Genomic DNA, 208279 nt, shown 5'->3' on the forward strand with positions numbered 1-208279 from the left:
ATGTACCCACCTCCCTTTAGTTATCAAAGCGGTTACAGTCACTCTTGGATAGGATTTAAGTCAGACGACCTCCATATGAAGAGCTACTTAACATCAAACCACACACACACCACACACACTGATATATCAAGAGTATCCCATGTAGGCCTGTCTCTATCTGTAAGATCAAATATTCACATTGACTGGATAAACATTTTTTTTTAATTTTTTGAATGGACTCTGTATTTATAGTCTCCATCTTGGGGGTTCATATCAGTCAACTGTCCAATTAAAATAAAGCCATTAAAAACAGAGGACGGGTTAATGTAACACTTTGCAATCCAAAGAGACGTGACTTCATCCTGACCACCTTGTCATTTAATGTCTCCTCAACGACTGCGAATGTCAAGTGGGTGTGAGCCAGGCAACATGGATGCTGCAATCAATTGAAACTGTTCCATGGTGTATTGATGATGTGGCTAGTATGAGTGAGACAACAAGTACACATTCCTCCATTCCACTATGTTTCTTCTCAGCAAATGGAATCAGCATTCGCTTTATATATATATAAATTTCTTTGTTCAAATCTATACTCAATATGCCCAAAATTTTCAGATGTACTCGGGAACGCTTTAAAATTCTAAATTAAAAAGCCCACTCTCCAACGGGTATGAGTAGAAAACTGTCCCCTCTAGAAACTAGATACTCCACGGTAGAGAGAGAATGTTTGGCCATAGTACGAGCTATTCATCACAATCATTCATACTTTGAACAGACCACACCCCTTTGGCAGTTCTTAACGAATATTAACACTAGAAAAATACACATACAAAGAAATGCGTGTATATGACAAATGTCCAGTGCTACTCTTTTGTTGATTATTATTTGATATCAAAGTAAATTGCCCCCTATGAAAATATAACTGGGAACTTGAGCTCATCAACTTAACAACCAACAAGATTGCAAGGATTAGATCACACATTTACATGAGACACACTTTACTTTCACACTAGTAGAAATGGCTGAAGCATTCTCAACTCTAAATCCAAACCAAACTCTTCACCAGGATCTGATTTAAGCAAAAACCAGTCTACACAATTAGGCATCCGACCCCGTCTAAAGCATCAGATCATTCCTACAACGTATTTTGTTGGGCATGAGCAGTGGGAAGTAGCCCAACACATTACATTTGATGAGCTCAACTTCCCAGTTATATTTGTTTTCAAGATTTCTGTTTTGGTTACTACACATTCTAACGGCCAGTAATTTCAAGATAAATGATTCCCCACATCTTCCAATTTGGTTACTACCCATTCTAATAGCCAGTAATCTCAATTCATTTATAATATGAAAAAAAATAGACTAATATAGTTGTTACAGCCTGTAACATAAAAATGTATTATTCATAAAATAAAAAAAATTTCACTACACTCACCTCTAGGCAATTATTTTAGCAAAGGAAAAGCTTCACTGAGTACACTAACAGAAAGATCTGGACACTGAAAAATAAGAGGATGATGTGAGGATTTATATTTTTATTAATTTTTTATATCTAGAATTTTCTTGTAACAATTGAAAAGTACATCTATATATTTTTTAACTAGGTAGGCCAATATTGTTATATTTTTAAAGGTTTTTTTTTTCGTATATTCTATTAAAAGTTTGCAAAGGAGCTAGAAACAACTTTTTAACTCAGCTGTTAAGTTTTTTACTACAAATAATAATAATTTAATTTATAGAACCCTGTTAACATACATAATGCACTACCTTCAATCATTATAAGTACATTTTTCAAATCTCCCCATGAGAAAGTCAACTGAGCAATCAATACTCTTTGACCACCTTGATAAAAGCCATGACTCTCCACATTAGAAATGGAACATTGGATGCTCTATTTAGCATCAAACACAGCTCAAGCTATTTTCAAATGACTAATACCCTGTCTTCAATCAAATTGGAAGGACAAACTACTAAAACTGAGTTAGAAAAAATAAAAACAAATCTGAAAAGTGAAAATAAACGACTGAAGTAAATGTTTAGCTAATTTAAAGTTTTAAATGTATACTTTTTGTATTTTTTTAAAACAAGCCACTACTAGAATTGCATTTTATTAAAATTGTATATTTTATTTTTCAATCCTGTAAAAAGTCGATAGGGATGTTTTCATAGAGTGGGAATCCTCTGAGTTGCAAAACTAAAGGGCTAAAGATCCTGGTGGAGAAATGGACATTCTTGAGTCCATCCATCTCTAACGAAGTCCGGACAATTACTGGGGAAAAGCAAATGCAGTGAGCAGTTGTACTAGTCACAGAGCACAATGCTGGCTAGTGAAAGGGATCAAGCACTAGCAACTTAAGCCTTCATCTTCTTTTTACTTCATGTTTCAGATGTTTCAGTCTTTTTACTTTCTATCCATTTTCCACTTCTTTCCTCTTCTAGCCTTTTGGTCCTTTTTTTACAAAGCTTATTTATATCAATTTATTCCATCTGTCTGTCTGGTGCAAATCTTCTCCCACTTCCCATTCTCGGATCAAGTTGAAACTTTGCACAATTATTCATTGTCGAAGTCAAGACATAAATCAATAAAAAATTAACCAATTAATTAATTAGTGGTAATTAATTCATTTTGTTTTATATATAAAAAGGAAGATAAATTTTGTATTAAGAGAGAAAGAGATGAGATTATTTCCCTTATATAAGCTTTCTTTTTAAAAAGTTTTTTTTTTAAATTTTGCTTGTGTTTTGTTTTACAATGCAAGCCCTACTTACTGAAACATTATCATCTTTACATCACTATCTCCATTAGGTATTACCAGCAAGTGTCGTGTTTTCCTTCTTGATATGTATTGTGATAAGATAACGCAAGAAAAAAACTAAAGAAAGAGCTACTTACAAGTAATACATTTCAAAAGAAAAAAAATATAAAGAAGATTATTATACTCTATGTGTTTTTATTTGTCAATCTAGTTTTGACAGATTGTTTCATGTATCATGGCTCCTTCATTTTCTAAGCTTCTGGCTTGGAATATTAAGTTTAATGACAGAATGGTATTATTTATTTTTTGTAATTATTATAATGAGTTTACCTTATTGTACTTTTGGTACTTAGAGCTAATGAGTTGCAGCTTTAACATATAAATAACTAATGAATGTTTACTTTTTTTATAAATTTTAAAAAATTGGCATTCTGATGTAGGGAAAGACGTTCTCCAACTGAATCCCCACTTTTTAAAATAATTTTTGAAATTCTTCTTGCAATGTCGCATTGTTTTCCCTGTTCAATATATTCATCAATACCTCCTCGAATCTCAAATGAGGAACTGTGGCAAAGAACAAAGCAGCAGCCAACTGAAGTAGATATCCTTTAGAGACACTGGAGATGAATAGGCCACACCCTTCGCAAGACTGCATTCAACATTACAAGGCAAACCCTCATCTGGAAAGAGAAAGAAAAGATGGCCCAACAATACATGGCACCACAATTTGGAAGTAGATGCCAAACAAATGGACAAAACACGGGAATAGTTGAAGAGATCAGGCCAGAACCCAAACGCCTGGAGGTTTATTCTCCAGGTTGGACCATGAGTGTGGATACTAGGAATTGGATGCATCTGCCAGATAACACTCCTCAGTCTAAAATAGCGATTTATAGAGGAAAGAGCTACTGTGGTTTCAAGCTACCACTGCCAATGTGTTTAATATTTTTTAGAAGTAAACATTGAGGAAAAATCAGGAGATAGAAATATTACTTATGAAATGACAGCTCCTGTCAATGAAAGTTGAGGGGAAACACACTGTAGGGTTTTGATCACATCAGCAAGGTCAAAAGGGGGAATATGACGATAGGCAACAATCCACTTATCTAAGACCTAGGAATGTGCCCAAAAGAAAGATACTCTTGGCTCATCCATTGCCTCTCAAATCATAAGGTTATCTAGGTTAGTTCATCTACAATTGTATGCACGGGACAAAACAACTACTCACAACAAAAGCTTTACAACTACCAATGTAGCATATAAATAAGTGCTAAAATGTAATATGTGAGAAATTAGGGTTTAGTTTGATTGCAGGAAGGGGATACATTAAAACTGAATTAAATTAAATGAAATAGTGATGCGATGATCTTCTTGCTAAAAAGTCTGAAATCAGATTGATAGAATGGAATTTTCCTTCACTGCTAATGGTTCAGATCAACCATAGATAGACCTAACATCACTGAATGAAAATACCAGGCTGATGTTATGAAATTGTTTAAATTTAATTCTAATTGCTATTGTATAGCACATATTTCAATCTTTATTATAGCAGGCTCAGTGACCAGTGTGTCCAATCTCTTTTGTGGACATGTGTAGATTTACTAGATCTAGTCTATATTCTAAATATCAAATACCATGGATCATAGCCGTCATAGAATAAAGCATAGATTTTCGAGGATGATCTTCCTACTGATCCTGTAACTGTAATAATGTCAATAATGATGAATCATGTCATTATCATAGACACACGCTAACTTCACGGCAAAGGCTTATCTAGATCTATAATTATATAGTGTATATAAATCAAATAGATATAGATCTAGTCTAGTCATACATCTCTCTATAGATCTATATTATAATATATCTAGCTAGTCACGAGGCGAATCAAAGTTGTGCCGATAAGCATGGTGATATGATGAATGAGAATGACTAATGATATAAAATCAATGTCATGAATGTCAAATGATTTATATGAATGATGGAATCTAATAATAGATTTTAGACCTGGATGAAAAGGAAATCATATAATACAAACCTGTTGATTGTAATAAACGTTCTTTGCTAGACTATATTATATTAAATTTCATCCTTCACGAGCATTGAAAGAGTGTAGCGATACTAGAGTACGGAGATACTCGGAATTTTTAGGGTCAATGAAGCAACGAAATACGCCATTGGTTCGCATGCGAACCTTAGCTAGTCAAACCAAATTTCTATTGGTTGTACAGTACACAAGTAGGTCGACTGTCAGATCCGTGCCAAAGGTTATATCAGTGGTAACCAAACCAAGCAATGTCCAACGAAGCGTAACCAGAATAGCTGTTACAAGACGTCCGGCAAAAGGAGGCTGTGTCCTCCTTTTTGGGGTCGTGTCCTCCGGCCGGCCTCCATTTGTCTCTAGAAATAACTGTGAAAATGTCAGGCGTACTACTGTTGTTTACTGCAAGGGACACAATCTATTGATATATCATATAAGAGTGTTGTTTTTATTCCCAGCCTACGTGTCGAGTGTCGGTTGCAAACAACGGCAGAAATTATTTAGAACGTCATATTGACAATGAAAAACACAGTAATGTGATAAGAACTTGTGCTTCTTAAAAAAAATGCACTTTGTAGCGAAACACTCTGAAATTCACGAAGACTGTGCTTCAGAAGCGACATTAGAATTCCACACATCATCAGTCTTTTAAGTCGATGTAGGCCTACTGTACTGCTACTCTAATACGGTAGTTGGTAGATTCGGAAACGGTTCCACGACAATTCGTTCATTGACATTTCGTTCACCGACAAATCGTTCACCCGACAATTTGTTCACCCGACAAATCGCTCATAGCCTCACAGACAAATCGTTCACTGGATAGTTATATATCGTCGCGTGTTTAATTAGTTTACGTTAAAACCTTTTTTTTTTACGGCAGGCAAAACTGTCTTGGTTAAGAAGTTTAGGCTTGTAACATGCTCGGAATAAGTAAATACAGCTCCGGATTCACAATAGTTTAATTCTACTAACGACCTTAAACTGCACAAACTAAAAAATCCTACAACACATAATATGTAGCAACATCATAAACCACTTAGACAAATACAATGTCCTTACTCCATACTAACATGGATTTAGGAAATATAGAACATGTGAAACACAACTAATAGGACTAATTGGTGATTTTTCAAAAGGTTTAGATGATTGTGAGCAAATAGATGCTATCTTATTAGATTTTTCCAAGGCTTTTGACAAAGTTCACCACCATTATAGTTTGCTTAAAAATTAAAATATTTCGGCATTAATGGTCCATTGCATCAGTGGATTAAAGATTTTCTGATAGAGAGAGAACAAACTGTAATAATAAATGGCTCTAAATCAACACCAATAACAGTAAACTCGGGTGTACCTCTAGGAACAGTCTTAGGTCCACTACTATTTTTAATTTAGGCCTACATAAATGCTTTACCAAATTACATTAGTTCAGGAACAAAAGTTAGATTACTTGCAGACGATTGCATAATATATAGAAAATTAAAAACAATACAAGATACAGAAATTTTACAAAGAGAATTACATGAATTACAGAAAAGGGAATCAAATTGGAGCATGTCTTTCCACCCAGAAAAATGTCAGTAATTAAGAGTAACAAAAAAAACTAAAACTAATTAACTCCTTATCTTACTCATTACTCTCATGGTAAACCAGTGACACATACTAAAATGCAAAATACTTAGATACAGACTTCGTATCATCTTCTACTGAGGACCTTTTCAAATGTCTACCGTTTTTATGAGAGGTGTTAGCAACAATATGGATTCACATTTTTTGAAGACATTTCAGATATTCTCTGCTTACGTGATTCTTTGCGAAATTCTCTCAAGTGTCCCTTAACAGCGCTTAGTTGACGAATGTTTGTGTAACCAAAACCTACAAAGTTGGCTGCAAGGACTGAACACGAAAATGATCTTGCCTTTAGACAGACGTGCGCTCCATGGTCCTCGACACATCCCTCGCATTTTAGTATTGACCAACGCTGCTTCTTTTCCTTCTTTTTATTAAGATGAATATATTGCGGTCTAATACCAAGAAAATACTTGATGATCAGAACGTCCCACTCCGTTATACTTTTACATTGACATGGGCTCTTCTTACTTTACTACGGGAGGGGGGGGGGGATGCGCTGAAGACGCCAGAGAGAGAATTTATGACGCTCAGAACGCAGGAAAACGCTTGGTCGGCTAACGGCGCTTCCCCAGACTAAATTGCTGGGAGAGAGGGAACCTGGTGCCTCTCTAATCTCGAGAAAGAACTTTTTCAGTTGTACAAAATCCTTTCAAATTATCTACAAAACACTATTTCTGAAAAGAAAAAGACTAAACGTTTAGAAGGGCGCCAACAGTAAAGTTTGAGAAACACTGGCTTGTTTGCCTCGGATGAAGTCGGATGTCTCTCACATTTCAGACACGGCCAGTTCCATTCTTTCTGAATGTAATTTTATGTGATCTGCAATCTTCTTACTAGGGGAAAAGGTACAAGTAATGTTAAGTCTGTTTCTAATTTGAATAAACTTGCATTGGGAAGTATGCTATAACCATTGAATATATGTCATAAACAATGGGATTTTATTATACATTTAGATTTGTGAAATAATCAGTAAAAGTAGGTAATTAGCTCAGTGTATTGGTTCAGCAAAAATAAACTAAAGATATTATTTATTGGGAAATGTTTGGAGAAAGTTAATGGAGGGGGGGGGGACGACACCTTGAGCTAATTGCACCTGGTGGCACCGACCCTAGTGACGCCACTGTGGTGACCCAAAGTAGAACTGATTCAACTAAGCCTCCAGGTGGATTCAGTTCAACTTTCTCAATACAAATATTTGGCGTCCTATATAAATCTAACAGCCCTTTACAACTACTCATTTGACTAAAGAGCCCAGCCCGTGATACACAACTGCAACTTTTTAACCATTTTCCTACTTCTAGTGTGTCCACCATCCAAGATCCTTCCTTTATACTTGTTCTCCGTGTGAATCTATCCAGGCTCCTTTCTACCAACTGTAAGTGTCGATTCTTATGAACATCACGCATTTGCATACAATTTATTAAAGTGGACGAGTCTTCCAGCGTCATCTAGATCACCATACAAAATATCTTGTGGGAGTCGACCTTGTAGCATTGTGTGAACATGTGCTGAGGGAAGGCTGCTGGGCAGTAAATTGGCAAGTGCCGGGACGTCAACACTTGCCTCTCTCTACTGATCGGGTCTACAGGGATGAAAACCATCGCAATTTGGTGTCCGGTAGCTGAAGGAGTTTGCTTAGACCTACACATCAATTAATAGACCGATTTCTGAAGTCAACTTGTCCTATTTCTAACCTCCTCCCATTCATGCCTATAATGACAAGTTCCAAACAGAAAAAACAAAAGGTCCAGTTCATTATTTGTCACTTTTTAATCTCCATTTGAATACAAGACAAAATTCTTTAAGCACATTTGTATTGGCATCATCCAGTCTCACCAACAGGACCAAACTAAAGTGTTTTAATCATAGCATACATACGAGATGTTCTACTAACAGAAGTTTCATACAATCAGTGTGTTGGTACAAGTGTCACGTAGAATAGAATTGTTTAAAAAGATAATAAGGAGACATCGATTATGACATTTTAAAATGATTTTTTTCAATGAACAGAACATCTTGTTCACAAGTTGTCATTAAAGAAACCAGTTGTGTCCCATATTGTTGGGAATGGATTCACATAAAGTCCCATCATTAAGATAGTTGTCTTGTAGAACATGACTCTCAGGTTGGGGCCTAGATCAGAAACAAGTTGCCCAATATCTTTAATGGCCAACATGGACATTTGGAAGTATTTATATTAACTGTCATACATGTTGAACATAGTGATGTGGTTAAGGATGCACTTGTGTGACAAAGTGGAAACAAAACAGGATCCCTCAGTCTAGACGTCTAGGATGGAGAGAGGTCAAATAACTTTTACTAACCAAAGACATTTTCAGAGCTAAAGAGTTCAGTTTCACATGACCTAACTCGCGGTACCATACAAAGATCAACATGATTACTGGAGATGTTGATTTTAAAATTTACCTGACCTATATAACTAACAAAGGTGTACAACAATTGTAGTCAGCTACTTGATAAAAGAATTATCATATTGGGACAACTGGTTATGCAAACTGACAGTGATACCTCTGAAAGTTGGGCCAGCTAACAGTGGCACCTCTGCAAGTTGGACCAGCTATCAGTGGCACCTCTGCAAGTTAGGCCAGCTAACAGTGGCACTTCTGCAAGTTAGGCCAGCTAACAGTGGCACCTCTGCAAGTTAGGCCAGCTAACAGTGGCACCTCTGCAAGTTAGGCCAGCTAACAGTGACAACTTTGAGTTAAACCTTCGAAGTCCTCCAAAAACAGTAAATATATCTAAAACAAAATGTGACTAAATGAACACTTTGAGTGTATCTCATGTACTGTCCCAGCTGCAATAAACATGACGATACCAAAGGATTGGGGAAAAAAAGCTACAAGTATCCACATAATACTTAGGGAAAGAACACAAATGTGTCAGTACTAGAACTCGTACTTATATCTTAAGTCCATGACTTGTTCTTTTAGCCAAAGTCTTTCCACTATTGTCTGCAGTAAAACTAGACAAACAAAACTTGTGTGTCATGCTAAACCCATCACTTGTGACTACTTGTAGACTCAATACTCTCATATACTCATCTTCAAAGCATTAATTCCTGCCAATATATAATGTCAACATAACAGGTTACAAGTTCCATGTTTTTTTTTATTTACATTTTATCATAAAACAATATACCACACAGACGTTCAATTAAAAACTGCTGATTTGAGACATTAAAAAAAATGTGTATAGCTGCATATCAACATCATTCTTTATACACACAAGTAAACATCTAACACAGACTTTACACACTCACACAAATGAAAATCTAATGCTAACACAGACTGGTTACTGGGGAAAAAAAAGTGACAGTGAAATTTAAAACTTGAAAGGCATTTCATTTCTAGTTGCATAACTCTCAGTGTAACTGCATCCACTGTTCAGAAATATGACAATCTCTTAAAAATTTTAATATACAATATGCAGTCAAGTTAAGAGACAAAGATGAAATGGTTTTACAATTATATTGACTCCTAAATAACAAAATAAAAAAAAAATAATTCTAAACTTCCACAAGCAGGGTTTCACGAGGAAAAAAAATGTAGACATGATGGTAGTTAAAAAAAAAAAAAGCAGGCAACATTTAGTAAAATATTCAATTCATTGACAAAAACAATAAAATACTGATTTGATTCAGTACGAACATTAAAAAAATATATAACTCTCTTTAAATAACATTGAGGCTCGTGTTGAGGTTTTTTCCCATTCAGTATAATGTTTTCAATAAATAAATTGATCTACATTTATAAATAGTTTGTTATGACAAGTCTAATACTGCTTTCTATATAAATTAATAAATCATCAATAAAACAAGCCCTATATTAGATTATGTATAATATGTTTCTATACTACCAACTACTCACAACCGTACTCATCTTATCTATAGACTCCACACGGGGGTTTTAGTAACAGCCTTGTCAATTCTGATCACTTTGACAAGAACTTATTGAGCATTATTTTTTTATAAACAAATACTAGCTATTTGGAATAGAATTGTTATATAATAATTTTAAAAAATGTGGCTAGATATTCAATTGTGGAACTGTAGGTTTAAGATTTGTACAAAGATATATAAATATATATCATTCAAAAGTGTTTGTTGTATGTAGAAGGTTAAATGAACAATGAAATTCATCTTCTGTGCCTGGTCACTCAGTATTTACTGTACATCATGTTGAAAACAAATGCTGAACAAAAATATGTCTACTTAATTTTACATGCACAAAATAGTACAGAGGAATGCAGCGATGGTGAAGACAAACAAATGTGATATGATTTCATTCAACTAAACAAACAAAAAAGATCAATGCTACTTATAATATCACTTATTTTCTGATTGAGATTTTAGTTCAAGTGCAGTAAAAAAATGTTTGGTAGCTCAAGTCATGTATTTGGCAGTAAGGGGAAGGCGGAATAGCAAAACTGTCAATTGCACTTCAGTCACTGCTGTTACATGTAGATTAACATTCTTAATCTCAATGACATGGCATTAATGCAAATTAAAAGTATTGTTCAAAGTTTAAAACAATAGATCTGGCCTAATGAAACAAGAGACTATTCCTTCAAACTGCATCAAAACTTAAACTGTTCTGTAGCCATGTCAATGGCCCACTTAAACTTGTCTCTCATTGTCTTGTTGTACACCTTCTCAATGGGGACACCAAACTTCTTGCACCTGAAACAAAGGACAGCATACAGAAATGAGACAACTTCCCTTCAATAGTTGCTTAGCTAAGTGGCAACCAAAGAGAGGTAACTGGCTAGTGTCCCATTTATGGTGGAAGATAGATATAGACCCTAGCATCATCTATTCTAAAATGATATAATCTGTTGCACAGAATACAATCAGACTGAGCAGAAGGTATCAGTCTTAAACAATGCCTTCCTCTTATGTATAATAAATACACCTATAATCAAACTGTTTCTATAGATTAAAATTTTAATAAAATACACTCAAACCTTTTTTTCACTAAAATAATTATGATAGTGTGAAGGGTGTCATATGCGTGTGAATGCTTTTTTACTAACTAGTTATTTGTTTTGCGCAATTTGTTGTCATGAATCTTGTGTAAGCTTCAAGCCTTAGTTTTTTATACTTAATCAATGAAGAACATGGTAAGGCTGAATGTTCTTACTGTTTCATCATTGTAACGGGTTGCTAGGTTTGGGGCCCGAATTGACCTAGACATTGCATAGTAATCAGGGTTTCTGCACCAAAGTCAATTATGAAATTCCAGTTTTCCAGGACTTTTCCAGGAGAAATTTTAAAATTCCAGGACATAAAATTCACGCCAAAATATTACATAACAACAGTCAAAGTTGATTCATTTAGGTTTTATAATTAAATTACCATACTCATGGTATACATTCCTGCCATCACTGTCCAGAGTTTAGAAAATTCAGTGTTCACAAGCTGTCTAAAGAAATTATTCAGTCTATCAGAGGTGACACTGAAGAACTGGGAGGCAGCAGAACTTGTGGTTAAAATGAAAATGTGCAATTGTGTAAATTTTTTTTTTATACTATCACAGTCATTTGCACTGAAACGGCCAAGCAGAACCAAGATGCGCAAAGTGGCATATAAATCATTTACGGAGCTATCAAAATCTTGCAAAGGGCTTTGGGCTTTTGCCATTTTAAACTCTGGCCAATAGCATTCTTCAATGGAGATTTTTCAACGAGTTTGAGAACTGCTGTCAGCAGAAACTTTCTCCTTTCCATCTAGAAATTTAAAACATCACTAGTGCTGGCTTTAGTTTTAATTTAGACGATTTTTGGTGTCTGTCAAATCTACAATAAGCAGTGCTGCAACATTAGTACATTTTTTGAAAACAGCTGGTATTTTAAGTCTTTGCTAAAATGACTGAAGCATGCTAACGAGGTCTTGGGCCATAAAGCATTAAAGGGCAACCAACAATAGTGCATCTAATTAATATTTTGTTTTAGAAGAGATGAAGCTTTCCATTTTGACAAACAGCCTTTGAGGTGCCCAAAAGACTTTGTGTTGATTGCCTTCTTAGCAGTAATATAAAACTATGAATTTGTTGGGTTACTGGCTTAGCTGTCGGTGTAAAACAAGTGAGTCACTGATACTGTGGCAGCCCTTTGACAAATACGCCTATACAGCAGCCATCTGAGTTACCAGACTCGCTTGTGCTTATATCGGATTTCCGCTGCGATTTAAGTGGTGCTTTACCAATGTTTGAAATGATAATTTGTTGTTTGTTTTTATAATGACAACAAAAAGCTTTAGGGTCACTGAAGCCAAGATTTGTAGATCTAGAAATCTAGATTCAAGATAGATCTACATTTAGATCTAGATCTACATCTTTTTCAAGCCACAGTCTTGCACAGTGCATTAAACGATGTCTCGTATTTAGGCATTTTAATACAAACTAGTAGTATAGAATAGTGAATAGATTGGTAGATCTAGTACATTTTTTATGCATATTCTTAAAATATAAGAGAAATCTGAACTAATATCCTAGATTAGATCTACGATTCTTGTATAAAGCTAGATATAGATACTAGATCTATCTTAGACTTAGTTAAGTTGAACACAGTGCCACACACAATAAGAAACTAAGATTATATCTAGATCTAGTAATCTAGGTCACTGGACTAGACCTATTTATTAAATTGCCAGTGCGCAGAAGTAATATGATCTAATAATGTAGCCCGATGAAAATATAAGGGCACAAAATTAAACTGGAAAAATTAAGTCTAAAAAGATACGTAACAGAATTTGGATGAAAATCAACAAGCTCAGTGAAAAATCGATCCTATAACGATACTAATCTATAAATAGATAAGATCTATCTATTGTCAAGCAGCAGTAAACACATTCTGCACAAACTCGGAAACGCTAATTTCAAATTTAGATCTATTTCCGCCGCATCAGCCCATCCGCTTCAACGGTGACAATTTTTTTTTAATGCCCCCCCCCCCCCCCCCCGATCGGCAAAATTCCAGGACATTCAAGGAGATATTTTAAAATTCCAGAAGATTTCCAGGACTTTTTTAGTTTTTGTGAAATTCCAGGAGATCCCAGGACATCCTGGAATTTCAGGAGGCTGTGGACACCCAGAGTAATTTAGCCAGGTCTTGATTAGGTTTGTGCATAAGGTGTGTTACTTAGTCATGGTTATTAATATATAAATAGCCAATCACTTTTGTAAAGTAGCTTAATGCACCTTAATATTCAACATCCATTCATTTTCTGTTATTAAATGTTAAACAAGCATTGACCTTTTATTTAAGGTTCAAAGTTAGTTTGTTTAACATGCACTTTGTGTTTGTTGCAGTCATTCATTAATGCACTAGCCTGCTCTGGTGGTTCATTTAAATCACCCCTAGCTAATAGAGTTAATTAATGCATGGCACTTTTTGTAAACTTACCAAGCAACTGAAATTCTGGGATCCAAATAATTCAATTTTGATGTTCCCAAAGCAATCTCCTTGTTTTCATCCTTCCAATTGAAAAAATATTAAACATTTTAAAAACAGTAAAAAAATAAAATAAAAATATATATATATATATATATTATTACTTTCCTACAATTTAAAGCCAACGAAATAAAACTGTTACCTTGTCAGTTGCCTGTACTTCTAATTTAGTCAACTGTTCTTCAAGCCGCGCCAAAGTTTTCTTTTTATTCTCATACAGTCTGATCAACAAAGAGATAAAGAGGTGATTGCAATACTGGCTAGACAAATGTTGAGGTGTCAATACAAAATTACAGTATGACAAGCACAATGATAAACAATGAATATACAGTGACCCTTACGTTTTTGTCTTCATAGTTTTCTCTCTCTTATAATCAGCCTTGATCCCCTTGATTTCTTTCTTCACCTGCTTAATTTCTGCTTTTTTGGCGTCAATCTGCCAGGAAAGGAAATGATAATCTTATGCAATTAAGACAATACCATCGTGTTCATCGTTTTATGTTCAGCCAGCTGTTTTATATGTGACTAAATTACACACATGACATTGGAGATTAAGTCAGTCATAACCTTCTATCATGTAACTGCATCATTTTCCACCATGTAGAAAAATCCGTTTATTATTTTCCACCACATAAGTTAGTCAGCCAATTAAAAAAAAAAGTCAAAATTCAAGAACACATACTCCACATCAGAGAACAATCCAAAACAAATATTTAAGAAAATTAATAACACAGATACCCTAAAAGAAAGGGAGAAAGTAAAGCTCCAATACAAAATATAAAGCTGTTGCATACATTATCCAATGATGGAGAGAAAAAATACACACATCTTAAAAAAAAAAGATGCTCAGTAATATTTTACCTTCTTCATCAAGTTCTCCATTGATTTTTCAAAAGTCTTGGGGACAGCACGTTGATGGTTACAAAGAATGGCCACTGCCCTATTTGCTCGATTGTAGGTTAGCATCTTGGCTGCTACAGAGTCACTGGCTGAAGAAATTCAATAGAGAATGCACCCATTAGAATAAATGAATCAAAATAATGCATCTATCTTAAAGCACAAGTCATTCAAGTTGATAGCGTGAATTTCATAAGTAGTAATAATATTAAATACATTTACAATTCAGAAAAATGTGATGTATAGACTTACGATTTGTCAATAGCTCTAGCTGTTCAGACAGGGTCTTAGAGGCATTATAGGTACGGAATACTTTAGCAGTCAGTCCTTCCATCAAGTCTTGGAGATGTTTATTGAGAATGGTAGTCTGGAAATGAATCAAGTTGAAAATATGTGCTGTATGCAATAACTGACAATGCTATTATGAGACCATCATGATTTTTTTTTTACAACCTTGAAATACAACCTAATGACCCAAACTTTACTTTTGAAATTCCTATTTTAGCAATGTGCCAAAGGAATGAACAAGAAAAAAACAACAACAGAATCTATATATATATAAACTTGTCCTTATTTTGAAGCACACAAACACACATGTTACACAACAAAAATAGTTGATTATTAATAAATCTTGTTAAAAAAATATGTAAATGTGAGCTTAAGTGCATCAACTCTATAATGCTATCACTCATTTTCACTTTTTATCTCTTTTATATTCATATTAATCAATATTACTATATAGTAATTTAAATTATGACAGTAGGTGTATAATACTATTAAATAATACAATCTATTACACCTTGTTTTAAATTTGCCTTTTTTTGTTTGTTAAGCTTCCATTTTAAAAATGCCAAGACATTTCAAAACAGTTACATTACTTCCTTTTCAATTATATAACTTAATATTGTTTCAGGCCCAGTAACAGGAGCGGACTGGCTATATGGGCAAACGGGCAAATGCCCGGTGGGCCGGTACCAAATGGGCCGGTCTGGTAGCGACCAAAGAAAAAAAATCAATGCAGACAACTTTAAAAAAAAGTGACAGCAACAAGACACAAAGGCCCAAACACGTTTTCTTGTTGTTGTTTTTTTTTTTAAAATTATTTTTACAATTAATTTTGTTTAAAATTCAACAAGAATAAAATTTTAAGAATTACACTATACACTGTACGTGTTATCATTTGTAAAACGTTAGACCGTACTTTCTGCTATGCACAAGCGGCATGGCCTTCAACACTACTTTGATGTCTTCAAGACTGTGTTTGGCCTGATCATTTTGCTGGTCGGTATGGGCCTTTGATGGCACTCCTATTTTTGTTTTGCTCCTTCCCTCACCCGTTTTTTGATGGTTCCATGAAAGTTAACGAAAAAGAGGGATGGGAAAGGTTAAGTTAGAAAACATTGATATACGGCAAAAGGGGAGACAATTAGCTCTTTTATAAAACACATGCACACAGCCGCGAAATTGCAAACCACACAACTTATTTATAGCTCAATATGGGTATGAAGATCTACTTTCTGCGATTTGAAAGTAAGTTTCTTGTTGTTTATTTGTAATATCATAGATTTAAACATACTACACTTAAGGCTTACAAAAAAAAAATTATTATTTAATTAAAACATAAATCTAGATCTAAATCAATTTTATACCGTTGTGATTAACGGCAAACTTATGCTTAGTATGAAGTCATTGATGATGAAAATTATTACAATAATTACAATAATTTATATAGATCTAGCGCTGTCACATCAGATATTTAATGAAAGAAGATTTAGAATCATTTATATTTTAAATAATATATTCATATACCAGGGTTTCTGCACCAAAGTCTAATTGAAATTCAAGGAGTTTTCAAGGAGAAATTTAAAAATTCCAGGACATAGAGTTCGCGACAAAAAATTTATAAAAATATTTATAGCCCATATATATATATATATATATATATATATATATATATATATATATATATATATATATATATAGGTTGGAATAATTTAGATTTGATTACTAAATAAAAATAACTTACTCAAGATATTCAAAACATGCAAAAAATACATTATAAACTAGTATGAGTGTAAGGCCTACCATAAAACGCATCTTGAACATCCATTCTTTACAATATATTTACATATATACAAGGGTTTTTAATGTTTTTTAGAGTCCACTGATCTCCCTCACTTTGGTTTCTATTTCCAAAGTAAGTTTTTCAATTTGCTCTTTTTTAAGCTTTGCAGAGCGACGTAAAGCATTGGATTCTATTAAAAATTTGTGACTGTTAGTGTTTTCTGCTTTTTCTGCAAGCTTGTCCGCAGAGTCAGTGAGGCTTGTAATGTCCCTTTCGAACCTAGCTTTTTTGGCTTTCATAGCCTCAAGTTCTTCAAATTGATCGTTTCTTTTCCTTTTTAGGTTCTTTCTTTTTTCCTCCTCAGCCCTTTCTTCCAGATAAATTCTATACTTTGATCTGGCTGAAGCAGCAGCCATTCGCATGCCTGAAGAAATTGTTACATTTTTAATTCCTCCCATTGCTTCAATGCTGTTACAAATCATTCTCTTGGCTATAAGTGTTCTCTCCATCATGTTGACGCACATTGTCTCTTTATTGGTACTGAAACCTCTCTCGACCTGGGCTTGGCCATGAGACAGAATCAAAATTCCTCTCATTAGTGCCCATAGTTTACTGAATTCACTGTTAATATGTTGGTTAAAAAAAGTATCCAGTCTATCACATTGGATACTAAAGGACTGGAATACTATAGAATTTGTGGTGACAATGGAACTGTGCCACTGGGTGAATTCCGACTTGATATCATCACAGTCATCTGCGCTGACACGGCCAAGCTCAACTAAGTAGCTCAAAGTGGCATCTAAGTCTCTTAAAGAACCATCAAAATCTTCTACAATGTTTTTAGGCTGTAGCCATTTCAAACACTGGACAAGCTGATTTTTCAGTGGAGATTTTGTCATTAATTTTATGGCTGTTGTTACCAGAAACTTTCTGCTCTCCATTTAGATTTAGAGATTCGTCAAACAATAGTACAAAACCATCATTCACAGTTTTGAGCTTGTCCTTTAGAAGATCCTGGAAATAAGGACCAAGCCCAAAAGACACAAGATAGGATATTTTGTCTTTTCCACAAGACATTTTTTTAGCTATGTTGCTGTCAGGAAACATTCGAGCAAAATGATCAGCAATATCATGGCAACTGTTATATGAGTAATGAGAACACACCACTTTCAAAGCCCATAGTATCTCTGCGTTGATTGTCTCCTCTGTGGTCACGTGAGATTTGATTGATGATTGCGCCTGGGTTGACGTAGAGGTTGTTGGTATATTTTGGCTAGGATCAATGACTTGAGCAGCTTGCACCTATGGGGTTGGTGGCATAGCTGTAGGACAAGTGACAGTCGATGTAACTGTAGCAGCCTTTTTAGCAAATATGTGTGCAATCATTAAGCAGCCATCTGACTTTCCAGACTCTCGCTTGTGTTTATCTGATTTCATATGAGATTTAAGTGCTGCTTCACCCATGCATAATATGTCAATTTGTTTTTTACAATGACGACAAAAGGCTTTGGTGTCACTGACGGATGATTTTTGAAGCCAAGATCTGTAAATATCTTTTTCAAGCCAAAGCGCATTAAACGATGTCCCGTATTTAGGCATTGTAATACAAATGTAGGTTATAGATCTAGAAATAGATTTGGATATCTAGTATTCTAGGACAGTCCGATCAGATGATAGAACAATCAAGTCTCAAGACTAGAGCTACGTAACAGACTATAAATCTCTAGCTTAGGCTTGGATAAAGACTTGATTAAAGTTAAACCAAAGCCAAAGCACAAATCACAATAAAAGAAACGTAGATCATATACTTTATAGATCTCGAATAATCTAGATCTAGAAATAATAATCTAGTCTAGATATATTTAGATCTAGGCCTAGATCTAATTATTAAATTCACAATGCACATAGATCTAAGTAATAATATGATCTGATGAAAATATAAAGGCACAAAATGAAACAGGAAAACAGTTTTGAAGATGCGTAACGTAAACTTTTGATCCAATTTGGATGAAAATCAACGTGTCCACTGAAAAAACGATCCGATATCGATGCTTTATATAGTGAAGGAGCGGTAAACACCTTCTGTGCAGACTCGGAAACGGTAATTTCGAATTTATTTCCGCCCGCGCCGGCCCATCCTCTAATAATTTTTTTTAAGCCGATTTTTTTTTTTTCCCGATCGGCGAAATTCCAGGACATTCAAGGAGATATTTTAAAATTCCAGGAGATTTCAAGGACTTTTTCAGTTTTTTTGAAATTCAAGGAGATTCAAGGACATCCTTGAATTTCAGGAGGCCGCGGACACCCTGATATACAAATCTCGTTTTTGAGAATGTACTAGGAGGAAGAGCTTTTCACATTTAGAAGTACCTCTCTAACCGTTCTGCTTTCTCTTATCTTTTAAATGAATATATATATCAGACCTGCCTACCAAAAAAAGTCCAAATGCGTAACGCTGATGGTCAAAATGCGTATTTTGGCACCAGAATGCGAAACACTTACGCGATGCACTATTTTGTCATATATATATATATAATATTAGATCTAGATGTCATGATTAGATCTACAATCTAAATCTAGATCAATACGACAATAGAGATGATATCTAGACTAGATCTATGTCTATATAATGAATATAATCTACTCTAGATCTGGACTCAAAGAGTATTACCGATGCAGTGGATCCGCTGCAAACGTAGGTCTACTCCAAACTTTTCGTAGGCCTACCTTCATCCTTGATCTATTCTATACTAAGACTAAGAATCTAGTTTAGATCTAGACTAGATGGTAGTAGATGTTATCGATCTAGATCTAGTCAATCTAAATCATACTACAACTAAATTGGATCTAGATCTAGATTGTAGAGTAATGTACAGAATCATGACATAACGTAATGACTAGCTAGAAAGCTGCTAGATCTATTCCTGTATAACAAGTTATCTAGATTCTAGTTTGGTGTGCATTCAGGCATGGTAACATTAAAGACAGTCTAGACTAAAATACTGGATCTAGTTTTAGAGTATGGAAGATTCTAGTTTGGTGATAGGCCTCTAGATCCAGACTTAGAAGATGTTCCTGAGGGTCTATATATTTATTTAACTCTTTAATGAATACATGCATAATACCCTCTAACATATGAGTGTTCAAGATATAGATTGTCTTGACCTCCAGACCAAATTTAATTTTAAGATTATATTATGAAAAATTATAATGATCAAACCAGTTTTCAGTGTGGACAATCAGCAATTTGTTTTTTTAAACTCATGAAGAGTTTGAAAGCTGATAAGAGAAACTGTAAAAGAAAATTATTGATGTTCTATACTTACATTTAATCTGTCAAACAAATCATCCTCAGGTTGTTTGTTTTCCATAAACAGCTCCAAGTTCTTGAACACTCTTTTCTCTACTGGAATAGCATTCTGATAACGAATGGAATCTTTACCTAGGAAATCAAACTCAACCACATACTGCTTGCCATCTTTTTCATTGTGCAGTGTTATATGTTCCACTCTGAGTGAACAGCAACCCACTGTGTCTGCTGTCTCGCCCTCCTCTTTTTCGTTACCTGCTCTCAGTGCCAGCTACAGATCATACAGTGCACAGTATTAGTTGAGTTCATAGTTATTTGTGAAATTTAACATAGGATATTGGAAACATAGTAGTTTAGTACAATCATTAATTTATCATTTGTTTAAATTATTTAATACTGTTAAAATATTTTTTTTTAAATTATTAACATTTTATTTAATAAACAGACAATATTTCCAGGTCAAAGTAAGAACAATGGTATTTAATGGACTAAAAAATTTTTTTCACAATGTGTTGCTATTCTCAATCCATTTTTTTTCCTGTATTCCCTGGCAACCACCCCCCCACAAACACTATGTTAAGAAACAAAGATGTGCTTCTGGAAAGAAAGGGTTGACTTTTTTCATATGTTATGACAATAGTTTTGATATGTTAAGTCCTTAATAACACCCTGAAATATGCTGCTGAATACCTTATCAATGAAATATAGAGCAACAGCACGTTGTCGCACTCTCATTTCTTTAGATTTCCAATCCTCCTGGTAGTTGGCACGTATTTTGTCCACACATTTGTGAAGTTTACGAGCAGTCTCATATTTCTGCCAGTCTTTTTCACCCTTTAACAAATAATTTTAATTAGGAAAATTAGATAATGCTAAACATCCCTGAATTTTATGGAATTGTATTCACATGAAAAAAAAAAAAAAAGATTTTTTTTGCTAATAGCATTCAAGGAGGGAACAGATTCATAGTCAGTGACTGTGTATATATAAATCACTTTTTAGTTTCTTTCAATAGCCATCACAATCAGTTCTAGTGTTATTAGATTAACTCAAGTCTAAATTATTTGATAGTGTTTAATAAGAGAATGTAAACTAATTTCATTGTCAACCAGAACAATAAATACAATTATATGAGAACACTTTTCAAACACATGAAATATGTTGTCTTTTTTTTTTTTTTTTTTTACATCAAAACTCAGGACTAGATTTATACATTAAATGAACAATATCAAATGGTAGCGAAACATGGGTTTTTGAAAGTTTTTAGAAATTTTACTTATCATTTAACTTTTGATAATAGTAAATGTTTTAGTGCACAATAGCTGACAAATTGTTTGGAAAAAAAAAAAAGAAAAGAAACCTTTAGCTTGGATGCTGCATTCAACATAACATATTTAGTGGAGCCCTGTATACTCTCTGTCCAGCTTGCTAACCAAGTCACTGTGTTATCATGTCGGACTTCCTTCCATTTGTGACCGGCTGGAGGAACTGGGATTTTGGAGTCTCTGTGTAAACATATGACAAGTCAAGTTAGATCAAGTTTCAAGTCAAGCTGATAGGTCAAGTTTTGGTTAAAATGGCCACCAAGTAAAACAAAAAGAAAGAATAGAGCAAAATATTGGTCTTACTTGCTACAGTTAATGACAACATCCTCAGGGTTTATTCTCCTCTTTAACATGCCTTGTTTGGGATGATCTCCACGGCCCCTAAACAAGCCTGGAGGTTCAATTCTGAAGTTTCCAATTTTCTCTTTGTGATGATCAATGATACAGAAGCCATACTCTTTTGTTATCTCCTCATTTTCTTTTTTTATTTTCTGTTACAAAAAGCAACAACATTCAAACAATACCATAAACATTAATCCCATGTACAGTGTCAAGTAAAAACATATCTATTTCTACTGAAAAAGAAATTCCAGTGACAAGCACCTGCTTTTCTTCTTTAGACATGGCCTTTCTTTCCTCCGATTTCTTTTTGAAATAATCCAAAATCTCATGAAAATTGCATTTCTTTATGTCTGTAATAATAGCTTGTTCTTCTTTAGTCATAACCTGATCAACAGAAAGTACAAAATTTAAAAGAGAAACAAGCTAAAAAAATTTTTGTAAGAAAATAGGTTGTTTTTTTTTTGGTCTCTTAAAACTGAAAAGAAGATACAAACTTTTCTCCAGTCTTTCATGAAGTTTTTGTTAAAAACGTCACGAGTGGTGTAGTCATGGTCAAGCATGCGTCCATAAAAAGTAGCAACCTCTTCCGTTTCTGGAGCAAGTTGCATAGGTTTACCTGATAAAATTTAATGTTTAGATATTAAGATCAAGGAACAAAATATTAATTAACATCATAAACTGGAAGCTTACAAAAAATTTATTTTAAAAAATAGGTAATGAGCATAGAAAAAAAAAAAATAGAAACAATACAGAGACATACCATCATAATAAAATCTGACATTTTTAGGTAAAGGGTCATATTTTGGAGCAAACAGAGGTCCTTTATGTTCCAGGAATGTCCACTTGACACCAGTGTCTTCTCTCTTTTCTTCCCACCTAGACAAAAAAGGTTACATCTAAACTGAGTTTCAATTCATAAAATACTACCTAAATTTTTGAACTCTTAGGACATAAGTGAATTAGGAAAAGATTTATACCAACATACCATTTCCAAACCTCCTGCTCCTCTTCTGTACCTTTCTTTTTTCTCTTTGTAACTGGCTCAATGTTTTCTTCTTTAATATCTTTAGTTGCTTTCTTTTTCTTAGCCTTTCAACAATAAAAAAAAAAATAAATCTTGATAACATCTTTTTACAATTCCTTTATTCAGCATGCAAATTCATGGGAACATAATAAAAAACATAGACACAGATATCAAAAACAGCTCTAACGATTTTCCTAGAAATAAGTTAGAAGTATATCTTTAGAAAATGAATTACTAGCTAGTTGGCTATACTGGGAAAACTCTAGTTTGACCGTTATAATTAAAAAAAAAACATCATCTTTTTGAGTTAAATAAATAAATAGACATTCAGGAAAATTGTTTAAGTCTGTATCATTAGAATTTTGTATACTATAGAGTAGATTTATACATTAGCAGATTTTTTTGTGGGGAGGAGGGAATAGGGATGGGGTAAAATGTACCTTTTTATTCTACTGGAACTGAATCACTAATAATTAATCAATGGAAATGTGTTCATGTAATTCATCATGATGACATATATTATAAAGTATGGGATGAAATTTAGCTGAAAACAAAATGTTAATTATAGGTAATGTAATCCTGTTGTTACCTGTGTATCTTTGATAGTTTTTTTCACAGTTTTCTTGTCTAGCTTAAGTTTTTTAGCTTTACCTGCCCTGAAAAAATGAACATGAATATATATGTGTGTGTCAAGTCTGTATATATATATGTATATATATATATATATATATACATGTATATATATATATATATATATATGTATATATATATATATATATATATGTATATATATATATATATATGTATATATATATATATATATGTATATATATATATATATATATGTATATATATATATATATATATATATATATATATATATATATATATATATATATATATATATATATATATATATATATATATATATATATATATATATACATACATTCTGTAAAAAAAAAAAAAGTGTAAGATGTAAACATGTAAAAGGTTGTCAAACTAATCACCGTGCAGATAGTGGAACATCACTGTCTTCATCTTCTTCATCGTCATCTTGTCTATCATCTTCATAATCTGACTCTTCTTTAGGTCTTTTTAATGTAGTGGACCTCTTGCGCGCAGACTAGAGATGAGAGATATTTTTTATTTGTTAAACAAATTTCTTCTGTTAAAAAAAAAAATGTCAACATCTAAACAGGTATATTATTAAATACTTCTGAGTAATTATATTATCCTTACCAAAGGTTTATCATCTTCATCATCACTTTCATCTTGATCAACTTCCATCTTTACTGGAGAAACCTTTTCTATCTTCACTGGAGAGTCAAACTCCTTCTTAACAGGAGAGCTATGGTTGTTCACAGTGAAATTTTTGCTAGTACCATCGATGGGTTCAGACTTGACCACTACCTTGTTCTCTTCAACACTAGGCTTGACATCTTTTGACTTGGACGAATGGGAATGTTTACTGCTATCCTCACCACTTTTAGATGATGATTTGTGTTTGTCTCCATCTGAGGACTTGTGTTTAGATGAGGAGGATGAAGATGATAATGATTTGTGCTTGTCTTTACTGCTTGAGCTCAAATCTTTACTCTTGTCTCTGTGCTTGTCAGAAGATGAGGAGTGGCTACTTTTGTCTTTGCTGGAACTGCTCCCTTCCTTTGCTTTGCTGCTGCTGGTGTGACTGTCTTTACTGCTACTATGACTTTCTTTATTTTTGGAACTGCTACTTTCTTTAGGCTTGCTGCTATGTTTATCAGATGATGAAGATGTACCATCCTTGGACTTGCTACTGCTACTGCTGCTTTTATCTTTGTGAACCGAAGAGCTTTCCTTGTGAGATGATGAGCTGCCACCTTCTTTGTGTTTAGATGAGCTAGAGGAACTGCTGTGTTTTGAACTGCTACCATCACGATGTTTAGATGAGGATGACGAGGAGCTGTGTCCTTCCTTGTGTTTAGAAGAGGAAGAACTAGAGCTGTGCTTGCTACTTGAGCTATGTTTAGATGAGCTTCCATCCTTGTGCTTGGACGAGCTAGTTTTTTCTTTATCAGAGCTACTTGATTTACCAGAGCTGGAATGGTGATGACCATCCCCATGTTTATGACTTGATGTATTATTATTGTGGTATTCCAACCCATTTTGACTAGGTCCATTCTCTTGCTTAGCCCATCCAGAAGTTTCAGAGGCTGAACCTACAGAGTCTTCACTTAATCCATTCATTTTGGTTTGGTTGTCTCCCACTGAAAAATAAAATTCAAGGGATGAAGAGCAGAGCATGGTTTGCTTGGCCACAGACATCCAATACACTCAATTCTGTCAGAAGTTTAAGTTAATGCTTGTCCATTTACACTTTTGGTTTGTACTATCAGCTGTTATAGAAAAATTGATTTCTTTTTTTAAGTTAGATTTTAAATTAGATTTTTACCCCCTTTTTTTTTGTTTAAATATTAAAAAAGAAAAAAAAAATTTATGTTTAAGAAATGGGATTTTTAACATTTATGGTTGAGGATTAGTCAATATGCTAAAAGTATATAAACATTCCTGACGTCAAAATATAAAGGTTTTAAATATTTTGAACTCAATACCTTCATCTTGTACTTTAACTTCAAGTAATTGTAAATGTAAAGGTCATCTGTTAACAAAAGTGTCATGTGGCCAGCACAACAAAAACCTTTACTTTTCTCCAACTTATGTCAGGTACCCATTAAAGTTGGGTGCAGCGAGGGGCACCAAAAAAATCCTGATATTCAAAATAACAGTCTTCATGATCCAAACCTGAGACTCAGCCACCAAGCATTTTAAGTAATTGTACAACAACCAAAAAATAAACATTTTGATAAATAAGAATCTAAATCTATAGAGTTAAAACAATGAAAATGATGCAAAAACTTGAAAACAACTTTCTAGTATACATACAGACTACTAAATCTAATCTAGATCTAGAGACCAAATCATATAAACCTGTACATATTTAATTTATTTTTCCATATCAAAAACATCAAATATATAGATCTAGAATAACCTTGATAGATCTATTTACTAGTATAGTCAGTAAAGAACTAGACAGTGGCGTCACCAAGGGATGACACCCAAGTAGAACAAAAAAAATCTTTTTTTTTTTTTTTTTTGCATTTTTTTAATATGCAGACAATTTTTCTAAAAATTAAGTGACAGTAGCTAGACACCAAATATGTGCTTCGGCATAATTTATATATATATATATATATATTTTATAGGTACAAATAATTCATTAAAATACCCCAAACAATTTGTGTTGACAAGAGGCGTACAAAGGGCATAGCAAACAGTAGAATTTGCTTTGTATTTTTTTTTATATTTGAGTATTAACCAATTGATAATAATAATCTTATCAATATTTAAGAGATTAAATAATTAAATTGTGTTATTTCATCTTCAAAGTAGAACCCTCCTAATTTCTTTTTGAAAAATGTTAGCAACAAGATTGATTTAAAAGGTTCTTTTGAAAAAGACATTATAATGCGTCTTTACCAATGAGATTCTAGATTCTACTTTATGAGAGGATGGACTTATTATTTCTTCCAAGTAAAGCACCCTCATACTATTCTCCTCTTTTGACTGAACAGAACAAATCAAATAAGAACTCAAAATTAAAATGTTATTTAACCTTGGTTAGGCCAATATTGGAATATGCATCCTCTATTTGGGACTCTTCAACTCATGAAAACATTCAGAAACTTAAATAGACACAAAATAGAGCAGTGAGATTCAAAACAAACAAATATTCACATTTGATTAGAGTAAAACCTTTAGTAAAATCACTAAATTTAGAAACCCTTCAGGATAGAAGACTTAAAAGTAAAGTAGCAATTATACATAAAATATTAAACCATAATCTTCAAATACAAAAACAAAACCTAATAGAATACTCAGAAACAAAAAAAGATAAAGGCACATTCCTTGTTCCATATGCTAGGACAAATTTGTACAAATGCTCCTTCTTTCTAGTGCTTTTAGAGCATGAAGTAGGTTGCCTGAGTCAGCCAGGAAAACCAATGACTTGGCAAAATTTAAGTCATTGATTAAAATGCATGACTAGATTGACCTAGGTACATGCATAGGATGTAATTATCTTCCTTTTTTTGTAGTAACATCTGTATTTCATAAGTTAAGATGAGAACAGTACTGATAAAAGATGTCTTGCTGAACATGAAGATGATCTTACGATGATCAAGCCCATTACAAACTTACATGCTCTACTGCATCAAATGTCTCTCACCATGCCCCCCCCTTATTTGACTTGCAATATTTTAGTTAGAAAAATAAGAGATGCAAATAGAATGAGTTTCTGTAGGTCAGAAATGCAGGAAAAAGGTTAGGTTTCATTGGGGGAGCTTCATTTTGGTCTAACCTGGTGTCAGAAGTTAAAGTTTAAGAAACACTAGTATAAATATAACATAAAACCATTTCCGTAAAATGAGGCGAGGTGGCTGAGCAGTAAAGCGCTTGGCTTCTGAACAGGGAGTCCCGGGTTCGAATCTTGGTGAAGACTTGAATTTTAAATTTCAGGATCTTTGGCACATCTGAGTCTACCCAGCTCTAATGGGTGCCTGACATAAGTTGGGGAAAAGTAAAGGCATTTGGTCGTTGTGCTGGCCACATGACACCCTTGTTAATTGTAGGCCACAGAAACAGATGACATTTACATCATCTGAAGGGGAACTTTTTTTCTTTTATTTCCATAAAGTCAAATTAAAACGAATTTGATTGATGTTAAGTCTATTTCTAATTATAATAATTTTACAATGCTTTCCCCCCCCCCCCTGGAGTTAGTTGTTATAATGCTTTGAGATCTAAATGATTTAGACCTAGATCTCAGTATTACTGACTGGTATGATAGTACAGGTTATTATATGTTTCGGCACCACATATCTATGAAAGATGTGTGTTACTAACATAGTTGCACAATAAAAAAGGATGTATTTCTCTATTAGATATATATATGTTTATTTTTCCCACCTTCAATTAAAATCTTCAGAAAAGTGTCTACCTTCATTTTTTTTATTTATTGACTTACTGTATAACGAAAACCATGCCAGTAAAGTTTACACTCTCGTAAAAGTAATAGATCTTGGTCTAAGCAGTTAGAACTAGATCTTGTAAGCTAAGAATAAAATATGTGTTAAGAATAGATCTTGACTATGTCAGTGTGTATTTTCTCACCTGACCACTCAACATACAAAAAAAACACTATTGCGTGGTTGTCTTGTCATGAACGACTACACGTAACCTACTAAAGTTTTAGGCTTTAGGCTACCCTTACACTGACCAGTTTGTTAGAATCAGTCAGACACAATCTTTTACATTTTGGGACAGGGAGGGGTGTGGATGAAAATGTTTCATGAATGGGTTACCCTTATGCTTTTAGATCTCTATATATTACTGTACCAGTGACTAACATAGCTATGGACTAGGCCGTCACTAAACCTAACAGCCATTATAAGAATGAAGCAATACAATCGGTTAGATCTAGATTTGCTTCTAATTTCAGTATTTTTTAGGGAAGTGACGAACCTAACCTAAAAACAAAATCACAAAGAACCCCATTTTTTTTTTAGATGTCACGAATTTACTGTCTAATTTTATTTAATTATAAAACTTTCTCAGAAGCATTTAAATAAAAAATGGTAAAATGTTTATACTATTACAACTTTTTATGCAGAATTTAAATATATCTAGATCTATAACTCAAATTTGAAAAACCATCAGAGTTTCCCTTTAATATTAACTGTTATAGTATTAAGTATTATTAATATCATTATCATTTAATGAGATATATATAATATATATATATATATATATATTTATATTCTCAGTCAGATATATCTAGATTCTAGATCTAGATCTATCTACCTTTCTATAAGTATATATCCTCTTAGAACTAGACTAGATTCTAGTAATCTAGATTATTCTAGATTCTAGACTAGTACTAGATTCTATCTACTGAGTCTAGAGTCTAGAGACTACATTTTATTTATCATTTTCAAATATCATGTGACTATCTAGAATTCTAGAATCTAGATCTATTGAATTCTAGACTAGTGAGTGACTATCTAGATCTAGTGACCAGTCTAGATCTAGATAGTTAGATTCAATGTAAACTCTCTTACACTTAAAAATTAATCTAAAAATAAAAGGCCATGCTTACCAAAATTCTCCTTCAAACTCTCGGCCTTTAAAACAAAGAAAAGAACAAAAAACTAGACTAGAGTCACTATCGTTGTATTCAACAAGCTTGCTTCATAAACTTAATAAACATTTTATAAGTAACTTAAAAAGCAACAAGAAACTGAAACACAATTTAGACATTACGATACAGCAAAACGTTAATTAATGTAGATTAAGAAAATGTATATAAATCTTTAAATAAACGAAGAAGAATAGTGCAGTGGGTCAAATGGGCTTTAATTTTCGAACTTAGATTTTTTTTCAGCCATCTTGGGACTTAGCCGCAAAATGCTTGTTAACACACAGCAGTTCAACCCGAGCACATTAGTGTATTTCATTAACAAATTACGCTAAAACATTGATAAAATAAATCACTAATTAAAATGTTCTTACGGAAGAATGTTGTGGTGACTGACTATCTTCAACAGAAGACATTTGATGTGAAATAACGCAGTAGTTTTTTTGATCACTGAAATGGCGGACAGCGACTCCACGGCAAAGTCCCTATTTCATGTCAGTAGGCATGCGCAGTAAAAGAACTTAGTCGCTGGCGACGAAGGCGTTCAGAAAAAAAAACACGCTAAGTCCGCTTGCCTTTTTTTTAAACTTAAGTCTAGACTAGCTCTAATCTAGATAGATCAAGTGAGAAAAACATGGATCTCAGAGTATCTCGTATCATACATATCTATTTCCTTAACAGATCAAAAGTAAAAGATAGCACTAGATAGGCCTTTAGATCTATATTATTATATAGGCCTATATATTTAAACAAAAAAAAAAAGGAAAAATCTTTTTTAAAAGTATTCATTTATACCATATAAATCTATAAAGTGAGAGTAATGAGTGTAATTTTGTTTTACAAATAAATCCTACCATACAGTAAAAAGTTTAGGACAGGTCTGACTATTTGCTAGTTGTGGACTATTTCTCCAATAACCCTGAAATAAAACGACTGGAGAACAAAACAGCAGAATGTGTTATCAGGGCACTGAAAGGTATTTTTGCTAGAAATGTCATACAAGAAGAAATAGTGAGCGACAATTTGCCATTCAACAGCTACCAATATAAAGAGTTTGCTTCTGAGTGGGGTTTCAAGATAACCACATCAAGCCCCAGGTACCCTCAATCAAATGGTCAAAGAGAGGTGTATGTTAATTTGTATCGTAAAGCAGATATTCAACAAAGCATACACAAGTAGGAAAGATCCATATCTCGCTATGCTCGAGTATAGAAATACTCCGATAAGCGGACTGCCTTATTTACCATCACAACTGCTGATGAGTAGAAGACCCAGGGACGTCATTCCAACTGATTCCAAACTATTGAAACCATCGGTAGCTGAAAATACAGAGACATTATTCAAAGAACGACAGATGAGTGTGACAAGTCAAAAACTCGCTGTCAGAGTCACTCAAATTTATCACAGCATTAATTATTATTTTTCATTATTTATTTATTTTATTTTAATTATTTCCCCATCCTACCTCCAATTTCTTCACCCGCCCCACCTTTTCCTCTCTACCAGGCTAGACTTAGTCTACCACCTTGGAGAAAACTAGGCCAGTCCTTTCATTTATCTGCCCTTGATCGGGGAAAGATAATCTCTTTAATCTTATCCGCGGATGTCCGCCGCAGTTGACACCCCCCTTGGGTGGAATGTAGGTCACTCTTCCCCCCCCCCTTCTTCTCCCACGTCTCTCTTTGATCTAGGAGATTACTCGGGTCAACACACCGCGTGGTACTCCAAGGTGCGACTCTTGTCGGACTTCACCCACGTGTAAGACAATTCTTAGCCTAGGACATTTCCTGTTTCCGCTCGCATTTTCCAGGCCTATATAAAGTAGATCCAAATAAAATCAGACTCTTTCATTTCTCATTCGAGCTGAGCTATCGAGTCTGGACTACTTCATTTATCCTTTCTCCTAGAGGAATACCTGGTGCCTCCCTCAGGTGTCTGCCTATCTATTTATTGGATCAACGATCTATTTACCTGCCTATTTATTTGCTACCGAGAATCACCTATTGCCTATTTATGTGCTTAGTGCTATTCAGCACTGCACTTGCCTACTGAGATCTACTCAACTCTATTACTTGGCGCTATCGGCATTGCCCGCCTATTCGACAGCCCACCTGTCAAGCTATTAGGTGCGACGTCCCTATAGATTCAGATCTGTGTGAGACGTCATAGCTACGCCAACCCTCTGCAACTCACTGGACATATCCTGTCAACTACGCTGCCCACGGCAGATCCGCTCTGCCCGCAGTAACCTTGTGCCCACGGTAGCCGGCCACCCGCCCTACTGTGCCCACTACAGATATTAGATTTTGGGGATTGAGACTCCACAAGAACTATATCACCGGCGTCCCTCTATCCGCTAGAGCGCCACCTCCAGCTGCAGAACCTCAAGCCAGGACACAGCCAGCTGCGACATCAACAGGAATACCAGCTAAGTCAGAGGACAAAGTGACATACTCTCTTATTAGATGCAAGAGTGATGATTAGACCTCGTATTATTTAGAGATAGATGCAAACCCTCCCCCTTTTTATTCCTATATGTATATTTATGTAAATAAATGTTCTTTTATTTTACCTTTTGTATCTATCTTTCATTGCTTGTTACGTTGCGTGCCTGCTCCCGATTCATATGCTGATAGGTTGGTGTGTGATAGCTTTAAAAATAATCATCCCCTAGACATTAAACGCGCCAAACACACATCACATTTCCCCACCTGTCACAATGAGAAGCAAAGTGAAATACGATGCAAAAGCAAGACTACCTAAAGATTACTCTGTCGGAGAAAAAGTGAGAGTTCGTATTGGTCAAACATGGCAGAAAGCAGGTGTCGTTAAAAATCATTCATCACCCAGATCTTACATCATATAGACAAACAAAGGAAAAACCTACAGGCGAAATCAACGTTTTTTGAACAAGAGTTTCGATGAAGACATTTCTGCGTACTATGATACCGATAAAGACATCGAACAGCAAACTGTTAGAACAAACGAAACAGACAGTTATAGACCAACGTCTAGAGAACTTGTTGTGCCGGTCAAGATAACCAGAAGTGGTCGAGTTGCTAAGGTTCCTTGTAGATATCAGCAGTGGCGTAGCATCCATGGCGCGAAGGGGTTCAATGAACCCGGGCCCACGACCATTAGGGGCCCACAGTAGCAACAATGACTCAAAGGGGTTCATTGCACTTGGGCCAATGACTCTTGACTAGCTGGGGCCCACGTGAGAACTTACGGATGACACTAAAGTCCTAATGTTCAAGATTAAAATTTCGACACAGCTGCTAATTATTCAATTTTCTCAAAGCTCAGTCAGTTTCTTTTTTTGTGTCTTTAAAATGTGTTAAAACAAATCTCATTATAAAGGATATTGCAATATTTAGATTTAAACTAAGTCTGAAATTTAACTAACTTTCAACTTTGTTAAACAAGTAGCAAACTTAAGCAAACTATCTAAAACGTTTGTATCCGCGCCAAAGTAGTAGATACTTTGGAATAAGATAAGATATATATAAGACAATTATGTGGAAATTCAGTTTGACAAACTCGGAAGTCTTCATCACATTGTCTTGTTGTCTTTGTACTGTGTAAAAAATGTTATGTAATCATTAGAAAAGAATAAAAAAAAGGAGATGAAATCCAATAATATATGTATATATATATATATATATATATATATATATATATATATATATATATATATATATATATATATATATATATATATATATATATATATATATATATATATATATATTTATATATAACATTAAATATTTAGCAAGCAAACTAAACACCATTGTAGGCCTATGTTTCATGTCTTGTTAATGTTGAATATGTTTGTCCTGCTACAATGAATGGCGAAACCAAATTGGGGTGCAGCTTTATAACAAAGATCTAGAATATTCTAGAAGATAGAGAGATGTCCATATTAATCAGGAATAATGTCTTTCTCTGCCCAATGCTTAGTATTTGGTTCATAGTTCTTAAAGAAAACAAACACCATTATATTTATACAAAATCCTCTGACCAGGCTTTATTTGAAATTGTTATGAATATTGAAATTTTACTGGAAAACAAAGCGTACAAATTCAAAACGAGATAATAGACCTGCTGGAAGATGCAGTTCTGGAAAAAATACTGAGGCCGAATCATGGCAATCAACACCATTTTTCTCTTTCATTTTCACTATGCTAACCACGACTTAAACTTGGTCTTAAATGATTTCGTCAGCTGTGTTAAAGACGTTGCAGATTTCTATGACTTGTGTTTTTTGCTCACAGCATCTCATGCTCGTTTTAAATCCAATAGGAAGAGCATAGTTAACATTACACTCACATACTTTTGCCCACAAGGTGGTTGTAGAATATTCGTGTTACACAAATAACAAACTAGTGTTTAAGAGGGAAGACATATTAGGAACTCCATTTATTACGTAAACACTAGCGGTGTTGCACTGACACGCTAGTGTGCAAATGTACATAAAATATCATAGTTACATCTCTCTTCTTTAATTCAGAAAATCTATTTATCAGAATAACTAACAAACTAAACTAGTCAACTTAAAAGTCAATTCTCAAATCAAGTCTCTTGGGTTTGTTAACTATTCTGCCTGAGCGTGTTACGTAAGGTTCATGTGGTCTAGAGGTGTTAGAAGAAGCAGTGTGTAGTGGCGGTTCTACATCTAGCGTAGTTTGTAATCTTGGACTCTCTAAGTGTTGTGGTTCCAGTTGTTCTGAGATGTCATCTGGAAAGTCATAATTATTGTCAAATCTGTTTGCTTTCTCAGAAGACTTTCTGATGTGTTTTCTGTTTCTTCTGTAGACCTTATTTCCACTTTTGACATTATATGATCTAGGCTTAGAATGCTTCGAAACTACTATTCCTGGTTTCCACTTAGAATTAAGTTGCATTATGACTGCCGTTCCGTCTTGTAGTGGATTATGACTCTTAACTCCTTTCCTCTTATCATAATAATGTTTCTGAGACTGTTTCTCGGAGTCAAAGTGTTTCTTCACCACCTTGAGATCAGGTGTCTTAGGTGTGAGTATTTCCTCGATCGAAGGTAACAGATTTCTGGGTCGGCGTCCCATGAGTAATTGTGCTGGCGACAAATTAATATTAGTTAGTGGAGTAGTTCTGTAGTCTAATAGAGAAAGAAATTTGTCTTCGCTTTTCTTCCACAGTTTCTTCACTGTCTGAATAGCTCTTTAAACCTCGCCATTAGAACTCTGAAAATGAGGACTCGACATTTCATGCTATATTCCATATGATTTACAGAAATTTAGGAATTCCCTTGAAGCGAACTGTGGCCCGCTATCTGACCTTAACCTTCTAGGTATTCCATGGCATGCGAATATACTCTTCATTGCTTCGATGATATCTGATGTAGTTTCCTTTGTGACAGTTCTTTGACATCAATAAACTTTGAGAAGTAGTCAACTAGAAGCACATACTTTTTACCCTCAAAGTTAAACAGATCACACCCAACCATGTGTATGGAAGGTCTGGTGTCTTGGTAGGCATTAGCGGTTTTGAAACATTTTGATTCTGATGTTCAGCACACCTGCTACAATCCCTGTCACTTCAATGTCTGCATTTATGCCTGGCCAATACATGACTTCTCTGGCTCTCTGCTTACACTTGACTATTCCTAAGTGAGACTTGTGAATCAGATTTAGCATGTATTTACGTAAGCTCGATGGCATGACTATTCTCAGACCTTTGTATATAATACCATCCGAAGTTGATAACTGGTCTCTTGAATCCCAATATGGCCTGACTTCTATTGGAGTTTCGCTTCTTGTGTCTGGCCAACCAGTCATAATTACTTCCCGAAGCATTGAAAGTTCTTTGCTTGTATAGTCTTGAATTTCACTGTATTTGGAATCACTTACAGAGATCATATGCACTGAATCATCTGTAAATTCACATGTCTGTATATCAGTATTTGGTAGATGTGCACGAGAAAACGTATCGGAGATAAACATTTCCTTGCCTTTTCTGTAACATACTTTCAGATCATACCACTGTAGTCTTATTAAGATCTCCTGTATTCTCATTGGTGCTGACAATAGAGGTTTCTTGAAGATTTGCTCCAGAGGTTTGTGATCATTATAAACTGTTACTTCTTTACCAAATATGTAGCAGTGAAATTTGCTTGTACTATACACAACTGAAAGCATTTCCTTCTCAATTTGAGCATATCTTGTTTCTGCATCCGTGAGAGCTCTTGATGCGTATGCAATTATACGACCTTCCTGGAGTAATACTGCTCCCAGTCCATCTTTACTTGCATCACATTCTATCTCTACGTTCTTGTTGACATCATAATATGCTAAAACTGGAGGGTTTGTACAAAGATGTTTCAATTCTTCAAAACTCTTGTTTTGTTCATGATTCCATTGAAATTCTACATCATCTTTTAGAAACTTTTGTATTGGAGCATCTGCTTGACTTAGATTAGGAATAAATTTTGCTAGGTACTGAATTAAACCTAGAAATCTTCTGATTCCATCTTTATCTTGAGGAGCTGGCATGTCAATAATTGCCTTTATCTTTGCTGGATCTGGTTCTAAACCTTTCTCTGACAAGATATGGCCCATGTAAGGTACTCGGTTTTGCCTTATCTAGCATTTGTCATAGTTCAGCTTTAGATTGTACTCCGTTGCTCTTTGCATGACTTGTTTCAAAATGTGATCATGATGCTCAACATCTCTACCAGCTACTAGAATATCGTCTATGATGACATATGCTCCGTCAATACCTTGAAGCAATTCATCCATAATTCTTCGGTAAATTTCTGGCGCTGATTTGATTCCGAAAGGTAAACGTAACCATCTATATCTTCCAGGAGGTGTGTTGAAAGTTGTGATAAATGAGAATTCTTTTTCAAGCTTTATTTGCATAAACCCTGACTTAGCATCGAGAACTGAGAATATATGGAATATTAGTGATCCCACTTCTGACACCATGTAGAATATTCGTATTACACAAATAACAATCTAGTGTTTAAGAGGGAAGACATATTAGGAACTCCATTTTTTACGTAAACACTAGCGGTGTTGCACTGACGCGCTAGTGTGCAAATGTACATAAAATATCATTATGTTACAGTGGTCATCAAGGAATGCTCTAAGAAAATGAGATTCATATATTTTGATTTACTAAAGTTGATTACTCAAATTACTTTGTGTGAAAAAGAACGCCTAGAAGCTGCAGCACTTTGAGGAGAATTAAAAACATTCAATAAAATTGTTCTGCTTATTGTCGAGTACAAAATTGTAAGCGCAGTCAGCGTTACCATGGGCGTAGCCAGGATTTTTTTTCGGGGGGGGGGTTTGGGGGTGTGTGGATTCCCAACCCCCCCCCCAGCGAATTTTTTAAATATGTATTTATGTGTGTGTGTGTGTACATAATCTTTATTACATTCTGACCCTTCATTCTTTCGGAAGACGTTTATTGTGCCCTAGAATAGGTTCTTCCATGAGTTAGTGGAAAAATTGTAGATTCCCCACCATTATTAGCAATGGGGTCTGGGGGAGCGCTAGGAGCTCCCCCGTCGCGGGGCTAGCCGTTCGGCGCATTTGCCTTCAAGCTGTTTCCATAAAATTGTAGACTCCCCGCCATTACTAGATTACTTGGGAGCGCTAGGAGCTCCCCCAGCGCAGGGCGGAGCCTCATCGCCAAGCACTATTTCTGGCATTGAAAGCCAACAAAATGCATATTCTGAGGTATCTACACTGCATTTTCCTGCTATTAAAAATTTTTATTTCAAAAACCTAATTTGCTATTCTTATTGACTTAGAACCTCCCGCGCCGTTCGGCGCATTTGCCGTCAAGCTGTTTCCATAAAAATCTGTCACTGGTAATGTCTGAAGCCTCTTCCCACCTGCCATGAGGACCTCCAGGAATGAGTGGCGTCAAGTTGTACTAGGATATCATTGCAACTGTTCTTATGCATAATTCATTTGGTCGGAGAACATGTCCCGCAAACCTCATGCGTCGCTCTCTCACAATCTTACTAAGGGGTCGACTCCCAGTTCGGCATAGGATTTCCTTGATTTAGACCCGATCTCTATAACTGACTCCTAAAATCTGTCTTAGCCATCTTTTTTGAGCCACATTTAGTGTTTTTCAATTTCAGCAGATGACTATTCACTGCAGTTTATTAATGGAGCCCTGCCACTGGTAAAAATGTGTAACCTCTCTTGAATACGCTCTTGGAATTAAGTGACAGTAGTTTACTTTAGATTTTATATCGAAAAGAGAAGTTTTATCGTCAAAATAATCTGTTGGGGGTTTTCCACCTCAAAATGCTCTGTAGGGGGATCTTAAACTCAAAACCATCTGGAGGGGTTTTAAACTTTAAAAAAAGCCATCTGCAGAAGAGGGGTTTAAACTCAAAACCCCCGATTGGATTGGCTACTCTCAAATAATTTTAGTGAGTAATTTGCTTTTTTTTATATTGAAGAGGTATTTTTAGCATCAAACCACTCTGAATGGGGGTTTAAACTCAAAACCCCTTTTGGCAACGCTCATAGCATTTTGAGTGCGTAATTTGCTTTTTTTCTTACACTGAAGATGTATTTGTTAGCCTCAAACCTCCTGGCGGGGGGTTTAATCTCAAAACCCCTTTGGCTATCTGGCGGGGGGTTTAAACTCAAAACCCCTTAGGCTACGCTCATAGATTTTAGAGTAAGTAATTTGCTTTTATTTATATTAAAGAGGTACTTTTTTAGCTTCAAACTCCACTGGAGGGGAGTTTAAACTCAAAACCTCTTTGACTACACTCATAACATTTTGAGTGTATAATTTGCTTTGTTTTTATTATTTAAGAGGTATTTTTTACCTTCAAACCCCGCTGAAGTGGGATTTAAACTCAAAACTGAGTCAAAACCCATTTAGCTACGCTCATAACATTTTGAGTGCGTAATTAGCTTTTTTTTATGTTGAAGAGGGGATTATCGTAAATTTTATAGGGGGTTTTAAAATCAAAATCTTCCTTAACTGTGCTCTTGGAATTAGGGGATTTTCGTTTGCATTTTTTTTTGTTTTGTTTTATAGAAGAGGGGAGTTAACTGCAAAAAAAACAGATAGGGGGTTTAAAACTCAAACCCCCTGGTAGGGGGTTTAAAACTCAAACCCCCTGGTAGGGGGTTTCAAACTCAAACCCCCTGGTAGGGTTTTTAAAACTCGAACCCCTCTGGTAGGGGTTTTAAACTCGAACCCCCCCCCCCCCTGGTAGGGATTTTTAAACTCGAACCCCCCTGGTAGGGGGTTTTAAATTCGAAACCCCCTGGTAGGGGGTTTTAAACTCAAAACCCCTTTGGTTGTGCTGGGGCAAGTGATGGTTTAGTATTAAAATCTCACCTGAAATAAACAAAATCAAAGCAAAAAATCAGTCACTAAATTCCGATCCCCTCGGGGGGGGGGAATTTCATTTCGGGGGGGGGGGGTTGAACCCCAACCCCCCCCCCCTGGCTACGCCCATGAGCGTTGCAGAAAGTATTGGAATATCTTTTGGTTAATGTACCCATACATTCAGATTACTAAATTGTTCTGTCACTCACTACATTCAATTTATTTGGAGGAGGGGGGGCCACCAAGATATTATTGAATCCGGGCTCACGGATACCTTGCTACGCCACTATGAATTTTAAAAGGAAGGATGTGATAATAACTTCAAAAGGAAGGATGTAGGCCTACTAATATATTTATATTATGTCATTGTTTGTTGTGAATGTTTTGTGAGAAAGTAATTAACAGGAAGTGAGGTAATAAAAAGGATAGTCTTCTATGTCTACTTGTATAAATACAAAGTCTCTGTTATTATTATTAATTAATTAATTAATGTGTACAGTATGTTATTTATTTATCTGTGACAACAGAACAGAGGGAGGGGATATTTTTGGTTAACTAAATCAATCACCCTTTCTAAAATATATATGTATAATAATTGGGTCTATTATCGGGTCTGCTGGGTGGAAACCCTGCCTCTCAATCTTTCCGCATTTTATTTCGATATGATCTTGGCTATATATAAGATGAGGAAATAGTGTATATGTAAATGACTATATGGTTGCTTAGACTGTACAGTACAAGAATTTTATCAGGTTTGGTAGGTTTACTCATATATTCTTTGACATTGTTTACAAGAATAATATAACAGTAAAATCAATTTACGGGTATGGGTCCGTGAGTCAGACTAACAATGAGCTTGGTAATTTTTCACTTTATAAATCATCTAAAAGTCTAACACATAGAAAGATAAAGCAAAGTCCATTAATTTTACAAGTAATCGTTAAAAAATCAAAGAGGATTAACTCGTGTTTCCTTATGTGACATTGAAAAAAAAAAAGGGGGACTAATTCCCATTGATCGCTTGTGTTACGAAATGAGGTTTCATCTTTCCACCATTAGGGATATAACCACAGTGTTTGTAATCTACTCTTTCTTTACATTTCTCAAGTACGGTTTATACTCAAAATACAATAAAAGAGAAAAAGAAACCGATATTGAGAAATATGGAGTTGATGGGCTATAATGGAACCTAAAGAAAATAAACTGAAAATCGGCCCCCGAAGTGGTCCACCCAGGCAGGTAAAAAGGCAGGTTTCAATATTATCAGAATGAAATTCTATCAAAGACAAATGACAGAAAATAATGGAGAAAAAAAGGTTAACAGATCTTTTGTGGTGCCCCAGCGATCCAGTAGACCAAAGGATAGGTGAAAGTGAATGTGAAGCTAGATGTGAACCTGGCCTAGCTGATGTCTTATAATGAATATCTAATTGATCTAATTGTTTTGTAAAGGGCCAATCTCTTATTCCTCAGGAATAAAACATTTCCTTATTATATATAAATAGTTTTGCAGTTCAGCGATAATATGAAAAAAACTGCTTATTAATTGTTGTTTTATATTGTGTTTGACTTATATGCATACGTAATAGACTTTTTCTCTTTAAAAAATTGTAAACATTTCTTTGTGTGTAAATATAGTCCTTAGTATACAGTATAACAGAACTTACAGAACTTAACAATAAAAATAAAACAAGGTTACAAAAGACAGTTTGTGTGGAACAAAATCGGCCCCCGAAGTGGTCCACCCAGGCAGGCTTCAATATTTTCAGAAAGAACATCCGAATGAAATTATATCAAAGACAAATGAGAGATAAGAATGGAGAAAGAAGGTTAACAGATCGTGTGTAGTGCCCCAACGGTCCGCAGATCAAAGGATAGGTGAAAGTGAATGTAAAGTTAGATGTGAACCTGGCCTAACTAGTTCCCCTTTCAGACATAGTGGTCTATAGGGCAGATGATGTAAAGTTCATCTGTTTTTGTGGCCTATGGTTAACGAGGGTGTCATGTAGCCAGCACAACGACCAACCGCCATTGCTCTTCCCCAACTAATGTCAGGTACCCATTAGAGCTGAGTGGACAAAGAGGCGCCCAAAGATTCCAAAGTTGAAAATCCCAGTCTTCACCAGGATTCGAACCCGGGACCCCCGGTTCGGAAGCCAAGCGCTTTATCGCTCAGCCACCGCGCCTCCCTGGCCTAACTGATGTCTTATAATTGATCTAATTGTTTTGAAAAAGCTCAATCTCTTATTCGAATCCTCAAAATAAAAAATTTCCGCAATAAAAAAAAGTTCACAAAAATGAAGTTTACAAGATTACTATTCTTTTTAATTTAGGTCTAACTTGTAATGCATACTAATTAGCTTTTTCTCATAAAAAAAAACTGCTTGCATAACTGATTTTAAAAATTAGATTTTTCGCTTTCAGAAAGAAAAAAGGCGCCGTTGCATCAGAAATTTAAATGGTCTAAAATATTGTGATGTCGGATTTTCACTACCTTTTCTAGTTTACGAGATCTAAACGGGACGGAGGGACAGACGGACAGACATTCCACACAAAAGTAATAGCGTCTTTTCCCCTTTCGGGGACCGCTAAAAAAAGTAATAGAGCGAAATGACGAAGATAGGCCTATGGATAGATTTTGAGTTCCCCTTTCAGACCTTAAGGTCTACGTACTTAAATAGGTCATAATATCGGAAGATCACTATTGTTTACTAAATGGGGACTATTAAAAATTACTTTGTTCTACAAATGAAAGATATTTTTTTAAAAATAATCTGCAGTACGAACAAATATTTAGATATATGCCCATAGACATAAATAAATATAGACTGGAAAAAGGAAGTAACTTCATGTAACTTGAAAACATGTATATCTATTGTATTCGGATTTCCGAAATATGAAAAGTTGAATGATCTTCATTCTTAGAGATTAAACAAAGCTACAGTGCCTCCTTATTTACAATATATGTGTGTATCAAAGTTAAAAAAGCACTTTTATACTGCTCATAAATGCTTTATAATAAAGTACACAAAATTGCAAGTCACAAATTTTCATTTCATAAAACTCTTTAATTGGCCAGTCTCTATTTATTTATGTCTATGTATAGCCTATACCCTTATCAATAGTTTTCGTATTCTGTACACCGGATACACCAAAAGTAGCTAGTTATTGCATTTATGAAAATCTTACTAAAAGTCATTTAGGCCTATTTAGATTTAGATTTAGGCAAGTGTTTCTCATGGGGTATGTGAAGTCTGGTTCCACCATAAATCATTTAACAGACATTTCGTTCACTCACAACTGTTACTCAGACAACTTGTTCACCGACAACTTGTTCACCGATAATTGGTTCACGGCAAATCATTCACTGAAACTGGTTCACACGACAAATCGTTCACTGGAAATTGTTAATATCAGGCTTATATTCTCGAAGTCTCGCGCGTGTTGATACAGCAAAGATCTAGCGATACCGCTAAACCAAAAGTACGCGAAAACGCTCATACAAATAGTCTTTCTTGTTCTAGTATAGACTTACAACTTAAGTACTCTTTTCAGACCTTACGATCTTTAGGGTATATGGATCAGACATCTTTTTTTATATGACCGGCAGTTAACGAGGGTGGCCAGCACAACGACGACCCGTCTTTAAATTTACTTTTCCCAACTAATGTCAGAAACCCATTAGAAATGGGTTGAATCAGCAGCATTCTAAAAATCACAAAATTCCAACTCCAAGACTTCAGCGAGATTCGAACCAGGGCAGGGACCACTCAACCATCACGCCCTACTTTTAGTCACTAGCGGATCCAGAACCCTAACCTTTTTTTCCAAACCCTAACCCTAACGCCCAGTAAACCCTAATCCTGTTCAAAAACATGCGTACAGCATATATATATATATATATATATATATATATATATATATATATATATATATATATATATATATATATATATATATATCATGGGCGTAACCAGGGGGGTGTTCACCCCCCCCCCCCCGGTTAATGACTGATTTTTTGCTTTGACTTTGTTTATTTTATGTGAGTTTGTTATACTAAACCATCACTTGCCCCAGCACAACCAAAGGGGTTTTGAGTTTAAGCCTACCAGGGGGGTTCGAGTTTAAAAACCCCTACCAGGGGGTTCGAGTTTAAAACCCCTACCCGAGGGGTTCTAGTTTAAAAACCCCTACCAGGGGTTTTGAGTTTAAAACCCCCTACCAGGGGTTTTGAGTTTTAAACCCTCTATCTGGGGTTTTTGCAGTTAACGTCCCCTCTTCTATAAAACAAAACAAAAAAAAAATGCAAACGAAAATCCCCTAATTCCAAGAGCACAGTTAGGAAGATTTTGATTTTAAAACCCCCTCTAAAATTTACGATCAACCCCCTCTTCAATATAAAAAAAAAAGCTAATTACGCACTCAAAACGTTATGAGCGTAGCTAAATGGGGTTTGACTCAGATTTAATAATAAAAACAAAGCAAATTATGCACTCAGTTTAAACTCCCCTCCAGTGGAGTTTGAAGCTAAAAATACCTCTTCAATATAAATAAAAGCAAATTACTCACTCTAAAATCTATGAGCGTAGCCAAAGGGGTTTTGAGTTTAAACCCCCGGCCAGGGGGTTTGAGAATAAAAAATACATCTTCAGTGTAAGAAAAAAAAGCAAATTACGGACTCAAAATGCTATGAGCGTTGCCAAAAGGGGTTTTGAGTTTAAACCCCCATTCAGAGGGGTTTGATGCTAAAAATACCTCTTCAATATTAAAAAAAAGCAAATTACACACTAAAATTATTTGAGCGTAGCCAATCCAATCGGGGGTTTTGAGTTTAAACCCCTCTTCTACGGATGGCTTTTTTTTTAAAGTATAAAACTCCTCCAGATGGTTTTGAGTTTAAGATCCCCCTACAGAGCATTTTGAGGTGGAAAACCCCCAACAGATGATTTTGACGATAAAACTTCTCTTTTCGATATAAAATCCAAAGCAAACTACAGTCACTTAATTCCAAGAGCGTATTCGAGAGAGGTTACACATTTTTACCAAAGGCAGGGCTCCATTAATAAACTGCAGTGAATAGTCATCTGCCGAAATTGAAAAACACAAAATGTGGCTCAACAAAAATGGCTAAGACAGATTTTAGGAGTCAGTTATAGAGATCGGGTCTAAATCAAGGAAATCCTATGCCGAACTGGGAGTCGACACCTTAGTAAGATTGTGAGAGAGCGATGCATGAGGTTTGCTGGACATGTTCTCCGACAAAATAAATTACGCATAAGAAGAGTTGCAATGATATCCTAGTACAACTTGACGCCACTCATTCATGGAGGTCCTCATGGCAGGTGGGAAGAGGCTTCAGACATTACCAGTGACAGATTTTTATGGAAACAGCTTGACGTCAAATGCTCCGAACGGCGCAGTAAGAATAGCACATTAGGTTTTTGAAATAAAACTTTTTAATAGCAGGAAAATGCAGTGTAGATACCTCAGAATATGCATTTTGTTGGCTTTCAATACCAGAAATAGTGCTTGGCGGCGGGCTTCGCCCCGCGCTGGGGGAGCTCCTAACGCTCCCCCAGACCCCCTTGCTAGTAATGGCGGGGAATCTACAATTTTTCCACTAACTCATGGAAGAACCTATTCTAGGTCACAATAAACGTCTTCCGAAAGAATGAAGGGTCAGAATGTAATAAAAATTATGTACACACACACACATAAATACATATAATTTTTTTTTCGCGGGGGGGGGGGGGGGAGAAAAAAAATCCCCCCCAAACCCCCCCCCGAAAAAAATCCTGGCTACGCCCATGATATATATATATATATATATATATATATATCTATATGAGAATTGGGGTTCGGGATGAAGCCCCGACGCCAAAAGCGTTTTCTTGCATTCTTCACTGAAGAAACGCATTCTCCTGACAAGTACAGCTCATTATTCATCAGTGGAGATCGGGGCGAAGCCCCGACGACTAAAGCGTTTCTTGCATTCTTCACTGCAGAAACGCCGCCTTCTGACATCTACAGCTCATTATTCATCAGCGAGGTTTGCTGCGAAGCCCCGACGCTAAAAGCGTTTTCTTGCATTCTTCACTGAAGAAACGCATTCTCCTTACCTAAAGCTCATTATTCATCCTATTAAAAAAAATACCTTTCGAATAATGTTGTACTTGAAAAAAATTCTAATATGAATTTATAGGTTAATACATTGCAAATAAAACCGATTTGTTCCTTGAAAAGATAAGATACTCCACATATTTAGATTTTGGCTTTGAGGATCGCCGCCGAAAAAAAAATATTCATGTGAAATTACATAAACTGTGTCTGGAAATGGGAGGGGCGGTAGAGTGAAAATGATTAATTCTCGCTGCTTTAATATTTTCTGTTAAAGATTGCATTTGGCATTAAAAAAGTCTGGTCTGGTCACTCAAGCACAGATCCCACTTCTGACACCAAAAATGTGAGCAGGTCAGGCAGGCGCGAGTGGGAGACCTATTCTCTGCTCAACATTAAATTTTATACAGTAGGCAGATGTTAACGCTACTGGGTGGGCTCAATCTGTGACACCTCAGTCTACGACCAAGGGGCTAGAGTCGCCTAAGTAACCAGATATACTAAACTATACTAACTTAAACTAAATGAAAGCAAGATAACGAAACTTTATTTAGGATAAATAAACAAAACGAAACTTTATTAACATACAAAAAAATAAATCAATAATAAAAAATATAATATATACACTAATCACTATAAACAACCCTCTAAATCTACGCACTACCAAACACCAACAAACTGATAAAACCAACTATCTAACTAAATCACAATTACTACACTAGACCTAGATCTACACAAACACACTACAATAAACTAGTCTAGATCTACAATATTGTTACGAATCTCGCTATCCAGGCTCTCTTCAAACTGCACCACACGACACAACGAACTTAAAGAACCTCACAACTCAGGGCTCCAAAGTAACAGTCGCAATTTAATTTCAAATACAATACAACACTGTACAGTTGGCAACAATATTACACAAACTGTCCAAAAACCTAGCCTTGCTCCGCCTGAATTCACACACCGTACTGTTTCTAACTTCGCCTCGTACTGGTCACATTGCAAGGTAACGTGAAGTCCAGTCTTTCTGACACACTCGCTCTTATATACTGTCTCTACTGGCCTTTTAGAATCGGATGGAACGTTCTTGACCACTCAGAATGATCACAATCGCCGTGACTTGCGTGCGTAATATTTACACACAGGTCGTTGCCGAACAGGCATGTACTGTCACAGTTGACCGCTCGTCCTGCGCTGGACTGGGGCGATTTGCGTCGGCTGACTACACACACACACACCACTACCCCCATCTGTGCCACCACCAGGTTTATAACAATATTCTACTATTACAACCCACCAATAACTAAAACTAAAAGAAGAACACCTTAGCCTTAGTACCTTACTATTAGTATTCAATAAGAACAGAAACAGACTATAACTACGCCACTAAGGCAATACTAAACTAGATTTAACTAGTACAGAAACAAAATAACACTAGTCTAGATCTACATCAACAGCTTAAAGCAGCAATATTAGATACAGCAGCAGTAAAGCAGCAGCTATATTCAGCAGAATTATATTCAGCAGCTATAATCAGCAGTAATAATAGCAGGCCGTCCCAGGTACAGAATAATAAAATAATTACACGTCAGACCACAAAGATCTTCAGCTGTCACACAGACATACTATATTGACCACTGGTCAACTGTACATTCAACTGTTTTAAGACAGCATGTAATCAGCAGTAATAATAGCAGGCCGTCCCAGGTACAGAATAATAAAATAATTACACGTCAGACCACAAAGATCTTCAGCTGTCACACAGACATACTATATTGACCACTGGTCAACTGTACATTCAACTGTTTTAAGACAGCACGTACATTACTTTTTATACTATCCGCACTAACCTATATAAAAATATGCGGAAGTAAAATTATAAAATCTGACACTAACCTATAAAAAATATATATAAAAATAGCTCTAACCTATAAAACAAAAATACATATAAAAAACAGCTCTGGGAGCGCAAGGTCACACTAGTGACAGATTTTTTTAAATTTTGCAATTTCTTAACTATAATACAAAAAGAAAAAGTATTGGTTTGTCCGATGGGGGAAATGCGATTGCATGTATCGCCCCTCCCATCTGGTACAACCTTTTTTCATTTAAATTTACTAATGATAAAATATGAAATTAGAGTGTGGTACAACATAATATACAATGGGTTCACATATCAATACTGTTATGACTCTACATTGCGCACTGTCATTTGGCGCGACATTGTGTACCAGAGGACACGATAGAGAACAAAGGAAGTCAAGATGGCCGATGATTAGAGATGAAAACGACGCTTGTGATGTGATTAGTGTAATTCTAGATCTAGTTTCCTATTTGGTTATTAAACATTCTATTTTGTTATTTCATAATCCTTTCGTTGAGGTTATTTTGCTAAGTTATAGCAATTGGTGTCAGATAGTGGGATCCTCAACGAAAGGGGAGAAGATGGTCTAGATCTATGTATGGGACATTGAACGAGTCCATTTTCGGGTAAATCAACATAAGTTTTGATTTTAGTTGATCAACCATGGAACTATACTAATGGAACACCAGCTTCGAGATTTTATGATCAGAGTGCCGTCGCGCATCTTTTTTCGCGCACCATACCATTTTGAAAAATCGATGAGGATGCCAAAGAAGAAATTTACTCCGAGAGCCACTTGGATTGACCTTCATTGAGAGTAAAACTTCCCCACACTATATTTTATTAGATCTGTACAAACTTTATCCATTTTCTGACTATCTGATAAAATAGATACAATTTCCCAGAATAATGGATCGTCACAAAAGATTTTTTTTTAAGGCCACTTCGTTAAAATAGGTGTTTCCAGTACTTCCTCATTTGGGTATTTTACACAAAATCTGGAATTTTTTTTTATGTACATGTCATTATAATCATCTGTCCCGCGCAACCAAACCATCCACTTTTCCCGGTCACCAATGTTCTTAACAAGATATCAAGAGAGAGAGGCTGGTCCATTATTTGCGTAGTCCAGCCAGCTTTTTTTTTTTTTTTTGACAACCTTTTTTCGTTCTCTCTCATGAAGGATATGTTTTGAAAATTAGTCTTACAAAATACAATTCCAAACCAACTCATGCAGTTAACGTCTTTTCACAGTATTGAGGAGTCATCCTTTTTGCTAGCCAGAGTGTTAATTGGCAAAAGTGAAAAATTCATTTGTTTAATTTTTTAAAGTAAATATTCATAACTATATCTTTTATATAATAATATATTTGTAAAATAATAATCTTTTATATAGACATGTTTTAATAGATCTAATAAATGATTAACTCGGACCTACCAATATGGGTATATAAATACTTAAATCTGGGTATTTAAAATTTCGAATGCGAATTTTTTAAAAACCGAACTTATATATAGATCTAGATCTCTTGTATAATATCTAGAATAATATAGATCTACAACACCTAGACTAAGGTCTAGATTTATTTAACGTTTTAAAAAAAAATCAATAGATCTAATATAGACAGTCATGAGATCCACTCTATTTTATCTAGATCTAGACCATACATGAGATCAATATGAATATTTATAGATCTAGTCTAGATCTATCGATCATCTAGTCTGTCTATAGAGCTATTAACTTATTAGACTTAGTATACACTTTTACAGTATATGAGTACATCTATACTCATACGAGTCATACTGGCTATACTATAGTATAGACACTATAGTTAGTATAGTTAATACTTTTTAATAGTAGATCTATAATCTATCAATTCTATCTAAATCTAGACTTCACTTTCACATCACATTCTCATTCACATGATTATTGATACAGACAATGAATGAAACGAATGCAGTGGTTATACTTATAGTGACGATACTACTTATAGATCTACCAGTTGATAAACATCATCATCTACATCTATAATCATAGTGCCCTTTATTTAGTCAATATAGTCAAGTCAAGATAGTGGAACGTAAACTCGAAGGTTTAATACAATACTATACGGTATGAGTCTATGAGTTAGTATAAGATTAATTATTTTGCTACTTTGTATGTGACAGTATGTCAATGTCTCAATTAAAATAATTAATATCATCAGCCATATCATTTTAAATATTTAAAAAGTAGACATAGATTTTTATTATATTATAAATAGATAGATTAGATCTACATATAATTTTACAAACTTTAGAAATGATTGATTTTATTTTTAATTGATAAGCCTTCTAGACTAGATCTAGCATCTCTAGCTAGACTCTAACATGTAGATTGTAGATCTTTGAATTGGATCGATATTCACCTTCCTAAATTGTCTCTAAAGTCTGTAGCTGATTTGAGAGGCAAGACGAGTCTATTAGTACTCTGTTTCTTGATCTATCTAGTAGGCCTACTAAGCTAGTGCATTAGCCATAGTGTAGTCAAATCTTGACAACTAGTCTTCTAGATCAAAGCTTCTAGAAAAATTAGATCTAGATCCAGTTTAGATTTAGAATATTAAAGTTTTTACTACCTGTAACTACCTAAAATACTAAATCTACTGATCTAAATTCTAGATATATAGATCCAGTTCAGATTAGGAATATAAAAATATTCACTAGCTAAAATTCTAAATCTACTGATCTATACTTAATATGTTAGATATTATATGACATCTACAAAAATTATTATTAAGATATAATTATAGATTCTAGACTAGTTATATATGTACATAAAATATATAAATAAAAGATAAAATTTATGCAGGCCTAGGTCCCATAAATTTATAATTGATCCAGATCTATCAGTAAAAGTTACCTTCGATTGGCAGTTTTACCCAATCTAATCTATACAAGACAATTTATAATCCATGCCTTGCCTACACCCCATGTATATTAAATAATAGTTTCCGTTCCATGCCATGCTCAGACCCATGAGTTCATGAAATAATAAATGATGTGGTGTCAAGTTGGATCTATCCCCTGAAATTCAGTACTTTAATATAAAACTCACATATCTAGTTAATTATTTGCTATGACACTCTGATTAACTTGGACTTGTGTGATACATATATGTTTCTTATCAGATTTAATTAATGAAGTTTTGGTGCATTTTAACCAGTAATAAGGCTACAAAAGTAGCATCAGGTGTATTCTAACCATTGGTATTTTTCCTGGCAACATTTCTATTCTAGTCTGTGATAAATTATACATTAAAAAAAATGTGTGTAATGTTTCAGTTATTAACAAGTAGAACCATGGCAACCAGTTCTGATGATGTACCAGAATGGCTCAAGGATCATACTTATACTATTTCTACTCTCTGGGCAGACATTAATAATATTGGCATCCATTCAATATTTAATGTAAGTACTACTATACAATTTTTATTTTAGTTATCTAATAGATGTTTTATGAATTGTGTGATTTTCATGGTCAAGCAACATCCAAATATCTGGGATGGAATTTAACATTTTTCTCTAGTTTTTTTTTTATTTATAACAGTCTTAAGCACATTCATCTTTCATGAGTGCCTAATATACCTTGGCTGTTGTGCAGGCCATTCCTTTACAATAAACTGTTAGATAAAATTAGGCAAAATTGTCTGATAATTTGTATGTTTGATACAGCAACGTTTTCAATTTAATATTTTTTTTTTATTTTAATGTTTTCAAAAGAAATTAACCAATATGCCCAATTGTATAATTACAGTTATGTTTGGAAATGCAAGAAAAAGGCATGCATTCCTGAAAAGTCAATGATTGGTTGCACCTCTTAAAGGTAAGGTACTGCAATTTTCTCCTAATATCAGGTGACCGAGCCTCGCTCGGATGAATAATTTGTTAAGGAAGGATATATACCCGAAGTCATTTTGAGAATATTTTTGTACCAGGTGGCCGAACCTCGCTCTGTTAAATAATTTCGGAAGGATATATACCCGAAGTCATTTTGAGAATATTCTTGTAATTACGAAAATGAACGATCGGATAAAGACTACTAATCTGAAGAGTTGTTTTAGTGTTCTGTTAGTTCTAATTGTAGGCCTAATTGAACATGTCGATTAAATTTAAAGTCTTTTAAGTCCTCCTACAGTCTAGACAAACTACAGCTCAAGTCCGTCTTAAAGTTTTGCAATCCATCTTTTGCGTAATTGTATTTTAGGCTTACTATTATTGGCTTGGAAGAAAGTCTTTGCAGTGTAACTTCTCTACGTTATAGGGTAAAACATGCACTTAGTGACAAAGTAAAATGGCACATTTTTTCTTATTAGACTTAAATCATTGCATTAGTTTTCTAAAGAAACGTTTCCGTAGGGCACCTCTGTTACGCCGAATAATATGCTCGTTACCCATACGGCATACGTGCCCTGCCCAGCCTGACTGTTGGACTATAAGAAGTTCATACCGGCTTTTGCCATCCATCCATCCCAGTGGTGCTATGACCTGCTTTTACACATCCATCCATTCAGATCTCTCCTGGCCCTAACTCCAAGCTTTTTACCGAAGTTTATAGTTAAATCAAAAGAGGCTGCAGTGTACGCAAACTCGTTGACCGCTAGATGGATATCATGTTTAGTGTGAGCAAGTAAGGCGTAAAGAAGCTGTGTTATGACCATTTCCTTTGTTTTGGTACAGGACAGTAGACACCGAAGCATGAACACATGGTAATAATTCACCAGCAAAATAATAATAATAATAAGGCTTGTCTTAGAGTCCGAAAATTAATGAGGATTGCAGCTGTGACCTACATATCTTGCCACATCCAGGGCAAGCATAACCATTGTCCGCGGTGCTCGATTAAGATTTTCTTTTAGCGTCTGCGTCTGTCCTCGGCAGCAAATTTTCTTTTGGTCTCAAATGTGTATCCGCGGCCTTTGTATAGAGGGAATTCTTTAAGTCCGACAGTTACGCTGGACAGAGCAGTATCCTGTATGGGAGACGAATCTCAGACGAACGCATGCCAAAGGCAGTCTTTTTTGGTGAGCTAAAAGGTGGTCGACGTAACACCGAAACCCTTAAAAGACCAGCTTATGGCGCAAACTTGACTTAGCTGACATAGAAGAGAGCACATGGTTGCATGCAACCTCAACGAGACAGCTGGAGGTCACCAGCAAAATAAACAAAGTAAAAGGTATCTACACCGCTCTACACAATTAAAGAGTAAACTATTTATTAAGCACTTAAAACACAATAACTAATCATACATCGGCACATTTAATTTCAGTACTTTTCTTTCATAGTTCTATAATAAATCAATCTACAATAAGATGGTGCGCAAATGTTTAATTAGGTCTATTGATCCTTTAAAACTCGTTCTTGTTTGCAAAGAAATATTTTAGTATACTGCGGTAAGCCTAGTGACGTAAGCAGTGTTTTTCCCGTTTACGTCATGGAAAATTTTCATTCATAAAACATTCTAGCCAAAATTAATTTTTCGATAATGAGGCATTTTCAAACCGATATAACGGTCGATCTCGAGTTTTCCCAATGTGGCCAATGAGTTGAGAATTTTTTTCTCACTATTATGCACATACCGTGAACTTTTAAAGAAAATTGTTAGAGCCATTTTTGAAATAAAATTTATATATATATATATAAATATATATACATACATACAAGAATTGCTCGCTTAAGAGTATAGGATGTACTTTTCTCATAAGCTGAAGTACTTGTATTTTTGAAAAACTAGTTTTCCATGAAAATGTAAATCATAATATATGTTATAGTTGCTTTTAGATTAGTTCAATGTGCATCAAATTAACTGAACATCTGCCTTCACCTATAGTAATAATTCATAACTATTAAGGTCAGGGCCATGTCTACACATTAACGCAGTAGCTCCTTTTAGGTACAGACTATTTTTAGAATGGCAAAATTATATAACTATACTTAATAACATATAAATACGTTAAGCATGGTCAACACATATGTCACACATATTTTTTTTTAAATCCTTTTATTTATTTTTATAACTAGATAACTTTCTGTTATGAGAAAAGATGAGATTCTTGGACTCCTGCATAGCACCACCAGAAAGGAAAATCCCATCATGTTGCAAAATAAAAGTCTTGGACCAATTTTAATTTAAGATATATATATATATTATACTGTAAGCTGTATACATATTTATGTATATCCTGTCATTCAGCCAACAGGTTTGGATTTAGTATTTCTTTAAATCTGTTTGATATTGTACTTGAAAACTATTAATCTGAGCCCCATTAAAACAAGAGGGAGTGCAGTGGATGAGTGGTAAGGGAAATTGTACTTTTTTAAAATTAAAAATAAGAATCTAACAAAAGTAAACATATAAAATATGGTGCATTCTCCTTAAAACTAAAACCTGGTGCAAAGGTTTAAAATGTTGGCAAAAAAAAAGCAACATCAATTAAATATTCTTAATTCCCTTTGCAAAACTTATTGAGAAGAACATGCATGTTGTTCCCTCATAAGTTTCTTGACAGAGGAAATCTTGTTTATATTAGATTCGAATTAAGCAAATTAAGAAAAAAATTATAATCATTATTTCAAATGGTTGTATCTAAACCTTATGAATTATTTTTCAGTTATAAGTATATTGAAATGAATGGATAATCATGAAATTGTTAAATAATTGCTGCTATCATTCCATTGACTAAAGAACCATAATTTTTTTTTTTTATTAATTTCAAAATGATTTTTTTCAAGCATAGAGTTCACATAGATCTTGAGTGAAATTTTTCTTTTTTTGACTAATGCTTCAATTTTATTGTATCATTAGTTTTTTATTTTTATTACCCAGAATATTTAAAAAATGAGTACACTATTTTCATGTAATAATGTAACTTGGTATTCACATATCAAAATACACTATAATCTTTAGGCCATATAGATTTGTATAAATATAAATTAACTTGCTTAAATACATTGTAAATGTATATTGTTTGGATAAGAATAAAGTTTTTCTGTAGACAATTATTGTTCAAGATTTGTTGATGCTCCTGCTTAATAAATTATATATACAGGTCATTAGTTTTAACACACTACTGACACAAGAAAAACTGGTCGCCCTCACTTCCATTACATAGATGTAATAAAACGTGACCTCAAATCAGTGAACATCAATACTGACAATTGGGAAGACATAGCTTTAGACCGCAACAGATGGAGAGAGACAGTGACCAAGAAAGCTATGGACAGTGAAAGTACATCGGTCTCAGCTCAGGAAGAAAAACGTACAATCCGAAAAACGGCCAGCTCCTCTACCACTGAAGCAAAAGCCACCTTAACCTGTGCTATCTGTGGACGGGAGTGTCTCTCCAAAATAGGGCTCCACAGCCACATGAGGAAGTGTGCTCTGAGATGAAACCTTAGTCTTTCTACAACTGAAGGAGGCCAATGATGATGATGATGATGATACAGGTCATTAGTTTTAACACGTCTGATAATAAATGACAGTACAAGTTATTGAATGAAAATTTGTCATTATTTCAGCTGCTTTAGGCCTACATCAATGTGAGGTACCAGTACTTTGATTGTGTCATATAACAATTTAAAGCAACATTTTGAAATGAATAGTGTGTAGAATTGACAGTAAATACATTTAAGTGATGGGCTGTGATCTGCATGAATTGAGAGCTGATCATGTATTGAATTTGTGTTTTTGATCTTTACTTCAAGTAAATGTTAATGAACAATTAATTTTTAATGAATAAATAATTAAAAAATAAATACAAAGAAACCATAAACATCTACTTTATTTTAATAATTTTTTTTCATCAGAACAGAATTTCCAACTTTGCATTCTTAAAATAAAATATAATTTAAGTAGAGTCAGAACACAAAATCATAGTTTTGAAATTAAGTAAATTAAGCTAAGGTGTGATCTCTTATAAACATTTGTATATAGACTACACACAATTTAATTATTATTTTTCATCAAATTGCAGGAACTAGTACATGTACTTATGCATATTTGACAATAAAAAACCTTAGTCAATGAATAGTAATACTAGTAAATGAGATAAAAGTAAACTAAATATCATCAATGCTATTGAAGCCACACTTGTTTCTTTTTATCTTGATTGGTGGACTGCAATTAAAGTTGCTATTAATTTTACTGATCATCTTAGCTGAAATGCCAGTGTCGTCTCTTTGAATCCTAAGCTTATTTTCTTGGTTACTGGAAGTCCAGATGTTTGGAGTTTCATTTTAAACACCTATACTTTCCGAAATGGCCTTCCGATAGGCAAAACCTATTTGCCTAACATGTCATATGCACATAAAGAGGTACCACAGAAATGCTTTAAAGACAAGCTTAGGCGCCAACTTGCTTTAACTGACATAGAATAAGAGAGCACCTGGTTGCATACAGCTTCAGAACGAGACAGCTGGAGGTCACTTACAAAGGTGTGGTATACACCAATGAAAATTAATTGCCGAGGGTAGACGGCAAAAAGAAAAAAACAACTGATTCTACCACAGGTGGACAATGGTTATGCCTGTGCTCAGTGTGGCATAATATGTAGGTCACAGCTGGGGCTGAGTAGCCACTGGAAACATAGCATTCCTAATAAGTCTTCGGAATCAAAGACAAGCCTATCATTTTTGTAGAATAGTTTGTAGCTTCTGTAAATGCATGGAATGCCGTCACAAATGACACTAGTCCTCTGTGAGTTTGATGGATTATAAACATCTTACTTCTTTGCCTTATATTAAATGGTCCTTCTGTCTGTTCCACTAGGTACTTGCGTTTATCTAAATATCATTGATATATTGTAACATGTCATCAAAATAAAAACTAGAATCTCTGCAACTGGTTTACAAGTCAGAAGTCATCAATAACACTTGCCATTTAAAAAAAAACTACAATTTAGATTACTGATTAGTCAAATTAGTGACTGATTATTCGATTCATTTAGGCCTATAATTTTTTTAATGTGAATATATAATGATCCTTTACACTTTGTGACTTTACTAGTAGATCTATACTTTGGAGTAGACTTGTTTGTTGAGCTAAAGTCGAAAGTACACATTGAATTTTACTAGTAATCATCTAGTCAAATGTAGTGATCTACTAACTAGATCTAGAATCTAGATGTAGAGTCTAGTAGTAGAGAGAGTAGGCCTATCTGTCATATCGTGATCAGTAGGTGGCTGAAGTTTTATAAATCTATTCCATGACAAAAACCCTGGCTAGATTTAGATCTACTGGTCTAGACATCTAGATCTAACTAGAAAACTGAATTAGAGAAGTAGCTTTCTGGATCTAGAACTAGAATCTATATATTACTAATATTAGATCTAGTTGCGTCAAACGCTTAATTTTTGGTTGTTGTTTTTAATAAATGCACTTAAATACATTGTATCTTGGCAATAAAAATACCCAGTTGGTAGTCAAGTAATTCTAATAATTAATTAATGAATGACTCTATCAGTATTTGTTTTAGATCTATCAGATTTAGGCCTATATGACTTATTATTTATACTTATTTTATATCATTCGTCCAAGAAAATCTAGCTCTAGATCTATTTCATTTTAGATTAGGCTATAGTTTTTTTTTTTTTTTTTTTTTTTTGTCATTTTATTTCGGCTACAATATTATATATATCAAGATTAACTTTTTCTTTGTTTCCCACGAGACATGTATGCCTATAGCCTAGTCCTTTCGATAATAAAAAAAAAAACGATTAGAAATGCGTAGCTTGGAGTGTCAAAACTGTATTAGGCCTCCTATTTTTATTTCGTGCAATTTAGTATATCGTAACAAATACGCATTTAGCGGAACGGTAGACATGTCTTCATCCAGATTTAGTGTAAATAAACCAAACACAGAAACACTGAAAGATTGTATTTTCGGAATTTAGATTCTATTTTTTGGAAAATAAGTGGCATTTTATAGGGTGATCGAAAAAAATAACTTTTGTGACGATCTCTTATTCAGGGAAATTGTATCTATTTTATCAGATAGTCAGAAAATGGATAAAGTTTTTACAGATCTAATAAAATATAGTGTGGGGAAGTTTTACTCTCAATGAAGGTCAATCCAATTGGCTCTCGGAGTAAATTTCTTCTTTGGCATCCTCATCGATTTTTCAAAATGGTATGGTGCGCGAAAAAAGATGCGCGACGGCACTTCGACTCTCTTTGTCTTTGTAAAAAACTCGAAGCTGGTGTTCCATTAGTATAGTTCCATGGATCAACGTTTTAATACTAGATGGCGTCTAAGAAAACACTTAGTCAACTGTCATTACAGGAACTTAGGCAGGAACTCAGAGGTAGAGAGCTGAAGGTGAGCGGCAACAAGGAGGCACTTGTGGAGCGTCTTAGGCATAGCATGATAGAGGAAGAACAGGACCCGGAGACCTATGAGTTTGAAATAGAACCGACTATGATGGAGCTTTGGAACATAATGCAAGAACAAGGCAAAACAAATACTGACATAGGGAACTCGATGACAGAAGACATGAAATCATTAAAGGATTAACTTAAAAAAGAAATGGGTAATGAACTGGGCTCTATAAAATCATTTGTGACCGAATTGAAAAATGGCATAGACAGTTTCAAACAACAATTAAGAAATGAGGTCGCTGAATTAAGGTCCCAAATGGTGGGAGATGTTGATTCTAAGATTCAACAATTACGAAATGAAATGAAGGCGGAGCTGGAAAAGAAACAAGATGTGGGAGCCACTGTGACTGAAATGACGGGGAAGATTAAACCACCGGTGTTTGACGGCTCTGTGTCTTGGTCGGCGTATCGATTACAATTCGAGGCGGCGGCGCAAGTCAACAGATGGGTTACCAAGGCAGATAGGGCAACTGGTCTCATGTTGGCACTCAGAGGCAAGGCAGCCGAATTGTTACAGACTATGACGTATCGGACAGACTACGATGCCATGGTCAAAACAATGGAACTACGATACGGCAATGAACACCTGCAGGAAGTTTTCAGGATGCAATTAAAGAATCGACAACAGAAAAACGGAGAGACATTACAGGAATTAGCAGCAGACGTGGAACGTCTCGCCCGTCTTGCCTACCCATCGGCAACACAGGAACTTCTGGATGTTCTGGTCACAGATGCTTTCATAGATGGAGTGCGAGATTCGGAACTTAAGAAAGCCATCCGAATAAGCGGAAAACGGAAAATCAACGAAGCCCTCATCTATGCCCTGTCCTACGAAGCGGCCGAAGTTTCAGCGAGGAGCATACACTATTGTCGGACGTTAAATGTGGCGGAAGAGGAGGATCTGCCGAGGCGGATTCGAAGAATGGTGGAAAAGGCTTTAAATGAACGGGAACATTATCAGACCTCAAGGCGTAGTAAAAAGACTTTTCGTTGTTGGAATTGTAACACTCCAGGTCATTTACGGAGGAATTGTAACATGTTGTTCCAAGGCCAAGGCTGTGCATCGGAACGTCAACCGCTACGATTCTACGGCTTAGGGAGCAAGAACGGGCAGCCCAGGAAATCGAAACCCCGAGAATAAAGACTCCTTTCAGAGTGTTAGAACAAAGCAGAACCTTGAGAGTGCAGGGAAAGATTGGCGCTAATTCTTATAGGTTCCTCTTGGACACAGGGGCTACGCGGTCGATAGTTGGACCCAGTCTGATTGGTGATCGGGAAATAATACGAGTGAATGGCTCTACTCTTAAAACGGCAGGTGGCGAACTGTTACCTATATTAGAACAGGTACGGCTTAATTTTGAAATAGGAAGTCAACCATTTAGTCATGATTTTCTGATCGCCAATGTTGTCGACGATTGCATCCTGGGTCTGGATTTTATGCAGGAATTCGGTTTATCTCTAAACATTGGAAGTGGAACTTTACAATATGGACACATAGAGTTCCCATTGCTTGATGATGGTGTGGAAGGCATTCAGGTGAAACGAATCGAACATACGACCATACCAAAGTGGTCTAATCTGTCAGTAAACAGGTATCATAAAAGGGACAAACTGAAGTGGATCGAACTGGAAGGCCAGCTACATCCTAGAAGAGCGGAGATTGAAACATCAACCAATCATTGTTGTGGCTATACGGGTAGTTACAAGGAAAGTGTTGGTGGTGGCAGCGCCGTCGATGATCATAATGACACATCAGATGCGTCTAGCTTTCAAGATAAAGAAAGTGGCAACCTTTTCAACGATAAGCACGGACCCGAAAAGAAAACGCTAGATGAAGAAACTAGAAGAGTGACCTACAGGCAGAGTGAAACTATTGCTTTCGATGCCCTTGATAGTGCCTCAATGGGCATGACCAAATCGGACAACGTTGGGTCTGTGTCCAATACTCCTGTTTGGCTACCAGTACTAACTGCAGACAGAAATTTATTAAGAACTGTACGGGCGGCACCTCGAATGAACAATGCAAATACCAGAAAAACCATCAACAGGTCTGGACTTGACAAACGTGTGTACGTCTGCCTTCACAAAGCAGAGTAAAAGATGAATCAATTTCAGCGGAAACTGGACACTGATAATGTGGTTAATGGACATGTGTAGACAGGCCTACCTTCTGGAGATGGCTTGAAATGACAGTGTGTTTATGACCTGGCCTCCAGTGGGACTATAACTTTCTTGCCAGAACTTCATCTGCACTGACAATTCTTCAGCCCTAGCGAAAATCTGGTCATGTTCGGGACGAACATAACTAAGGAGGGGGCAGTGTTATGACTCTACATTGCGCACTGTCATTTGGCGCGACATTGTGTACCAGAGGACACGATAGAGAACAAAGGAAGTCAAGATGGCCGATGATTAGAGATGAAAACGACGCTTGTGATGTGATTAGTGTAATTCTAGATCTAGTTTCCTATTTGGTTATTAAACATTCTATTTTGTTATTTCATAATCCTTTCGTTGAGGTTATTTGGCTAAGATATAGCAATACGTAGCTTATATTATATAGATATTCAACTAATTTTGTTCACAAACTATGATTCTCCATAAAAATAGGACCGCCCTCCCCAACTCAGAGAGCTAGAGTGGGGTGGGCAGTACATGCATTCGCTCTCCCCCCAACCCCACTGTCAGGTTTAGGATTTATTTGGGTTGTTAACTAGCTGCATACTATTGAGGTCCCGGGGTTCAACCTGACAAGAACATCACTCACACACAGTCGTACATACAATAAACAACTAGGTGAATAGTTTAAATAACAACAAAAATAAATGAATTTTAATTGTATGAAACTTATATGTGTATGTACAATGAGGATGATAAATAGACAATATATATATATTAGATATATATATATATAATAGGTATATATAAAGATATTATACAATAATTAATTTAAGCACCTTTGCTACTGTTATCACTTGTCAACCTGGTTTTATGGCCCACCAGACTCTAACCGACGGGCGTCACAAAACTGCCAACCTCGGTAATAGTAAAGTTAGACCTCAGATAATCGCCAATTTGACAATGACACTGGCAAGCGACGCCCACAACTCCAACACTGGCACCCTAGAAACGAAATAAACACAATACTCTCAACTTCTACACTAAAAATAGAGATAGTGACAACCTCATACAGCATACAATAATAGATATCACAAACGAATAACTCACTCTAAACAGGGGTCCCAAAAATCCAACTGAATAATAAGTCCGAGAAACTGGTACAGACAAATAACGTTTTACGGGCCAACACACCATCCGCTACAACCAAACTCAGAGGGTGAACTGCCTCATGACAAAGAATGACCCATAGATGTCACCGGACTTTGTGACGTAGCAAAACAATTCAAAACAAAAAAAAATACAAGACACTCTCGCCCCGTACACGTACTACCAGTAGAGGAAATAAAAAAAAACAGAGTTAGGAGAAAGAAATAGACACTTGTCTATACTACGCGACACCCACCAAATCGGCCAAGATGCCAGAAGGGGAGCGACATAATATAAAATGTATATATTAATTCAACTAATTTTGTTTACAAACTATGATTTCTCCATAAAAGTAGGACCGCCCCCCCCATTCAAAGGTTTAGGTGGGAAGGGCAGTAGAGGTATTCACCCCCCCCCCCCCCCAATCGGCAAACAGGGAACAACATAGTATAAAGATCGGTTAAAATATCAATAACAAGTTTTAATCATATAGATATTTAATATATTTAATTGATTCTGTTAGCAAGTTGTGATTTCTACAAATAAATTAGACGCCCCCCCCCCCCACCGAAAGTGTATGGGATTGATACCATCGCCCCCTCCCGACCCCACCAAATCGGCCAACATACTAGAGGAGGGGGGCGAAATAATCTAAATATAGGTTGAAATACAAATAATTAGTATATATTATTAACATAAGTAACAAGGTTACAAAGACAGTTTGTGTGGAAACACAAACTTAAAATCGGCCCCGAAGTAGTCCACCCAGGCAGGCTTCAATATTTTCAGAAAGAACATCCAAATGAAATTATATCAAAGACAAATGAGAGATAAGAATGGAGAAATAAGGTTGACAGATCTTGTGTAGTGCCCCAACGGTGCAGCAAATCAAAGGATAGGTGCAAGTGAATGCAAAGTTAGATGTGAACCTGGCCTAACTAGTTCCCCTTTCAGACCTTGTGGACTATAGGGCAGACGATGTAAAGTTCATCTGTTTTTGTGGCTTATGGTTAACGAGGGTGTCATGTGGCCAGCACAACGACCAATCGCCTTTACTTTTCCCCAACTAATGTCAGGTACCCATTAGAGCTGAGTAGTAGAGGCGCCCAAGGATTCCGAACTTGAAAACCAGAGTCTTCACCAGGATTCGAACCCGGGACCCTCGGTTCGGGAGCTAAGCGCTTTACCGCGCATCTTCTGGTCTAACTGAAGTCTTATAATTAATGTAATTGATTTGAAATGGCACAATCCCTTATTCGAATCCTCAAAAAAAAAAAACAAAAAAAAAAACATTTCCGCTATAAAAAAAAAAGTTCAAGAAAATAAAATTTATAAGATTACTATTCATTTTAAATTAGGTCTATTTTATAATGCATACTGTCACGTGTTTATTACGTTTATTTAACTGGCATTTAAGCGTGGGTACGCTGACCTGATTTGAGATAGGTACAATGTCCTCATTTGTAAACAATGAGGTGTCACTAGGGACGTGACACATACTAATTAGATTTTTCTCTTTAAAAAATGCTTGCATAACTGATTTTAAAAATTAGATTTTTCGCTTTCAGGGAAAAAAAAAGTAGCCGTTGCATCAGAACTTTCAATGGTCTAAAATATTGTGATGTCGGATTTTCAATATCTTTTCTAGTTTACAAGATCTAAACGGGACGGACGGACAGACGGATAGACATTTCGCACAAAACTATTAGCGTCTTTTCCCATTTCCCAGTGCTTTTAGTAGGCTATACAAAACACTTAAAAATTATCGACGAAACACTATGTTTGAACAAAAACGACTAAGTATAATTTTTAGCGGCCCCCGTAAGGGGGAAAAGCCGCTATTAGGTTTGTTCAAAATGTCCGTCTGTCCGTCTGTCACACTCAGATCTCGAAAACTAGAAGAGATATGAAAAATATTATTTCATCATTAAATGCGGCTTGAAAAGTTTAGGTGCAACGGCTACTTTTGGTTTTCTAAAAGCAAACTGTTTAATTTATAAAATTAATTATGCAAGCGATGTTTTCATAAAAATACACCAATTCTAAAACAATTACGTAAATGTAAGGGAGGCAATGTTACAATATGCTAACAAAGATGGATAATTTCTGTGTATTTTCAGTATCACTAAGTCAAATATATTTTTAAAATGTACAGGAAATGTTTACAACAAATATAAATAATAGTTAAAGATGTTTTTTCTGGTCAACTAGCTTCTAAAATTAAAAGAAAACATTTCTGTTTGTTTATAAAGGCTAATAATGCACTTTGTATGTAAATATCACGCACATTTTTTTTAATGGACTTTTTATGCAGCGATTTGCGTGCAGTAGCGTAACGTCGCAACATGATCAGGTACTAAACCAATTCCTTAAACTTTTTAAAAAAATCAGATTTTATTTATTTTTTGTTTAGTGCCCCCATCCGAATAAAAGAAGATTATTTTTGTACGTTTTGTCTGTTGGTCGGTCTATCCGTCACGATTAGATTAACAAATAACACTAGAGGCTATAGTAAATCTGATTTAACCTTTAATTTTTCATTCAGAAATATTGCAATACTTTTAAGTATCTATAATAGATTGTTCCAGATGTTTTGTGAAAAACAAATTAATGCCAATGAATATTTGTTTGCTCTTCTAACATATTACATTTAATTTCCATGCTTAAACGTTGCAAGAAACACATGATCTTTAATATATTGTTCCGTTTTTTTAATGTTAATAGCATATAAATGCTAAATAAAAATATCTATACTGATTTATATTTCATTAACTATAAAGCTGTTCGGATATTGTTTTATAAAAAATAAATTATGTCAAATGATTGTTTGAAATCGCATAATTGACTAATATTACACATATTCTTTGACACTACGTCACTATAGTTTATTTATCAATATCAATTGTTCCGAATTTTTAATTTAAAACAAATTTATGTCAAATAATTTTATTTTTTTCAAAAATATCGACAGTAGGTTATTCGGGATTAAAAAATAAGAAAGTAATTTACTAGAAACGATTATTGAAAATCAATTTTTAGACTTATTTTACAGTTAATTTTCTTGCCGAAACATAATAAAAGTTGTTTAATCGGTAAAGAATGTTCCGGACTTTGTTTCGAAAAAGAAATCGACCTACTTTACCTTAATTTTCTTACAAATCGTCGCCAAAAAATGATCCGAATTTTATATGAAAAATCTAATAACGCTAATAAATATTTGAAATCCCTCTTCTAATAAATAAAACAAATAATTTTGTCATTTACGAAAATTGGTTGTTCCGGATTTTTTATGAAAAATAGTTTAACTCTATTTATGTAAAATCGCACTACATTTACACTACATTTAACTTTCTAACTAAAACGTTAGAAAATCTAATTATCGTTAATATTATGCTCCGATTTTTAAGGAAAACAACTTCCTAACACCAAAATATGGTTTGAAAAAATCTCCATAACAGACCATCCCACAAATTTAATTAACGACAATCGATTAATCTGGAATTCTTATTTTCTCTCACTATAAATATATAAACATCCGGAACAATCTATTATAGAAACTTAAAACTAATGCGATGTTTAGGAAGGGAAATTAAATTTTAATCAGATTTTCAATAGCTTTTAGTCTTTTTTTTTTCTCGCTATTAACATACGGACAGACAGACTGATAGACAAAACTAAAAAAAAGCGTCTTTAATCATTATATATATATATATATATATATTGTCTAACTAGCCCATCAAATGAAATGCTAAAACAGTGATTCCCAAAGTGGTCTATATAGACCCCCAGGGGTCTACGAAGACTTCCAGGGGGTCTACGAAAGGAAAAAAATAAATTGGGGGTCTACGAGTTGTCCACGGGGGTCTACGATAATAGTTTTCATTTAAGAAGGTCGTGACTTTAATTTTTACATCCCATTAATGTAATTCTTTCATACACCAATATATTATGTTTAACTAATCCATTAGATATTTATCCTGCTATTCAAACGAAAAATTGTTGTATTTAATTTCTATATTTATTTAAATAGCTTAATTTTGTAAATAGCTTAATTTTGTCTACATGTAACTAATGTTTCACAAAAATAATGTAGATTTTACAGCTTTGATTATTTAAAATTGGGATTCATTCCTTCCTTGTCAAACAAGCGTTTGCATAAGTGCCCTTTTATGACGATATGAAACTAATTACACTAGAAGATCATTTGAGACAATGCCACCCTGACAAAACATGTGAAGATTTGAAAATCTTTCGAATACTCAAAGATAAATTTCAGAATAGACCCACAGAATCTCTTAGACATCATATAGAGAAGATGATGGTTTGTGAACGGCTTACAATATCTCTTTACTTATAGCAAAATACGGAAAACAATATAAATAAAACATTCATTTTACCAGCTGTTGTAGTTTTAAAATCTGTTTTACACAAACCTATATCTGATTATTATTAAAAGAATTTCTTTAAGCAACAATATAGTTCATGGACTCATAGGTGGCAAGAGTTGTAAAATTAAAAGCTTCTTATGCAATTCTTTGGAGGCGCGGTGGCTGAGCGGTAAAGCGCTTGGCTTCCGAACCGGAGACCTGGGTTCGAATCCTGGTGAAGACTGGGATTTTTAATTTCGGATCTTCTGGCACCTCTGAGTCCACCCAGCTCTAATGGGTACCTGACATTAGTTGGGGAAAAGTAAAGGCGGTTGGTCGTTGTGCTGGCCACATGACACCCTCGTTAACCGTAGGCCACAGAAACAGATGCCCTTTACATCATCTGCCCTATAGACCACAAGGTCTGAAAGGGGAACTTTACTTTTTTTTTTTATGCAATTCTTTGCAAACGAGTTTGGGATCAGGGGCGTCGCAGGCTCTGACAGGGTGTAGTGCTTTGTGTCTGCTCCTTATTTTTCTTCAGGGAAGACCCACGAAACCTTTCCCATATTTGGGTATAGCTGCGAGGCAGCAGAGTTTTGCATTCATTTTTCCTTCTGCTAGGTAGGTAGAAGGCCAAGGCTAATGAGCCCTTCCTGCCAAAAGCTTACTGGTTTAGGTGACAGTTACTCGCTTTCGCTCCTTCTCCTTTTAGTAAAAACAGTTCCGCAGCCCCAAAATTTGAGCCACACATGAAAGATCAAGAAATACATGAGAAACTGCTCTTTGCGAAAACTTTTACAATTAAGGCAAATTAATTAATTAATTAACTAGATATCTAATAGTTAATGTTTGAAGGACTACTTCATAGAACAAGAAATTCCTATAATATCCATAGCAACGGATGATAAACTTGCTATAAAAAAACAACATATTTCCAGCGTGTTTAGTGATTTCAGTAACTTATATTAATTCTTATTTAATTGGTTTAAATTTGAATTTTATCAATAAAAAAAGGTAGATCTCTATAACTTACAGTGTCGCTTTAAATTAATTTTTCACTCTTTAACTCAATACAGTTGGAAATTAGTTATTTTTAAAATGTTGATGAATTTAAATATGCAATACAAAATATGTAGGGGGTCTACTGAAAATCGGAAAACATGGCAAGGGGTCTACGAGACAAAAAAGTTTGGGAACCACTGTGCTAAAAGAACAAATTCGGTGCATCAATGTCTATGATCCCTCGAGAAGCTGCTCGTAAAGATGGCATTTTTTAGTCTAACTAGGACGTGTGACGTAATGGAATTTTTTTCCTTTGAAGTCATATGGAGTTAATTCTTTAAATGAAATGCTAAAAGAAATCACTCGGTGCACCAATGTCTATGAACCCTCAACAAGCTGCTTGTAAAGATGATATTTTTGGTACCATATTTTTTAGTCTAACTAGGCCGTGTGACGTAGTGGATTTTTTTTCCTTTGACGTCATATGGAATAAATTCTTTGAATGAAATGCTAAAACAAGGTATAGTAATGTTTATTAATCCTCGTAATGTGACTCGCATTTTAAAATGAAATAATAGCTAGATTTAGATCTAGATTTTTTACACTAGATCTAGATTTTTTTTACACTATAGCTAGATTTTTTACACTAGATCTAGATTATTTTTTCTTACACTAGAGCTGGATTTTTAAAACTAGATTAGTTCTAATTAAAATCATTATAGAATCTAGATCTAGAATTTCTTGGTCTAGTTTAGAATGTTTGTTGTTTTACATGTTTCGGATGTTCCTTCAGAGTTGTAGTCCAAACCTCCCGTAGGACGACGGGGGATGGGAGCGGGCAGGGTTTGAACCTGGGACCATCGATGAATCCAAACGACAGTCTAGCGCGCAAACCGCACTACCAGACAGCCATGATTTAGACTAGATTAAGATCTATAATTTTAATTTCTAGGCTTAAAGTGTAGATTTTTATTTCTAAAGTCTAGATTGTCAATATGTCAATATTGCAATGTTATAAAATTCTAAAACTAATCTACTATTTTAATATTTCATATTGCAATTAGTCTAATAACATCCTCAGTCGACCAGCGAATATGCGCATCCGACAGGGATCCGTCTCCCTAGGGTTTGTGTGGCAACACAAACTCTCTTTGTAATCTTGTTTATTGAAAATTTAATGCGTAAATTTGGAATTCTACACAAACCATGGTATTGTAAATATTTATGCAAAGTAAAACCGGAATAATTGTGTTATAGCCAAGCGCGAGAGAGTGAGTTTCTTTACTTTAAAGCCCTCCCAGACCACTGACAGATCCAGGGGGGGGGCGGTAGGGGCGATCGCCCCCCCCCCCACTCGGCCGACCCCCCCCCCCGAATTTTAGTATAGAATTCACACAATTTGTATACGAATTTATTACTTATGTTAATAATATATACTAATTATTTATATTTCAACCTATTTTCAGATTATTTCGCCCCCCCCCCTTCTAGTATTTTGGCCGATTTGGTAGGGTCGGGAGGGGGTGATAGCATCAATCCGCCCCCCCCCCTCCACCATAAACTTTCAAGTGGGGGGGGGCGGTCCTATTTATTTGTAGAAATCACAGCTTGCTAACAGAATCAATTAAATATCTGTATGATTAAAACTTTTTATTGGTATTTTAACAGGTCTTTATATTATGTCGTTCATCTTTGGCCGATTGGAAGGGGAGGAGCGAATACCTCTATTGCCCTTCCCATCTAAACCCTTTGAGTGGGGGGGGGGGCGGTCCTACTTTTATGGAGAAATCATAGTATGTGAACAAAATTAGTCGAATATCTATATAATATAAACAGGTGGAAGTGCGATACATGCAATCACCTCCCCCCCCCCCCCCCATCGGACAAACCAATACTTTTTCTTTTTTGTATTATAGTAAGAAATTACAAAATTAAAAAAATCTGTCACTAATATAATTTATATATGCTATAAAGTAAATTCTTATATCGAGTCGCCCCACCCCTCTTCTTTAATGCAAAATGCAATCTTTAGCAGAAATTATAAAAAGGAGGGAGGATTAATTGTTTTCATTTTACCGCCCTTCTCCTTTCCAGACAGAGTTTGTGTAATTTCACATGAATTTATCATAACTATTTTAAGAAAGACTTTGCTTTGGAAAAGTTATAATTCAAACGAAATTTTTCAATATAACAGTCATGGTTGAGATGAGTTCAAAAGCCAGATAATCTTTTCCCAGTCGACTTTTTCCAACCTTTACTCTATCTCATATTTTTCTAGTTAAATAAATTTAGGACTATAACTCACAATTTATACTTACATTTTATTGAATATTATTAATCGAATTTTTTTTTTCGGCGGCGATCCTCAAAGCCTTAATCTAAATATGTTGGGTATCTAATCTTTTCAAAGAACAAATCGGTTGTATTTGCAATGTATTAAGGGACTATAAATTCATATTAGAATATTTTTCCACATTATTCAAAAGGTCCTTTATAATAGAATGAATAATGAGCTGTAGGTCAGGAGAATGCGTTACTGCAGTGAAGAATGCCAAAAAAACGCTTTTAGCGTTGAGGCTTCGCCCCGAACCTCACTGATGAATAATAAGCTGTAGATGTCAGGAGAATGCGTTTCTGCAGTGAAGAATGCAAGAAAACGCTTTTGGAGTCGGGGCTTCGCCCCGAACCCCACTAATAAATAATGAGCTGAAGATGTCAGGAGAATGCGTTTCAGTCGTGAAAAATTGAAGAAAACGCTTTTGGCGTTGGGGCATCGCCCCGAACCCCACTAATAAGTAATGAGCTGTAGATGTCAGGAGAATGCGTTTCTGCAGTGAAAAATGCAAGAAAGCGCTTTTGGGTGTCGGGGCTTCGCCCCGAACCCCACTGAGGAAACTTACAGCGCTTTCCCAGACCCCCAAGCGTGCAAGAGAAAGGCCTCAACATTACTGTTTTTTTTCCTGTTTTTTGTTATATATATATATATATATATATATGCTGTACGCACGTTTATGCATAGGGTTAGGGTTTACTGGGCGTTAGGGTTTGGAAAAAAAATCGCCCCCCCCACTCCAAAGTTCTGGACCCGCCAGTGTCCCAGACCCCACTATGAAAGTCTACAGCAGTGGTGTTCAACCTTTTTTGGCCTATATCGCCCCCTTTTTGTAAGTTTTCTTTATACAAATCCGCCAGCGCCCCCTTCAAAGAAAAATACTAATTAAGAAGCGTGAGAAGGAAAATTTGAGTAAAATGTTATTTATTTATTAATTTTCATGCTGTCGATAACAGTTAGTTAATTTTATAACTATTCTACAAAAATTAATAAATAAATATTTTACAATGATTTCTCAAAAATTAATCTCATTGTCATAATTTTCTTTTAAATCTTTTGAATAGTCTCTTTTTAAGTAATGAGTAGGCCTTTTAGGGCTTCCTATTTAAAGGTTTATTTTTTTTTATTTTTAATATAAATATTATGGCTGAATTTACTAAACAACGAAAATAAGCTAATAGAACGCATTGTGCCTCTTACAGTCCGACAATATTGGAAATGTCAAGCTTAAAATAAGTCAAAGGAAGGCGAATGTCTTTTCTGGTGGCTAGTAGCTACATTCAATCTATTTCTTTGCTTAATCATTAAGTTTGTAACACGTATTTGTAGCATTTGACGTGCAGCCATAGCTCTGTTCTGCCTCTTGTTAGTATTCTTTTTACTGAAGACACAATTTTATCATTCTATTTTTTTCCTGCAACGGTAACAGTAACAGATGTTCTAAAAATGTCATGCATATTTTTTTTTTTAAATTTATTAGGCCTACATCTTAGAAACGAATCGTTTTTTCTTCATAGAGCATTGTTAGGTGAATACCGTGAATTGGATATAAATCGATGTCCTAAGGCAGTAATTCTAATTCATTTGTCAACAAACAAGTTATGTGGGATTGTTAAACTCTTTAAAATAGATGTAATATGTCAATAAAAGAGAAACTGATTTAATCAATGAAAGCCAATTTCTTTCCTTGCAGTCGGAGCTTGGTTTTATTCATTAGATGCCTACCATGTAAAACACATATTTTTTTTTTTAGCATTCTTTAAGTCATCGCCAACCGATGAATCTTATTACATCTGAAATAATTCCAAAATTGTATTAAAGAGTTTATTTGTTTTCCAGCGCTAATTTTGAAGACATCTTTACATTTTGTTTCAGTGTAAGTTTCTTCTGTCATCTCGAGTTGAGTTGTGTTTGCTGAGCGCCTAAAGGCAGCACGGACATCTCCCAGTTCACCAACCCCGAAAAAAAAGAATCAAATATCACCCCCGGAAACACTGATGGGGCTAGGCTTTATAATCTACGAGAAATCAAGCCACAGCCTGAGAAAAACTAAAGCAAACTACTGTCACTAAATTTCAGGGGGTGGGGGGTGTTGAAGTTCAAACCCTTCACCCAATGAACTATTACAGCAAAGCTATAGGATTTGGAGGTTCATCTCCCTCCTGTCGTGTTCACGGCAATGATAGCGAAAAGGCCTTGGCTATGTTTTATCACGCTCACGTTTGCGATATTTTAATATCACTGCCTGGTATGGCAATCTGAACATTAAAAATAAATAAAAATAAACTTCATAGAATCCTAAATGTTGCAGGTAAAATCATTGAGACGAACATTCATAGACAAGCTAAAAATATTCTAGAAATAAAAAATCACCATTTGGGTCAGGATTTTGTGATTTTACCATCACAAAAGAGATACAAGACACCAATAGCAAAGATAAACAGACACAAACACTCTTTTGTCCCCCTGGCAAGCAAATCATTAAATAGAAACTGATATGAACTTTTCGCATGTGCATTATGATTGAGTCTGCTGTGAATGTATATTTTGGTTTTCTATAGTTATAATGTTTTGTTTGGTGTAATGCACAAATTGTAAGACACATTTCCTCGTGGATAATAAAGATTATTCTTCTAGTTGCTTTCTTTGTGTTCATGAACTAATGCAGCACAAATTGTTGTCATGTGTGTGTAAACGTCACGCCTTAGTTTCTTCAAGTTCCTCTGTTGGGGAAGATGTTTGGGCTACTGTTGCAATGGGTACGTAAGTTTACGGATAGCTTTGATTTATCTCGATTTATTTGTATGAGCGTTTTCGCTTTAGTTTAGCGGTATCGCCAGATCTTTGCTGCATTTTGTGTTTCAGGATGCGAGGGATTGGCTAGGGCAGAGCCATGAATTTACTCATGAAGCGTTGCTGTTCCAGGTCGTGTGGCGTAACATTTTGATGTTCATTTATTTCATAGTTTAAATTATTTGAAAGGTTACTTAGTTTCAGTCCTTTACCACATTAGCATGCAGAGTAAATCGTCCCCTGGCATTACACAATGCTTAACATTTTTATTATAGCCGGAACATTTCCCCCCCCCCCCCTTTTTTTTTTGAGCTTACACAAACCGGGCCATATTTTAACGATCCCCTTAAGCTACTTTTTAGCTCGTGAATTAGTGTATAAGTCTGCTTTCTCTTTCCTTCTCTCTCTCTGGAACCCTTTTTAGTTTTTTTTTAAACCCTGGGTATGCTCTCAGACTTAAAAGACTTGCTTTGGAAAAAAAGTTTGAACGCGTTATTTTTCCACACCCATTCTCGTATAAAATGAAATTCGTAGATAAATCAATACAAGAATCAACCAATTAGTCCAGCAATTAATGAATATTAATTATTGTGTTTGATACCAACAAGAGAAATTAATTCTTCAGTATTCACAAATATGGTTAAATATGTTGGGTTTAGTCCCCCTAAATAGTTGTACACGTTATTTCTCTAACACCCAGACTTTTCTGGCAACCAATTGTTCTATAGAAATAATACCAACTTGAGAAAAGAGTGCTTCGTTATGAATGAATTAATATGGACTTAAGGTCTTAAATTTGAGTTTCTCAACCTGTTAACCAATAATTATGATTGCAATCAAAGTATTACATTTCACTAACAATCATAATGCAATCTCTGGTAACGAGAACTCTGTAAACAACAATTATAACGCAGGTGACCAGATTTCTGGACTAACCACATCTCCCATTTCAATTTTTATGTCCGGGAAAAATAATATTGGAATATTCTGCCAAAATGAGGACATGGCTATTTTTGGCTTTAATGTTAAAAACTGACAGAGCAACAGGTTACAGCAGGCTATCTGTGGACTCCATGCAGCTGTTCAAATAAGTAATACACATTTCTTCTATAAGGCACCACATAAAAAAATATTTTTTACTGTTTTTTTTTCCTTCATATTTTTAAAACAAAAATCAACAAAATGTGGAAGAGGGTGAATTTAAAAAAAAAACATGGGCTGTGAACTAAGTTAATGTGAACACCGAGATGCTCTTTGTTCATGTCATACAAAGACAACAAAGCAATGGAGAAATGGAACAATAATGTTTAATTAGACATGATAACAATAGTAGCACTACAAAGTTCAGTTGAGAATGTCTTCCTACAGACCACCTTCACCAAGGCTCTGTGGAAACAACAGTTCAATACATATCTCTGAAAATACAAAATTCAAATTGTAACATTTCCAATTTTGTATATAGGTACATGTGTGTGTGTATGTGTGTTGAAGTTGTGGATGCCTGTGAATTACACATTATGAAATGTAGATAAGAAAAAAAAAATGTGTTTACAACCTGCAATACTATATCATTGAAATCTATGTACATGAGAACACAGGTCAGTCTTTTGACTCATAAATGTTTTGAGAAGCAAGACACACACTTTATGTCATGATGAGAAGAAATCAGCCACAGGAAATAGGGAGAGGGAAGGGAAAGGTTTATTTTATATTCATGTACAACTTTATACAACAAGTTCAACACCAAATAAAAGATAAGTCAAATAGGTATTTTGAAGGGGGAAAAAAACATTTAGGCCACATCCAGTGTGCACAGTAATACACATGAGGTTGTTTTTTAATTTGTCAACAGTGGAAAAAAAATAAAATGAACTAATTGAAAAACATGTAGGGCATGATATATGAATACAATGTGCAATGGTTGAACCAAATCTTGATCAGCAGAATGTGCACTCAAACAAAAACACTGAAATGCACATTGACAAATAATGTCACAAGTTGACATTATGCATGCACAGTAACAAAATATCAAACTCACACAAGAGGAAACACTAATAGTAGATTTCTTAGCTAAATGTTAGCCAGACAAGTTGCCAAAGAGAAAAAAGACAGCCAAAACCAACAATACAAATAAAAAAAAAAATATAAGTCTTTGCTCTGCTCAAACCCAAATGTTTCCAGACACATTTTTACTGTCCATCACAAATAAAAAAAATATTGACAACAACAAAAATTAAACTTAGTTAATTTTGTCAAATGGTCACATTACAAAGATAGCTACTATTATTTTGGTTGTGACAACAAAAGAATGGAAATGTATATCTACTATAATTAAGAATATGTATAAAGCTAATTTGATAGTAAAGAAAAAAAAAAGCTATATAATTAAGTTTCAAAAATGTTCTAGTTAAAAAGTGTAGAGAGTATAGTAAGGAATACAAGTCCTGTACTAAATAACAAATCAATTAGTAAATAGTTATACAAAAGCGTTTCAACAAAATGTATATTGCTATTATCTTGATTATTTAGTCAATGACTAATCTATTGTGTTACACAAAACAGTGCCAGCCAATCACAAAGCATTATGAAATTGCAAAAGCTCTCATATAATACAAGACAATTTCTAGGCAAAAATATTAACAGCTAACCAGTGTGATTCCATTCTTATTATTTTGTAGAGTCAGTACATTGCTTATGAATATCAATAAAGTAAAAATGTATCAATAAACAAGCCACTGCACATCATAACTTGTGATCCAATGGTATTATTCAATGGTATGGTTCACCCTATGCTGTGCATACTCTACCACTGTTTGGATGGTGTTACTTTACAAGTTTTAGAATTAATAGTTTTCATTCAAGATTCATAGGAGCTGAAGAACTAGGTTCCTGGAAAGGGAGTATGATTTACATGAGAACATATAGGAAAATGAGATTTAATTTCTTTTTCTATCATAATCATTTTATCTTATAAAGCAAAGTAGTCAATAAAACAAACAGCAAGTGTTAACAGACACAAAAATAAAAAGAACTCTGAGATGAAAAGCTCAACATCTAGCTCTACAAATAGTGCTATGAATAGATCAACCCCTGTTATTGTCGTGGGAGACCATTGGTAGCTTCTGATAAAAGAGTCCTGTGATGAATTCTTTTCTTGAAGTATGTAACACAATTTTTGCTTTCAGTGAAGAATCCAGCTCTATTTATTTACTGAAGGCTGTGTTTTTATAGTGCACTGATAGTAATTGTTATTGCTATTGATTGATAATATCTAATGTGTTTGAGTTTAGAGTACATAGAAATATTTATGTAATAAACTGTAGTTTCAATTAACAAAAATTTTTTTTAAAAATTTGTTTAAAAAGAGCATAATAATTTAAGTAAAAAAAAAATGTTTTGCAAGGCTGAAAAATGACATCTAGCAAAGATACAATTTTAGAACTCATTGAACAGAAATTGTGAAATGTAAAATGTAGTTCAATTTCACAAAAACATTTGACTTAACATAATTTACAAGTAACAGAATTGGTGAGCTAATAATAGCTGCTTAATTGTGACAATGTAGTGTACTAAAAATAGTTTTCATAAATAAAATAATGTACTTCTATTTCTGTTCTTTTTTTTTGCTTACTTTCAAAGGGTTAAAAAAAAAGATATACTGCTACAGGGGTGAACAACTGTATAGAAAGCTTCATGGCCCAAACGTCTTGTGTTTTTACTTTGGCCCCTAGAAAAACAAAAACAAAACTTCTGCTCTTTCATAACTATAAATAGTGGAGATAGTTAATCCACAAAATGTGCAAGATGTTTAATTTTGGCAAAGAAGATTTTATAATAAACTCTCAAACATTTATAGAATAGTGTGTATATATTAGTTTAACCCAATCTTAGTCTTGTGGGAATAATCCTTCAAAACTATTACATCTAACACACACTTGCAAAATATTAAGACTTGGTGCACTTAAAAAAAAAAGAAATATAAAAATATGCATGCAGATGATGGACAGTGCATAAAAATGATTTTTGGTTGAATTTATTAGTTGCAGAAGTTTATGACCTATATTTCTTAAGGAATCATTTGACCAGATAATATAAAAATGTACTTTGCAGCTTTTTTTCTGTAGGACTAACCCTACCCCCCAAGCAAAAGACAAGATAATAAACATGTAGAGGACTTGGCCTCAAATTTCCTTCATATATATAAAAAAAGAATCCTACACAATATTGTTTTTGTTTTTATTTGTTTTTGCCACTTTTCAACCTTCAGCATCAACATAAGGCTTATTGGAATCAGAGCTTGCAATAAAATGCTTCAAATTTTTGCAGGTATGATAGCAGAAAAGTGAAAACATTCATTTATAAACAACATACCATTCATTGAAGACACATTTTTAGAATAGAAAATATCACAATGTAAATAGATATAAATTGTTAACTCCCTGTTGTGTTCAGGAAACAGGGAAAAAAAAAGTTATGTATACAATATACATTGTTAAAGACAAATCACATTTTATTTGTAGATCAGAAATTTAACTTCATTGCTTATAGGGTATACTTTAAGAAACAGTTACTCAAGAGCAGAGTAAAACTCAAATAAACAACCCTGACATGCTTCATCAAGTGCACATATTGAAAATGAAGATGACATGGCACATAATTCACAGCACATGGATTTAGATTTATCATGACATCTGGGACCAGGTCACTTCAATCACAAAATATTCTCTAGTTCTAACAGAATTAAGATTATGGCAAAATTAATATAGTTTTGATTTAAATTGTGAGTTCTGAATAATTTTATTTAAAATAAAGTCTGGAATCCTTTTATAATGAATATTAAGTCACAATTATTTTTTTTTAAACCAAACCATCCTCTCTGCCTCCCTTCTCAACTTTTCAGATTGTAATCTATCAAATTCAGCTAAACATTCTAAAATAATTGTAAAAATATTATTATAATAAATAATAATGAACATAAAAAGTAAATATAATTATCTAAATTTGCCACTAAATTAATTAATTGCACATATTTCTGGTAGGCAAACATTATCTATTATTGCTAACTGCAATACAACTACCTAACCTAACAAAAGTATGATCATTAGTCTCTTTCTAAATACATCAATCCAGAACAAATATGTAGAAATAAATTCCATCAAAATATTTAGAATGTATCATGAAAAGTATCAGTTATAATCTCTTATATAAAACAAATTTCCTGTCATTAGTTTTTGCATGATGTTATCTGTGTGTGAGTGGCGGGGATTAAGAAACAGCTTGTATAGAAAGTATAGATAGGCACTTCTTGTGAAGAGCAGATTTTAAGGTCACCAGTCAAGTATTTTACACTTGAGACATGAGGAAGGTTGGTAAATCAAGTCAGATCTAAAGAAGTTGGTTGTCAACAAGGCAACTGGGGTTACTTTTAGATGAATCAAATATGTCCAGACTTTGGTTCATAGCTAAGGAGGATTCCATTAGTAAACACTGTGGCAAACACTTTGGGCATCCCATAATGAAGTTGACATATTTCATGTATCTATCTGGATTGCAAGATAAAGATAGTCTTTACATTTATCCATTATATTATAGTTCAACTTACACATATTTATAAAATTACTTATATAATTACTTTATGCATGATGCAGTTGATAAAAACAAGACTAATACCATAACAATAACTTTTGTCCACCACTACTTAACAAATTAATGTAATATGAAGTAGTGGAAGTGAACAAATCATTCAAACTTTTTGACTGTCAAATATATTAGTAAAACCAGTAACTCAAAAGTTTGTTCTGAACTTCCTGGAATGTCTCAAAGAGTTAAAGATACAGTCATACCTCGGATTGTGAGCATTGCTTCCTGCTTGTAATTTAAAGTTCTCATAGCGAAGCTTATTTTCTCAAAATAAAAAAAAAAAAAAAAATTCAAAAATTGTTATCTATATAAAATGATTTATACTGAAAAATAGTCCAATATCTATGTAGAAGATAATATTAGGCTCTAAGTTTCTAATAAACAAACCAGATATTAAGACTTATTAGCAGTGCCATGTCTGTCCAGTTTTGATTATGTGATTTTTTTCTTTGGCTAAAATTAAAAGAACAAAAGAAGATACTCTATTATGAGAACTATTTTGGAATAAGAAGTTTGATGATTTATGTCAGTAAAGAGAAAAGAGGTTAGAAGCTAGCTATATCTTTTAATATCAAGTAAACCCTGATAGAGTAAAAAAAAAAAAGGGTTCTAAAATGTCTAGACTCTGGACTCACTCTTCATCCAGTCATATCCCAGCCCTGCTAAAATAAAAGCTTTTTATTATCATTGATTGTAAACTAAACCCCAAACAAGTGAAAAAGAAATAAATATGAGACCATTTATTTAGATAACTAACATTGGGAAATCCTGATGCTTAAGTTTGAACTGTTTTATTAGCTGAACAAAGGATTTGTCTTTTTAAAAATATTTTTATAATATAGAAAAAAAAAAGTAAAGTTCCCTTTTAAGATTATGTGATCTATAGGGCAGATGATGTAAAGGTCATCTGTTTCTGTGGCCCATGATTAATGAGGGTGTTATGTGGCCAGCACTAAGACCAACCGCCTTTATTTTTCACCAACTAATGTCATGTACCCATTAGAGCTGGGTGGACTCAGAGGCGCCCAAAGATCCCGAAATTAAAAAATCACCAGGATTTGAACCTGGGACCCTTGATTAAGAAGCCAAGCGCTTTACCTCTCAGCCACTGCACCTCCTTTTTATAATTTACTTACAAAAAAACAACAACTTAATGTTGCATTATCAAGTTACTTCAAGTAGTGTCTTATCAATTTCTGATTATATACAAACAGGCAATTAGGAAAATGCAAGTAGCACAATGTGATCAACAAGGTGAATTTTTCCCTTTCATTTAAAGATTTTTCAGAAATAAATGATTGAAATGTGAAGACACAATAGTCTTTTTAGCAAATCAATTTACAAACAAACAGATATTCATATAAAATGTAGCTCACAACTAATAGAAGTTATTGAAACACTATTAAATCAGTTGCAGTTTTACTAACAACTCATAGCTAATAATAGAGTTATTAAAACACTGTTAAATCAGTCACAGAGATCTGACAAAGACATTAAATCAATAAATTTGTTATTGTCTTGGATAATGCTCACAAGCTGGTTTGCTCATATTCCGAGGTGTGAATGTATTATTGAATTGTTGAAAATTTTTAATAAATTGTAGAAAAAGTTTTGGAAAATGTATGAAAATATTTATGTTAGACAAAAACTTACTAATATATTTTTAAACACTTGTAGGAATTAGTTTACTTATAACAAATAAGTGAGGTCCAAAGTATATATGAAATGATCTCTCTTCAAAATTTTAATTTAAAAATGAAATTGATTAAATGTACTTATTTTATAGTATATATATATATATATATATATATAGATGGATATCACACTTAAACAATGATAAAAGAAATGTTAATGTATTTACAATGTATTAAAATAACTTTTGAATATGTCCATAGAGATTAAGGAAATAGTTTTTTTAGTCAAAAAGTAATCCATACTTTGTTTTGAAAACAAGTCACAGAATCACAAGCTCTATACATACACATTTAATTTCAAGTGATTCTCTATTTTCCATTGTACATGATACAAGTAATAAACCTATTCAACACATTTTGTATGTCAAAAGTAAACAGAAAAAAAATGTCTACCTCAAAAGAGAAAGAAACAGATTGATTTCTCATTAGTATTGATTTAATTCCATGATAATTTGAAATAGTAAACATTAAGTACAATTACACCTACTTTTAATACTACAAAAATTTTCTTGAGAAAAGTCAACATAGTACTATACAAAATTTTATCTTTTTTCCCAATTATTAATATTCAAATTTTAGATATTTCAATATTTGCTAACATGGGCGTAGCCAGGAATTTTTTTCGGGGAGGGTTTTTTTTTGGGGGGGGGGGGGGGGGGGGGGGAAATTCTCCCGCAGAAAAAAATGATATATATATATATGTGTGTGTGTACATAATTAATCTTTATTACATTCTGACCCTTTCGGAAGACGTTTACTGGTTATTGTAGACTCCCCGCCCTTGCTAGCAAGGGGGTCTGGGGGAGTTCGCAGCTCTCCCCCAGCGCGGGGCGAAGCCCCGCCGCCGAGCACTATTTCTGGTATTGAAAGCCAACAAAATGCATATTCTGAGGTATCTACAGTGCATTATATCTTGCTATTAAAAAGTTTTATATCAAAAACCTAATGTGCTATTCTTACTGACTTAGACCCTCTCGCGCCGTTCAGCACCTTTTCCGGCAAGCTGTTTCCGCAACTCTTATTTTGCGTAATTCATTTTGTCGGAAAACATGTCCCGCAAAACCTCATGCGACGCTCTGTCACAACCTTACTAAGGATTCGACTCCCAGTTCGGCATATGATTTCTTTGATTTAGACCCGATCTCTCTGACTGACTCCTAAAATCTGTCTTAGCCATCTTTGTTGAGACACATTTAATGATTTTCAATTTCGGCAGAAGACTATTCACACTTTATTAATGGAGCCCAAGCCACTGGTAGAAATTTGTAACCTTTCTTGACTACGCTCTTGGAATTACATGCCTGTATTTCGCTTAGATTTTATATCGAAAAGGAAAGTTTTTTCGTCAAATCATCTGTTGAGGGGTTTTAAACTAAAAAATCTGTTTTTTTTTTGTTTTGTTTTTAATTCAAAACCCCATTTAGCTACGATCATAGAATTGGGTGACTGTAGTTTGCTTTAAAATAATATTGAAGAGAGAGGTTTTCAACTCTAAACGCTCTGTAGGGGAATTTTAAACTCAAAACCATCTGGAGGGGTTTTAAACTTTAAAGAAAAAGCCATCTGGAGGAGGGGGATTTAAACTCAAAACCCCTTTGGCTACGCTCGTAGATTTTAGTGTGTAATTTGCTTTTTTTTTATATTGAAGAGGTACTTTTTAGCTTCAAACCCCAACTGGAAAGGGGGGGGGGGGGGGGGGGGGTAAACTCAAAACCCCCTTGACCACGCTCATAAAATTTTGAGTGTATAATTTGCTTTTTTTATATTGAAGATGGGGTTTATCGTAAATTTTGGAGGGGGTTTTAAAATCAAAATCTTCCTCAACTGTGCTGTTGGAATTTGGGGATTGTTGTTTGCATTTTTTTTGTTGTTGTTTTATAGAAGAGGGGGATTTAACTGCAAAAACCTCTGGTAGGGGGTTTAAAATTCAAAACCCAATGTAGGGGGTTTTAAACTCAAAGCCCCCTGGTAGAGGGATTTGTATCTCAAAACCCCCCGATAGGGGTTTTTAAAATCTCAAAACCCCCTGGTAGGGGGATTTAAACTCAAAACCCCCTGGTAGAGGGTTTTTAACTCAAAACTGCCTCGGCTGTGCTGTGGTAAGTGATGATTTAGTTTTAAAATCTCACCTAAAATAAACAAAATGAAAGCAAAAAATCAGTCACTTAATTCCGTCCCCCCCCCCCCCGGGGGGGGGGGGGGATTTTCATTTCGGGGGGGGGGGGGGGGTGGTGGTGTTGAACCCCCAAGAACCCCCCCCCTGGCTACGCCCATGTTTGCTAACATATTTATAGTTGATATTGAATGAAACCAAAAGTATAGTTTATAAGTGTGAAACCTGGATTTCTCAGCACTATTCCATGTGTTCCACTGATGTGACAAATTACAATTGCTTGTCAAGTAGATTCTCTATTGAAAAATTAAAGCTGATAGAATATAAATATACATCCTCACAACTAATGATGATGTCCATTGTCTTCACCCATCGTTTGAAAGGCTTCTTCAGCTTTCTGTGCTTCATTAGCCTGTATCTGTCTCTCTCTCTCTCGCTCCTGATCAGCTTTAACTGTCACAGGGTCTGGCGCTGACCACCTCCTCTGCCGTAGTGAGGATGTCGAATCAGAGTCTGGGTCAAACTCTGCTTCTTCCTCCTCTTTGACATCTGTCTCATTTCTCTGTGACACTCCCCTTCTCCTTGCCTTGTGACTGTTGTTGGAGTTTTCTTTCTTGACTGGTACTATGTTGGACTGCGGAGGCGGCAGCTCATTCTGGGATGTCCTCCTTTTGCTTAACGCTGCAGTTGAATTAGGTGAAACAAAGCTAGGATCCATCTCCACTTTTAGAGGTACAGAGGTCACAGTGGAGCTAGTAACTGGGCTGGAGGACTGAGCGGATGCTGCAGATGAAGAAGCATGGTGTGCTGATGGTGAGTCTGAGCACTGTCTACCTTGCTCCTGATCTTGCTGCTGCTGCTGCTGACTGATCTCAGCTGCTTTCAGACAAACATCTTTGTGGGTGAGGGATATACACACATCACCAACATTTAGCTTTTGGCAATCTAGTCCATAGCGAGCTAGAGTTCTGGAAACTGAACAAGACGACCATCCTTGGTCAAAAACAAAGAATGGGTGCTCCAAAGTTGCTTCTACAGTTACCTACAAGAGAAAAGAAAAAGAAGCAAGATTTAATTATGTAATTTTTATGCTTTGAAATATATTTTTAAAAATGTAATTGTTTTTAGGAAAAGTTTATTATTTTTATATTAAAAGTTAAAAATTCAATATATTTCATGTTCAGCATATTTCTTACTTCTAGTACCAGAAACAATGAACACCTAGGTTTGATGTCTAAAATGTGAATACTATATCACAATACATGAGCCATTTAGCTTCTTAATAATAAAACTTCTTTGGACTATAAGGATCAAAAGGCTTAACCTCAAGTAGTAGCAGATCAATCAAGATTATCATATTTCACAATATATGCAGCTGATAAAAAGAGAAGAATTCGAGCAGATTAATTGTAAAGACGAAATGTCTGCAGGGTGAGGCAGAGGTGGAAAAACATGTATACAGAATTACAGGTATAAACATCACATGCTATTTGAGTCCATCACTCTGATAATGAAATGATTCACCAAAATTTTTTTATATTTACAAAATTCACTTCTTTTGTACACAGAATGATGGTTAAGATGATCATTTAAACTATTAAGTCATAAATGTATCTACACCTTGTTAGATTAATCCTGAATAACTTTCCTTTTCCAATTCAATTTCAAGTAAATTTGTATATTTAGCATTCTGTTTTTAATACCTGTCAGCTTATTCTACAGACAACAATATTTGCTATTCAGACATTCATTAGTTTCAATACCAAGTTTTTTTCCAGAAAAGAATGCATTAGAAAAATTAGGATTATTTTTGAGTGTTTAAAGGTTGATTAAACTAATGTTAGTTATTAAATGCCCATTACCTGTACTCTGTGCTCACCAACAGAAAAGCTCAGCATGGCTGTACCTCTATCTGGATGTTCCTCAATTTTCACAACTGTACTGGAATCTACTTTAAGATCTGATGATATTTCCGCGCTGTTGACAAAGTCCTCTGTTCGAAGATCTTCCACCCGCTTAAGGGTTCCATCAGCCAATTGGATTATAGATCCTTTCATGAAATGAGTAGGGTACTGGAGATGAGAAGGAGGGTTTTCAGAAGAGGGAGAACTTGGCGGTGGAGTCCAGTTAGGAGAAGGGGAGTAGTAAGCTTGTTGCTTGTACCTGGATGTGTTATCATCCCCAGATTGCTGCTGGTAAGGAGACAGAGCCCGGCTCTGATGTCCAGATAGAACACTCTCAGAATGGTGACCTCTGCTATCAATGTTAGTTTTACTGTTACCATTGTTGACAGGAGAGTGACAGGAACTGGCATGAGAGACTGAGCCATGATGAACATTTGACCTCTGGCTATCAACATTGTGAGCTGGAGCACTGTATGGCACAGAACTCAAGCTGGACACCTTCATCCGCTTACTGACAGGCTCATCCTTGAGCCCATGTACTCCACTAACTTTAGATAGATCATCAGGTGCGTCTGTATCTGATGGCCGAGTTAGTATACGATGTTTTAAACTACCCTCCTTGCCACTTAGGGATGCTCTGAAATACAGATCACTCCTACCAGAGGGAGAGTCCCTACCACCATACTCCTTCACAACAGAGTCAAAAGAAACTTTAGGTACATGTGTGTTAGCTGAATAAGAACTAGGTGGTGAAAGACAGGTTTTGACTTCAAGTCCACTAGAAGGCTCCCCATACAGACGGAGTTCTCTGGATGCCTCCAACTCTCTTGACTGGTTGCCACTACCTCCTTTAATGGCTGCCAGTTTCTCCAAGTGATGAGAAGACAGATTGGAGGTCGCTTGTGGTGGACCAGGACTTGGGGTGCTTGTTTCTGAAAGACGATGGTGTGTAGCAGGATACTGAGTACCAGAAGATGCTATGTGTGCTCCAGAAGAAAGAAATGGGCGTGGAGGAGCAGAAACAGCAGATGGCTGAAGTCTAGAGGATCTATATACAGAAAACAAAACAGAATTTAAATTATACAGAATATCAGTCATACAAACATATACAAGAAAAAAAAAGATAATATGACATAAATAAAATAAGTAAGAGATATGTTATCGTGCCTCATTTGACCCAGCATTACACCAAAGAAGATAGCGAATAGAGTAGGAGAACAAGTACACAGCCCTTCTTCAGCCATTTTCTATTGGGAAGTGATCAGAAAGGGCATCATTGTGTCTGATCTGGCCTTATTGTCCCACATGAAACTGATTGAGAATGGATAGGAATGTAGGTGAGCATCCCAGCCTAGCCAAAATCCTCCACTGACCGTGTTGAAAGCCTTAGTGAGGTCCACAAAGGCAGCGCATAGGATTAGGTTCTGCTCTTTGCATTTTACTTGTAATTGTCGCAGAACAAATATCATGTCAAATGTACCTCTACCTGCTCTGAAACCACATTGGCTTTCAGATAAGACCTCGTCCACTAAAGAGTAGGTTAGTGGGTTGAGTAACACTCGAGCAAAGATCTTTCCTGCTACTGACAGAAGTGTAATGCCTCGATAGTTGGAGCAGTTAGACTTGTCACCCTTTTAGTATAGGGATATTATTACGGAATCTCGAAATTCAGGTGGGACCATGCACTTCTCACAGCATAGAGCGAAGAAGTCTGTTAGCCTCTCGATTATGGCGACACCACCCATTTTAAATATTTCAGTAGGAAGTCCATCAGAGCCAGGTGCCTTGTGTTTTTTTAGTTTAGATATTGCTGTCTCATTTTCCTCAAATGTTGGTGAGTCGTTGAGCTCCTCTCTCATAGTTTTCTGAGGGACATTTGCCAGTGATTCCTCTGATACTTGCCTTTTATCACCAAACAGCATACTATAGTGTTATGTTCATCGATTTAGTATGTCCGCCTTGCTAGGTAATAGGGTAGAACCATCGGATGATTTTAGGGGTGCTGTAGTCTGGTAAGTTGGGCCAAAGCCACATCGAAGCGACTATAAGAAAGAGCGTGTGTCACCAGTGTCGGCATGTCTCTGCATGTTTACGGACAGCTCAAGCCACAAATTATTTTTTAGTTCCCTGACCTTTGACTGCAGAGTGTGACAAGAAGCGTTATAGAGAGTTCTGGCTGCGTTGTCATTAGGGTTCCCAAGAACCGAGTGATAGTATTTGTGCTTATTCTTTAACAGTTCTTGAATTGTGGTATTGTTCTCATCAAACCAGTCTCTGTTGGGTTTACTGCAGTATCCCACGACTTTGGCCGTCACGTCCTGAAGTATTATTTTTAGCTGGCTCCAGTTACTCACTGGGTCATCGTCTTGGGGCTTTTGAAGCTCAGTCTCGAGTAGTACACTGAAGCGCTCTTTTGCGCCAGCCAACCTTTCAACATTTAGCTTCTTTGCCCTAGGCAGGCCATCTTTTTTTACCATCTTGATGGTGATGTTCAGCTTCATCCGAACAAGACGATGGTCCGTGTAACAGTCGGCACTGGGCATTAATCTAGTGTGCACCACATTCCTGACATCACACTGCCTCACTATTATGTAATCAAACAGGTGCCAGTGCTTTGAGCGTGGATGCATCCATGTGGTCTTGAAACAGCTTTTTTGTTGAAAAAAGTGTTGGTTATCGCAAGCTTTGCTTCAGAGCAGAGTTCCAACAGGAGCCTGCCGTTATTGTTGCAGTTGCCAATGCCATGCCTACCTAGAAGACCTAGCCAAGCGCTATAGTCGTTCCCCACTCGAGCGTTGAAGTCACCCATGATAATACGTTAGTTAGTAGTGTCCACCTTGCACAGGACTCTCCTCAGGTCATTGTAGAATCTTTCCTTGGTTTCAGGCCCTGCCTGCATTGTGGGAGCGTAAGCAATGATAATAGTGATGTATCTAGAGCCATCTAACGGTAGTCTGAGCGACATCAGTCCTAAATATTGCTAGACTGAGGGTCAAAACTAAAATCACGCAAGACGAACTTCAGTCACTAAAGTCCCACTTCTCTCAGGCCTGTAAAGAATATGGCTTGACTATTAGCACAAAGAAAACAAATGTTATGGGACCACCTGCTACAGCACCACCCTCCATCCTCATAGACGATAACAAGCTGGATGCCGTAAATGAATTCTGCTATCTGGGATCCACAATTAAAGATGACCTGTCTCTAGAAGAGGAGATAAAAAAACGCATAAGGAAGGCTGCCTCGACCTTCGCTAGACTCAGGCCAAGAGTTTGGGAAAACCAGAAGCTAATTATGGTAACCAAAATGGAAGTCTACAAGGCATGCCTTATAAGTACAAAGCTGTATGGCAGTGAATCATGGACCACCTACGCAAAGCAAGAGAGAAAACTGAACTTATTCCATTTGAGATGTCTCTGTAAAATCTTGAAACTCACATGGAAAGAAAAAGTGTGCAATACTGAGATCCTTGCGTGATCAGGTACTCCCAGCATCTTTACAGCCCTCAGACAACACTGTTTGCCCGGGCTAGGACATGTTCGCCGTATGGAGTACAAGCGCATCCCGAAAGTCATCCTCTATGGACAACTCGCGACTGGCACAAGAAAAATTGGTGGCCCCCACCCCCGTTACATAGATGTAATAAAATGGGACCTCAAATCAGTGAACATCAATACTGACAATTGGTAAGACATAGCTCTAGACCGCACCAGATGGAGTAAGACAGTGACCAAGTAAGTTATGGACATTGAAAGAACATGGGTCTCAGGACATTATATTGTTGCTCTATACACATTATATATATATATATATATATATATATATATATATATATATATATATATATATATATATATATATATATATATATATATATAACATGCACTATCTGAATATTAGCATTGAGACACATGACCATAATCAATAGTTTAAATTCAATTAAGATGATCTGACTTGTAAATTATGCTTTAAAAAAAAAATGTTTGACCCAAGTTAAACACGATGAACTGCACATGTAACATGCTTTTTACTTTAAACTAATAGACCTATATATGATAAAAGAGGCTATAATAGCACTAAATAAAACTCAGAAGAGATAAAACGTCTTGCAATTGAGTAACTACTTCAATCAATACTAAATGAATATATTGAAATTTCAATACTAAATGAATATATTGAAATTTCAAATATCTGACCTTTCAGCTCCCTGCACACCAAGATGTTGTGCTTGATTACCAATACTGGCTAACATTGCAGAGTAAGATTCTATTTTTGGATAATGGCTTTGTGAGCTGGCAGCCATTAATGAACCATGTGAGAATCCATGAGACAAAGAGCTGGACCCGCCAAAACTTGGGAAGAAAGTACCATAAGGCTGTATAGTGGTCAAATGACCGGTAGCTTGACTGTGGAGGCCATATACTGGTGCATACTGGGAAGGGTTGAAATTGGCATTGCCAGAAGCAGCAATTTGATGAGTAGGTGATGAAGTGTCAGCGCCTGTTCTAAAGATCCCTGAGGGCATTGATGGTTGGCCGGCAGATAGCATAGTTGGTTGGTTTGCTGAAGCAGCAGTAGAAGGTGTGGAAGTGGTTTTAGGGCTGTTGCATTGCTGCTGTTGATCGTTAAGAGATTGACCTGACCCTGCCCCGACGCGTCCACTGTGCATGCCCCTGGACAGCCTTTCACCTGAAGATGATTCTATCAATCGATTCTCACTTGCAGGCAGTACCTTTTTACCCTGAGAGGAGTTTCTGTTTTCAGATAATTCAGAGTCTTCCTTATCTACAAAATGCCCATTATATGCAGCAGAGTTTCTTGGATCTTGTCTAGTACCTGAGACCAACTGGTAATTGTCAGATTTCACACAAGGCTGGGACTGATGATTGCAATCACTGGCAGAAACCCTTATCAGATTGTTACCCTGAGTGACAAAATCACTGCTGTGAACAGTCACCAGTTGGTTTATGTTAGCCAATGTAGCAGTGCTTGGCTCACCAGCCTCAGTATAGTTTAATATCAATATACCAGCCTCAGTTCCCCCACTGCTGTCAAACACTGCAGATGGGAGCTTGCTGTTGGGGGACAGGCTAATGCTTATGCTCTTCCCATCTAGATTGTTGTTCAGTCCATTTGCAATAAGGCTGGTAGGGAAGGCTGCTGCAGTGCTGCCACCACTGCTGCCCTTGTTGAGGTTGACACCAGTGTTGCTACTGGTGCTCAACAGATTGTTGAACTTGTTGCTGCCATTCAAACTGCTGCTATTTACGATGATGCCAGGGTTTGCTCCGGCTATTAAATTGTTAATAGAATTGTTTGCCTTGGAAATAGATACTAAGTGATGCTGCAGTTGTTGCGGTTGCACCAAAGTGTTTAGGAGAATGTTTGTGGCCCCAGAGCTCAAGCTTCTGGTAATGTTGCCATTTTGCTGAAGTTGAGGATCTGCAATAATTATGGTATACTGTACAGGTTGAGCAGCTGTCCCTCCATTGACAACCAACGGAGCTCTCCTGCTGGCCCCGCCACCATCCACTGAGACTGTCTGATTAGGAGGTGATGAGCTTGGAAGGATTTCAGTGCAATATAAGGAATGGCCATCCACACCTAAAAAGAAAACAGAGATGAAAGTTGGGAAATAATAATTATCAAAAAAACAGAATAAACTATATTTATAAAGCATTTTTATTCAATACAAAATTAGAACCAATAGAAAGAATTGCTGTACAATAAAAAAATAAAAAGTCTCACAATATCAAGAGAAATAAGTAAAATAACTTTTTTTTGTTGCTGTAAGCCTACAACAAATGATTGAAACAAAATAAAGCTATTTTGAAGTGTACTCCTCCAAGTGTCTGTTCTATAGCGTTCAACATTGTTTTTCCGCAGAGCCTAAGTGTATTACATTTTATTTTTGTTAAAGTCTCGGACTCCCCCACCATACACAGAAGAGAGGCCAAACCACATCCACAAGGTGAAAAGATTGCTCAGACGTCATAGACCGCCACTAATACACCTCCGGTTACGGAAGCGCCGCTAATAGCAAGTTCTCATTGATCGGACTTTCTATTTTGGATCAGCCTATGATGGCCTTGGGTGTCCTCACGCGCAAGTGATGCCAGTACGAAAAGAGGAACACGCTGTGTGTGTGTGGGGGGGGGGGTTGTGAAAACGCGAGGGAGGGAGAATAAAAAACTCGTCCAGAAAAAATTTGTATAAACACAAGTATCAACGTAATACGTCCATCTCATACCCTGGTCACGTGTAGCTTTTCCCATCCAAGCTCTGATCTAAACAAGTAGTGTACTAATTGTTTTGTTTCAATTAAAAAAAATCAATTTGTAAACTCAACCTGAAACAGTAGGCCTATTGTAACTGTACATGTCATTTTAAAAACTTTATTTTAAAGAATAGTGCAAAGAGTTGATAACTGTGTCCTCTCTCTCTGACGAGATATTGATCCCCCCCCTCCCTCTGTTGATTGTTGCCTCGCTCTCGCTTGAAGAAAAAAAAAACCACACCATATAGGCCAATGTTTCCAAACAAAGCGCAGCACGTCACAAGGAAGACGTGGGAGGATAACTATTTCTTGACCAAACTAAACGATGGGAAGTCAAAAGCAAGAAACTGACGTCATTAGCTCCTAATTAAACTAGAGTAAGTGGCTGTTGTCTTCCATAAATGTCACCACGAAGACACATAGCGCGCTAGTTGTGTGCGCTTGTTGTGGGTTAACTATAACAACAACAACAACAAATGGAATGAAATTTATTTCTAAATAAAAATAAAACTTCACAATTTATGACGATCCTGAGATCTGGAACATCTTTATCGTAATTTAAGTTCAAGTGCCTAAAGTGTTGGTTGTCTGTAATGTTACAACAGCAGTGTTATGTTAGCTCGATTCTTTGAAAAGGTGTAACAGCTGTCAGTGTAATATGAAACACAAACGATGAGTCTCAAGTTCGAAGCTTTGTGATTCTGAGATTCCTGATTTTAAAGAACGCACTAAGTTCACCCATCTGTAATGGGTAGTTGATATGTGGCGGTTGATCGTTGTGCTGGGATATGACAACCTCGGAAACTGTCGGCCATAGAAACAGATGATCTTTACATCACCCCCCCCCTTTCCTAGATCTATATTAGTCTAAACTAGATCTAGAAATTCTAGATCTAGACTCTAAAATAATTTTAATTAGAATATAAATCCAGATCTAGATATACTGTAATAAAAATCTAGATCTAGTTTAAAAAAATCTAGATTAGATCTAAATCAAGATATCATTCCTTTTTTAAACGCGAGTCACATAACGAGGCTTAATAAACATTACTATACCGAGTTCTTTTTTCATTTCATTTGAAGAATTAATTCCATATAACGTCAGATGGAAAAAAAACACTACGTCACACGATCTAGCTAGACTAAAAATCGCCTTCATCAATACGAGCCATTTATCGAGTGTTCATAGACTTTGGTGCACCGAGTGCGTTCTTTTAGCATTTCTTTTAAAGAATTCATTCCATATGACGTCAAAGGAAAAAAAAACACTACGTCACACGGCCTAGCTGGACTAAAAATCACCTTCATCAATACAAGCCATTTATCGAGTGTTCATAGACATTGGTGCACCGAGTGCGTTCTTTTAGCATTTCATTTAAAGAATTCATTCCATATGACGTCAAATTAAAAAAAAAACACTACGTCACACGGCTTAGACTAAAATATGTTTTTATCAATACGAGCAATTTTTCGAGGGTTAATAGACATTGGTGCACAGAGTGCATTCTTTTAGCATTACATTTAAAGAGTCCATTCATATGACGTCAAAGAAAAAAAAATCCATTACCTAACAATAGGCTAGTACCGGTACCATAAAAAATGTCTTTATTTACACGAGATATTTAACGAGGGTTTATAGACATTGGTGCACCGAGTTCTAATAGCATTTATTTAAAGAGGATCAAAGCCGCATTGTTTTTGCGTTTTGTCTGTCAGTCGGTCTGTCCGTCATCTTGATATAAAAAAACAACAACTAAAAGTTATTAAAAATTGATTAACCTTTATTTTACGTTTCAAAACATCGCAATAATTTTTAGGTATGAATACAATTGAAAAGTTTATATAATAGATTGTTCCGGATGTTTGTATAAATAGTAAAAGAAAAAGAGAATTTCAGATAAATGTAATACCGTTAATTAAATTTTTTGGATGGTCTCGTATAAAAATTACATGTACTACAGCCATGTGGAGAGATTTTCATACCTCACTTTGGTGTTTGGATTCTGTTTTCCTTAAAAATCGGAACATAATATTAACGATAATTAGATTTTTTAAATGTTTTAGGTAGAAAGTTAAATGTACTGTAAGAGAGAAGTGAGTTAAAATATTTTTCATAAAAATCCGTAAAAACATTATTTCCTAAATGAGAAGATTATTTGTTTATTAATTAACCCAATTATTTGGCGTTAGTAGATTTTTAAATAAATTCGGAAATTTCTGGCGACGATTTGTAAGAAACAAAATCCGGAACATTCTTTATCGATTACAAAACTTCTATCTTATGTTTCAGCAAGAAAATTAAATGTCTAAAAAGTAATTTTCAGTAATCAATTCTAGTAAATTACTTTTTTTTAAAGCACTGAACAACTTATTGTCGATATTTTAAAAATTTGTTTAAAGATGAAAATACGGAACAATTTGATATTGATAACCAAATTATAGTGACGCATTGTCAAATAATATAAGTGTAATATTAGTAAATTATGCTACTTCAAACAATCATTAGGCATAATTCATGTTTTATAAAACAATATCCGGAACATTTTTACACTTAATGAAATATAAGTCAGTATAGAGATTTTGATTTAGCATTAATATGCTATTTACATAAAAAACGGAACAACATATTATTGATAATGTGTTTTTGCAACGTTTAAGCATGGAAATTGAATGTAATATAAGTTAGAAGAGCAAACAAACATTTGTTGGCGCTGATTAGTTTTGCACACAAAAATCCGGAACAATCAATTTTAGATACTTAAAACTATTGAGATGTTACGGGAGGAACATTAAAGGGTAAATCAGATTTTCAATAGCTTTTAGAGTTCTAGTTTTTTAAATCTAATCGTGACGGACAGACCGACCAACAGACAAAACGCACAAAAATAATCTTCTTTTATTCGGATGGGGGCACTAAACAAAAAATAAATAAAATCTGATTTTTTAAAAAAAGTTTAAGAAATTGGTTTAGCACCTGATTATGTTGCGACGTTACGCTACTGCACGAAAATCGCTGCATAAAAAGTCCATTTAAAAAAAAAAATTGTGCTTGATATTTACATACAAAGTGCATTATTAGCCTTTATAAACAAACAGAAATGCTTTCTTTTAATTTTAGCAGCTAGTTGACCAGAAAAAACATCTTTAACTATTATTTATATTTGTTGTAAACTTTCCTGTACATTTTAAAAATATATTTGACTTAGTGATACTGAAAATACACAATAATTGTCAATCTTTGTTAGCATATTGTAACATTGCCTCCCTTACATTTACGTAATTGTTTTAGAATTGGTGTATTTTTATGAAAAAATCGCTTGCATAATTAATTTTATAAATTAAACGGTTTGCTTTTAGAAAACCAAAAGTAGCCGTTGCACCTAAATTTTTCAAGCCGCATTTAATGATGAAATAATATTTTTCATATCTCTTCTAGTTTTCCAGATCTGAGTGTGACAGACGGACATTTTGCACAAACCTAATAGCGGCTTTTTCCCCTTACGGGGGCCGCTAAAAAAGGCATTGTCTATGTTTCAAAAGGTTAGAAGTCTGTCTCTGAACAATACTAACAACTGAACGGAAACATTGAATGCCTTTTCCCCCAGAGACACGCCACACACCACCAATAACAAAACAACATATATATATATATATATATATATATATACATATATATTATAAAGTAGAATGTGAGATGTATGTATGTGTGTGTATGTGTATGTATGTGTGTATGTGTGTGTATGTATGTATGTATGTTACTTATAGACATCAAAACCGCTTAACCAATCTTGATAAAACTAGGCAGGAATGTTCCTTGGGTACTACCTTAGACCGTAGTGTATGTATTGTAGCCCTAAAACAAACTTAAGACCCTCAAAAAAAATAAAGTTGTCCGACTCTTTTACAGCTATAGTATTTTATGGATCTAGGCCATGGTTAACAATGTTGACATGAGAAAAGATCGAAAGGATTTAGACCTAGATCTAATTTTAAGAAATACACTTTGCGCACATAGTTTTTTTACTTTGACACATGAAAATACAAAAGAAAATACAAAAGAAAAATACAACAGAAAAAACTTGAAAGGATCATTAGTTAAGTTTAACATACATCTAAATCCAATCCACTAGATAAGTAAACACAAACTTAGACCCGCAGGCCGCGTGTAATGTCTGGCGAACATCCTTTCATTAGACATTACCAAATGGTTACCCATTAACAGTGATTAACACATCTCTCTACTGAGTCTATTCCTAGGCCTAGGTCTAAAACTCTTATTGAACTCTAAGATGATAAAACATCTTTTCACAAAGATAGTTTTGCGATTTAACACATAAACATACTAATTATTGTTCATTCATTTCATATTTTAATCAAATTAACATTCAAATTTGTTTTTCTAAAGCATTTTTAATACATTCGTTCGCTGTTCGCTAAATAAAGCTGCGTAGCCGTGTTGAGAAAGGCCTATATTCATTAATGAAAAAAAGGTCACGCATTCGCAACACAGAATAAACTCTATAAAAGCCAATTTTTTACTCTAGATTAGTGTAGATTTAGATCTATGTCTACCTCAAGATCTACTTTATACTGTAACACATGAACATACAAAATTAAGTCTATTCATCTAAAATTTTATATCGACAGTAATGCGCAAATAAAGACCCGCGGGTCGCGGGTAACATATGTCTAGTCTATATTATAAAGTAGAATGTGAGGTGTATGTATGTATGCATGTTACTTATAGACATGAAAACCGCTTGACCAATCTTGATAAAACTTGGCAGGAATGTTTCTTGGGTACCAACTTAGACCGTAGTGTATGTATTGTAGCCCTAAAACAAACTTAAGACCCTAAAAAAAAAAATAAAGTTGTCCGACTCTATTAAAGCTATAGTATTTTATGGATCTAGGCCATGTCTACAATGTTGACATGAGAAAAGATCGAAAGGATTTAGACCTAGTCCTAATTTTAAGAAATACACTTTGCGCAGATAGTTTTTTACTTTGACACACGAAAATACAAAAGAAGGTCCATTGATTTCATTATATAATAAAATTAATCTTCAAATTTGTGTTTCAATTGCATTTTTTACATAAATTAGTTCCTTATATTTGTGACTACAGATTTCCTGACGAACATTATTTCATTAGGCAATACCGTAATGAATCGCGTACTAAAAATTAATTCGTTTAATTGTTTACTTTATAATCCCATCCCTAGATCTAAAACTCTAATTCAACTCTAAGATGATAAAACTTCTCTTCGCACTGATAGTTTTATACTTTAACACATGAACATACTAATTATAGTCCATTCATTTCATATTTTGATCAAATAAACATTCAAATTTGGTTTTCTAAAGCTACATTCGTTTACCAAAGCTGCGAAGCCGAGTTGAGATAGGCCTAGATCTATATTCATTCATGAATCGCGTACTAAAAATTATTTCGTTTAATTGTTCACTTTATAATCCCATTCATTTAACAAAGCTATCGCTCTTTTCGTTTTTAATAGATATGAATGTATCGGCTTCGGATAAACCTATTTTCACAAACCTAATTTTATTTTCGTAGCGAAAGAGAAAAAACTTGAAAGGATCATTAGCTAAGTTTAACACACATCTAAATCCAATCCACTAGATTAGTAAACACAAACTTAGACCCGCAGGTAATGTCAGGCTAGTATATATATATATATATATATATATATATATATATATATATATATATATATATATATATATATATATATATATATATATAATTATATCTGCTTATTCTTTTCTAACTACAGAATCCTTTTGGAACGCTCTGTCACCTGTTCGTATTTTCACATGGTTAATGCTGAGAATCTCAGGGAATAAAATAAGAAAATAGAGCTGCAAGGAATATGATTTTTTTTGTTAACCTTGACATTGGAAAACTGTACGATCTCTTTTCCTGTAATGTCTTTCTGTACATTCCAATCATATTCCTAACACATCTTTCAAAGTCTCCTTTTGATTATCGTTAAATGACAAACATCTATTGCCCAACTAACGGAGTTTAGAAATATAGAAACAATCTCTTTCACTTTTATTGAACTTTTTCTATTAAAATGTTTTTGTTTATCTGGAAAAGAATAGTTCATTAAAGAATAGTTTAAAAGACCTATTAAAAAGCAAAGTTAAGTTGAACCTAACCGGAAGCAACGTTTAGGTCATTTGAATACTAGATCAATTTACTTGCTCTTCTTGACTTGTATGTCTGGTGTGCTACCCACCACAGACTTTTTTTAAAAATTATTTTTTATTATTAAATGTAAAAAAAAAACAACCAAGAAATGATAATCGATTTTCGTAGGGAAAAGAAGGAAAATGATATTGTTTCTGTAGCTGGAGAGACTGTTGAAATTGTGCAAACCTTTAAATACCTTGGTAGGCCTACTATCCTAGACAATAAACTAAATTTTACTGCAAATACTGATTATATCAGCAAAAAAGGGCAACAAAGATTACGATTACTAAGAAAACTGTCCTCGTTTAATGTTAGCGAAAAGGCCTTGGCTATGTTTTATCACGCTCACATCTGCAATATTTTAAGTTTCAATATCACTGCCTGGTATGGCAATCTGAGCATTAAAAATAAACTTTATAGAATCCTAAATGCTGCTGGTAAAATCATTGGCAAAAAACAAACCACATTTGGGCAGTTGTTTGAGATAAGCATCTATAAAAAAAGCTAACAAGATCCTCGAAATAAAGAATCACCCTTTGTGTCAGGATTTTGTGATTTTACCATCACAAAAGAGATACAAGACACCGATAGCAAAGACAAACAGACACAAACACTCTTTTGTTCCCCTGGCAATCAAATCATTAAATAGAAACAATCTGATATAAACTTTGTCACATGTAAAGTCTGGTGTGAATGTACACTTTGGTTTCCTATAGTTATAATGTTTTTTGTTTGGTGTAAACTTGGTTACAGACACGAGCAATAATGGGTAAAGGTAACTGTCTCAATCCTGAGATGTTCAACAATGCAGCTCCTACTTGGAGAATGTCATGTTTCCAATTAGTAGAAAACACAAGTCAAAAGTTAGAACGAGAGGCAAGATCTTTTGTAGGCTGACTTTACCCGTGTATAATTACCAATATCAATGTCTCTAATTATTATTAATGTATATATGCACAGCAGAAAATAGTGCGATGGCCTACCCATCTCCTTGAAACTTAGAAATAGCAATTGTAAAGAATAAGTTGTGAATTACAATTTTGAATGCAAACCAACTATCTTGTGTAAGAAAGATGCCCCAACTAATGTGTATGTGTGTATGCAAACAGAAGTATGGGTTTAACTAATTTGTAATAAGTAATAATGTCAAATCAATCAGCTCGCCTTACAATTAGAAAGACGTAGTCCATCTCCTCTATTAGATGTACACCATATAGAGTCCAGGAAAAACAAACTGTCCTACTAGATGTACACACAAAGCCCCTCCTTCCCATGCACTAACTTTACATATCTGCTTGTAGTGTGTCACATGCATGTGTTGCGAGCTAGTCGGTGTATTCGGGTGAGGCAATTTGACTTTTGACCTTGCCTTCCCATTAGCATCAACTCAATACGTTTGAAGACAGTACACCGAAACGTACAAATAACAATGAATGCAGAACTACGAATAACTAATCAACACACACACACGTGTAAGAACAGAAAGATGAACTATGCCAAGTGTGTGCGTGTGTTCACTTCAATACCGCGTTGCCTGCCCATATTTTGCACTACTCAGCGAATTACTTTAAAGGCAGGACACGTGACACGCAATCTGCACATGTTGTGTCGTCGAAGCCTCAAGTTGTCACCCCCCCTCCCTTTAGGCGATATGACTAACTACTATGATGGCGTAATAGTGACGGGGCGGTATGGTACATTTTTCTCGCATCTTTCAAACGGACAGAAACTATTATTTGAAGACGTCAATTATTTGAATATCAAGTACTCTAAATGACATCATGCCGCCCGCGCTCTCTCGAAACTGTAACGAAGGCGTTAACCAAGGTTAAGACGACACGCAAAGGTCGGAGGTCAAGTGAACAATCAAAGACCCTGCTCCAATCATTCAATGTGTGTACATTACAGATCAAGGTAGCAGAAGATTACACGGCGAAGAGAAGGATTGCATTTGTGCACTTCATTTACTTGCCGGCGTCTATCAACTAGACACTATGCGAAAGCACTCTAGTCCTGAGATTTCGAAAGATAACCAAAAAAAAAAAAGAGCCTTGCAAGAGCTATTTCAATAAATACTATCCAACGGCACACAGAGCAAGCGCTTCAAAGACATCAATTAAAACATCAGCGTACACTTCGCCAATACAATTTTAATCTAGCGGATTATACGATTACAATGAGAAAACTCCATTGTAGAAAGCAATATAATGTCATACTATGGTAATGAAGGCAATTCGTCAATGAAAGCTACTGATATGAAGATAAGAAAACAGGAGTCTCAAAAAAAGAGCATTACCCCTAACCCTAACCCAAGAGTGCAGTTTTGAAGGACACGGTCACACTCTACATGGGCAGAGTTCACTGGTTGTGTATTCAACATTGATTCAGAACATCTGTACACGTACCGGTACGAAATACTTACAGCTAGTGAACTGGAGACGACTCTTAAGAAGCAGGTAAAATAAAGGTAGATTGTGTGTATGGATTAATGTCGACATCCCATGATACAAAATAGCGCAATAATAGAAGAAAAAACAATGGCGAAGTTTGGAAAAAATATAAATGAGGGCGCGTACTGACTGACAGGATTAGAAATATAAACAGGCTAGATACAAACAAGTGCCCCCCTCCCCAACGCTTCTCTGGTCAATCAGTAATTATGTATAGACATTTTTAAAAAGCCCCTTGCAGTCTATGAAGCAAGTACGACCAAATGCTTCCTCAACTAAAAGTCTTGTGAGTACCCATCAGAGATCAAAGTGGATTTTCTAAAAATCCCGAAGTTCAAAATAAGCAAGCGATTTACCACGTGGCCACCACGCCCCATATACACAATTTAAACTTTGAAAAATGTTTTCTAAGACTTAAAAAACAACAACTATCGAAGTACAAGAAAGCAATAGAAATAAGTAGAAAATGTCAACTACATGTCAAGTATTCTTATGATTTAAAACTAAATGAATGTAAATGAAAGTAAAACATAAATTTGCTTCAAATCATAGCGAGTTGATTAAGATTGCCGTTCTAGGCAACATTGTGTTGTGATAATCATTTGGTTAGAAAATATTTGTCCCAGATGAAAACAAACTAAAGGGTCTATACAAAAATAAAAGTTCTACAACTAGTTACGCACCAGTTATCAATCAAAGCACCAGTTCAACACTGATTTTAAAAAGACACTTTCCAGTTCCGTATCTCATTTGAAAATATTACACTAATAGCGTCACGAGAAAACACAAGGCGAACTCTCTACAAGATGAACATTTCCTACCTGTCCGTTGAGATAGCACGTAGTAAGTCAATGAAACTATCCATGACTAAGATGAGAGTACACATTTCTAACACTTAGGTAGACACTACTTCCCACCCCCTCCACCTAAAGGCACACTCATGCGTCTAGCATCATATCACATTCACCTCAAGGAGAAAAAAAAAGCAAGACTAAAAAAGCAAGCTCACACATACACCTCCTGAACCATTGGCTCACTTACTCACTCAACGTTTCAAATACTACTCACTAGCAGTGAATTCCCTTCTTACCCTCGCGCTCTCTTGCTCAACTTGACGGTGAACGTGGAAATGCGTGTCAGTTTGTGGGTGCATTCCTATCAGTGAATCAGCTGAGAGTGAATGGGTGCATTCTGAGATGCTTTCAACAGTGGATTATCTACAAGGTTAAACCCTTTACCTTCAACTGTCACAACTACAGGAAGAACTTTTGACACCCTTCTTGACGGCATCCATTAAGTATAGGCATGATCGAGACATATTCTTTGGAAAACATCAACAACGTTCTATTCAGCAGCTTGTCCTGTTCCAGGACTAAACAAATCAAACCAGTCAGGAGGTCAAATCGACAAAGTCAAGTTTCATTGATTATTGATATTGCTAGATATATCTTTTTTTTTTTTGGGGGGGGGGGGGGAGGGGGGAGGAGGCAGTGGAATGTAATAAAAAGTGATTTTTTTTTTCATAAAGCGCAATAAAGGCGATGGTGAAGTTATAATGCCGATTTCATTTTTTTATATATTTATGTGACAGACAAACGGATTAACTAATTTCTTAATAGTGACCCCCAAAAGGGGAAAAGACGCTATTAGTTTTGTGTGAAATGTCTGTCCGTCTGGTTTAGATCTCGTAAACTAGAAAAGATAGTGAAAATCCGACATCATAATATTTTAGTCCATTCAAAGTTCTGATGCAACGGCTACTTTTTTGTTTTCTAAAAGCGAAAATTGTAATTTTTTAAATCACTTATGCAAGCATTTTTTTCATAAAAATACACCACTTTTACAACTATTCACTATTAATAGTAACAAACATGAGAGGCTCTTTAGTAGGGGAGATGTCTATTTACCATACTTTTAACACATTTATGCAAATGGTTTTAGATTTTTTGTTAAAAAAAATATTTTTTTTTACATTTGTATTGCTACGTTATGTAAGTTCTGTCCTACTAACTACTACATTTACCCAAAAATAATGTATATTTTTTTAAGAGAAAAAAAATCTGTTTGGTATACATATAAGTTGGACATAATTTAAAACAACAATTAATAAGTAGGTTTTCACGTGAAACTGCGGTGTCGTACTACAGCCATAGAACACTGAACTAAAGGAATTTTCTTTTTTCTTTTTTTGAGGATTTGAATAATAGATTGATCTAATTAGATATTCATTATAAGACATCAGTTAGGCCAGATTCGCATATAACTTTTTCACATTCACCTATCCATTGGTCTGCTGGACCGCTGGGGCACCACACAGGATCTGTAAACCTTCTTTCTCCATTCTTCTCTGTCATTTGTCTTTGATAGAATTTAATTCGGATATTCCACACAAACTGTCTTTGTAACCTTGTTTTTTTTTTTATTTCTTATGTTGTCATGTAAAAGAAATAATTGTGAAAAATTTCAGCTTGACCCAAGACAGAGTGGGCTGTTATAAGCTTTGTAAAAAAGACATAAGTAAACAATTAATAGTGTGATTTGATCAACAGAAAAAAAATTAATGCAAGTGGTTAAAAAAATAACAACATTCTAAGGTAAAGTAAAATACGCAATATGACATGGCAAGCAACATAAAGAGTTTGTGTACCGTATATGTTTACAAATAAAAAAAAGAGTTAATTTCTTTTTGCTAAGCCCAAAGCCAAACTACACAGATTAAGAACATAAAAATTTCGATCCTCCCCCGCAAACTTCAGACCACGTTCAGCGAGGGGTCGATTACTTCTAGACTGAGTTTGAGTTTCGGCTTCACCGACAAAGAGAGGGCGGACACAGAAACAAACATTACCACGTCTATTGAGAGCGTCTATTATGTCCACCATTATCAAAGTTCAACCCCCTAGACAACACGTAGGCTTACATAAAGGTAAAGGAAGTCATCCCAGACATTCGAGTCAATAACAACAGACATGCCAGATCAACACAGACATAAGAAGTGCCGGTACTAACGAGACACGTGCACTAACACTGCCGGACTAGACATTGTTTGCGTGCCCCCCTCCAACCTCCCTTCCTCCTAGTCGGAGGGTTAAAATTGAATTGAGCTCTCTAATGTTTGGTGTAATTAAAATAAAGAAAAACATACCTAATAGTTTTTTTTTTAAACAGCCACGAGATCTTTCACATACCCATCGAAACACATCGCTTTCATTAGTGAACAGACCCCCCTCTAGCTAGGGGACAATTATAGAAAAAAAAAAACAAAAAAAAAAAAACAAAAGTAGCATGAAATTTAAAAAAAAAAAAAAAAAAAGATACTTCTTTATGAAGCTGAATTTTTTTTGGACATTTTTTACACGCCACAACTCCCCCCCCCCCCAAAAAAAAAAATTCGGGTTAAGCGAATGTATAAATGTACTCAAATCTACTTAAGGGTATATAAAAATCTAATGATAGGCCTAGAGATCCAGACATGCAAGACAGTGCGCAAAATGTTTCTGAAAGTCTATTTATTTAACTCTTTAATGAATACCCACTAACGTACGTGTGTTCAATATATAGAATGTCTAGACTTCCAGACCAACTTTAATTTTAAAGTAAATTTTAATTTGAAAGGTCATAACGGTCAAACCAGAGTTTTCACAGTGTGGCCAATTTTTTCTTTTTTTTTTTTTTTGTACTTTTAAGACAAACATAAACTCCAATTTCTAGAAAATCGTAGAAGACGCCAGAGACTCATGAAGAGTTTGCAAGCTGATAAAAAGGAATAGTAAAAAAAAAAAGCATTGTCTGCACAGAAATCAACGACCCTTACATTCAGTTATTTGGATACAATATACATCAACCCACATTTCCCCTTTAAAAACAACTCCCAGACTTTATTTCTACAAGATTTACACCAAGATGCATTTGTTTTCGAGTTAGTGATGTTTGAAAAAAAAAAGTCACTAACTCTAACAGGGCTAAATGACTACATGGTCCACCAATCTACGTTCCACAGGCATTACCTAGACCCGGGGTCGGCAACCTGCGGCTCGCGAGCCACATGCGGCTCTTTGGGTGTGAAGCTGTGGCTCTTTAGTTCCATACGCAAATATTATTTATTTTATCGAAACATTTTTTAAAATAGTTCTGAATCGTTTAACGAAAATTAGACGCAAATTCTATCTCTCAGCCACTTGTACTCGCTTTTCACCACACCCCTCCCCCATGAATTTGTTTGCTCAATTGTTTGTTAGTGAAGCACAAGTTAGTGTTGCATGTAAATGTTTAACTTCTTTAGGTACTACCGAAATAAAAAAAATAATTATCTAATAATGTCATATGTATATTATATAATTTGTTGTGAAAAACACTAATTATATATGAATAAATATATTCGCTTTTTTTTTCATTAAATATTGTGTGAGTACTATTTATTGTTGGTAAGAAAAAAATGTAAATGTTGTGGCTCTTTAAAAACTTTAAAATTTTGTAAATTCTAATTTTTGGCTCTTCCGACTCAAAAGGTTGCCGACCCCTGACCTAGACAGACAAATTTCCCCTTGGTTTTCGCTAGACTGCCTATGCCAAACACAAGTCTCACTACATCCGACACAGGTTTGAGCGCACACACACACACACATACACTAGCATGCGGCAGATACATGAGTAAATTACAGGAAATTAATCAAAGGGGCGTGGGTCCTAGGTGCATACGTCATATCAAGTGTGCTATGTAGTAAGAAGAGAGCTACTCTAGGATACAGCAGGACAATAGGTCTAGTCTATATAGTCTTTAATGTGTTAGATTTGTAACCGGGTTCAACAGGACAATGGGTCTAGTCTATATATTCTATAATGTGTTATCTCTATACACCCTCCCACGTAGCCTGTTCCACGCATGCGTGGGAATAAAATAGACATTCAATACAGGGGCACACATTTTCTTTCTTTACACAGGCTTGTGATTATACTATTAAAAAAGCAACGCCCACTTCAAGAAAAAAAAACTAACCCTCTTTCCTGTCCCCTAGGCCCACCCAGCCCCTACCCTCTTTTCCTGACCGGAGTTTGTTAAAAGAAAACGGGAGGGCATATGTTCATGGCAGCTGATGTAATTATGAAAGGTAATGTATTCCCTTTATCTCCGATCCGTCATAACATACGGCTGTGCACCCCCCCCCCTTCCACACCTAATCACCAGGTCTCCACTACAACATTCTTGCCACTTGCACGCACCTAAGTGCATTCATGAATATCTCCTGTAGGTATCTATTTTTATATCTCACTAAGTCACCGTGTCCTTTAGGAATGGGTCTAGGTGGATGCATTTTGACGGCGGGAACAAAAATTGGAGGGAGAGAGGAAAGGTTTCCGTCGCATAATCCAAAAAAAAAAAAAAAAAATTGTCAGCGGTCTCATGACGCAGCATACACCTTGATCTCTTATCACTGTTCAACGCTGACAGAATTAATAGAAGCGTCTGAACTTGCCAATACCAGATGGGCTCCGTCGACAAGAATTAAAAAAAAGATTTGTTATTTGAAAAAAAGAAGGAGGCGTGGATCAAGAATTTCAAGAATGTCCTCTCAGATCAACGCAAGTGTATTACAGCTCTTCCAGTTTAAACTGAACAAGTGGACGTCCTGCAATCTCAGGGGGAAATACGCACACATAGCTACACATACACACTTTCGACCTCAGTGCCTTCATTAGAAAATAATGATAAATACATTAAGTGCTCAGAAAAGACTCGACATGCTACAAAGAAAATAACTGAATCGGATGGTGGTGACCAGTTTATGTCAATCGGTCCGATTCGATGGGTGCCTGTAGCTAACCACGACGAAATGGTCCACCTATTGGTCATCTGTTTGGTAAGCAATTAAAGTAAATATGCAGGTTTCTATAGTTTCCGCGCAAATCTCAGAATCCTTGTACTACAAACTATCATCAACCAATCAATCTTACCTCTACCTATCGAATGTCAACGTGTGTCGCTGTGTGGGGCGAAACTTTGGATGCCCTGATTGTATTGTTTGGTCGGCTGATGATATATAATTTAAAAAAAAAAAAAAAAGCTGTATGCGTGTTATACATAAATTTAAAATATACATAGCCAATTTCAATAATGATATTCAATATATTAGTCAGTTTTTCAAGGTAAAAATTCAGGATTTTCAAGGTATAGCATCGCACAAGAAGAAGCGTTTAATTAATAAATATACAGATTTATTCGTCTCCCTTGTTTTCTTTTGTAAGTATTAATAGTATACAGTTTTAAAATGGTGTATTTTAGAAAAAACAACAACAGCTTATTTAATTTTCAAAACAAAACGGTTCTCTTTTTTTTTGTTTAGAAGACGAAAGTAACCGTTGCACAAGAAATTAACAAGATGCAAAATATTATGAAGTCGAAATATAAATATCTTTTCTAGTTTATATATATATATATATATATATATATATATATATATATATATATATATATATATATATATATATATATATATATATATATATATATATATATATATATATATATATATATATATATATATAAGTATATATATATATATTTATATATACCTCTAAGTCAGAACTTCGTCGAAGCTAGAGGGTGGAACCTGGACACAAATTTCAAAAACGGCTCTAAATTGAACAGTAGATGTATATCGCTTAGAAAATAATTACTAGCTCGTTCAACACACGGGGAAAACTCTTGTAATAATTTTTTAAAATTAAAAAATAAATGTAAATTTGGCTAGAGAACTAGATCTAGAACTAACAAAGGTTTTGAAAGGACTATCGATTTCGGGAATTCCCGAATGTTCTGGAAAATGGTGCGCATCGTTTTCTAGATCTCAAGATCTATCATTGGAATATTATAAAGTCTAGTAGATCAATACATTCACTAAACCAGGATTCTTTCTCAGTGGGAAAGGGTGTGTGTGTGTGTGGGGGGGGGAATGTTCGATTTTTTTAAAAATCTAGCATTCATTAGTTATTAAGAGAGAAACAATCGCACTATAAGTTGTATAAAGGAAGTATTGTCTTTTTAGAAAGATTTTTAATGTTTTTCTTGTTTACATCTAAAATCGACACAAAAAAAAAAAAAAAAAAAAAAAAAAAATTATAATTTCGTGGGTCGCTAAAAATGTAAGAAAGGCGACAGAGTTTGTCAAAATATTTTAACATTCCAGACAAATGAGGAAAACGTTTTCTTTAGGTGTGTGAGAAGAAGATGTACATTGTCACGTTTCTTTGGCGTACTAAACATAATCTTGGACATGTCAATGTTCATACAAATTAGCATTCGTACTAAATGTAGATCTTAGGTGTAGACACGAAAATAAGAAACGAAAAACAAATTTAACAAACAAGCAAAATAAATTAAAAAAAAACTTGAAAAAAAAAAGATACTTATATTAAGTGTATCAATTAGATAGGATCAGTCATGTAATTAAAATTGTAATAGATCTAGACCAGGGGTGGCTCACCTTTTGGTTCCATGCGCCAATATCAGATGCGCCACTTAAAATTGTATAAGTTTAGTCCTTTAAAGCACGGTACTTTGTACATATTTGGTTTGTTATACACATTTGTGTAATGTAGAGGAGGGGATTTAAGGAAAACAAAAAAAAGCCAAAAAAAAAAAAAATAATTTAAGTCTGTCTTTGTTAACATTTTTAGTTTGCATCTATAATTGTAACTTATTATTTCTGTATGATCTATAGACTAATTATAATTTATGAACACTGTTAACAGTTTTAAATTAAATAAGCTTTAGCAGTTTTTTTTATATTTGCTTTGCTTTCACGGGATAAATGGTCTAAAGAGTTAATTTTGTGACTTCAGTTTGTTTTTAATCATTTTCATAACATAAAAGCATGAAAATGCTTGTTCGCATCAGTATCTGACAGGCATAAGCAAGATTACAGTTCCAGTAACTTTACCAGTCGTTTTATTCTAAAAAAAAAAAAAAATGATACAATTTCAGAAATTTTCATTTGGGCAATTATTACATCAGATTATCCTACTTCTGCTTTTTAGATGCAATCCCTTACTCCCCCTGGTTTACGTAGAGAGAATTTTGTTTCAAGTGTAAGACCTAGCACAGTTAACTTTATTTAATTGATGATTTCCAAAACATGACTTTGCTTCCTCAAATATGTCTGACCATCTGGTTTTTCCTTAGAGTGACTTAAGGCCAATTAAGACTTTAAAAAAGTTGAAGTTGTCATTTTTTTCTAATAACAAAAAGCTTTAACAGGTAACATAAACAAGAATACAAAGAGAGTTTGTGTTATCACACAAATTTGTTCAATGATCAATATCAAATTCACTAATGTTTGGATCTTTTAAAGAAATTTGGTGTTATTTTTCAAATAAAAGCAAACAATGCAACACGTCGTCTTTGATAAGACTCTTCTGGAATAAGTAGAGTAGTGCTAAGTGATCACCAAAGGTCAGCATGGAAACCCCCCGATACAGTGTTGGTGGCTTCTAGTGACGTAGCTCAGGGAATCATCCCTCCCCATCAACTTTCTTGAAATATGTTCTAATGAACACTATTGCTAGCTATCTCTTTTTTTTGTTGTTGAACCAATACAGTGAGCTGATTACCTACTTTTATTGAATTTTTACTCAAATGTAAAATCCCAATGTTAATTACATTTATTCAAATGTTATTGCACATTTTACAAAAATATTTAATAAAAATTATAAACAGACTTAACATCATATCAACAGGTTTCTTTTGTTATACTTTAAATGGTATAACGTTGTGCTGTATCATTTACACTTAAACTACCATCTAGATGTGTCTAGGCATATTTGGGCATATATCTAGAGATTTTATTATTATCTTTTCCCATGTGTCTGCTTTTAGCAAGTTTTAATTTTTTTTTTTTTTAATTTTTCGAACTTGGTTGTCACCCCCAAAATTGTGTCGACAAGTGCGGACCAAGAATTTCGATTAATATATTGGAGTAGACGTAGTAAGAAATAAAAAAAAAAATGAGCCTGCACAACTTAACAGGTTTCCCATGCGAACAGCATAGGCTAATCCTGATCATAATCGCTCTATACTCTTATTTACTTAATAGGTCTAGACTAGATCCAGAATATAGAATATATAGAGAGAATCTAGATCTAAACAAGATCTAGATTTCTTGACTAGTTCTAGATATGAATAAGTAGAGTAGTGCTAAGTGATCACCAAAGGTCAGCATGGAAACCCCCCGATACAGTGTTGGTGGCTTCTAGTGACGTAGCTCAGGGAATCATCCCTCCCCATCAACTTTCTTGAAATATGTTCTAATGAACACTATTGCTAGCTATCTCTTTTTTTTGTTGTTGAACCAATACAGTGAGCTGATTACCTACTTTTATTGAATTTTTACTCAAATGTAAAATCCCAATGTTAATTACATTTATTCAAATGTTATTGCACATTTTACAAAAATATTTAATAAAAATTATAAACAGACTTAACATCATATCAACAGGTTTCTTTTGTTATACTTTAAATGGTATAACGTTGTGCTGTATCATTTACACTTTAACTACCATCTAGATGTGTCTAGGCATATTTGGGCATATATCTAGAGATTTTATTATTATCTTTTCCCATGTGTCTGCTTTTAGCAAGTTTTAATTTTTTTTTTTTTTAATTTTTCGAACTTGGTTGTCACCCCCAAAATTGTGTCGACAAGTGCGGACCAAGAATTTCGATTAATATATTGGAGTAGACGTAGTAAGAAATAAAAAAAAAAATGAGCCTGCACAACTTAACAGGTTTCCCATGCGAACAGCATAGGCTAATCCTGATCATAATCGCTCTATACTCTTATTTACTTAATAGGTCTAGACTAGATCCAGAATATAGAATATATATAGAGAATCTAGATCTAAACAAGATCTAGATTTCTTGACTAGTTCTAGATATGATATAGTCTAGATCTCTAGACTTGATCTAGATAGAACTAGAATCTAGAATCAAAATCTAGAACTAAATTTCAGAAAAGAAATAGGATTGGAATCTAGGCTACAACTAGATTTCTATATATAGATCTAGTTTAGATCTGGAATCTAGACTAGGTCTAGAAAATGTTTGTAAAATGTTTTACATGTTTCGGATGTTCCTTCAGAGTTGATTCCTAGTCCAAACCTCCCGCAGGACGACGGGGGATGGGAGCTCCCAGGGTTTGAACCAAGGCAGCCATCCTAGACTAAGTTTAGGTCTAGACTTAATAGACTCTAGATAAAGATCCAGAACTAAATCTATAGCCTATTCTATACTAGAATCTAGATCAGTGGTTCCCAAACTTTTTTGTCTGGTAGACCCCTTGCCATATTTTCTGGTTTTCGGTAAACCCCCTTGTATTGCATTTTGCAAATTCATCAACTCAATTATTTTTTTAAACATTATTTCAAACTGTAGTGAGTGGAAGAGAGAAAAAGTAATTTAAAGCTACATTTTAAGTTATAGAGATCTTTTTTTATTGATAAAATTCAAATTTAAACCACTTAAAAATAACAATGATAAGTATTACTGGAATCACCAAACACACTGGAAATGTTTTTTTTTTTTTTTTGCAGGTTTATCCGCCATTGCTATGGATATTATGTTTTATATAGTCCCTCAAACATTAAATATTAATTGATTAATTAATTAGCCTTAAATATCATTGTACAAATTTCTGCAAGGAGCAGTTTCTTTTTATTTCTTGATCTTTCACATGTGGCTCAACCGCAGAACCATTTTCTCTAACAGGAGAAGGAACGAAGGCGACTGTAGTCTAAACAAGTAAGCTTCAGGCGGGCTCGTTAGCATAGCCTTGACTTGCTACCCACCTAACAGGAGGAAAACCCATGTTGCTATACCCAAACATGGGAAATGTTTCGTGGGTCAACCCTAAGAAAATAAGGAGACGGCAACCCTTAGGCAGTTTGTAGCTCACAGCGCTACACCCTGTCACAGCCTGTGATGCAGCTGATCCCAAACTGAATATGTCGTTTGCAAAGAATTGCATAAAAGAAGCTTCTAATGTTATAACTCACTCCACTGACGTGCCCTTGTATTGTATTGTATTGTTGCTTTTAAAGGAAATTCTTGTAATAATACCATTTGAGGGTTTGTGTAAGAGTTTTATACTTAAACAGCTAGTAAAAATCAATGGTTTACACGTAGGGTTTTTCCAATTTCGCTATAAGTAAAGAGATATTGTAACACAATAACAAACCATCATCTTCTCTATACGAGGGCGAAAAAAGATTTTGTGGGTCTTTTCTGAACTTTATCTTTGAGTATTCGAAAGTTTTTCTAACATTTACTAAATCATTTTTTTCAGCGGGGCATCGTCTTAAATGATGCTCCATTGCAATTGGTTTCATATCACCATAAAAATATCACTTAGGCAACTGCTTGTTTGTCAAGGAAGGAATGAATCCTAATTTTAAATAAGCAACTCTGTACAATCTATATAATTTCTTTTTGTTAAACATTAGTTGCATGTAGACAAAATTAAGCTATTGAAATTAAATACATCAATTTTTGTTTGAATAGCAGTATAAATGTTTAAAAAATTTACTAAGGTACAAATCATATATCTAGTGTATGAAATAATTACATAAAAGTTACGAAGACCCCAACGACATCTCATAGCCCCCAATTTATTTTTCACTTTTTTAGACCCCATGAAAGTCTTTGTAGACCCTTGGGGGTCTATATAGACCACTTTGGGAATCACTGATCTAGGTCAATATTATGATCAGGATTAGTAGGCTTACTACTGGGTTATAGTGCACTTATGCTGTTCGCATCAGATTCACTTCTTGATGTGATACTACTACATAATAAATAAATCTGCCCCCCTAAGCTGTTAGAAGATAAAATATTTTCTTAATGGATTATAAATGTATATTTTGTTCAAATTGTTTAATACAATTAAATCTAAATTTCGATCTATGTCTGGCCTCTATTTATTGTAATTTAGATTGTTGTCCAAGTGTATAGCCTAATGAGGATGTGTAAAAACTGAGCAGTAATAAAAGTATTTTTTAAAACTTACAATTGAAACAATTCTTTTTAAAAACATTTGAATCAGTATTCTATTCCATGAGTTAGTTAATAAATGGAAAATCGTGACCTTAGATGCATTTTTTTTAACCAATGCGCGAATCTATGAATGAAGCTTGATTTATTAATGAAGAAGCTTGTGAAATTTTTAATAAGACTTACGTCTCCTGAACTTTTTCATTGAAAAGTGGTGTAATTTAAAAAAAAATCTGCTTGCAGATATGATTTTAAAAATTTCTTGTGGAAAAGAAAAATGTAGCCGTTGCATCAGAACTTTAAATGATCTAAAATATCATGATGTCCGATTTTCATTTTCTCTTCTAGTTTCTGATATCTAAAGACAGACAGGCCACACGAAACTAATAGCGTCTTTTCCCCTTTCGGGGGCTGCTAAAAATGTATAAATTTAATTATAAGAAATCGCAGACATGGAACAACACAAACAATAACATTAAACAAACGTGTTTTTTTTTGTTGGTCTGATTAGTTTAATAAACATTTCGGTCGATTTGGGCGTCGTAATAGCTAGTAAATTAAATTCCTGTGAACCTTTTTTTTTTTTTTAAAAAAAAAATTGGTGGTTATTATATTTTTTATATATATTTTTTTCTTTAGCTTTTTCTTGGTTTTTCTCTCGGAGTGAAATGCGCCATTTGTAAACGTGCAATGCGCCAATTTTGGCGCATTTTCCCCCCTGTCAAATTTCGCTACAATACGTAGAGTATGATCTTTTGATAAGCCCATTGGAAACGAACATGCTCAGCTGCCTCCAATGTATCAAACAATTCAATATGAACACATCCTATTTTTTTATTTTACTGTGCCTCCCATCCAGTAGTAGACTAGCCGGATAAGAGAACATGCACGAAGGTTGTTTTTTTTTTTTTGGGGGGGGGGGAGGGGAAGATTTAAGGAGCCACTAATATAGATTTCAGAAAAATTGATTCAGGGCTGCGCTCGTCTCACTGAAAGAAATAGTTTGTTGTAACATCATATAATTATCAACCTTGTTTTCAAACAAATATATACACTTTATTAGTGAAATAAAATTAGGGATTTTTGTTTAGCATGTATTTCAATAAATCATCAAAACTATTCTTTAAAAAAAAACATTTCTGTTGGTAAAATCAATATCTACATACCTAAAGACCTACAACATTTGTTTTCCAATGTCGAAACAAAAATTCCTAATATTTATTCGTTTGAAGGGAATTGTGCACCGGTCGCCAGTTATGCTCGCTACGCCTCTGTTCATGACATACCGATTGGATGTACTAATGAGCTGATAGCAAGGTTTGTCAGGTTTTAGTTGTTGCTATTTGATAGATTTATGTAGGGACATGTAGACCTGGGATCTTTAAAGGCTTCATTTTCATTATCCCACTGAGTTGCATAAGGATGAGTTCAACGAGTTTCTTCAGTGAGTTGCTGTCTGGCGAAAGAGTGAACAAAAGAAACGATTTTCATTTTTGGGCTGTTCGGTACATTTTAGGCCATGTCGTGCCCTTTCATTTTTTCAATGGTTTAGCCATCTCTTTTAACGGCTGGGCCAATGAGATGTATTATTGTTCCAGTAGCATTAGTTAATACGAATTTGTGTTAAAGTTGGACAAATGGCCTAATTAAACTAGTGAAAAAAATATTTGAAAGAGCTTGCTAGTATGAGAATTCCAATCCGAGAGGCGCGGTGGCTAAACTGCAAAGCGTTTGGCTTCCGAACCGGGGGTCCCGGGTTCGAATCCTGGTGGAGACTGGGATTTTTAATTTCGGGATCTTTGGTCGCATCTGAGTCCACTCAGCTCTAATGGGGACCTGATATTAGTTGGGTAAAAGTCAAGGTGGTTGGTCGTTGTGCATTACATCCTCTGCCCTATAGACCACAAGGTCTGAAAGGGGAAATTTACTTTTAGATCTATAACCCCATTAAGAAAAAAGTCCTAAAAGACAAACTTGATATTGAAATCTTTATTGACACATATTCAAGCAATTAACATAATTATCTTTTAAAAAAAATAATGTACAACAAACGTCCATAAGAAACTGGTCTTGTTAATACTAGACAAAGTTAAACAAGGTTGGACAAGACTAATGTTCATTCAGTATAGAGAAAGAAGAATAGGACTACTCCGTCTTCCCTCCTCCTTACGCGAGGTGTAACAAATAACTAGTCAACGACAACACACACACACAAGTGTTTCGTAGACCAGTCTAGCCGCTATTTTATTTTCAATGCATGACTCACTGCAAAGACATTCATTCACATTTCTACAACCTTGCACTGTCGAGACAGTGTCTAAAGTGTTCACGGAAAAAAATCCCTTCAGCATTCACTTTGACTAACATTTGAATAATGAGAGAAAGAAAAAAGACTTTCCGATGTATGCCCTTCAGTAAAACTACTATGGATGTATTTCAATAGTAGAAGTGAGTTTCTGTTGTTCCCACCCCCTTTACCCTAAATATGGTTTTTATTTTCCTAAAAAGAATTGTTTCGTTACATCTACTGATCTGGTCGAGACGGCGAGTGAAATAAGCTAATAAACAATAATAAGTCCTCACGTCAAGGCAACAACCATTTCTGCTCACAATATCCTGACGATGTGTTTCCACCTTAGTGTCGCCTCTGTTCATGCACCGCCTCTGCACAGACGTTTGAAAGATTGTTACAGGCCACCACCACGTAGATCTAGTGCTTGCAATCGCTTGAATAGAACGAGAACTTACTATCACTGGCTTGACTATTTATAGATCCTACGTAAGGACCTCCCCCCCCCCTTTATGTGTGTATGTGTTACATGTGTGTGCTTTGTGACATCTCGAGACTGTGTGCATGTTACTGGTGTTACTAAGGTACTCTGCAACCCCCCTTTAGCCAGCGTGGACAACAGGATCAATGACAACACGACCGAGTCCAACAGAAAAAAAAGAGTTGGGAAAATGGGAGAGAACTAGTAAGACGAGAAATAATAATAAGAGAAGATATAGATACAGAGAAAGAACAAACGCAGAGAGAGAGAGAGAGAGAGAGAGAGTTTAAAAAAAAGGGGGGGAGGAGGAAAAGCTAAGGAAGAGTTTAGATACTTTTAGTAGCCTCAGCAATTATTACCTTAGTAGACCAGCATAGTATCCTATATTTAGACGAATTATTGACTGCCGAAATGCCCTTCTGTGTTCTTTAATCTGCTTATCAGCTATGACTAAAAAAATTAAATGACTTGGGCAACATAACATGTTGAGTCCGTCATACTTTGATAAAGCCTAAAAACAATGACCAAAGTCAAGTAAAAAAAAAAAGGGCGTCCACATATATTTATTTATATATAAACCACCTTTACAAAACTTTGCCCAATCAACAGATCCACATTGTGAATACTAAGTAGGTCTGCCAATAGTGAGGTTAACAAGTAAGCATAAGAGGATACGTCTACTTTTCATATATTGACAAAATTCTAGAAAACACTTATGTTGACTACTAATAAAAGTTACCTTCAAGACTCCTCGGAGTAAGTTAGGTTAAGCATCTATGTTTAAGACGTTAAAAGGTTGATAATGTAATACCACAATAATTTACAGTGAAGCCAGCGTTCTAATCATTCAGAATTGAAGTTTCGACCTCCAGGTTTCGAACTCGGGGGCTTTACAACCAGGCATCCAGTTGATGTGATAAAGTAAACGGATCCCCTAATTAACGAAATGTACACAATAATGAAACGCTTCAGATGATAGGCTGCACTAAACAACACTAGACGACTCTGACCTTAACTAACGTAATCCCATGTATAGTGAAGTGTTAACACGGGACACCTTCAATTCACACGGTGTCCTCTTCCAATGACAGCTAGTGCTGAGAAAGAATGCTCCGTGAAACAAGTTGGCGACATACGAAGGCGGGGAAGAGAAATACAGAGACTATATAGGTCAGTGATTTCAACTCAATCGGAAATGTTTTAAGACTATTTGGCAACAAGTGCAAGTCTTCGACCCCTTCCCCACTCCTTTGTGTTTCATCTAGTAGATCTATGTATGTCAGAGAAGTCAGACCAAAGTACATTGCGTTGTTGGAAGCTTATTGTACATTTTTAATTAGACTAGTAATAATGGATAAGAAATTTAAAAGTAGTCGTGAAAGGAGGCCAATCTATATGTTATAACATTCTCGTGAATATGATTTCTATTGGATTATAACGTGCATCATTTCGTTCAGGAAGAAATGAAAGAAAGTCAGTGGGGAGACTGGGTGAAAAGGGGGGGGGCAGTAGGCCTATACATTGTAAAATATAACACGCACCAGTCGAGTCGAACTAGTTAGCGGTCATTCACTGTACCTGTTAATAGCCATAAGAAGCACAAAACTTTGGACTTCAAAAGCTATTCATTTTACTAGTCGACCCACGGCGCGGCATACGCCTTTTTTTTTTTTTTGCAGGGCCGGCCTTAGGCCCCTATGTGACCGCAGTGGGCCCCGCACTTTCAAAGGACCCGCGCTAATTCTAGGTGTAAATTATTAAATTAAACCATTTTATAACGTATAACAGAATTCCCACAGCCTCCTGATTTACCAGGAGCTCCTTGAAATCTCCTGAAAAAGCAAAATATGCGAAAAAGTCCTGGAAATCTCCTAAAAAAAAATCTCCTGAAATATATATAAAAAAATTGTCATTTTGGGGTGATGAAAAAAAAAAAAGGCATTAAGCAATAACCGTAACTGTGGAATCTGGTGAAAGAAGCTTCTTGCGCCTCAAACTAATGAAAAATTACTTGAGGTCAACAATTATCGAAGATAGATGGAAACATTTGGTAACTCTTGCTATTGAGCATGATCTATGTAGGAAACTGAATTTTTATGATATACTGTATGGCTTCGCTACATGCAAGGCTCGTAAAGTAATTCTTCAGGTACTAAAAAATGAATAAAATGATAAGAAGAATTTATTTTCTAATACAAATTCTTAATTTTCACTTATTATCCGTATCCCTACTCAAACTTGGCCCCGTTTCGAATAGAGCCCCACAACGATTGAGTCCGGCCCTGCTATTTAGGTGACGGGTGAATACAGAGTATATTACTTGTTCCCCCCCCCCTTTTTTTTTCGCCGTTAAATTTACATGAGGTACAAATAAAAAAAAAGAGTGATGTTTCTTGGTTACAACGGTTTAGTCCGGCCCTGCTATTTTGTGACGGGTGAATACTACTTGTTCTCCCTCCTTCCTTTTTTTTTTCATGGGGTAACTCTAGTCCGTCTTGTAGAAATAAACGAGTGATCTTTCCTTTACTCCTTACGTGTCCAAACTCTTGAGCCATGAAGAGAATTATATTTATATATAGATGTTGGTTGATGAACGACCAAACGTAACCATTTGTTTTTATTCTGTATACCGCTGCATCAGCTGATCTATTTTAACACCTACATTTACGTTGATCCAAATAATATTAACATTTTTTATATGCCAAAGTGGACCTAGATCTCACAAGTAAAATGAATAAATCAACACCATTGTCCTTCTTGAAGTCAAAGTGAAGGCCGACATATTCCGAAAGTGTCATAGATAATGGCTAACGGGGGAAAAAAAATCAGTTCTTTTGTCACGCAATTCATTTACCGGTATGTAATAGTCGCATTCATTTAATTTAACTTTGTTGGACAAGACTACAGAACTAGTGGACGCTTCTCATTGTTTATATGTTTCATATTTCATATTAATTGGGTGCCAAATGCTCTAAACTGTTTCATTTCAACAATGACTTATAAAACCTCTGATTTGTGAGAATGTGCATTGATCTGAAACACTGTAAATAGTGTAAACTTGTGGAGAAAACTGCTAGTCTTCCATGACTTGTGCGACCGCGTCTATGCTAATTTTTGTGAATGTTATAGAGTGCCGCTGTTACATCACTTGGTATACAAGAGTACACAACGAAAATTTCGTAATTTAGAACATACGAATCTTTTCGCGAAGCTTCCAAAATCCTGGCTACTAGATAGCACTATAAAGAGAGTAGGAAGTTGAACAAGAAAAACATTTAAAAAAATACTTTTAAAAAAAGTTATTATTAAGCGTAGTTGTATCAATTAGTTTGGATTAGTCGTGTATTGAAATTTGTACTAGATCTAGACTAACAATGACAAATCTGAGCGATTACAAATATTTTTACGGATTGTTTTTGTTTAGCGCAATTTCAAGCTTTTAGCTTTCTCAATGCCCAATGAACCTATCACTTGTCTGGAACAGCTGGAAAAGGGTAGAGGGAGAAAGAAGGGGGTTTCTGGGTGATTGCTTTTTAAATGCTTTTATAAAAAAAAAAAGTGAACGACCTGAATTTGAACTCGAGGGCTAGGGCATCCACAAGCCAATATTCTAACCACTGTGCCAGCGAATCGCTTATGAAAATAGGTTATATATATATACAGGGCTTTTCTTGTGACGGTACGCACCGGTATGGCGTACCGGCACCTTTTTTGAAAAAATATATTACTTTTCTTGTATTTTAACGTATATTATTAATTTTTAGTAGTTAAAAGTTAGGCAATCAACTACTGAGTACCGGCACCTAATCACTGAGAACCGGCACCTATTTTTTTTTTTACCAAAAAAAAAGCACTATTTATATATAATATATATTCTTAGCTTTAAACATTAAAGAAGCGACCTACAAAGTATAAAGTGGACTAATTCAACTTATACCACTACATCACAATTTCTTACCCTTGTTCGAGATACCAAACAAAATAATTAATTATCAATAGTTAATTAGCTAGTTTTATTTTAAAATTAATTCTTGTGTTGTCAGGTAAAAGAAATAATTGTGCAAAAAATTGTTTCTATGGTGACGGTGAGGAGAAATTAGCGATTTGTTGGTGGCAATGCAGCGTGAATGATGCAAGATAAGCGGCACTGTCGTAACCTGTCTTGAATACGCCAGACTCCAGTTGCCAGAGTGAAAAGACGTTATTTGTTTTAGATTTTGTTCAAAATACCATTTTATATTATTACTAGTCTATTACATTAATATCATTTCATCTCAAGTTTTCTGTCTATATTGAAATAAAAGTTATATTTAGTTCTGTTCACAAAGAAGTTATTCAAGCTGTTTCAAGTTTTACAACGTTTTAGTTGACTACCAGCAGTTTGGTGCTACAAGTCAACGACCCTGAACAACACTTACTCAGACGGAGTTTGATAGTGCTGATTCACAAAGTGCAAATGTCTGGATAAACTAGGAAGGGTGATAAGTATATCATTAAAATATCATTGCTTTTCTATTTCGTATACAGTGTTGTCTTTTCCTTTTAATTACACATTAGTTTTTACTAAGACAAACACACACACAAGGCTCCACGAAGTCAACAAGTGTCCTAATTGAGTCTGACCTCTTCATCCAGTATTCATCAGATAGTCATACATGGCTCATGCATCATTTCGACGGCATTGGAGAAAAGCTAAGCAGATTTAAAAAGGCAATACAAACACTGTATTTATGTGTTCCAGCATGTTGAATAGATTTTCTAGCGCGCCAACACTCGATTAATCCTTCACAAACCTTTTCCCTTGAAGGTGCTCTAAATTCAGGTTTGAAAATGCTAATTTTAATGTTTAGTGACCATAGCATTAGCTACTATTATCGTTCTATATTAGATTGAAGTTGAGGAAAGAAAAAATTTCTGCTGCTGCCAAAAACAAAACCTTTTGTTTTGCACTGAATACAATTTCCGCTGACCTCTTTCAAAAAGCGGCGTTTACGTACGAGCTTGTTGACGACCAGAATGAAGTCAAAATCAATTTTTATTTCTAAACTAGGAAACAATAATCTTGACCGCTGGCCCGCCCCCAATCTCCGGCTGTTATCTCTGGCGCGTTAGAAAAAAAATCAAAATACATTCATGGGAATCCACATGCAGCCATGACGCCAGCGCAGCCACTTCCGTTCTTCGAGTGACGTTAATAGTGACGCAATGGCCGTTTAATAAAGTATGCCTCGTGACCGTCGTCGTCAGTATCTAGGCCAATCGGCCTACAGAGCACAGACGCGCGTGCGTAGAAGATCGATACTTCATTGTGAGCTCCAACGTTTGTGGTGACGTGGGAGAACAGCTTTTTCTTTTTCGGAAGCTGTGTGTGTGTGTGTGAACATGTGGTGGAGACAAGGGTAGTAAGAAGAAATGGGGAAAAATTGCTGATGTCAGGGAAATGTTGTTGGCGCCCAAATCGACAAATAAAATTAGCTACTATTTAATATATTACTATGTCCTTGGATCTAGATCGCAAGATCTGAAAGGGGAACTTTATATCCTTGGATACGGAGAACAGAACTTGTCTATTTACCAATAATTTAAAAAAATATTTTTCAGAAAAAATATTTTTCAGAAATATTTTGTGTAAAGTGCAAACGGATGCATGATCTTTCTGTTTGGACACATACATGGTCACTGAATAGAAACAGTCAAATAAATTCAATATAAAAGTGCTGAGTAAAAACAACAAGAATTAAGTTGGTGAAAAAATGATTGTTCTAATTGATTCCACAGAATAAACAGATACTAGATTGCATAATTCTGCGCTAAGTGAAACCCAAGAAATTACATTAAAAACAATTGAATGATCGCATCTGTAAACTGTATGCCGGAGTAGAATGAGAAAGCAAGAGGGGTGGGGAGGAGCAGAGAGAAGAAAAAACTAAGTGCGGCACCAGCCATTGATCTTGTGATTCTGAAGAGCAACGGACGCAAATGATGACGCACGTGGCGCGCCAAATCGGGAGTTGGTTGTAAAAGGAGATCAATAGTGTAGTATGAGTTCACTATCTGACACCGGGCTCTGGGACAGAAATAGAGCTGCACATCGATCTTGGAACCAAAACGGTTTCATTCACAACTGGCTTGGGCGCTAGACGCTGCTGGCGTGGTGACGGCAGCAAACATCCACTTCCCCCTCCCCTTTCAACGCTGTACATGACCACATTTATTAGCCAACTGGCTACGCGAATAGAAAACAATAATTGGAAGAGTGATGACGGAGATTGTAGCCCAGCTGAGTGCTGCAATGGGAGACTTTAAAATGGGGATTCATGGGAAAACAACTGCCAAGTGATAAAATGTCACCAATTAGAACACAACATGCAGGCCTAGAAAAAAGAAGCGGTCAACGTGCTGTTCCAGATGCCCAGCTCACTTTTCTTTCCCAATCATGTTTTAATGGTTGATCTTTTGGGACAGCATCCGATGTTGGTTTACTTGCTATTTTTAGCTCCAGTCAGATAAGTATGTCAATACCAGTCGCGCGTCACTCGTACGTCACAGGCACGTTCTTGGAATCGGATGCTGTCCTGAAGTGTCCTCTCGGGATGTAGTTCATAATCACTTTTTTTTTTAGATTCTTTTTTTTTTCAGCGTAGAAAAAAAGTTGTTTTTTTTTTTTTGCCATATAACGGGTCAATATTTTTTTTTCAAAAGTTTATGTTTCAATAACTGAATAACCATAATTCAAAATAAATTATAAAGATTCTTTATTAAAAGCTGAATAGAATTAAGCTAATAAAATAAGCAGTCGACAAAACATTACGGTATAATATTTCAATTGGAAGAAAGGTGTCGTCCAAAGACAATAACAAGAAACAAGTCACTAATTCTGCAATAGGTTTTAGTGGTCACCGGCGATATTGTTTCGCTTCTGTCAGTTTGTCCGTCAGGTTTGGATCTCAATACTAAAAGTGCTATTGAAAATGTTATGTCCCCATCACTTTCAACGAGCTTCACTACTTTCAAGGGAGTGGAGGACATGGCTCTCCAACACACATAATGACTGGAAGATAAACTAACGCATTGTTCCTAACCTTAGCAGATATGAATGTGTAACATTAGTAATTACAGAATGCGCTAACCCTCTAGCCAAGCACTGCGCGTGAATTTTTTTTCTTTCAATGTAACCACTTTGGCGAGATTCCAGTCCTAAAGAAGACGGACCTTCAGGGTGTGGGAGATAAGTCGTTGAAGGTTTACATCACATCCATCAAATGAAACGAAATCGGTCCTTAATGGAATTTAAGTTGTATTAAAACAAATACAATTCCTTTCCATAAACATTTCAGTGACCATGACAAAATGAGGCACAGAACATAGAAAGAAAAAAAAACAGCGACAAAGCGAAGGGGAATTAACGAATATTATCGTAGTCACCTTTTAAAAGCATTTAAAAAAAAAAAAAGGATTGTGGGGTGGGGGAACGACCTGAATTCGAATTCATGGCTCAAGCCTCCTCAAAGCGATATACTAACCACTATTTATGCTAAAGAAGTGTTTATGAAACTAAAAGATTGTAAAGTTATCTATTGTTTGTTTCAAACTTACCTTAAAGCGGCGACCTATAAAGGGGACTAATTCAGCTTATACCACCATTTCAGTCAAGTACAATTTCTTTCCCTTGTTCGAGATACCACACAAAATAACTACCAATAGTTAATTTTTTTAAAATTGATTCTTGTGTTGTCAGGTAAAAAGAAATAATTGTGCGAAATTTCATCTTGATCCGAGATTAGGTGTCGGAAAAATAACAAGTACACAATTTGTTTTTTTGCCAGACAGGCTTGATATAAGCTTTGTAAAAATGCCTGTCTACCAATGCATAATTTTACGAAGAAGTTCAGAGAAGGTGAAAAAATGGCCCACCAAACATGGGGGTGAAACATATGCCCCTTTGCCTAATTCCAATTCTTTTAGTTTAATAAAATACTATTTAGGTGTTTAAAAAGAGGAAAAAAAAACAACAACAGCATAAACAGATAAGTATAAGAGAAGTGTGTGCTTTTAATGAAACCCATTAGACTGTCTCAATTGATTAATGTAGTCATTTAATATGTTGTTTTTTTTTTTTGTTTTTACGCACCTGGTACAAGTGATACGTTTGCTGTGTTGAACTGAAGCTTCCAACAGTTCTTTGATCTTAATAACTACGTCTCACAAATGGAGAAGCTACTGTACAGTATTAATTATGACAACAACGTGTCAATGCTGCAGCAGTACATTGAAACTATATCACTTCAGCGCATTTATTAAAAACCAATGGTCATAAATTAAGCCGTACACAAGTCCAGTCCAACAAATAAAAATGATAAAAAGATAAATCCTAGTACAGACATGTATTAGGGGCAAATACGCAAAGTGAAGTGTTCAACACAGGAAAGCCTGTACATAGACATTCAGCGGTCATGTTAAGCCGGATGTAACATTGAAGGAGGTCCATGCACATTGAGGGCAGTAATACCAACACTAGGAAAATGTATCAGCCTCTGTGGTAACTTGGTGAATACAGTAAATGTTGCTATGTTGCACATGTCACAACCCAAACAGTTACATCAAACTTCTACAATGAAAAGTGAACTGCGTGAATTAATCATCCAAGATATATAGAATGTGCTGACGTCAGGATGGATTGGACACGCGAAATATCAAGTAGCACTTCAACACATACTAATTAAACATAAACCAAACAGCGATAGTAACCAGTGCACAAGAAAATATTTTAACTATTTAAACTTTGATGATCAATCTGAACAAAATGTTCAAGTAGTTAGATCTGCAGCCACTGAACAAAGTGCGTACAAAGTCCACGTTAGTACGTAGGTAAAGAGGACAGCAAGGATGTTCACAGCAAAACAAAACAAAACAAAAAACTGGGAATCTCGATTTAGTTAAAACTACTGAAATCTGCGCATTACCTGAAATATTACGTGACTTCAAATAGTTTTTTTTTCTTTCAAAATTCAGATTAGGGGTGGGGTTATAGATGTTTGTTTAAAAAGTATTGTAGAAATTAGTGTTTCATTTTTACTATTGTTGTTGTGGCCGTAATAGAAAGAACACCGTTGAATAACACATGTACTTTGTGGAGGCCGCTCCAGAAGTTATGAACATCGGCACTAAGCAAAGTTGGAAGATGATAGATGTCACATTACTATTAACTGGATGGTGTTCCCTCTCATTCTTACACCTCTCTTGATGTCTACCAAGAAAGATTAGAAAAATAAAAAAAAAGAATTCCATAACGTCTACACCTAATGCCCCATGCTAACTTCATTCTCCTTGAAGCAGCACTATGTCAATGTTACATCTTGCTGGACCAGGTTGTGTATTTGTAACCAACAGCCCGAGAAGGATGTTGACAGTGTTGCGTGGGGATAGAACAAGGAGCTGCACCTGCAGATCAATTTCATTTGTAGACAAAAAAATGTCAGTCTTACTACATAGAACCATTCGTTCCAATGAAACATACACTGGTTGTAGAAAGTAACAGGTTGAACTGAGAAGAAACTTCCACTGTATTACATTTAGGAAATCAAACGCTGCATACCTAGCGTAACATAAAATGTCTGTGCACACAGGTAGGCATCAAGTCACAGCTTGGTGACAACTTGGGAAGCACCGACTTAAAACTCAATGTGTTCGCAGCTAACTAGTCTAGTGCTGAAAACGGCAACGAAGCTTATTTCGGTTGACCTTAACACCTAGGTAAGGTGAAAAGTCTAACCACGTTATAGTGTCTGCCAGACTCAGTGTCACATGAATGAAATTCGGGAATTCATTATTTATCCATTTCGATCTAAAACCCACTCCATTTTGTTACTCTAAAAGTTTCCACTGATATTAAGTAAATAAATAATTTAAGGTTATTCAAAAAATAAAAATAAAAAAAGATTATGTCGCCCCTATGTGTCTAGACCTAGACATTTTTTTTTTGGGGGGGGGGAGGGGTCAATCATTTATTCGATAAAAACACATTTGATCAACATTTTTAAAGGATCACTACGAAAACAAAGGTTTTGCCTAATTCTATGCAATACATTGAAAAGATCATTGACAGGAGCGCTAATGTCACTAGAAGTCGAAGTACTCACCCAGATAAGGATTTCATAACGGTACACGTAGTAGTCCTTACAATGAAACTATTTGTTGTCACTAGGAGTAACACTTAGGATATCAAACTCAACAACAGCACTTTAGAATACGTATTTTATTGGCTTACGATCAGAAACGTTTTCTATGTTCAATGCCAAGTACAAAAGAATACTGATAATAAATAATAATAATAAAAAAAAGAACTGAAGAGAAATACAACCTGTCTACCTACTGGATCTAGATAACTTGCGTTATTTAATGCACTAGTATTGAATAAAAACTCAGAAAAAAAAAATGTTCTTTAAACAAACTACTCAGGTTTGATAGTTAACTTCACGGTCCATAGAAAGTCAAGAATTCACCACCGTTACTTAGTCCGTTGAACGGTGTTTGTGGTGGGTCACTGACATAGCACTGGTACAGACGTCACGCGGTTCTCTCGCTACAAACTAAGCCAGCACTGCTACGTCACCACCACGCGGCTCCCACTTGTTGAGTGCACTGTGGGAAGAGCAGACAGAGTCCTACTACTAGTCTACAACCACGATTACTATTACAACAAAACTGCTCCTTTTCCTTTTTTTTCTTATTTCCCCACTAACAATTGCCGCTCTTCAATGCCTGCACTTTTCCTCCTCCTCCTCTTTCCAGGTCTTACCTCAAGCCTCTTCAATTTTCTTGGGGTTGCAACACGCCGGTCTCAATGTATGACATCATTTCTCAGGTATGAACTGTCTACCATTCAGGCGATGGTATTTATAGGCACCTTGTGTCCGTACACATATTTATACACATACATTGGATGAAACAACAAAAAAAACACATAGGTGCAAGGAGGTGCACTCGTAAAAGTTAGCCACATTGCTAGCGACTTGGACTAATGATCAGGAGGGTCAGGACATGTGGTTTAACCGTACTAGAGATGACTGACTATTTAACTGAATGCTACAATAAATGATTATGCTTAGATACAATTGTTCCCAGGGAATTGAAGATAAGAAGTACAAGGAATTAATCCTTTAGCTGATAAATGTGCCAGTCTGGGTTCGAGACATGGCGAAGGCCGAGAATAAGTATCTAAAGGACATCCCTGATGTAAGCAGATTCCAGTTGGTTCCATGATACCTATTGGAGAAACTAAATACCTATAGTCGTTTACTTATCACTTAATCCCCTCGTTAAGTCTGGATGGGCTCAACTCGTAGACCTTAATATCACAGCCATTATCTATAAACTATGAACTTTCAACTTTAAAAAAAAAAAGGTGAAAAAGAAAAACAAGTAAACATCATTTTCATCTTCTTCCTCTTACATCTATTCTATTCTGTTTCTTTAAAAAAATGAATCTAGAATAAAACGAGGTGGCGAAGTAAGTTAATATTATATTCAAACTCCTAGGCGGCCCCTGAAGGTCATTTGGTTTCACACATTTCGTTACGTGTACATTTAAAAAAAAATAGTTATGCTTTGTTTAGTGTAATGCACAAAAATGTGACAATAAAGATTATTATTATTATTTTATTATTATTATTTGATCACATATATTGTTTTAAAGTGCTAAATAGTTATGTGCATAGAATTGTCATACTTTACACGCTTGCGGTTTAATTTAATAAGATTGTGTGCACTTCGTTACTTTAAACGCTTGCCGTTTAATTTAAGATTGTGAGCACTACGTATTTAGGATAATACATTTACTATTTGCTCATTCTAATCACCAGGCTGAATGTGAGGAAAGAGTTGAGATCATGACCTGAAGAGCAGACAAATGATTAGTTATCTTATCAAATATAGACGTTATTTCAAAAAAAAAAAAGAAGATGATTTCGTCCTACGCGTGTTCCTAGGTCGGTCTAGTCATGCATGTTAACCAATGACTGAAATTCTGCCAAGTCATTGGTTTTCCTGGCTGACTCAGGCAACCCATTCCATGCTCTAATAGCACTGAGGAAGAAAGAGAATTTATACAAAATTTGTCCTAGCATAGTTATAGTTAAATTATAGTACAAAATATATTTTGTCTGACCATTTTTTTTTATTTGTCAGGTAGAATTTTTTTTTATGACAGCGGAATTATTTTGTGTGGTCAGACTTTGGTTCGCTCACTATCTTAAATTATTCGTTGGTGCTAATAGGTATTAATTTCATGTTCTAGAAGCTAGAATAAGAAAAGGAACGTTAGGCCAGAATCTACGATCACTGCAACAAGACAGTTATTTTCCTATGGAAACAAGTGATCATCTTGGAAAGACAAACACAATTGTGCTCATTGTACTATTACCTAAAGATGCCAATGCAGGTCATTGTCTTGTTATCTACAACCGTCATCCCCCCCCCCACACACACACCGTATGAGAAGTTGGGTGCCCGGTCCGTGGTTCTACTTTCCTTGGTTTGTTGACACATTCAATACCAAGTGTTTCCTTGGAATTGTATTCATCAAGACACAGAGAAAACATAAGTGAGTTATTCATAGCCACGTAGCTAAGTACAGCCAGACAAAACGAGATAAGCATTTGAGATATTTCAAATGTTATTTCATGCAATTCTGTTGGTTTTAAGCATGACTTTTGTAATTTAGTAACTTTAATGACCATGTGAGTTTTTTTTTTTTTTTGTTTTCCAATATAAACCAAAGAAACAGCTTTATTATTTTTTCAATCAACATTTTTATCTCATTCAAAGTTTGTAACCAATATTTGGATAGTTCGATGTAGAGAGTGAAATCATTCTAATAACAAACTAGTTGACGCCTGCAACTAAGGCATTGAGCGTTTCCATTGAGCGGTATCAAATATATTCAACATGTTCAATTCTCCAGAATAGACTACAAGTAACGTCCGCATCACAGCGGGTAACAAATACTTCAATAGTACATATCGAACTCTCAGAAAATCAACTACTAGAAATATATGTACTGTCTCAAGTGACCACTGGCTTTGACTGCCCAAAAGATACTACCTAACTCAAAGTTACTACTCGACTCTCTAAGTCACTAATGTCCGCACCGGACCAAAAGATACTACTCAATTGAACTAAAAGTCAATTTAGTCATTCCTACTTACTGTTTCTATATCAGGAGTTTCAAGCGTCTTTTCGCCCTCTTAACCCGAGGTGAACATATAATATGCAATGTCAACCGAGACTGTGACAACGTATTTGACAAGACGTACTGCCCTAACAGCTGACGAGGACGTAATTGACAAGACGTGCTGCCCTAACAGCTGATGAGGACGTTATTGACAAGACGTGCTGCCCTAACAGCTGATGAGGACGTAATTGACAAGACGTGCTGCCCTAACAGCTGATGAGGACGTAATTGACAAGACGTGCTGCCCTAACAGCTGATGAGGACGTAATTGACAAGACGTGCTGCCCTAACAGCTGATGAGGACGTATTTGACAAGACGTAAACAAAAGAAGCTGCTTCTATCCAGATGTTGAAGCCAAATAATCGAATGAGTTCAGAAACAACAAGTCATGTGTGAATAGTTTGTTCCGCAACCATATATTTGTTTTCTTCAAATACAATTACTCTTTTGTAAAAGAGACGAATTAACTTTAATGGAGGTAAAATATTATTTTCAAAACTATACGTGGACTTTGAGTGTTGACTTCATAAGCAATGGCCAATCAAGGAAATAAACAATCAAAGCAAACACTATCGATACATCGTTGTGTTAATGAGGTAGCAGATCCACAACACCTTGTCGAAGAATGGTAACTGCTTGGCAATTGAATAAGACTTAGTTGAAAGTTAGAATAAAGGTACACAGTTTTAAAAGCAACTTTTAACCAGTGTCAAAAGTTCACACCAAAACATAATGACTAACAGAAGAGATACATTTACTAAAAATGTGTTAATCTATTTTTTTTTAAAAGATTCCAAATTGAATGTTAGAAATTGCAAATATAGGTGTATTTAAGATTTAATTAAAAGAATGCGTTCAAGAGTATTTCACATGTTTTAGTCAAGAACTATAAAGCATGGCGTAGCCGCTGTCTTTCTCGGGTAACGAACTGATTCTGAACATTGTTCTGGGGAAAAGAAAAAAAAAAGGTGGGTGGGTGGGTGGAGAGACGACATGCCAGATTTCGCAACCGTTTAGGAAGCATACAGCCTACTTTGGGTTGATCTAAAACTGAGACTCTAATGGACATGATATAAATGATGGCGTAGCTGCCTTTCCTTACTTTCGGAACGAGCATTAATATATATTTAAAACGAAATACAAAAAGGTGAGCGTTTTTCAGGACAAAAACCCGCAGTTGTCCGCTCTACTTGATTCAGATGTAGATTGTAGAAGGACAGTCCTAGAACCACTGTCACATTTTTCATTATTATTTTGGTTGAAATTCTGCAACAAGTGGGCTGGCAAGGTTAAGAAGAAGCAGGTTCAAAGTTCACATAGTTGTCATATTTGCACACGGGCAAGACTGGCACAACAGAGACTTGTTTGAGAAGGAAATCATTGAATCATTCACATGGCACAGTAGTTTTCTTTGAATTAAACCATCTCGGTACAAGATGTACACAGGGTGTTTTTTTTTTTTGCTGTTTTTTTTTTTTTGGCACGAAGAACAGTATACAAACACATAGAGGTCGTTTAGTACAGATATCACATGTTCATTTCAATAACATGATAAGTCGTTCATATTCAAATGATTTCGGTAAAAGTCAATGAACACAAGCCATACCGTTGAAAACATCCTTCTTGTAAAATGTGAAGATTCTCATCGAAAGTTACAAGTCTTTGTATTAGATCAATATTATAAGAGAAACAATATCTGCTAAACTAATAGTTAGTCATAGCAGGTCCGACTCATCATTTTAGCATTAACAGGGATAGAGTTTTGTTTTGAAATCTATTAAAACTAAAAAAGGGATAGAGTTTTGTTTTGAAATATAAGTTCCGGGTTGACTGGCATTGTAAAGACATATAGTCTGTTAAAAATGCACCCAAACATGTTATTTATAGAGAATCTCCATACTTTACCAAGGTAAATAAAAAAAAAAGTTTGTAATGATGATGCCATTATTGAACTTACCACAAATACGTCTCACAAGTTCAAGTGGGCAGGGTTGTTTCCTAGCATTTTGTCAAAAAGCCCCAATATAAGCGGCAACGCTAAGAAGTTAATTAGCTATCATTTCAAATCTATGTTAGGCAAATATAAACTTTAGTAACTGCAATAATAACATTACTGGATACAAGCAAATAATGTCACAGTCTGACAGTAAGCTAGAAACACGGTGCTTAGCAAAGATGTCAATGAAAAGAATTAGCGAACACTATTTGACAAATATGACTAGGATTTTTGCACTATGAGCTATACTATACGCATTATTAAAGGGTGGGAGTAGAATCATTAGAGAAGAATGGGCTTATGAGCTTTGTAATCAGAAACAAAACAAAAATGGCGAATATAGACTACTCATGTAGAAAGTCTATACGTTTCAACCAAAGCAACACCTAGTAGAAACAAGCAAAATTAAAAAAAAAAATTAAACCAAAAAAAACAACAACAAAGCTTATTGTTATGGAGTGTGTGAGTATTTCTATGGTGACGGTGGCAAGACATAACCGATTGGATGTTGTTCAAAATACCATTTTATATTATTCCTAAAGTCCACTACCTTTATTTCTTCTGAAGTTAAAATGTGTCTATATTATAATAAAAGTTCTATTTAATATCATCCATAAAGACATGTAAGTTATTTCAAGTTTTATAAGTTAAGATATAATACGCCTACAGTGGTTTAGCTTTCTGCCAGCAGTTTGGTGCTACAAGTCAACGACTTCTCTAAAGAGAAGAACCATACAATCACTGAATAAGGTTAAACATCTCTTATATATTCATGCAATCTCATCTACTATGAATATTTTTGAAAAAAATTCAAAATGACCCTAGAATGGGTCATGTGGGAGAAAAAAAAATCGTAAAAGAATCCTCCCAGATAGACGAAGTGAGTTAATACATACTTTGTAAAAAGAAATAAAAACAAGATTTCCAACCTAAACCCAGAGTGCTGAACGTGTGGTCTGTAGGTCTCTCAGTTTCTAATGACAAGCATTGCTAACTTCACTTCTATAAGGACATACTTTTTAAATGTCTAGTATGTCTAATCAAAAAGAAGAATTATAGGGAATTTATTGGACGTTGTGCAACCAGTTTGAAGATTTGAACCTTACTAACTGTCACGTTAGTTTAGACAAGTGTCTTTTGCTTTCTCACAACTCTGTTAACGTTTTTGTCCCCTACTCGTATGGGGCGAGAGTGCTTTGTATTGTTGTTTTAAATTGTTTGCTACGTCACAAAGTCCGGTGACATTTATTGGTCATTCTGTGTCATGAGGCAGTTCACCCTCTGAAGTTGGTTGAAACAGACGGTGTGTTGGGCCGTAAAAAAGATTATTAGTCTGTGTTAACAAATACTAGTTCCTTGGACTTATAATCCTGTAGGATTTTTGTTTAGGGTGAGTTAATTCGTTTGTGATATCTCTTATTGTATGAGCTTGTCACTATTTCTAGTTTTAGAGTAGAAGTTGAGTTTTGTGTTTATTTCGTTTATAGGGTGCCAGTGTTGAAGTTGTATTTCTTTAACAGTGGTGGCGTCGCTTATCTTCTCGGAAGTATCCATTGCAGTCTTGAGTGTCTTTGTCAGATTGGCGATTATTGACCGCATTGAGTGTCAGTGGGCGTTACACAGCAGTTCGTGCCAGTTAGGGATCAGTTGAGGTCTAACTTTATCATTGACGATGTCGACAGTATTGTGACGTCAATCGGTCAGCGTCTGGTTTACTATGAAACCATGGTGACAATTTGGTAGCAGTAGCAAGCTGTTTATGTTTAATTATTGAATACACATCTATCTATATTATATATATATATTATATATTCATGATTCAATCATTCTCATTGTACATATAACAGTATCATACAATTAAATTCATAATTTATTTAAATTCACCCACATAGTTGGTTACTATATGCACGACTGTGTGTAAATGATGTTCTTGTCAGATTGAACCTCGGGACCTCAATTTTTTTTCAGCTATTGAACAACTTAAATAAATCCTAAACCTGACACTAACGACTTTGTATTCTCCTTTAAAAAAAAATATGATAGCAAATAAAAAAGAAGACAAATGTGATGGCAACCTCATCATCCACAGTTGGGAGGTCTTCAACGAGAGGGAGAGAGAAAAACAGAGGTAGTGCTATATACAATGATAATGTAATATTTGTCTAATTTGTTATCAATACATTTCTAACGTCCCGATCCATAAATCGATATGCTTCAAGAGTTGCTCTCAATAAGACCAGCTGCCAGAAACACATATCACACTATTTCTCATTTATCGGTACTTTTATCTGCAGCAAATCAACACCTGATGCCAGTAAACGCGACACAAGGCTCAGACCTAAATACATGTAATACTTAAGAGCTGAAAATAGCATAATCTACGGATTGCTTGGTTTCTGCATTCATTAGAGCTTCTGTTAGTATTAAGTCACACACTTAAGTACGTTTAAAATCGATGCCTCTATGCAACAAAGGTTTACAACCCGGACTATAAAGACAGTGATATATTGATAATAATGTCTTCGATTCCGAACATAAGTATGACTGCAGTGTTTCACATGACTACAAACCCAGTTGCGGCCGTTGTCCGCTTGGGGTCTACTTAAGTTTTCTTTGCGTCTTCTAAGATAATCTTTACGCAGAAATAATGTTTCAAAATGATTTAAGAGCTATTAAGAAATACTCAATACTAATGATGTATTTTACAATGAGACAAGAAAAATAGATCAAAATAATGTAGGTTCTATCAGTGTCTGGACTCAACAAACTTCTGAGAACAACTAGTAGTCCATCCATACGCTTTAGTTCAATCCCTCAAGACAACATTAAGTCATCTAAAACAAAGTTACAAAGACAGTTTGTGTGGAAACACAAACTCAAAATCGGTCCCCGAAGTGGTCCACTTCACCAGGATTCGAACACGGGACTTCCGGTTCCAAGTGCTTTACCCCTCAGCCACAGCATTTCCATAAATTCATTTAGCGTACACTTATATTTTTTAAAATATTAGTTATAAACCTTATCCATACATTCAAAATTAATAACATGTTACATGTAATAAAGAGAAACTAAAAAAGACTTATTCTTCTAACAAAATTAGATAAATTGACAACACGAAAAAAAATTCTTGACCTACTTTTAGCTACAATTGTGTACAAATGACTACAAGACTTTCCCCATCGCAAATAAATATTAATATCTCCATTGTCATACAAACTAGACATAGATCTAGCTAGATCTAGACCTAGTTTTAGATCTAAATCTAGAACTAGATATAAAATCTTGATATAGAATCTACTATATCTAGACTAGAACTCGTATGAATTGACACGTTTAAAATTTTGTTCAAATTATCAATACATTTATAATATATATATTAAAAATATATCGAGATCTGGACTCTATTTAGTCTTAATATCAGGTGACCGAGCCTCGCTCGGATGAATAATTTGTTAAGGAAGGATATATACCCGAAGTCATTTTGAGAATATTTTTGTACCAGGTGGCCGAACCTCGCTCTGTTAAATAATTTCGGAAGGATATATACCCGAAGTCATTTTGAGAATATTCTTGTAATTACGAAAATGAACGATCGGATAAAGACTACTAGTCTGAAGAGTTGTTTTAGTGTTCTGTTAGTTCTAATTGTAGGCCTAATTGAACATGTCGATTAAATTTAAAGTCTTTTAAGTCCTCCTACAGTCTAGACAAACTACAGCTCAAGTCCGTCTTAAAGTTTTGCAATCCATCTTTTGCGTAATTGTATTTTAGGCTTACTATTATTGGCTTGGAAGAAAGTCTTTGCAGTGTAACTTCTCTACGTTATAGGGTAAAACATGCACTTAGTGACAAAGTAAAATGGCTCATTTTTTCTTATTAGACTTAAATCATTGCATTAGTTTTCTAAAGAAGCGTTTCCGTAGGGCACCTCTGTTACGCCGAATAATATGCTCGTTACCCATACGGCATACGTGCCCTGCCCAGCCTGACTGTCGGACTATAAGAAGTTCATACCGGCTTTTGCCATCCATCCATCCCAGTGGTGCTATGACCTGCTTTTACACATCCCTCCATTCAGATCTCTCCTGGGCTTTCCGTCAACACGCCCTAACTCCAAGCTTTTTACCGAGGTTTATAGTTAAGTCAAAAGAGGCTGCAGCGTACGCAAACTCGTTGACCGCTAGATGGATATCATGTTTAGTGTGAGCAAGTAAGGCGTAGAGAAGCTGTGTTATGACCATTTCCTTTGTTTTGGTACAGGACAGTAGACACCGAAGCATGAACACATGGTAATAATTCACCAGCAAAATAATAATAATAATAAGGCTTGTCTTAGAGTCCGAAAATTAATGAGGATTGCAGCTGTGACCTACATATCTTGCCACATCCAAGGCAAGCATAACCATTGTCCGCGGTGCTCGATTAAGATTTTCTTTTAGCGTCTGCGTCTGTCCTCGCAGCAAATTTTCTTTTGGTCTCAAATGTGTATCCGCGGCCTCTGTATAGAGGGAATTCTTTAAGTCCGACAGTTACGCTGGACAGAGCAGTATCCTGTATGGGAGACGAATCTCAGACGAACGCATGCCAAAGGCAGTCTTTTTTGGTGAGCTAAAAAGTGGTCGACGTAACACCGAAACGCTTAAAACACCAGCTTATGGCGCAAACTTGACTTAGCTGACATAGAAGAGAGCACATGGTTGCATGCAACCTCAGAACGAGACAGCTGGAGGGCACCAGCTAAATAAACAACAAAGTAAAAGGTATCTACACCGCTCTACACAATTAAAGTGTAAACAACTTATTAAGCACTTAAAACACAATAACTAATCATACATCGGCACATTTAATTTCATTACTTTTCTTTCATAGTTCTATAATAAATCAATCTACAGTAAGATGGTGCGCAAATGTTTAATTAGGTCTATTGATTCTTTAAAACTCGTTCTTGTCTGCAAAGAAATAATTTAGTGTACTGCGGTAAGCCTAGTGACGTAAGCAGCGTTTTTCCCGTTCACGTCATGGACAATTTTCATTCATAAAACATTCTAGCCAAAATTAATTTTTTTTGATAATGAGGCATTTTCAAACCGATATAACGGTCGACCTCGAGTTTGCCCGATGTGGCCAATGAGTTGAGAATTTTTTTCTCACTATTATGCACATACCGTGAACTTTTAAAGAAAATCGTTAGAGCCGTTTTTGAAATAAAATTTATATATATATATATAAATATATATACATACATACAAGAATTGCTCGCTTAAGAGTATAGGATTTAGACTGTCAAGTGTGGGCCACTATAACGAGGATATGTCAAAACTGCGCGCTATAAAAAAGTTCGTATCAAAATTCTTTTTAAAAAACATTTGAATCAGTATTCTATTCAATGAGTTAGTTAATAAATGGAAAATATATTTTATAATGAGCCATTGACACTTTTACCATTGTGACCTTAGATGCAAATTTTTTGTACCAATGCGCGAATCTATAATTAAAGCTTGAGTTGTTAATGAAGAAGTCCATGACCTTATAAAAAAAAGCTAACTCCCCTGAAGTTTTTCATTGAAAATTGGTGTAATTGTTTTGAAAAATCTGCTTGCATATATAATTTTTAAAATTAGATGGTTCACTTTAGGAAAAGAAAAAAGTAGCCGTTGCATCAGAGCTTTGAATGATCTAAAATATCATGATGTCCGATTTTCATTTTATCTTCTAGTTTCTGAGATCTAAACGGGACAGGCTACACACAACTAATAGCGTCTTTTCCTTTTTCGGGGGCCGCTAAAAAACACAGACAGTGTACTACAATCCACACAAACTCGTACACACTTCCTGTCAATGAAATTGCTAACAAACATCCGAGGTCCAAGTAAGCAGACGAAAAGATCCCATCAGGGAGAAGTCAATGAAATCAGCCGAGATCAAAGATGGCCTGACGCTCATTGCAGCAACAGGTGGACAACAAAAAAAAGATGCCTTATATAAGCTATTCCGAAAATAGAAAGCAAGTTAATACGAAACAGTGGGATAAGGCAACACATGTTCCGAAAAGTAAAAACAAGAACCAGAGAGACGACCCCAAAATATGCTGACCACGCTATTTTATAGTACGTTGTTTCGCGGTGGAGACATCGTCCTCATGAGACCCCTCTCGATGTAAAACTGGAGAACTCAAGACTACATCTACTACCAGCTCATAACGGAGGACTGGATCTAGTTTTCTGCTCTCTCACACTTTTTCCATTAAAAATGTTCCCTTTTTAAATCTTGTGATTTATAAGGCATATGATTTTAACATGATCTATTTATTTGGCCAACGGATAACGAGCAGGCCAGCACAACGACCAACCGCCTTAACTTTCCCCAACTAAAGTCAGGTGCCCATTAGAGTTGGGTGGACTCAGGGGCGCCCTGAAAATCCCAAAATTCAAAATTCCAGTCTTCACCAAGATTCGAAACCAAGACCCCGGGTTCAGAAGCCAAGCGCTTTATCACTCGGCTACCGCACCACCACTTTTTTCACTAGCAAGGACATAAAAAAAAAAAGAACTATGGTTGGGGGAATTGTAATATTTTGAAACAAGAATAAACTGAGTCAATGCTAGTGAAAAGTAAAGGAATAAAAAAAAATCGCAATCCGAGTCCAGATAATTGTGGCCTGGACTTGTTAGAGGGGTACTTCGGTTCTCTTCTAGGACGTAGACAACAAAGACTTCAGACATTCTGAAGGGGGGGGGGAGGGCACGGATAGCGCGAGACAGAGGTAGTAAAACATTGTAACGGGTATCAAGAGAGCCGGTGACGTCAATGGCAAACGCCTATTTATACTCTTATTACCTAACTTCCAGGTCCTGAAGGGTGTTCTTTCTCACCTTGGTGAGTATGTTGATGACTCAATCCGAAAAAATGCACCTGTTTATTTCTGAAAAGATGCTCTCTCGTGAATCATAGCATCTCCAGAATGAGAAAACACCCGGGCTGCTTCAGCAGTTTGTCATCCGTTATTAAGCGATAAAGGGGAAAGGGAGGTTGAACAATTTGATTCACTGCAAGCCAGAATTAGAACTTTGGATGTTTCTTGTTTACCTTTTGTTATCTCAGATATAAAAAAAGGAGACTAATAATACTAATAACTAATAACACATCAGGTAATAGAATATTTCAATAGCATTATAAATAAAACTGTTATTAATAAAGCCATTTATACAGTGCAAAATATGTAGTCAGCCTATATTTAAGAAATTACCACAAAATATATAGTCAGCCTATATTTAAGAAATTACCACAAAATATGTAGTCAGCCTATATTTAAGAAATTACCACAAAATATGTAGTCAGCCTATATTTAAGAAATTACCACAAAATATGTAGTCAGCCTATTTGTAAGAAATAACAACAAAATATGTAGTCAACATTTATTTAAGAAATTACCACAAAATATGTAGTAGCCTATTTGTAACAAATTACCAATCATTCCATACATACAATACTGAACATTATTACTTTTTTTTTTTTTTTTGTTTCGAATACTTCAAGGAACTTGACCTGGCATTGCAGATTAAGATTCGCTGGAAAAAAAGCGAAACAGCTGCTATTGGTTTTCGATTTCTTAAACATTTTACTACCATTGCAGTTATAGTGATGCATGAGGTGAAAAAGAAAAAGAAATAAAGTTTAGCAGCCTTAAAAAAAAAAAAAAAATAAGTATGCATATTAAAAAGGAAAAAAGTTCCCCTTTCAGACCTTGTGGTCTATATGGCAGATGATGTAAGGGTCATCTGTTTCTGTGGCCTACGGTTATTGAGGGTGTCATGTGGCCAGCACAACGACCAATCGTCTTTACTTTTTCTAATGTCAGTTACCCATTAGAGCTCAAAGATCCCGAAATTACAAAATCTCAGTCTTCACCTGGATTCGAACCCGGGAATTCCGGTTCGGAAGCCAAGCGCTTTACCGCTCGGCTACCGCGCCTCCTAAATAATGTCTACAACAAGTGGTGTTCCCACGGACGAGAACCGGTATTTTCAACGTGGTATGGCCGTAGTCGTAGAAAGGCATGTTATAAGAAAATATATTTTTCAGACAAAGGTAGGCACTTTGTGATACCGGTAATGCGCGAATTACTATTGATGGGCAACGAAATAATAAGTAATTTGTGTAACACACACTCTATATTATCTTGTTTATTTCAATGTAATGATAACATCGCTGAAAGTTTCTTAACAATTTTCAATACATTAAAACGACCACTACAACAATCAAGTCTTTTAATAAAAGTTAGGTTGGGGTGCCACACGTGCGGCAAAAAGAGGACATGTCCCTTTTTGGGGGGCGTGTCCTCTATCCTGCAGGAATCGACCTAAATTAAGAAAACGCCCAGCTTTTACTCTGTTGTTTAATGCAGATTATTTAGCAAACCTTCATATCTTCTGAAACAGACGAGACTCACTCAATTAAACATAGAAGTATAGTCTGTGTTGTTTTTTTTACAGGCAGATTCACTCATACAGACATAGAAGTATATTATAATTTTTTTACAGACTCTTGAAAAAAAAAAAAAAACGATGTTCGTATATTTAAGGAGCGGTGGCTGAGCGGTAAAGCGTAGGTCCCAGGTTCGAATCCTGGGATTTTTTAATTTCGGGATCGTTTGGCGCCTCTGAGTCCACCCAGCTGGCATTAGCTGGGGAAGGTTGGCGGTTGGTCGTTGTGCTGGCCACATGACACCCTCGTTAACCGTAGGCCAGAGAAACAGATGACCTTTAGATCATCTGACCTATAGACAACAAGGTTTGAAAGGGGAACTTTACTTTTTTTATATTCAAGGCTATTCAAAAGAAACCTGGTATTCCTCTTAGCTCCTAAAGATCAGTTACTTTTTCTATTGCACGCCGGGGCTTAATGCAATAGTAAAAAGTGGGTTATCGCGATCAAAAACACAGTGGACAAAAACAAATTATCCATTAACCATTGAAAGGTATTTTCAACAAAGTAGAGGCCTGAAGAAAGTTCCAGAAATATCTTTAGCTTGCGAGAATGATGAGCATCTGTGACAAGTCGCTATGTCCGAGAAATGTTTTTTTTTTTAATAGTGGTTTTACAGCCTTTGATTTACTAGTGACATGTTTCATTAGCTACGTTGTAAGGCCAGTAGTTTTATAAGTTGACATTTTCTCCACTCCTTTTTAAAGAATGTCCTTTTTTTTTTTTGTCCTCCATTGGGTGTTTAGACGTCTCTAGACATCCACATAAAACAGCGGGTTGAAAATACTGTTTGATTTGACATAGTCAATGAAATACAAAACAAAAGAATGAAAAGCAAAACACAGGAGCATCGTTTGCAATGGTTACTGGCCTTGGATGTTTCGATCCACATGGATTGTTTCAGAGGCTTTATCGATTGCGGGCGTTATGGAACAATACATATTATCCTTAAAATAAAACATCAATACGCTTAAAACTGGAGACTCAGCAGACAGACGGATGAAAGTTGTAGAAACAACCGTTACATTACAGCACAGTGTGTATATATTGAATAACATTAACATATTAACAGCATCTCCTCTAATGGTATCCAGTCAAAATATTTTTTAAATACCGAAACAGATAAAAACAATTTTTAATGATAAAAGATTTTCACGCAAGGAAAATTCAAATCTTAATCACGATTAACTAATAATGTCTAGAAGCACTTCTATACTGCTCAACTTCTGATACAAGACCAATTCCACTCACGGCAGTTCTCTAAAATGAACTAGTATAGAAACTGAGTATCTCTGTCGACTTAGCATTGTAATCTTGGTAGAAGCATTACTTCCTGGTTACACAGACAACTGGCGTTAATGTATGTAGGCCTCTCGGTGTGCAATCATGTGCGCGTAATAAGAAAAACTGAATGAGAAGAGAGGAGAGTTCATTTTTTATAAACAAAAATAAAAATAAACAAAATTGTGTGACTATCAGACTAAGAATACTAGTGATAGTCCAAGATAATCTATCTAGATCCCATACAGCTATTGATTCATCGTTACTCAATTCACTTGAATAAAGGTCGTCTATACGTATGTGCATATTTAAAACTACTCTGTAAAAATGATCATTCAAAACGTAAGTAAACAAGCCTTTTCGCCTTGTTTAAAAACTGCATAATATGTACCGGTATGTGCATATTTAATGATCATAAAAAAAGAACTTTCATTAGACCCCAAAGGCTCGTCACAAGCCGACCAAAAGGAAATAAGATTTTCAGTAGAGATGTTCGTCTTTGAGATCTGAATGTGACAGGAGTTAGAGCAAGCACAATAGCAACCTTTTCCCAACTTTGGCCGTAAAAAAAAAAGCAAAATTAGTTTTCAAAACACGCGAGTTCCCAGTTCACATTATGACTAAGGCTTTGTCATAGATTCTTGGAATCAGTATTAATCCTGACACACACACAAAGAGAATCAACGGTAAGTAAAAAAAAAAAAAGAAAGAAACTTGAATATGTTTGGCTTTTCCTCTGACCTTGTACCTGTTACGTAAGCATCTACCTGTTGCCAGAAAAAAAAAAAGCCTGAGTACACATACATATCTGATGCAGATTTCTCACCACTGAGAAATGCTCAGAATCATGGAATCCCCCCGAGTGTCTCACCTGAATGGCGCGCCAAGAATGTGATTGAAATCTTCCACAAGTAAATCAAATCAATGTATTTTATTTTCGTTGTAGTGTATGCAATCAGATTTTATACCAAATTATCAGCAATTGAGTTTGTTTACTTACTATTGGTGGGTCAAAACAAGCAGTTTGTGATTTTATTTTGAAGTAACCTTTTCAAAAGAGTCAAAAATAATCAAAGTGAATAAAAAAAAAGGAACAAAAAAAAATCTAGTCAGAATTTTTAATATATAAAGACTATTGCTTTGCGGAGAATAATAAATGAAACTATATCAGGGTGAAACAGAATAAGTTGAAAAGTAGATAGGAAATTCTAGATCTAGTCTGACTCTTCTAGCCCTATCCTAGCTGACCTTTACCTTGATTTCTGCCAGTAAGTCTACAACGTGCTCATGCACACAATGACATTGTAACCATTGAATAAAAGGCTGACCTTATTTTTATTTGAACATATTGAATCAACATAAATAGTGAATCTTGATTATAACATTTCTTCTAAGAATGCCACTGTGTTAATAGTTGTATTGTATTACAAGTTTATCACTGATCAAAAATGTGTACATGTTTTCATGTAAGGTTTTGATAGTTTGTTACTTGAACACACACTCAAGCATGAGAAACAAATATGTCTCAGCATTCATGAAGTAAAAGAAAGAAAGAAAAAACAAGTATAATAAGATCCTTTCAAAAATAATTCAATCATGCTATTGACTTTACACTGTTTCAGAAAATGGACATTCTATACTTTTATACATTGACAACTCATTTCATTATCTACCACCCTGAAAAGCCAAGCCCATTCAAAATAAGCTCAGTAACTGCAAACCATAATATTATTATCAAGAAAAAAATAAGTACTGATAAACTGTAATACATATTATAATTGTATATATAGCCTTCAATGGTCATTTTGTCCCATAAGTTAGAAAACTATTAAACTATGCTTTGGTAACACTTATGTGGGTGTTAGGCAGGACAAACTATTTCACAAGAATAAACACACTGAAATGCATTATTTTAATGACTATATTTGTTTCAAGTTTGACACAAAAGCTAAGAAGGTGGAAAAACAATTACTCAGACCCAAGTCCAAGCCTATGGTAACACAAGAATCTGCACATAACTATTCATTCCCTTCCTTGTGCTTCAGTTTTCTTACACAAAGTATAACTCCCATCCCACACAATCACACATGGTCTTGTGTTCTGTTTGCAGTTTACATATAACTATACTGAGTTGAATGAGTGGGTGTCAAGCTAATTCGGCCTCAACAAGAATCAGGAGGAGGACTGCTATAGAATTTTAATAGAAAAGGGCATAACTTTTATATACTTTAAAAACATTCAGTCTAAAATGTAATAAAGAGTTACACCCCTTGAATTTAAAAAAAAATCAACTGTAATAACAAAAAACATTTTGAAAAACGTCCTAAATTTGAATTTCAAAAACTGTACTAAAAAGAAAATAAGGTTCATTCACTGAAAAACTCAGTTCTTGTTTACAATACAGTGATACTATTGAACGTTGATGGATGGGTGGCTACATACCCCCAGACTCCAAAGGAAAAACATTTTAAATTTGGAAATAAAAGAAATCAATTAATCATTGCAATAATAATAATGTGCACATGTAATAGATAATCCCAGTTTGTTTATGGGTTCAAAAGGATGAATGAAAAAAAAACTATAATAAACATAAAAAGATTGCTCTGATATTAACACTAAAAATATACTTGAATCAATGGGTCCACCTAATATTTTGAGAAAGTGTAATAGAATAATGTCAGTTAAGTCCAATCTGGTTGTAGTGATCACATTTATTTTAGTTGTACAAGGACATTCGGAGTATTTCATCAAATGTCTAATTATTTGAAACATTTAAATCAAATTAGCATGTTCAATTTTAATATAATCAAAAACTTCTTACCAGCAGAAGATGCAACAGAATTACTCTGTCCATGAGACATAGTTGTGTTCGTCTGATGAGTGTAGTTTAAATGCTCCTCTTGATTTTGGTGGTTGGAGTCCAAATATATGTGCTCTTTTGGCAGTTGCACCATTAATTCTCTATCAGGCTGCACTTTCCAAAAAGTGTGAGGAATATCTTTTTGAGTTATTGTAGGCTCATCTAAGTGAGAATGGGCTCTTTGCATATTAGCTAATTGGGCTAAAAAAATTTCACCATTTTCAGTTAAATTCAACTGTTTATTTGAAGCCTGCTGGTGCAGAGATGTTCTAACATTATGTCCTTGATCAAAACGATCTTTAGACATGACAACATCTGAAAATAAAGAAAAGCAAGCATTTAAATTAGCAGGACATAATACTTTTATACAGGCAGAATAATTGAAACACAAAAGTGTGAGCTTCTCTAAGCAAAGGAAAAACAAAACAGAGGTGGTCTTTGGGAGTGGCAAGTGGGGTAGCCATCCCAGGACAAGGAGATCCCAATAAGCCCTTCATACAAACATGGGTATCTCAGCCAAACATTTCTCGTCATCTATGCAAATTACAGTGGAACCTTGACATACGAGTAATTCGAGATATGAGCAGCGTTGAGAGCGAAATTTCTGTTCGTTTTAAGAGTGACAATTCGAGTTACGAGTTGAGCTTAATGGCTAAAACTTATCAACGATGATCGTGCAAAACCAGATCTTTCCATTGTCACTCGGAATAGGGAACATAATTGCAAGCGCAGGAAAATGGGGAGGAGTTGCCTCAGCCACTACTTGGACAAAAACAGCAGAGTGTGTACACCATGATCTCGACCATTTGCACGTGTCACAGAGCTTAACAAATGCTCGTCTCGGTAGTGTGAGTGTTGTAGCTAGCAAGTTTAGTGATTTTAATCGAAATTATTCTCGTGCATCATGGGTCCCAAGAAAATTAAAGTAAGTGCTAAGTCAAATGATACGAAGAAGAGGATGATATCCATCGAAACGAAGCAGTGTTGTTTTGTTTATGCTGTTAATGAAGTGTTGTTTACATAGCCTTAGTTCTGAGCCTCATCCTCCCTCCTCCTCATTCGCACTCAGCCGCTGTGATCAGCCACCCGGATAATATTCTGTACATTTACCATTGCTTTACATACATTTGATTGATATCTTTTCTGCATTTCTCATTTCATTATTTATTTTAATGTTTATGGATACGTGTTTCATGTAAATTTATTAATTATTTTTTTTTAGCATTTAGGTAACTTTGAGACTTAATATAAGGTTAGAAACAATTAATTGGGTTTACTTTATTTTATATGGGGCAAATTTGTTTGAGATGCGAGAAGATCGACTTACGAGCTCAGGTCTGGAACGAATTAAACTCGTATCTTGAGGTTCCAATTTACTATGAAAAATCTTAAAATAATAATTTTAGTTAGAATTGGGGTTGCATGTGACACTTGCAAGGATTCGCTAAGGCAGCCTCTAAACAATATAACTACACTACTATTGACAAAAATTGAACATTTTTCAACAAAGTTGAAAGCTATTTGAGCAAGGAGTCAGGAAAGCTCATGAATCCCTATTTAATAAACATGAAAACTAGAATTTCACAAATTTATAAAAAAAAATTTTTAAGCCTTTGATACCAGCTGCACATCATTTTAGATTAGCTGCCAGCCCGGGTTTTATTTATCTTTTTTTTTTCAACACTAAAAACTTCAAATTCTATTAATCATTCATTAGTTCAACTGTCCAGTAAGCAGAACAAAGTCACTTAAACAAGATATTGTTTTGCAAATTATTATACAATATTTATATTTCTAACATTATAGTACTGAGTATTGCAGTTACCCATGACAATGCAATTGTGGAAAAAAATTAATAAGCAAAATTGATAGAATTTCAAGACTTTTAACAACTTAATTACTTTACTATGAATTAACTGTAATTTCAGTATATTTCAATACTTTCCTTCTATATTCAACACGTTAGAGAAAGTTGGTAATTTGTTGTTGGGATGATAATGTGTTAAGTATAAAAAAAATAAAAAAATTTAAAATAAATACCCGACTTTTTTTCTCCCTTCCCGTACAAAAAAACACTGGAAGCCTGTTTAGCTAGTTGTTATTAAAAGATAGGTTTGGCGAAAGCAACGTGCAAATTGAAAAGCTTTTAACACACAAGCAACACTGCTTCAAGGCCTTTCTGTGTGTAATCCAGGCTGTCCCCAAAGCAGAGAATGCTTCACTAACTAATGCCAAAAGAGAGGTCCAGTGGAATCTGAGACTCATGAAGGAGTCATGGTTTAACAAAAAGGCAGAAGAAATCCAGTCCTACACTGACAGGAAAAATGCAAGAATGCTCTTTAATTCAATCAAAGCTTTTTATGGGTCCTCAGCAAAATGGCTCATCTCCCATATTCAGTGCTGATGGAAACAAACTTCTCACAGACAAGGAGGAAATACTTTGTTGGCTGGACTGAACACTTCAGTACCGTCCTTAACTGCTCATCAAGCATTAGCCCCAAGTCCCAATAAACCATTCATTTGATGACCCTCCCTGGCTCAATGAAGTAATGACTGCAATATCCAACCCCTCAACTGGTAAGGCACCGGGACTAGACTCTATCCCTGCAGTTCAGAGCTGAAAGTTAAATTAACATAAATCTACCAGATAATGTGGGAATAAAAGAAACTACAAAAAGAGTTCAAAGATGCCTCCATCATTCATCTCTACAAGAGAAAGGGAAATAGGTAGTAATACAATAACCATCGTGACATATACCTCCTATGCATTGCTGGCAAGATTCTGGCTAGGGTGCTATTAAACAGCACCATTAGAAACTGGCCTATTTCTGGAGAGTCAATACAACTTCAGGCAGGGTAGAGGCACTGTTGACATGATCTTTGCAGTCCACCAACTCCAGGAGAAATGTAGAGAGCAAAAATAAAATTATAGATTTGTCTAAAGCTTTTGATAAGTCGTGAAGGCCTTTGTCCAAATTTGGCTGCCCGGATCAATTCATAACAATGGTGCATCTATTCCATGATGACATGCAAGCAAGAATCCAAGACAACGGGGACTACTCCAAGCTTTTCCTGTCTCAAATGGCGTGAAGCAGAGCTGTGTGCTGACTCCAATGCTTTTCACTGCTATGCTGAAAGATGCCTTTCACACAGAAAGCATTGGAGTTGGTATATGATACAGCACTGACGCAAATTTATTCATTGCTCAAAGGCTAAAGGGGAGGACCAAAGTAAAATATGACTGCATCAGAGACATGCTATTCACAGACGACTGTGCCCTAAATGCCTCAAATGAAGTAGACCTTCAAAAGAGCCTGCCCTCTTCGCCAATGCCTACAGAAAATTTGGCCTCAAATGTAAAAAAAAAAGACAAGTGCTGCACCAATCTTCTCCAAATAATTCTTTCACAGAACCATACATTCTTATAGATGGTCAGAAACAAGCAAATGCTAAAAAGTTAGTCTATCTGGGTGGGAAGCACCATATCAGCAAATGCCAACCTAGATGATGAGGTAGACTTCCGTGTTGCTTTTGGCAGACTTCAAGGTCAAGTGTGGCAACAGTGAGGACTTAGCATATCCACAAAACTGGAAGTCTACAGTGCTGTAGTACTCCCCTTCTTATATGCATCAGAGTCTTGGACCTAATATTCCAGCCACAACAAAAAGCTTAACTCCTTCCACCTAATCTGTCTAAGGAAAATTCACAAGGTGCATTGATCTGACCACATACCAGATAATGAAATCCTTCAGTTGTCCAACATGAACAGTATCATTGCGACAGTAAAAAGGTCCAAATTTTGATGGGAGGGACACATAGTCCACATGCATGCCAGACAATCGCCTTCCCAAACGACTTCTGTGCGGGAGGCTTTGTGCAGGGGGTGGGGGGTGTCAATACAAGTGCTATAAAGACACCCTTACGATCTCCTTCCAGGAGTGTAATATTGACATTCACTGCACTAGCTCTCAATTGCTCCTTGTGGCATGAAGCTATGAGTGTCGGAGTCACAAGATAAGATGAGTGGCCAGCATGAAAGGGCACAGAACCAACAAAAAGCTGAAAGAAAAGCAGGCCTATCTGCAAATGACCAAACCTAACCATGCCACGTATACGGCTGGATTTTTAAAGCGAGGATTGGACTTTGAAGTCATCTTCGAGTCCATAGGATATCAGAAATCTGCTCATCTTCTATCACGAAGGAGGATCTATATTAAAAGCCCACTGAAAATGTGTAGCTTAGGGTAGAACATATTCATAAATTAATCTTCCATAGAAAAATCAAGAAATAAAATACCAATGAAATTATACTAATCAGTAAATAGGTCATTAAAAAGGTGTTGGATTTCTTCAAAATAGTTCCAAATAAATCTACAATACCACACTACCAGCTTTTTGAAAAATAGATTCCCAGTGCTAGCTCCCTTTCAAAGTCCATCTCCACAAAGTGTTGACTATATTAAACTTAATAGACAAAAAAAATTATGACTTAGTAGGGTTCAATATCTCTTTTCTTCCCTTACTCCCACTTAGTTATATTAGAAAGAAGAAACAGCTGAAAGTACTTACTTGATATTGAACAGGATTAGCCCAAAATAGAACCCTCTTTTTATCTAGTAATAGATTACCACTGTGACCAACTGTCATGGCTAGCATGAAAGAATTTGATCCAAGAAATTCATTGTTTCCTCATCTCTATATATAATTCTCTTCATGGCTCAAGAGTTTGGACAAGAAGTAAAGGAAAGATCACTCTTTTATTTCTGCAAGACGGACTAGAGTACCCAACGGAAAAAACGGGGAGAACCAAGAGTACCCAACGGGGGGGAGAACAAGTAGTGTTCACCTGTAACAAAATAGCAGGACCGGACTTAACCGTAGTGACCAAGAAGTCATGGAAAGATCACTCTGTTTTATTTCTACCCAAAAAAAAAAAGAGGGAAGGAGGGAGGAGAACAAGTAATCTACTCTGTATTCACCCATCACTAAATAGCAGGGCCGGACTCAACTGTTGTGGGGCCCTATGCAAAACGGATTTCGTGGGGACAAGTTTGGGTAGGGATACGGATAATAAGTGAAATTTAAGAGTTTGTATTAGAAAACAAAATTTGTCTTTGCATGTTATACATTCTTTACTACATACAGAGCTACTTTACGAGCCTTGCGTGTAGCGAAGTCATACAGTATATCATAAAAATCACGCTCAAGAGCAAGAATTATCAAATGTTTCAATCTATCTACGAGAATTGTTGACCTCAAGTAATTCTTCATTAGTTTGAGGCGCGAGAAGCTTCTTTCACCAGATTCCAGAATTACGGGTATTGCATAATGCCGTTTTTTTTTCATCGCACCTAGGATTGGTGTTTTCCATATTGAATGACCACCCAAAATGACAATTTTTGTCTATATATTTCAGGATTTTTTTTTTTTTAGTTTTCAAAATATTTTAATAATTTCTGGAGATTTCCATGACTTTTCATATATTTTGCAATTTCAGAGGATTTCAAGGAGCTCCTGGTAAATCAGGAGGCTGTGGGAATTCTATTATAAGGTATAAAATGGTTTAATTTAATAATTTAAACCTAGAATTAGCGCGGGTCCTTTGAAAGTGCAGAATCCCCTTCTCTCATCTAGTGATGTCATCTGGGTGTAACCCAATCTCTTAATACCAGTGTCACGGCCTCCAACAGGAAATTAGGCAATAAAATTTTTCTTACAAATTTTCAGGAAGCATGGTCATTTATATACCAAAAAGATGAACTAAACCAAGACCTAATTAAGGACTAGATTTTAGTTAACAACAAGTAGATGCATGACATGACATTGAACCAGTGAAAGTTAGTTAATGTTAATATAAATATAAGGAAGGGATTTTATTACATGTCACAAATCAGCCGATACTAGGTTCAGATGTCCAAATGGTTCGAGGCAAGCACACCCCTTTTATGAACCATGTGACCCGAGAAAGGCTTTTATCTCGTGACCAGGATGAGAAATTGGCTCTTCACCAATCGCTCTGTCAGGAGGCCCCCGTCGACTGAGTGATCATTTATTCACACTCGGCATGTTGCGAACCTCTGCATGAATTCCTCCTTTCATGTGTGGCTGGAAGCTCAAGCCCCACGTGGGGGCCATCCTTATGCCTATGCTGTCCCATCGTACCCGTGAGGGAACCATCACCACAATGTGTAATGTACCCTCGCTAGAGGATACGTGTGATAGCCCACTGAGAGCTATGTTTGCTACCGTACTTCGCCTATCCACTTTCTCGGGCGGACGTTTCCACGGAGGCGCCACGCTGAGGCGACTGGAGCATTTCCTCCGACCGATACCAGAAGAGTGAATCTTATATAAAATCTTTCTTAAAACCCTGGGAGGTTCTAATGTCAAAAAATGTTTTCTTGCAGTCCTATATTTTATATTGTGCTTTTATTGTGTGCATCTTAACTGTCTCAGTTTTTAAATTCCCTTAATATCAAGCTCCACACTGAGTAGCTTTTATAATGTTAAGACTCTAGATCTGTTATTCAACTATGAATAGGTGTCTGTATATATATGTGGGGGGCGCGGTGGTCGAGTGGTTAAGCGCTTGGCTTCCGAACCTGAGGTCCTGGGTTCGAATCCCGGTGAAGACTGGGATTTTGAATTTCTGGATTTTTAGGGCGCCCCTGAGTCAACCCAACTCTAATGGGTACCTGACTTTAGTTGGGGAAAGTAAAGGCGGTTGGTCATTGTGATGGCCACATAACACCCTGCTCGTTAACTGTGGCCAAAGAAACAGATGACCTTAACATCATCTGCCCCATAAATTGCAAAAGGAAACTTTACTTTTACATATATATATATATATATATATATATATATATATATATATATATATATATATATATATATATATATGTATACAAACTCATGTAATATTATGACTTGCACATAGATTGTTTATATATTACAACTATCTCCCTTTGTCAAAAAGTATCCAATGAATTCATTTACTTTTGGCTTTATGTGTAATGAAATCCTACTATTATCATAAATTAGATATATGTTAGATGGAATATATCTCATTTCTACAGCCTGGTTGTTGAAGTAAGCAGCATACAACTACTGCAAGAGTTTGCCAGCAGCATTCTACCTTGCCAGAGCCAATGTCAAAAGACTAAGCAGGACACACTATCCTTTAGAGTAGTATGAGGTGAAGCATCTAAAACCTCGGCATTTACCTACTTCTACCAAGGACATCAAAAGGGCCCTTCGATGTAAAGTTTTACCGGACATTCAGTTAAGCTGACAGTATTAATACAAGAAGACATAACATGTAGCATCAATCACTTAGATAAACATATTTTCGACACTCCATACAAACATGGCTTTAGGAAATATAGGTCAAATAGGTCAAAGAAACTCAACTAATTGGACTAATTGATGATTTTTCAAAGTTTAGGGATTAGACAGCATTTTATTAGACTATCCTAAGGCATTCGACAAAGTTCACCACCCCCAACACCTTCCGACAAGATTTTCATCATTACATATTCATAGGAATAGAAATTATCAAATTTATTGTCCAAAAGCTAAGGCTAAGACTTTTCCAGATATTTCCATTTTTTTGTGTCTAGGTCTAAACATTATCAAAATTTCTAGTACTTGTAACTTGTTACTAGACTGCTCAATGACGAGAATAGAATTTTAGATGTAGATCTAGACCAATCTAACTAAAGACTTCTATAGTATAGGTCTATACTTATACACTATATTGTGACTATATTAAAGTATATTGAATAGATTAGATCTAAATTTCTACATCTAGTGGTATAGCTAGTTAAAAGTAGTTAAGTCTAAGTATAGTTACTACTTTTATGTACATCAGACTGATTATTACATTTTAGATCTAGATTAAAATTAGACTAGAACTAGTTACTAGATCTAGACTATTAGATTTTAGTCTATTTTAGATCAATTATCAATTAGCCTTAGTTTAGTAAAATCACTTAATTTAGAAAGCCTTCAGAAGAGAAGACTCAAAAGTTAAGTAGCAATGATACATAAAACACTGAACCATAATCTTCAAATACAAAATTTAATAAAATACTCAGAAAGACACAAAGTCAAAGATTCCTCATTCTATATATATGCTAGGACAGGACAAATCTGTACAAATGCTCCATCTTTATTTATAATTTTATACTATTTTGTAGAAAAGATTACATTTAGTTTAGAATATTTTAGATCTAGGCTCTATAGTAGTATAGTATAAGTATAAATGTCTATATATATATTAGTATATAAAATATAAGTATATATATGTATAAATTATAGAGATATAGATCCAGATAGATCTAGGCTAGGCTACTCTCTCTAAGCACTCTAGGCCTAGGCTCTAGGTCTGAGTCTAGGTCTAGATCAGATGATTCTATTCTGGTGATAGTACTATTCTACTACAGTAACTACTAGATCTAGAATCTAGATCTACTAGTAGTCAGTATCAGATATCTGTAATTGTGATCTAGATTGACTAGATTACTAGATCTAGATTCAAGATACTATTCTTCAGGGCCGGTCCTAGCGATTGCGGGGCCCTATGCGAAACTAATTGCACTGGGCCTAGTCTGTGTGGGAATAAGGATAATAAGTGAAAATTAAGATTTTGTATTAGAAAATAAATTTGGCTTTGCATTTTATTCATTCTTTTCTAAGTACAAAATTGCAATCAAGTTAATTTTACTTTACCAATCTTGCAACCTATGGCCTATTTATATGCCAGTGACAATAAAAGTAAATACGTATTGGAACTTGGAAAATTCGTCCGATTCTTACATTTTATTACAAGAAAGCTGACAATGTCTTTTTTTTTTATTGCGCATATGAATGGCGTTTTCCATAATGAATGACACACACAAATAGTAATTTTGTCTATTTTTCATGAGATTTTTATGAGTTTTCAGGAAATTTTAATAAGTGCAGGTTATTTCCAGGAATTTTTCGTATATATTTTGCAATTAATAATTACACATAAAATTAGCGCAGGACCTATGAAAGCGCGGGGGCCCACTGCGACCGCATATGTTGCAGTGGCCTAAGACTGGCCCTGCTATTCTTGGTATTGTGACTTATCTGTATTCTAGCAGGCTAGCCTCTAGATTCTACATTAATATTAGTACTAATTAGGCTTAATTAGTCTCTAAACTAGTCTGAACTCTTCTATCTAAGTCTCATTTACATTATGATTATAGACTAAGACTGTCTGTCACAGTGTTACTGTTACTTGTTCAAATTCAACTTCAAGTATCAAAATCATTGTAAATCAAGTTGTAAAAGTAAAGTAGTGTACAGAGAGTACACTCAACAGTGTACAAGTTACACTATGTCACTAGACTTAGACTTAGTAAGACTTAGACTTGGGCGTCTTCGGCACTGACACTACTGTGATGTAACTACTAACATTTACACTACTTACAGTCTATTTATAATATTAGTTATTAGTCTATTATTACTATTATAGTATTATTAGTATTAAGACAATTAAGTATTACTACTCGGAGTATTAGTATTATAGTATTATAGATTCATGAGGTTCTAAATAAAATAAAAGTTACAAGTCAAAGTATTAAAATTAAAATAAATCTGCTGTCTCGTTTTTATTGTTGTTTTTTTTTTTAGAAATGGTTTAAGATATTTTAAGTCGTTGGAGCAGTAGATCTATAAATCTATATGCAAATCTTAATTAGATCTGATAACAGATCTAAATTTGATAAAACTTCGAGTACCTGCACCCCGATATAACTATTTTTATTATAAAAATAAAACTTCTTTGCCGGGGAATAGTCTGCAACTTGCTGGTTACATCTTTCTATAGTAAAAGAAAAGTGTTATCGTAAGTTCTATTGGTTACCCATTTTATCGTTCTACCAATAGTTGTACATCTTTTGTCTATGCTTTGGACTAGTTTCCGCTACAGTGTCTATGTTCCGGTTTTAAGTGTATTTTTTTGGCAACCTATACATAAATCTAACAGTTCTATCGAAACCCATCATTGATTTGTGAGAATAAATTTATAAAATGGCAAAAATATTAGGGAACTTTATTATGTTATTACTTCTTTTAATACCTACTGCAGTCATATTTAACGAACAAGGCAAGTCATTTTTCAATCTAATTTACCACTACATTACAACCTAGGAGATTTACTATAGATTCTAGATCCCCTATCTACGTGGCAGCTTGAAATACTGTAGACTCTATAAACTATAATTATAAACACAGGCTACAGGTCTTGATTATTGATAATATTTTAATTCTTCAAATCCTCTGTAGTCTTGATCTGTACTATGTTCTTGTAATCTTCATATTCAAATTCATATCATTGTGTCAATTGTGAAATAACAGAAATTCAATGTTGAATGTTTTTTAACTTTTATTTAGATCTAGAATGTCTAGATCTAGAATCTAGATCTACATCTAGACCTAAATATTAATTTTATATTTATATTAGTCTAGATTCTAGATCTACTAATATTTTGATTTTCAATAAGACTAAGACTAAGACTGCTTTATTGATCCTTACGGAAATTTGTTGTGATTACAAGGACTCGTTTCTCATATAAAGACAACACAACAGAAAAATACACATAAATACAACAGACAACATAAAGAGTTCATTCAGCGACTACACACAGGTATCTTGGTGCATTTCATGTTCCCTGATCAATGAGTGGCGGTGATAGAGTCTGACCGAGTGAGGTACGAACGAGTTTTTGTACCGCTCCGTTCTTGTTTTGATTGACAGCAGTCGCCCACTTCGCGATGACCTGGCGTAGTTCTGATGGAGCGGGTGGCCGTTGTCTTCCAAGATTTTTTCGATTTTTCTTAGGCACGTTTGTTCAAAAAGTTCCTTTAAATGTGGTAATGTTGTGAGTGTAATTTTTGATGCTTTTTTAATGATGTTTTCTAGACGTTGCAACAGTTTAGATGAGGCGTTGCCTTGCCAACAACTTATTCCGTATGTTAGCAGATTTTGCACAGTCGCGCCGTAAAATGTCTCAAGGATCTTCTTATTTAATTTAAAACTGTTGAGTTTGTATAGAAAAAAGAGTCGCTGGGCTGTTTTCTTTGTCAGAGTTCCAAGGTGGTCTTCCCATGAAAGCTTGTTGTTGATGATAATGCCTAGATATTTATATGCCTTTACTTGTTCTATAGATGTAGTGTTTATTTGCAGTTCACGTATAGTTTGTTTTTTCTTTCTAAAATCTATTATAAGTTCTTTGGTTTTTGTTACATTCAGTTCTAGAAAGTTGTCGGTGCACCAGTTTGTAAACTCTTCTATCGAGCTTCGATACTGAGTTTCGTCTCCTGAAATAAGACCGACTATGGCAGTATCATCAGCGAATTTAATGAGTTTAACTGAGTCATAGATGGTTCTTATGTCATTAGTGTAAAGAGTGTATAGCACAGGAGAAAGTACACAACCTTGTGGAGCACCCGTACATAGTACTCGAGTTGACGATTTGGTGTTGTTGACTTTAACATACTGGGGCCGTTGGGTTAAAAAGTTTAGAACCCATGCTTGCAAGTAAGGGCTTACATTTAAGTTACTCAGTTTGTTTATCATTAGATGTGGCTGTATGGTATTGAAAGCCGAGGAGAAATCTACGAAGAGGACTCGTGCATATGTTTTGGGTATATCGAGATGCTTATAAAGCTGGTCCAAAAGCAATAGAATGGCATCCTCAGTTCCTCTAGCTGCTTTGTATGCAAATTGGTGAGGGTCTAGGCTGTTATTGACTTTTGCTACAAGTTGTTTAAGGATATATTTTTCAAAACATTTCATAACAATAGATTTTAGTGCTACTGGGCGGAAATCATTTAAGCAATCTATTTTTGGTTTCTTAGGCACTGGTATGATTTCTGAAGTTTTCCAGATGTTTGGAATTACGCACGTTTGCAATGACTGGTTAAAGATATGACAGAAGATAGAAGAAATTTGCTCCGCACATAGCTTGATCAGCTTGCCACTAATTTTGTCTGGTCCACAAGCTTTTGTTACGTCTACTCTTTTAAATAACAATGTCACTTCATCCTCCGTTACAAAATTGACGTAGGGCTCTTGTTTTCCTTTGGACAGAGTGTTGAAAAGTTCTTTGTGTAGATCAACAAAATCTTCTTTGTCAAAACGAGAATAAAAATAATTTAGTTCGTTGGCGAATTTCTCATCATCAGCCACTAAAATTTGTTTTCGTTTTGAGGCGCAGCCTGTTATTTTCTTTAATCCCTCCCAGCATTGTTTTGAGTTGTTCTTTGCAAAGAAATTCTCAATTTTTTCTTTGTGTGTTTTTTTCCCTTCAATTATTGCTTTTCTCAGTTTATTTTTAGCATTTATAAACTCTTCGTTGCTAGCCTTATACTTTGTTTTCTTTTCAGTAATAAGGTGTTTGATTTTTTTTGGTCATCCAGGGCTTATTGTTTCCATAGACTTGTATTGTTTTTGTTGGAATTGTTAACTCCTCGCAGAATGATAGATATGAGGTAACAGTTTCTGTTAGTTCGTTTATATCTGGACAGTTCTCAATAAAGATTTCCCAGTTAGTTTTCTCAACGCATCCTCGTAGTTTTTCTACAGCCTCTTCAGACCACATCTTGACCGTTTTTATAACTCTCTTTGTAGTTTTAAGAGTAGGTTTGTAATTTGGTATAAGATGGAGTAATACATGGTCAGATTCTCCAAGTGGGAACAAACTTTTACATTTGTAAGCCTGCTTAATGTTTACGTAGCATTTGTCGAGCGTTCTGCCCTGCCTTGTGGGGAGGGAGACATACCGGCAATAGTTTGACAGTGTGTTGTCAATATTTAGGTTGTTGAAATCTCCAGTTACGATACAAACAGAGTCCGGGTGTTTTGATTGTACATTGTGTAACACATCAAAAATTATTTCCGACGCAGTCGCTGTGTCAGCCGTCGGTGGTATGTACACAACAACAACACACACCTGGGTGAATTCTCTAGGCAAGTAGTAGGGCCTAAGTGTGACACACATAAGTTCAATGTTAGGGTCACAAATTTTATTCCTGATGTTCACATTATTGGCGTTGCAGTATTCCTTGTTTATATAGATTGCGAGTCCTCCTCCTTTTGACTTTCCACTATTAATTGTTCTGTCTGCTCTATAAACGTAAAATTTATCGAGATCAACAGAAGAGTCGGGTATCGTATCATTGAGCCAGGTTTCAGTGAAACACATTAAGGAACACTCTCTAAATTGATACAGATGTTCACAGCAACCTGTTAATTCTTCCATCTTATTTTGTAAAGACCTAACATTGCCTGTTACGATGGGTGGAAGGAAGCCTCTTTGTCCTCTTCTTCTACACTTAACTCGTATTCCTCCTCTACGTCCTCTCTTCTTACGTTTTGCGCTAGGGATTTGTTCGGTTAAAGCCTTGGGCTTAGGCTCGTTATTAGGTTCCAAGATGGCGGGTGTGTTGTCCATACTGTCAAGCGTCTTACCACAAAACTCCACTGAAATACACGTTTCCACACAAATTAAAATCCAAACCAACATTAGAATCCAAAAGACACAGTGCACATCCATTGAAACATTGAGTAGTAACAAATTACATGAAATATTAACAGAAAAAAAAATTAGAAAAAAGAGTCCGGTATAATCAGGTCGCCTGCTGTGCAGCGCCCCTGTCAAAAAGCTCAAATACACTAGTCACACTAGTGACTATACAGAGTATACAGCGAATTGAATACTAACTTAACTAGATAAGATCTACACATTGAAATTGAATTTGATTGATTTGATTGATCTACACTTTTAAACTTTTTTACTACAGTTACTACCTAAAGAGTAGAGTAATTTTTTCTGGATAGTACAAATTTACATGAATATCATATGAACATCTAGATCTAGAATCTATCTAGATCTAGCTAGTATTCCCAGTATCTAGCTCAGTAGCTGTTTTACATCTTTATTTTGATATTTAATATGAAACAATTTAGATCTAGCTGTCTTTTTATGTAAGAAAAAAAATTTCAAATTTGTAAGTCAAGGTTTTTTTGTTTTCCTGTTACCAGTATCAGTATGACTTGACCTCTTCCTAGGGCCTAGGCCGTCTAGAGAATGTAGTAGAGTTAAGACTAGATCTAGATTCTAGATATCTACATTTTTTGGTTGGCTAGTCTATGCTAATATTTATTCTGTTTTTGGAGTTGATTTGGTAATAGTAGATATCACACCCTAGCAGGTTCTTTCGGTGCTCCAGTGGTAGCCCATAGGCAGGCTCATAAACCTGCACCCAAAAGCTCTACCATTGCAAATTATTAACATGAAAACATTTTTTTTTTTTTAGTTTTCACGATTTTAACAAATGTTGATATGGATAGGTCACCGGCATTTTGACATTTTCTTGGGGTAACCCTTCCTGATCTGTGATTTAGCCTAGGACTCTTACATCTATATAGATGATAATATTCTTTACTAGAATCTAGAACTGTTGTCATCCTGTAGTCAAGTGTAGTGTATATATAATCTAAAATGATAAACATAAATGGTTGAATAGAATGTTAGATCTAGCAGACATGCCTACAGTCCCGCAAAAGCATCACAAAAAGCTCACATGTTCCGTCGTTTCGCATTCACGATTTTTTTGTTACGCCAAGTCTGAATTCCTACACTGAAAAAAAAAATTGCAGATTTTTCATTATTTATTAATAGTGCGAAATGAAAATACTGAATGCAAAATAAAATATTTAAATATATATAGGTCTGTGTTTATTGTTTACATTTCATCTCCTCCCGGACCTGGTGTGTCCTAAATTTACGAAGATATGGTTGTTCTAGGTCTAGATACTAGATCTATTCTTAGAATCTAGATAGTGCTAATAAGCCAAATATTCCATTCAAATCCCTTTCTTTTCCTGACAATGGCTCTACTAGTCTAGACTCTAGACTAGATCTATTCTAACACTAACTTGACTAACTCAGCTGGTTTCTTAGGACACTTAGGTTTCTATGACTAAATAATCAAAGAAAAGGATTTTTTTTTTAAATACATTATTAATTTTAAAGTAGATCTAGAAATTCTAGATCTAGACCTAAATGATAGTAAATGTAATTAATTAACTTAGGTCTTAGACACAGTAAGGCTAAGGCAGACCTGCCTACCAAAAAAAAATCCAAATGCGTAACGCTGATGGTCAAAATGAGTATTTTGGAACCAGAATGCGTAACACGAGATCCACTACTTTGTCATATATATATATAATATTAGATCTAGATGTCATGTTTAAATCTACAATCTAAATCTAGATCAATACGACAATAGAGATGATATCTAGACTAGATCTATGTCTATATAATGAATATAATCTACTCCAGACCTAGATCTGGGCTTGAGAGTGTTACCGATGCAGTGGATCCGCTACAAACGTAGGTCTACTCCAAACTTTCGTAAGCCTACTTTCATAAGCCTACCTTCATCCTTGATCTATTCTATACTAAGACTAAGAATCTAGTCTAGATCCAGACTAGATGGTAGTAGATGTTATCGATCTAGATCTAATCAATCTAAATCATACTACAACTAAATTGGATCTAGATTGTTGAGTAATGTAGAGAATCATGACTAACGTAATGACTAGCTAGATCTATTCCTGTATAACAAGCTTTCTAGATCTAGAATCCAGATCTAGACTAGATATCTACAATGTCACTCAATGTGTTTTGAATCGATAGCACTTCGATATTTTTTTCTAAACAAATGAATACGGGAATCAGGGATTCAACATAATTAATTTCTACTAATGAACTTACAAAAAAAAAAGTCACGTTGGTGTATCAGCTAACTGACGGTACCAACCCGCCACTCCCTCACTCTCGCGTTCTTCATTTCTAGACTAAATCTAATTGCTTTTAAGAACCAATCAACGTATAGATCTGGACACAGTGTTCCCCCACCTTTTCTAGGTCTTGGGGGTAGGCATGTCTGGATCTAGTATCATGTATGGTCTTAAATTTAGTAAGCCTTCATTTTAAGAACTGTAACTAAGCCAAACATTATTTTTCACATAGCTTTTTTTTTTTTTTTTTTTATGGGTTTAGATACAAAACTTATATATATTATATTACTTATTATATTTCTAAGCCTGTTTTCTTATGAAATAGATGTGTATATTTTTTACTAGGATACTTAAAAAGATTAGATTGACATAGGTATTAGTTTCTAGATCTGTAAAGATGATATATCATTAGATCTATAAATATATTTAGTTATCATTGCAATTAGACTTGACTGACTTTAGTTCTCTCACCTGTGATCCTTACCTCACACTTTACAATGCTAGTAACTAGTTCCAAGAGACCCCTACAATCTTGGTCCAGTCCTAGATTATTACATTTACTTTACACTGAAAGCTGAATCTGTAAGAATCTATTCTAGATCCTATGTTCCACGAGATATTCCTTAGCCTTTAGATTTTAGGAGACTTTTTTTTTTAACCCCCAAATAGTTGACCATACCTCAAATAGTTAGTGTGGCTTAAAAGCAATACTGCGGATGAAGCTAATGCATGTTCTTAACCTACTAGGAATAAACCTTTTTGAAATGTATGAATTTAAGAACACGAAAGTAGTAGATAAGATGCTTATGTTTTGTTTGAAGGTCTAGTCTAGACTCTAGAATTACCCTAGATACATACATTTAATATGTTTACTAAAAAAAATATAATCTGTGTTAAAAGTGTATTGAATAGTGAGTTCACCAATCACCTATTTTTTCTTCTTAAGCAAAGGGAAGTAACCTAGCATTTGCTCAAGATATTTTGGAAGGTGAAGATGATGAAGCTACTGTTGAAACTGAAACTGGGGCTGATGAAGATACTCCTGAAGAAGAAACGCCACTTACAGGGAACGAAAAGGTACACCTAGGCCATGGCATATTTTGTTATTGCTAGATTCTGCATATTATGATTAATATGATTGTCGACTAATTTTTATTTTTAGTAGCTTGAGCTTAGTTTTAGAACATTTTTAGAAGCTTGTTTACTGCTGAGCCTTGACTATTGCTTTGATTGAATACAGTGTTATGATAGCTCTTTTGTTTACGTGTTTCAAATTTATAGCATAATGTGTGTAGTAGCTAAATCATTTTTTATCTTTTTTTCTACTTAACTGCTTAAGTCTATACAGTCTTGGACCTCAGTGTTTCCCCATTTATTGTGTAGACTAGTAACACTCCTCACATTTCTTGTTGTTTACATTAAGGTCACTTCTTTTTTTTTTTTTCTTTTTTTTTTTTTTTTTTTTTTTTTTTTTTTTTTGTGTTCCTGATCGTGACAGAAATTAAAACCTCTGTATCGCCTTAGCATCACCTGACTATAAAATAGGGTGTGAATCTGTTGTTATTAATTGTGCATGGTCCATTGCTAATAGCAGATAATAATAGCACATATTATTGTCACCTGTCTGTGTTCAATTTTTCTATTGTCATATGAGTAGGGCTATCAGACATGCCTACACTCCCGCATTATGCGGAACCGTCCCGCAAAAGCATCAAAACAGCTCACATGTTCTGCATTCATGATTTTTGTTCCGCCAAGTCTGAATTCTGACACACACACAAAATTCGCCGATTTATTATTATTTATTAATATTGCGAAATGAAAATACTGAATAAAAAATAAAATATATATAGGTCTGTGTTTATTGTTTACATTTCATCTCCTCCCGGACCTGGTGTGTCCTAAATTTATGAAGATATGGTTGAGCTAGATCTAGACATAGTCATAGATCTAGTACTCTAGGCTCTTGGTCTAGATACTATTACTAGATCTATTCTTAGAATCTAGTAAGTGCTAATAAGCCAAATGTTCCATTCAAACCCTTTCTTTTCCTGACAATGACTCTACTAGTCTAGACTAGATATAGATCTATTCTTAATTCTAACACTAACTCAACTGGTTTCTTAGGTTTCTAAGTAATCTAAGAAAAGGATTTTTTTTTAAATATTTATTTATTAAGATCTAGATCTAGACCTAAATGTAATTAATTAACTTAGACATAGTAAGTTGAGTAAGGCTAAGGCCTAAATAAGGCTACATAGTACATATCTTAGTTTTTTATCTACTTATTACAATTTACATAGTTAAATTAGTATCTAGATCTAGTACTAGATGATACTAAATCTAGATCTATCTACAGAAATAGACTTAGAAGGTGATAGATCTCTAGATTTCTATGTATCATTATGTAATAAATTTTGTTCTCAATTAGTCCATAGATCTAGACATATTTAGATCTATACTATAATTATTATAATCTGTGTTCTTAGACTTAGAGGATATGTAGGTCTAGTCCTAGACTAGTAGACTCTTATTTTAGATCTAGAACTAGAGACAACTTCTAGAGTGACTAGAGTGGAGCCCTAGAAGAGGATAGATAATCAAGTAGATCTAGTCATTAGATTTAGATCTAGTAGTAAAAAATAAAAATAGTAACATTTGAGTCTAGGTTATTAGAATACATTTTTTTTTTAGAATTCATCATATAGGAGTTAAAACTATTGATTTCAAACAAAGGACATAATTATGAATTAAAGGTTTTCTTACTTTTAATTATACTATTTACATCTAATTTATAAGAAGCAAACTTAGTATTGCTATTAAATTAATATAATAAAAATGTCAGTTGTTAAGAGTAACAAAAGAACTAAAACAAATTAATTCCACTTATCTTATTCATGGCAAACCAGTAACACAGACTAAAAACGCAAAATACCTAGGTGTTATAATAAATGAAAAACTCATGGAATCCACATATTGATGAAACTATAAAAAAATCAAACAAAGCATTAGGATTTATTAAAAGAAATTTCTATAAATCAAATAAGAACATAAAACTAAAATGTTATTTTACCTTGGTTAGGCCAATAATAGAATATGCATCCTCCGTTTGGGACCCCTCAACTCAAGATAACATTAAGAAACTGGAACAGACACAAATAGAGCAGTGAGATTCATAACAAACGAATATTCACACTTAACTCCCTGCAGACGGCTAACAAAGAAATGGTACTCTGGTGTACCATACTTTTGTCAACAAATAAAACTATTTAAAAATTATTTTTTTTTAATGAAATATGCTTCCCTATGAAATATAATGAAGATAAAATAGTTTGGTGCAAAAAAAATTTGCAAATTCTATTTATATATTATTTCTCGTTCATTATAAAAACGTAAATACGAGAACGATTGCACGGCGCCATTTTGGATTTTAGAAAGCCACACGCTTGTTGACGCTCGCTAAAACTAAGCCGAAAATGGACTCAGATTCAGATTATCAGCCTGAAACTGATGTAGATTCAAGTGATGATGAAGTCTGGGAACTCATTGACTCTTCAGATGATTCAGATGATGAGAATATTCCTCCCAACAGCACTCTGAATGCGACACAGCCAAACGTGTAAGTAACCATTATTTTTAGACCTAGGCTAGAGCAAGACAGATCGTCTAGATCTAGATCTACTGATCTAGATATCTAAAACGTTTCAATGTGTAATTGAAATTGTTCTGTTCTTTTAATAATTATTAGTTAATCCCATTGTTTTATTTCATAAAAAAATATTTAGTTTGAAAAATATCAAGCCTTCTGATAAGCTCATCTTTGCTAGTCATCTTTGTTTACATGATCAGCTGATTCAAGGCATTCAAGCCTTTGTTACACTTTGTAGCTTGTCAGCTGTTGATATCTAATAATTATACAAATGTAAATAATTTTAAATTTAGAAATCTAGTCCTCAAGTTTTTTAATTTTGTATTTTCAAAGTACATTTGTCAATTTTTCTAATTTTTTTTTTTTTATATATATATCAACAGAAACTATGGCTATGATGTGCTGGACACTATGCCAGAGGCCCCAGCAAGCTTTCTTCCAGAAAGGGTTCCTGGTATACAGCTTGACCAGGTTAGGACACGAGACTCTGCTAAACAATTTTTCAGAGCTATTGACTTTTTTAAACTTTATTTTACAATGGATATTGTTTTGCAAATCTGTCAATACACCAACACCTATGCAACTGAACATGGACTGCAGAAACCAAGTGTGTTCCAGAGTTGGTATGAACTAAGCCCTGACGAATTCTACAGATTCTGTGGACTTATCATGTATGCTGGAATAGTTCAGGTCCCCAACATTGAGCGATTCTGGTCAACCAAATCTCTATACAATGGACTTTGGGCAAGAGCCTTTATGTCACGTGACAGATTCAAGGCAATAATGTGTTTTATTAAAGTGTCAAATCCACTTACAGAGGATCCCAATGGTAAACTCTGTAAAGTGAGAATGTTAACGACATACATTAGAATGAAATGTATAAAGCTTTACCAACCTCATCAAAATGTCTCTATTGATGAAAGAATGGTTCGGAATAAAGGTAAATATGCATTTCGACAATACATTCGAGACAAGCCAACAAAGTGGGGCATGAAACTGTGGATCCTTGCTGATTCTTTAAGTGGGTATACCTATGATTTTGATATTTATTTAGGAAAGCAGGATAATGGCCCTTTTGGATTAGCTTATGGGGTGGTGATGAAGTTAACTAAATCTATATCTAGGCAAGGGTATAGGCTTTTTTTTTGATAACTTTTATACTAGTGTCCAATTATTAAAAGATCTTTGGTTTATAGGGATTGGAGCATGTGGAACTGTTCTTAGGACCAGAAAAGGTTTTCCTAATGCTATAAAAGATGTTAAAAATTTTGAAAAAAAATCTAAAAGGGGAGACATGAGATGGATCAGGGATGGACAGTTACTGACAGTTCAGTGGAGAGACAATAAGACCATATCATTAATGTCGACTATTCATGATGCCAATGACAGTGTAACAGCTAAACGACGGACTAAAACGAATGGACAGTTTGAAAATTTGACTGTGAATCAACCAACTATTGTACATGACTATAATAAATACATGGGGGGTGTTGACAAAAGTGACCAGCTAATTAATAAATATAATGTACTTCGTAAAACAAATAAATATTGGAAGACTATTTTTTTTCATATGTTAGATATAGCTAGGGTTAATTCCTATATTCTTTTTCAAGACTGGAGGGATAAAAATAAAGATGTACCTGAGCTGAAAAGACCCACAAGATATGGCCAACTTAATTTTACTGAAGAATTAATTAGAGAGTTAGGAGATATAGGTATTGACGATCCTGTACCAATCGCGTCTAAGCCCCCTGTTCATTTTAAACATGCAATGGATCCACAGTTTATGGATAAGAGAGGGAACTGTAAATTATGTTACAGTAATGAAAAAATAGTTAGGAGAACTAGTGTTAAATGCAAGGTGTGTGATGTGTTTTTATGTTTTCAAAAAGAAAGAAACTGTTTGTCTCAGTACCACAAATTACTATAAAATCCTGTTTTTTTGTTCTATTTCTCACTGTACTATATAATAAGATGTGTAACTAACAAGTTTTACTCTATTTCTGGATAGTTTATAATATAATTTTGATGTTTAAGTAAATAAAAAATAATAATTTTCTAACTAGTAAAAAATCATGTCGATGTCATCATTTTTCTAGAAAATGATTATTGTTTTCAAAAATTTGTAAAAAATTTATTTGTCAATGGATTAACTTCATTTTTGTCAGTTGTATACAGAATTGAATGTATTTTAATAAAATGTAAATATCATTATCATATATTTATTTATTTATTTTTTGTCTTCTTTGTGAATGTGAATTAAAAAAAAAAATTAATTATTGAAAAAAAATTTATGACATAATTATTTCTTTAAAAAGAAAAAATATACTTTAAAATGATTTCAAACATAGATAAATTGAAAGAGCTTTCAATTTCAAACAAATTGATGTATAACACTCAATATAAAACTGTAATTTAACAAAGTTATGCCCTGCCAAGTAACAGACCCCCAGTCGCTGACAAATTTCTAGAAAAACCTGCAGTCTGTTAAGAGTTAACCAGATTAACACCTTTAGTAAAATCACTAAATTTAGAAAGCCTTCAGGACAGAAGACTCAAAAGTAAAGTAGCAACTATACATAAAACACTGAACCATAATCTTCAAATACAAAAACAAAACTTGATAAAATACTCTGAAAGACACAAAGATAAAGGCATATTCCTCGTCCCATATGCTAGGACAAATTTGTACAAATACTCCTTCCCTAGTGCTATTAGAGCATGGAATGGGTTGCCTGAGCTAGCCAAGAAAACCAGTGACTTGGCAGAATTTAAGTCATTGGTTAATATGCATGACGCGTAGGACGTAATCATCTTTTTTTTTAAGTAACGCCTGTATTATATAAGATAAGATAATTGAAGTTTTATTTATATTACCTACAGTATGGCTGACAAACATAAACACGTTTATGTTCCACATTGGGGCCCAAAATTCCACATTTTCAACCTGAATGTTCCACTTTCTGGGTCTTGGGGGTAGTCATGTCTGGGCTATGTCCATATTTGATAGCTTGTAATATTTCTCTTTTTTTTTGTGCCTACTGAGCATCACCTGAATTGTCTCATTGTATCTTCGTTTAGGAAGAAGAGCCAACAGAAGAAGAAAGTACAGCTCTAAAACCCTCTCCTGATGCAGACACATTTATCTTGTTTACAAAGCCCACCAATCCTAAAGGTATTTAACAAACTTCTAGACAACTTGGCAAACAAGTGGTTAAGGAATCAAGTACTTCAATAGGAAATTCAAGTAGCATCTAGAATAGATCTGTATAAATAGCTATGATAATAACTACCAAATTGCCCACCTTCACTGGTTGCAGTATCATTATTGCTGGCCCTGGTGGCTTCCAGAATTTTTTCTTGTAGGTCATTTATAGTTCTTAGATCTGTATCTTTTATGATCCAAAGCAAATGTGGATACATTTTCTTCATGTTCCATGTTATTGTGATAACTGTTTATTGTCACAGTCTTAGTTAACATTGCATGATCTAAAATTCACGTCATGTTAAGAGTTTAAAAGACACGTGGAATTCCTGATGTAGAAAACAGGAAGTAGAATGAATAAAGTTAGTTATCGTGCTGATAACGCGAATGTCGTGGGTTCGTTCCCCATACTGGCCACCACAAATGTCAATGAAAGGTTGAATGGCGTAAGGTTGCAGAATGCGAGTGTCGTGTAATACTGAGTTCTTGCTTCCTGAGGTGCTCTTGACACGTGACAAGACAAATAGTATAAACTGACCTAAGTCAGTTTCAGCAGACAAACATGAAGTTTATTTTACTAAAATAATAATAATAATAATACACTGCACTCCTTGTTAGTGCTACAAGTCAAGAAATAATAAGCAATCCTATCCGCATAACAGCGGTATCAAAAGTATCCTAGTATATGCTAGTCACAAATCACTGTGTAGAAATATAGATCAACTAATACATGTCTCAAAAGACCACTGGCAACAACTGCCCACAAGTTACTTTCTAACTGAAATTACTACAGACTTTTCTAAGTCGCTACTGTCCATCCCGGACTAAAATATACTCGGTCCAAAGAATAACACTTGACTTCTCACTTGACTTCACTTGTCTGCTTGACTTGACTGACTGACCTCTAAGTCTAACTTTATTCATTCTACTTCCTGTTTTCTACATCAGGAATTCCATGTGTCTTTTAAACTCTTAACATGACGTGAACTTTAGATCATGCAATGTCAACTAAGACTGTGACATTTATTTAATTATCATTTTCAGTATCTGGAGTTCAGTAGTTTTTTTCTCTTTAATGCTCAGGAAATTAGGCTTAAGGACATATAGGATTAGGGCATCTGATCTGCTAGTGAAGGGTTATCCATTAATGATAAGCCTACAAGTTGATTATATTTTGAAGTATAAAACTTATTTTAAAAAAAAAACTTTTCTAGTGATGTATTTTGATATCTCAAGTACATATTTCTAAAATTAAGTAAACATATATTCCATTAAAGTTTTTCATTTATTCTGTTGTCTAATTTTTTTTTAGAACTTCCTGCTGGCAAACAAGTGCGAATCTTAGTTGGATTTACTAACAATGGAAATCTGGACTTTTTGGTTGACAGCATGGAGGCATCCTTCAGATATCCTCAAGACTATAGTTTCTTTTTACAAAATGTAAATATGTTTATTTTTTTATTAAAAAAAATTTATACAACTCTTGAGATATTACATAACATTCAGTCTAGACTTTGGTTATGCTAAGTCTTTGTTCTTTTTCTAAACCCATTATTGAACTTTTTTTTTTTTTAATTATTGTAATTGGTCTACATTGTTTGTCTAGTCATAACAGCCTGGTCATAATTTAATCTTTTTAGTTTACTACTGCTGTTTACAATGCTGTTGTGGAGCCTAAAAGACAAGCTACTTTTGAATATGTATTTGTACCCAACGAAGCATTTAGCGCTCGTCCTTTTGGTCTCACAGTCACTCTAAATTATAAAAATAAAGATGGTGTAAGTATATTTGTTTCTTATGTCAGATGTTATTACTAAAAAAAAACTACATGCGCATTGATTTTGAAGTCCTTAAAAATACTTTTCTTTTACAGTCTGCAAGTTTCCAGAGCGCAGTTTTCAATGAAACAATCCAAGTAGTTGATCCTGATGAGGGTCTTGATGGAGAAACGTGAGTTTTCTTAAAAATGCTTTATTGTACCAGGCCTAGATACTTTTACAAGTTTGGCTTACAAACCACAACGATATACTTGTGAAGAAATCCCAATCTATAACTCTGTAAGTAACTGTCTTAAAGCTATAGATCTTGATAGGGGCTCCCTTTCATTCAATGTATCAATTTATCAACTATAAAACAATGTTTTCAATTAACAAATAGATAAGTAGATAGAAACTCCGTCATGGGGTTCTGTAGAAATAAATAGTAAACCTTGCCACCTGAATATTAAAATCATAACACTACATGACCACTTGTCAAAAACATACAGGATACTCATGGATGCAAGATCGCCGGCATGCCGGCAAAATCAAAGGGAAAAAAAAGCTTGCCGGCAAACGCCAGTCCAATTGATTGCTGGCTCGGTATCAGACTTTTTTTTTTTTTTTGCACATTCACGTTTTGATCTTTCAAACTAATACTTAATAAGTCGAATTCAAAGAATGACAGGAAGTTAAAATTCTTAAGTTACGGTGCATGCGCTATTTCCGAACTTTCGCTTTGTATTAAAAATGTAAACAAAAGTTAACAAATCCGTATGGCCCCGGCTTGAGACACCTAATTTAGTAACTAGATCTAATTCTAATAAGTTTGATCTGCCGGCATAAAAATTGAAACCAGACCTAGAGGCTAAATCTAGTCTAGAGATCTAGATTCTAGATCTATTTCTACATTTTAAAGTGATTTTAGAAGTTGAACGTATTTTAACCATTTACCCGAAAATTCGAAATTTCAAATTACCGTACCGTATCATCGCCGTATGAATAATGATAGTTATAAAACAGTTAACTTATTTAATAATATATCTATAGTCTTGCCTGGTATAGTGGTATAGTCTAGATCATCTCAGTAGATGATAATGATAGATCGATATCAATGAGTATTAACTATTAGATCTAGATAATTAGAATGATTAGTTAGAATCTTACAGTTACAATCTACCACTAGCCTGACTAGGTCTAGTCCCCCTGGGCAGAAGCCTAAGCACCGTGGATCAAAAGTAGATTGTATCTATTATAATCTTTTATCAGATATAATATTCTACTAGTAAAGTGTCTAGATCTAATAAAATCTAGATTCTAGATCTAATAATAAAAAAACTTATTTTAAAAAAGGCAAGACTTTAGATCTAGTAGATGATTCTAGCTAGGGCTAGACTTCTATCATCTAGCATTACTAGATTAGTGTATAGATCTAACTTCAAGATCTAGAACTAAATCTAGAGTATATTAATTTGGATTTAGGTCTAGTCTAGACCTACATCTAGAGAAAATGTAATATCTAGTTAACTAGTAGCTCTAGTGACACTCTATTCCTAGACAAGTTAAAGTCTAGACTTAGACTCAGAGACTATGACTATTGTATGTCTAGATCTCTAATACTTAATACTTACTAGTTTCTTTATTAGAACTAGATATAGATAGGTGTAAATTGATGGATCTACTCTGTTACTATTATCATAGAATTAAAATGTCATCTTGACTAGATCTAAATATCTAGTATAAAAATCAGCCTAAGTAAAGCTACTATTAGTTAGAAGATCCAGTTAACTAGTTCTATATTTGGTAAGATCTACTGATTACTCTGTCAGACAATAAATCAAAGTTTGATTTATACTAATATAGTGGTAGTAGGTAGGCCTATCTTTGTGCATATTATATATATAAAAAAATGAAAAATTCAAACATACATGTAGATTATAGTAATTTAAGTAAAAGCTTAGAATTTATAGTTTGTATTTAAAGATATATATATATAGTGGTAAATTTTTTTATTATATATATATATATATATATATATATATATATATATATATATATATATATATATATATATATATATATATATATATATATATATATATATATATATATATATATAATGGTAAATGTTTTATTTGTGTTGTGAAGTGGAGATATAAGAGGCATCATGCTTGCAGGTTTTTTGGGGTTGTCGACCCCCCTTGCAGGCAAAACGGGGCTCTGTTGCTTGCATCCATGAGGATACTGTCAATTGTAGAAATTCAACAATCAACTTAAAACATCCAAGTATTCTCCAAATGTGAAGGTGGAGTCATTCTTTAACAAATTATGCTGAACAAAGCAAGCTTATTAACTTGTCTGGCATTATTCCCACTTTTTTTTTTTACCTTTCAGAATGGAATTATTTTTTTAAGACTTATAAATTAAATTCAACAAATTTTTCTATTTGTTTTTTTAATTTTTGACTTTAAAAAATGGCTTTGGGCCTATTTTTAACTCAATGTTTACATTATGCCTACCTTCTAAAAGAGACACATTGCTGCTAATAGTTAGTGGTTAGTTCATGTGCTAAAATTGCTGATAAGGAAAAAAGGGAGTGTTGGAAGAGAAAAAGATTGCTCTGGAGGTTTAGGCTGTCATGATTTCCATATGTATACAATGCAAGCTGTATAGAATACATTTACTCTTTTTTTGGGTGATTGTTTGTTTATACAAAACTTGCTAAATTATACTGGAAGGATGTTTGACCTATGCTTAATCTTAAGTTTGGGATAAAGCCTTCTAACATTGGCAGAGTTGCCTACAAGTATGCATCTTGTGTATTTTGTACGAAAATGGGCACCAATATATGCGAGTACGGTTTACCATCTGAAAATACGCATTTCTTGCTAATCATATGTAGATCAATAGGTCAGTGCATCAATGCCTGGTAAAGGAGTATTTCTTATAAACCATGACATAGTATAGCTTTTTTTTTTTTTTTTTAATTTCCTGCGCTGGCAAGCAAAAATTTAAAATGTTTACTAGATTTTCTTGATCAAAATAAAGCATAGTTCCTTTAAATGTGTCATTTTTTATGAAATCTTCAAACTGATTAGGAATCAATTGATTCATTAGTTCTAATTCATCTAGACTGGATCTAGAACTAGAAATATTTTAGGATGTTAGGCACCCATAATAGAATTTACGTAGAATTAAATCTAGATTTAGAATTAAGATCTAGACATTCTAGATCTGGATGTGTTTACTAGACTTTGATTTAGAATATATCTAGATTGGGATTGATAAATACCTATATGCACATTAAAAACCAATCAACTGTTAATGAAGTTGCTACAGATCTAGATCTATTCTAGATCTAGAATCAATTTTTTGTAAACCACCAAATTTAGGTGAGAGTTCTTTTGAGATAAAAATAAAAGTGAAAAGGGCAGAGGTTTAAACAGAAGGAAGATTGGTTGAGCTTCATCTCTCTCTTAGCGTGATAACGGTAATTAAACTGTTGCAGATCGTATCTTCTGTGGCACATCAAAAGCTTCTGTAATAGTTATTAGCGACTAGCTAGGTTAAATTACTTATGAGAGCTCAAATTCAAAGAATAAAACAAAGGGCACTCAAGGCTGAGTGTGTTTGCAAAAGAAATGCTTTATTATGCTGACAAAAATATTATATTCTTAATACCTTGCGCCCTCCTTCAACACATCTGTTTGTTTTATAAAACAACTTCAAGCATCAGAAACATGACTAAATATAAATAACTTTTTTCTTACAACAGCTATTCAGCAGACTCAATAGCCCAGCTTTTATATTAAAAAACAGGTTTAATGACTAATTAGGATTATCTGCCTGGAAAAAAATCTGTTTGTTATTAGTTATTGTAGAGGATACCAAAGCTTTCATAGCTAACTCTGCAAAGAATGGTCTGAAAGAAGAAAATCTTAATTCTTTCAAAATGTGATAAAATATTTCCAATGTCTTGTACAGAAATTGCCTATAAACAAAACTAATAAATTATTAATTTTTTAATATTTTAGATGCCAAATGACAAGCCATAGTTATTTAACTAATTAGCTCTTTTGATTATTTCTAGATTTTTCCTGTATGTGTTTTTAGCTGCAATCATCATTTTATTGCTTGTTGGAGCTCAGCAGTTAGTTTCCAGCTTCGGGGTGAGTGAATCTTTAGTACATAACTAAATGCAAGGAACAGCAGATGAAACCTTATACGTTTTGTCTTCCTGAGGGCTTGCAAAAATAAAACAAAGCGCTAGAGCATGGCTTGGGTTTTATTTCAAGCTGTGTGTAGTTTGCTTTGGACATAAGTTTGTATTTAACCCTTTGACAACTAGAGTCGCTGGCAATCGCCGAATTTGGGTTGTTTCGTTTACGCACGCACTGCTAGTTTTTAAATAACTATTTATACCTTTACTAACTCTGACCTAGAAGAGCGATAGTGATGCTATTTTTAGGTGTTTATTTTGTATCTGCAGCATGTTAGAATGGATTTTTGTGATTTTTTGAAAATTACGTGTTTTTTTTTTTTTTTTTTTTTTTTTGCTAGCCTAGAAAATGGAACATATTTAGGCTTATGTTTAGGCTTTAATAGAATAAGATTTTAATGGGAATATTAATGTTTAAGCTGTAGACAGACATGCCTACAGTCCCGCATTATGCGGAACCGTCCCGCAAAAGCATCAAAAAAGCTCACATGTTCCGCCATTCCGCATTCACGATTTTTTGTTCCGCCAAGTCTGAATTCCGACACAAAAAAAAAATCACCGGTTTTTCATTATTTATTAATAATGCGAAATGAAAATACTGAATGCAAAATAAAATATATCTAGGTCTGTGTTTATTGTTTACATTTCATCTCCTCCCGGACCCGGTGTGTCCTAAATTTACGAAGATATGGTTGAGCTAGATCTAGACATAGATCTACATCTAGATCTAGTACTCTAGGTCTAGATCTATTCTTAGAATCTAGTAAGTGCTAATAAACCTAATTTTCCATTCAAATCCCTTTCTTTTCCCGACAATATTCTGACTATTCTGACTAACGTGACTAACAACTGGTTTCTTGTCTTAGTCTTAGGTAATTCTATTCTAAGAAAAGGATTTTTTTTCAAATAGGTTATTAGAGATCTAGATCCTAGATCTAAATGTAATTAACTTAGACACAGTAAGGCTAAGGCCTAGATCTAGATCTAAATAAGGCTATATATCTACTTATTACATAGTCTAAATAAATTAGTATCTAGATTCTAGATCTCACATCTAGCACTAGATTACTAGATTTAACTACTAAACTAGTTACTAGAGTCTAGATGATACTAAATCTAGATCTATCTTAGTATCTAGAGAAATAGACTTAGAAGGTGATAGATCTCTAGATTTCTATGTATCATTATCATATGTAATAAATTTAGTTCTCAATAAGTCCATAGATCTAGACATAAATATTTAGATCTATAATATATTTATTATAATCTGTGTTCTTAGACTTAGAGGACTTATTAGATGTAGGTCTAGTCCTAGACTAGTACTACTAGTAGACAGACTCTTAAATTATTTTAGATCTAGCACTAACTAGAGCCAACATCTAAGAGTGACTAGAGTAGAGCCCTAGAAAAGGATAGATAATCAAGTAGATCTAGAATAATCACATAGGAGTTAGAACTATTGATTTCAAACAAAGGACATAATTATGAATTAAAGGTTTTCTTACTTTTAATTATAAAATATTATACTATTTACATCTAATTTATAAAAAGCAAACTAGTATTGTTATTAAAGTAGGCTAATATAATTGAAGTTTTATTTATATTGCATACAGTATTGCTAACAAACGCGCATATGTTCCACATTGGGGCCCAAAATTCCACATTTTGAACCTGAGTGTTCCACATTCTGGGTCTTGGGGGTAGGCATGTCTGTGTAGAATAAGGATATAATGATTGGGGTAAGTGATTTAGAACCATTTAAGACCGACAGTAGTGAAAATAAATAAAAAATTGATGCCAGATCCAGTATTGACTATGTTAGATCTAGCCAAACGGGAGATTGGAAGGCAACTAAATATGATGTGATATTTTAATGTTTTAGAGCTCTGTATGCCTATTTATGACTTCACATATGATGCTTGACCCTAGGTCTATTTTTTCTATTATAAAAAGAATGTTTTTGTTAGGTTTTATTAGTTTTTTTCTGTGAATTTAGACGTGCCGGGAATTCTGTATATGTATATCTCTAGGTCTAAATGCTATCTTAGAGATTCTATTAACAAAGATCCTTTTAATTCAAATACAGAACTTTAATTTAACAAATAAATATCTTCTTTCAAAGCTCAATAATAAAATATATTCAGAATAATTCTAGATCTACTAAAATACGTCTTATCTCTATGAAAATTTCACCCACGACTGAAGATTCTCGATTCTGCGTTTCCTTTGCCCCTCCCTTGGACGCTTGCTTTTAGCCAATCAAATTATTTCCTGTCAGATGTCACACTAATGATGGACGCGTGTCAAGATTACGTCATGGGAAATTTTGACACGTGCTGTACTGTCCGCAGCCTCCTGAAATTCCAGGATGTCTTGGAATTTCGCCAATGAAATTTTTAAAAACTTCGGCACCATTGCAGCAGGTGGTACGTCCCGGCTGAAATATTCGAAATTAGCGTTTCCGAGTTTGCATAGAATGTGTTAACTGCTCCTTGACCATAGATATATCTATCTATTTATAGACTAGTATTGTTATCGGATCAATTTTTCACTGAATACGTTGATTTTCATCCAAATTGGAACTACGTTACGTATCTTTTTAGACTTAATTATTCCTGTTTCATTTTCTGCCCTTATATTTTCATCGGGCTACATTATTAGATCATATTATTTCTGTGCACTGGCAATTTAATAAATAGGTCTAGTCCAGTGACCTAGATCTGTGTCCTAGATTTAGATCTAGATATAATCTTAGTGTCTTATTGTGTGTGGCACTGTGTTCAATCTAAGTCTAATCTAGATCTAGTATCTAGTCTTATACAATAATCTGGTAGATCTAATCTAAGGTATTAGTTCAAATTTCTCTTATATTTTAAGAATATGCAGAAAAAAACATATTAGATCTACCAATCTATTAACTATTCTATAACCCTGTTTGTACTAAAATGCCTAAATACAAGACATCGTTTAATGCACTGTGCTAGACAGGCTTGAAAAAGATGTAGATCTTAACCTTCTTAAGACGATGCGGCTGATCTATCGGCCACGATGTTTCCAACCACAGGATTGGCTAACCAGTGTTTGTATCAGCCAATCAGATTAGTTCTTATTAGTTTTACACATTAGTAGACTGTAATGACGGCTTCCTTCGCTGTTAATTTTTAGCATTGATTTTTTGAAAATTTTAACATTTCAGCCGTTGATATTGATGAAAGCAAACTCACTTACTCTGATTTTATTTAAACTATGATAGTCCTAATAAAAATAAGGGCAGTATTGAGGAAAGCTTTAGATCTAAGTTTATGTGTTAACAATGTCTATTCTTGGTAACATGGTTTAGTAGTAAGGGTGGGTAGCTGGATAGAGAAGACTCATTTGAGAACCAAGGGATTAGCACCCAATAGGCTGTTTTATGCTCTTTTTTTACTATCAATTTAGTTAAAACATTTGTCAGGGAGACTAATAAATATGATGCCAACTTTCTGACCAACAAACAGCTAAAAAAAAAACGATCCCTGAGTCATAAATGGGTGACTGTCACTATGACAATAATGAAGGTGTTTGTTTCGATGGTTCTGGGGGTGGGGTGGGGGAGAAAAGTACCATGTGTCTTGTTTCCCTAAACACATGTATTAGGGCTTATTCAAGCCTAAAACTTCTTTAAAAACTTACTTTTTTAATTCTGTTTTGAATAAAACGTTATTGAAATTTTATGCGCATAAATTATGCAAATTAGCTTGGCTTATTTTAATAAATGTTTATATTTCAGATAGATTCCATAAGATTAAATTAGTTCATTCATTTCTCTTCAATATCATATATAGTTTTATGTATGTTAAGTAATTAGTTTATTTGTTAGGAATTTTTTTGTAAGAGAAGTGTTAAGGCTGGAAATATTGCTTGGTCTTTTTGGCACAAGACATGCTAAAATGCTCTGTTTTAACTCATTAGCTACTAAGCCCATACCTAAGCAGCATCTCTCTAAATACTAAGCAAAGGGAGGTAACTCCAAAACATCAATAGACTGACTTTACAAAATATATTTTAAAAAACATAAAACAACATCAATCAATAACAAAAAATACTTCTAAAAAAAGAGAAATGGATGACCTTTAAAATGATGTATAACTTGAATAGGTTTTACAAGATTAAAACAATAAAAACTGCCTGCCTGGTCGTGCGGTTTGCGCGCTGGACTGTCGTTCACATTTATCGATGGTCGAGGGTTCAAACCCTGCCCGCTCCCATCCCCCGTCGTCCTGCGGGAGGTTTGGACTAGGAAGTAATTATCTTCAACTCTGAAGGAACATCCGAAACATGTAAAACATTTTACAAACAAACATTTTACAAACAAACATCAGGTAAAGACGAAAATTTGTTCGAGTGTCTGATTTTTTGAAGACTGGTGGACACACCCCCCCCCCCCCCCCCCCCATCAGATCTGTAATTTTAGGTAATATTTAAATTTTACCCAAAGACCAGTAATGTTTTTTAAGTAGGAATTTAGTAGGCCTATACAATAAACATTATGCTTATATATAAAATCTGTATATGTCTTGAGTATTTACTGACTTTCACTCGGTGCGCGTGAGGCCCTTAGTTGCCTGAACATGGCATCATGCTGATGTGGTTCTGCATGTGTCTCAGATTTCATTACTTCTAGCATAACCAAGTAAAAGTAATCAAACCATTGTCCAAACCAACGTTGTGTACGCCCCCAACTAGATCTATTTTATCTAAAGTTTTCATGTGGTAAATAAAAACTGTTCAAAATATCAGTCAAAGATGTTGAAGATTCATTGACGCTAGATCCAGAATAGTCTAGATCTAGGCTAGATGATCGATCTAATATTTACTTCACTCTTTCTCTGAATCGGACTAGATCTAAGTCTAAATGTAGCGCTAAATTCTAATGATCAAAATGTCTTGATCAATATCAAGTTCATTATTAGCTGTATTTAGTGTATTATTTGCGATAACGGGTCTAAAAATTGAAAGGTCATTGAGAAAATGGTCTGTGCAGCTAAGAAAAATCGAAAAAAAAATCAACAAACTTCGAAGGCCCATAGAAACTGAAGCGAAAGACGTAAAAACATCCAGGTTTTTTTAACGAAACGATCTGTATTTCTACTTTTTAACTCTTAACAGACTGCAGGTTTTTCTAGAAATTTGTCAGCGACTGGGGGTCTGTTACTTGGCAGGGCATAACTTTGTTAAATTACAGTTTTATATTGAGTGTTATACATCAATTTGTTTGAAATTGAAAGCTCTTTCAATTTATCTATGTTTGAAATCATTTTAAAATATATTTTTTCTTTTTAAAGAAATAATTATGTCATAAATTTTTTTTCAATAATTAATTTTTTTTAAAAATTCACATTCACAAAGTAGACAAAAAATAAATAAATAAATATATGATAATGATATTTACATTTTATTAAAATACATTCAATTCTGTATACAACTGACAAAAATGAAGTTAATTCATTGACAAATAAATTTTTTACAAATTTTTGAAAACAATAATCATTTTCTAGAAAAATGATGACATCGACATGATTTTTTACTAGTTAGAAAATTATTATTTTTTATTTACTTAAACATCAAAATTATATTATAAACTATCCAGAAATAGAGTAAAACTTGTTAGTTACACATCTTATTATATAGTACAGTGAGAAATAGAACAAAAAAACAGGATTTTATAGTAATTTGTGGTACTGAGACAAACAGTTTCTTTCTTTTTGAAAACATAAAAACACATCACACACCTTGCATTTAACACTAGTTCTTCTAACTATTTTTTCATTACTGTAACATAATTTACAGTTCCCTCTCTTATCCATAAACTGTGGATCCACTGTATGCTTAAAATGAACAGGGGGCTTAGACGCGATTGGTACAGGATCGTCAATACCTATATCTCCTAACTCTCTAATTAATTCTTCAGTAAAATTAAGTTGGCCATATCTTGTGGGTCTTTTCAGCTCAGGTACATCTTTATTTTTATCCCTCCAGTCTTGAAAAAGAATATAGGAATTAACCCTAGCTATATCTAACATATGAAAAAAAATAGTCTTCCAATATTTATTTGTTTTACGAAGTACATTATATTTATTAATTAGCTGGTCACTTTTGTCAACACCCCCCATGTATTTATTATAGTCATGTACAATAGTTGGTTGATTCACAGTCAAATTTTCAAACTGTCCATTCGTTTTAGTCCGTCGTTTAGCTGTTACACTGTCATTGGCATCATGAATAGTCGACATTAATGATATGGTCTTATTGTCTCTCCACTGAACTGTCAATAACTGTCCATCCCTGATCCATCTCATGTATTCCCTTTTAGATTTTTTTTCAAAATTTTTAACATCTTTTATAGCATTAGGAAAACTTTTTCTGGTCCTAAGAACAGTTCCACATGCTCCAAGATCTTTTAATAATTGGACACTAGTATAAAAGTTATCAAAAAAAAGCCTATACCCTTGCCTAGATATAGATTTAGTTAATTTCATCACCACCCCATAAGCTAATCCAAAAGGGCCATTATCCTGCTTTCCTAAATAAATATCAAAATCATAGGTATACCCACTTAAAGAATCAGCAAGGATCCACAGTTTCATGCCCCACTTTGTTGGCTTGTCTCGAATGTATTGTCGAAATGCATATTTACCTTTATTCCGAACCATTCTTTCATCAATAGAGACATTTTGATGAGGTTGGTAAAGCTTTATACATTTCATTCTAATGTATGTCGTTAACATTCTCACTTTACAGAGTTTATCATTGGGATCCTCTGTAAGTGGATTTGACACTTTAATAAAACACATTATTGCCTTGAATCTGTCACGTGACATAAAGGCTCTTGCCCAAAGTCCATTGTATAGAGATTTGGTTGACCAGAATCGCTCAATGTTGGGGACCTAAACAATGCCAGCATACATGATAAGTCCACAGAATCTGTAGAATTCGTCAGGGCTTAGTTCATACCAACTCTGGAACACACTTGGTTTCTGCAGTCCATGTTCAGTTGCATAGGTGTTGGTGTACTGACAGATTTGCAAAACAATATCCATTGTAAAATAAAGTTTAAAAAAGTCAATAGCTCTGAAAAATTGTTTAGCAGAGTCTCGTGTCCTAACTTGGTCAAGCTGTATACCAGGGACCCTTTCTGGAAGAAAGCTTGCTGGGGCCTCTGGCATAGTGTCCAGCACATCATAGCCATAGTTTCTGTTGATATATAAAAAAAAAAAATTAGAAAAATTGACAAATGTACTTTGAAAATACAAAATTAAAAAACTTGAGGACTAGATTTCTAAATATAAAATTATTTACATTTGTAAAATTATTAGATATCAACAGCTGACAAGCTACAAAGTGTAACAAAGGCTTGAATCAGCTGATCATGTAAACAAAGATGACTAGCATAGATGAGCTTATCAGAAGGCTTGATATTTTTCAAACTAAATATTTTTTTATGAAATAAAACAATGGGATTAACTAATAATTATTAAAAGAACAGAACAATTTCAATTACACATTGAAACGTTTTAGATATCTAGATCAGTAGATCTAGATCTAGACGATCGGTCTTGCTCTAGCCTAGGTCTAAAAATAATGGTTACTTACACGTTTGGCTGTGTCGCATTCAGAGTGCTGTTGGGAGGAATATTCTCATCATCTGAATCATCTGAAGAGTCAATGAGTTCCCAGACTTCATCATCACTTGAATCTACATCAGTTTCAGGCTGATAATCCGAATCTGAGTCCATTTTCGGCTTAGTTTTAGCGAGCGTCAACAAGCGTGTGGCTTTCTAAAATCCAAAATGGCGTCGTGCCATCGTTCTCGTATTTACGTTTTTATAATGAACGAGAAATAATATATAAATAGAATTTGCAAATTTTTTTTGCACCAAACTATTTTATCTTCATTATATTTCATAGGGAAGCATATTTCATTTAAAAAAAATAATTTTTAAATAGTTTTATTTGTTGTCAAAAGTATGGTACACCAGAGTACCATTTCTTTGTTAGCCGTCTGCAGGGAGTTAAAAAACCTAGCCAGCTCAAAATAACACGAGAGCTACGCAAGTCACGCTGTATGTGTGCTGTGGCGGGCACATTAGTACTGAGGGGGGAAGGGCGCATTAGTAGCTAATGAGTTGAGGGTTAATCTAGATATACAAATCTTGGCTTCAGAAATCATCCGTCAGTGACACTAAAGCTTTTTGTTGTCATTATAAAAACAAACAAAAAAATTATCATTTCAAACATTGGTAAAGCAGCACTTAAATCGCATCTGAAATCCGATAAGCACAAGCGAGTCTGGTAACTCAGATGGCTGCCATATTTGTCTCAATGACTGTCACTTGTCCTACAGGTCCCTACACCGACAGCTAAGCTAGTAACCCAACAAATTCATAGTTTTATATTACTGCTAAGAAGGCAATCAACACAAAGTCTTTTGAGCACCTCTAAGGCTGTTTGCCAAAATTGAAAGCTTCATCTCAATTGCAAAGGTTTTGCAACCTTTTCTAAAAATATCAATCAGATGCACTATTGTTGATTGCCCTTTCATGCTTTATGGCCCAAGACCGCTTTAGCATGCTTCAGTCATTTTAGCAAAGACTTAAATAACACCAGCTGTTTTCAAAGAATTTACTTATGTTGCAGCACTGCTTATTATAGACAAAAAATCTTGTAAATTAAAACTAAAGCCAGCACTAGTGATGTTTTAAATTTCTAGATGGAAAGCAGAAAGTTTCTGCTGACAACAGTTCTCAAACTCATTGAAAAATCTCCATTGAAGAATGCTATTCACCAGAAGTTTAAAATGCAAAAGCCCAAATACACTTTGCAAGATTTTGATAGCTCCTTAAATGATTTATATGCCACTTTGAGCATCTTGGTTGCAGATGACTGTAATAGTATTAAATCTGAATTTACACAATTGCACATTTCCATTTTAATTACAAGTTCTGCTGCCTCCCAGTGTTACCTCTGATAGACTGGATACTTTCTTTATCCAGCTTGTGAACACTGAATTTTCTAAACTCTGGACAGTGATGACAGGAATGTATACCATGAGTATGCTAATTTTTAATTTAATTATTAAACCTAAATTAATCAACTTTTGACTATTATGTAGATCTAGTAAATCTAATATTTTGGCGCAAATTTTATGTCATGGAATTTAATTTTTTTTTCTGGAAAACTCCTGGAATTTCATTTTGACTTTGGTGCAGAAACCCTGTGTACTGGGCATAAATATGTTAAGTTTTTTAAACTAGACTTTTTATTTAAATATATACGTGACAGCAAGGATAAAGCAGATAAAACTTTTTGTTTTGTCTTCCTGAGGGCTTGCTATATTAAAACAAAGCGCTAGAGCATGGCTTGGGTTTTATTTCAAGCTGTGTGTAGTTTGTTTTGTACACTAAAAATGAACCTACATCTTTTTTTACAAAGGTTATATCAACCCTGTCTGGTAAAATATATACTTTATTCCTCCGACAAGCAATCTCAGATTGAACTGAAATTTCACACTAAACACATTGATATTTTGTAGAGATGGTGGTAATATTTTAGATTTTTTTTTCCCCAGAGAAAACGTCTCTCCAAACCCAGAAAACCTGTTGAACTGGGCACTCAAAATTCAGATGTAGATTATGATTGGCTCCCAAAGGAAACACTTCAAGGACTGAGTATGTCTATTTATACAATAACTTCCTATTTTAAGCTTTGCGAAAATGGCATTAATTATGAATTACCCCGGTACTGATGAGTTTTTTCTTTTTGCCATAGAACCTAGCATTCTTAACATTAAACATAAGCTATAAAATTTAGCTTTCTCTAAGATGCAGTTCTAAACCTTTTGAGTATAGTAACCAAGCATTTGTATGCTTTTGTCCCAAGCCTTTGATTAGGAACTTTGATATTTTTAAGGCGTAAATGTATGTATGCATTTTACTGTAATTTTTTAATTTTTTTTTGTAAATTGCAGGCAAGTCACCAAGGAGATCCCCAAAACAGTCTCCAAGGCAAAGGCGCAATTTGCGCTCTACAGGTTCCAAGGAAGAATAAATGAAAACACAAAGCTAGGTTTTTACGTGGCGTTTTACTCAAAGCATTCATCACTTTCAAATCAAGCAAACTCTTGTTTTACTAAAGCTACTCACGAAATTCAATGTAACTTTGAAAATGTTTTATTTGTTTTAGTGCTATTTTTTTTTATAAAGATATTAAAAAGAAAAAGGAAGAAAAAAAAAGGTGTGAGCACTAGGATAGAGCTGCAGTTATAGTCATACATTGTTTAAATGTGATGAAAGTACTTGATTGACATGACTTCTCTAAAGGCACATGTATAATTGTACAGTAATGGTGGATGGGATTGTTTTGAGAGTTCTTTGTTTGATATATATTAATCTGTGCAATTGTGTTAAGACTGGATCACACATGAATTATTTTTTTTAGTCGAAATATTTAGTTCAAGATAGTTTTAGTCTTGTAATATTAATATTACATGTCATGTAAATGGTGTTATGGGAATGCTTTGATTCTTAGTCATTCCATAATTAAATAGTGAATGATGCAATGTCATGAAACAAGTTGTTTTCTGTTGCCTTGAAAAAGTCATCTTGTCATACTTCTTTCATTGCGATAAATGAATGGAAGGTTAATTGCTCTTTTATTTTGCGAACTTCAGTGATAGCATTAATCCTACATTATAGAATCTTCTGCTATTTATTTTATTCTGTTATGTCTTGTCTAATTTCAATGAATCAATTTATAGATTGCATTTTAATAGATATTTGTCAGTGTAGAATGAGCATCTGATACTGTTAACTGTGTTAGTTATATTGGTATTACTTTCTTCTTTTTTTTTTTCCCTTTTGTTTTACTTAAAACATTTTTTGAATGCAAATCTATAGTAATTGTATTGTCAATAAATCATGTTACACATTTTATTTTCAATTTGATTTTTTTTCTACAAGTAAAAGTAAACCTTGCTGAACTGCTAGCCTAATGATCTAGGAATTGAACCACAATTCTTAACATGACAGACACCATATGTGCACATAAGGAGGGTATTTGAACAAGATTTATTTGAAAATTTTGTTTTCTCTTTATGAACTATTTGAGTACATGCTGATACAGAATTCAACTAGGCTAGTTAAGATAGATAATTTTTATTCATCCAATCAAATGGAAATTCAGTTCGACTACTATTGACAATGTGGCGTAACTCAACATCTTTGTAAGAAATAGATCTGATAAAGTCCATATGGTTATTATGTTCATCTCTGAGAATAACAACCTCTTATCCCAGTGGATCTTGTATTTTCCTTCCTTAATGGTTTATTAAGATGACCCAATTAGGTTTAGAAGCATTCTGTGATTGGGAAACTGACCTTTAATTCAACAGGTGTATTAATAACGTACAGCTGGTCAATGAATACTGTAATTTACTGTAAGCTTGTTATGTGTATATTTAAAAAAATGTTTACTTCCTCAATCAGCTCAGAAATTAAGGGTTTGCTCAACTATCATCAGTTACGTATGTATGCCTAGGTCCCTGACATGTCTTCTCAGCCATTAATGGAATGATAAGCCAACTGAGGAGGTTAATATTAGAAATATTTAATTTGTGAATATGTACCCATGCAGTACTTAAGTGTGATTTTAAAAAACAAGCAAACAGGTTTGCTTCCAGACAAGGTCTAGATGATGTGTAAATCACTGGCACAGTATCATTTCTGGCCCATCCCATCTTGCATGACATTACTGCACTGATTCTTGCCCATAGCTAAAACAAATAGCCCTGAATGTAACACTACAGCTGATATAAAATACAAAGTTGCCTAAACTGGGGATAAAATATCACTGTCTTATGCTCAATGGCACAATTCTGACTATGCTTAGTACATGCACAATTCAGTTGACTAAGGTGCCAACCTATTTATGTTTGTTTGTTTTTTTGATGAACTGAAAATCCTAACACTAGAACATTAGGTTATGTATTATTTCCATAATTTAAATTCATTCATTCTCTGATGTTAAATTGGAAACAAATAGTAAACAATGGCATACTAAGTTATCACAAATTTAATATAAATTAATATTATACAGTACTTTCAGTCCTGCTGCAACATGGACAAAACGACCTTTTCAAAAGTCCTGGTGAAGAAAAAAATGAAAACATGATTGTTGTACTGGTATATATTAATTTTGTAGAATTCTAATCAGAATAGTTTATTCTGTAATGTTATGTCTCCCAAAATCATAAGTAAAAAAAGGAGGGTGGGGTTTAAGATATCATTCTATTAGTCCAAACAGAAATTCAGTTTGACCACAATATTGTCCAATTCCATGTGGGAAAGGTTTCCTTGTTGCCTTTTTAATAGCTGAAGTTCGAAAAAAAAGCTCAAACTCAAGCCTCCATGATGGAAGGCTGACATGCTAACCACAGCTATTCAAGTACCGGTACTTATAAAAATAGGTTCATAGTCTTAAATTAATAGTTTAAAATTTTTAGCAAACAACCTAATTATCTATACAAGGCTCATCTCCCCTTAAACTAAGTACATTTTCTATATAAAACAAATTGAATAATTATGACTGACTGATCACATTTTTAGATTATATCAGTGTGTCAAAATTCAGCAGAAATCATTTGAGGTTTATGTAAACATCATTTTAAATGTTGCTGTTTCATTAACTGACTGCAGCTCATCAAACAAGGATCAAAGGTTATGTAGTATGAAATGTATCTATTTGTACTTAGGATTGGTTTTTGAATCTTGCTTTATTCTTCAACTTATCATCGGATAAAAATTACTATGGCATATCCCTGGGACTAGGGCATCTATGTATTTTCATGTAGCCACCCCTCCCATTTCCCTACATTTTGAAAACCTGTGATAATTTCCTCTGATATCAAACTTCATTTCACTACCACTCCATGTTGAAACAAGATAATCTTTTACGGTAAACTCTGGTTTTGGAATAAAACAACTATAAAACAAGTTGGCACCCTTTGTTGTTAAATACTATTTTGATATAATCATACTTCATAAGCATTCATACTATTTTGTAGACCATTTATGTATTAATACTGGCCATATGTTGCCCGCGGGTCTTAATTTGCGTTTCACTGTCGATGTGGTCACTGAGAGTGTTTTGTAAACAATTAAACGAAATAATAATGTTATAATTAAAGCGAATGCGGAATTCGTGACTGTAAAAATTTAATGAATGGAGCTATCAAAATAGCTAATCGACCTAAATCCATTTTTAGCGGCCCCCGAAAGGGGAAATGACAATATTAGTTTTGTGCGAAATGTCTGTCCGTCCGTCCCGTTTAGATCTCGTAAACTAGAAAAGATATTGAAAATCTGACATCACAATATTTTAGACCATTCAAAGTTCTGATGCAATGGCTACTTTTTTTTTTCTGAAAGCGAAAAATCTAATTTTTAAAATCAGTTATGCAAGCAGTTTTTTAAAGAGAAAAAGCTAATTAGTATGCATTATAAGTTAGACCTAATTTAAAATGAATAGTGATCTTAAAAACTTCATTTTTCTGAACCTATTTTTATTGCGGAAATTAATTAATTTTTTTTTAAGGATTCGAATAAGAGATTTCACAGCCTTTTCAAAACAATTAGATCAATTATAAGACATCAGTTAGGCCAGGGGAGGTGCGGTGGCTGAGCAGTAAAGCGCTTGGCTTCCGAACCGGGGGTCCCTGGTTCGAATCCTGTTGAAGACTGGGTTTTTCAACTTTGGAATCTTTGGGCGCCTCTGAGTCCACTCAGCTCTAATGGGTACCTGACATTAGTTGGAGAAAAGTATAGACGGTTGGTCGTTGTGCTGGCTAAATGACACCCTTGCTAACCGTAGGCCACAAAAACAGATGAACTTTACATCATCTGCTCTATAGACTACAATGTCTAAAAGGGGAACTAGTTAGGCCAGGTTCACATCTAACTTTACATTCACTTACACCTATCCTTTGATCTGCGGGACCGTTGGGGCACTACACAAGATCTGTTAACCTTCTTTCTCCATTCTTATCTCTCATTTGTCTCATTTGATATAATTTCATTTGGATGTTCTTTCTGAAAATATTGAAACCTGCCTGGGTGGACCTCTTCGGGGGCCGATTCTGAGTTTGTGTTTCCACACAAACTGTCTTTTGTAACCTTGTTTTCAAATAAAAACATTTGCTTGTAGGCCTACATATATTTGAAATGAATAGACTTTATTTTGTAACAGTTTATCTGTGGGGTCAGGGGATTAGTCTTGGTGTAGACTGCTATTGAAGGAAGTTTTTTTTTTTTAATAATTATGTTTAAAGTTCATAAGTAGATCTAGACTTTCTAGATCTAGATATTTCTAGCATGATAAGTATCACCTAAGGGCTACATTGATGAAAGACATAGATGGTTCAACCATGGAACTATACTAATGGAACACCAGCTTCGAGATTTTATGATCAGAGTGCCGTCGCGCATCTTTTTTCGCGCACCATACCAATTTGAAAAATCGATGAGGATGCCAAAGAAGAAATTTACTCAGAGAGCCACTTGGATTGACCTTCATTGAGAGTAAAACTTCCCCACACTATATTTTATTAGATCTGTACAAACTTTATCCATTTTCTGACTATCTGATAAAATAGATACAATTTCCCTGAATAATGGATCGTCACAAAAGATTTTTTTTTAAGGCCACTTTGTTAAAATAGGTGTTTTCAGTACTTCCTCATTTGGGTATTTTACACAAAATCTGGAGTTTTTTTTATGTACATGTCATTTTTATCATCTGTCCCGCGCAACCAAACCATCCACTTTTCCCGGTCACCAATGTTCTTAACAAGATATCAAGAGAGAGAGGCTGGTCCATTATTTGCGTAGTCCAGCCAGCTTTTTTTTATTGACAACCTTTTTTCGTTCTCTCTCATGAAGGATATGTTTGAAAATTAGTCTTACAAAATATAATTCCAAACCAACTCATGCAGTTATCGTCTTTTCACAGTATTGAGGAGTCATCCTTTTTGCTAGCCAGAGTGTTAATTGGCAAAAGGGAAAAATTCATTTTGTTTAATTTTTTAAAGTAAATATTCATAACTATATCTTTTATATAATAATATATTTTTAAAATAATAATCTTTTATATAGACATGCTTTAATAGATCTAATAAATGATTAACTCGGACCTACCAATATGGGTATATAAATACTTAAATCTGGGTATTTAAAATTTCGAATGCGAATTTTTTAAAAACCAAAACTTATATTGATCTAGATCTAGATCTCTTGTATAATATCTAGAATAATATAGATCTACAACACCTAGATTAAAGTTAAAGACTAAGGTCTAGATTTATTAACGGTTAAAAAAAAATCAATAGATCTAATGTAGACAGTCATGAGATCCACTCTATTTTATCTAGATCTAGACCATACATGAGATCAATAATTGTCAATATGAATATTTATTATAGAATAGATCGAGTCTAGTAGAGTCTAGATCTATCGATCATCTAGTCTGTATAGCTATACTTACTTACTATTATACACTTTTACAGTATATGAGTATACTCATACGAGTCATACTGGCTATACTATAGTATAGACACTATAGTTAGTATAGTTAATACTTTTTAATAGTAGATCTATAATCTATCAATTCTATCTAAATCTAGACATCACATTCACACGATTATTGATACAGCTGAGACAGTGAATGAAACGAATGCAGTGGTTATACTGATTATACTTAAAGTGACGATACTACTTATAGATCTACCAGTTGATAAACATCATCATCATAGATAATAATCTACATCTATAATCATAGTGCCCTTTATTTAGTCAATATAGTCAAGTCAAGATAGTGGAATGTAAACTCGAAGGTTTAATACAATACGGTATGAGTCTATGAGTTAGTATAAGATCTAATTATTTTGTTACTTTGTATGTGACAGTATGTCAATGTCTCAATTAAAATAATTAATATCATCAGCCATATCATTTTAAATATTTAAAAAGTAGACATAGATTTTTATTATATTATAAATAGATAGATTAGATCTACATATAATTTTACAAACTTTAGAAATGATTGATTTTATTTTTTATTGATAAGCCTTCTAGACTAGATTGTCTAGATCTAGCATCTCTAGCTAGACTCTAACATGTAGATTGTAGATCTTTGAATTGGATCGATATTCACCTTCCTAAATTGTCTCTAAAGTATGTAGCTGATTTGAGAGGCCCAACGAGGCAAGACTAGTCTATTAGTACTATGTCTCTTGATCTATCTAGTAGGCCTACTAAGCTAGTGCATTAGCCATAGTGTAGTCAAATCTTGACAACTAGTCTTCTAGATCTAAGCTTCTAGAATAATTAGATCTAGATCCAGTTTAGATTTAGAATATAAAAGTTTTTACTACCTTAAAATACTAAATCTACTGATCTAAATTCTAGATATATAGATCCAGTTCAGATTAGGATATAAAAATATTCCACTAGCTAAAATTCTAAATCTACTGATCTATACTTAATATGTTAGATATTATATGACATCTACAAAAATTATTATTAAGATATAATTATAGATTCTAGACTAGTTATATATGTACATAAAATATATAAATAAAAGATAAAATTTATGCAGGCCTAGGTCCCATAAATTTATAATTGATCCAGATCTATCAGTAAAAGTTACCTTCGATTGGCAGTTTTACCCAATCTAATCTATACAAGACAATTTATAATCCATGCCTTGCCTACACCCCATATATATTAAATAATAGTTTCCATTCCATGCCATACCCAGACCCATGAGTTCATGAAATAATAAATGATGTGGTGTCAAGTTGGATCTATCCCCTGAAATTCAGTACTTTAATATAAAACTCACATATCTAGTTAATTATTTGCTATGACACTCTGATAAACTTGAACTTGTGTGATACATATATGTTTCTTATCAGATTTAATTAATGAAGTTTTGGTGCATTTTAACCAGTAATAAGGCTACAAAAGTAGCATCAGGTGTATTCTAACCATTGGTATTTTTCCTGGCAACATTTCTATTCTAGTCTGTGATAAATTATAAATAAAAAAAAATGTTTGTAATGTTTCAGTTATTAACAAGTAGAACCATGGCAACCAGTTCTGATGATGTACCAGAATGGCTCAAGGAGCATACTTATACTATTTCTACTCTCTGGGCATCCATTCAATATTTAATGTAAGTACTACTATACAATTTTTATTTTAGTTATCTAATAGATGTTTTATGAATTGTGTGATTTTCATGGTCAAGCAACATCCAAATATCTGGGATGGAATTTAACATTTTTCTCTAGTTTTTTTTTTTAATTTATAACACTCTTAAGCACATTCATCTTTCATGAATGCCTAATATACCTTGGCTGTTGTGCAGGCCATTCCTTTACAATAAACTGTTTGATGAAATTAGGCAAAATTGTCTGATAATTTGTATGTTTGATACAACAACGTTTTCAATTTAATAATATTATTTTTTAATTTTAATGTTTTCAAAAGAAATTAACCAATATGCCTAATTGTATAATTACAGTTATGTTTGGAAATGCAAGAAAAAGGCATGCATTCCTGAAAAGTCAATGATTGGTTGCACCTCTTAAAGGTAAGGTACTGCAATTTTTCCCATGTACTTTTCTCATAAGCTGAAGTACTTGTATTTTTGAAAAACTAGTTTTCCATGAAAATGTAAATCATAATATATGTTATAGTTGCTTTTAGATTAGTTCAATGTGCATCAAATTAACTGAACATCTGCCTTCACCTATAGTAATAATTCATAACTATTAAGGTCAGGGCCATGTCTACACATTAACACAGTAGCTCCTTTTAGTTACAGACTATTTTTAGAATGGCAAAATTATATAACTATAATTAATAACATATATACGTTTAGCATGGTCAACACATATGTCACACATATTTTTTTTTTTTTTTTAAATCCTTTTATTTATTTTTATAACTAGATAACTTTCTGTTATGAGAAAAGATGAGATTCTTGGACTCCTGCATAGCACCACCAGAAAGGAAAATCCCATCATGTTGCAAAATAAAAGTCTTGGACCAATTTTAATTTAAGATATATATATTATGATGTAAGCTGTATACATATTTATGTATATCCTATTATTCAGCCAACAGGTTTGGATTTAGTATATCTTTAAATCTGTTTCATATTGTACTTGAAAACTATTAATCTGAGCCCCATTAAAACAAGAGGGAGTGCAGTAGATGAGTGGTAAGGGAAATTTTACTTTTTTAAAATTAAAATAAGAATCTAACAAAAGTTAACATATAAAATATGGTGCATTCTCCTTAAAACTAAAACATGGTGCAAAGGTTTAAAATGTTGGCAAAAAAAAAAGCAACATCAATTAAATATTCTTAATTCCCTTTGCAACATGCATGTTGTTCCCTCATAAGTTTCTTGACAGAGGAAATCTTGTTTATATTAGATTTGAATTAAGCAAATTAAGAAAAAAATTATAATCATTATTTCAAATGGTTTTATCTAAACCTTATGAATTATTTTTCAGTTATAAGTATATTGAAATGAATGGATAATCATGAAATCGTTAAATAATTGCTGCTATCATTCCATTGACTAAAGAACCATAATTTTTTTAAAAATTAATTTCAAAATGATTTTTTTCAAGCAGAGTTCACATAGATCTTGAGTGAAATTTTTATTTTTTTGACTAATGCTTCAATTTTATTGTATCATTAGTTTTTTATTTTTATTACCCAGAATATTTAAAAAATGAGTACACTATTTTCATGTAATAATGTAACTTGGTATTCACACATCAAAATACGCTATAATCTTTAGGCCATATAGATTTGTATAAATATAAATTAACTTGCTTAAATACATTGTAAATGTATATTGTTTGGATAAGAATAAAGTTTTTCTGTAGACAATTATTGTTCAAGATTTGTTGATGCTCCTGCTTAATAAATTATATATACAGGTCATTAGTTTTAACACACTACTGACACAAGAAAAACTGGTCGCCCCCACTTCCATTACATAGATGTAATAAAACGTGACCTCAAATCAGTGAACATCAATACTGACAATTGGGAAGACATAGCTTTAGACCGCAACAGATGGAGAGACAGTGACCAAGAAAGCTATGGACAGTGAAAGTACATAGGTCTCAGCTCAGGAAGAAAAATGTACAGTCCGAAAAACGGCCAGCTCCTCTACCACCGAAGCAAAAGCCACCTTAACCTGTGCTATCTGTGGACGGGAGTGTCTCCAAAATAGGGCTCCACAGCCACATGAGCAAGTGTGCTCTGAGATGAAACCTTAGTCTTTCTACGACTGAAGGAGGCAAATGATGACGATACAGGTCATTAGTTTTAACACGTCTGATAATAAATGACAGTACAAGTTATTGAATGAAAATTTGTCATTATTTCAGCTGCTTTAGGCCTACATCAATGTGAGGTACCAGTACTTTGATTGTGTCATATAACAATTTAAAGCAACATTTTGAAATGAATAGTGTGTAGAATTGACAGTAAATACATTTAAGTGATGGGCTGTGATCTGCATGAATTGAGAGCTAATCATGTATTGAATTTGTGTTTTTGATCTTTACTTCAAGTAAATGTTAATGAACAATTAATTTTTAATGAATAAATAATTTAAAAATAAATACAAAGAAACCATAAACATCTACTTTATTTTAATAATTTTTTTTCATCAGAACAGAATTTCCAACTTTGCATTCTTAAAATAAAATATAATTTATTTAGAGTAGAGTCAGAACACAAAATCATAGTTTTGAAATTAAGTAAATTAAGTTTTAGAAGCTGTGATCTCTTATAAACATTTGTATATAGACTACACACAATTTAATTATTATTTTTCATCAAATTGCAGGAACTAGTACATGTACTTATGCATATTTGACAATAAAAAACCTTAGTCAATGAAATAGTAATACTAGTAAATGAGATAAAAGTAAACTAAATATCATCAATGCTATTGAAGCCACACTTGTTTCTTTTTATCTTGTTTGGTGGACTGCAATTAAAGTTGCTATTAATTTTACTGATTGTCTTAGCTGAAATGCCAGTGTCGTCTCTTTGAATCCTAAGCTTATTTTCTTGGTTAATGGAAGTCCAGATGTTTGGAGTTTCATTTTAAACACCTATATATTCCGAAATGGCCTTCCGATAGGCAAAACCTATTTGCCTAACATGTCATATGCACATAAAGAGGTACCACAGAAATGCTTTAAAGACAAGCTAAGGCGCCAACTTGCTTTAACTGACATAGAATAAGAGAGCACCTGGTTGCATACAGCTTCAGAATGAGACAGCTGGAGGTCACTTACAAAGGTGTGGTACACAACAATAAAAATTAATTGCCGAGGGTAGACGGCAAAAAGAAAAAAACAACTGATTCTACCACAGGTGGACAATGGTTATGCCTGTGCTCAGTGTGGCATAATATGTAGGTCACAGCTGGGGCTGAGTAGCCACTGGAAACATAGCATTCCTCATAAGTCTTCGGAATCAAAGACAAGCCTATCATTTTTGTAGAATAGTTTGTAGCTTCTGTAAATGCATGAAATGCCGTCACAAATGACACAAGTCCTCTGTGAGTTTGATCATAGTTTGATGGATTATAAACATCTTACTTCTTTGCCTTATATTAAATGGTCCTTCTGTCTGTTCCACTAGGTACTTGCGTTTATCTAAATATCATTGATATATCGTAACATGCCATCAAAATAAAAACTAGAATCTCTGCAACTGGTTTACAAGTCAGAAGTCATCAATAACACTTGCCATTTAAAAAAAACAACAAATTAGATTACTGATTAGTCAAATTAGTGACTGATTATTCGATTCATTTAGGCCTTTAGGCCTATATAATAAATTTTTTTTATGTGAATATATAATGATCCTTTACACTTTGTGACTTTACTAGTAGATCTATACTTTGGAGTAGACTTGTTTGTTGAGCTAAAGTCGGAAGTACACATTGAATTTTACTGTGATCTAGTAATCATCTAGTCAAATGTAGTGATCTACTAGTACTAGATCTAGATGTAGAGTCTAGTTACTAGTAGTAGAGAGAGTAGGCCTATCTGTCATATCGTGATCAGTAGGTGGCTGAAGTTTTATAAATCTATTCCATGACAAAAACCCTGGCTAGATTTAGATCTACTGGTCTAGACATCTAGATCTAACTAGAATTAAACTAGAAAACTGAATTAGAGAAGTAGCTTTCTGGATCTAGATCTAGAACTAGAATCTATATATTACTAATATTAGATCTAGTTGCGTCAAACGCTTAATTTTTGGTTGTTGTTTTTAATAAATGCACATAAAATACATTGTATTTTGGCAATAAAAAATACCCAGTTGGTAGTCAAGTAATTCTAATAATTAATTAATGAATGACTCTATCAGTATTTGTTTTAGATCTATCAGATTCATATGACTTATTATTTATACTTATTTTATATCATTCGTCCAAGAAAATCTAGCTCTAGATCTATTTCATTTTAGATTAGGCTATAGTTGTTTTTTTTTTTTTTTTTTGGTCATTTTATTTAGGCTACAATATTATCAAGATTAACTTTTTCTTTGTTTCCCACGAGACGTGTATGCCTATAGCCTAGTCCTTTCGATAATAATAAAAAAACGATTAGAAATGCGTAGCTTGGAGTGTCAAAACTGTATTAGGCCTCCTATTTTTATTTCGTGCAATTTAGTATATCGTAACAAATACGCATTTAGCGGAACGGTAGACAGGTCTTCATCCAGATTTAGTGTAAATAAACCAAACACAGAAACACTGAAAGATTGTATTTTCGGAATTTAGATTCTATTTTTGGGAAAATAAGTGGCATTTTATAGGGTGATCGAAAAAAATAACTTTTGAGACGATCTCTTATTCAGGGAAATTGTATCTATTTTATCAGATAGTCAGAAAATGGATAAAGTTTTTACAGATCTAATAAAATATAGTGTGGGGAAGTTTTACTCTCAATGAAGGTCAATCCAAGTGGCTCTCGGAGTAAATTTCTTCTTTGGCATCCTCATCGATTTTTCAAATTGGTATGGTGCGCGAAAAAAGATGCGCGACGGCACTTCGACTCTCTTTGTCTTTGTAAAAAACTCGAAGCTGGTGTTCCATTAGTATAGTTCCATGGTTCAACCAAGCGGAAAATGATTGTGTACAGATCTTTATTCTAGACCTAGATCTACTAACTACTTATAAAATAAATAAGTTTTTGTTTGAATTATGTACGCTATATGTAGACAAATAGTACCTACCAATAGAAGTTTAAATAGTTTCTGTATAATAGTGTAGATCTATAATTAGTAAAGATGGAAGATATAGAATATCAATATACTAATATTATATACTAATATAGATCTAGTAAATAAATCTCGCCGTCTTGTTTACAATTTACATTTTATAAAATAAAAGTAGGTTTTAGATCTATTTTTAAAATGTGTATTCTTAATCAAAAGTATAGCCAAACGTATATTTAAGAGAATAAAATATTAAACTCTCAATGATTTAAATCTAAAAATAAAGCAAAATAGAGTTTATTCAATTTGTTAGTCAAAAGCCAACATCTGTTTTAATTTTATGTAGAGCTGCAAGTTCATGACCTCAAGACGTGTTGCCTTGGTGTAGGTGACAAAAAGCGATAAAATATATTTTATAATCAAATCGAACGCGCGAATGTAATTCTTTATATAACATTGTTAGTTTAATTTTATGTAGATCTAGAATGTAAACAATTTGAATGCCATAATAGTCTAGTCAATAACTAAAAACTTTGAGCCTATTTATTTTTATAGTAAGTGACTAAACATTTTAAGCTTGTGTTGACCTGATACAGTAGGCTACACGCTATGACGAATGAATTTTTTTGTCAACACGGCTAATGTATATGTGTAGCTATGTTGTTAACAGGTCTAAATGCGCATAAATAAATCTGAAAGAAAAAGTAAATTGAAAATAAAGACTTAGAATTAAACTGAATCGGTAGTTGTAGGCTTAAATGCTTTTAAAAAAAAAGGAAAGTAAATTGTATTATGTAAGAAGTTTATTATTTTAAAAATATGCCTTTATAATGCGCAATATTATGACCTCTGACCTTAATTTCATTTGTATCACTACGCGGCGCATGTAATGGTGCCTGCGAATTATGGAAAAGTGTGTTAACCCGGCTAAAGCTATTCGCGTTTAGAGCGAACGATTTTATGTAAAAAATGTTTTGTAAGCTCAAATTTGAAGGTTAATTTTCATTAAATAATGAAATGAATAGACACTAATTTGTATGTTCATGTGTAAAAGTACAAAAGTATGTTTTCTTGAATGAGAGCTAATTTAGATCTAGTCAATCTAGAGATTTTCATCTCTGCGCATGCCTGACCTCTCTATCTTGTCTCATCATGGACATGGCTGCGTGACCTAGATTTCTAAGATACTAACACTTTCATAGAGTTGGGCAACTATTTTTTTTTTAGGGTCTTTAGTTTGTTTTAGGGCTACCATATATACACACGGTTCCAGTTAGCACCCAAGGGACATTTGTGCAAAGTTTTATCAAGATTGGTCAAACAGTTTTGATTTCTATGCGGGACATACATACATAAGCCTTACTTTCTACTTTATAGTATAGATAATAATAGATAATAATAATCTTTATTATCCATAAGAAAATTTCTCTTACAAATTGTGCACCACAAACAAAACAAAATATACATTTCACTCAACCATTACTTGTGAAATGTTTACATCTGATAGTAAAATTGTATTTTATTAATAATGAGGCTTTAAAAGCAGACCCCAAAATATCAGTTGAAATGCTGCATCCACTGCTATGAAAGATTTGGGAACAAGAACAGGTCCGTAAAATCTGGAAACTGGGCTACCTAATTAAATTACCCCAAAAAAGTGACCTTACTCAATGCAACAACTGGCGAGGAATCATGTTACTGTCAAACCTTAGCAAGGTCTTAACTAGGATAATATTGGAACGCCTAAAAGATGCCCTAGACAAAAGACTAAGACCAGAACAGGCTGGATTCCGTAAAGAGAAATCATGCACTGACCACATTGCTAAACTACGTATTATCATAGAACAATCTATCGAGTGGCAATCTCCTCTGTACATGACCTTTGTTGATTTTGAGAAAGCTTTCGACAGTATTGAAAGAGACGTAATCTGGAGACTGATGAATCACTACGGACTTCCAACAAAATTCATCAAATATCATTAAACAGTTATATGATGACTCATCATGTCAAGTAATACATAATGGTAAGCTGACCAATCCTTTTCAAGTAAAAACAGGAGTAAGACAGGGATGTATGCTTTCACCCTTGATATTTTTGCTGGTGATCGATTGGGTCATGAGACAGTCTTAGATAATAAAAGCAGCATACAATGGACACTAACACAACATTTAGAGTCTTAGATAATAAAAGCAGCATACAATGGACACTAACACAACATTTAGAGGACCTGGATTTCACGGATGACATCTGCCTCCTCTCCCATACACAACAAAATGCTCAGACCAGACTGACCAGACTCTCAGAAATAGCAAAAAGAATGGACTTCTGATCAACAAAAAGAAAACAGAAGTTATGAGGATCAACAACAGACAAGAGAACCCAATCATGCTACAGGGAGAGAATATCCTTGATACGGACCACTTCACATATCTGGGAAGTAGAGTTAGTAAAGACAGCGGAGCTGATGATGATATACTAATTCGATCAATAAAGCTAGGTTTGCCTTTTTAACTCTTCAAACAATCTGGTGCTCTAAGGCATTGTCTCTACATAACAAAATACAAATCTATAATACAAATGTTAAGTCTGTCCTTCTATACGGTTCAGAAACTTGAAGAGTCACTAAAACAAATATGGAAAAGCTCCAGACCTTTGTTAACAGATGCCTACGCCGGATATTAGGAATTAGGTGGCCAGAAAAGATAACTACTATCGATTTCTGGGAGAGAACTAGACAAAAGCCCATAGCCCAAGACATCACAAAACGAAAATGGAGCTGGATAGGACACACCCTGCAAAAACCAGCAACCAATGTTGCAAGGCAGGCACTTGACTGGAACCCACAAGGAAAGAGGAAAGTGGGCAAACCCAAGCAAACCTGGAAGAGGTCAGTCATCAGTGAAGCTGAGGGTACTGGAATGACATAGGAGCAGATGAAGAAAGCTGCCCAGAACCGAGTTCGGTGGAGAGGTGTGGTTGAGGCCCTATGCTCCCCTGGGAGTGCACAGGATTAAACAATAATGATTTGATTGCCAAGGAATAAAGGAGCTTTTGCGATGGTAAAACTCCTGAACCAGGGGGTGTTTTTTTTATTTTAAAACTTTTTTTTTTTAGTTTATTTATGAATGTTTCTCTCTCACAGTTGCACTTTAAATATTGATTACCTTGAAGTAATATTTTCTCCAGGTTTGTAAAAAGGATTGCACAACATATCAACATAAGCATTATGTAGCTTCTTGAACATCTGTGTGAGAGACACTTCTTTCATTGAATTAATACATTTTAAAAAAACTTAATAATTTTTATTTAAAAAGTTGATAAATATATCCTTGTTAAAAAAAAAGTATCAAATGAAATGCCTAAGTTCTAAGTGTGATAAATTGTATTGCTAATCATTCATACTTACAGTTCTGATTTCATTGTCTCTCAGGGAAGCATTCAAAGAATCTACCACGATGACAAACTTAACTTTTGTATTGGTTACATAGCCATAACTGTACTTAAGTTAAGGATAAAAACTGTTTGTCAATGACAAGGTATTGCATATATAAAAAGGAAATGTCCTTATCAGATTCTCAAGAAATGACATTTGTTATGTCTAGACAATATCAAGAAAGAAGTTAAGAAGTGAGAATAAAAGTCTCCTCAAACGGTCTAGTATTATGTTAGACAATTATTTTAATCTTACACCTCAATATTTAATTTTTAAAAAAAGAAAATATTTATTTTTTTCATATTGAAATACCTTGAGGATGTCCTTGATAAATTAATAAAAATATCTTATATAATACAGACGTTACTCCAAAAAAGAAGATGATTATGTCCTACATGTCATGCATATTAACCAATGATCTAAATTCTCCCAAGTCACTGGTTTTCCTGGCTAGCTCAGGCAATTCATTCCATGCTCTAAAAGCGCTAGGGAAGAAAGAATATTTGTACAAATTTGTCCTAACATACAGAACGAGGAATGTGCATTTATCTTGGTGTCTTTCTGAATATTTTATTAAATTTTGTTTTTTGTATTTGAAGATAATGGTTCAGTGTTTTATGTATAATTGCTACTTTACTTTTAAGTCGTCTATCATGAATGCTTTCTAAATTTAGTGATTTTACTAAGGGTGTTACTCTAGTCAAATATCCCTAGATCTATACAGTTCATACTGATAAGAATACCAGAATTAAAATAAAAACACATAATTTGAGAAAGATGTTCCATCTATAAGGATCAACTCACTTATTACTGAATTTGTTTATGAATCATTTGTTATTCTGTCACGTTTAGATTTCAATAAATAGAAAAGCTATTGAAAAATCAATTTTTACATTTTGAAACTTGCTAATTTTAGGTGCAATGGCTACTTAGATTTCTGAAACTGAAACCATGGGTTTTTAAAATGAAATAGGACCTACCTGGTATGCAAAAATATATCATTTTTATAGCAATATTTAAAGATTTATATAGTAGTAGGTGTACTAAAAATAGTAATAATAGGCGTACATAGAATGAAAAGGGGGAACAATAATTTTGTTTATAAGTTTAGTTATTTGCAAAATGTTTTAAAACTATATACCAGTAAATATATGCACATACAATATTTTTATTGATTTTTACATTTATGTAATTTTTAGCGGCCCCCGAAAGGGGAAAAAGACGCTGTTAGTTTTGTGTGGTCTGTCAGTCTGTCCACCCCGTTTAGATCTCAAAAACTAGAAGAGAAAATGAGAATGATATTTTAGTCCCTTCAAATTTCTGATCTAACGGCTACTTTGTTCTTTACTGAAAGCGAAAAATCTAATTTTTAAAATCATTTATGCAAGCAGTTTTTTCATAAAAAAACACAATTTTTACAACTATTCACTATTAATAATAACAAAACTGGAGGCTTTTTAGTAAGGGAGATGACCATTTACCATTTTTTTAAACACATTTATGCAAATGGTTTTAGATTTTTGGTCAAAAAATATATTTTTTTTTTACAATTGTATTGCTAAGTTATGTAAGTTCTGTCATACTAAATACTACATTTACCAAAAAATTTTTAACTTTTTTTAAAGAGAATAAATCTATTTACTATGCAAATAAGTTGGACATAATTTAAAACAATTAATAACTAGTTTTTCATATTGTGAACTGCAGCTATTGGTTTTGTGAGAAATGTCTGTCCATCCCGTATCTGAAGATTATGGTTCAGTGTTATAAAAAAAAACTAGAAAAGATAGTAAAATTCCGACATTATAATATTTTAGTCCATTCAAAGTTCTAATGCAACTGCTACTTTTTTCTTTTCTAAAAGCAAAAAATTCTAATTTTTTTATATCACTTATGCAAGCAGTTTTTTCATAAAAATACACCACTTTTACAACTATTCACTATTAATAGTAACAAACAGGGGAGGCTCTTTATTACTGGTGATTTCCAACACCAAGAGAATCTTTTACATGTCTTTATTGATTTCAAGAAAGCTTTCGATCGAGTATGGCACGGAGCACTCTAGGGGACAATGGAAAAGTACAACATTAATAAAAACATAATCAAAGTTATCCAGAACCTCTACAAGGATGCCACCAGTGCGGTGTACTTCAACAATAATATTGGGGACTGGTTCAAAACCACAGTTGAAGTAAGACAAGGCTGCCTATTTTCACCAACACTCTTCAATATCTTCCTTGAAAGGATAATGGAAGATGCCCTCGAGGGCTATGAAGGTACTGTTAGCATTGGAGGCAGAAGAATTACTAACTTGCGCTTCACAGATGACATTGACGGCCTAGCATGGACAGAAGAAGAACTAGCTGACCTGGTGATGCGCATTGACAAGACTTCCGCAGTATATGGCATGCAAATAAATGCCGAAAAAAAATAAATTATGACCAATAGCCATCAGGGCTTTAAAAGAGGCATCAGTATTGGAGGTGAAAAGCTAACTAGTGTGAACAGCTTCAAATACCTCGGAGCTAATGTCTCAGATGAGGGAACAAAACTCAAACTATTGGCCAGAATAGCACAGTCCACAGCAGCCCTTTCAAAACTAAAAATAATATGGAAAGACAAGGGCTTAGCCCTCGGCACCAAAATCATCATCAAACTCCATTAGAGTGATGGCTTGAGAGGCTCAAATCCTCTCTTGCAAAAGCCCTGGACAGAAACCCTGCTGTCTTGCGTAGTGCATAAATGTCACCATACAGGTCGAGAATTTTGGGTTTCCCAGACCTGTCGAGACGGAGATCAGCAAGTCTGGGGCAGTCAAACAGAATATGAGGCACGGTTTCCTCTTCTTCCCCGCAGCGGGGGCACCGCGAATCAAAATTTGGCCATAGCCGCGAGAAATATGAGCCAACAGGACAGTGGCCTGTCCTGCACTGTGCTATAATAGCTTGCTCAGGCGTGGACAGCCTCCACCATGGGGAAGTGCGGTCAGGGCGCCTCATGCGCTCCCAGACTCCACGGGCTTTTTGAGACTTGTCCCACTTTTCCATTTCTGTTTTTTGTATTATAGCCAGGGCTTGATGAAAGCTTACAGCCTGATCAGTGGGTGGAATTTGCCCTCCCTGGTGGGCCAAAGAGTCTGCAATTGTGTTACCAAAATCAGACTGATGCGCTCCCTGGTCATGGCCACATTTTTATATGCTTGCGAGTCGTGGACGTTGAATGCAGAGCTAGAAAGAAGGATCCTAGCAATGGAATTGAGATGCTACAGAAGGATCCTAGGCATCACATTCAAAGACTGCATCACAAACCAAGAAATCAGAGACAGGGTTACTGCAGCGATCGGAGCCCATGACGACCTGCTAACTATTGTAAAAAGACGAAAGCTTAAAACCTATGGCCACATTACAAGATCTACGGGGCTCGCAAAGACCTTCCTTCAGGGAACAGTGCCAGGAAAAAGAAGAAGAGACAGACAGAAAAAGCGATGGGAGGACAACATTAAAGAATGGACGGGCCTGCCATTGAGAGAGATTCTAAACAAGGCAAAAAGAAATGGGGGGAATGGAGAAAGACGGTCGACAAATCTTGCCTGGTGCCCCAACGGTCCAACAGACTAAGAGATAGGTAAAAGGTAAAGGTAATAACACATTTATGCAAATGGTTTGAGATTTTTTGTCAAAAATTATTTTTTTTTACATTTATATTGCTACGTTATGTAAGCTCTGTCCTACTAACTACTACATTTACTGGTACCCAAAAATAATTTTTACTTTTTTTTTAAGAGAAAAAAATCTATTTAGTATGCATATAAGTTGAACATAATTTAAGACAACAATTAATAAGTAGCTTTTCATATTATCGCAAGAACTGCTGTGCAAACTTACAGCCATAGAACACTTAAGGATTTTTTTTTAACGGAAATTGACCCTTTACAAAACAATTAGATATTCATTAAAAGACATCAGTTAGGCCAGGTTCGCATATAACTTTTTCACATTCAGCTATCCCTTGGTCTTCTCTGTCATTTGCTTTTGATAGAATTTCATTATGATATTCTTTCTGAAAATATTGAAACCTGCCTTTTTACCTGCCTGGGTGGACCACTTCTGATAGAATTTAATACAGATATTCTTTTGAAAATATTGAAACCTGCCTGGGTGGACCACTTCTGATAGAATTTAATACAGATATTCTTTTGAAAATATTGAAACCTGCCTGGGTGGACCACTTCGAGGGCTGATTTTGAGTTTGTGTTTCCACACAACTGTCTTTGTAACCTTGTTATTTGAAGTACTTTTGTTTATACTACTAATAAATTACTTCAAAAATGTCAAGCAACCTAAAGGGAAGGATTCTTCTAGAAGCCATGAATGAGACATTGGCTCATCATAAATTGTCATCTCCTGCCTTTCTACTAGATGTTTGGGCTAGGAGGTAACAATTTCAACTTCTGTAACTTAGTAAACAAACTAATAAACATGTTCAAATATTTTGTTTAATTAATTTTAGTAATTACAAAAATCTCATCACAAAATATGTTTTTTTAAAGGCATCAATGCAAGTTTTTATTATAGAAAAATGACAAATAGGATACACTTTATAGTCTTCAGTTGGGTAAAGAAGACCTAAATATAACTCTCTTAGATCGTTTGCATTCTTGCCCACAGAACTAATTTTTTCTTCAACAACATCTAAAGAAGTATGGACTGTATAGTAAAACTTTAATTCATTATCTGTTGGAACTATTTTGATAAACAATGGGTAATTCTGATGAGGAAAAAAAAAAAAGAAACATTATTATTTGCAAGTTAGCAAAAATTAATGGTTACAATTGACATAAGCATATCAGGTAAATATATTAATATTACTAAATTATTCAAATGAAGAACAAATACCAAAGTGGTAATTAAGAGCACACACTGCTGAACTGGAGGAGTGGTGGCTGAGTGGTAAATCACTTGGTGAAGATCTAAGTTAATGTAGACCTTATTGTTTTATCATTGTTTGTGGTGCTTCACTGGACGCTGAACAAGTCCTGATCTAGATATAGGTCTAGTGTAGATTTAAATCTAATCTATATTTCAATTTATATGTAAATCTAGTTTTAAATCTGTTCTGGTGCATTTAAGTCAGAAGCTGCACCTCTTAGTCTATGATTAGGTCATGTTTAAGGCCGTTTATGTGTAATATATTTTTAAAGGATACACAAAAAGGCCTAGTACATTCATTAGTGGTTATAGAAAATTATTTTGTGAATCACTAATAAAAGAATAATTGGTAATGTATTTACGGATTTTTAAAAATTGTATTTCATCATTTATTAACAACAAAAAAAACCTATATATTTCATATTGTGTCCCGTTGTAGCACCCGCAACGTCTTGTGATATAATAGTCATGTTATAATAAAAGCTTGAATTATCATTGAGATATTGCAGCAAATAATAGCCTATATATTTATCTATAATGCAAGTATAGCATAAATTCTATTTTCTTATAAAAAATCTTATTTAAAAAACCAGTAGTGTTACAGGTGCTACGGTGTCCCATTTTTTAAAATTGAGTGCAAACATAACTGTTACGTGCGCATCTTAGTGTGAATGTGAAATGGTGCGATTGCGTGTTGAAAGGGGAGAAGAACCGAAATGGAGGACTATGAACAAGAAAGTGTTTTCAGTGTTAATAAAGATTAAAGTATTTATAAACCGTGATTTGTCGTTTACATATCTAAAGAGTCTCATCCAATATGAAAACGTAACAAGTGGCGCCCAACGCAAAGGTAAAACCTACGTAGTCCTTTATACACAGTTGATCTCCTGTCAACAGACAGTAGAGATATCATATTATATAGTCTAGATCTAGTGACAGGATACTATTCAATTTGATTAATATTAATAGAAAATGGCGGACAAGGCTGAGGTAGCAGCGTTGAAAGAAGAGGGAAGGTTGTTGGAGCTGGAAGGGGCAGAACTAAGAAAGTACGTACAAGAAAGGTTGATGGAGAGGGAGAGATTAGCAATGGAAAGAGAAAAAGAAAAGGAGAGATTAGCGATGGAAAGAGAAAAAGAAAAGGAGAGATTAGACATGGAGGACAAAAGAGAAAGAGAAAAAGAAAAGGAAAGATTAGACAAGGAGGACAAAAGAGAAAGGGAAAAGATAGCCATTGAAAAGGAGAAGAAAAACGAATTAGTCGCCATTGAAAGAGAAAGATTAGCGTTTGAAAAAGAGACAGCAGAGAAAAAGTTAAAAACAGACCAAGGAAAAGAGAATGATAAAAGAAAGAGTGACTCTACAGGGAATAAACTGGCAAAATATAAAGGTTTGATATTCAACGAAGACAAAATGGACATAGACATTTTTTTGAAGAAGTTCGAAATAGAAATGAGAGAATTGGAATACCCTGAAGACAAATGGACATTCTTATTGTCGAGATCATTTACAGCGGAGGTGCCCTCAAAAATATGTATGAACCAGGGTAACTACAGCATTGTGAAAGAACAACTACTTCGAACTTTCGGGAAAACAGAAGCTTTCTATCGCCAACAGTTTGTTAATTGTGAGATAGAACCAGAGGATGACCCGCAGACCTTCCTGGACAAAATGAGCAGCCATTTCGATAACTGGATAGAAACTGCTGAGGTAGAAAAAACCTTTGACAGTCTTAAGACATTTCTCATGCTGGACAAAGTGATGTACGAGTGTCAGGAGGAATTAAAAATATTTCTGTTGGAGAGGAAACCGAAATCCATAGAAGACATAGTAAGACTGATAAGGGCTTATAAAGTGGCTCATCCCGAGAAGAAATTATCTAGAGGCAGTGATATAGAAGAAATAGTTGCCTTTAACAGAACATGTGAGACACAGAATAACTCTCACAGAACAAGGGAGACACAGGATAGACAGTATAGAAGTGGTACATATGAAAGACAAAATGATAGCCGCAACGGAAGATATCAAGGAAACAGACAGGAAAGAAAGGACTGGGAGAAAGGTAGAATAGAGCAAGGCTTATCATTGTCATCTGATACTGGAACATTGGAGATTTTTCAGACATTCGTAGGGAACAAGGCAGCCAAGACCATCAGGGATACAGGGAGCACTATTATTGGAGTGAATAAGGATTTAGTGGAAGACCATGAATATACAGGCGAATCTAGGAAGTGTGTTATGTTTAATGGGAATATTGTACAATTACCGATTGCTAAAGTTAGTATAGACACACCGTATTTTAAGGGGACAGTGGAAGCTTGTGTTGTAGATCAGGGTGAGATAGATTTAATTATTGGGAATATTCATGGGGTGAAAATATGTTCAGTAAGGGAGATTGAGAATTGGAAGAAATATTATGGGATAAAGTTTACGCGAAATGGGGATGTGGAAGAAGACATAAGATCTCATACATCAGATGACATGGGTAGCAGAGAGAACGAGAAGAAAGAATTAACAGATAAGGTAGAAAGCAATGCAATAGGAATGGGTCCAAATCAAAGTAAAGTAAGGCAATCAGTGGTACAGGGAAAGCGATTTAAACCCACATATAGACGTACAAGTCCATACATCTTATGCTTTAATTGTGGGAGAAGGGGGCATATTAGAAGACAGTGTCAACAGTTAATTAGAATTAAGGAATCAAGGTACAATAGTGGAGAGGCGTATACGAGAAAAGAGAGGGATATTAGCAGCCTAGAAAACAGTACAGCTAGATCATTCGGTAGTAGGATCACAATGGGACATCATTGCAAAGGAGGGAAGCGGAAAGGATGGCATGTCAATAATGTTAGAATTATATAGATATGATTAGAAAAGGTAGGACTGATGGACACTAATTATTGTTCTATTCTACAATGAATAAATATATGTGTAATGAAGTAAATATTGTTGTTACATATACATATAGGTTAAGGATACTACATTATAGAAGTTTGTAAAGGCTACATAGGAAATGTAAAAGAGTATAAATACTGGAAAGTAGATACGTAAATGTTGCACAATGTATTTAATTATGTGTGGTTCGGTTGGATTATAATTATTCTATTAAAATTACATTTGTAAGAAAATTATCGAAATGATGTGGTAGAAATACATAAAAAGAAACGTCAAGACTGGAATTATTATATAGGCCTGATGATACTAAGACGTAAATAGCATTGGATTAAAGCTATGGTAGCCTATGAGGAGTGTTGTTAGTTATAAACTGGGTCATGTTGTTGAGGCTACAATATACATGGAGCAAGATAGACCTTGTTTGTTAACTATTTGATTGCGACTGGAATGATGGTGTTTGTACAGGCATAAAATTATGAGTGGGGAGTTGTATTAATAGAAATATGATTACTTATAGATATATGTTAACAGAAGTGGTTTCAATTGCTCATAATAACAGTTATTATTGTGATGAATATAATTGTTATTTCATGTTTTAATTGTATTGGTATTAACATGACATTGTGTTTGATTTTGTGTAATTATTACATTATAGTTTTTATATGTTACCGATTTGTTTTAACTTGGAATAGTCTGATAATATATTCAGTGATTTGTATTTTGGACGTTCGATGTGCATCGAACTTGTTAAACAGGGGGGGTGTTACGTGCGCATCTTAGTGTGAATGTGAAATGGTGCGATTGCGTGTTGAAAGGGGAGAAGAACCGAAATGGAGGACTATGAACAAGAAAGTGTTTTCAGTGTTAATAAAGATTAAAGTATTTATAAACCGTGATTTGTCGTTTACATATCTAAAGAGTCTCATCCAATATGAAAACGTAACAATAACATAAGTGCTCAAAAACTTATATTTCTCTATCTAGCTGCTTAATACAATAGAAACATTTAAAATATGCTAAAAAAGCAAACAAATTAACAGTTAGTTGTACTATTATCATCAACGGTGTCCCAGTGATGCACCTGAAATGCAAAAGTGCTGAGGAAATGTATGTATTCCAATTCATTTTCTATTGATAAATTCTTAAAGTAAAATGGCTGAAGAAATGAATACACTTAAAATGAAACCAAAAACTTCAACTTTAGCTTTTTGTCCAATGTGACACTTTTTGATACCAGTACTGGAGAAACACTCATTTACTACACCTGATGTTTCCTAGATTTTTGTGCCTGTCATAGATCTTATCCAGCATAGTTGAATCTACTTTAAGTAAAAACCATGTTACAATACTGAGTACAGTATAATACAATATAAAGTATTTTTCATTTTAATATTATCATAGTTTTTCAAGAGTTTCATAAAGTCAATTTATATTGAAATATATTTATATTGTTTTTTACCGGCCCGCTTTCTTTCTTTTCCCTTCTATTTCACTCTCTCTTTCAGGAACTCATTTTAGTGTTTTTTCACCCTGCACATTATATTGCTCTCAGACTTTTCACTGGATTTGGAATGACCAGCTTCATAATGCCCCTCCCCATATGACACGGACGTGCACACATGCTTTTGGAATAAAATTCTAGTATAACTAACACTAATTTACTTCCCCCCCCCCCAAAAAAAACAAAAAAATAATTAGTTCTACGTACAATTTCCGACTTTACTTAGGCTTCTTCATTCAATATTTAATATACCCTGTGTTGATATTTGACCATAAATTCCCCTCCCCATACACACATCCGTTTTCAAATTTAATTTTTTTATTTCAAGGACAACCCCTAACTTCTTTTAATAATAATAATAATAATAATCTTTAGCATAGGTAAGAATGATTTTGTATTTAATATTATTTTTAAGCAAGCTTGGTATTATTTTATTGAATTTAGACCTAGTTTTATGCTTGAAGTTTGTTATTTCATTATTATTTAATGAAATTTTAACCTCCAAAATAAAAAAAACTTCCCCTAACATGTTATAAATGATGCCAAATTAGGCTATTTTTCGAAATGGGTAAGTGGAAAAATTATAACTACCATAACAATCTATGACTATAGTATTAAAATCAATAGTAGTGTTAAAAATCTTTTTTTTTCTATACTTAGGACTTAGGTACACAAAATATAAAAGGAAATCAGCTTATTTAAGCAAGTTTGGGCCCATCCTGACGATGTTAAATGAAGTCACTCCATAATGCAGCAACATGTGGAGCCAGACATTAGTAATTCTCATTGATAATATGAAGGAATGATTTATAAATGCATTGTTTAACAGCTTATCTTTGATCAACCTAGTGGAGAGAATGCTATCAAAGTGTAATTTTACATTATATTTATAAATATTTGAAAGCGGAGGAAGTTTCTACCAAATGCCAATGGAGTTCAAGAAAAAGGATCGAAGTCAATTTTCAAACAATTGAATATTTGAATTAGCTGTGAATCGATGTTAGCTGCATGTGAGGTGAATCAGGGGTGCCACCCATGAGACCAAGTAAACCCTGAAACCCGAATTTCCAAATTTTACAAACTCTGAAATCATAAACCCCAAACTTTACCAACCCTGAAACGTACCGCATATACAATTTAAGCAGCAAAATTTTACGAAAGAAGAACAGTATTAAATTACTACCTAGATCTTTATCATAATATGCCCCCCATGTTTTAAATATCTAATTAGTAAGCCTATCATTATAATAGAGTTTGTGTGTATTTATTGATAAAGCTTGTAATACAAGTCAAGAGGATTTAGTACAATTTTATATTAACAATGTTTGTACACCCCCCCCCCCCAAACACACAGTTATTTTAAATGATGTTTCTCTCTTATCATTTTTTCCCTCATTATTCGTTTGAAGCAGCCTACTTTAATCAACATTAGACATTGATAAAACTGATTCCATCAATGTACATGCATGGACCTGTAAATCTATTGCAACAAGATAAAATTGATTTAGTCCAGATCTACTCCAAAATGAACATTTAGATTTAGTTTCTAATATTTAAATGTAGACCTAGATGGCTAGAATGTGCTGGACTGCTTATATATAATTATAATTTATTTGTATAAATCTATTGACCAATCGATCTATTTTTTCTAGCCTCTAGTCTAAGTCTTCAGGCGAACACAAACTTACTAATTTAATTCTTCAATCATTGATTCTAGTTCTGATCTAAAAACGATGTAAATATCCTAAATCTAGATCCTACTTCTATAATACTCTAGACATAGGCTAATTTTCTATGTCTATATGGAACCTATACAAATATTAAAATATAAAACACGGAAAGAAAAAAACTATATATATAATTTCTCACTCGTGAATTTTTTTTTTCTTTCTATTTCAAGATCTAGGACTAGCCGCTAGGTACGCGAGTAATCTAGAATCTAGACTATTCTAGACTATATCTATACTAAATACAAGACTTTGAAGTCTAGATTGACTCTAGATCAGATCTAGATTGATCATAGAAATAGATCTAGACTCTAAATCGAGCCGATTCGAGGCACGTTCCGTAGATCTAGAAATTCTCTATAGATCTACTCTATATAGATCTAGAATGTTTACACTTTTTTGTCACTTAAAAAAAAAAAATACTGTACCGGTAAATAAAGCTTAGTGCGCATGCAAAGTGAAAGTCTCGCGAATCGCGAGATATGAGACTGGTCGATTTTGTTTAAAAAATGGCAGCTCGCGCGATCGGAACTAACAAGCTAAAATTGACGGGGGAAATGACCAGAAATTTTGAAAAAAACAAAATCAACTAAAACCCTGGATTTTAACAAAATTGTAGAAAAGGCAAACCCGGAGGGGGGAAAATCGGACCCCTCAACACCCGGATTTCCGGGTTATTCCGGAAAAGTGGCACCCCTGGGTGAAATAATCAAATTAAAAACCATATAATTATTATAATATGATTAAAAATTATGATTAATAATAATGGGGTAGATACTAGACTCTAGATGTGTTCCAAATTTCAAATAATCAAGTACTAATACTACTCATACTAGATCTACTCATAGTAATAACTACTAACTAGGTGTAGGTCTAGATCTAAGTAAAACTATACTACGTAACTGTATACTTAATAATTAACTTAGTTGTCTTAATTATTAATACTACATCTAGATCTAGATCTATTTCTAATTACTAAGTCTAAGACTAAGTTAACTAAGTCTAAGTAATTACTAAAAAAAATACTATTTCATTATGATTATTACTAGAAAAAGAATCTATACTAGATCTAGATCATACTAGATGATGTAGTCTATTGTAGTAGCTGTACATTAGACGATGATCTAGAATCTAGAAATAATTTATAGCTAGACTTTGACTATAGATCTAGATCTTGATAATAGTAAGTGGTAACTAGTCTAGATATTAACGACTAGATATTAACTAGTCTAGCTCCACCTCTTTAGCTATCACAGATATACAGACAGCCATTGTGGTTTAATTTTTTTACAGCAAAAATTATATCTATTTTAATATTTTAATATCTTACCACAGACCTATATAAATTTATATAATGTTACTAGACAGATATTACCCGCAACTTGCGGGTCTTAACTTGCGTATTGCTGATATAGATCTAGATTAATTGTATAGTGTAGACCTATGTAAAAATGCTTTAGACTTTAGAAAAACAAATTTGAATGTTAATTTGATTAAAATATGAAATGAATGGACTATAATTAATATGTTCGTGTTTTTAATTATAAATCTTTGCGAAGAGAAGTTCTATCATCTTAGAGTTGAAATAGAGTTTTAGACCTAGGAATTTTGCGTAATGTCTAATAAAAGAATGTTCGTCAGGAATTCTAAATCGCAGATATAAGGAACGAATTTGTGTAAAAATGCATTTGAAACATTTTCTCAGAAAAATCGTTACTTTTTTATTTTTTTCAGTCATACTTCTGGCTCCATCAGTGGCTATATTGAAACGATTTTATTTAAATCGATCTTAATGTATTCAAGGTATTTTGCATGGCATACGCTCTACCTTCCCTTCTAGTTTGTCCATTGCAGAGAACGCTTGCAATCCTAGAAGTTCTTCTTTGGACCTTGGGAAGACATATACCTGACAAAAAGAGCAACTTTTGACGTGTCTTTATGTCACAAGGACTTATCTATATCAATTGATAAGACAGAAGAAAGTTGAATACCGGTACCACCTGCAAATATGTTACATTTGAAGACATTTTAGCTATTCCATCTTGTGCTGTTTTAGAGGATAGTGGCAAATCTTTTTTTTTTCAAGATTTCTGGTTTGTTCTTGTAATCATACATAGGCTACATACATACATACACCTTACTTTCTACTTTATAATATAGATAATTTACAAGTGCATATATATATATCCTATAAATTCACCACAATTTGTTAAAAAAACTCCAGAGATTTTAAGTTTCAAACCCCCTAACAGATGATTTTGACGATAACGATATAAAATCTTAAGCAAACTACAGTCACCAAATTCCAAGAGCGTAGCCAAGAAAGGTTACTCCATTAATAAAGTGCAGTGAATAGTCATCTGCCGAAATTGAAAAAGACTAAATGTCGCTCAACAAAGATGGCTATTTAGGAGTCAGTTATATAGATCATTTTGTCTGAGAACATAACCCATAAACCTCATGCGACACTGTCACAACCTTACTAAGGGGTCGACTCCCAGTTCAGCATATGATTTCCTTGATTGAGACTCGATCTACAAAAATCTGTCACTGGCAATGTCTGAAGCCTCTTCCCACCTGCTCCATGAATGTGTGGCGGCAAGTTATACTAGGATTTCCATGTTTGCGCTTTCCTCATAATGGTCACAATATCATCGCAAACTCTTATGGTTGGTTAATAAATAATGTTGGACTTCTCTCTCTCAAAGGTTCAATCTGGCTTTGCACGGTACGCATCAGTTTGTCCATCGAATGATTCATCGAATTCTGTAAGGTACTAATTTTTTCACCTTTTTCTTGTAACAAGTCCTGCATGGTGTTCAGGAGCTCACCAATATCTGGTTCTACCTCAAACAGATAAGTCTCGGGATCCTCCCCATCATTAACCAGGTCTTGTCAAAGACGTGCTCTCATAATTTCTTTGGCCCAAACGATCTTCAGCTCTCTGGCTCGGAGCTCCTCCTTCAACTGTTTGTAGCTCAGCATTGTCATTCTTTCCTTTCGTTGACCTGCCCAAATCCGACTTCTGACACCAATTGTTGTAAATCTATGGCAAGCACTCAACGAAAGGCAGGAGGTAATAATAGCCGAGGTATTTATGTACAATACAAAAAGGGATGGACTTCAGCTATCAAGTCCCAGAGTGTCCTATCTTAAGTGACACCAGTCCTTTTCTACCTAAATACCAGTACAGACCACCGACACATTTCCCAG

At 34.6% G+C, this 208279-nt stretch overlaps 6 protein-coding genes and 2 long non-coding RNA genes across 13 annotated transcripts in view; 4 read left to right on the forward strand and 4 right to left on the reverse strand.

Moving 5' to 3' along the window:
* The window catches only part of LOC106079755 (GDP-D-glycero-alpha-D-manno-heptose dehydrogenase-like), a 46499-nt gene extending 41409 nt beyond the window's left edge, over positions 1 to 5090 (reverse strand). Inside the window, exons 1-3 of one of the 5 annotated variants that reach the window (XM_056035236.1) lie at positions 4771 to 5090; positions 3277 to 3415; positions 1415 to 1478 (exon numbers count right to left, since the gene is read on the reverse strand). The gene's annotated coding sequence lies outside the window, so the exon portion shown is untranslated. Of the gene's footprint in view, positions 1 to 1414; positions 1479 to 3276; positions 3416 to 4369; positions 4392 to 4770 lie in introns of those variants that run through there. The other 4 variants (XM_056035232.1, XM_056035234.1, XM_056035231.1 and 1 more) reach the window with 4 other exon arrangements.
* Positions 5091 to 8153: 3063 nt separating this feature from the next.
* Positions 8154 to 29589, reverse strand: LOC106070838 (DNA topoisomerase I, mitochondrial-like). Its single transcript, XM_013230811.2, has 19 exons — positions 29445 to 29589; positions 29032 to 29056; positions 24078 to 25084; positions 23846 to 23961; positions 23425 to 23491; positions 22797 to 22900; positions 22572 to 22687; positions 22306 to 22427; positions 22073 to 22195; positions 21773 to 21960; positions 21505 to 21649; positions 20835 to 20978; positions 20161 to 20415; positions 15022 to 15136; positions 14734 to 14861; positions 14214 to 14308; positions 14015 to 14093; positions 13825 to 13895; positions 8154 to 11101 (listed from the first exon to the last, which is right to left on the reverse strand). Exons 1-19 carry the CDS (start codon positions 29484 to 29486, stop codon positions 10999 to 11001), a joined length of 3045 nt encoding a protein of 1014 aa, XP_013086265.2. The 5' UTR covers positions 29487 to 29589; the 3' UTR covers positions 8154 to 10998.
* A 17736-nt stretch (positions 29590 to 47325) lies between these two features.
* Positions 47326 to 53448, forward strand: LOC129927105 (uncharacterized). The gene is made up of 4 exons (XR_008778757.1): positions 47326 to 47742; positions 49735 to 49860; positions 50207 to 50275; positions 52471 to 53448. It is a non-coding gene; the product is annotated as an uncharacterized LOC129927105 (long non-coding RNA).
* A 26737-nt stretch (positions 53449 to 80185) lies between these two features.
* LOC106062098 (uncharacterized) lies at positions 80186 to 149443 on the reverse strand. Its single transcript, XM_056035449.1, has 5 exons — positions 149317 to 149443; positions 139511 to 139864; positions 86136 to 87543; positions 81898 to 82987; positions 80186 to 81077 (listed from the first exon to the last, which is right to left on the reverse strand). The coding sequence occupies exons 2-5, from the start codon at positions 139854 to 139856 to the stop codon at positions 80379 to 80381; spliced, it is 3543 nt and encodes a 1180-aa protein (XP_055891424.1). The 5' UTR covers positions 139857 to 139864; positions 149317 to 149443; the 3' UTR covers positions 80186 to 80378.
* Positions 149444 to 149494: 51 nt separating this feature from the next.
* Positions 149495 to 179187, forward strand: LOC106062702 (translocon-associated protein subunit alpha-like). The gene is made up of 9 exons (XM_013221020.2): positions 149495 to 149684; positions 156334 to 156464; positions 162118 to 162211; positions 163554 to 163681; positions 163882 to 164019; positions 164115 to 164191; positions 168089 to 168167; positions 177825 to 177924; positions 178224 to 179187. Exons 1-9 carry the CDS (start codon positions 149609 to 149611, stop codon positions 178301 to 178303), a joined length of 903 nt encoding a protein of 300 aa, XP_013076474.1. The 5' UTR covers positions 149495 to 149608; the 3' UTR covers positions 178304 to 179187.
* LOC129927463 (piggyBac transposable element-derived protein 4-like) lies at positions 158837 to 160185 on the forward strand. The gene is made up of 2 exons (XM_056036846.1): positions 158837 to 159006; positions 159420 to 160185. Exons 1-2 carry the CDS (start codon positions 158864 to 158866, stop codon positions 160183 to 160185), a joined length of 909 nt encoding a protein of 302 aa, XP_055892821.1. The 5' UTR covers positions 158837 to 158863.
* LOC129927464 (uncharacterized) lies at positions 174968 to 176187 on the reverse strand. The gene is made up of 2 exons (XM_056036847.1): positions 175850 to 176187; positions 174968 to 175450 (listed from the first exon to the last, which is right to left on the reverse strand). Exons 1-2 carry the CDS (start codon positions 175990 to 175992, stop codon positions 175144 to 175146), a joined length of 450 nt encoding a protein of 149 aa, XP_055892822.1. The 5' UTR covers positions 175993 to 176187; the 3' UTR covers positions 174968 to 175143.
* Positions 179188 to 183604: 4417 nt separating the features above from the next.
* On the forward strand, positions 183605 to 187218 carry LOC129927465 (uncharacterized). 2 transcript variants are annotated; one of them, XR_008779075.1, is made up of 4 exons: positions 183605 to 184154; positions 185376 to 185482; positions 185834 to 185907; positions 186264 to 187218. It is a non-coding gene; the product is annotated as an uncharacterized LOC129927465 (long non-coding RNA). The 2 variants fall into 2 exon arrangements; XR_008779074.1 differs by having other exon boundaries at positions 183606 to 184154; positions 185834 to 185902.
* Positions 187219 to 208279: the final 21061 nt, after the last annotated feature.

The sequence above is a fragment of the Biomphalaria glabrata genome, chromosome 7 (genome assembly GCF_947242115.1).
Source record: "Biomphalaria glabrata chromosome 7, xgBioGlab47.1, whole genome shotgun sequence".
NCBI lineage: Eukaryota > Metazoa > Mollusca > Gastropoda > Planorbidae > Biomphalaria > Biomphalaria glabrata.

What these genes read in the sequence shown, in the direction of transcription:
- LOC129927463 (XM_056036846.1), top strand. Translation starts at nt 158,864, where the DNA reads ATGGACTCAGATTCAGATTATCAGCCTGAAACTGATGTAGATTCAAGT. An exon ending in AATGCGACACAGCCAAACGT is followed by an intron (nt 159,007 to 159,419) that starts GTAAGTAACCAT and finishes ATATATCAACAG; the next exon opens with AAACTATGGCTATGATGTGC.
- LOC129927464 (XM_056036847.1), bottom strand. Translation starts at nt 175,992, where the DNA reads ATGGACTCAGATTCGGATTATCAGCCTGAAACTGATGTAGATTCAAGT. An exon ending in AATGCGACACAGCCAAACGT is followed by an intron (nt 175,451 to 175,849) that starts GTAAGTAACCAT and finishes ATATATCAACAG; the next exon opens with AAACTATGGCTATGATGTGC.
- LOC106062098 (XM_056035449.1), bottom strand. Translation starts at nt 139,856, where the DNA reads ATGTCTAAAGATCGTTTTGATCAAGGACATAATGTTAGAACATCTCTG. An exon ending in TTCTGTTGCATCTTCTGCTG is followed by an intron (nt 87,544 to 139,510) that starts GTAAGAAGTTTT and finishes TTTTCTTTTTAG; the next exon opens with GTGTGGATGGCCATTCCTTA. An exon ending in GGTGTGCAGGGAGCTGAAAG is followed by an intron (nt 82,988 to 86,135) that starts GTCAGATATTTG and finishes TTCTGTATATAG; the next exon opens with ATCCTCTAGACTTCAGCCAT.
- LOC106062702 (XM_013221020.2), top strand. Translation starts at nt 149,609, where the DNA reads ATGGCAAAAATATTAGGGAACTTTATTATGTTATTACTTCTTTTAATA. An exon ending in AAAGCCCACCAATCCTAAAG is followed by an intron (nt 162,212 to 163,553) that starts GTATTTAACAAA and finishes ATTTTTTTTTAG; the next exon opens with AACTTCCTGCTGGCAAACAA. An exon ending in ATTATAAAAATAAAGATGGT is followed by an intron (nt 164,020 to 164,114) that starts GTAAGTATATTT and finishes TTTCTTTTACAG; the next exon opens with TCTGCAAGTTTCCAGAGCGC.
- LOC106070838 (XM_013230811.2), bottom strand. Translation starts at nt 29,486, where the DNA reads ATGTCTTCTGTTGAAGATAGTCAGTCACCACAACATTCTTCC. An exon ending in GAGTTTGAAGGAGAATTTTG is followed by an intron (nt 25,085 to 29,031) that starts GTAAGCATGGCC and finishes TTTATTTTTCAG; the next exon opens with TGGGAGACAACCAAACCAAA. An exon ending in CTCTATATTTCATTGATAAG is followed by an intron (nt 20,416 to 20,834) that starts GTATTCAGCAGC and finishes TATGATCTGTAG; the next exon opens with CTGGCACTGAGAGCAGGTAA.